The sequence below is a fragment of the Diplotaxodon limnothrissa genome, linkage group LG10 (assembly GCF_057381915.1).
Source record: "Diplotaxodon limnothrissa isolate DT_005_m linkage group LG10, D_limnothrissa_male_GT1.1, whole genome shotgun sequence".
NCBI classification, from domain to species: Eukaryota; Metazoa; Chordata; class Actinopteri; order Cichliformes; family Cichlidae; genus Diplotaxodon; species Diplotaxodon limnothrissa.
The window spans coordinates 4,687,176-4,975,533 of NC_140605.1; the positions used below are offsets into that span (position 1 = coordinate 4,687,176).

Consider the following 288,358-nt stretch of genomic DNA (forward strand, 5'->3'; position numbering starts at 1 on the left):
TCCATTCTAAATGATTTTGTCTTGGTTTAAGTTGGAATAAGAAATGTAATCCTTGCCATTAATCATAGGTTCACCTGAAGGATTATAGACATTTTTGTGTGTTTTATAGGCCAGCAGCCCCCAACCCTTTTTTGCGCCATGGATTGGTTTATGTCCGACAATACTTTCACAGACCGGCCTTTAAAAGTGTCGCAGATAAATACGACTAAATAAAACCAGTACCTAAAAAAAGAAAATGTATTCATAACACGCAGGAAAAGACCCGAGGAAACGGAGTTAACGATAAAAACGATTAAAAAGAAACGATAAAAACCCTGAAAACCATGAATTTCGCATCTGAGCCTCAACTCTCACGGCCCAGTACCAAACGACTCACGGACCGGTACTGGTCCATGGCCCGGGGGTTGGGGACCACTGTTTTAGGCTAGATACAGTGGGATTATTTTTTTTCTTAATAATTCTTGCTCCTTCTTCTTATTGAGCCACTCCTTCTGAAATGCATTATTCAAAATACCTTCTAACACACACTTTATGTACTACAAAAGATTAGACATAAGGTCTAAATAGTGTTATGAATTATGGAATCATACAGTTGGCGGCAAGCTCTTTGTCTATATTGATCTTGGCTCCAAATGACTGTAGGGCCACCCTTGTCTGCTCTTTAATCAAAATGTCACAATTCATGGCAGCATTTTTTTTTAAATTTTGTTTGGTCAGATTTTATATTTATGGGTATCTAACTGTTTCAGTTTGGTGTCTGTGAAGGTTCTCAGTCATCCAGGTAATCGTAGTCAAAGGAGCTTGCAAAGAAAAGCATCTGGACTTCTAAGTTGCTTGAAGACGTTTCACCTCTCATCCGAGAAGCTTCTTCAGTTCTAAGGTCAAATGGTGGAGAGTCCCAGATATAAACCTAGTGGGAGTTTCCCCCCACAGGGGGACAAAAGGACCCCCTGATGATCCTCTAATCACCTGAGCCAAGGTGTGAAATTGGGTGTGGGACCCAATCAGCCAGAGTTTCGGGTGTGTTCATTGTGAAACCTGGCCCCACCTTATCATGCGAATTCCTGAGGTCAGATGGTCCAGGATGTGAGTGGGCGTTAAGGCGTCTGGGAAGGATCTCAGAACTGGATTATAGATGGCAGAGAGTTGGTGTCGTAAACCCCCGCCTCTGTTCAAAGATGGTCGCTCACAGTGGACATAGATGGCTTCTTTCACTCCTCTTTCAAACCATCTGTCCTCTCTGTCCAAAATGTGCACATTGGCATCCTCGAAAGAGTGTCCTTTATCCTTAAGATGCAGATGGACTGCTGAGTCTTGTCCTGTGGAGGTGGCTCTTCTGTGTTGTGCCATGCGCTTGTGAAGTGGCTGTTTGGTCTCTCCAATGTAGAGGTCTGGGCATTCCTCGCTGCACTGTACAGCATACACCACATTGTTAAGTTTGTGTTTTGTCTTTCGGGTGAACCAGTTTCTGTCTGAGTGTGTTGCTGGGTCTGAAATACACTGGGATGTCATGCTTGGAGAAAACTCTCCTGAGTTTTTCTGATACACCGGCTACATAGGGGATGACAATGTTGTTGCGTCTGTCTTTCTTATCCTCCCTCGCTGGTGTCTGGTCTTCTTTTCTGTGTCTCTTTGCTGACTTTAAAAACGCCCATTTAGGATAGCCACACGTTTTGAGTGCTTCCTTTACATGTGTGTGTTCCTTCTTTTTTCCTTCAGGCTTAGAGGGAACATGTTCTGCCCGGTGGTGTAGGGTCCTAATTACTCCAAGTTTGTGTTCCAGAGGGTGATGGGAGTCAAAAAGGAGGTACTGGTCCGTGTGTGTGGGCTTCCGGTAAATTTCGATGTTGAGTTTGCCGTTCTCTTCAATGTGCACGGCGCAGTCCAGGAGAGGCAAACAGTTGTCCTTTGTGTCTTCCCTGGTGAACTTGATATTTTTATCCACAGCGTTAATGTGCGCAGTGAAGGATTCCACTTCTTGTGTCTTGATTTTGACCCAGGTGTCGTCCACATATCTGTACCAGTGGCTGGGTACTCTTCCTTTGAAAGAGCCAAGAGCCTTCCTTTCCACTTCCTCCATGTAAAGGTTGGCTACAATAGGTGACACGGGGGAGCCCATGGCACAGCCATGTTTTTGTCTGTAAAAGCCTTCGTTGTACTTGAAATATGTAGTGGTGAGGCAGAGGTCTAACAGTGTGCAGATCTGATCGGGTGTGAAGTTGGTCCTGTCCTCCAAGGAGCTGTCTTCTTGTAGTCATTTTCTGACAGTCTCCACGGCCTCCGTGGTGGGTATGCAAGTGAAGAGAGAGACTACATCAAAGGACACCATGGTTTCATCTGGATCCAGGGTAAGTTTCTGAACCTTGTCGGTGAAGTCGGTGGAGTTCTTGATGTGGTGTGGGGTGTTCCCCACGAGAGGCGCAAGGATGGTAGCAAGGTGTTTTGCAATGTTATACGTGGCTGAGTTTATGCTACTGACTATGGGTCTGAGTGGGACAGCTTCCTTGTGGATCTTCGGAAGTCCATAGATGCAGGGTATGGCATCCCCTGGGTAAAGGCGGTGATATGTAAGGCGGTCAATAATTTTGTCCTTTTCAAAGTCTTGAAGGCAAGCTATACCTTTCTTTTTGTAGCTGCTTGTGGGGTCTCGCTTTAGGGCTTCGTAGGTATTGTTGTCACTGAGGAGAGTAGTGATCTTTGTATGGTAATCTGTAGTGTTTAGGACCACGGTGCATCTTCCCTTATCAGCTGGTAAAACAGTGATGTTGTGGTCTTTGCTCAGGGAAGCGACGGCCTTCTTTTCCTGTATTGTGAGGTTGGATGGAGGGACTTTGGCACTGGAGAGCGTGGCTGAGACTTTCATCCTGATTTGCTCTGCTTCTGTCTGTGATAATTTATTAATCCGTATGGCAGATTCTGTGGCTGTGATGAGGTCCACTATGGGCAACTGTTGTGGAGAAATGGCAAAATTGAGTCCTTTGGCTAATACACTCTTTTCAGGTTCAGTGAGAATCCTGTCTGAAAAGTTCTTAACCCATTTCTCCTGACTGACATCAGGTGTGTTTTCTTCTCTGGGTTGTGTAGGTTCAGGATGAGGAGTGTGTGTTTTTGAAAGCAAGGTGTGAAATTTCCTGCGTTGTCTTTCTTTTCCTTTAGAGTGTTGGGCCCGCTGAGCCTTGTCCACAAACTTGTAAACCTCTTCTAAGATTGGAGAGGGTAGAAGGATTTCCAGTTCTTGCAGGGTCTGGCTGATCTTGATCTGGAGGGCATCTATGGTGAAATGGACCTGTCTTATCCTTTCACTTAAAAGGTGATTTTGTGCTCTCTGTAGAATCAAGTCTGCTCTGTATCCCCTGACAGTGGATCCAAGGCGCAGGCTCTTAGGAACAACTCTGCTTTGTCTACATCTTAGGTTATTGACCGCCTTACATATCACTGCCTTTACCCAGGGGATGCCATACCCTGCATCTATGGACTTCCGAAGATCCACAAGGAAGCTGTCCCACTCAGACCCATAGTCAGTAGCATAAACTCAGCCACGTATAACATTGCAAAACACCTTGCTACCATCCTTGCGCCTCTCGTGGGGAACACCCCACACCACATCAAGAACTCCACCGACTTCACCGACAAGGTTCAGAAACTTACCCTGGATCCAGATGAAACCATGGTGTCCTTTGATGTAGTCTCTCTCTTCACTTGCATACCCACCACGGAGGCCGTGGAGACTGTCAGAAAACGACTACAAGAAGACAGCTCCTTGGAGGACAGGACCAACTTCACACCCGATCAGATCTGCACACTGTTAGACCTCTGCCTCACCACTACATATTTCAAGTACAACGAAGGCTTTTACAGACAAAAACATGGCTGTGCCATGGGCTCCCCCGTGTCACCTATTGTAGCCAACCTTTACATGGAGGAAGTGGAAAGGAAGGCTCTTGGCTCTTTCAAAGGAAGAGTACCCAGCCACTGGTACAGATATGTGGACGACACCTGGGTCAAAATCAAGACACAAGAAGTGGAATCCTTCACTGCGCACATTAACGCTGTGGATAAAAATATCAAGTTCACCAGGGAAGACACAAAGGACAACTGTTTGCCTCTCCTGGACTGCACCGTGCACATTGAAGAGAACGGCAAACTCAACATCGAAATTTACCGGAAGCCCACACACACGGACCAGTACCTCCTTTTTGACTCCCATCACCCTCTGGAACACAAACTTGGAGTAATTAGGACCCTACACCACCGGGCAGAACATGTTCCCTCTAAGCCTGAAGGAAAAAAGAAGGAACACACACATGTAAAGGAAGCACTCAAAACGTGCGGCTATCCTAAATGGGCGTTCTTAAAGTCAGCAAAGAGGCACAGAAAAGAAGATCAGACACCAGCGAGGGAGGATAAGAAGGACAGACGCAACAACATTGTCATCCCCTATGTAGCCGGTGTATCAGAAAAACTCAGGAGAGTTTTCTCCAAGCATGACATCCCAGTGTATTTCAGACCCAGCAACACACTCAGACAGAAACTGGTTCACCCGAAAGACAAAACACCAAAACACAAACTTAACAATGTGGTGTATGCTGTACAGTGCAGCGAGGAATGCCCAGACCTCTACATTGGAGAGACCAAACAGCCACTTCACAAGCGCATGGCACAACACAGAAGAGCCACCTCCACAGGACAAGACTCAGCAGTCCATCTGCATCTTAAGGATAAAGGACACTCTTTCGAGGATGCCAATGTGCACATTTTGGACAGAGAGGACAGATGGTTTGAAAGAGGAGTGAAAGAAGCCATCTATGTCCACTGTGAGCGACCATCTTTGAACAGAGGCGGGGGTTTACGACACCAACTCTCTGCCATCTATAATCCAGTTCTGAGATCCCTTCCCAGACGCCTTAACGCCCACTCACATCCTGGACCATCTGACCTCAGGAATTCGCATGATAAGGTGGGGCCAGGTTTCACAATGAACACACCCGAAACTCTGGCTGATTGGGACCCACACCCAGTTTCACACCTTGGCTCAGGCGATTAGAGGATCATCAGGGGGTCCTTTTGTCCCCCTGTGGAGGGGTCACTCCCACTAGGTTTTTATCTGGGACTCTCCACCATTTGACCTTAGAACTGAAGAAGCTTCTCGGATGAGAGGTGAAACGTCTTCAAGCAACTTAAAGAAGTCCAGACGCTTTTCTTTGCAAGCTCCTTTGAGTTTCAGTTTGGTGTTACTTACTGCACTAAAAGTGGATTTTGGTTTAAACCTTTATCACCAATATGCCTTTCCAACGTTTGGGGAGTTCTTAAAGAGGTATTTTGAAAGTTGTGGTGATATCATACCTTAAGATGTAAATTTCTATAAATTTAAGTAAATTCACTTTTGCTTGAAACCCTTTTTTATGATTAGTGGGAGCAAAGCTTATAGGAGAGGCACACTGGAAATGGAGCATGTGGACTTTGGAACAGAATGAGACAGAGCAGAAGTATAAGAAAATGTCTATTCAACAACTGAGCGTGCAGTGAGAGAATAAACATCTAAATATCCCGAGGCTCAGACAGTTGCCAGGTTGAGCCACGGTAGAGTGGGTGGGCAGGATCAGATTAACAACAAGGAGATGACTGACTGGGACAAGAAGCAGCTGGTGCATGGAAAGATCTGGAGCACAAGTGGAATATGGTAAGTCACGAGTACCAAAGATTTAGCCGATGGACACCAGAATATGTCTTGTGAGGCTGTTTCTCTCTCTGTGGCACAGCCATCACTTGTCCTGTTCTCTTACTCTTTCTCACCTCTCTTTATACACCTCTACACCTCAGCTGCGCCTCAGAGTGACTGTGCAGTTTTTAGGCCTCTTGTCAAAGGCAGGCGAATTTTACAAAAAAAGTAAACAATGACAAACTCTAAAGACTGCTGCAGAAAGATTCTGACTACATTCTTTAGCTTACCCTTTGCTGAAAATTTATTTTTTCATTTAAATTTTCATTCATAAGCCACTTTGTTCCTGCTTGACTCACTGCACTCAGTTCCTGCACACACACAGATATAAGATATTGTCTTAATTAGATGGTATTTTCCCAAATAGTGGAGCTTGATCCATATTACTTTAATAGAGTACCATTACTTTGCTATAACATACTTCGACTCATCCTTATGCATCCTGTATTAATATTCATGTGTAGCCCACAATCTTTCAATCATGTAAATGAGGTTAGCAGGCCTAAATGGAAGGGAGGAGTACACTCTTAGTACTGAGTCACAGTTCTTGTGTGGCAGTGGGTCATTTGGACATATTTCTCCACCCCACCTCCTTACTCATCAGTGCCCTTGAAGATCCAGTCCAGCTGGGGTCATTTGTATGCAGGGAAGCCACTGTAGGTGATAAATCAATGTTACCTTAGATGCTTCTCATGCTCACATTCAATCTGATTGTCTTTCTGTAGGGTACCTTTACCTGAAGAGTGTCAAATATCATCTGCTTTGCAAATCTAGAGGTACCTGTCCTTCATATCCGGCATGCAAACAAATAGTGAGTTTCTATTTATGGCAAAGAAAGAGGAATCACAACCAGTTATGAGAAAATAGTAGCTGCTGCAGTAGTGAGATCATCATTAAAGTGAGTGGTCCTTGTAAGTAAAAGTATTATATATGTATTTATTGGTACTTTCCACTGATGCTTCATAACACAACTCTGTCAATAACAGCAAAGACAGAGAACAACAGTAAGACACAGTGAGAAATTATAATCTGCTTTTGAACAGTGAAGACCCCAGAGATAATTTTAATCAGCAGATAAGACTTAAATTCTGATCTCCCAGCATGCAGTCTGGAAATGCTAGCTTACACCTAAAACACCACAAACCGGTGTTTGTGAAGATTATTGAGCAATTAACCACTGGTTACCATCTGGCTTTAGTATAAGCTGCATTCTCTGTGCAAGCTGTTGTGTTCTCAGAACATATTCATCTGTCAGCTGATATGTTTACCGCTTTTATCAAATAAATCCAGTAAATCCACATACTAGAACATTATGCTCATTACTGTACTACAGAGCCAATGGCTAATACGCTTATCCCAATAGTGTTCCTGTCATTACTCTTCTTAAGAATCAAATGTTTCAACTACAATAACGAGTCAAAATAGATTTTATGAGGCCGTTTAAAACAGGTTACCTAAAAAAAACGTTCTGTTTAACAAATAATTATATAAATTAGTCACATCTAACTCATTCAACCAAGTATCATAAAATGATGTGTGTGAATAATTATTTTAGTGGTGGACAATAACAACTTACAGTAATAGTTGATTGAGCACAAAATACACACATAGCAAAATGTTTCATTACTCAGAAAAAAAATTTGTTTATTCTAAAATGATTGCATTTTAATATATTTTTTCTTATGTAAAAGGCATATATGTAGAGTAGAATATTCTCTTGTATCTTTTACTGTCCAGGAATTATGTACGTATGTTTTTATTTATATAGTAAGACAATCCATCCATGCGGTGAGTATCCATCTGTCATCATATGAATTAATGGAAAACAGAAATCCAAATTTAAAATAAAATCACTAGGAATAATCATAATAAAATTAATGATACTTGTTGCAAAATATTTGCGATACCACAAGTCTACTGAAACATGAAAACCTTTCTCGTATCATCCATTTCAGTCTTTTGCCTAGTTACTTGAGACAAAGCTGGAACACATTTTTGGGTCACAGATTATGTTTGACACTGTTCTTCCTCCTCACCTCTCCGTTTCATTCACCTCTGCACCTCAGTTTTGCCTCAGGGTGACTATGCCGTTTTTAGGTCTCTCGTTGATATTCAAAGTTGCACTTTCACATGAAGGCATGGAATAGAAGGAAGCAGTACAGCCCAGCATAGCAACTCAAGTTGTCTTTGCATGTGTGTCTCACATTACTAGTACTTTTACAGTCAAGCCCACAATTATTCATACCCCTGGCAAATTTTAGCAAGTTATTTTTTGACTGGAAATGGCATAGGCATCTTCCAAAAGATAATAAGACGATGTAAAAGTGGCATTGTGTGGGAAAAAATTATTTCTGAGCTTTTATTTAAATTTGAACAAAAAGTGTCATGTCCAGAATTATTCATACCCTTCACAAACTGTCACAGTCTCTGGGAAAATCCAAAGTTCTATACCATTCCAAATAGTCCAAGCTGTTCTAAAGCATCCTAATTACACTGATTAATTGGGAACAGCTGTTTTAATCAACTCAACAGGTGAAAAACAGCAGCTCTCTGCAGTTGGTTTGTGGACAGCCATGGCTAAGACAAAGGAGCACAGTGAGGACATGTGGCTGCTCACAAGTCAGGAAAGGGCTACAAGTAGTGATGGTGAGATGAAGCCTCATGATGAACTGAAGCTTCCCATCCAACTGGTCGACTCATGGTTCGAAGCATTGTGATGATTCATTTGCTCTACTGCGCCATCAAGTGGACGATTCAAGTGAAACAGGCTCTGTGATTATAATGATGTGACGTGTAAACCGCTAAACTGAATAAATAAATTGTTTTCCATGGTTATTTATCCCGAATATTGTCTCAGTATGTCTGATACAAAAGAGAAAGTGGAAACTATCAGTACACAGTTTTTGGGATGATTGTGTAACTGCGTAATCATGCTTATGTACATCTCAATAATGACACAAACTAGTGTGTGGCACTTCAAGTTGAATGAATAAAGGAATTACTATTGTTCATGACACCAATAACTGAACTCTAAATATTAGTTATATTTAATATTATACTAATTTTATATTATATTAATTTAATCAATGTTTGTGTATAATAACTTGGCAGCTTAACACAGGAATGTACATGGAAACAAAAAGGGAGGGAGTTGTGATGTGAATGTGCTTGTGACGTTATAACAGTGCTCATGACACTAGGGAAAAGTTGTCATTTGTTTTTATTCAAAAATAGCAGCTTTTCCACAGTGCTGGGCTTAAGACGGTTCCTCTTTTTTGAGAGGATTTCTCCTGCTTTTGAAAATATCCTCTCACAGGGCACAGATGAAGCAGGGGTTGCAAGAAAAACCACAGCAAGTTTATACAAGTTTGGATAAAGAAATTTGTGTCCAGCCCAGTACTCCAGCGGATTCTCCAGTCTGCCGATATTTGGTTCATGGAGGTATGTCTGTACTTCAGCTGTTGCATCAGCAGTAGCATTTGGGGTCTTTGTCTCCAGAACAGTGGTTTCCAAACGATGCCACAGTTTGCTACCTGAAACAAACAGAATGTAAGTAACTAAATACAATATAGTAATCGAAATGTGCTCATATACCTTGAGTCACAGGCTGAGAAGCTTTTGATGATGAGGCTGCTGCTGATGAGGCTGCTGATGAGAAGGCCACGTGCCGCAAAATAGCAGCACATTCAAAAATGAGTCTCTTCTCAGCATCCATTGCTTTATTTGGGCTAAAGAAGCCTATTTTTTTGAACCTTGGATCCAGCAATGTTGCCAGTGACATGATGCTCATTGACTGCAATGTGTAGAGCTTCTCCTTCAATTGTCTCCTTAGACACTCAACCATGGTGGAGCTCTCTGGAGTTAGGACAACTCCCATTCCCTCTTCATTTAGTGCATGGTGTAACATTGTTAAAAGTGGAATTACTTTGGATCCAGACACTCGCTTTTCCTCTGACACCTCAGTGGTGGCATCATTAAATGGGGAGAGTATTTTAAGACATTCTGCCATAAGCTCATACTGTTCAGAGGATAGTGGGCAAATATCAGTGTGCAGGCCAGCTAACGATGCTCCAATAGGTTCCCTGAGTTCATGAACACGTTGAAGCATTTGGAATGTGCTGTTCCAACGTGTATCCACCTCTTGAATTAACTTCAGTGCAGGTCGGCCCATTTGCTCCTGCACCTCTGTCAGCCTCTCCTAGAAAAACAGCCAACACAAACTGATTAATTCAAGCTGTGTTACTGCAGCAGCACCTTAAAGCAGCAATGAAATAATGGAACAAACCTTAGCAATTGTACTGCTCTTGAAATATCCCACTATCCTCCTACAGGTAGTCCGGATGTCAGACAGCGTCGTGTGTTGCTCAAGAGCTTTTTTGACCATTAGGTTTAATGTATGTGCCACACAATTACTGTGACGCAAACGAAGCTCCTTAGCACAGGCACCCATGTTTGCTGCTCCATCAGTCACATAACAAGTAACTTTGTCTGTAATGCCCCACTCTGACATGAGCGCTGCTGTTACTCGTGACAAATTGACAGCAGTATGTGCTTGAGGGAAGTGCTGAACACCTAACACTACAGAATGCAATGCAGTGTTAGAATCGATGAAATGGCAGGTGACGGCTAGGTAAGCCTCTGTGTTAATGGAGGTCCACATATCAGATGTCAAACTAACTGCAGACGCCTTGGCCACAGTCAGTTTTTCTTTTTGTTTGGACTCTTTGTATCTTTGGTCCACCATAGCTTTCAAAGCCTAAACAAAAGAAGGTACAGTACTTAATATGGAAATAAAGGCCAAATGGAAACATGCTTCATATTTTAAGATACACACCTGCCTTGTGGGGAGAACATAGTTAGGGTTCAAAACTTCAACAAGCTTCCTAAACCCACTGTCCTCCACAACAGTGAAGGGCTGGGAATCCTCTATCACCATGTTGACCAAGGCCTCATCCACATCATTCCTCTCCCCTAATACAACAAAAAAACATTAAGAAATTACAGATATCAGTAATTACAACCCAAATATAAGTGAATGACATGGGGAATATAAATGTATCAAATGACTGTATCCTTAAAACCTACAAAAACTCACCTGAGCTTGGTCCACCTTGGTCAGTCTCCTTGTTCTCATGCAGGGCTCTGTAATGCCTCAGCATAGATGAGGTGTTGTTGCTGTATGCAAGTTCTTTAGAGCACAGCAAACATTTCACCTTTTAATGAACCACAACACAGAAATCTGATTATAGGATCTGTGGTGTCATTTATTTATATTATGGTACTTATCATTTCTTTATTACAGTGTGTATACCTTATTAGGAGAGATGACATCAAAATGTTGCCAGACAGGGGAAAATTTTCTTTTCCTTGCTGGTTCCATCGAGGGAGGAAATGCTCACGTAGCTATGTAACACGTACGTAATCCAATTCCACAACACGATGTGATGGGGGAATCAGCTGTGTTTTTCTGCCCATTTTATTTCGAATCTGGCGCGAACCGGTGAACCAGTTCCCGAATCAGTCACGTGGTACGGACTGCCCGCGGGGCCTCGAACGTCACTGCATACGTAAACAACGCAAGCCTCGATACGCGCTTCAGAAAAACGCCCCCGCGATTACCCGACGCGCGATTCGAAGCTTCGACACACAGGACACATCACTAGCTACAAGTCCATATCTAAATGTTTTCAAGTTCCAGTGGCTGCAGTGCAAAGTATTATTTAAAAATACAAGATGTTCCGCACTGTGGAAAATCTGGACGTGATCGGAAGCCAAAAGTGACACCTGTGCTGGCCAGGAGGATAGTGAGAGAGGTAAAAAAAAGAAAGAATCCAAGGATCACCATCAAGGCCATCCTGGTGAATCTGGGCTCTGCTGGTGGCAATGTCTCAAGGCACACAGTCCAACAGACATTGCACAATGCTGGGTTTCACAGATGAAGAGACCAAGGAGGATGCCACTTCTCCAGATAAAGCACACAAAAGTTCATCTGGACAAAGAAGAAGACTTCTGGTCTTCTGTGTCATGGTCAGGTGAAACAAAAATTAAATTTTTCCTTCTCTTGGCGTAAAAAAGGAGAAGCCTTCAACCCAAAGAACACCATTCCCACTGTCAAACATGGTGGTGGGAACCTAATGCTCTGGGGGTGTTTTTCAGCCAATGGACCAGGGAACCTAATCACAGTAAACAGCACCATGAAAAAAAGAGCAATACATGAAGATTCTCAACAACAACATCAGGCAGTCTGTAAAGAAACTTGGCCTTGGCCACCAGTGGATATTTCAGCACGACATTGACCCAAAACACACAGCAAACTTGGTGAAGAAATGGTTAGGAGACAACAACATTAACGTTTTGCATCAGGGTGATGGCAAGAAGACGCTCCAACTTGAAAGATTTGGAGCTCATTGCTAAAGATGAATGGGCAAAAGTACCTGTGGAGACGTGCAAAAAGCCGGTCTGCAGTTACAACCAATAAAGGCTTTTCTATTGATTATTGAGAAGGGTATGAATAATTCTGGACATGACACTTTTTTCTCAAATGTAAATAAAAGCTGAGATATATTTTTTTCCACAATTATGCCTCTTGTACATTGTCTTATTATCTTTTGGGAGACGCCTGTGTCATCTCCGGTCAAAACAAAACTTGCTGGTTGAATAAAAGTAACTTTAACCCTCCTAGGACCTGGCGTCCACATACGTGGACATCACATTTTGGGTTGTCTAGACCAAAATACTCAATTTTGCTCTATAAGTTATGTCTCTCCTGCAGACCTGATTCCTCCCTCCCACCTTCTTCCTTTACAGAAAGTCTGTCCGAATTAAAATCCTGGTTTAGCTCTAAATTTCTGAAGCTCAATGAGGATAAAACCGAAATCCTCCTTATTTGCACCAAATCCAACCTATTGAAGGCAAACCATTTCTCACTCACTATCGATAACTCCAGTTTTCCCTTCTCCTCAGGTTAAGAGCCTTGGTGTCATCCTAGACAGTTCACTATCCTTTAAATCTCACATCAATTATCTCATCTGTTCTGCCCATTTCCATCTACATAACATTAACAGATTACGTCCTTCTCTTTCCACCCAGTCTGCAAAATACTAAATTTTGCTTTACAAGGGCCTGATATCCACTTACGAGGATATTATACTGCCACTGTCCTATCGAAATTTAAAGCGAATGTCATCATATGTGTATCTAATTTTTCTCAGAAACAAAAATCAGGTAAAAAAAAAAGAAAAATCACGTTATTGTTTGTTTTTAGATTCATCAGGTTCCAATCAGCCCAAATAGCAAAGAGAATTTAAAAATGCATGCCATGCCTGCTTCAGTCTGTATGCCAAATATCTTTGGGCAAGATACTGAACCCCAAGTTGCTCATCCATCACAGTTTGAATATTAGATAGAAAGCACTTAAGTATAGAAATAAGTGCTGGTGTCAAGTGATGAATGATGGATCTTGTATAAAGTGCTTTGAGTCTTCAGGTAGAGTAAAGAGTACTATAAGAAGTGCCAGAGACATTGTTACAATCCGTATTTACTTACACATTATCCATGCCATTTTTCTCTGATAGTTTCTCAGAAACTAGAAAACCAGCCTTGAGCCTACAAACTAGCAACTAGAGTATAACACAAGTGTGATAAAATACATGTTGTACATACAATTTCAGAATCAAGTCAAAATGAAAGATGTAACAATGGTGCAAGCAAAACAAGAGCAGCTCTGCCAGATGTTTTCTTTGTCGACATCAAATAAATACAGATGATGTATCTGCGTGATTTATTAACGATTTATTACACAATCATCTGATATGACTCAAAGAAATGTTTTAATATGATAAAGATGGAATCCTGTGCCTCAGGGATTTCAAGGAGGAAGGAATCCCAAACATCTCTTTATTCCACACCACAACACTCTCACTCAATCTCAGGGCAAGCTCACCACACTCCAGAAAAAGGAATCAGTGGAAATCTGTGCAGAGGGCACCACACAACAAACCATCACATCCCTATTGAGGAGGATTTCTTGAGATATCAGCCTGTCCTTCCATGACAGTTCTTGCTCTACTTTCTCGGGTTTCTGGTGTCTGAGGTATTCACTAAGCACCCTATCAATTGTGGCCATCTTCCTTATGTACTCATGGATATTGTTTCATCCTGGATTCTGGCTCTGACACTCACTAGTTCTCAGCCTCCTTCCTTCTGCTTAATATGCAGTCCCAGGGTGCTGGACATGGAGTGAAACCCTCCATGGATGTTAAGGGACTTTCTTGTCTTGACGAGAGTGGCTTCGGCCAACTTATTAACCCAGCAGTGTATCTGACAATAAGTAGGGCATAGATAGGTATTGATTGCCTGGATCTTGTTCGTCCCATTCAGCTGATTCCTGAGGACTTACCTTACCCTTTGCAGGTTTTTGGGAGTATTTGGCAGTATTTGGCTTTTCTAGCAGCCTCTTCATGATTTCCATTTGCCTGTGGGATTCCCAGTTACTTTTAGCTATCCTCAATATCTTCAATGTTGCCTTCTAATAGTGCAGTCCTCTCAGTTTTGACTACCTTCCCTCTCTTTGTTACCATCTGAATACACTTCTCCAGTCCAAATGGTGGTGTGGACCAGTGAATTGATGTCTTTTTCACTCTTGGCATACAGCTTGATATCATCAATGTAGAGGTGTTGTCGAACATTGGTCCATTCGTAGTTGGTATCCATAGCCACTATTGTTAAAGATCTCACTGGGCGGCTTATGCAAAACTACGGAGCCCCACAGGGGACATGGGAGAAAAAAAATTAAGACAGACTTTTGCGAGATCTCGCAAAAGTTGAATTCCAACAATGGAAAAGTAATATTATTATTAGTTGTAATATTACTTTTTCTGGGTCACAAAATACACTTTTAAGATATTTTGAGGCGTGACTGTAGTTGTGTAAACGTCAGATACCTGCTCGGTTTACAAGACATCACACATTTGCAAAAGTGCTCCGACGTTTTCGGAGATCTGACACCCACCATCTCAAAGCTAACGGGAGGTCGAGACCTACTACTGCTGGGAGGAACACCGCTTTCCCGGCACATCGTGCCTCGACCTCCCGGTCGGCTTCGAGCTGGCGGCCTCCGAAGAATGCGGCTAAAACTTTTGCGAGATCCCGAGTTTGTTTTGCGAGATCTCGCAAAAGTCCGTCTTAATTTTTTTTTTCTCCCATGTCCCCTGCGGGGCTCCGTACAAAACAGCAGGTAGACAGAACATCCCCTTGGTAAGTACTTTAGTTTTTCCCCAAGGAAGCGCTCACAAAGACAGGAAAAACAGGGTGGCAGTCTTATGCTATGATATGACTATCTTTTAATTCTTGGTAATTTTAACATCTATGTTTGCTGTGTACTGGAAATTTCTTTATTTTTATGTATTGATCCCATATTTTAATTACATCACTTTAGTATAGCAAAATCACTCCAGACACCTCTTTGTATACACATATGTGGAATGTTCACACAAGTGGGCCTCAGATTTTATTACACCTCACAGAGGGTGCATTGTAGACTTGAAGATCTCCAGAACATCCTGCTTTTAGGGAGGTGACGGGTGGTCGTAACTTTTCTTAGAGTGTGAGACGGGCAAGGATGAGCTGGATTGAAGGTATAGAGATATATGTGCTGTGGAATGTTCTTTGTTTGAGTGTTCTGGGAAGGTATAAAATGGTTCAGGGCGGTGTCCTTCCTCAGAAAATTGTTTGGTGTTTGCTCTGAAGATTTTCTCCACTGCAGTGTTTTCTTTTTTTAATAAACCTCACTTCAAAGATACGCTCACCTGGTTGTTGCAGTTTATTCAAGATTTTCCATAACAGCTGTAAGACTCATTTAATTTCATTCAGTGGGTGAGGGATTTAACTTGTGAGTTGATGCTGCCATACGGTCTGAACGTCTGTATTACGGAAATCAAAGACTGTGGGATATCGGATCATTTCCCTGTGATGTTTAATATGGTGGTGTGTAACCTGGAGTTGAACAACAAGGGACCTATGCATCAGTTGATAAATCCATCAATCTGTTCAGTTTTCTTACACTTTCACTAACTCTGCCCTCTACGATGCCAACCCTTGGGCAGAATTACCCATTGAAGAGCTAGCTAATCTTTTTAACTCAACATGCTCTGGTATCCCAAAACAGACCCTGTGGTCAATGTCACCAGCAGCCCTCAATGGAAGAGGCCTGCTGGTGACATTGACCACAGGGTCTGTTTTGGGTCCCGCTCTGTTCTCTTTATACATGCTGCCTTTGGGATAAATTTCAGGAAATACAACATTCCCTTTGACTGTTATACTGATGATATCCAACTTTTCTTCCCCTTGAAATTGGATGCCTCTGTCAAACTGCAGCATCTGTCTACATGATGTTAAAGACAGGCTAATACAGAATTTCCTTACCCTAAATGAAAATAAGTCTGAAGTTCATGTTTTTGGAAGTCATGCCCCCAACTGGTACCCTTGGTCCTGTTGTTTGTCATCATTCCAAGAATGTACGACATCTCTGACTTGTTTTAGATAGCTCTTTTAAATTAGAGATACAAGTTACGTGAAATTGCCAAAGCAAAGTCCTAAAGACCTAGAAAAATGTATTGATGCCTCCATCTCTTCTACTGCAATTATTTTTATTTGGGTTTTAAACACTCATCTGTCCATCATGTACAGTTGATCCAAAATGGAGCTGCAGTTCGTTTAGCAGGTGTTAGGTTTGATGACATCACTCCAGTTTTAGCAAATTAACACTGGCTCCCTGTCCATTATTGTATTGATTTTAATATTCTTTTACTTAATTTCAAAGTTTTGAATGGTATGACGCCAAGCTATTTAAGCAAACTCCTAAACATATATAACCCCAAAAGAGCACTGAGATCTTCTAGCCAGATACTCTTGGTACAGATGAGGTGGAACTCATGCAGGTTCCCGCCTCTGGCCTACAAACCTGCAAACAATCACACACCTGCTGCACATTATCCTGACTCACCGGTGACCAGTGTTGGTTACTTTTAAAATGTATTCAACTTTACATTACAGAACACGTGGCCCAAAATGTAGTTTGGAACGTATTCTGTTAAGTTACTCAGTGTGAGTAACATATTCTGAATACTTTGGATTGCTTAATATATTGTCACGCTTTTTACAACTACATGAATGTAGCAATTGCATCCTGCAAAATTCTTGTTTGTTTTTCTCTACCAATTTGCTGTTAAACCCAAACTCCCTGAAAAGACAATATATTTACTGTAGAGGAGCAAAGACTTGGGTGTGTTAACATAAGATGTTTTGTCTGCTTAAAGATAATTTAAAAAAGCACCGTCTTTCCTCAACAATTCTTTTTAAATTTACAAAGCTGAAAAGTGGAAGAGTACTAGACAAACATAAAATATACCATTGAAAAGAATTTACTACTGCTGTCAGCGTTAATCTCGTTAAAATGACGTTAACTCCATAACCGCATTAACGTGATAAATCTCCGTTAGCGAGTTAGCGTGGATCTCCCCATGCGTGGGACTGCACAGCGTCAACGTGTTAGTGCCGTCCAGCTGACAGCACTAGTATTTACTATTATGGTCACCAACATCACTTAGTTATAATAAAAAGTAGCCTTGCACAAGGACGGGAAAAAAATCGTTTTCCTTATTAGGACAAAAAAGGCAATATATAAAACAATTCTCAAAAATGAAAAATATATTATTTTGGCATCTACTGTCAATATTGTTCTACCATGTTTTAATGTAACCCAGCAACATTACTTTATGTGCATTTAACAAAGGCATGCAACAAGAACCATCCAAGGTGCCAGTGCTGAACTGTTTGGTTGAAAACCTTAAATCCCCCCAAAAATCCAATAATTGGCTAACAATTGCAGTAAACATATGAGGTGCTGCTTTTCAAATCCATGCCAAAAAACAAATACTAAGATTACAAAATAATGAGGTTACAAGCCTTATCTGTGAACAATACCAAGATAGTTTCAGCAACCTACCTACATCTTTTCCACTTAGTCTACAGTCCAGTAAAGGCAGTTGTAACGCAGCAAGAGCACCTGTTCAAAGTGTTTGTCTGTCATGCGGTTACAGTGTGGGGTGAAAACAAGTCCTCCATGGCTAAAGAGATGTTTGACAGGAGCACTTGACAGCAGAGTCGTATTGTATTTCAAGAAGAGGGCTCTGATCACTGGATATGCCTTTAATGAGGCAATGTCTTATCTGAATCTTGAAGATACCTCTGTACCTCCATCCTCCGCTGTGGAACAGATCACCTGTGGACTCTGAAAACTGAAGAAGTTGTCATCATTATCTTCTGGCTCATTTCCCACTTGGGCATGTCCAGTGGTGCTGGTATTATTAGAAGGTTCTGTGTTGAGGAGACGAGCCTTTGGATCATTGTTCTTCTCATGGATTCTCTTTCATCATCAGCAAGCCACCAAAGTTGAAATTTTGGGATTGTGGATGCTGCCATCCTTGCCTCACGGGAGGCCAGGCTGCAAATTGAGTGTCAATTGCTTTGATGATTGCTGAGAGGATGTGAGTTGAAAATTGCACTTTGCACTGTCAACTTTTCAGATAACTTGGCTTTCAGACTGAGAAGGTTGGGAATCACATATCCAAAATAACAGTTCTTTCCTTCCTGGACCAGGTTGACTGAGTAGGCAAGTGGTCTGAGAATGGCTGTATAATCTTTGAGAAACAGTGTCTCCTCAGGGTGCAGTTTTGCCACCTTCAGTTGTTCACAGATTTCATTGAACTGACTTTAAGGTAGACTCACTAGCTTCTTGATTGCATTGTACTCTGAGCGCTACCCAGTCACTGAAGGTACAGCACATCTCTGCACATTTTGCCTTTGCACTCCTATATAATTTTCCCGAAACACGTATATATATATATATATATATATAAACAAGTAATTCCTTACGATACCACAATAGGTGTGACGGCCTCTTATCCTCTTACATTCCAGTACAGCAGACCTACAGCGATACTAGCACGATCTGATATCCTCGTGTTGGTGTTGTTCCCATCATCATAATTAATGTTGTTCCAGGTTCAACATTGCAAGTGACCAATCACCTTCTTGTGACATCACTTGCGAGAAACCGCCTGTCTGCCGATCCACCAATTTGAATTCCTTTCAGGATACTTTTCTTTAATAAACAGTAAGCATTATACATATTTTTCTTGCAACATTGAATTCATCGCTTGGCTTGCTGTTTGTTTGCTAGTGATAGGCTACTTGACGACAGCATTGGCTAACCAGTGTTCTCTAGACCAGTGGTCCCCTGTCATGGCACAGTGGCCCGTGGAAATGGGATGGACTCAAGTGCAGTTTCAAACCCGGAGGCCAGAGGTGCGGTGTAACGAAAAGAGTCTTTATTTACAATGCTCAGAGGCTAACAGAAATTTCAGACTAGAATTAAGGAACATAAACTAGACGTCTGAGGCGAGAGAAAATACTGTGACTATGACTAGATGGCAGGGATAACTGGGTGCAGGGACTGGGCAGGGGAAACTGTGGCTGGCCAGGGCACTGAAACAGAAGAGAGAGCAGTCAGGGGAATCCCACAGAGAGCTGCGAGTGAATCTGAGAATAATACACTGAGCTGTCTTACAAGCTTGCAGGTGGGGGTTGCGTGGAGGGGGGAGGCAGGAGAGGTCCAGGTGGGTGCTGCGTGCAATGCAGGGAGGCAGGCAGGAGAGACTGGCAGTTCCAAAAAGGGGAGAGATTACCGGCGGCTGCAAACTTGTATCCAGGAGAGCTTGGTAGGTGGGTTTCAGAGGCTGACGAGAAAACAGAGGAAATAAGGTTAATATACACGATGAGTCATCAAGGAACAGACGTGAGGCCGAGAACTGACTAAAGTTGGCAGATAATCTGGCGAAGACCAGTTGAGTGTACAGGTCATAAATACTGCTGGTATGATTGCCATCAGGTGAGGAACAACAAAGACTCCACCCAGTGGGGAGGAGCCGATGCTGTGGAAAACCACCCAGACCATGACAGTCCCCAACCCAGGGAAATAGAGTTAACAATAAAAACGTGAAAAAAACCCAACAAAAAACCCCCCTGAAAACCATAAAGTTCACGTCCGAGCATCAACTCTTGCACCCCCCCGTACCAAACGACTTTGGTCCGTGGCCCGGGGGTTGGGGACTGCTGCGCTAGACAGAAAATTGAGTGTCAATGTATTATGATCTATTATGAAAGTACAAGTAAATTTAGCTGTCATAAAAATGTTGTCAGGCAAAATCACAGTAGCTTCCCTGATCATTTTACAAACATAAGTAAAGAGAAATCGATCTAAATAGCCTAGCCTAATGGTTGTGTGCTGAATCTATGAATAAAAATATCAGCTGTACACATAATTAACTGGCCCATAGCTGTGGAAATTGACTTGAATTCTTGAGTCTATGGAGATTAACAGTAATTTATCCCTCTACTGCATAGCGTTGTCCTGAGCCAACAAACCACATTTTCATGCCTCACACTGTTCCTTCAAAAAACCCCAACTTTTTTTTGTCAACTAATGCTACCAGGCACATCTCTGTCCAATAAAAGGATGAGTTGAAGGTGGTGTGAGTTTCATTTGGGGGGGGGGGAACCTCTTTCTGCAAGCTGCACTACATGAGAGACATCTCCATTAGGAGGTAAGATAAAGATCACTATTTTACACGTTTATAGTGAAATAAATGTATATAACAAATACACTCAACAAAAATATAAACGCAACACCTTTGTTACTGCTCCGATTCCCCATGGGATGGACGTAGAGACCTAAAATTCATTCCAGATACACAATATAACCATCCCTCCCAAACAGTGGTCACAAATCAGTCCAAATGTGTGGTAGTGGGCACATCTGCTATATTGAGATAATCCATCCAGGCTTTCGAAGTGGGAGGCGGTAGAGGTAAGTGACGGACAAGGTAAGCAACTCATGTTTTAACTGACGTCAGAGATTTTGGCGGAAAATTAAAGCAAATGGTAGTTTAGATTTGAACAAATTCATTTAAACTTCAGTATTACCAAATACACTTATCAATTGTCTTATAACTAACACTATTTGTCTAAATAATCTCCAACACCCTGGAGAACAACGAGGAGAGTTTAGAGACTCTCCAAGATTATATTGATCAGTGCTTTCAGGATCTCGTGATGAAGAAGACCCAGTGTGCAGCTTCCCCGGCCAAACCTGAGACGCCGTCGTCGAAAAGACAACGCCCGGCAGATTCCCCCGGCTCAACATCGCCAGCCGGCAAAGATATTGCTGACATACTGGAGTCAATCGACAAGCGATTGTCCAGTTTTGACGCAAGGCTGTCCTTGGTGGAGATTCTTCACCGAGAATTTAAATGCTTGCGAGAATCCCTGGAGTACAGCCAGCAGCAGGTGGAAACGCTTGCTGCTGAAAATGCCACGCTAAGGGAGTCGGTGAAATGTCTCACAGATAATGTTACCCAGCTCAATAGAGAAAATAAAAAAATAAAAGAAACAGTTATCGATCTACAAGCTCGTAGCATGCGTGATTATCTGGTATTTTCTGGTATTCCAGAAGCCGCTGGAGAGGACGCGGAGACCACGGTAAAAAGCTTCATCAAAACCCACCTGAAGCTGCCGGAGGACACTGTGAAGAACATCGTCTTCGATCGGGTACATCGCCTCGGCCCCATTCGGGCTACGGCCGGGAGACCACGTCCTATCGTGGCCAAATTCGGCCACTTCAAACAAAAGCAACATGTGAAAAGCCGCGGCAGGGAATTAAAAGGAACGGACTTCAGCGTGAACGACCAGTTCCCCAAAGAGATCTTGGAACGATGCAGGGTCCTCTTCCCAATCCGACGCGGCTTCATCCAGAAGGGCTACCGCGCTGTCATCGCTGTGGACCGGCTGTACGTGGACGGACAGCTCCACCGCGACCCCGACATCACTCCGTGGCTGTATTAACCTCACACCAGATAAGAATCAGCTGCACCCTTTCCCTATCCACTCACACTAACTTGCATTAACATCTGTTTAACTTACCAGTATCAAATCGCATCTTAAAGTGTGATTTCATAGCAGAATTAACACCGTCACTCTCCGTCAGTGATTTAATTGGAATGTTTACGTTTTGTTTTTGTTTGTTTTTTTCTCGTTTTTTTTCCCTCTCTTTTCCCCCTCTTGGTTTTATGCTGCTCACCCCTGTCCTTGGTTTCTTTCTTTATTCCTTTCACTGCCTCGATCACCTGCTTCGACACTCATCCACAAACATCCTTTATTTCGACACATACGCACCATGCGCTCAACGGCAGCACATTTACATCAGTCAGACAGCGCACACAGTCATATAAGATACACACACACTTAAGCCAAGCCTACTCATATTAGTAACTATGCATACACAAAGTCAGACTCAGGGAGCATCTCGCCACACATTTTTTCTCTCTCTCCTTCTCTTTTTATGAACAAGTGACGTATTCTCTCCACCTGTCTAAGCGACGCACACAGCATACATCCCTAGTTATACACAAACATCTATGGGTACACTGAGGTTCATTACATGGAATATAAATGGAGCTGGCTCCAGAGTAAAGAGGTTAAAAATATTTAACCAACTCAAAAAACTACAGGCAGATCTTGTCCTTTTACAAGAGACCCACAGACCTCTTAGAGGTTCGAATGAACTTAAAACACCTGAGTTTCCCAATGTGTTCTCAGCTTGTTATAATTCTAGACAAAGGGGAGTAGCAATTTTAATACATAAAAATATTAATTTCACAGTACTCGATACAGTTATAGATCCAGAGGGCAGATTCTTAATCATTAAACTATCTATACTTGATAAAAAGCTATGTATTGCAAGTGTATATGGTCCAAATGTTGATGATCCCTCATTCTTTCACGGTTTTTTCAGTGCACTCTCTGAACACTTAGATGGCACACTTGTTCTTGGAGGCGACCTCAACCTTGGACTAAATGAAGACATGGATAGGCTCAATACAGCGGGAACTCAGCGTAATTGGCAGTCCATAAATATAATCAAACAGTATATTAGCGACTTTGGTCTTTGCGATGCATGGCGCTCCCTTCACCCCACCAGTAAGGAATATACTTTTTTCTCACATGTCCATCACTCCTACTCTCGTCTGGATTATTTTTTGGTCAGCAGCTCACTGCTGAACGACATTTCAGACACTGAGATTCACCCTATAGCTGTCAGCGATCATGGTCCTGTATCTTTAACACTAATGCACAAGAATAATACTACGCCAAGAAAAAACTGGAGATTTAATATATCACTACTTAAAGATGAAGACTTTATTAAATATTTAAAAAAAGAGTGGACTTCATATTTGGACTATAATGACACTCCCGAAACATCAGCTTCTGTTCTATGGGAAGCAGGGAAAGCTGTGATGAGAGGTAAAATAATTTCTTTCTCATCACATAAAAAGAAAACAAAAATATTCAGGAATTAGAAAAAAAAATCAAATCACTAGAAGAAGCCTACGCGTCCCACCAAGATCAGGAAACATTGAACAAAATACGCAAAACTAAACTAGAATTAAATGAGATAATTGATAAAAAAACCCAAAATTCTTAGTACAAAGACTACGCCTACAAAATTATGAACATGGTAATAAATCTGGTCAATTTCTAGCAAACCAGCTAAAAATAAATAAAGAAAAAACAACTATATGTGCTGTTCAAGATTCATCTGAGAACACAATATATGATCCAATACAAATAAAAAACATTTTCAGGGATTTCTATAAAACGTTGTATTCACCACAAATAAACCCATCTAAAAAAGAAATTGATCAGTTTTTGGACAACATAACTCTTCCAAAATTATTAGACACTCAAGCAATGGCACTGGATTCACCACTGACACCAGGTGAACTCCAGGAAGCCCTGATAAGTATGCCCAATAATACGGCTCCAGGTCCAGACGGCTTTCCTGCAGAATTCTACAAAGAATTCTGGTCGATTCTAGCACCAGTTTTCTACAGAACGTTGTTGGAAATTAAAGAAAAGGGCAGACTTCCATCAAATATGAATTCTGCAAACATTAATCTCCTGCTAAAACCAGGCAAAGACCCTGTATATCCCTCAAGCTATCGTCCAATATCCCTTATAAATGTAGACCTTAAAATAATCTGCAAAGCTCTCTCAAAGAGACTGGAGAAAATAACCCCCCTCTTAATTCATCCTGACCAAACTGGTTTCATAAAAGGTAGGCACTCATCAACAAATACACGTAGATTACTTAATTTGATAGACTACTCATACAGTAAAAACCTAGAAACTACAATATTCTCTTTAGACGCAGAAAAAGCATTTGACAGAGTTAACTGGAAATTTCTATTTGCAACTTTACACAAATTTGGTTTTGGATCCTCTTTCATAAACTGGTTAAAAATATTATATAATTCCCCAACAGCTTGTGTTAGAACAAATGACCAGACATCCTCCAGCTTCTGTCTCTTGAGGGGCACCAGGCAGGGATGCCCACTCTCCCCTTCACTGTTTGCAATTTTTATTGAACCACTAGCAGCAGCAATTAGACAGAATTCAGTAATTAAGGGCATAAAATGCAAGAACGTGGAACATAAAATCAGCCTTTATGCGGATGATGTGTTACTCTTTCTCCAAAATTCACAAACCAATATCTCTGGGGTGATTGAATTGATAAACTCTTTTGCAAGAATATCAGATTACTCAATTAACTGGTCAAAATCTACAGTTCTACCGATTAATTGCTCCCTCCATAATTCCTCTTCTACACCACTGCAATCGGGAAATATAAAATATTTAGGTATTAATGTTTCTCCCAAGCTTGCAGATCTAACTAAATTAAACCATATCCCACTTTTAAAGAAGGTAGAAGATGATCTGGCTAGATGGAAATGTCTACCCATATCACTCATGGGAAGGGTTGCCGCTATAAAAATGATGGTCTTACCAAAAATAAATTATTTATTCTCAATGATCCCAACTAAACCGCCACAAGATTGGTTCAGATCTCTAGATTCATGTATGTCCAAATTCCTTTGGAAAAATAAACCCCCACGTATAAGCTTAAAAACACTACAAAAGACCAAGGATAAAGGAGGACTAGAACTGCCTAACTTTCAGCACTACTTCTTAGCCAACAGGCTTCAGTTTATCTCAGGATGGCTAAAACATACCCTCTTAGATGAACCTTGGCTAGATGTAGAACAAGCACTTACCATTTATCAGCTCAAACATCCAACGACATGAATGCTTTAAAAGCATCAACATCAGCTCTTCTCTGACAGCATGGTGGGAGTTTCTAAAATTGACGGCGTCTTCATTAATCCCATGCAAACGTACACCTATCTGGAACAACCCTGACATATTACAAAACAATAATATGATAAACTTTTCAGATTGGAGTGGTAAAGGAATCAAATATTTAGAACATATACTAGAAGGAACAGAATTTATCTCATTTGACGGACTAGTTACACAATATGGAATCAACAAGAAAAGATTTTTAGAATATCAACAAATTAAATCCATAGTAAAAAAGAAATTTAAACCGGGTCAAGTTGAACTACAAACACCACCAAGTGTGGTTCAATTTCTTACTCTTAAAACCCCCAAATTACTATCCAAAATATACAGAATGCTTTCCAAAACAGATGAATCAATATCACTTCCTATTGCAAAATGGGAAGCGGATTTATCAGTTAACTTAGACCTAAACTTCTGGTCTCAGATTTGCTTAAAAACCTTTCATCTAATTAGAAATCCCAGTCTTCAATTAATTCAATACAAAATATTACATAGAGTGCACTATACAGGTCATTGGATGTTCAAGATGGGCTTTACGTCTACCAACAACTGCTCACACTGCCAAACCAATTCACCGGACAATTATATCCACGCTCTTTGGTTCTGTCCACCAGTTCAGAAGTTTTGGCGCGAGATATGTGAAGACTTATCGAAGTGTCTGAAATGTAACATTCCAACTTCCCCCTTAGTGTGTTTGTTGGGCAGCTTAGATAATGTCACTTCAGAAAAGAATATAGCCCATATGGTTTTCACTGCCCTATGCATAGCCAAGAAAACTGTCCTCATGAACTGGAAAAATAAAAATAATCTTAATTTCTATATTGGTTAGAATTATCTATTAGATTACATTAGTCTTGATACAGCCTCTGCCACCACATCAGATCAATTGCTCTGGGTTCCTTTGATCAGCTCCATCACCTAGTGGGGGTGGGGGGTCATAGTTTGGTCCCGCCTTCACTGTTGTGATTGGTGTGGGGGTAGGGACAGGCTTAGGGCGTCGGGGGGTTCCCCGGAGGCATCTTCCTTGGGGGGCTCAACCCGGGGTAGCGGTCATGTCCGGTTAGGGGCTCTGTTGGCTCTCAGGTGACTGTTTCCTCGCGGCTGCGTGCAGCGGGGCTAGGGGAGGGTCTGTGCTGACGGACGTGGGTTACTGACCTGGTAGCCTGGCTGCCCCTGGGTGGGTCTGGGATGGGCGCTCCGTCTCTGGGCTGGGGCCCGGGCCGGGCCTCGGGGGCTTGGGTCCTGGTTGGTGTGTTGCCGGGGTTGTGGGCGGGTGGGTGCATGGGGGCCCACCCCTGGAGCAGGGTGCCGCTGGTGCATCGAGCCACCTGGGGGGCTCTTCAACTGGTGGGGGAGATTGTCACATCTTGCAGGAGCTTTCCTCTCCTCGGGAGCTCCCTCTGCAGGAGGGGGAGATACAGGAGAGGTGGAGGAAGATCTCAGCCTGGGTGTTTATTGTCTTATGTAGTCTGGAAGATGAGTGGATGGTGGGGTGGGTGCAGTTTTCTCTGTGGTGGGGTTGGGTGGACTGTCCCGGGCTCTGTGGGGCCGGGAGGCGCTGCTGCACTGGGCCCCGGTCTGGATGGGCCTGGGCCCCCTTTCCCTGGCGGGTCGCGGAGTATGGGGGTGCCTACCCTGCCCCTCCCTTCCTTCCCTCCCCATCTCCAGCTGCCTCCCTCTTCCCGCTCCACCACAACCACCCACACATGCAGGACCTTGGAGTAGGGGTATGTCACCAGGGTGCAGAGGAGGCTACCCCCCCCCCCCCCCCCCCCCCCCGTCCCCTTCTGGCTGCCTCTGCCTCAATTTTATCCCACAACTTAGACATTCACATTACTCACACTCTCATTACACATACATATAGGATCTTGGGGGTGGGCACGATACACGGAATCCAAAGTACCATCAGGGTGTACACCCCACCCCTGGCGTCGTTGCCCACCTCTCAAGGTTAAATACACGTAGACATTGAGGGCTAGCAGGAGGGACCATGCGCTTACCTGCTGCTCTCTGGCAGGTAGCTCCATGCCCTCCTGGGTTTTAAATGCACCTTAGAACACACATGCATCAACACTACAATGAGCGGGTGGAGGGAGGTTTGGAGTCTTCTCTCACCCCCGTTCTCTGCGACCTGCTGGAGCGGGGGCGCTAGGAGGAGGAGTTGGCCGTCCGACTGCGGTCTGGAGTGTGGGGCCTCCCTGCTGCTGCGGAGTCGGGGCGGTCTGCCTCCCCCCACCGCAGGGAAAAGGGTAACACCACCTGGGTCTGGGTGCAGTTCCCCCTCCAGGGGCAAGGGTACCTAGACCCGGTTTGTAGAGTACGCTTGGGGAGTGTGATCGTGTGTACAGCGTCTCTTTATGTCTGTCTCCACGTTGGTTGAGTGTGGAGTAAGTGCATATGAGAGCATGAGGGTGGGAATGGATGTTTGTATATGTGTGTGCCTGTATTTCTGTGTCTATATGTCAGGTTGGGTGTCAGGCGCCACCTCTCTGGGGACATCTCAGGCCCTCCAAGGTTTGGAGGCCTATCTCCCCCTACCACCACTTCCCCTGCCGGTGGCGGACTCCCTCAGACATCGGTGCGTTGGTGGTTCTTTGTGTCCGGGGGTGGGCGTCCAGGTACACACCGGCTCACTCCTTGGCGGCCGCTTATCGGGGCCTGGAGCCTGGGGCTCGCTCGGGCCACTTCGGAGGTGGGGTGCCCCCGGCCTCTCGGCCTGGGGCTCGGTCACTCAGGCACGGCTGGCTGCCGGCGGAGCTCACGGGCGCGTCACTGCAACTCCCCCTGGCTTCTGCTCCGCGGCTGCTGAGTGAGCCCTCATCTGGGACTCTCCTCAGCTCTTTCTGGGACAGTGGCGCGGCTGCCCCTCTGTTGGTCTTCCTTGGTCTCTTGTGTTCTGGGGGCCTCTGGATGTCTGGAGTTTTGATCTCCTCCATACCTGCTTCATGCACTGGAGGACGGGGCTGTGGCCCCCCCACACCCTCTAGCAGATCATTACATGAAGGAACCTTTTAAAAAAACAAGCGCGTCCATGCTCACAGGTGTACACACGGGTGATCACACCCACAAACTACACCCTTTTTGGCTCCTACCTCAAAGCACACTGTGTTCTGTTGATCTTATGTGCTGCACAATAATGTTTAATATTTAGTATTTACTGTCATATTCCCATATATCATTGTGATGTTGTTTATTCTATTACTCTTGTTCTCTTCTGCTTGTTTTCGTTTTTTCTTTCTCAGCAGGTGATCCAGGTGATTGATATATGCATTTTTTATTTCTTTTTTTTTTCTTTTCTGCTCATTCTGTTGGTTTTTGTTTTTTTGCCCTTCTCCCCCGTCCCTCTTCTCAGCTGTTTCTCTTTCCCTCTTTCTTTGTCCCCTTCTTTCCCCCAGTCAAGTCTGTCCCGTATTCAGTTAGTGAAAATAAAATAAAGAATAAAAGGTGAATCAAATGGACCATTACGGCAAGGCTGGGATGGTCAATTTGGTAAAGTAAATCCGTTGGGCATCTTTCTTTGCCTTTAGACAACAATTCTGATGGCAAAAGAGCCAAACGGGACAGGCAAAAAAAAAAAAAGAAAAAACAAAAAAAAGATAATCCATCCCACCTCACAGGTGTGCCACATCAGGATGCTGATCTGACATCATGAGTAGTGCACAGGTGTACCTCAGACTGCCCACAACAAAAGGCCACCCTGGAATGTGCAGTTTTTTGCGCTATTGGGGGTCTGGGGACCCAGAACCGGTCAGTATCTGGTGTGACCACCATTTGCCTCATGCAGTGCAACACATCGTCGCATGGAGTCTATCAGATTGTCAATTGTGGCCTGTGGAATGTTGGTCCACTCCACTTCAACGGCTGTGCGAGGTTGTTGGATATTCGTGGGAACTGGTACACGCTGTCGTATACGCCGGTCAAGCACATCCCGAACATGCTCAATGGGTGACATGTCCGGTGAGTATGCTGGCCATGCAAGAACTGGGACATTCTCAGCTGCCATCTGCCCTGAAAAATGTGAACCATGATTCATCCGTGAAGCGCACACCTCTCCAACGTGCCAGACGCCATCGAATGTGAGCATTTGCCCACACAAGTCTGTTACAGCGATGAGCTGGAGTCAGGTCAAGACCCCGATGAGGACGACGGGCATGCAGTTGAGCGTCCCTGAGACGGTTTCTGACAGTTTGTGCAGAAATTGTTTGGTTGTGCAAACCAATTGTTCCAGCAGCTGTCTGGGTGGCTGGTCTCAGACGATCTTGGAGGTGAACCTGCTGGATGTGGAGGTCCTGGGCTGGTGTGGTTACACGAGGTCTGCGGTTGTGAGGCCGGTTGGATGTGCTGCCATATTCTCTGAAACGCCTGTGGAGACGGCTTATGGTTGAGAAATGAACATTCAATGCACGAGCGACAGATCTGGTTGACATTCCTGCTGTCAGCATGCCAATTGCACGTTCCCTCATTGCTTGTGGCATCTGTGGCATTTTGCTGTGAGACAAAACTGCACATTCCAGGGTGGCCTTTTGTTGTGGGCAGTCTGAGGTACACCTGTGCACTACTCATGATGTCAGATCAACATCCTGATGTGGCACACCTGTGAGGTGGGATGGATTATCTCAGTATAGCAGATGTGCCCACTACCACACATTTGGACTGATTTGTGACCACTGTTTGGGAGGAATGGTTATATTGTGTATCTGGAATGAATTTTAGGTCTCTACGTCCATCCCATGGGGAATGGGAGCAGTAACAAAGGTGTTGCGTTTATATTTTTGTTGAGTGTACTTGCATGTAGGGCCGGGCCATATTATACCGTTCACGGTAATAGAGGTGCAATGTTAGGCAACGATAAGTAAATGAAATATCGCAATAATATATGGGTAAAACGCGCATGCGCAGTGCCTTTGTTTTCATACGCGCATGGCGGTAACAGAGAATGAGAAGGGAGAAAGCGGATCGTTGAGTGAAACGGATGAACCAGAATTGGTTTGTGAAAATGGTGCCACTTCAGTGATGTGGAACTGGTTTGGTGTTTGTCTGTCAGATACCCACCAAAGCACTTTTTTTTTTTTGTAGAACATGCAAGCGGCCGTCGTTATTGCCGTATTTGTCGGACTAACGTGCTCGTAAATCTGGGTCCTAAACTCCGTTCGATTCAGGTCCCAAAGTCAAATGAACACTGCAGCATCACTGAGAGTTAAAAACTGTCTAAATTCTTTCATCTTTAATAAAACGATCAGCATTGCTGCTTTACCAGGTGTAACAATTAAGTTTAACATCCATCCATGAAAACAGAATTTATTACATTTAACGGAGTTAAAGTTAGCAGGAAGTTAGCTCGCTAGTTTCGCTAGCTACCCAAGCATGATATCCGGTTGTTCAGTCTGACGTTACTATCCGTGTCTGAGCCTAAACTCCGCTGCAGGTCCATATATCAAACGATCACTATGGCATTACTGAGAGTTGAAAAACTGTCTAAAATCTTTCATCTTTAATAAAATGATCAGCGTTCTGCTCTACCAGGTGTAACAATTGAGTTTAACATCCAGGCATCCATGAAAATGGAATTTATGACATTTAACGGAGTTAGAAGTTAGCAGGAAGTTAGCTCGCTAGCTTCTATCTAAAAACAATATAGCATGTCCTGACTGCGGGGTTTTGGAAACAAATGAAAACGTACAGCTCTGCTATCACTTCCAACATAAATTAAGACAGAAAGCTAAACAGCAGTGACGTTTGTAGGGTTACTGAAGTTTGGCTAGCTGGTATATAATGATGTGCTACGTGACCACTAGTGACACAGCTATGTTAGCATAATATAAACAAGCTAACTTTTTTTCCACTCGATAAAAGTTAACGTGAGTGTTCTCGGTGGTCAGGAACAAATGTAATCGCATGGCAGGATGCTGTAAAAGGACCAAACTTCAGCCAGGAGAACAACTGAGATAATCCATCCACAATAGAAGGTTAGTCATTAATATACTGCAACAACATGGGAATTGAGCAGCTGTGATAGAATACAGCATTAATGAATCAATGGTACAGAAGTGGAGGAAGCAAGAAGAATGAGTTGAATAAAGTTTGACTTATCTGACTGCTTTGTGTCGCTTAATGTGTCTTATAATCCCGTGCACCTTATGGTATGAAAAATACGCATTTGACTATTTGGCACACTGCAGTTTAATGTTGCAAAGCACCTCTTTTTAACTTCTGTGGATATTGTACATGGTTATGCTTAGGATATGTCAGCCCATTTCTACTGGAAATGCCTTTTGGTTAAACTTTCAGCAAGGAATTTGCATTTGCACTGTTAAATTTTTATATAGCTTTAATGCACATAAAAAACAGCTGCTTGTTTAAGTGAAAATAAATGGATGTTTTTTTTACGCTTGTAAAGTTGTGGAGTTGCATTTTGTCTCGCATCGATTATGTCAGTTATATCGTTATCGCAAATTTTCAAATATATATCGTGATAAATATTTTTGGTGATATCGCCTTGCTCTACTTGCATGTGCATAAATATGTTAAGAAGTATATTTGATTGTTCTACTTTTTAAACTGTTAATTTTCATTCATTGCCTTGAAGCAACACTGTGCAGTTAATTTTTTTTCAGGCAATGTAATGCATTAGCATATGTGTGTAGAGATGTGTTTGTGTGCATTTATATGATCATAGTCACATGGTTGGTCAGTCAGTTGGTAAAGTAATTGTGTGTCTGTGTGTGGACGTATATTACTTATTGTTGTGGGGACACAAATCTGTTTACACACTCACATTGTTAGATCCAAGAAATGGTACCACCGGCTGTTGTTCCACTTCCTGGACATGATCACCATTACCACTTGGATGCTCTACCGAACAGACTGTGAAGGCACTGGCATGAAGCAGAAAGACCAAATGAGGCTCTATACCTTCAAATCATACATTGCAGAGGGCCTCTGCATGTGTGGGAAGAGCCTGGAGAAGAAGAGAGGTTGTCCCAGCCAGTCCATTGCTGGCGCATATGAGGAGAAGAGGAAGAAAGGACGCACAGCTCCCATTCCAGTCCAAGATGTCCGCCTGGATCAAACAACCCACTGGCTGATTATGACTGGGGACAAGGGACGATGCAGGGTGCCAGTGTGCAATGGTACACCAAAAGCAATGTGCTGCAAATGCAATGTGCACCTCTGCTTCACCCCCGATCACAACTGCTTCCTGAGATTCCACGCTGAATGAACAAGACAGATCCCTGATCAAACGTTGGATGTATTTTGGTGTTTTATTGTTCTGAAATGTTTACATTGTTTATTTGTTCATCCTTGTTGTACTAATCAAACTAAATTTGTCCTGGGCCATCATGTAAAAGTTGGGCCTGGGACATTATATAACTTATTAATAATGGAATGAAAATTAATGATTGTATTCACTTGTGAAAAAGAAGTGTAACACATCCAAAAGTTATGCTCTTATGTCCTTACAGAAACTGTGATTCCTTCAGAATATCAGGTAAATGCCAGCTCATGTGGAGTAATCAATCAGTCAATCAATCAAGCCTTTATTTGTCACATGCAATGTTACACATAAACCTGCAGTGAAAATTTAACCCCCTTCTGACCATACATACATTGCAGAAACATCACATTGGGAAGACAGGTTGGAAACAGGTAGGGAGGTAAGAAAACAATGAAAATAACAGAAGACAAGCTCAAGCGCAGAATCCAAGCAGAGAACATGTCAGCTCATATTTTCAGAGGTTTGAGTGGGGTACGTTTAAATTTTGTGATTTTGATGTCACCTGATATAAATCCAGGTTACTCGTATCACTGAAATAACAATGTGGCTGGAAATTGTGCATTTGCTGCAACATATACAAGTTTACACCATGTGAACAAAAACATTTAAATGATATTTGTGCACGTGTCTGCTCTTTTGGTGTTTGTGCTTTCTTTTTTAGGGTCGTAAAGCCAAACTACGTCACATTAGAAAAGTATAGTAATCATCCACAACTATTTTCAGTTGTGGATGATAAAGGATTCAGAAAGTTTATTCATGCAGGCCCATTTGACAGAGAATATGTCTTCTTTTTGTTTTCATATTTTAATTTATATTTAATTGTGTTGTGGTTTGCAGTGTTTTGTGTTGTTTCACTTTAAATTTGTTTAAAAGGAAAAAGCTGATAATTTAAATAGTTGAAATGTAAATAGTTGGTTTTTTGTATTAAATCATTTATTTATTACATTTTATGTGGAGTGAATAAATAAAAGTATATTTACGGTGGCCGCTAGAGACAAAGCACGTACAAACCCCGAAGCTTGTACAAACTTCAAATCACGTACAAACCTCGAAGCACGTAAAAACACCATAGCACGTACAAACGTCAAAGCACGTACAAACTCCAAAACACCTACAAAACACAACAGAAGTGCTCCAGGATGCTAAGCGCAGTGTTGAGCTTTTGTTACCTAGTGGCTACACAAGCCAGGAAGTACCAACAACCGGATTTGGTGTGTGGTAGTAAAAGGTAAATGGACATTTTTTTTTTAAATTATTTGAAATGAAATGAAATTTATTTTCGGTCAACAACAACAACAACAACAACAGATTATAATTTTACATAAAAGTACTCAATCAAACAGTAACCGAAAAAGGAATAGGCTGAAGCCTTGTGGCTTATAATTATCCTATCCCTTACCCCCATAGGAATAATCAAATCCTTAGCCAAGAAAACAATAATATGAAATTATGCACAAAAGGAATTACCAATGTAAAAAAAATGTGGTTTTATTTATATATGTTTATACATAAATATATACGGTGGCCCCTAGAGACAAAACGCATACAAACTCCAAAAAGCACATTTCTAGCGTTAACTGAACTTCAAAACAAAGCTACCTAGATCACTTAAATGACACAATTGAAAGCATATGTGTATTGTTTGTGTATTTCTACACAAGCACTTATATATATTCATACTACCACACACCAAATCCGGTCCTTGGTACTTGCTGGCTTGTGTAGCCTCTAGGTAACAAAAGCTCAACACTGGGCCTAGCATTCTGGAGCACTTCTGTTGTGTTTTGGAGTTTTTACGTGCTTCTGAGTTTTTACGTGTTTTGTAGTTTTTATGTGCTTCAGGGTTTGTACGTGTTTTGAAGTTTGTACGTGTTTTGTCTCTAGGGATCACCGTAAATATACTTTTATTTATTCACTCCACATAAAATGTAATAAATAAATCATACAATACAAAAACCAACTATTTACATTTCAACTTTTAACTATTTAAATTTTCAGCTTTTTCCTTTTAAACACATTTAAAGTGAAACAACACAAAACACTGCAAACCACAACACAATTAAATATAAATTAAAATATGAAAACAAAAAGAAGCGGCTTGCGATAAGTATCCGGCTCTAAGAGCCATTTCGTTCGCGACCGACACATCACTAATAGATGATCCTACAAAAAACTGGTTGGTGGACTCCCTATATCCAACTTTATTTATTATTCTAATAGCTCTTTTTTGCAATTTAAATATTGAATCCAAATATGTTTTGTATGTGTTCCCCCAAATTTCCACACAATAGGTAATTTAAGGCAAACAAAGGGAAGTATACAATAAATATAGGCAGTTCTTATTCAAAGAATCTCTTGTTTTATAAAGAATAGAAATAGACTTGGACAATTTCCGTTTCACATGTTTTATGTGGGGCTTCCAACAGAGTTTATCATCAATAATTACTCCTAAAAATTATGTCTCATATACTCTTTAAATTTCAACATTATTTAAATTCAGTTTTACTTTGATATTACTTTCACTACCTCCAAATAACATAAATTTTGTTTTACTTTCATTCAATGATAGTTTATTAAATACAAACCATCTATTTAACATCATGAGTTCTGTTTTCAGTAATTTCTCTATGTCCTTTCCAGAGCAAAATAAGTTTGTACCATCAGCAAACATCGCATATTTTAAAGTATCACTGGCTGTACAAATATCATTTGTATAAAGTAAAAATAACTTAGGTCCCAAAACAGATCCTTGTGGAACTCCACAAGTTACTTGTCTAAGTTTACATTTCATGTTATTAATACTCACATATTGGCACCTATTATTCAAGTAACTATTTAACCAAAATTGTACAACACCTCTTAAACCATACCTTTCACACTTCCGTAAAAGTAAAGAATGATCTATCGTATCAAAGGCTTTACGTAAATCAATGAACACACATATTCCAAACTGTTTTTCATCATATAATGGGATCACTTTGGCAATTTTCATTTTATCTGGAAAAATTCCAGTTTGAAATGATTTGTTACAAATATATGTTAATGGCTGAAGGACACTATGAAGAACTTCTTTAATTAGCGACATGTCAAGATCGTCACAATCCATGGATTTTTTACTCTTGAATTTACTCACCAGTTCTACAATGTCACTCTCACAGACTCCACCAAGAAACATTGAGTTACATTTACAAGAAGTAGAATCTACTTCATCATTTCCTCCTGGTACAGAAATCTCTTTTGCCAAGTTGGGACCTACATTAACAAAGTAATCATTAAATTCATTAACTATGCTCTCAATATTCTCAATCACTACATTACCTCTTTTTACAATACGTGTTGGAGAACATATATTAATTTGATTTTTTATTATCTTATTTAATACACTCCAGGTAGCCTTAATATTATTTTTATGTTTTTGAAGCAGCTGTTCATAATATCTTTTCTTTTCATATCGCATAATAGATGTTAATCTATTTCGATATTTCTTATATTTGTCTTCGTTTTCCTTTGTTCTGTGTCAAAAAAATCTTATATATAACCTATTTTTCCTTTTACAGGCTCTTTCCAGACCTTGTGTAAACCATGGTTTTTTCTTTTTATAATTTTCAGAAAACATTTTAATTGGACAGTGGCTGTCATAGATTGACTAAAATATATCTAAAAATGTATTATATGCATCATTAGTGTCTTCCACATAAACTTTTTGCCAGTCATAATTTTCTAAGTCTGTTTTAAAAGCCACAATTTGTTCTGGTGTTTTTATTCTACCACTGTAATCAATCATTCACATGCATAGTTATTTTTCTCACACTTATCAGATATTGTTCATATCACAGTCAGCAACGCAATTCTTTTCTACACTGAACTCTATTTCTTTTGTTTAAATCTCTCAAGATCTGCAATGTCTCTGACAACAATTACTTTAGCTTGTTCGGGTGTCCCATTAAGTCTTATGAATAAATAAATACACAAACAATACACATATGCTTTCAATTGTGTAATTTAAGTGATCTAGTGTAGCTCTCTTTTGGAAGTTCAGTTAACGCTAGAAATGTGGAATTAGGAATTAGACTCATTTCATTACTCTGGCTATATTTTCTTATTCATCATTACTATTAAACTTATACTTAGTCATACTCTTAATTACAATAAAGCACGATTAAGTATTTGCAAAATCACATACTGACAACTCTGTTATAATACTTTGTATTCAATCATAAAAAGGCTGGATGTTGAAACCTTTTACTTCCATTTTGATGAGCCAAGGGACCTCAACCGCTGATATTCCATGTCCAAAAACTGACAAGTACTGTTTTATGGAGCAAAAATGTAAAAATATTAAAGACAACGGGCACAGAAGAAGTGGTATAAAAACCAGTAACCAACCCAAAGTAATGAATAAAACACATTACAAACAACACCTGTTTGACAGAGACCAAACAATTTCTTTTCATCTGTTTCTTGGCAGAAAGTTAAGGCAGCTATTCAGCTTTAGGTTTCAACAAAGGGAGGTAATAATAAATTAATTAAAGCAACAAAACAACCTGAAGAGCCGGTTCGGAGCCGAAAGAGCCGGCTCTTTTCAGTGAGCCGAACCGAAAGAGCCGGTTCTCTAAAAAGAGCCGGAAATCCCATCACTACAAGCCAAGCGATAAATTCAATATTGCAAGGAAACTATCTATAATGCTTACTTTTTATTAAAGAAAAGTATCCTGAATGGAATTCAAATTGCTGGATCGGCAGACAGAGGCGGTTCCTCGCAAGTACGTTTTTTTAAGGCAGGTATTTTTCGAAGTCGCAAAATTATGGTGTCACGAGAAGGTGATTGGTCACTTGCAATGTTGAACCTGGAACAACATTAATTGTGATGATGTGGGAACAACACCAACACAAGGATATCAGATGTGTCTGACTTCATCCAGTGGCACACGATGCCAAACATCTGTGATGCGCAGTCCAGATATCTGCTGTTGTGCACACATTTTGAGCATGTGGAAGAATTTCAGTTATTGCTTCCTTCATTTTTGGAAAGATTTTCTCAATGTGTGTCATCAATATTTTTCTTCACACAGGAGTTCTGCCCCCACTTAGTCCTTCAACCATCTTACAGAATAAGGTCTATTCTATCGTCATTTATCGCCTATCCTCATTTATCGAACTGCCGATTGTTGGTTGGAAAATTTTTACATATGGCCCAACCTTAATGTCCACCCTACTGTTAATCATTTTGGTACTGCTTTCAGAACTGCACATGACAGCAGCTAACAATGTTAGCTAAAATCACACAGCAATAGTAACATCAAACATACTGAAGTGGTACATAAACCAGGTAGCTACCACAACTAAAACAAGCTATTTACAGTAGGCTAACATGAGGGTTTTTTTTTAAAACTTACTTCCAGATGTTTATTTAGGGTTGGAGGGGGAGTCTTTTGACGCTGAGAGTAGCCTGGTTGCTGACAAGCAGAGTTTGCATTGCACTGTCAGATTTTGTCCACCCCTCTCTTTTTTGAATATGAAGTGGCATCGGAATTTCCAAGTAAGAAATGCACTGCTGGCTCTGTTGTGCTGGTTTCAGGTCCATTGTGTGACTGATGCCACCAACGTTAACAGGACGCTTACATTAGAGCCTCTTATTGTGTGTTCTGTTTAGGTTTCTGGCTATGCGTGGAATTAGCTAAATTACAGAGGGGATAGCCTAACACAGAGGTTCCCAAAGTGGGGGGCAGTATGAATAATAAAAAAAAGAAGGCTTGGACACTGCTAGCATAATGGACAGGTTTTTGACAGGAGTCCCACACAAACGCAAAGCAGAAGATGAAGCATCGCCAAATATGTTTCCAAACCATCTTCCTTCCAAGCCAAATACTAAAAAATATGATGAAGTATATCTTGCCTTTGGCTTCACCTGGACAAGTGCCAAGGTAGGTCTCCCCGGCAGAATTAGTTTCCCCTGCGTCGGGAGCACACGCTGGGCTGTGCAAATTACGGACAAACAGTACCCCACATTCTTGATTTTTAGTTCACAAACACTTCTTATAATGACTTACTACATTTTGGAGATTTTAGCTCTTTATACAGTTAAGTTACAGTGGGATACAAATATTATCAGGCTGATCCTGCCACAATTTGTTCCCCCTTTCGAAATCATGGACAAACAGTATCCCACAGTTGCTTATGCTTTTGAACCCATTTTGCACAGAGGGGCATTTTTTGAAAAATGTATTGATAGCAATGTTGAATATTATTACACAGGAAAAAAAAAACTACACGTAAAATAATTACACCGTGACGCCTCTGCCTTTCTAAATGGAGGGACAATAACTGCATGTGTATATGTAAGCGTGTAAAAACGGCAGATAGTCAGATTAATAGTAACAATATTTTGTCTCTATCCGCCATTGTAGAAATTCATCTCATGTAAACAATAACGTAGCGTGCACAGTGTTACGTGATAAAAGGCACATACCTCTGACATTGCATGACGAACTCCGTATTCCTCATCCACACATAAACGCAAAAACGTTTTCGAAAAGCTCCAACCTAACAGGAATTTTAAAAAATCTCAGTTTTCGGTGATTCAAAACGCCGTTTACACGTGGACGAAAGGTCCAAATTAGAGCTGGGCGATATGAGATTTTTTCATATCACGATATGTTTTTTTCATTTCAGGCGATAACGATATCTATCACGATATAAGCCAAATAACTATATTTGTAAGATTTAAATGTGCCGTTGCTCACAAGTAAAATGTGAAATAATCAGCAGCTTGTTTTTATTTAAATATTTATTTCCCATAATAAGTTCAACAGGGTAGATGTACTTAAGGAACATGAGACTTTTTCAGATAAATAAAGGCAAATATTACAAACTACACAAAAGGCAGCCGCTAAAGCGTTTAAGTTTCAAAATAAAACAAACGAAACAGACTACTAAATTGTCAATTCCACTTAGAAACAAAATATTAATTCTAAAAATAAATCTTAGTTTGTTTTACAGAAGAACAGACAAAACTGACTAACTTTTGTCAATATCAAATAAACTGAGAACTAAAAGGAAATTCTCAATCTCTCCTTGTTGTATAGCTTAGCTTTTCAAACAGTTTTAACAGTTACTTTAGTCTGACAAAAGCCGAATGACGAATTAGCGCTTCCAGTCAGAGACTGAGGCTACGTCCACGCGTACACGGGTATTTTTGAAAACGGAGATTTTCCGTTTTCGTTTTAAAAAATAATCCTGTCCACACATAAAGGCAGAAATGAAGGAAAACGCTGCTATGAACATGCCAAAGCAGCAGGTGGCGCTAGATTCCTAACCGTGCAGAAATGTTGGCCAATCAGAAGTCTAGAAGCCTCGGTGGGAAAAAGTAAACAAAGCTGGGGCATAGAAGCAGAACCGAGTCGTATGTGTGGACGGACAGTAACTGTGTATATGTAAGCATTTAAACACTGCAGAGAGTAGAATTAACAGTAACAGTATTGTAGAAATTCATTTCACCGAAACAATAACGTGGCGCAGTGTGACGCATGCACCAGTTTATTGTATTTCCAGACTTGCTTTCGGCACAATTTACAGTGCACGCTACTCTGTTTTTTGTCAGACTTGAAATAGCCGAAATACCTTCACACTACGGAACTTCTATGGCTCTTCCGTTCGACAATCTCTCCGGCGTTGGAACCATCATCTGTTTTCTCTTCGGTCACGCTCGGTTGATTTTTCTAGTCGACACACTCATTTCCTCCATTACGCACTGGCTCCATTACCCGCTGGCTGCTTCCCAAACAAACACACGTGCGGCTTGGCACTTGTGCTGTACGTAACAAGTCACGCGACGTGACGCTGCGGCTGTGATTGGTTCGGCTCTGCGCTACTTAATTTGGATTGGCTGACCTTTTTTTTTTTTTTTTTTTTAAGAGAACAAGAGCGGCGAAGTCTATCGCGATAGCTTAATTTCTCTATCGAGTAAAAGTTATATCGCGATACATATCGTTATCGTTCTATCGCCCAGCTCTAGTCCAAATGCATAGAAAAGCTGCATTTTCAAAAATACCCATGTAGGGATGGATGTAGCGTAAAAGAGTTAGTAGTTTAGTTTATTGCTACCTGTAATTAATTGCAGTTTACTTTTATTTGTTTAATTGTTTACTAAATGTTTGCGGTGTGAAAGGGCCTGGCAAAAAAAGTTTGGGAACCACTGGCCTAACATTTGAAATAGGAAAAGACCGCCATGTAATCCATTTATTTCAACAAAGTAACTGTATTCTAATGATCACCTTTTTAAACGGAATAAAGTTACTTAGATTTTATATTTTAAATACGTAACATATTCTGGTGACTATTTAAGATGGCGGTTCGGTGTTTCTCATCGCTGGATTGTTGTACAACTCTTGTCAGTGTAGCCCCGGCTCTCTCTAGTTAATTCCTCGTTTTCCTGTGATTTTCTTCCTGGCTACTGACCGTGTTCTCCATGTCAATAGATCTTCCTGGACCCATCCCTGCCTCTCCCCTGGAGTGCTTTTGTGAGTGTTTTTCAAGTGGCGTGTGTGACCGAAGAGGAGCATTTCGTGCGTTTGACCTACAGGAGTGTGGTTTTCCCTTCCCGTCCCTGGATTCCCTGTCTTCTTTTGCACATTTGTATAAAGCACCTGGTGTCTTTTGTATAAAAAAAAACAACAACTGTTCAACCGTTTCACAAACAGAGTTCTGCGCTTGAGTCTGTTTATGCATTATGACAGTTTTTATGTTAAATGTATTGTATTTGCCCTCATGTTATTTCTTATGGTTCTGTCCCATATGGAAAAGATATATATAAATCTTATAAAGTTTGTATCTGTCTTGTGTGAAACTTTTATGAAAAGCATACAAGAGTGAAAACAGATATAAGATCCCTTGAAAAATTATATAAATGAAACTTGGATACTTACTAAAACAATATATGAAAGTAATGAGAAAGTGGTGACTTTCATGAGTAAATCATATAAGCCTTATATGATTCACTATATGAAGTAGGCCAAATCTTATGCAAGTCTTATAAGTTTTTTCTATTTCTTTTCCATATGGTGTATTTTTGTCTATTGTTTTCACTTGTCTGTTAACCAATTCGTTAAGCATTTTGGTCAACTTTGTTACACTTAATTTTCTTTAGAAATAAAACTGACAGTTTTCTGCTGTTTTTGAAGCTAAGGAAGAGCAAAAGAAAAGCAAAACAAACTCTAGTCTAGTGGTGCCTATTTTCCCATTCTTTTGTTGTCCCTACATGTCTACAATTTTCTTTCCTTCTTAAATTGTATCTGTTTTTTGCTGGCAAAGTATATTACCTGTGCCAGAAGCATTCAGAAAGGACAGAATCACATTAAATGAGGTATTTTGGGGTTTTCCATGTCTTTTGAGAAACCCAGTCTTTTCTTAGAGACTTTACAAAGACAGATGATTACTTCAAATCAAATCACTTTTTATTGTCACATCACATGTGCAGACACACTGGCACAGCACATGCGAGTGAAATTCTTGTGTGCGAGCCCCACAAGCAACAGAGATGTGCAAACACAACAACACAAACGAGCAAAATACAAGAATGGCCAACCTGAAACTAATAAATATATGTACAATATATAATAGTGTATGCATTTCTGGATGTGTATACTAAATATTTTCCTACGTGTGTGTGTGTGTGTGTGTGTGTGTGTGTGTGTGTGTGTGTATACACATTTTTACAAATTAAATAGTAAAAAAAAATAAAATAATAATAATAATAATAAAATATATAAAATATACAGAGTTGAATATGTGCAAAACAAGTGGCATTTATATACAGTGTGGAGTGCATAATGTTAAAGTTCCAGTAGTGAAGCTGAGGTGTCTATGAAGTGTTCAGCAGTCTGATGGCCTGATGGAAAAAGCTGTCTCTCAGTCTGCTGGTACGGGACCGGATGCTGCAGAACCTCCTTCCTGATGGAAGCAGTCTGAACAGTTTATGGCTGGGGTGACTGGAGTCCTTGATGATCCTCCCCGCTTTCCTCAGGCACCGCTTCCTGTAGATGTCTTGGAGGGAGGGAAGCTCACCTCCAATTATCCGTTCAGAGCACCGCACTACCGCACTATTACTTCTACTACTGTTCATCTTATCTTTGAAAGCACTTGGCCTGTGGGCGTCATGCAGATTGATATAAGTGAAGGATATCTGCTGTACACCCAATTTGACTTCACTTAACAGCTTTTGAGATTTAATCACCTCATTGGCATTCACTAGCCTCAAGCAAGATAAGATACAGTGTAACCTTTTTCTTCTTAGTCAGTCTGGTTAATCAGGATATGAATGAATATGTCATTGTCAAAGAACTCCAGGGGAAACGTGTGCCTGATCTCCTGAAATGTCCTGAAGTGAACATGCTATCTTTTATACACATTCAACTGAAAGGCAGTTGAAAGCACCAGTTGATTCTAATCATGTAGACTCTATTCCAATTCACTTTAAAGCATTAAATGCTAATTTTAGGATCTTTCTAATATGACAAGAACTAAACCCTTTTCTCTGATGTTCTCTGTAAACATTTTGAACATTATCGTCCTTGATGTAAAACTGGCCTTCAGTTAAAAAAAAGAAGAACATGATCTAAATGTAGGGTTGGATCAAAGGAAGAGAAATATTTTTGCCTAAAGTACTAACTCACACATGAATCGTTGAAACAAGCGCTTTAATCACTTGAATTTACACAACAGTGTATAATATCAGTGTACAAAATCAAGTACCTAGGATACTAAGATACTAAAGCCAAGTTGCTCTCCAATGCATTCATTGGAGTATGAATGGGTGAATGTAGCATGTTGTGTAAAGTGCTCTGAGCGCTCCAGCAGAGTAGCAAAGCACTACATAGGAATCAGTCCGTCCATTTACCATGATAGGATGCCACCTATGCAACGAGTCCACTTGTGATATTTCCTCACTACTAAATATTCCACAGTCAGCTGTTAGTGGTATTATGTATAAAATCAGTGTACTATAACAAATTGGAAGTGATTGGGAATGAATTGTCATTTTGGGAATGACATCAACTGAGCCACAAAGTGGAAGGTCATGTAAAGTTGACAACTCTGCACATAGTGAGCAAAGTTGTCAACTTTCTGCAGTCAACTGCTCTAAACCTCCACCTCCAAACTTCATGTGGCCTTGAGATTAGCTCAACAACACTGAGTAGAGAGCTTTGTGGAATGGGTTTTCATGGCCAAGCAGCTGCATCCAAGCCTTACATCACCAAGAACAATGCAAAGCGTCAGATGCAGTGGTGTAAAGAATGCCAACACTGGACTCTAGAGCAGAGGAGACGTTTTCTCTGGAATGATGAATCATGCTTCTCCATCTGGCAATCTGATGCAAAAATCTGGATTTAGCAGTTGCCAGGTGAACAGTAGTTGTCTGACTGCACTATGCAAAGTTTAAAGTTTATTGGAGGAGGAGTTGCTTTTGGCTAATAAAGGGCTTAGCCCTTTAGTTCCAATGAGGGGAACTCTAATGCTTCAACATACCAAGACATATTGGACAATTCCATGCTCCCAACTGTGTGGGAACAGTTTGTGCTTCTGGAAGAATAGTTAAAAATTCCCAGTGCATATGTGTGTGAAGGCAGACGAGCAAATACTTTCTTGACTTGGTCTTGGTGTTGTGAATAGATATTTTGCCATTTACCACTGACTGGTCTCAGCTGTTTTAAGCTCCACAGTTTCTAAGATTGAAAGGAGCCGCTCATGTGAAGACTCGCTTCTCATCATTTTTATTAATATCCACAAGGTTATGTGCTGTGAATACATCTTACCTGGTAAGACTGGTAATCTGCTTCTGGCAGAAAATTAGGAGTAGAAACAACCTGAACTATGGCACTGCTGTTGTGTGGAAGTATATAGTACAGTTTTTTGGCTACACTAGCACAATTTTCACCCCTTCCCCAAATTTACCTCCACATGACTATGTTCACATTCAGAAATAAAAGTGCATTTGAAGGAGCAAGATTATTGCAAAATAAAAGAAGGGGCCTCAAGATGATCTTGAATATAAAATTGGCCAAATTTAAATCAGATAAGATTTTTGGATTACTCCTTGGAAAAGAGCATCCTCAACAGTTCGCTGTCCCTTTGATACACATGGCTTTTCAATTTTGTATTTATTTTTTGAGAAGGGATCTTGTATAATTATTTTCATTGATGTTTTTATGCACCCTTTAACAAGCACCATTGCTCATAAGTTCTAAATGTTCCCTGACTAAACATCACAGCCTGACATTTGAACATCAGTGAGTCATGGGGTCACAACTAATTCAGACATGTGTGGAAAAAACTGCAGAACACAGAGAAGAAATGCTGGAAAAGTTTTTAGAAAAAACAATCGCTAAAGAGAAGGCAGAGTTGGTGAGTTTTATATGTAGGTAGGCGTTAGAATCAAGTTTTGACAATGTCTTATGATGTGAAGAGAAAACCACTCATGGGACACAGATTGCACATCCTTTTTCTGGTGTCAACTACAAAGTGGTACTACAGCTGTGGCAAAAAACAAAACATCTTCTTCATTAGAAGTTTAGCCAGGGAACATAATTCAGGGAGTGATTAGACATGTTTTGCCCAGAGAAATTAGCAGCGTTATAAAGTACTTTTGATGTGGCAGCGTGGAACCAACAGGATCTAACGCCCAGCTACAGATCAGTAAGATGTTAAGGTCATCAGGTTTGGTATCAGATATGCAGTGAATTTAACAAAGTCAAGAAAACAAGAAGATACTTTATTTATGTGATAAACCTGGTTTACCTGGAAACATGTGAAAAGGTAATTGCTCTTTAAGTCCAAGTTTTTGTGATAATAGGCTTTTATATCACCGTTCAAGTATGAAGGTTTTTAAAAAAAATCAGATGCCAAAGAGCAGATTTAAGTCTTTCTGGCGTGTTTCAGATCATTGTCTTGCTGCATGATTCAACTGTAGAAAATGGCTTAGTGTGGTTCATTGGAGTAATAAAGCCGTAGAAATTACTTTGTAACCTTTTCCAGACTGATGGATGTCACTAACTTTGTTTCCCATCTATTCTTGGGTGTCTTTAGATTGTGGCACGTATATTTTTGGCATGCAGACTGGGGCAGCCAGGGATTAAACCATCAACCTTCCAATTAGTATGTCTGTGTAGGTTCTTAGTGATCCAGACCTATTCTTCAATTATCCTGCAACAGAAAACATTCCCTTTAAAAGCCAGAAGGGAAAGAAAAGGAACACACACATTCAAAGAAAGCTCTTAAAACATGTGGTTACCCCAACTGGGCTTTCATCAAATCAGCAAAGATGCACAAGAAAGAAGGTCAGACACCAACTAGTGAGAATCACAATGACAAACAGAACAACACTGTCATTTCTTATGTAGCAGGTTTATCCGAAAAACTCAGCATAATTTGCTCATTACATGACATCCCGGTGTACTTCAGACCCAGCCACACCCTCAGAGACGAACTGTTTGATCTCAAGAGCAAAACACCCAAACATAAACTAAACACCATAGTGTATGCTGTGCAGTGCAGTAAGGAGTGCTCAGACCTCTGCACTGGAGAAACCAGACAACCACTCCATAAATGCATCACACAACACAGAAGAGCCACCATCACAGGACGAGACTGAGCTGTACATCGGCATCTAAAGGTCACTCTTTTGGGGATGTCAGTGTTCACATTTTGGACAGAGAGAACAGATGGTTTGCAAGAGGGGTGAAAGAAGCCATCTATGTCTCTCCACTATTTATGTCCACTGTGAACGACTATTCTTGAACAGAGAGGGTGGTTCACCAGACCAATTGTCTGCCACCTACAATCCAGTTTTCATATCCTTTTCCAGGTGGCTCAACTCAAACTCACATCTTGCGTCAGGTGGTCTCAGTAAGTCACATAATAGGCTGAGGCAAGGTCCCACAACGGTTTCCTCTGTTGATAATGACCTACACCTTTTTTCACACCTCGGCTCATGTGGTGAGCCAGAGGATCAATAGTGAGGGTCAACTCTCACTGGAGCTTAAATACCTGGAACAATCCACGATTTGATTTTAGAACTGAAGAAACTTCTCAGATGGGAGGTCAAATGTCTTCAAGAAACTTAAAGAAGTCCAGACACTTTCTCTCCATATTCCTTAGACTTCCAATTAGTAGATGACCTGTACTGCCTCCTGAGCTACAGCCACCCCAATGCACTGTGTATTCTGATATAGTTCTGTCAGAACCAAATTTTTCAGCAATTTAAGCTATAGTGGCTTGTCTGTTCAGTTCAATTCTTATTTATTTAAACAGCTCAAAATCACAATACAGTTGTAAGGTAGACCCTACAATAATACATACAGAGAAAAACCCAACAATCATATGGCCTCCTGTAAGCAGGCACTTTGGCGACAATGGGAGGGAAAAACTCCCTTTTAACAGAAGAAACCAAGCTCAGGGAGGGGCGGCCATATACCTTGACCGGTTGGGGTCAGAAAAGGAAGACAGGATTAAAGACATGCTGTGGAAGAGAGCCAGAGATTAATAACAAGTATAATTCAGTGTAGAGAGGTCTATTAACACATAGTGTGCGATAATGTGATTGAAGAAGAAACACTCAATGCATCACGGGAATCCCCCAGCAGCCTACACCTATTGCAGTATAACTAAGGGAGGATTCAGGGACAGCTGATCCAGCCCTAACTATATGCTTTAGCAAAAAGGAAAGTTTGAAGCCTGATCTTAAAATTAGAGATAGTGTCTGTCTCCCGAATCCAAACTGGAAGCTGGTTCCATAGAAGAGGGGCATGAAAACTGAAGGCTCTGCCTCCTATTCTACTTTTAAATACTCTACAACAACAAGTAAGCCTGCAGTGCGAGAGTGAAGTGCTCTGATGGGGTGATATGGTACTACGAGGTCATTTGTTGGATGGACAACAGGGACCAGCCTTTGCTCCCCATGCTTGATCAATGTGCACTTCTGCAACAGCCTGATTCAAATCTGCTAAATGTCCTTTATCACATTTAGATCCCTCTGTTTTCTTTGATTTATTCAATATAGGCAACTTTATACTAAAATTACATATTTATATTAACAGAATACATTAATGACCATATTAATGAAAAAACTAAATGAAATATTCAAATGACATACTTAACATGGCTATGGCTCTAGTTGCTAGTTTATTGGTCAGCTACTAGAGACCTTGCATTGTACAATTTTCCATTAGGTGTGCCTTTCCAGAGTTTTCTTGACCAAGGATGAAATGGACTTTGGCAGCCAATGAATAATACAAATGTTACACAAACCCTTATATGGTGGAATTTTAAGGACATGGAAGATGATTCCTTTTCTCTGGTTAAGCTTTCAAAGGAATAGAGGCCGGTTGTAAAGTGCTACCTCCCTGATAAATATATGAGCTTTGTAAAAAAAAATTAAAGGACTTTCCTGGCATGGAACTGTGAACTGGTCTGTGAAGAAGGCCCAACAAACAGCCCAGAGCTCCAAGCTTCACATGACTGTGAGGCTTCACCTAAATGCTGCTTGAAGGATTAGATCCTCCCTTCCTTGGATCTTTTTCAAACTGAATGAACAAATTAATTTTGAGCCTCATGACTTTCATCTGTACAGAACTGCCCCCCCCACCCCCAAAAAGCAACTAAATTTATGACAGAGACCAGTCAGTTTAGTAACTGCAACTCCTTTTGTGAAAAAGTAAAGGTCAGACTGACAATAAATTCAGACAAGACCATTTATTGTCAGAGATAAAATCAGCTTACAGGCAGCTACTTATTACTTAAGGGTAGCTTTGAGGTGTTTGCACTTTGACTTAATCTGGTCTATCACTTTATGCTCTTACCAAATTTTTCCCCTGTTTTCTGTGCAGTGACGCATGCCCTGCGCACATGCCAGTTTGAAACAGATGGGAACACCTCCACAGCATCTGCAAACTAACAAGACTGGTAACACAGAACGGCATAAAACACGAAAGTTGATTCAGAAGGCACACAATTTCAGCTTAGGTGGAAGACTGAGTAGGCTACTCCTAGGTCCATGTTTTTATTTTAAAATATAATTTTGCTGTCGTTTTAAATCCACACACTAGCAGAAATGTCATCATAGAGTAGAAAAAGAAGGTTTCAGTGAGCTACTGCACTGTGGCACAGTCCTGCAGCTACAGCACAATTTGTTTCAAGTTAATTCTACAAAGCAATGGAGATGTAAAGACTCATTGCAGCAGAATATTAATTTACTTTACTTGTAACTTTTTAATTTTCTATTGTGGACAATCAGTTTCATAACAGAACCCTGGACTGTATGGCAGGTCAGCTACATGATTTGATGACATTTAGTGGTTAAAAAGAAGAGTTCTCACTTGGCCAGGATATAAAATTAATTTGTAACAGCTACTTTTAAATACTTGATTCAATAATAACAAATAATGCTGGGTTCTAATTTAAACACAACTTTAGGGAGAACTCAGGAGAATAAGTTTAGTGCGTTGATTGAAAGTGAATGTTCAACAACAATGCAAAGTGAAGGCATAGTAGTTGGATGATCTCTCAGATGTCTCAGTAACTCATATCAGAAGATGATCCAGGAATACTGCACACATGAGAACAAACAGGAAAGGCAGAAGCAAGTGTAAAGTACAAACCCATTTAAGAGGATCGCATAACATCTTTGGAGGTTCTCCAGCATCCCTTTGTTCAACCTTGGCCTCTCTAAGAGTTCCCCCTGCACTGACATGAGTAGCACAGGGGGACAAAACCTTGCAGTCTCAGCAGCCTTCAAGCAGGAAAAGAGAAAGACCACACAGAATCAATCTCCAGCATTGCTTCTTTGACCCTGGACAAAAGTGACAAAAACACAAATAGGGGTTGGAAAAGGCAATTAACAGCACATTACACTCCAAAAATTTATTAAGCTGCTCCAATAATAATCACTTTGGCTGTTTGTTTTTTTTCACTCCCCCCGGCCCAACCAATCGCAGCAGATGGCTGTCCCTTCCTGAGCCCGGTTCTGTTAGCGGTTACTTCCTTTTAGAAGGGATTTTTTCTTCCCCACTGTTGCTAAATGCTTGCTCATAGGGAATCATCTGATAGTTGGGGTGGCCAAAACTCTAGGGGAGCTAGCAATTCTACAATTACAATATTTCTACAAACAAACGAATATGGTCTTGGGTTTGCTTAAAATCCATTAGGTAATCTCTCAATATTCAAAGTGGAGCAGCAGACACCTTACCATTACATTGGTCCTTAAATCATACCTAAAACACCATGTTAAAGATAAATTCGATACAAATTGGAAATAAATTGGATATTAATTAAATAAACCTGCTTTAAGCATCAACTTATTTGTAATTCTTTATCAATATATAAATAAAGAATTACAAATTTATAAACACATAAAAATGTATCCCTTTGGGATACTAGTAGACATACCTGTGTTATAAATGATAAAATGTGTGAATGTGTGTGTGAATGGGTGGAGGACTGAACATGTAAAGAGCTTTGGGGTCCTTAGGGACTAAGTAAAGCACTATACAAATACAGGCCATTTTGCCATTTGCCTATGACAGCTAGGATAGACTCCAGCCACCCTGGCAGACTGAACTGAATTTCTTTTATTGAGTACAGAAGCTGAATTACTCTAACGTTTACCAAAGAATTGTTTTACACAAGTGCTAAACTTCAGCTTAAATCTGGCCCATGTACAAAGTTGTTATTGTAGTTCACATGTATTTGCAGTTTCCTTTCCAAGGCCTACAGGGAGGCTTCAATACAAAACACATCCAGGATATCAAGACATTGTTTCTCTTAAATGAGCTGAGAATTTTGCAAATTTATGAACACAAATCAGGTCAGATGTAACTCAGATTTCAACCGCAACCCAGAAGAGATCTTGCATATGAAGAAAGAGCTTTTATATCTTAGGTTATGTGGAAGCAGCTTTTTCATTGTTTATTTTTAAACTTTTCTACTGCTGTCCAGTAACTAACCTTTCTTCATACAGTAAGCTATGGTGGTGGATAATGACACAATAACTTGTTCATTACAGTTAAGGGAATTTTAACTGAAGAATCTATTTCATGGCTGAATCAATCTTTTATGGTGCCAGAGAGCAAATATTTGCTGGAGGATGCATTGTGTCCCTCATATCTTTTAAAAGTAGCCACAACTTGGAATCAGAACTTCTGTATTTTACGCCATCTTTGCTGTTGTAACAGTCATAACTGGCACAGGTTTTTGGACCCAAAGGCCGAACCTGAGAGAGGAACAGGTTTACTTAGCTACTGCAGTTCCCTCCTTTATTGCATACGCCACTTTCTCAGCTCAGCTACTTCAGAGGGGAACAAATGAGGAAAAGGAAACATGTTGACCTTGTGTACAAAGGTTGCATTGGCAATCAGATTGGGCTTAATGGTGATGATATAAAGGCTACTGGTTATGTGACATTGGAACACTAAAAGGTCAGAACTACTGGCCCTTTAAATCAAAAATAAGCTGTCTGACTTTGATGTGATGTATATTTTTTTATTTGATATAAAGTGACTTAACTTTAAAATCCACGGTAAAAAAAATGTTGTCTTTGGCCAACAAATGATAAAAGAATACAGACAGGCAGTACAAAATCAGGAACATGTATGTTTCCATCTGTTCCAGTTTGTCATGTTGATGTTTTAAGTGGTGGTTTAGGGAAATATTTTGCTTGTTTGAAGGTTGAGCCTTTGGCAGAGCCTTTCTTCATTAATTTTCCGGACTTTTAGAAGAACTTTTGTCACCGTTGCACAACAACACATTAATAACGGTAAGGTGCAGAGTGTGTTGATGCATGCTGAATCATCCAGGTAAGTAAATCCCAAAAGGTTGATGTAGGGTTTAAAAACACTACGTCCAGATAAATCAAAAATCAACCTGTTGGGATGTAAGGTGTAAAATGTATATGGTGTTGTGAGAAGCTATGAATCCACCCCGACCAATTAACACAGACAGGGATTTCTATAAATATATTCTGAAGTCTGTTGTTGCTCATAATGGCTCAAGTTATCCCTGAGGGATAATGGCCATTAGAGGTCGCTGTCACTTTGGTTATTTGAAGGTATATTTGGACTTCAGACACAAGGCCACAAAATTGTAGAAAAACCATGACTTGTAACAGTAAATATCAGTGAGTTGAAAGTAACGTACACTGAGGATCAGGATACTTAAACTCTGTGGTGAGCAAGAATTTTAGTATCTACAGTCTTCTTTTGTAAATCCAGACATGGTGATCCTGGGAAGCTTAGACATCTGACTCTAGTAAAACTAACAGTCATTTTGAATATTATTTATTATTATTATTATTATTATTATTATTATTATTATTATTATTAACAACAACAACAACAACAACAATAATAATAATAATAATAATAATAATAATAATGAGTGTTAATACTGTACCTGCATGGAATGAGCTCTGCTCTCTGTGCCTCTGCCTTCTGTTACCTGTATACATAAAAAAGAACTCAAAGGTAATATGGAAAGGTTATTATTAAACATAGTATTTCCTTTTTTTAGTCTGCTTTCCAGGCTTCTCATCTAAGCAGTAATTTGAAATAATTTCAGTTAATTTTAAGTTTTTGCTTAATCACATGTTCTTGTTTATTAAATTGAATTTATTATCTCTGATATTTGGACAGGTCCCCCTAAGTGACAGCATTTTAGATGTTTTCCAGATTTTATTTTATTTTTTTAATTAAAATTGAGCTTGTTCAGGTAGAATATAGAGAGAAAATGTAGAGCATGTCTTTAAATGACACGATACTAGTTTGTGTCATTGTTACAGTTTATAGCCACAGCAGTTGATAGATTACACCTGGCTCATTAAACAACGGAGAGAATAAAAGCCTCTTGGAGTTGAGCATAGTCGTGTGGCTCAGATAGTGTGATGAAAGCCTAATTTCCATATGCTATTTGCACTTCACACAGCACCTTTAAAGCCCACTGCTCATTGTGGCAGTGATCCAGGCTGTACTCTAGTCTTTACAGAGGCCAAAATGGCCGTTGAACATCAAGAAAGTAGACCTTACTTTGCATCTATGTGACAGCAATGTCACTGTCAGAGACACTGATATGCTGGTGCTTGACATGCCACATGCTTCTGCCTGCTTTCTGGTTGGAACAAGTGATGCATGTTTTTCCTGGTTAAACTGTTGTGACAACTGTCTGTCTACAGTTCAGTTTTTTTATCTACAAGTTTGACCTGAGTGATAACGTAGTGTCAACCACAATGCTGCGAATGTTTACTTGGGTGTAATTGTAGTTTAATCCATCAGGCTATAAATTTCATACTGTTTCTGACATGATGGCTTAGATGAGTTGCTTGACCGTTTACTTTAAGCGATCATAAGTGACAGGTGAGTTTCCACTTCTGCCAGTTTTATTGAGTTGGGGGTGTGGCTTTTGAAGATTGGCTATGGCAACTCGCACCATTGGCTCTATTATCCAGTAGACTTGAAAACATGTTTAGCCTTGTGGGGTACCTCAGGGATCTGTCTTGGGTCCAATTCTCTTTTTACTTTATATATTCCCCCTAGGCCAAATTATTAGGCAAATTCTCTTCCACTGTTTTTACGCTCTACAGACTCCATTGATTCTTTTAAAAAGCAGCTGAAGACATTTTTATAGATACGTTTTCAACTAATTAGTTGTTTTTATGTTGTATTTTATTGTTTTACATCGTTAGGTGTTATATTTTCATTCTTTGTATTGTGAAGTACTTTGTGATTTTCATCTGTGAAAAGGGCAATATAAATAAACTTTACTTACTTACTTACAAATGATTATCTATTGAAAATAGCACACTAGTCTATTTGGCCAAATCCCAGTCTGGGCCCCACACCTCTCCCTTAACACAGCAGGGGTATGAACCATACTCTAGTGTGGAACAATATCTATGCACCGACATATATAAAGACTGCTAATAAATACAATTACATAATTATTGAACTGATTATGACACTCCTTTAAAGAAAAGTTTTGAAAGTTGCCAAAATGTTTTAGTGAAATTAAACAGATTTTGTGAAACACACAAAATTGTTACATATGTCCTTTAAAAAGGAAGATTTGACTATTTTTTCTACAAGTATAGCATCCCAAAGTTAATTCAGCTGTGGATTTGTCAGACCTGAATCATTTGCTTAAACCTCACTGATCTCAGTAGGAAACTGGGCTGAACAGCAGCCAAAGTTTCGAATGGGAATCGTGGGAAACAGCGTAAATAAGGATAAGAGTGACGCACAGGAATATGTTAAATAAAAATGACTTTAAATCACTTGTATTTGTCATCCTACCAGAGGCTATTAACAAAACCTCCTCCTCAAGGAGGTGTGGGGGTCCTTGCAGACCTTGAGGTAGAATTAGCTATGAGGCATGATGGATGGCTTGTGAGCAAGGCAGGCTGAGTCAGTTGAATTTAAAACTGCCATTGACGGAATCGTTATATGAAAAAGTGTGAATCATGCTGAATTCAGAAGTCTTGGAAATTAGTCAGGATTCTTTAATGGCAGTCTTGGTGACTTGGCAGACCACCAGCACGTCATTTAAACAGTGAACTCATATTTCAGAAGGGATATGAATGCACGGGTGTGAGTCACGTGATGATGTACCCCCCAACACACACACACACACACACACACACACACACACACACACACACACACACACACACACACACACAGGGTGGTGGATTCCTCTCGTCTTATTGCGCAGCATGATACTGCAGCTCCGCAACAGCTCCACACGCCAACCCACCTTGAAACGCTCCCTCCACTGCTGCATTCATGCTGTCCAAGAAAAATGGGAAGATGTAATTAATTACCTTTAAAAAGCTAAAATCAGGAAGTCATCGTTTTGTTCATAAGCACCGATTCCGTCGACTTGCAAAAATTCAGAGTCACGCATAATACAGTCAAAGAGCAGTAAACGCCTTAAAGAAACAGGATTGGTTTCCATCCATTATAAAGGGTAACCACCTGTTGGGTTGTTTCTGTCTGCGGATGTCTGACGTGGTTTTGTATAATAAGTTTTTCCCTTCAGTTTTATCATTGAGATGCTGCACTTACCATATCGGATGGTTTGCCTCTAACTCTATTACAAGTGACCAACATAATATTATTTTCTCCGATACATGCCATTACAGCTGTTAATGTAAGTTTATTCGCACTGAAACAAACAAACCACAAAAAGCCAGCGACGAGCAGCTATTCCTGGGCGCTCCACCGAGCAGAGGTGCAGAACCTCCGAGCCTCACCACATGCCAGGAACGCATCACTCCAACTCGGAAAACGACAGCGCAGGTAACCAATCGGCGTCCGGAGCCCACCCACACCCTTCAATGAAACGGGTGTGGAGGCGGGCTCGTGGATATCTAAAGGCTCGGGCTTGGTTTCACAGCGTCGCCTGCTCTCGTCCCATTGGCGCAGGTGATCCAACTCAGGATGCGAGTGGAGAGCGGAGGAGAGGGGAAGAGAGAGGGGGAAGCGCCGATGGAAAAGTGTCCAGGGCTCGGTTAACAAGAAGACAAGGATACCGGCCCGCTTCAGTTTGTCCTGGGGCACCCGGCGATGAGAGATTCACCGAAAGGGGCACTTTGAGATATGATGAGATTTATTTCTGGTCGGCAATAGTACTATGATTTGGTATGTGGCCACTTTGATAGCAAGTGTATTCAGCACCCGAGGAACGGCCGCTCAAGGTGAGTCGAAGTGCAGTGTGTGTGTCTTTGCTCAAGTTTTCACTTTGGCACGTTCAAACTATGAAACGGCTTTTTATGCTTTTCTTATTAGCTCACTCTGACTGTGTCGGCTCTATGGGAAAATGTCAAAACAAGTTCATACGTGTGTTCATCACCTGAGTGGGTAAAGGATAAGGGACCGGTCCACCGTTAAAAGAAAAAAAAGGAGGAGGATAAAACCTGGTTTAAACATGCTTATTCCTGCCGTAATGTATCTCGGGAATTTGTGGTTATCATTGATAAATGGCACTGCCGAAGTTGTGACGTTTTTGGCTCCAGAGTGACAGATTTTGCAGTCTATTTGGGTTGGCATATTCCTCCCGAGACGCGTGAGTTTGGGCTCTCGCAGCTGTAGCAGCCTGTCTCACTGAGCTCCACGCCGGTCTGCAGCTGCTGAAATCTGAAGGCAGATGTGATTAGTATGGTGCGCTGGTGTAGATGTCATTATAATGCTATGAATGGATTAACCTCTTCCTGGGGAGCGGCTGAAGCTCAGTTGTGGCGGACATTGTCCGCTAGAGGGAGAACTTTGACATTTAGGGGAATTCACACGGTTGTCGTCACTCTTCAGGCTGCTTTTCACGCACTAATGACAAGTTGTGATGACTTCAGATTTCTTGGCTTGTTGACGTCATGGGTGAAAGATCATAACCTTTCCATGGGGCGCTGAGGGACGTCTTCTGAGAGGGTTAAGTGTAGCTGTTACCAAGCTTTATATTCAGAGAGCACATCAGTGTAGGAGGCAGTCTTTTGGTCAAAAAAGGACAAAAAACAGTGAAAAATTATAATTTTCTTAAAGCTAAGTTGACATATTGCTACAGTTTGTTCTGCCTTATCAGCGCTCCAAAGCTTGAGAGTATTCACATAGCACATTGTTACTGTTTGTTCAGTCTGATCAACTCTCCAAAGCTCAAAAGTATCCACATAGCTGTCTGTGAACCAGTTAATTAATTGTCTGAGCTTTAATTCTATATGGCATCATTTCCTTGCCACATATAATTCAGTGGTCTGAAAGTGTGTCATGGAGTCTGAGTCTGTCTCACATCAATGATGTCATGCACAGGGAGGGATATGGCAGGCAAGCAAAGCTGCAATAGCGCTTTAACCTTAAAAATCCCCCACTCATCTTGGAGAGAGAGGAGAGATGCAGGCGACTGGGACAGCATATGTGCTTCGGCATGATTAAATGATAAGGAAGGGATTCTGTCAGCGAGCTGTCCACCACTGTGTTTCAGACTTTTGACACAACAGACACTTGCAGGTTTTTTATTATGTTTATTTTTGCTCACATCATTCTGGCATGTGAGACAGGGCTCCGCTAGCTCCACTACAAACAGTTATGTAATATGCAGCCTAAAAAGGATACACTTAAGCATCGCCTGCCAAAGGAAGGAGACTTAGAGCGATGTTTTTAAGCGGCTTCCCCAAGCTATTCAATGTCTGGGACAGCTGGCGACTTGTAGAAGGAGGAGCGATGGTGACTGGACTCGCGTTTTGTAAAGACGTCCCCCTTAGGAAGTCTGTCAGGTTATGCATCTGATCCTTGTGCTGTGACGGAGCTCTGCAGCATCCATTTTTGAGCACACAGGCACACTCACTGAGACAAACGGCCCAGCTGGTAGAAGCGGCGCAGGGCAGCATCCTTGCATCAGAGCGCTGCTGTCCCAAGCTGGCGGCTGGCAAGTGGCTCGACTTTCGCCATGTGATAACCTTGGACTTGAACCATTCTCCCTCTCTTTCTCTCCAGCCTTCCTTCCTCTTATTTCATCCTTCCCTTCCCAACATTCTCCCTCCTCTCACTTATCCTGTCTGACTCAGGTTCTCGTCGCCTCCTCTTCCTGCTTTCTCTCTGTACATTTGCCCTGTCGTCTTCCTCTTCCATGCACTCAGATGAACTCGCTCCCCTCCAGGTTTCTAGAGGTCTCTCTCAGCATGGCCGGGTAGCCGAGGGATAGCAACATGGTGGGTTGTGTTAATGGAGGCTCAGGGCACCCTCTGCAGCGACTGTCTGCTGTCATTCACACACACACACACACCATATGCACACATGTCAACGTTCTACTATCCCCTTGGGGAGCAGTGTGTCTTTAACCAGGATCTGAACATATGCCAACTAACAGGCTGTCTCCCCCAGACTAAGTGAACTAATTATAAATAAGCTGTGTGATAAATGCCACTCAATTGCTACATAAATACACATGCTACGACATGCCAAGAGGGCTGGATAGGAGGTGGGAAGTAGGGGCTGTTTGCTTTGTAAAAAGAGAATTTCCCTGTGCAGTTTTTACCACTTCATGTAATATTCAATTTCACTCATACGTTGATTACTGTGTGCTATTTCAAGCCTTGAGGAGCATTACTGTAGACATGACCTATGTGTAAATAACAGAAGAAGGATGTTGTGCATCCTTAAAGTGCTTGAAAACTTAACCTTAAAAAGAGGCAGCCAACCCTTATCCTACTCCTCACCCTGACCCTAGGTGTGACCTAGGTACCTAGATGCCCCTTTTCTATGACATCATACCCATCATACTCTGAAACAGAGTGTTTAGAGCAGTCTGAAGCTCGTGCTTAAGATCCACAGGGATGCATGCATTCATGGTAAAAATTTTGATAGTGTCGCCACTGTCGAAAGTAATTTTCCATTAATTTGAAACGTAAAAAGTAACGCAAGTAAAAAACAAATCAAAAAAGTGAGACAAAGACAAAGTTTGTGCCACTGCTAAAGCTTTTAGCCACAGCTACACACTGAGCTAAAATTTGAAACTTTGTTATTTGCTCATGTTTAATATGAGCATCTGTCAATTGAGCAGGACACACATGAGAAAAAAAATAAGGAGAAGCGTAATAGGTCCACTTTTAAGAATGCTTTCATCATTTTTCATGATCTGTGTAGACTGGTTCTAACTCTGATGTGTTTGTGCTCTGTTCAGTTCTTTTGGACTGCTGAGAAAATAAACAGTGTGACCCAATAAACCCACAAACACAGAGACTTGGTTCAGTTTACATTTGGCTTAAAAACTAAGTAAATAAGCCAGCTGCTTTTGCAATAAGCATCCGGGTTATTTTAGCATGAATGTACCGTTGGTGAATCCTGAGGTAGCAATAATTAGCACTTATACACAGTGTATCACTGTAAGTGCTAAATGAATATGAAGATCTTAACGTGATCAGTCAGTAGCAGTTGAAAATGTCTGTGTTTGTGTCCTCTGTGTGCTCTGTCAATTCATTAAGTCCACTAAAAATACAGCGTGAGCCCACAGTAATAATAGCACAACAATCCTGCCCAAGACGTCTCTTTTTCCTTGCATCGGTACCTGTTTGTCATTCTTCAGAACCTGTAATGGATTTGGAGTCTACAGTAATAACATAGTAATAAAGCTCTTAATCACATATCTAGTTGTGCAGGCACCCGTAGAACTTTTTTTATTCATCTTTCTCCATCTCCTGCATTTTTCTTCTGGTCTTTTGTCTCGATCCTTGAATTGGGCAGAGATAGTCAACCCCAGAATGGTTTGTAAAAAGTTGTGAAAATTGGTGCAATTGCCAATGGATGATATCCTCAGGGATGGATGTGTGGCGAAGTGATTGGCTGTGGCTCACCACCATTTTTCATGTAATTTCCAGTTAATGGCAATCATTATTATGATATTTATAAATAATTGAATCTTCATCACTGTAGTTTCATGTTGCTCAGATACCTGCTCTCTTTGAAAGGAACTTGTCCAACAATCACACTGATCATCTTCTTCAACCTTCAAACAGTAGAACCAGAAGTATGTTTCTGTCTTCTAGTTTGATTTTAAAATCGAATGCACATTTGCAGAGATGCTTATTATAACTGTTGGTCTGTCGGGAAAAAAAGGAGCAAGCTAGGTCAATTTCATGACTGTTTAGTTGATGCTCTTCCACTTATGCTCTGCTATGCTAAACGTAAGTTTTTCATCATCTTACACTGATCTGTAAATGTCTCTTTGTGAAGTGAGAATTAAACTCCTAGTATGTATGCATGCTAGTAAGCGAGCGATGTCGTGCTTTTTGTTTGAGGCAAACATGATAGTGGGTGTAAAGCGCTCCCTTAACTACTGTTGCATCACCCCCATGTCAAGGGTCTCAATGATTGGAACCCACTCAGGGGGACAACAGGAGGAGTGAGTGATTGCTGTTGTGTGTCACCATCACATCGGAGTGTGATAATGTGAGAAAAAGTAATGGACATAGTATGCTTTTTTTTTTTAATGGTCCCAGTTAGTATATCCACATGGAAACACATGGAAAAGCAAACAAATCTTAAAATTAAGGCTTCAAGTTTAAATTAGGGCAAATTTTAGTCATGATCACAATTTTGGCTTCACGTAATCAATATGATCGAGCAACAATGAAAATGTGTGCTCCGCCAATAGAATGCAAAGCAAAAGCAAGTCATGCGCTCCCTCAATCACTGCCTGATGATGTGCCTGCATGTGCCAATCACAGCTGTCCCTGCACCCTGCAGTGTGAAGTTTTCTGGGCTGTCTCTGTGAGTACCACTGTACAAAAGAAAAAAATCAAATGCCTGGGACAGCAGAAGGTAAAGAGCTTTTTCCTCAAAAAGGATCATCTTCCATTGTTTGAAAATACTTTGAATATTTAGAAGTGATGTTACCCAAGAAAAAAAACCATCCACCTCACAAAGATACAAATCACCAACACAATCACATTCCACTTGACCAAAGATGTGTGTCCAATAAACATAAAGAGTGATGAAGGTTTGCAGCCTGAATAACCCTGAGCCGTGTGGAAGAAATAAAGGAGGATCCAAACGCAGGCACTTGTAAAGGTGTGAGGGTGGTTTATTAAACACAAAATAAAAATGGGCAAACGGCAAAAGGAACAGAAGGCTATCTAAACTGAGAACGACTAAACTAGTGGACACAAACCAGGACATGAACATGAAGGAGGATGAGCAGCGGAGAATGACGACGGACAGCAGGGAAAACACACGAGTGAGACATGGTGGATACACAGATGGACCAGCAACTACAATGACAGAAGACGCGATTTAAATACACACAGAGAAACACAGGGAGATTACACACAGGTGGTGGACACAGCAGGGAGTAATTAACGAGACGAGACAAGGGAGGTAAAACTGAACACACTCACATGAGACGCAGACCTTCACAATAAAACAGGAAACAAGAAAACACTACACAAGGACGCAGACACGACACTGAGAGACAGACAGAATATAACACATGGAACTCAATGCTAAACATGAGACACAACCAAAGAACAATCCATAAACATGAATAAAAAGAACATAGAATTCAAATAATAACCAACAAATCACAAAGGTAACAAAACGATCATTCATGAGCAAACCAAAACATAATAAACTTGGAACGCCGGGTTGAACCGACCCAGAACCGTGACACCTTTGTTACGCCGCAGTTTGCCAAACCTGCTGGGGGTTTCCCATGAAGTCTTTCTTCTACACTCAGCTTTTTTTTCATTCGCTATGTGTTTATACAGTACACCACTGCATTTAATAAATAGTCATTATTAATCTCTGGCTCGCTTCTCGTTTTTCCACCGCTGTGAATTGGGAGTTTTTCCTTCCTCCATGTGTATTTTGGGCAAAACTGAGCTGGCACAGAGCGCTGCTGCCTAATTAATTGAACTCACAAACTTTCCTGGTATCCCAGTTTTTTGATGATCCCTACAGTATGATCACTTAATGAGCAGTCTCGCTGTAAGTGGGTGGCTGCTTGGCAAAAATAAAGCTGCTGACCAAGAAATGGGAGACTCGTGTCTCATTTGCAGCGTGAATTTAAATCCTGCGGGTGTTCAGCATTTTCTAATTGAAGGACTTGTGTTTTCTGAGTGGGCTGAGAGTTGCTTTTCATTAGGAATGCTCAGATCCGACCTCTTATTGATCCGATTACTGACGTTAATGACCTAATTTCTACACATGCAGTATAAATTGATAGATCACCTGTTCGCATCTTTTCTTATTGTTGGCATTATAAACAGCTTCTTTCATTTATGCAATGTACACTCTAAATACAGAATTTTAGAGTCACATCGAAAAGGGTGAAATATGAATTTACTCTATATTAATAGTCCAGCAAACTAGTTAGTAAATTACTTAATGCAGAGAGTTCTGAGACATAGCGGTGGGCATCACAGACTCAAAACCAAAAGCAGGGGCATTTTCCATCCTTTTCCAATGAGCTACTGTCAGTGATGACATGCTTCCTAACTGAAAGTGTGAATTTCCTGAAACAAGGTGCCAACAGCAGCATCATTCAGTAATAGTGACATAGCATTATATCCCATGACACAGCATAAGTCAAATAGTGTTTACAAATATCCTAGTTAGTGTTTTCCCTGTAAAATGTGAGTAAAAGTATAATATAACTCCTTAACACTTTAACAATAACTAAAGCGCTCTAACCATGTAACTATGCAGGAGCTGCATTTGGGTTGCGCATCATCAGCTGCATGTATTTCCTCCTCGCTAGCCTGGTAGTACTCAACAGTGTTTTTGCCTCAAGTGGTGAAAAAAGCTTGTTGTCTCCACATTTAGCAGCAGCAGTTGTCTTGTATATTTTGTAAAGCATTGTGCGTTATTGGTGGTTGCTGAAGTGGATCCCTTTTTAAGTAATAAATCATCATAGCAAAAGCTGATACAGGACTCTCAGACGTGCCGAGGCTTGAGTTGTTGTAATGCACACCAGGGAATACAAATGCATGGTGTTGCTATAGCAATGATATCACGATATGACACTTTTATATCACATAAAAATGTATACTATAATGTGTATTACTGCAGGGATATGATATGGCACAGCCCAGCTGAGAGGACTGTAACCTACATGTCAAAATAAGGCCCTATGTGTCATTTTAGGTCAGTTTTTACCTGAATATTTGTTGCTTCACTGTGCTCATCAATGCATGGCACAGTCAGGTTTGCCTCCACAGTACTGCATGTTAACAATGTAGCAAAAGGGAAAAGCAAAGGTACATGCAAACAATTATAGCTGAAGTGGGAAACTGAGATGATATCTTTTTCAAGGCTTTTGTGTTATTTTAAAGCTTTAATATGGTAGCAAAGATATGGAGTCATGGAACGGGAACAGAAGCTTCAGAAAGTCTTTGAAGCAAACATTTAGTTTCTTTGAGCCAAATCTCAGTGTGGTTTCATCTTTGCACCCAGATTCATTCTGAAGGCTAGACTCAGCAGTATGGTAAAGTACATGACTGTTTCTTTTCTTTCTTTCTTTTTTTTTAACACAGAATTCTCTTAGCAAATAAATTTGCTTATAAAACGTTTGGCCACCACTATTTGACTTTAATCAATTCATCAAAATTCCAATTGCTGTCATTTTCAGGATCTTGAGAAAAGGTCCTGTAAGTTGCCCGCATGGTATACTTCCTGCAACAAGGCTAAAGGCTAATAAATGGTTAGTGAGGACTGTATGAGGCATACAGTGTAAATTAAAATGTACATGTATGCTCTTGTTTTGAATATTTTTTCCCAGTGTGCCCATTATTCAACAAAGGAACAATTCATAAATCATCGTCTTGCATCTTTTTCAGCATTATGTACTGGGTGTCAGTCTCAGAGAGGCCAATAATAGCTGATAATAGTAATTCACCAGTATGTGAATGTAGGTGTGAGTCAGAAGATGCACAGACTGAGCTGTGTGCATGAAAATGGCTCTCCGATGCTAAACACTCAACTTTCTAAAGGTCATGCATCCTGTTAAAATGAGAATGTATCTTAGTTTGAATCCTCTTGCATAAAAAAAGACGCAGTTTAAAGTTGGCACTTGTCAGTGGATATTTTTAGACTGAATTTTCTGCCTGCCAGCTTCATGTCGAGTTAATGTTCTCAGGCATGTGGTCGTACTCTTTGAAGCTGGATCATTGTCACTCTGGTTTACAGCTATGGACTACCCCCTTGTAAACTTTATCCAGCATTTATTTAAATGTTAGTTTGGCTAGGATGAAAGCAGGTTTTCCTTCTTCATCTTGAACTGAAACACAATAGTAAGAAATACTAATCACATTATTAGGTCCCTGTGATGCCAAAGACCTATAGGATACTGCAAAAGAAATCACATCAGGAGTTTTTCAGTGGAGTTGCCTGTACATGTAAGTCCATCCATCTATCCATCTTCTTCCGCTTTATCCGGGGCCGGGTCGCGGGGGCAGCAGCCTAAGCAGAGAAGCCCAGACCTCCCTCTCCCCAGCCACCTCCTACAGCTTATACGGGGGAACACCAAGGCATTCCCAGGCCAGCCGAGAGATGTAATCTCTCCAATGTGTCCTGGGTCTGCCCCGGGGCCTCCTCCTGGTGGGACATGCCTGGAACACCTCACCCAGGAGGCGCCCAGAAAGCATCCTTGTCAGATGCCCGAACCACCTCAGCTGGCTCCTTTCGATGTGGAGCAGCAGCTGCTCTACTCTGAGCCCCTCCCGGATGGCCGAACTTCTCACCCTATCTCTAAGGGAGAGGCCAGCCACCCTTCGGAGGAAGCTCATTTCCGCCGCTTGTATCCGCGATCTCGTTCTTTCGGTCACTACCCACAGCTCGTGGCCATAGGTGAGGGTAGGGACGTAGATCGACCGGTAAATTGAGAGCTTCGCTTTTACCAAGACTGTACATGTAAGTAATGCATAAAAAATGTATTATGCCACCACCCAGTATCACAGCTTCCCTAAATTAACAGCTTTGGTATGTTTATTTTTCTATAATGGTAAATTGATCCGTTTGTTTAAACTCCTTAATTAATTTGAATTAATTATAATTATTGTTGTTATCAAGTGCTTTTTAAATTTACTGTTTAAAAAAAAGCTGATAAAATAGTATAGCAATATAATTATTTTTGATGAAGTGCAATCTAACGCAGCTCATGGTGAGATTTTTTATAAACTCTTAACTTTAAATCGCATTCTGTTTCACATGTAAATGCACTGAGCTGCTACTATTTGATTGGTTTATGGTTAATGGGCAGTTGATCAGGTGCACAGGTCTAATAAAGTGGCGGACATGCACAGTATATTGTGCTTTCACCACATACAGACACCTTTCATTTACATAGAGCTTAATGGAAAGTAGCACTCTTGTTGCTTGGGGCAAATGGCACACTTCATAAAAGTCACCAACCTTTAGATGTCAATCAGCTTGTTATTTGGGCCAAGGAGCAGTGACTGACAGCTGCCGTCGTTCCCCCTGAGCTCCCACCAGCTTCCATTTGGGTTCAGTGAACCCGTCCACTGAGGGTACACAGCCACGCGAACTGATGGAAAAGATTGTGCGCTTTATGTGTAGTTGTAAATCGTTTCAGATCCCTGTCAGGTTTGCAGTATGTAAGCAGAACCTCCAGTGCAAGGACAGCACATTTCTGTTTCAGCTCAGTTATCAAAGAAAAGCACCTGATAAACTGACAAATAAAAATAAAAATCAACCCAAAATATTTTAGTTTAGTTCATTTTTGTCTATTCAGTGCAGACACAGTATCAGTGAGACATGAGAGAAGTGGAGCACAGGACAGAAAACACTTTGGGACAAATTTGGCTTCATTTTTGTGCAGTGTATACAGTCTATGGGATAAATAGGCAGAAGTTAATATAATTCATCTTTGGTTTTAGATGAATAAAACTTTATGAACTGTCAAAGACATCCAAGAAGGACCTGTATCCCCCAAATATACATTTACCTGCAGAGAAACTCAGATATCAATATAGTTATCAAGTTTGCCATGATTTTAGGGAGACTGAACTGGGAATGTTTCATATGCACACACTAGTGTTGACTTTCACACCTTTAGTAGCTTTAATAAGCTTGGAATACGTTTATAGTGCTGAAATTGGGACAGGAACAGCTGATTTTCTCTCAGGCTCAGCTGCAAGTGTTTTTCTATTGCACTTGGATTTGTGTGTCCCGTCACTCAGTGTCCTGGGTTTACCACTAATTCTATGTGGGGGATGACAGAGTTTGCTTATCTAGTATTGACTTCCTGTATAATGTTAACTATATATCACTCCTGAAAGAAGCTTGAAAGCTGGCAGAGAAGGATGTTTGAGTCCATCGGCGTAGTTCATAAAATAAAGACACTATCTCACTAAATGTTGTTTGACTCCCACAATGATAACTGCTCTGTTTCACTCCAGACATGCTCCCTTCTAAGTACCTCACAGGTACTCCTCAGATGTGTGACAATAAAAGAAAGTATGGCTATCACAGATAAGCTTGCGCGTGGTATACTGTTCATGATAAAGCTTTTGACTTGGAGCAGCTTTGTAGCACATCTCTGAAAGCCATTGTTCTCCTGTATGTGCACTGAATACACTGTACCAGTGTCTTCTTGCTGACTCATCTTAAAGCTGTCCTGCTAATAATTACCACAGTTCTTCTGCTGCAGTCACGGTACACAAAGTGAGCAATCACAATATACTGCCACTGACCCTTTTGCACGGGATCGTTGGATAAAAACACGAGTACACAACTTGGTATTGGTTTAGTTGTGTGCTATATTTAGAACATGTTCACCACTTCACTTGAACTCAGGTTATTACGTGCCACCAGGCTGAAATTTTTACAAAGCTTGGACTTTCTTTGTTTATTGTTGTTAGTCATTAGTCATTTATGTAGCTTTGTGTGACTTGTGGATCCAGACTAACAAATAAAAAACAACACAAAGTAGACTGTCCTGTTTTCTGTCACTTAAATATTAGTTGATTAATTAAATATATTTATATTTGTATGAACACAAAGCTAACAGCACAGAGCAAAGATGAAAACCAGCACAAAGAGACTTTGAAGCGATTGCCGCAGTGATTCTGCTGCAGCAACATGAACAGGTAGAAACAGAGTCTGCAGCCTGACTTCTCATCCGTTTGTTAGCTGTTGAAGTTCAGGGTTTGGCTGCTGAGCTTTGGCCTGCATCCACTCAGCTAACCTCACTCTGGGTTTTAGCATAGCATGAGTATAATGTGGTTGTTTTTGTTCTGGATACACGTTTGTGCAATAAAATGTAAAAAAAGAAAAGAAAGAAAAAAAGACTGTGCCAATATTCCTCCTCAGACACAAGAAATAAAATCAGCCAATTGTAGGAACTGAAATACTCAGAACCAGTTCTTTACAAAAACCAGTTCTGACCCTTACCAGTTTCATTAGATGGTTTATTTTACCAAAAGATTCAGGCAGTCTCGGAGGCTTGTGTCACTGTCACTGTGGACACACCAATCATTTCTGTGGAAAGACCTTAGCATCAATCTACCACCATCTTTATTCGGGGGTTTCGGTACCTGACAGCAGAAATGATGAAGCCCATCAGATGAAGGGGAAAGACACCTTTTGTCTGATAGGTGAAAGTCGTCTTTCCCTTTGATGAAGCAGTGCTGTGGATTGATTTGAACTTCTTCAGGTGTCCTTCTGCTTGGAGGACTGAAATAAATGTATACCAAAACCCTGGCCGTACACATACCTATCAAAGTGAATTTTCCAACCACCAATCAAATCACAAGACGGCGTAAAATCAAATTAACTGCCCTACATTGGAGGTGTTCTTGGTCTCTCTTCCTCCTACTTTGCTGGGGACTTTGCTGTCTGCAGACTTTCATTTTCTTTTTTCTGTTATGTCCCTGAGATTATAGGCGTCATTAGCGCTTTGTCCACAGCTGCATGAGTTTGCAGTGGGGTATATGGATGGGCAGATGTACACAGTATAAGGGAGCTCCTGATGGGCAAAAGAACCGTTTTGTTATCAGTGTGTTTTGAGACACTTTGAAAGACAAAGTTTGGGAGCAGAAAAATGAGACCTGCCTCACAAAGTGGATTACCAGTTTTCTCTGTAGCCATCAAGACATTACATAGTTGTCTCTTGCAAACCTGTCACATCCTTCAGCCTCATAAGGTTACTGTGACACTCCACTAAATGATCCTGACAATGTTTAATGTTTGTAATCAATGCATTTTGCGAGGAAAGCCTTCACTTGAGTTAACACTGTTTTTCCTGATCTGCTTAGAGATCTCAGTGTGCATGGTGCACTGGTTCTTTACCTTACACCCCCTGCTAGTTTTACAGACACAAACTTGTGTATGCTGTGAGGGAGAGGAAGTGGTTAGATGGATGAGTGGATAACTTCTACTCATTTTATCAGACAGAGCAGTGCGGCTCATTTGAAGTCAAATACTGTATAGTGTGTTTCTCTGAAAATAAGCTGAATATCAGTGCTGATTTGGAACGGAGCATGTCTAAAAACCATCCTTCATACCAATCCCATTTTCATTTGGGGGCTTTTTATTGCAGCAGTGTGGTTTTTGGTAATGGCTTCCTGCTAACATACATCTTGGTGAGTCCGTATACTTTCTCTGAATCCTGTACTCCATATCACATTTGCCCACCCCCACCATCCTGGCTTCCTCCCCTGTCTCATTTTACAGCGTGGCCTACTGATGCAGCACAGTCAGCTTCCTCCACGCTGACTTCTCTAGACCCATTAAACATTTATTGGATAGGGCCATAAGATACCTCAGTTGTGCTGCCTCACATCTTCACCCTGATACTTATGTGCATTCTAGAGGCATTATTTGACATGGGCCCTGTATAAAATGTATATAACAGGCAAACTGACTACATGCTAGATATGACACGTGACACATCAGCCCTTCACTGCTCCATGGCAACAGTGTTGGTGTATATGGATTGATGGAACTTGACGTGGATCCAAAAAACAAATCAGTAGCTGTAAAATTCAAGATGTAGTTCTCAATTGAAGCAAACTGCTGTTCTGCCTTTCTGGAGTTTTTCCTTCCCACTTTTGCCCAGTGGCTGGTCCGATTGTTGGGTCTTTACCCAAACAACTTGCCTCTTTGATCTTCTGTAGAGGTGAAACATTTCTTCCCATCACAGTCAAATCATTTAAGAAACAATTCTCTCACAGACTGGATCAATCAAGAGCTCTCACAAGATGCTTTGTGTTGATTACTGAAATATAGTACACAACGCAAGGGCAGCTCGGAGAGATGGTCGTCCTTTATTATACCGTTCATTCATATGCAGAGATTGAAAGAATGAAAGGCAGTGAGCTTTTTAGAGAGATGGAGAGAAGAGCTACCTGTGTGCAGAGCAGTGAGAGAACCCTCTGGACCTAAGGTGGGCAGGGAATAGCTGTCATGTCTAAATAGAGACATATAAAGCAGCTGGCACTGTATCTCCTCTACCACCAGACAAAATGTGTTTACTGTGAACATTTGATGGGCACGTTTCGCAGACAATGCAGGATTTGTTTGCTGCATCTTTCAGGAATCCTGGATTATTATCTAACTGGAGTACGTTGTTGCAAATGTTGTATTTGTATTTTTCCTAAATTATCCATTCATAATTTTTGTGTGTAAAATCACAAGACTAAGGGAAAGAAAAAGTTAAAGGTGATTCTTACAGTGATCCTAATGACACGACCTTGTCAGAGCAGCGACAGCCACGCATAACTGCTGAGTAAGCAGGTGCACACATGTGAAGGAGTGACACAGGTGAACAAACTGGAGCTTTAAGCTGGCATTTCGGCAGCTGTACATGAGTACCGTCTATGTGTGGGGGAAATGTTTTCACTTATCTGATGTATCGCAGGGATTATGGAAGTATATGAGATCACACTATTTTTTTTTATTTGGTAGTGAGTGCTTTTATTTAAATCTTGCCCTTAACTACTTCTTGGCAAGCGTGCTGCTAGCGTCAGTTTCCAGTATGTGGGTCAGCTCAGTGTAATTAAGACAGTCAACATCTGAAACAGATGATGAGACCCAATGTACTCCAGTGGTGTTGTCATCATAGCAGGCCATGTAATGTTGAGCTTGAAAGTCTGTTTTTGCCTTAATGTGTGTTTTTGATTGTAAAAGAGTTTATTTCAGTGATTTGGTTCAATGTAATGTAGCACAACATCACTGTAGTGCTATCTGGATGCTATGAAACTAATTACTAATTGTTTGGTGGGTCAGACAGAAGAGTGGGTTGTATATATACACACAGCAAGAGGAAGCAGTTTAGATAAATATTTAACTTGTTTAAGCTCTGGAATAAACAAACTTGTTACCGAGCAGATTTTCAACTGCTTTGGTTGTCTCCTGCTTTGACTCCTAACACAGACTTTTGTAGGTTTCAGTTACGATACGGGTCCTGACCAAGTGCCAGCACCTGGCAAGAAGAAATAATAATGTGTTGGAACCAGTGTTGCTGTTGTTGCTCAAAAAAAACCCTAATTTATTACACACAACTCTTTAATTTGTAAAGAGTAATGTGTATCTTTATTTATTTATTTACCCACTGCACTATGTGGAGTGCAGTGGGTCTGGGTGGTGTTGCTCCGTCCAAAGCAAATTTCTTCAAAGGGAGACAAAGAAAGACACTTTGACTAATGTAGAGGATCAAATCTGTCACCAAGGCCATTTACTGCACGCCTTCCCCAGTACTTTCAACTGTCCTGTCCTCTTGCCACTATCCATGGCTGTAAGAAGTACTCCCTGTCATAAAGGGAAAACATTACAGCACTCCCTGCCAAGTGCAAAAGATAAAAATGTAAAAACCATGAATTTAGGATGTTAAATTTGTGAATACAATACATAGCATTTCATATGGAGAATAAGAAGGGCGAAAGCAGATCGTTGAGTGAAACAGATGAACCAGAATTGGTTTGTAAAAATGCTGCAACTTCAGTGGTGGAACTGGTTTAGCTTTCATCCGTCAGATACACAACAAAGCACTATTTTTGGTAGAGCATGCTAGCGGGCCGTCGTTATTACCGTGTTTTTTGGAAAATACGTCACACTTAAAATCAATCCTTTGATTTTTCTGAAAGTCGACAGTGGCCCTTATAATCCCGTGTGCCTTATGTATGAATTCTGGTTGTGTTTACTGACCTCGAAACGATTTTATGTACACGGCGCTCAAAAATCTGTCAAATGTTTTAGCACGACTTTGCTAAGCTACGAACCCACACCGCTTGATGGATTGTCGGAGCATTACGGCTATCGTAGGCAGGAGCCTCGCGGAGTGATACATACTGCGCTTCAACATAATGTTACCGTATTGTGTGTGTATAACCTCTTTTTAAGTTTTGTGGATATTATACATGGTTATGCTGAGGATACGTCGGCCAATTTCCACTGGAAATGCCTTTTGGTTAAACTGTCAGCAAGGAATTAGCATTTGAACTGTTACATTTTACAACTTTAATGCACAGAAAAAACAGCTGCTTGTTTAAGTGAAAATACATTGATGGGTTTTTTTTGCACTAATAAAGTTGTGGAGTTGTAAAGTATTTTGTCTAGTGTCAATTATATCGTCATTTATATCGTTATCGCAAATTTTCAAATGTATATCGTGATAAATATTTTTGGTCATATCGCCCTGCTCTAGTCTGGAGCTCAGGCTCACTTGGCTTATGTATTTTAGCAGGACAGTGACTGGAAAGACACCAGCAACAGCACCTCTGAATGACCCGAAACAAAACAAAAAACCATATTAAAAGCAGGACAATCAAAACAACCCCCACCACCCGAAAAACAGAAAGGTTTTGGAATGGGCCAGTCAATTGATTGTGATGTTTTGCCATGACCTCAAACACTGTTTATTCTCAAAAACCTTCCAGTGTGGCTGAATTAAAACGTTTCTGTTAAGAAGAGTGGGCCAAAATTCCCCCACAGTGATGTGAAACATTTATTGCCAGTTATTGCAAATGCTTAATTGCAGTTCTTGTTGCCAAGTGTGGCGAAACCAGTTATTAAGTGTAGGGGACAATCACTTTTTCACAAAGGTGCAGGTAGGTCTGTTTTTTTCCCTTAATATATTAAATCCTTCTTTAAAAACTGCGTTTTCTATTTACTCTGGTTATCTTTGTGTAATATTTAACCTGAAATGTAATATTGGGAAAAACACAGCACCGTATAAGCTGAGTGCTGTTGATTCGCATTCACCTCTAAAACTAGCTTAATGCTCAGTGCTTACACCAGGCCTTAGTGTAATCTTCAGCAGCAGCCAAAAAGAACAGCGAGTGGTTTTGGAGCAGCAGGGCCTCCAGGTTATGTAATGTTAATACAGGGAGAATACACTGAAAAAAGCAGGTTGGATGCAGGTCTGATGATGCTCAGGATCTATTATTACTAAAATCTTTGTCTGTGTGGCCTTGTTGCTCCTGACTTGCTGCAAGAAGTTAATGTGACACCACACAGAGTTACTGAACAGTATGCATCACAGCCGATGAGACCCAATGCACTCCAGTGGTGTTGTCATCATAGCATAATTTTCTCTGATAATAGAAAAAATATATTTTGTTTTATTTAAAGAAGGAAAGAAAACTTACATTTGTGTTTATGTATGCAGTTCAAAGATAGAAACATCTGTTGTGTTGGCCCATCAGCCAGCGTTAAATTGCAGAGGACACCAAGCTCCGGTCAGAGCTGTCGCTACCAGCAGGTGATAAGTGGCTCCCCACACTCCCTAGCAGATCGTTACATGGAGAAACCTTTGGAATACAAGCATGCTGATCCACACAGGTGTGCACACAGGTGTACACATGGGTGTTCACAGACGCGGACTACACCTTTCTTGGCTGTTGCCTCAAAGCACATTGTGCGCTGTCTATCTTGCGTGCGGCACAATATCGTTTATTATTTAGTATCTACTGTTATCTACTGCTAGCTAGTTTATTGTGATGGTGCTGGTTTTTTATTATGTTGCTCTTTTTTTGTTTGCTTTCTCTTCTGTTTTTTTTTCTCCATACAGGTGATCCAGGTGTTCTGTTTGTTTTTCTTTCTTTCTTCCCCTTTCTCACCGTCTCTTCTCCCCTCTGGTTTTCTTTCTCTCCCTCTCTTTCTTTCATTCTCTCTCCCTGTCCTGTCCCCCAGTCATGTCTGTCCCGTTTGTAGCAACCGAAAATAAAATAAATACATAATTATAATAAAGGTCAATCAAATGGACCAATATGGCAAGGCCATGATGATCCACTTGGTAAAATAAATCTGCTTGGCATCTTTCTTGGCCTTAAGACAACAATTCTGATGGCTAAAGATCCAAACGGGACAACAAAAAAATAAATAAATAAAAAAAATAATTTCTGCTACTGCACAGAGAATTAGGAGTTTAACGCGATAAAAGGGATTTACAAAGCAGGATTAACAAGTTTGTTTCACATTCAGAGTGATTGTTTTTGAAAGGGCCTATATCACAAGGATATTTGACTTTGGAGTTTTGTGCACTATCATGGTTCAGAGAGCCTAAAATTACTAATCCTAGATAATTGGCACAACGCTGGTTATCACCTGCTTCGATCGTGAGAGGAGTACAAAACTGCTGTTAGTAAGATGTCCTACATATAGAATGCTCAGCATTTCCAGCAGTTCGGTGACCTTTTGTCTGATGAATAGCCAACTGTTGTAAAGTGTAGCTTTGGTACATAGTTAGCAGACTGTTCAGGCCACTCCACCCCACAAAACTGTGTCCACACTACAATCAAACAACAGTGTACAGTAAGCATGCTTTTGGCTATGTTATGTGAGTAAGAATTTACTGATTAAAGATAAAAAACATAATCAATATATATTCAAGTTACAGTACTGTTACTTTTTTGGAGTAACTAATGGAGTCAAAATACAAATTACTGTTACTGTAGACTCATGTCAGCTAAAGAAATCCACTGTAGATGATCATATCTGAAAAAGATTATATCCTATCATTCACCAGGACAGTTTTCCTCCTCTTCATCGTTCAAATGGCAGTCTCACAAACTTATCTGGATTTGTTACATTAATATCATCAAATCACAACAACAGCCGCCTCAAGGCGCTTTATATTGCAAGGTAAAATCCCAACAATAATACAGAGAAAATCCCCAACAATCAGAAAGGGAAGAGGGAAACTATACCTGCTGATCCTACTTCTACTTCTGGTAAATATATAAGCTCATGCTGATTGCGAAGGCACAAACATGTGAACTGAACATAAAATGAACTGAACTGAATTAAAATGTAAAGAAAGACAGTAGTATTTCAATGAAGTGGGCAGTGAGGCTCATGTGATATTGTAGACAGCTGTTTAGCTCTGTCTTTATACTCCATGTGCATCTGTGAAAGTGTCATCTGAAAAATGAGAGCTGCTAACTGGCATGACATGATTGTCTTTGTCATTTGCCTTTCTTGTTGTCCGTCAGAACATGGACAGAATGAGTTCTACCAACTTTATGTTGACAATGTGTCATATTTCTATGGAGAAAAAGTTGTTTTATCATAATTATCTTTATCGTTTTATTGCCCAGCCGTAGTAGATATAGCTAGAGCAGCTTTTTAATGACAGCAAAGCGTTTCTGGTGTAGACTATTAGTAAATCTCTAAGCTGTAAGGATTTCTAAAAAGCTGATGACACTCAAGGCAATACAGGGAAGGTCTGGGGTAAACCAAACAAATCTGCGTTTGGAGATGGCTGGTGGGGTGTCACTGGCTGCAGTAAAGAGAAAACCTGATCAAACTTAAAGCATGAAAACTTTAAAGCTACACATCGACAGCATATATGTTGCCTAAATCGGTTTTACATTTTAAATGTGGTTTCCTAATAGTAAATTACAGTAGAATTCAAACATCTTGCAATTAAGTAACATGTTCTGAGTCACACAGGAGCAGTGCTGGTCATTTTGTGTATTTTGCGTGTTTTGTCACACTTCTGTGAGCTTTGGTAACGGGACTGGTTCTTATGTAGGGCTTTTCTACTATACCTGAGCACTTAAAGCACTTTATACAACATGCCTCATTCACCCATTCACACAAGCTCCCTTTTCAATGATCAAATGCTTTCTAACATTCACACATGGAGTATCTTGCCAAAGGATATTTGGCATGCAGACTGGAGCAGCCATTGATTGAACCACCAGTCTTCTGATTATTAGGTGACCTGCTCTACCTCTACCACTCCCCCTCATTCCTTCGCTGTAAGACTGATATTGTTTTAAGTAATTATTAAAGTATTTGTAGGCTTCAAGAGCTGCATTTATTTTATTTTTTTGTATTTTCATGTGGGGATTTGCTAATTATGGGAGAAGCCCACACGCACTACTGCTGTGTGGGCTGATACACAAGAGCAGGGGTGTCGAATTTATTTGAATCCGTTCCCTGGGCCCTGGCTCCGGAGAAATACCTGGATTCAGATTGGTGTTTGCAAAATGTAGACTCATAACGACTACACCTGTTACACAGCACTTTCGACATTCCTTACATCTGTCTGAGAGGAAATGTCTGACTTTGTTTGAGGAGTTGTCTTAGATGTGGATGCTGAACAGTGTCTTTAACCTGCCTAAGTGTTAATTTCCTACCAAAAACACGGTGGGCTGAAATACATATGTACTTCCTCCAGTGGTGGAATGTGATCCTGACCTGTTTAAAGTTACTTAAAGAGAAAAAGAGTGGAACATGTAACACATGCTGATAGCTGAATAGATGCAAAAATGTCTGTGTATCCCTCTCTTGATGAGAATACACTGCTTCACTTCATTTAGGTTTGTGCCAGGATTAACTTGGGAGTTTTCCATCATTACCCTCCTGAAACAGCAGTTTGATCAGAGAGTTTACATCTTCCCAAACAAAATTGCACCAAAGATCTAGGTTTGCCAGAGGTTGATCACACATTGCAGGCACGAAAACAACAGACAATACAGAAACTATAGCGTAAAGAAATCTGGGGTTTACATAATGAACGTGGTGTTTTCACGATCTGCCTGCTGAAATAGAGACTTGTTTATTAAATTGTCAGTATTTAAAGAGTGAAATAGTCATAGAGCTGTTTGCCCTTGCTTCTTTATGAACATTCTTTAACTTGAATGTCTGCTGATCTACCCTCAGCTGTTTGGCCTTAATTCCTGACGGTCAGCAGGAGGTAAGAGGCTTAAACACACTTCTTTGTCCTCTTCACAGACACTTCACAGACAAATCTATGGACCATTTTATATCCATCTTGCTGTTCCTTGCACAAATGGCACTGTACAAAAAAATTTGCTGTCAAACTGACGTCATGGCTGCTGCTAGCTGCGACTTCAGCTGGCTGTGCAAAAAATAATAACTGCGTGCATAAGTTTGAATTTATTTTGGATTTTCTCTAATCCACACAGGGTTGTATAGGTATAAATAGTATACTCACACTAACATTGCTAAGCGATATTTGGTTAACTGATGTAACTTAGCAAGTTACGCCTCGACCTGATGTCTTTGCAGCCAAAGACTTCAGGTCGAGATGGGATTCTGGTTGGATGTTTCACCAATAGAACTGAGAAAGTTCGATTAAACTGGTTGGTTTCATGTTATCGACCTGGCTTTTAGGTGTAGTCCACAAATTTTCAATAAGGCTGTGATCGGGCTTTGGGAAAGTCAACCCAGAAGCTTAATGTTAGCCTGCTTTAGCTACTCTAAAACCAGTTTTGATGTGTGTTTGGGATCATTGTCCGGCTGAAATGCCTAATTGTGTCCATGTTTCAACCATCTGTTTTATTTGAAGTGAAGTTGAAGAACTTGGAAATCGTCCTCCTTCTTTAGGATTCCCACCCTCTATGATGTTTGACAGTCGCTATAGTGTTTTTAACTACTCCAAACATACTTTCTGTCATTGTTGCCAAACAGTCATTTTCTCGTCAGATAATAAAACCTTTGTCCAGAAGGGATTTGACTTGTCCATTTAGGCAGTCGCACATTGTAGTTGAGCTTGAACTGATGATCTTGGAATCAACACATGACATGCATCAGCGCATCAGTGCCAGGAAAAGTGGACTGGATTTAAAGACATTTTGTAAATGGGAGCCTCATAATCAAAAAAGCTGGCTGAAAGTCTTTGCCAGGTGTGGTCACTTTAACCGGTGGCTTCGGTTGTTTGCGTGGACTGAAAGCAGTATGTATTTGGGATTAAAAGCTTGTCGTAGTCAAACTCGTCAAGCTTTAGGCAATATAAATACTTTCTGCAACACATTCAGTTCATGGTGAACCAGATGCTGCTGCATGCACACTGGAAAGATATTTAAATTCAAATGATGAGGGATGAGAGCCCAAGACCCAGAATTAGGTCAAGTCTCCCATCCTTTGGTAGCATTAGTGTTTTAAGCCACCCTTGTGTATCGGAGGGTTGGAGCACAAGCTGACAAACACCAATGAGCTATGCTTTTCCCCTTAGCTTGTAGATATGACTTTGCAATTGCAGATTTCAGTTTTCCTCCTTTTCCTACATCTTTCTTCCAGTACACAGATTTAGACTGCATTGTTCTTCACTGTTCCTTTCACAACAAATACACTGCAGTTCACATGGTTGTGCACACTTAACTTTATTGTTTTGTGTTTGATGTCAAGCTCTTGTCTGCTCCTATGTTTTGGGTTTTGAAGACATTTCGATACTGTTTTAAAATTTTAACATATTTGTTGGGCATCTAAGGAAAAATATTAAGAGTTAATATACACTATTTGTAAATGCTATTTTAAATGCCACTACCACCAAATAGCAATAATAATAATAGAGAGCAATAAAGGATGCATGGGTTTGTACTTTACTCCATCTAACACTTAAGAGTGGGACCACGCCACCAAACACGCTCCTTGCGGTTCTCATCTATATAGGCTCCCCCAGTCCGATAAGCTGTTTATTCTTGTTTACATGCCCCGCCCTACCTCCCCTTATCAATTCTTTATCTTCTTCACTTCTGTTTAGTACATGGGGATCTGCCAGGTCCCTTCGAGGCCTTCCCCAACCAGCAGCTCAATTTATGTCCAAGCCATTCACCTTTACCTACAAAAACACTGTCAAACATAAAATGAGGACGTGAGCCCAGCGAGTGAAATATATATTATATATATATCTTATATCTTCTAACTGACATCCAACCCGTTGGCCATATGCACAGACGACAATCAACATCTCCCCTTCATTTTACAACTTCAAACTCATTTCTCGACCCATGCACCAAAGCTCCCGATGCACAGTTTTTACATGGATGTTAATCTGCACTCTGCAGTTTTTGATTTTGCAGAGTGTTGGCGACTTCTTCTTTGTGTGGTATGCCATTTCATCACTGAGTTACTTCTCAGTTCATCCACACTGCAATAATACCACTTAGAGTTGATGGTGGAATATCTAAAGACATTTTATGAACTGACTTGTTGCAACAGTGGCATCCTATTGAAGTGCTACTCTTAAATTCCTGCGAATTCAGTGAGTTCTGTTGTAGCCATTGGTGGAATATTATATCCCTTGTTGTACAATATGTGCTCCACACTAAATTCTGCCCAAAATGCTTAATTAATTATTTTAATAACATGTAAAATTTGTTCCAAAATTCAATGCAAAAGGTTAAATTTAATGTAATCTGGTCAAATTAAATTTACAGCTTATAGCAAGCACTTTGAATAAATAAACCTTTGATTTGATATATTTCAGTTCCATTGTACTCAAAATAATTGCTTCATGTTTATTAAGGGTTTCTGAGTGTGGGCTTATGGGCTGACTGGCATGATTAATAATGCTTCCATTCATTTCACAGGACTGTCATTTTATTACCACCACAGTATGCTAAGTTCAACTTTCAAATATGATTCAGAAAGAAGGTGCAAGCATAATAGGATGTAGCTAAAAAGAGTTTACGTTGTACTGTGTACAACATTATGTAGACACTTGGAAGGGTGGACAGTTGCTGCTGTTGTGGCAGCGCCAGGAACAAACCAAGGGGAACAGCTGAGAGGCCTGAGTATGCTCACTGTCATCAGAGTTTCAGCTCAGATACTACAGTGTTGAGAATGCATTATTCTTGTATTGTTTATTTATTGCACCTCAGTGATTTTTTTATGCATGGATTCTTTTGTCACCATGTATAAATATAGAAATATAGAAATGTTCCTTTCTGTGAGACTTCATTGTGGCGATAAACCTATTTGTAGTGTCACAGTGTATCATACTGTTAAATGATCTCCAGGAAAAAACAGTTAACCTTTGACTGTCACTTTGCTGTGTACTGGAATATGAACCAGAGAACACCTGTAACACACATATGTTACATTTAGTTTTTTTGCTTTCTTTGCAACTGCAGAAAGAAATTGAATTAAAATGAGTTTAGAAATAATTACATTGAGAATGTCATGCAAGTAATAGGAAGAAAGAAGTGTGCTCTTACAAACTTGTATTTTCCACTGGATTCTGTTTGTAGTACATGGGCAACCTCCAGAGCTAAAAAACTGCAGTTCCTCTTGGTGCCATTGGAGGCTAAATCCAGCTCCCATTCGCTTCTCTATTATAATACCCCACTTTACAGCATTAAAAAGCATGTTTACTGCCTGGTGCAAAAAGCCGTATTGGCCTCTGTGGATAGTTTGCCCCATCATGAAAACTGTTGTTGCAGTGATTTTTTTTTTAAACGTTTATTTATTGTTTTGCAGAACTCATCCATCTGGATACTGGAGTTAGAAACTGACATAGATAGCTGGAACAACTCTATGCCTGCTCGCTTCAATAAATCTTTCCCAAAGCTGCCCTCACTTCCTCCTTCCTATTTCGCTGTACTTACTAGTTCACTAACTGATTTCCATCTGTCCTCCTCTAACTCTCATTTTCTACATTCACCAGCTCCTCAAAGTGCTTCTTCTCAATGCGCTATCTTCACTCATTAGTCCTTTTTTTTAATCACTATCCTTAATCAGTGTAACCTGCTGCACATCCTTTCCTGCCCAATCTCGCTTGCAGTCACCTATCACTTTTAGGTCGCACTTTTTGCATGAAATGTGCACCACCTGTGTGCAACTTTCTCCACTCTTATAAGTCATCCTTTGTTCCTTCCTCTTCTTGAAGTACGTGTTCACCACAGCCATTTAATCCTTTTTTTTTGTTTTTGGGAAATCCACTACTGTCTGGCCTTCTGCATTTCTCTTCTTAGCACCATACCTTTCCAGAACCTCGTTATCACCCCGGTTCTGTTCACCTACACCTCCACTGAAATCTTCTCCAGTCAGAAATCTCTCCTCAAGGAGACACTATCATTTCATCCACAAGTCCTCCTCCTCTTCAGCAAGGTCCAACCTCTGGGGCATATGCACTGACAACATTAAGCATCATAACTTTATTGTCCAACTTCAAACTGAATATCCTGTCTGTCCCTCTATTCACCTACTCCATTTCTCTTCTTGTCTACACCATGGTAGAACTGCTTGAACCCATCTCCAATAATACTGGGATTACTTTCCCACTATATCTACCTTCCTTCTCCCCGTCATATCAGCCACCTCTCTCCTTGTACCAATCATAGTCTACCTACATTTTCCTTAGTCACATTGAAATAAAAAAACAAAACAGTTTACCTTTGTAAGTGATCAGTCAACGTCAGAGTTCTTTGAGATTAGAATAAACATGTACACTTTGCTGACTTGTTGTGTCACCCTTCATTAAACACTATACTTTATAATCTGATTGTGGCTTTGAAGCAACTTACTGTACTCAAGCGTTACAGTCCTCCTGGCAACAATACCCTGAACCCTCCCTTTTTGTTCCACCCTGCCTACACTCTTGGAGCTGTGTGTATGTATGTGTATGCACACCTCAGTGGTTTTACCTTGCCACAGTATCCTCCCCTGGGTCTTTGATTGTAAATGAGCTAAACCCTTACGGTGGTGGTGGGGATTTAACTCACTGTCTGTCTCTTGCTCCTCTCTGTCTCATCAGTTATAAACAGTGAAGTCATACCTTCCAAGGGGGCTGTTTTGTGCTATCTGTGATGATGTCACCAGCAGCCAATCAACACATAGCACTGCTAGAGGTAGTGCGTGTGCAGATGTGTGTGTGTTAGCGAGGGGGTGGGGTTGCAGAGGTGTGGGGTGCACCAATAGGAAAATCACACTCGCTCAGTTATTAGCCAGTTCTTCCAACAAGCATGAGAACACACATCAAACCACGAATCCACAGGCTGCTTCTGATACACACTGACTGCCTCTCAGTCGTGCTGTATAAAGATACTCTGTATGTAGCACATGAATGTGTTATTTAATGCATTCTATGGGAAATGAAAGGCCTATCCTGGTAATAAATCACTCAATGAGATACCCCACGCTGTTTAGGGAAGCCTAGCTCTCCTCATATTTGTTGATTTACATTTCACTTTGTGTTTTATATTTCATTAGTCTGACAGTAACGATTAGGTCTAATTATATGATAAATATCATCTGTTCAGTGCTAAACTTACACAATTACCGGTAATTGCTTTTCGTAGTGACCTCAGTTCAAGGTGACTGTGGAAGCTTTGCGTGCTTCCCTCCTCCAGCCTTAATATGCATTTGAAAGCTCAGGCTGTTGGCTGAAGACTTAATTTGGGTTAACGCTGTTGAGAATTTATAGCTGGTCTTGAATGAATATTCAATTACTAGATCAATGTGATTTGTTTTGGTGTGTTGCACAACAAACACACATATTGGTAACTGCAAACTAGAGAGGTCTTCAGTCTGATGATGGGGCTGAAGCAGAAAGCATCCTTTTAATATCTGTGTGTTTTTTGCGAGCTGTTTGCCCCGACCTTTTCTTTACTGTTGCACTCGGCACCACTGTCGAAGGAGAGGTGGGCTCATGTGTTATCATTCTGCTTCTGATTCACACGTTCATATTTCTTCTTCTGTTTCCATCGTGACATCTTTCTCCCCCCAAAGAAAGCAACAGAAGGTCAAACTTTTTTGCCAACGTGTCCTTTTCCACATTATTCCACATTGTGCTGCATTGAACAGCTTTGTGGAGATATTTATTTCTTCATTATTTTAATTTTAGCCTGGAAATACAGCTCACTCTCTGCTTGAAAACAAAGGGGGATCACGCATTTCAAACCCTGGCTCCTATACTGTGGAATGGTTTACCCCCCCCACTACGCACCATCGACACGATGGCTTCTTTCAAAAAACAGCTTAAAACTCATCTGTTTAGACAGGCATTTGGGAAATGTTAATGCGTAACATGTTGTTTTATTTTATATTTATATTGTATTATTGCTTTTTTTTTTTTTTTTTTTTTTTTTTTTTTTGATATGCTTTTATACTTTCTTTATGTTGCTATATTGTTTGTTTGACATGTTTTCTTGTGAAGCACTTTGTAACAGCGTTTTGTCTTAAAAAAGTGCTATATAAATAAATTTTACTTACTTACTTACTTACTTGTTTCCACTAACAGTACTTGCACTTCATGATAAATACTCAGCACCTCTGCATGAAACACATTGGTGAATGGTTTCAGGTAAATATGATAAAGCACAGGGCAGCACAGTGGTTAACACTGTTGCCTCACAGCAAGAAGGTCCTGAGTTCAATTCCACCATCAGGTCAGCAGGGTCTTTCTGTGTGGAGTTTGCATGTTCTCCCCGTGTTTGCGTGGGTTCCCTCCGGGTACTCCGGCTTCCTCCCACAGTCCAAAAACATGCAGCTTGTGGGGATAGGTTAATTGAAAAATCTAAATTGCCCATAGGTATGAATGCACAATTTAGAGTGAATGTGAGTGCGAATGGTTGTCCCTCCCTGTGTGTTAGCCCTGCGACAGACTGGCGACCTGTCCAGGGTGTACCCCGCCTCTTGCCCTATGACAACTGGGATAGGCTCCAGCACCCCCTGCTACCCTGAAAAGGATAAGCGGAAGCGAATACATGGATGATAAAGCACAGTTATAATCAGTTGTAATCTTTGGTATTTACAACATATAGAGAGTCTTTACTATAGTCCTTTGTAGGACTACTTTTAAATTAACTAAAAAATGAATAGTGCTGGTGTGGGACCAGGTTGAGCTTTAGGTTGAGACAGTATATCCACTCACCAAATCACTGGTTTCTAAATATTTCAGCAGTTGATGCTTCAGCTCACAGTAATAACAGTGACTGCATTTTTTTTTTTATCAGTGTCTGAAAATATTTTTGCTGACTCACATTTGTAGTAGGTCTTTCTACAGAATACAGTACTAACACTAGTGAGCTGTCCCTTGATTATTTGTACATAGTAGATAAAATCCTGTTGGTTCCATGTGCTCACATTGCCTTCCACTGTTTGATTTCAATAATTAGAAGCGCTACGGGCAGCAGGCTATCAACTGTGCGCAGTAGATTGTGTTTGCCTGCCCGGCTTCCTTACTGGCCACAGAGGAATGAGCAGTGAGTACATCTGATTAGCTGTATTGACTGGTAAAATGCTACCACACCGGGTTTCCGCTCATAAAACCAAGCTACATGGTAATTAGCCTGGGATCAATGTGAGCGCCTAGCCCACAGACACACAGACTGACTCGGACTGCTCCGGTCCTGAGTGAACAGAGCGAATGCTTAAAGAAAAACCTTAAAGGACCGGGCATTATCGAGCATCAGGGACATTACTGTCACATCACCTCTTTCATGTTTTTGTCTGTTCACATTCTGTCAGTTGAAAAAGATTCTCACAAGATAAATCACATTCATGTGTCTGAAAGCGCCGGTGGTCTTTGCATCTCGAGTGATGGAATTTTTAGCTGAGCCCAGGTTTGTGTTATCACACAAAAACACTCACTTCCTGGGTGGAACTCTGTTTCTAAACAGCTTTTTGCTACATTTCTTGCTAATCTCAACCATCTCTGTCGTGGCGTTTCTGTTAAACCACTGGAATGAGCTTAGCAGGCACCTTTGTTGTTTACTTCAAACTGGCTGATGTCACGATAGCCTCCAGATTGAGAACTTTGTCAGTCAAATGAGCTGGTTGAGACAGATCATCATTAGCCTATTATGGAGCGGAGCGACATTTTTTTTTTTTTTTTTTTTTTAAACGAACAGTTGTATTAGAACCAAAACAGGACCATTCAAAATAACAGAAAACTAGAGTTAAGCACAGAACATATGGGGAAAAAAATACTACTATAAACAACTATATCAAGGAACAATGTTGATAGCAGAAAAAAACTAAAGTCTAATAGATACTACTAGAGCCATGACAGCTACTGAGCATCTAACTGCCATGGCTGCCTGAGCTGTAACACTTGCATAAGTTTTGGGCTGTTACATTGTTGTGACAAATAGTGTGCAGGTAGACTATGTTTTATAAATGATCTGGGGCCTGTAGTATGAAGAAAGCTCAGTATATCAATGACTGTTTTTTTCCTTATCTGGCTAAAGGGCAAGTATGAGGAGTTAAAGTGTCTAATAAACTGAAAAACAAGAAGGTATATAAAAGGCTACAATAACTAAACAACTGAAACACATACAGCCTGACCTGTTGTTTTAGAGACAAGTGTAGAAATCTTTGTTGATTTATATGCCAACAGCTATCACATGGACATGTTAATATCCATCTTGGAACCTATCAATGGTGCCATAGTGGAGAAAGGCAGGGTACACCCTAGACCAGCAGTCCACAACCTTTTTTGCACCACAGACCGGTTTGATGTCAGGCAACATTTTCACAGACTGGCCTTTAAGGTGTCACGGATAAATACAACAAAATAAAATGATATGACTGAGACAAAAACGGTGGTATTTTGTAAATATAATAATAAATGCGTCTTTACTGTGTAATCGTGTAACTTTATTAGCAGCGTCCTCCTGAAATGCGCCAACAACATTGAGAGTAACGTCCTCCTCTCTGGCCCTTAATGCTCTCTGATCGCTATGGTAACATGTAAATATTTCTTTCAAAATAAGAGACATGAGTACAACACGGGAAAAGACCCAGGGAAACCGAGTTAACGATAAAAACCATACATTTCACACCTGAGCCTCAACTCTCACGGCCTGGTACCAAACGACTCACGGACCATTACAGATCCGTGGCCCGGGGGTTGGGGACTGCTGCCCTAGACAGTTCACTAGTCTGTTGCAGAGCTAACACAGAGATAGCCAACCATTCACACCTTTGAACAATTTAGAATCACCAGGTAACGCGACTCCACTAAGGGCATTTCCTTGGACTGTGGGAGGAGGCTGTAGTACCCATGCAGACACAGGGAAAACATACAAACTCCACATATAAAAAGTTCTCAGATCGTGGATCTAATTCCAAAGTGGAACTTTACACTCTGTCGGTGTGTAAGCTGGATTCTTACCTGTAACTGTTACCTGTTACTGTTTCCACAGGTGCCCACGGAGTGCGAGAGGAGCCCCAGTTTGTGACAGCACGTGCAGGAGAAAACGTCATCCTGGGATGCGACGTTTCCCATCCCTTGAACGGCCAGCCCTATGTGGTGGAGTGGTTCAAGTATGGAATGCCCATCCCTTTCTTCATCAACTTCCGCTTCTACCCTCCTCATGTGGACCCGGAATATGCTGGTAAGATAGTGATTACAGTGAAATTGAGACATCAGTCAGTTGACACCAAGCTAAATCCAGGATTTCACTGACCTGAATGGGTTCACATTTGTTTGATGTTTGGCCACAGACATGAGTTGAATGAGAGGTGAGAGGGATTTTCCCTTGCTTTTGTTTGATTTCATTCCTCTGATCATTACATTGCAGAAATAATTCCCCCTCGTTTGACTTAAATTATTCATCCATTTGTCTCTTATATGATTAAATGGGAGTTTTCCAGGCTGAGAAGGAGTCGGCAGCCATGAATATTTTGGGAACTATAAATAGATTTCCACTTTTTTAGATAGTGGTGGTGAGAGTTATCTCATAAAGTTATCTCAGTGGTTTGTTCTAGAACACAGACAGTTGTACGTAGGCTACGTGAGAAAAAACTGACATTTCGATCTGAGCAATGTGTAAACTAATTAGGAAAGGAGGCAATTAGTGCTGACGTTAGCTAAAATCGTAGTGGTTTCTTTCATTTAGACTACCTGATTATTCCAAATTGAAATTTCTGTGTAAAGGGAAATTAACTAAATAAAATGAAGTTTTGCAACATGTCAAGTAAACACTTGTATTATTGGAAGTTTTCTGAAACTTTTCAACTGCAGCTCTCCTGACTTTGTAACAGAATTTAATGTTACATCTATTTAAGTCCCGTGAACATGGAGAGAATTTGTAACCTTTTAAAACCAGCTCTGGTGACAGTTTTGGTGATGTGGCCTGATTTGGTACAAGTACCTCCAGGGAGTAAAGGGTTTAATAATAACTATATGTTTTTCAATGATTATACAGGTCTGCAAAAAAAACCTTTTTTTTTTTTTTGCAAAACATGAGGAGTTTACAATAAAAAAGCACAACAGCGATGAAAAAAAAGTCAATATTTTATTACAATTAACCATGCATAATCTTTCTTATAATTGAACAAAGAAACAAAAAACAATTCCTTCATGATATATTTAACACTACATGTTCACTCTTTTTGTCTGAGAAAACTTTCTCTCCTCCTTTCGCTTTATTTCCTTTGAGTCTCACACTTAGAAATATTAAATTAATGTTAGAAATCATTATTGGATATGGTTTTTTGACTCAAGTATAGGATACCAGATTTCAGTTTAAAAGGGGAAATTGTACGCTTAATTAAACTAAAAACCTGAGTTTTGCAAGAAAATCTGACGTGATGGAATTTTAAAAATATTTTTCTTGTTTTCAGTGAAACAGTCAAAAAGTCCTATGCAGTTTTTTGGTTGCAGACCTGTGCTATTCACATGTAGTTGTTACCACGAGTATGTTAGAACTCCACAGAGCCCTTTGTCCCCCTGTGTCCACAGTAGAGTGTGCATGGGTGTCTCCAACAATGTATTGTTTGTGAAAAACAGTCATATCGATTAAAAACATGTTTAATATAATGACAAACAATTAACATAGTAGATACAAGTCTACAGATCTGCATCAGATGCAGTGAAAGGTTTCTTTTTAAAGTGTCCTTAACATTCCTTATTCTACCCGTCTCAGGCTGCAGGAGGGGAAAAAAGTAAGATAGACTTGAAGATTGTAGTAAATGTACAGAAGCTTTGTGCAATCTTTCTGTATCCTCATACACTTTGTCTTAACTGATTAGTGTGTGCTAATTCACACTAATGAGACGAGTATCATAAAATATGAAATATTGATTAAATATGTATCCCACACACCTAAATACTACATCTCACTAGCTAATACTTTAACCTTTGTCATGTTTCTTTAATTTTACTACTTCAATTAAGCATGAAATATGAATATGCACCCAGCATATAATAGAAACTTTGTTTCCAAATTATAAACTACTTCTACTGTATATTCTTCTTGCTATATGCAAGTAAACAGACTGATTCTTATAGAGCGCTTTTCTTCATACAGCATGCTACATTCACTTCCTTCTATGCGTTTAAGTTCTTACTAACTAACATTTACACTGCAACGGATGCACTGGAGAGCATCTCATCCAAGGATACTTGGCATGCAGACTGGGGGAGCCAGGGATTGAACCACTAACCTTCTAATCAGTAGATGACCTGCTCTACCTCCCGAGCTACAGCCACCCTGTGTTTAAGTGGAATATGCTGTACTCCAAATGGCAGTAAAGTTCTTAAATATACCCAAGACTGGCAAACGAAAGTCAAACAAAAATTCTAGCCTTAATAGATGTATGATATCTCCCTTCATCAGGTGACACAGTGTCTTGTATGGAGTTAACTTTACTGGAGCTTTAGAGTATGCTACCGAGACAAGGGGCTGAAGTGGCTGCAAAAAACTATCAGTAAAAGTCTTTCAGGAGAAGCATCTGTGCAGTCATCTGTTCTTTTCCGACCCTGTTTTCCAAGCCTTTGGGCAAAAGGTTTGTTACACCTAACACATTTAAGTCAGTGTAATACAATTCATTTTTATTTATATGTCAACAAATCACTAGAGCAATCGCCTCAAAACAACATGTATTGAATATATTTATATTGTAATAGATAGAAAACCCAAACTATCAAAAGACCCCCTCTGAGCAAGTACTTGGCAACAGTGGCAATGAAAAACACCCCAATAACAGGAAGAAACCTCCAGCAGAACCTGGCTGGATGGACGGCTATCTGGGACAACAGGCTGGGGGTGATGGGAGAAAGACAGAATAAAAGACACTATAGAAGAGAGCCAGCGATTAAAATTCTGGTGCCGTATTGGAGAAGTTCAAGACCAAAGTGGAATGAATTCTGCATAACACTCCCAATTTCCTTAATTGGTAGATTAATTACAGTTAAAATGATTTGCCTCCCTCAATTGTTATACGTTTTTCAAAACTTAGCAATTCATCTTAGTTGAATGTTATAATTCTTTCATTTATTTGGAATTACAAAACTCAAAGGATATAAAAGAGTCGCCTGTGTAAGTGCAAAACAAGTGGAAGGCTGGCTCTACGAGACTTTGTGTGTTATAAGTTAACAAGTATCTCCTACTGGCTAGAGAGTCACCACCTGGTTGGACACAAAGAAAAAGGATTGGCAATCACACTCTCTTGGCACTATTGCAATGTTATCCTATTTGTCTCAAAACCTTCAGTGATGGATGGAGCCTGTATAACCAAGGTGTGTTTGCAGTCATCCTGCAGCTTCAAGAGAAAAACAGCTTGCCAAAGCCAGATTTCTATAGACATCGGAAGGTCAGACACTCAGTAAAGCCATAGCTTAATAATTTAGAAAAAGCAGTGAGACAGATAAATATGGATGGTCTCAAAAAGACTGAAAGAGAGCTGGGAAGAGAAAGGGGGCTAGATAATGTTAAGATATGACTAAAGTTAAAGTTGAACATTTTAAAAGTCTATTTAAAAGTGAAGTTGAATAGAATCACCTATATGTGATAAATAAATAAATCAGAGGCAAATCTGTTTCATTGCTGCATCACATGTGCCAAATGTGAGGACTTTTGACTGGGAATATTTTCCTTGTTTTCAAAGATTTTAAAAGCCAATAAGACTGAATCCTCTTCTGATCATCACCTCCTGTCTTATGGCCTCCTCTGTGCAAAAAACCTTATGCTTTTCTTCTGGGAAAAAAGGATGTTCCAATTTTTAACATCAGGATAGCAACAGTGAGAAAACAGACTGGAGGACTTTGAACAGATTTAGCATCTTTAATATAAAGAGAACAAAACTTCACTGCCTTTAATGCAGCTTGAGGATTTGAGTTGATAGGGAGGGGTGTGGGGGGCAGTGATGTGGGGACTTTGTTAAACAATTGTTCATAGACTGTCCAGTTAAAAACTGAAACATTAATTTCAACTGAAAGGTTCTATATTTTTCATTATATATCCTTCATAATAAAGGTATTTGAAGCAAGAAGACTGGCACTGAGATAACTTGGTTTACTGATGATGATGTAGGCTGACATCAATTGCTTATTGTGATTTTTATTATGTAGTTAAATGTCATGGCCAAAGCATCAGACATACAGAGGCTTACATTGTTTCCTTTTTAGATTGGGACAGTTGCTAAATGGTTGATACATTTGGCTGACCCCAGGGGCGGTCTTTCCTACACGTCCCTCTGTCCTGCCTTCTGAAACAAGCATTGTGCTAGTTTCTTTTTATATACTAAAACAAAGGAAAAAATTGAGTGATAGAATGTTTTTTCTTGTAGATCTTCAGAATTGAATTTATGGACATATAATGATAATTATGCAATAGAAATTGCAGCTTAAACTAGGTAGAGAGAGAGACCAATAAAGAAATACAAGGAAGTGGTTATAAATTATAGTGTTCTCATGGATGATCTCTAAATCTTTTCCCCATGAGAATATTTCCATGCATGCATTTGTCCACTTTCTTCTACTTATCAGGGTAACCGTGGGGCTGGAGCCTATCTAAGCTGAGACAAGGCAAGAGGCAAAGCACACCCTGAACCCAGTCTGTCACAGAGCTAACACATAGAGACAGACAACAATTCATGCCTAAAGCCAATTTAGAAAAATGATGTAATCTAACAAGTATGTCTTTGACTGTGGGAGGAAGCCAGAGTATCGAGAGAGAACACATCATTCACAGGAAACTTCATACAAAAAGGCCTCATTGAGCTGGTGGAACTGAATCAAGGACCTTCTTGTTGTGAGGGTACAGTGCTGACCTCCGAAGCCCCGAGATATCATGGGTCAAAGTTTTGTAGAATGTTTCCGGTACACATGGGAATCTGTAGGATGGAGATATGGATGAAAGATCAATAAGCAAACTGAAAGATCATTTAACAAACCACAAATAATAATTAGTTTATTATCTCTCTCTTTCTCTCCCTCTATGTATATCCTATATATAGGATAATATAAGAGTGTCAAGTTAGCCCCTTATTCCATTTTATTTAACTTAAGGTAACTTGAGTTAAAAAAAAAGAAAGAAAATTATACATTTTTTAAAATTCATTCCTTTTTTATTATTTAAAATGCTTCCATAGACTCTCGTCGTCTTCTATGTAGGCAACAGAGAGAACTGAACTGAAGTTGTCCTGGCAAACCTGGCAGGCTCACATTGAGTGATATAATGTCTGGTGATAGTAGAAACAAACAGAGGTTTTGTTCATTGTCCACGTACCATAGAAATGATAGAAAGTTGGGGTAAAAGAGGATCTGTACAGAAATAACAGTAGAAAAAAGATCAACATGTTTTTTTTTCTCCAAGATTTTCCGTTGAAGGCTCTATTCTTGTATTTAATGGACAGATATGAGCGTAGTATTGATTTTACACCTGCAGCGGTAACAAGGGATCTTGCAGTACCAAAAGCGACCTCATACCAAGTTGAAAATGTGGACCCAAGGCCAGTCCTCTAATCTTATCAAAGTTAATGCCAATCATCATGACTGGAGCTGTGATAGACTGCCATGTGGTGAGTGTATGAAACTGATAAAAGAGACAAGAAGTAGGAATAGATTGAGTTAACAAGATAGGATTAGAGGAACAGCTGGACCTCTGTCATTATTACAACGAATCAAAGTCCTGCTGGCTGCTGCTTTTGCTGTCTTCAAAACATTCCTTTTTTATATGTTCATTGCATTGTTGTGGGTGTAGTTTAGGCTCTATTTACTATGTGCCCATAAGATGATTTAACATTCATTTGAATCTCAATGGTGAGCTGTAGACAACATGTTGTTGTGGTCAGTGACGCTGTTAAAAATAGTGCTGTCTTCGTGCTGTTGTTAACCACGAGTCAATGCATTTATAACGTAGTTCAATAACTACATTTTCACTGCACACTGAGAACAATCTGTATTTAAAGCCTGCTTCTTTTAAAGTTGCAGTAGTTTTTAGTAACTTTATCACACAAGTACAAAGAGCAAGTGAGAAGCAATGCGGGGGAAAGAATGCAGAGAATCTCTGTATTGATTTGGAGGCACCATTCGTTATAAGGCGGACAAATGGAAACATTTCAGAAAAATGTGTCTACTTATGCCCTCACAGCATAAATGATCCATGTCAGTCCCACTCTAAAAGGTCAAGGGTTCAAAGGTTTCCTTTGTTTGCTGTGTTATTTAGCTCTTGTTGTTATGTTAGCTTGCACAGGTGTAGTACTTGTTTCTGGCTGAAACTGTTTGAAATGCTTAATTGCAGCTTTCTGGAATGTCTCCTGAAATGTATGGCTTTTATGAGGAAACCCACAGTGACTACTGTGTGTGATAAGGACATAACTGCTACTGAAAACAGTTAGTGAAGTGTGGATAGAAAACATGGCCAGAGAGAGCACAGTTTTCTTTTAAATGCCACCAAAATCCTCTAGTGACTCTTCATTTGAGTGTGTAGTAATGCTTCAAGGTATGTTGGAATAAATCAGGAATACAAATGACTCCGGCTTCTCTATGACCGCAGTAAAATCTTCCTCTTGTCACCTGTTGAGATTTTTATGGCAGCAATATAAATGAACTACTGGCCTTAGGCAAGTAAATCTACCACCACAGATCTCTTTAATTTTTAGAATATGTATATTCTCAAATAAAAAAAATGGGGGTCAAGTAAAATCTCGATCTCTGATGATGGTTGAAGGTGGGTTCTATACTAACAATGAACTCAGATCCAAGCAGTTCATTTCAATAACACGAGATCCTCGAAAATAAGCACCTGAGTGAGATTTACTTAATGAGAGATAGCTGAAGGACCTTCTTTCTGTGCAGCAACAGTGCTAACCACCAACAATAGAAAAATGAAATATCGCGATAGAATGTGGGTAAAACGCGCATGCGCAGTGCCTTTGTTTTCATACGCACACGTCGGAAAAAGCATGGCGGCGACGGAGAAAGAGGAGGGCGAAAGCAAACCGTTGAATGAAACGGATGAACCAGAATTGGTTTGTAAAAATGTTGCAGCTTCAGTGGTGGAACTGGTTTAGCTTTCGTCCGTCAAATACACAACAAAGCACTATTTTTGGTAGAGCATGCTAGCGGGCCGTCGTTATTACCGTGTTGTTTGGAAAATACGTCACACTTAAAATCAATCCTTTGATTTTTCTGAAAGTCGACAGTGCCCCTTATAATCCCGTGTGCCTTATGTATGAATTCTGTTTGTGACCTCGAAACGATTTTATGTGCACGGCGCTCAAAAATCTGTCAAATGTTTCAGTACGACTTTGCTAAGCTAAGAAGCCGCACCGCTTGATGGATTGTCGGAGCGTTACGGCTATCGTAGGCAGGAGCCTCGCGGAGTGATACGTACTGTGCTTCAACATAATGTTACCGTATTGTGTGTGTATAACCTCTTTTTAAGTTTTGTGGATATTATACATGGTTATGCTGAGGATATGTCGGCCAATTTCCACTGGAAATGCCTTTTGGTTAAACTGTCAGCAAGGAATTTGCATTTGCACTGTTACACTTTTATATAACTTTAATGCACAGAAAAACAGCTGCTTGTTTAAGTGAAAATACATTGATGTTTTTTTTTTTCCACTAATAAAGTTGTGGAGTTGTAAAGTATTTTTTCTCTTGTCAATTATATCGTCAGTTATATCGTTATCGCAAATTTTCAAATGTATATCGTGATAAATATTTTTGGTCATATCGTCCTGCTCTACTGCCCACTAATATTTGGTTAAATGTTGCTAAGCAGATTACACCTGGACCATATGTTTTTGGTAGTACTCAACAAGATTCTAGCATTATTCCATCTGGATTTTAGACTCTTCTTGGCTGATTTGATATTAGTTAGTTAGTTAGTTAGTTAGTTTGTTTTCTGGCAGGAACTTGACTTCTAAGCATAGTTCACACATTTTCAGTAGGGTTCTGTTCAGGGCTTTGGGAAGCCCATTCCAGAGACTTAATGTTGGCCTACTTAACTATTCCAAAACCAGTTTCTTTGTGCTACTGGGATCATTGTCCTCTTGGAACAGCCAATGTCAAATTGAATCCAGTTGTTTATTAGAAGTGAAGTTGAGGACTTTGGAGGTTGTCCTCCTTCTTTGCTATTTCATCCACATGCAACTGTACAACTGGCAGCAAAACTATGGCGTTATTTTTGTGCCACTATTCTGAGCGCACGTAAAACAAATTTGCAGGTGCAAGTGTTGCATTTTGTGGAAAAATTTATTTTGAACGAAGAAAAGCTAAATTTGAGTGAACAAAACTCATAGCTGCGTGCAAAAAATGTATTTCAGTGTTTGCTATTATCCACACACACACAATAGCAGTCCCTCTCGCTCAGTTTTTGCATTTGCGCTCGCTCGCAATGTGTTGCTCGCGCTCTCAACATTTCTGCCCGTGCACGTTCAACTCTTTCTGTACACCGTTATATTTGTGCCACAAAACCAGCCAATCACAGACTTGGATGCAAAAAACTCTGATTGGATGATTTGGTCTCCAATCATCTCGAAATGATGAAATGCAATATCTCAGAATCCATTTCGTCCAAAGCTCAAACGAGGCAGTGGCGGAGGAACACAGAGTGGCAGAGTTTGAAATATTACTCTTTCTGGGTCACAAAATAAACTTTTAAGATATTTTCATGCGAGAATGGTGCTGTGTAAACTTCAAATATCTGCTTGATTTATCAAGACATCACATATTTGCAAAAGTGGTCTAACATTTTTTTTAAAATAAATTTCTGCTCAAAATGCAACACTTGCACCTGCAATTTTTTTTTACATGCGCTTAGAATAGTGGCACAAAAATAACGTCATACAAAACAACACCAGAGCTGATTTACATGGCGTTTCCATGATTGGTATTTGCGACTCATGAATCTGGTAAAGTTGACTAACTCGTATGTCACTGGTGTTGGAAACTTAGCTAACATCAAGTTTGTTTTAATATAGCTTCATGAGTCAAACTTTTATAATTGGAAAGCATGTCCCAGCTATCTTCTTGAAATTTTTCCGCTGTGGCATTTTCAAGCATTTGATATTTTATTTTGAAATCAGTCACTACACATATATAATCTGTAAGGATTTGTAAGTGTTTGAAAAGCTTACTAACTTCTAAAATCTATATAGATAAAATCTGTTAATCCTGGTGCCAGTTTATATTGTAAGCTTATTGCAGATTGATTAACATACATAGGATGAGTGAGGGAAGGACTATGTTTTCAATATAACTTTGCTAGGAAGTTAAGAAGAAAGAAATAACCCATCTTTCTATTTCATATTAAAATCCTAAAAAATGTAAATTCATTAAAAGCAATGTCCAATAGAGTAACCTGGAATTTACCTGCTAACCGTGTTCTCCATTAACTACTGAAATATTGTTCCTCGTGGTTTTTGACATGTGATTTACCTTCACAGGTTACACCCGATTGCCACTTTGGGTTCTCCCTCAGACTATTTTTGCCTGAGAGGCAACCAGGCTGGAATTAAAAGATTTCACAGGAAAATTCCACTTCCTCTCTCACTCCATCACTGCTTCCCAGGCCATAAGAGAGCAAAACCTAATTAGACAATTCTGCCTTAAAATAATCAGAAGTACTTTTATACATGGTTTGCTGCTTAAATATGCAGGGGCTGGGTGTACTACTGCAAACCATGGCCCTGTGGAGGCATGGAGTTCCTCGTTACTGTTTCAGAAGACAATCTGCCAGAGCAGGGTTGCATGGTGATGACATCATCCATGCATCAAATGTAAAAGCCTGGCATAAAGATGGCTCTGATAAAAACATGCTTCAGCCACAGTAAGGCCTCTGTATGGCACCATTATTCTCTTTTGAATGAACAAAGTGTTCATCGTCTTCACTAGAAGTGTTCGTCTTCTAGTGTAGTCAGCCGGATGTCCTGTGCATGCTTTACACTTTAACCATGAGTCTGATTTGACATTTCTGCGCATGTAGTGAAAATTAAGGATTTTGTATCTGACAAACACAAGAAAAATCAGGGAAGTGGTTGGCACTGTGGTGAATGTGCCTGAGTATAACTCATTTAAATATACACTATATGTAGGATATAAATTGCAACAGAATAACCAGATAGTTTTTCTACATGACACCATTAAGACTCATTGCCATGGCATAAATCACCTTACTCAACTTTCCTCTCTTTTGTTACAGTTTACCTTTTATTGTTGTGTTCCACAAGTGTAAAAACTATATATGTATGTCATGTTAGTCATACCTTACTGTATGGGGGTTGTTAAATTGCACTGACTCTGTAAATACTGCACATAATGAAGAAAATGTTGCATAGTACATCTTATTTAATTCACTTTGGTTACTTTAGTTAACATGAAAGTAGACCGTGCACTATATAGGGACATAGAGTAGACAGAATTTTAATTGCATTAATCTTGCTTAATTAACCAAATTTCTGCTCTGCTTTAAAAGGTTTGGCAGCAGTTTAAAAACATCTAAATATTAATTTTTTAATGAGGATCTTTTAAAAATGACAGCTCACACTGAGTTTGATTTATCCCCAAATTGCTGCATTCATTATTAATTACCAGAAATTATTAAGAAGTTTGTAACTCACTTTAATTGGCAGGACAAATCTACATTTTGTACATATTTGTAAAAATTACCAAAATATTTAGCACCATGACCTGTTAATAATAATTCTACACATGACAGAGTGCCAAAGATTGCACAAAAAGCATCATGCCACAAACTTTGATATTCCTCAAAGAAAAACAAATGTTGCAAATGTTCTGGACTTTTTTTCCCCGTGCAAGTTACCAGCATTAAAGCTGAGTTTTAAATTAATTCCCCTTCTCCTGAATCCAGACTGGAGCCTATGCCAGCTGTGATAGGGCGAGAGGCAGGCTGGATAGGATGCCAGTCTGTAACAGGGCTAACACTGAGAGATAGCCATTTTATGGGCAACGCCATGCATGTCTTTGGACTGTGGGAGAACGCCAGAGTACCCAGAGAGAACACACACAGACAAGAAGAGGACATAAACAGAAGTCTACAAACAAACACCCCAGACTAGGTTTGAACCCAGGACCTTCTCATTGTGAGGTGACAGGGCTAAACACCATACCACTGTGCTAAGGCTGAAGTGCAATGAGATCATGAGGAATTGTATCAGAGATTGGGCTATTTGAAATGTCTTTCAAAAGGGTGAAATACACAAAGAGAGCTTGGATTGGACAATGCTACTGCAACTTATTTTATTTGAGTGAAACATTTATGTAAATGACAGGCAGAGAGTTGCAAGAGCTAAGAGGTGTAATGCAAGAAGTAGAGGTATTTGAGTTTAAAGCTATATAGTAGATGAGATTAAATAGCAGCACAAGTGAAATGGAAGAGTTACAATTGAGACCTGCTCATCTGTACCACTGACAATGGTACTAACATAAAGACCGAAGGTGGAGCTGGAGGCAGCAGAGCTGAAGATGCTAAGATTGGGATTGAGCGGGGTTGACAGGATTAGAAATGAGTACATGAGAAGAAGAGCTCACGATCTGATAACAAAGTTAGTGCAAGGTGGAGCTGGTGTGCAGAAGAGAAGTAGTGGATATATTGGACAAAGGATGTTGAATATGGAGAGACCAGGCAGGAGGAACAGAGAAAGGCCACAGAGAAGATTCATGGATGTAGTGAAGGTGTCATGACGCGCTGTGAGGCCGGCAGGATAGGACCCAAAATGCAGGACTGAGACAGAATTAAACTTGAAGGCAGCTTTATTGGTGGGTTTACAGATAACAAGACTAAAACTGAGAAGACACTAGGCTGGCAGAACACACAGCATTGAGAGAGATCATGACAAGGAACAGAAGGAAATGCAGACAATAAATACACACAGTGAATCAGGGCAAAGAGGAAACACTTGGGGGATACAGCTGGACATAATCTAACTGACGAGACAGGGGAAGCAAAACTGAACATGATGCACACAGGACATGTGACTATCAGAATAAAACAGGAAGTAGGAAAAAGAGACGCAGACTCAGACACACAGCTTGACGTGGGAATACAATAGCAGACACATGGCAGACGGACATGACAAAGCTGAAAGAATGAGAGAGCCAGGAAGCTGAGACAACAGAGAGTGAGCTGGAGAGTTAGGGACAAGTAAGACAGAGAGGGAGACAGATGCAGAGAGGGAGCGAGAAGGGAACAGAAAAAGAGCGTCATTATAGACAACACACCGGGGATGAAGGGGAGGACACAGCAAGGAGAGACTAAGACAGAGCGGGCACAGAAGGGAACGAAATTAAACAAGAACTAGAAACATAACAAAACCCAAAGACTCTCCAAACTAAACTTTAGTATCTCAATAATCTGCAAGAAATGAACAAAAGACTAAGCAAACTTAAAACCCAGAAGATGGATATGAAGAGTGCTGATGTGCCAAATGAATGAATGATTGAATGAGTGAATACCTGCTTGGGATGATTTTGGAGAGTGTGTGAAAATGTCAGACAGACTAAAATTTGATCTATTTTACATTTTCAAAACTTGCTTAACAGTTTGTAAGCAAATGAAAATATTTCAGCTGTCAAAAAATGTGGAAACCGTACAAGTCAGTTTTTGTGAAGAAAGCGCATGTCTTTGTGACACTCTGCAATCAAATGAAAGGAGCACGTTCATAGTGCAGATCCAGTAGAAGGAGGTGACTCCCAACATCTGGGAGCTGGCTGAAAACTGGCAATTTAGTGGGAGCAACAATTTTAGCTGTGCCTGTAAGTGATAGACACAGCTATCGCACTTGTTGCTCTGCTTCCATGTTATTTTGCAGATTAACAGTGCTTTAGTATCTTTGTTTAGAAATGGCTCTAAACTAAAGTATAGAGAACGTCAGTGTCAGCACTATGTGATCCCTGCATATTTATATCTGAGTCGTTCAAAGGCTGATGTTGCTTTAACATTCATTCGGTGTTCCTCTTCTCTCTTCTCTTCATTCACCTCTCACCTTCTTTCCTTTCCTTCATTTTCCTTATGAAATTCAATCCAACCATCCTTCTCGCCTCCGTGTCCTCTTCCCGCTTCGCCTCTTGGCCAGGCCGGGCCAGTCTGCATGGCAAGTCCTCCCTGCGGATAGAGGATGTGCGTTCAGACGACCACGGCTGGTATGAGTGTAAGGTGCTGATGTTGGAGCAGCAGTATGACACCTTCCACAACGGCAGCTGGGTGCATCTAACTGTCAACGGTAAGAAGCATCTGACATCATGCATTATTCAGGCGGTTCAGTGTAAAGCCAGTGTGAAACAATAACTGAATAGACAGTACAAGTACAAAGTCATACCTTTGTTGTGTATGTGTGAAATATTATTACCTTCTTATATAGACTTTTTGACAGTCTTTGAAGGAATTGCGCTACACTTGTCGATGGAAATCCAAGATTTCAAATTGTTCTTGAGCTGAAGAAAGATGCACACTTAACACAAATTGATACAAATGACTGTCTCTTGACATTCACAAACTCAAACTCAAAGGCAGACAAAGTAACAAAAATGATTCTGCTTTTCTTTATGTCTCAGAAATAAAACAAACAGGTTTAACATAAAAATATGAAAACATTTCTAAAGAGATGCACACTTAATACAAAGACACGTAAAAGAAAATACCAAAGACAGGCAAAGCAAACTGGAACTAAGACTCACATAAAAAACGACTGAAAAAGGCACAATGCAGTCAAAACAACTATGACAAAAGTACAGAGGTACAATGAGACACAAATGGATGAAATGGAAAAACAAAACTGAGCAGAAATAGAAACAAACTGAACAGATCAACCCTCAAAGATGCAAAATAATGAATGCAAATCGATAAGTCTTTTAGATTGTTATTTCTTAGCCTGTGGATGCACTGAACACATAAAAGAGTGTTTGCATAACAGATGCTGAAATGCCTAATAATGTAGATTCTGTGAATAGGCTGCATGTGCTACATCTTTAATGCAACACAAGGGTTAGATGTAAACCTAATAAAGCATTGTAGTACTGTAAACAGGCCACTTTGAAGATATCAATTTTAAATCTTTTATTTTAAAGGTACAGTCAGTCATTCTATTTGATTAGTTCATAGAAGAAAAGATCATATTGTCCCCAAAAATATACCAATAATAGGCATCGGTCGCTCTCAGGAGCTCAGTGAACTCCAGCATGATACTGTGGTAGGATGTGACCTGTGCAACAAGTCCAGTCCTTGCTACTAAATATTCCACAGTCATTTGGTAGAGATATTTTGTGATATTATAAAAATCACAAAACGAGGTCTGTGGATGCTGAGGCACAGAGTTTAAAATCCAGCAAGAAACTTTTTGATGGCTACCAAAAACATCTGGTCAAGGTGACACTTAGCCTGATGTTAGTGAGGGTGTGTGTTTGTACTTTAGACTGTGTTTGTCCTTTTGATCATGTGTGGATTAAAAAAAATCCAAAATAAATGTTATGTTGTGCAGCAATTCTTGTTTTTTAGTCATTAAAGATGTCTGCTTTACAGTTAAAAGAAAATCATTAAAAGCCATTCCTCCAATCATTAGGAGGATGCGTACTCGTATTAATTCCTACTTCTAATTACTTCATGATATATTTTTGTTCTGGTTACAGCCTAATATATACATATGCAGTCCCTTGTTACGTTAATATATATACATATTTATGCACTGATCTATAATTATTTAACGACAACTATCTAAACATATCCATGCATTCTCTTCCACTTATCCTTATCAGGGTTACGGGTGGGGCTAGAGCCAATCCCAGCTGCTATATTTAACATCCTACCTCATCTATATGTTAAAAAACTCAGAAAAGCAGGGCTATGCATTGATTAAAAAAAAAAAAAAGAGGTATATAATATATCGCCTCTCGCCCTATGACAGCTGGGATAGGCTCCAGCGCCCCCCGCGACCCTGAAAAGGATAAGCGGAAGCGAATGGATGGATGGATGGATGGATAATATATAATTAGATATATTAAAAATAAATCAAATCACAGCTGAAAGACAGGGTATTAGCAAAACAGCTGGTTAAACTTTGTAAATTTATTCAACCAAGTGATTTCTCAGCTTCTCAACTATTTTGAAAGTTCTGGCTGAGCCTGCAGTAGATCAACTTGCTTGTTTTATTAAAGCAGAGATTGTAGGAGCCGAAGCCATCTGTCCATTATCAGGGTTTTCTTTCCTCACGTGCTAATGGAATTAATGAAAACGTTCTGACATTGCACTTTAACTATTCTACATTAAACATGTTGGCCAAGATGACCAGTAAGAGAAAACCTATTTGTTACAATGATAATTCACAGAAGCTCCTTTTCTTTCTAATGCTAGCTCTGTTTCCACAGCATTGTTAATTTTGACACAAATTTTGATGTAGTTTTAATAGTGTTTTTGCTAACATGTTATTTAGGTGCAATCATAATTTAATAATTTAATCATCTAAATTCTTTTAGTTTCAGTCTAGTCAACTAAATTGCACAAGCCTGTCACAGACAAAACTAAAGTTGATTCAGCTGAATAAAAATATAACGTCTTAGCTTGTCGTGTTTTTACTGATAGTTCCTGCACACGTTTCATAAAGCGTCTCATTTCCCTTGACATTAAATATATAATGTGTCCATATGTTTTCTCTTCTTCCCAAGCACCGATATTTTGTCATGTTTTTGTGAGAAATGGGGAGCATTGGCATTAGCTAAGAGTTGTGACCACAATTTGGCAATAATATAAAGAATAGTTGCAAACAGGTGAGAAACCTTATGACTGTGGTGTTTAAGATCATTATGGAAACACATTTTCACTTTGATTTTAACTGATGTCTCTTTTAATTTTTTATACTAGGCAAGCACCGCCTTGCTTGTCCTGATGGAACGCCACTGGGGTGGATGTGAAAAATGTGTGGGGAACGTTAGAGCATATGTGTTCAAATACCCAGGTTTAAAAAACACATGAATTCCCTGAGCTCCGATACTAGTTATTATCAAAATGCATTGTGCAAAATATTAAGCTAGCAAACTCTCATTTTTGTTTATGTCTGTTTCCATAATGATTAGTCCTTCCCCTTTTTAAGATGGATTTAGCAGTGCTTAGCCTAATGGTGGAGGGAAAAATAATCTAATAGCAGGGAAACGTAGGGCTGGCACTGAACACTTCAAAAGATAAACACTGCAGAAGGTTGCAGGGTTTTGCTAATTATAAGCAATTGAGTAAGCAACTTGATAATATTGCTGAATCAGATTTTCGGTCACATAGCCAGTAAATACATATGTCAAATGTACTGTGCAATAGACATTACATCTCAAATAATATGTAATGAACATTGTGGTGAGAATAAGGCACGGCGGGACCACAGATCATCATTCAGAGCCATCTTTATTGCCCTACTCACCACAACAACACCACACACACCTGAGTCCCCGTGTTTTAACCCAGCGGGCGTGATTACGGGCAGACCACGCCCCACCACAAACATTTTTACAAATGAAGATTTTAGGGTAAAAAAAATTGATTGCACAGCACTTTCTATATCTGTGTCTCTGCTGCCTGTAGTAGCCATAGAGCATCACTAAAATACAGTTCTGCTATAATTCATAGTCTAACAAATCAGTCAGAATTTGCAGAGCTGATATGATTCTTTAGACTACTAGTTTCACCTAGGCAACAGTCCAGAAACCATACATATCCTTCTGTGTCACAAAGATGTAATAGAAAAAAGTTCTCACATTTGAGAAACAGGAGATGTTCTGTTTTCTACTTGTCTAAAGTGATTTGATTTCAGCCATTTGAAAGAGTTAAAACATAAAGCTTTACTGGGATTGTTAATGTTAATGTTGTGGTTCAACTGACAGTATTTGTGGTTTCTGATTGGTTACACTGTGGCTCTTTTGTAAGAACTTGACTTGAAAAAGTTGTGCAGAGCACTGCGTCCCCTCTTGTACATGCAGTGTCACAGATTTGCTGCACTTCTAGAAAAGAATACCTGCGCACAAACCAAGCTGAGTGTTAACACTCACAGGGCTTCACAGATGAGAATATTCTTGCCTTCATGTGGCAGTTCTAGCACTCGTCAACTCACTTAATCAGACAGCATATGAAGATGCTTGTTGCTGTGGTAACAGACAGATCATATACGGTCCTGCAGCCCCTGTCCCCCACCCCCCAAGTTCAGTCTCATCAGCGTTGCGTTTGTTTTGTCTTGGTTCTTCATCCTCTTTCCCAGCAGTGTTTAGAAGCCTCAGGCTCCTAACTTAGCCTCCTTTCTCTCTGCCTGTTACTCCTTCACTGTCTGTTAACATCCTGTCACTGTACCAAGCATGAACCACACGGCTCCGATCATCGCTGTAGTCAGACAGTCAGTGGTGTACAGGGGACAGCTGACAAGCATGCCAGTTTTCCAGAATATATTGCTAAAACTAAGCTTCACAAAACAGATGTGCTGAAGTTGACTTTGTTACATTTTCTTAGACAGAAAATTTATTAAAGTGGTCAAGCTGTTTGAAAATGAAGTGCTTTTAGTGTGTTGAATATACTGCTGAATATGTTACAGTGTTTCCTTTGTTTTTCCACTAAGAAGAAAAAGATAAAGCAGTTTAGGTGTAGCCAGTATTTGTGGAGGTCGTTATGACAACAGTCTTATACAAAAAAAGCCAGGTTATTTTAAAAATAGTACCATGCTATGTGTTATTATGGTATGTGGCTAAAATACCCTGGAAGTTAGAAACACTGACAGAAGACTAATTTCTGCAAAAGTGAGTATACCGAACATTGGTATGTAAGCATGCAGTCACTAGAAGTTGGATGGTGCCTTCGGTGTTTAGACTTCCTAGGGAAGGATATAAGTAGGGAAGGGAATTGATAAGAATTTAGCGATTCTGATTCTATCAACATCAGTTATTGATTCTATTCTTTATGGATTGTTTTACTGATTCTCACTGGGTTCTCGTTGGCTCTGCTTTGAGAGTTACAACCATCACTAAGCAGCATATCAAAGAGATTACATTCATTAAATTATGCTGTGTAGGCAAATGTCTGTACATGTTGGAGGTATTTCCTCTCTTTGTTGTGATCAGTGTTGGGGTGGTTACTCAGAAAAAGTAATGAATTACAAATACGACACAGAACACTTTTCTTTAAAGTAATGCTGTACGTTGCTTAATTACTCAAAGGAGAAGGTCATTTGTTACACTGTTTGTTACATTACTTCCACATTTCTGTAATATGACCTGAAATGCATCATCTCATAATGTTAACGTATAGCAACACAAATCCCTCGCCTAATGAGGACACACATACAGGATCTGTCTCTCAGTAATTAGGTGTGAACACACGGCAAAGATAAAAACTAGCATAAAGGGACTTCAAAGCGATCGCCACAGTGATTCTACTTTAGAAACGTGATCACGTAGAAACATAGTCTGACTGCTCAGCAGTTTGTTACACGTTGAAGTTCAGGGTCTGGCTGTTGGGCTGCGGTCGGCATTCACTCAGCTTTAACATCACTCTGGGTTCTTAGCTAGCTTAGCATTAGCATGCTGTCTGTGCAGATGATTGCAAAGAGCAGAAGTTGTGTTAGCAACATAATGCAGTTTCTGTTCTGGCTGGAGTTTTCACTTTACCATTGCACTGTTGTCATTTTGTGAAATAAAAACAAATATTTAAAGTATTGTAAATATCCATGCTGTGGACTGTGCCACTATTTTCCTCCTCCAGCACATCCACTGAAATCATCTGATAGTAGCACAAGTGCAAGTAGAACCAAGTAATTGAACTACCCGGAACAGGTTCTCTGCAGGAACTGGTCCTCGATTCCCATCAAATACAGTTTTTCTCTATATGCACTCTTGTAATAACTTAACTAACAATTATTGTTGTAGTGTTGATATCTTTAATTAGTTTAAATACCACTCAAAAGACTTTTTGCTTTGCCATTCAGAATAGCCTGATGTGATTAAAAATACAGCAACTGAATTATTATTCATATTTTTAATCTGTTAAGTTGCCGTGCTAGCCAATGTGTGAACACGAGCTAATAGCTTGAAAAATAAGACCTTCCTTTACTTTTGTGGTTGCCTTTTACAGTCATTGGACTGATGTACTATATAAAAGATGTGGAACAGCATTTCCATGCAAATCCAAAGGATCTGAAATTCATGCTCACTCCTGAGAGCTCTGCCTCAAAGCCACTGCAAAAACAGTAAACAATTGCTTTTTCATATAGGGCGAGATACTTTTAGCTTTTTTCCTTAGTAAATAGAGTTAATTACCATCACTTCTCCACCACCTTAAAATATGTTAGGTAAATACGCATAAAGAAAAATAAATAGGAAATGTGAAGATTGGCCCAAATAGTTTATTTGTTCAATGTAGCTGAGTGGTATACACTGACATAATTAGGGTCCATTTCTAATTCACATCAAAGAAGTAATATTAGTTTTATTAGTAATGATCTGAAACATTGCTTCATTTATATTTTTTCAGGAAAACCTTTTTTTTCTCCACCCATACCTTTCTTATCATCTCTGTTTCTTTAAATTAAATATTGTTCGAAAAACCCAGCTGCACTTGAGCAGTCAAAGTGCTTTAAACAACATCATTCATCCAAGCACTTTATTTATATGCTTAAGTGCTTTCTATCTAAAATTCAGACACACTCGTGCACTGAACAGACAGCAACTTTGGGTTCAGTATCTTCCCCGAGGATACTAAGGCATGGCTGTAGCAGCCAGGGGTTGAACCACCAACCTTCTGACTAGAAGGGGACCTGCTCTACCTGCTAAGGAATTGCTAGCCTTTAAAAGTAAAGTATTTTTACATAAATTGTTATGATGTTTGATTTAGTAACGCAATAATGTGGGTCCATCAGACCTGCTAATATTGGCTAAATAGCAAAAAATATGAACACAATACAGAGGTTAAGTAAAACATTTGATTTTGTCATTAGAGGCTCAGGCTCAAATACAGGCACAGCTTTTCTTTGGTTTATAGCAGAGGTCCCCAACCCCCGAGTCACAGACCGACACCGGGCCACGAGAGTTGAAGATCACGTGTGAAATTTATGTTTTTATTTTTTATCGTTTTTATCATTAACTCTGTTTCCCTGGGTCTTTTCCTGTGTATTATGATTAAATTTTCTTTTTGTTGGTGCCGGTACTGGTTTTATTTTGTTGCATTTATCTGCAACACCTTAAAGGCCTGTCCGTGAAAATAGTCGGACATAAATCGGTCTGTGGTGCAAAAAAGTTTGGGGACCGCTGGTTTATAGTAAATGCAAATCTTCTGACCATCCAACTAAGAAGACACATAGTCAACCCAAAAAACTTAATTAGACAGTGAAGCTGATTGAAGAAGGGTTTTAAGTGTGACCAGTAACTTTATGAAGAACACTCGGGGGGCTTGGTGCTATACTGACCATCTAGATGAAGCAGAACTTCTAATTATAGTTCTTCTGTTTGCACTCAACCTCTCACTGCCAAACATCTGTAGTTTTTGGTTTTCACACTGTGGCCTTCAGTGCCAGCAGGACTGGCACATTAAGACAGAAGTGCTGTTTCTAGATTTCTGGTGAGATGCAAAAAGACAAGTTCCGTAAAATTGCCTCCTTCATTCCTGTGAACTTCTGTCACTTGAGATCGGCATTCCTGAAAGAGTGTATGAGTGGAGACATGAGACATGAGCTGCAAGATGGGAAGTGTTGGTAAAATCAGTTTAATAAGTATGCAAGTTTCTGCTTGAATGATTAAGTGAAATTCTAGGTTACCTAGCAGGGAAAAACATTACCTTGCTTGTATTAAGGCTTTTTTCCAATTAGAAGATTTAAAGTCCTGCACTCTTTGGTCCTTTCAGTCATGGTGAAGCCCAAATGCAGATAAGGTGATACCAAAAAAATAAAATAAAAAAAGGTTCAAATGTTATAGGGTTGGTCTTCAATGCCTCCATCTTGAAAAAGCACACCATTCTGCAGCAGCACTTTGCAGTGCATGCTACATGCCAGACCCAGTATCTCTATTTTTTTGTCTAATGGAGTCTTTCTTATTTTTTTGCTCTTCTTTATCTCTGCCTGTTTGTCCCTCCTTAGTTTTGACATGTCTTTTCCTTTCTCGTCTGTGTGCCAGTTTGCACCCTCGCACAAGCTTTTCAGCACTTCTTAAGGTCCTTGAGGAAAACAGAATGAAGGGGTCACTGTTCCTCCTCCCTGTCAAAAAGCAGATGCACACATGATTACTGGCCAGTGGAGTGTCCTAACCACTCAGACAAAATGCAGCATTAAAAATTGACTCATAGATAGCTACTGTAGTCAGTATACCAATTAGTTATTATAGTAATTAGTTATTGTTAGTGGTGGAAGAAGAGGTAAAACAGTTTATTACACTGCTGTGCCATTTATATTGCATATTGAAATTGATTTGCAACTTACAGCCTTTAAATTTCACTGCTTGTCAGTCGTAGGATTTGTTTACAAAAACAGTTTGTTGACTTTCATCCTGTTTCGCTCCACAATGATATTTGAACAGCATCCTGCTGGACTGCATTGCAGAGCATGGTTAACCTGTGACTACCTCCCTCTTACTAATGCTCTAAAGCACCCCTGCAGAAATAACAGAAAAAGTTGTAATGGGGTAAATGCTCTGTTTCTCCACTGCTCAAACAAAAAACACAACTAAGAACACACAAATATTTTAGAAATGTGTCAAAAAAAAATTGCTTAAAACTAAAAATGATTTTTAAATAACAATCTGAATACATGTTTCTGAATTTGTTGGGGACCGCTGCCTTAAGTGATATTATTTTCACGTACTAGTGTATATTACTGTATTTTCATACACACAAGTAAAGCCCAAATTAAAGCGACTGACAGGTTGAGCAAATAACAGCACTGGCAATGAGATTCATGTGTACCTAGCTTAGGTAGCAACTTTGAGTGCCAGCTGCAGTATCCAGCAGTCTTCCATAGCAGTACAGTTGGTCTTATCCACCCTTTATTTTAACCAGTAGTAAGACAACTAGTTACAAGGAAATACAGCTATATAATGAGGTCGGAAGTCTGCGTTTCCATAACTGTAAAATCGGTCTTAGCTGTGTGGCATGGTAAAATGTGAGACGTGGAATTAGCACTATGGCCTGGCTCATAGCTGCAGATGGAATAACATGCTAGAGATTACACATGTAAGCAGATCAGCTTTAGTCCTAAGGTGATTAGATTGAGAATATCAAAAAAGGAATTATGCTCAAACAAAATCTGCATTGAATCATTGACAGCGATATTGACATGTGCACTCGGATAGACTGTAATTGGCATGAGTTCAGTGGGGGCAGGGCAGTTGTAACACAGCTTAACTGTATTTCTGTTGGAGTATGGTGCCAGTTGTCTTGTATGATCATCCCTCCTTATATTCTAGCCAGCAACGGAGCTAAAGAGGATTTTAAAAAATGGTATTAACCAAATGCACCATGTCAGGCACACTGATGTTTAATTCTTAAAAAACAAAAATCACACTTATCAAAACTCTGAAAGGAAGGGTTTTTTTTTAAGAGTTTATCTTGCTCAGATGGCTTAGCTGTGTTAAAATATTAATTTATCAACTGTCACTACACTTACTTAATTTAATAAATCATTGTTACTGCAGAAACTGTCAAATCTGCATCTCACTTTTTAACTGAAAGCATTAATACTTTTAAACTGTTCATGCATTTATAGCACTCTTATGAGTGTGTGAGCGTGTTATCTTTCTTGGTATGTCTACCAAATAAGATTTAGAAACTATGACAGCAATTACAGCTTCTCTGTTTTTAAGTCTTGGTCGATCCTCAGTAAGTACCTGTGAAAAGCTATATTCGAGTCTCAACAGCAAGTATACGTGTTGTGTAAGGTTTGGCCTGGGCTTTGGGTGGGCCCCTCATTGACAATCAGACTTTTCTTAAAGCCAAACCTGGTTTTCGTTTGCCCTGAAGGCAGGATTTATGGTGTGCTTCTCAAATGTTTATCCTCCTGGGAGGACTTCTGAAGCTCTGTTAGAGCCATCATTCAGGGCAAGTTTGGATACACAGTTTGATCAGACATCCAAGAAGTTTGGTGCCTTCAAATGTCTTTGACAGTTATCGGGGTCACTGTTCTCCTAGGAACACTTTTATACACAAGCCTTGTCCCAATTTGTCCAAGTTCATTTGCTGACTTCTACAGTAAGTTCTGTGGACTTCATTAATTGGGTTTTGAGACTCTAAATGTGTTTGCTAATGAGACATTTCTAGTTTTAACATTTAGATGTTTTTTGTAAATGTATTCATCTCCTAATGATAAGGTATTAGGAGATCTGGGAGAAAACTTCCTATTGTCAAGCTGCTCCCAGTCTGCTTCAAGTCTGCAAAAAGTAAAGAGGTCTGCATTCTGAGATAAAACAGAGGTTTAGAGATCAGAACGCCACTAAATGTAAACAGATTTCTCTGAAATACAGTATCACATTTTTTCCCAACTTAACTAACCCTAATCCTTAGTCTGACAGCTAACAATGCAGAATTCTGATGTGTACTGATCTTTGTACAGCAGGTCTTTAGTTGTTTCTTTTCTCTTCCTGTTCATTCCCCAGTTCTTGTTTTTGCTGTGGTAAGCACTCAGTTGGGACTTAAAAAGCAAAAAATATAATTCATATTTGTCATTAGGGTCAAATGCATTAGGATTTTAAAGGATCCTTATAAAAGTTCAGAAGCCGTAAAACTGTAAAAGCTGAAGGAGACAGAAATATGGAAAAAGTGACCGAAAAGACGAACAGTTATTTTGCCGTCTGCCCGCTTTAATCTGCAGTAATGGATTTCTAACTGTAAAAATATTATGCTTTAAAAACTGTATGTTTATATCTCTGAATTCAGTTAACTGTGTAATGACAAAATGTCAGCTTTGTTGCAGTTTATTTATTTATTTGTAAAACTTAAAGAAGATTACCCAAATAAATACAAAATACCCTGTTTAGGATCATTCCAAAGCATCTCCATGCTAGTGTCCCAGTGCTGTCAACGACTTTGTTTCTCATTTGTTCTTGAGTCTCTTTAGAGCCTATTTCACTTTGTATTTAAGTGATTCGACAGATCTGTCAGTAATCAGGGCTGTGTGTGGCTAGTGCAATTACTTTTTCACATAAGACCAGGTAGATTTACATATTTTTTTCCCTTAATACATGGAAATAAATCTGCATTTTGTATTTACTCAGGCAATCTTTGTCCAACAACAACTTAGAAATTCTTAAATTGTTTTTAAACAGTTCCATGAAAAAGTACTTTCCCCTGTCTTGATTTCTGACTTTTCACCACCACGTTCACTGGTAGCCACTGATTTTATATGACTTTTATCACATCACAATGGATTATTTCTATTCATTCTGTAAAAGAAGGTAGCAGCTAGAGAAAATAGCAGCTATGCAGGTTTTTCTTTGTTTTATTGTGTATGTTTCCTACCTTTATTAATTTTATTGTTCATATTTCCTTTCCAACCTCTGCTCTGTCTCTTCAGCCCCCCCAACTTTCACAGATACACCACCTCAGTACGTGGAGGCCAAGGAGGGGGGGAGCATCACTTTGACCTGTATAGCCTTTGGGAATCCCAAACCCTCAGTCAGCTGGTTGCGGGAAGGTAGTCTCATGGTCAGCAGTGCCAAGTATAAGGTAAATACTTTATATTCGTATCAGCTGTTTATTAAATATGTTACTATAGTCATGCTATGTTTAGACTAACAGTTGCAGGCACTGAGACCACTGTGTTTGTACGAAGCATCTGGCCTCATCATGCAAAGTCTACCAGCAAGGTGCCGACTCGACAGTTAAATATGTAAAAGTTTACTTGTTAGCAAACTGTTGCTTCTTTACACCAGTAGCTGATACGGGGCTACACCATCTTTTAGTTTCAAGTTTTAGTACAATCTGATATTGAATGTTTTTGTAGCTCCACATTTGGTCTCTACCAGTTTTGAGTGAGTGGGGTCTTTCACTTAGCTCAGTTTTCTTAGCATCATATATAAACAAGGAAAAAATGCCAAGGGATACTTCCACAGATGTCTAGTCTTGTAGTCTTAATCATCAGAGCAGAATTCAGAAGTCTAGTGAATATTGCAGACGTTATGGTTTTCTCCCACATGTTCTCTTCACTGTGAGTGTTTGTGTGTAGGGGGGCATGGAGCACACTGGCTGAGAGATGGTGAGAAGAGAAGCTAGTGTCACTCAAGTTGATGGCATCTCATTAGCCTGCAATAAAAGCTTCCCAACAAGCAAAGATGATCAGAAAGGTTGGATGGCAGGGAGCTTAGTGCTGGCTTGCAGGTCTGCTGGAGAGGAATAACATTTAAAACCTCTCTGGTGAAAGTCTGTTGCTGCCTTGAACGTCTCACATTGGTCACTTAAAAGATGTTTTGAGCTGTAACAGCATCTCGGGTCAGGCTGTTGTGACTTAACTTCTCAGGTTGAATAAATGCGTTCGCAGTCTTTAGATTGAGAGATCTACGTTTGAAATGGCAACATTCAATTAACAGACAACTCCTCAGCTTGACTCCTTGTTTCCTTACTACTTTCAACAATCAGAGATTATAAGATTCACTGTGTGTTCCAGCACTGGGAGTTTTTCTCAGTAACCATTATTCCATTCACACATAATGTAACAGAACTTTTATTTTCATTTAAAAAGAAGCCTTTTGTGATCGTTTTGTTGCTGTACAGTAATGAATCCTGCAAGAAGAACGGGAATGACTCCCTCAGTTTAGATCAATTATTTAGGTGACTGAGCTTTGTTCACAGGAGAGTTATACATATAAATTTGTCCCTCTCTCAGGCAGCAGCTTTCTCCCAAGTTAGTCACGATACTTTGGGCTGTTATAGACTGATAACAACCGTAAACCATGAGCATGTGCTAACACAAAGATGTGGGAGAGATTTTAATCTGAATAACAATTTGGTTTTGATATGAGTGGCTGCACTCTGATCTGATTTAGGAGAAAAATCTCTGAAGACAGATCTGGATGGTGAGCAGTGCTTTAATTTAACAAAATAAGTGGTAATGTGGTGTTGTTTGGGTTTCCACTGTGGAAATGGGCTGTTAGATGAAACTCCCAGGGATGGTTGCGGTTGCCTAGATTTCCAGCAGGTGGAGGGGGTGCCAAAAATTAGGATATGCTCTCAACTCAAGTCAGCGATTCAGTAGGTTTTATGCAAGACAGCGACGATCTGGAAAAAATAAAGTCATTTTCCAAAAATGGGTTCTGCAGTTATTGCGTCTGATTTACTGACCCTTTTATTTGGTGTTCTGTTATTGCTAAGGTCATTGAGTGTCTGCCCCAAATAAAAAACTTTCACACTGATATTTTCTGTCTTCATGTGGGTCCTCAGATGTCTAACTAAGGAAGCACATAAAATGAAGCTGTATGTGGTCAGGAACCTGGATATTACAGGAATCATACAGGGATATGGGAATAACAAACATGCAATAAATAACAGGGATTGGTCTGCAAGTAGACATACTACCTGGCAGATGATGTTGATTGCAGGCATTTTTTGTTATAACAAACAACTTGCTGCCCTCTGGCCAGGTCTCATTCAGAAAAGACTTTTCACCTGGAAAAATCATTTTTTTCAGAGAGTGTTTCATTTTTTGGATTAACCCATGATTCTATTTTTGTTCTTGGTGACCGCTGAAGTTAAAGTTAATTTAGATAGAAGTTCAAATTAACTGCTCAAGTAAGTGCTTGGAGGCATTTGTAAATGGTTGCCAATTAGCAAGACTTGCTTCTATAAGAGGTTTGGCTGTAAAGGGAAATGTTTAACAGCCACACTGCATAACACAACATACTGCTCGAAGGACTTAAACCTAGCAGACCGAGTCAAAATCAAAGGAAGCTACTTTTTGATCTCGAATGGGTCTAACTCCTTGGCACTTTCACAACCAAATTCAAAGACTTTGATTGATTAGTTGCTTTTAACACTTAGGATTGTCTTGTTTCTGTACTGCGATATAGCACCAAATGACATCAACAGTCGCCTAAAGGCGCTTTATATTGTAAGGTAGACCCTACAATAGTACTTTCAGAGAAAAACCCAACAATCATATGACCCCCTATGAGCAAGCACTTTGGCGACAGTGGGAAGGAAAAACTCCCTTTTAACAGGAAGAAACCTCCAGCAGAACCAGGCTCAGGGAGGGGGCTCATTACAACAAAACTATTTGTCTTCTGGGTTTTATTCAGTACTGACGTTTAAAGTTACGTTTGTGTGTGCGCTCAGGTGTCCGATGGGAGTTTGACGGTGCTATCCATCACCCGGGAAGATCGGGGGGCCTACATGTGTCGAGCCTTCAGCCCCCAGGGAGAGGCTATTCACACCACACGGCTGCTAGTACAAGGTAAGGAATTTTAAGGATTTCCAATATTGCATCTTCATTCTGTCCTGTGGTCCTTCCCTTGGTGATTTCATTAGGAGTTATGAAAAGTAGATGTTTTTTTTGTATTTTACAGTTTTACAGGGAATGTTTTTAAATAGACGAGTCCAAACATCTCACACCAAAATGAAAGTCAGTCATAATTGTTAAACTTGGTAACATTTTAGGATGTGGAAATATTAGAAACATTGTGGCTCCATAGTGTAGTGGTTTACACATTTGTCTAAAAAGATCCCTGATTTAGTCTTTAAAGAAAACCCAAATCCCATTTAGGGTTGCGTTAGGAAGGGCATGTGGTGTGAAAATCATCCAAATCACACACGCAGAGCTTCCTGCTGAAGCGACTCTTTGGGAATAAGGGAGCAGCCAAAAGTAAAAGTCATCAGTATAACATTGAAGTAGATTAGTGTCAGTGGTAACCAATTTACATAAAAGGTCAGATTTGCTTGAGCCGTGTCCTCCCCGGAAAGCAACATTTAGATTATACTTAGGTAGATTTGTGGCTCGTCCATCTGCTAATTCAAGTTTCAAGTTCAAGACTAACTAGCACAGTAGGGAAATATGGATTCAGAGCTAAGTGACATATCAGGACATTCTAAACAACGATGAGTTTTCTCAGCATAGACCAAACCTGACTAGACTCAAGAGAGCAGGTCATGAAGCTCTAAAACACTGGAAATTGGATCAGCTGTGCCTACAGTATTGGGAAGACAAAAGCGAGCACACCATCAGAATACAAATGATAAGGATGTTTGTAGAATTATTACACAAATGTATCTTTTCAGCCAAATTGTTAGGATGGACTTGCCATTGGTGATGAATCATTTTTCAATAAATTTAGAGCCAGATTGAAGTAAAACTTGCAACTTCACACTGACAAACATCTGTTAGCTCTAGCATATTTTAAAAGTTCACTGAGAAGTGTCAGAACAGGATTTATTAGGCAGTATCAGACGTGGGGAATATGCTCCTGCAAGATTGTGATTTGTGATTTTTCCTTTTTTTTTTTGAGAGAAAACATCAGTGTCACACTGTGAGACACTTTCAGTCCAAAAGCACACGTCCCCCTCCGTTACCTGTCACACACAGAAACTAAGCACATTGCAAAACCAGCCAAATTTATTGGTCATTCATCTCAGAGCCTAAACCTCTGCACCATTTTCTATGCAAAACCATCCCCCACAGCAACAGACAGATAACAGCATACCTTCTGAGCTAACAGTGAGTGTCTATTTGGGTATATTAAACACTTGCATGCTTTGCTTTTCAGTGCTGTTTATGACACATACTTGCCATGTTGATCCTTTCACAATTTCATTGTCATTCTGGGTTGTTTTCTCCTGTCACTGCATATTAGTAGATCATCACATCGCGCAGAAAACTATGGTACATATACTTCTTTTGCTAAAAATAGCACCATTCCATCAGGGAAGCAGGATCAATCCATTTCTGTGGGTATGTGGGGGTAAATGTGGTATCAGCAGGTGGAGTTTGGATGGGCTCCCATAATGGCCAATCACGTCAGCTCCCTTTACTGCCTTTGAAATGCAGCACATGGTTTAATGATGGTCAGTCTATGGCTGCTTTGCTGGAGAAAACTGCTCTGCTCTCATAGATGCAGAGGCATAGCACAAATACATTACGTTGAGAATTTAAAAATATGACTTTGGGGCAGACAGATCTATTATTGAATTTAATTCTCTGTCTGGTTTTAAAGATAAAGTGATATTACTTTATAGAGGCTGGTGTTTTAACTGTGAGTTTGTGATCACGTCAGTGTTTGAATATTGATACATTTCAATGTGTGTAGATTCTACTGGAGAGAGCAGCAACTAAAGAAAGATGAGAATTTCTAGGTTCACTATGTTTAACACGTTGCTTCAGAAATAATCACATTAGTAAATAGCATGTTACCAGATAATATGCAAATATTATAATATCATAATTCAGTTTGCTGACGTGAAAACATATCAGATCACTGTGGCACATCCCCTCTTGTTTTCACTGGTCTCTAAACATCTGGAAACTGAGGCGAGTTGTTGGACTTTTGGGAAAGGAATGTTGCCCCATTCTTGCGTGATAGAGGATTCTAACTCCTCAACACTCCTGGGTCATCTTTGTCATATTTTTCATTTCACGATGCACAAAAACCGTTCAATTGGTGAGACGTCCGGACTACGGGGAGGTCAGTTTGTACCCTGGCTCTTCCACTACAAATCCATGCTCCTGTAATAGATGAAGTATAGTTTTGCATTGTCTTGCAGAAATATAGGAGGTCTCCCAGAAAAGCTGTAATCTGGATGGGCGTATATATTGCTCTAAAACCTGTCTAAACTTTTCAGCATTGATGGTGCCTTTGCAGTTATGGAAGTTGCTCAATTCACTTATGCACATGTTTCTTCATGTACTCGATGCATGGCGTTTGAACTGAGCCCTGATAACAAGCTGGATGGTCCCTCTCCTCTTTTATTCAGGACATTTGGCATGCATGTTCTCCAACAAAAACTCTACATTTCAATTTGTCTGACGAGAGAACTGTTTTTCACTTTGCCTAAGTCCATTTTTAATCGAGTTTGGTTTCTGAAGTTCAAGTTTCTGGATCATGTTCACATATAAGGTCTTCTTTTCACGAAAGACCTTTAACCCTATATTCATGGATGGCACACCAAACCGAGAACACATACAATGATTTCTGGCAGTGTTTCTGATCCCAGTTAGTTATTTCAATCACAGAATCATATATGATCTTAATGCAGTCCTGTCTGCTACTTTTTCAGCTAATTAGCTTTAGTAGCTAGCTACAAAGGTCAATAGGCCAATAGAACTGCATCCCTGCATTGCAATATGGCTTTAATATTTAGACGAAGTAGGTTTTTAAAGCCATGGCTGGAAACTTGAATACGCAAGCAGAACATGAGTAATGATACGCCTGATACTCAACTGTTGATATATACTGAGCACTTGGAAAGCGTGTCTTCTGCCCACCTTTTTGTGCAAACTCACTGACATAACACAAACATGAACTATAGCATACATACATCCACAGACGACTTCTCTCCAACCCACAGGACTGAAAGTATCAGTTGTGAATGTTTATGTAACAGACACCACAGACCTCCCACCCAACCCAACCAAGGGCCCGCGCCCATGCCCTAAAAGTTCACAGCTGTTTTAGGTATTTTGATGTTAAGGTCAAACAGTGACATCTAAATTTGCATTTTGCCGAGATAATTGAGCAGTATCATGCTGCAGGATTAGCAGACATTTTTCTATTCACTGAGACATGCTGCTAGCATTGCTAATAATGTAAAAGTTTGCCCTAATTTAAAATGTGATCATCTAAATCGGTCTTCTGCCTGGTGTAAAACAGTCACAACCTTTTTGATAGCAGCTGGCTGCTCCCTCAAGCATGCTATCACTTTCATATGAACACACCAGGCTGAGCAGAATTTAAATAGTGTATGATGCAGCAGTGTGTTTAGGAGTGAGACTAGAAAGACAATGCTTAAATTAGTTCAGGGACGTCTTACAAGTACATGGTACATCAGGAGCATGTGAGCTAAGATAAAGAAATAAGAATGAGTGGATGCTTTTTTTTGACTCATGCTCTAAATTAAATGTCAACTTCTGTATCTAAAGCAATTCGTCTGTCTCAGTCCAGGCTCCACCACAAAATCATCAAATATAAACCAAAGGAATCAGTAATTGTCTCTGATGTCTTCCATCATACACACGTCACTTCTCAATGTCGCTGGTATTTTTCTTCTGGAAATGAAAAGTAAATATCCTTTAAATGTGTGACTTTGCAGCAACTTCAGAGGTGATTTGTCTGACCAAAGAGGAAAAATAATAACACTCTAACCACAGCATCCCAGGTCATATAAGTTAAAGATCACTTCCCAACAGTTGAATGGACATGATCTGACCACTACTGAACTGAGGAAATTGAAACTTGATCTCTAATTGAACCATTTTCATTGACTACACACACAGGGAGTGAAGAAAATGAGTGAAGAAGAAATGCTTATTGCAACATAGGAAGCCCCCAACAGCCTAGACCTATTGCAGAGTAACTAAAGGAGGATTCAGATTCACCTGGTCCAGCCCTAACTATATGCTTTATCAAAAAGGAAGGTTTTAAGCCTAATCTTAAAAGTAGAGAGAGCGTGCCTCTCTAATCCAAATTGGGAGCTGGTTCTGCAGTAGAGCGACCTCATGCTGAAGGCTTTGCTTCCCATTCTACTTTTAAAAACTCTGGTAACAACAAGTAAGCCAAAGTATTCTGTTAGGATAATAAGGCACTATGATGATGTGACGATATGACTGATTATTGAAGATTTTGTATGCGTTTTAAATCCAATTCTGGATTTAACAAGAAGCAACTAAACAGAAGTTACAATGTCCCAATTGGTTCTCTTGCTGCAGAATTCTGGGTCAGTTGAAGAGTTTTCAGGGATCCTTTAGAACAATCTAATACGAAATTATACTAGTTCAGTCTCAAAGTAATAAATGCATAAACTAGCTTTCCAGCATCACTCTGAAAAATGATGTTTCTACTTTTAGCCATATGTTGGAAAGAAATGGAGGTAGTCCTGCATATTTGCTTATTGTGCATGTTGAACTACTCCAGGATTCTTCATAATATTACTGGAGGCCTTGGCTTCATGCTGTTCTAGTTCACTTCCCACATAGCTAAACCTATATCATTAACAGCCTATATATGAGCCAGTATACTTGGCTTGTGAGTAACCTGTTGATGGCATAGGCCCTACTACACCAACAACTCGTTTACCTTTCCAGTTGATTTTTCCCCCACTAGAGACCCCAGCGACTGTAGTAAAATGTATTCCAGGGACCAAAAAACACTAAAGTATATTTGAAACTGCTGGATAGGGATAGCATAGATTTGATAAGACTGGAATTCAAATCGGAATTCAAATCATAAGGGAACCTCTTAGTTCCCTTATAGCCTCTGACGGTGAAGTCATCTCTGTGCTCTAAATGTTCAGTGTCATTGATCCCAATATTTTACTATAGAGAACACACAGTTGATATTAAATGAATTGTGCTGCAGTGGCTTGAATTGTATCTACCTGATAAGATTCAAATTTGTGCATGTAAGTGTCTTCTTCATATACTAAACTCAGTCGTGGAGTTCCACAGGGTTCTATAGTTGGACCAATACTTTTTACATTATACTACCCTTAGGCAATATTAACAGAAATCACTGCATATGTTTTCATTGTTATGCTGATGATACGCATCATTATTTATCTATGAAGCCAGATCTCACCCCAACCGGTCGCGGCAGATGACCGCCCCTGGTTCTGCCGGAGGTTTCTTCCTGTTAAAAGGGAGTTTTTCCTTCCCACTGTCGCCAAAGTGCTTGCTCATAGGGGTCATATGATTGTTGGGTTTTTCTCTGTATCTATGAAGCGCCTGGAGGCGACTTTTGTTGTGATTTGGCGCTATATAAATAAAATTGAATTGAATTGAATTGAATAGATGACCCAAATCATCTTAAAGGCACTAAAGGCATGAATGAGTGGATGAACTCTAATTTCCTACTTCTGATGTCAGAGGCTAATGTACCTGGTCCCCAAAATGTTAAAAAACATCATACTTATTCTGAGTGTTACTACCTTTATGCAAATCTTTCTTTAAGGTGTTTATTTTTCTTTTTTTGACTTATAGATCAACATATAAGTGCACAGGTGTGGTCAGAGATCTGTAAACATAACTGTACAAAACATACAAATAGAATTATTTCACAGTTACTATGATATTATGATTTGTGCATTATTGACACAGCTCTCACCAATACAGCGTTCTTGTGACAGTCCTACTTTGGACCCGAAGATCCCAGATGGTTTTGTGTAACAAATTATCTGAACAAAGAAAAGGACAAAGAAAAAGCACAAATATTGAACAGTGAACAGGATATTACTGATAAGTTTCTCATGGGCCCCTATGAGAAACTAGATCTTGGTTACCGTTAGACTTTTTTTATCAAGTGCACTATGTTACGTTGCAACAATTGTTGTGTATTTCTCATGAAAGGTTGTATAGACATTCAAGTTCATTTAATGAACAACTATAATGACTTTTCTAAACTTTATAGAATTCTTAGTTTCTGAATTGGCAGACTCTGCATAAAAAGTTTGCAAAATCAAATATGCAGAACTATCTGCTATGATGACCCCTTATGACTAACTGAACAACTGAATATATGTGTTTTACATTATAGAATTTTTAGTTCCTGAATAAATTTTATGGTATGAAATAGTAACAATTATATGCTAACTGATGAAGGTATGTTTGTGGTTTCTAAAACATCAGAAAAGGACCCTGACTTCTGTAATTGTTCAGATTAACTCCTCTGAGTGTGACTTTGCAGATGGAAATGAGTGGCTAACAGACAACATTATGTTATCTTGTTTTTAATATTTTTTACTGACCTCATGCGTTCATCAAATCTGTTGGATGAAATGGGTTTTCTCACCTCATATGGTGGTTGTTAGTAGTTTTTATTTATCACAAAACAGGCAGGCACAATGTTCACAGAGATCACGTTTCTCTTTGTGACTAAGCACCAAAACACGGGCCGAGTGATTGTTTGACCCATCCTGTATAATTTATGGTAGAGATGGATTAATAGAAGCCCTCCTGGAAAGCCACTGAGCAGCAGATCAGCTAAAAGACTCCTGTGCCAACAAATCTCCAGCACTCAGCTGGTTCCAAATAGGGCGTGTTGGCACCCACACAAACAGACACTCACTCACACACCCCCACTCAAACACCAACAACACAGTGAGCCAGCACAGGCCTAATCGTGGTTGTCCTGCTAAGGGCCTGGCAGATGGAAATGCTGTGCCTGTTAAAGGATCAGGCTGTGGGCTACAGATCAGAACTAACATATGAGACTAGCAGTTTTAAGTTGCGACACTGGCTCTGAGTGTGTCTGTGTGTTTGCGTGTGTGTGCGCATGTTGGTGATATTCTTTAAAGTCCATCCTTGTATGAAGCCAAGTTATGAACAAAGTGGAAATTCATTCATAAGTGTGTGTGTATACGTGCATCATTAGGAGAAAGTCAAAGGTTATTCCAAAGCAGCTGTTATAGTGTAGATGCTGGGGTGGGGTGGGGTCTCCTTTGTCTGTATTTGATGGTCTGTGTAATATTAGTAGGTTGATTTTAGGGTTTTCATATTACAGGGATTTCAAAGAGAAGGGTTAATTTGCTGGCAAGGTACTGTTCTGTTTCTTCAGCTCTGTCAGCCACTGTCTGTACTCTTTGCAATATAAAGCGCACCTATCAAATGAAATTAATATACTATTATTATGATTGCATTATGCTGCATTATACTATGAATGTGTTACTAAACGTAAAGTTACATATAAACAATAAATTGTATTTTCCAGCAAGCAATAGCTCATACTGCTGAAGCTTACAGATCCAATAGAAATGGTTGAAAGAGTCCTTACAGTGCATGTGAAGTGAACAAATAATACATGAATAATTTTTCAGCTGAAATAAAATACATGTTTTACTAAGAATAATGATGTGTAAAGTAATTCTGCCAAACTACAGGTCGGTTCATGTGTCAGCTTCTCTTTTCTAGAGAAAATAAATAATTTAATTCAGTTTCATTTTTATAATGTCAAATCACATGAACAGTCGCCTTGAGGCGTTTCATGTTGTAAGGTATATAGGTATATAATAATAACTACAATAATGAAGAAGTAGTTTTACTGCAGGTTTTACAATCCCTCATAAACACAAAATAAACTCCATTATTCTGATTCTTTGTGACAGATTTCCAGTTCATTGGGAAACTATGTCAATTAGCTGTTTTGTTTTGCATGAATAAAAAACATAATTAGCCCTGCGTATTGTGGCTCATCAGCAAATAAAGGTGCTCACGTGGGACTGCTGGCAAGTTTCTTTCATTACTCCATTAACCTTTAGTAAATTCTTTGTCTCTATGTAGTTATTTAAAGAGAAAATTCTCTTCAGCATTCAATTCAGTTGCCTTCAGCTTTTTGTCACTTCAGACAAAGTCGACATATTTAAATGAGGTCTTCTACATTAAATGACCCCAGACTTTTTACATTTACATCACATCTTGTTTTGAGTAATATTGTCACATTTTTAAGGACTCATAATAATAAATAACAAATCCTACTACCTACTCCACACCACTACTACTACTATCTAGCAGAAAGCAGTAAATACTGTATTTGCAGATAAAACAGTGTGATTATAGATCTGGTTATGGTCAGAGGGAGGAAATGATTGCAAATCGCAGTGTGACTACATCCATGCTTGCAACGAGGATCCATCTGGCACAGCATGGATCACTCAATAAATTTTCATAATCCTTCACTGAGTGCAAAATAAGTATGTGACATGGCTCTGAGGTCTGCAGTGACATTAAGAATTCAGAGTAGAGGTGGTGGTGTTAATCCATGCATTAGAGTCTACGGCCAGAAATGTCCCAATGTGACCCCAAACCAGCGCATGCCAACTAATTCCTACATAATCAATATTTGTTCTGTAGACATATGATATATGATTCATGCTTTGTGGTTTTAAGTGCCAGTTAAAAAACTGTAACTGCAGCCTTGGTCAATCCTTAAGTCTTTAATGTGTCTGATGCACATGTTAAATCATCATTACATAAATGCCTATTTCTACATTTCGGCATGACAACTCACAATTCAGTGGACAGGAATGGAATTTTCAGATGTGAAATGTCCTTGATGAGGGTCTCGTGACATTAAAAAGTCAGCTGGGAACAGGTTTGAGTTGACACATAATTAGTTTGTATTAATTTCAGCATTTTACTGGTAGCTTCCTTGAAAATGCATTGCGGCTGCTGCCACACCAATTAATTTTCACGAGGAGCAGAACAAGGTGAACTGTTTTTGGTCACAAATTGAACCTGCCTAATTCATTAAGTCGCATGAATGTTTCTCCCACTGTCTGGTGTGAGAATTCAGAAGAGGACAGTTTGTCCAGCCACAGTGAGAAAGTATTTCTGATGAACTAACAACCCAAACCGTGCTTCCCAGACCGTTTTTCTTTGAACCTTAAAAAAAGGCTTACACATTAGAGGTATATTTAACAAAGACAAGACCAACTGTACACTCCTTAAGGAGAAAGAAACTTTTCTATATCCAACAACAAAAAGTTACTCAGTCTGTAGAAAACATGTCTAACTGCGTGTATCAGGACTGGGATGGAAGTGCTTCAAAACTTCCCTTAGAATTCTCCAGTTTTTATGTTTTCAATATCAAACTGCACGCAGTCATGAGCCAAATACAGCCATATGCACACAACAGAAGTAACTCTTAATAGCAAAATCGTCTAATTTAACTTTGCAAAAAGTAACAACGTGTCATCCCAAAAGGTTGATTCTTTCTATCTGGACCTAGCGTGGAAAGCGAAGAAATCATCACTTATCCAAGTGACTTCTTCAGTCTCAGCTGACTGCAGGTTTCCCCAACTTTATAAACACTACAATTGCATAATGACTGAAACCAACCCACTGAATGAACAAAGGGCTGTGAGGTCAGTTCCTTGATCATTAATATATAAATTGTCACGACCATTGATCAACAACCACTGATGAAAACCCACTGAAACGTTTCTCCCACTGAGAACGTCCAGAATGAACAGAATCAACCTTTTGGGATTTACCTACCTGGATAATTAAGCAAGAATCAAGACAACAAATTGTCATATTTTTGCATTTACCAGAACCAGGGAGCAGACTCAGACCACAGTTAAGAGGTTCAAAAGATTTATTCACAGAACAAAAAAGATTAACGATACGCAAGTGTAATGGGGAACTGGGAATGGTGCTGTCAGACAAACTCTGGAGGTTTATGAAAGTAGGGAAATAGATAGCGAAACTGCAACTGCAGTTGATCTGTGGATTTAAAATTTTCAAACTGTGGAAAACCAAGAATTATGGGAGGGTGAGAGAAAAACAAAAAATGAGTTCTAGGGCGAGCAAAGAGATTCCCAAATGTTGACTGAATTGCTCATCCATCGAGCAGGTCCATGGTTGCCAGTGCAGTCTTGACATCCCTTCCCAGGCGCTTAAATCCTAATTCCTACCTTGCCTCATGTGACCTCAAAAGGTCACATGATGGGGTAGGGCAAGGTCCTACAGTCGCTTCACCCTTTAGCCCTGGTGATGGTAATGACCCAACACTGGCTCATCTTACATGTTCAGTGGGTCAGTGAACCTCAGGAGTAACTCCAAAGAGAACAACCCACACTAGGGGTTAAATACCCGGGACTCCCTATGATTTGTTTGAAGGACTGAAGAAGCCTCTCGGGTGAAAGATGAAACAGCTACACTAACCTAAAAGGTCCAGTTGGCTTTTTTAAGATTCTCTGAACTGAACCCGTCAGCAGCTGGCTGCATCATCAGTGTTTTGAAAGTGACCAGTCACATTTGGACCTTCTAAAGGTTAGACTGATTTCTGTGACCAGAATGATCAGAATTTAGCTTTGAGAGCAGAGTTGCCTTTTCATTCTAGAAAAACAGATGTCCTGTCAAGCAAAATATCATACATGATAAGTGTTTATTAGAGCTGCCAATGAAAATATTTAGCCTTGTGTTTGTTTAACTGATTCTGTGTGTTTCCCCACCAGGCCCTCCGTTTATTATATCACCACCGGAGAACATTACAGTGAACATCTCACAGGACGCCTTCTTCACCTGCCAGGCAGAGGCCTACCCTCGCAACCTAACCTACACATGGTTCTGGGAAGAGGACAACGTCTTCTTCAAGAAGTAAAGTTATGATCGGGTTCATTACTGTTTGCTCTATCACTCACCTACTTGTACAGTCTGTGCTGTGTTGTTGTTGTGGTGATATTCAGCACAACAACTTCTTAAATTGACTTGCAACAGACTCATTGTCACCTCTCAGTCGTAAAAGGCCAACGTTGTGTCACCTTGCCGGGCAGGCGGGCAGCATGGGTAGCCGAGTTTGTGAATACAATAAATCGTAGGCCATGTAGAATTTTGAAATTCATAACATAGGTGCATATAATCTCAGATGAGTTTAAAACTTAGTGACCTTGAGCTAACAGTCAAGGTCAGAGGTCAAGTTTTCTGAAAAACTTGTGAATCCAGAACTTTCACATTCATGCCATAGGTGCATCTACCAGCCATCAAGAGTTGTGTATGGAGGTGTCTAAGTTAGATGAAAAGGTAGAAGTAATAGATGGTCAAAAGCTAGCATGAAAGTTAGAGAGGAAATACCTCCTTTTTTTAACTGAGCAGCTAAACACGTCCGCATCTTTGAGCAGAATTTAACGTGACTTTTTGACTACGCTCTTCTCAAAGATAACCCTTTAAGATTAGGAGACTTAAGGTTTTAGGCATTAGACATGAAAATATTTGATACCTTTGCATTGCAGAACTAAAACCCCTTACTCTATGTTCAGTGGATAAATAATGAATAACTACCAAAACAACAGGCTAGTGTTTTCTCATGTCACGCTTGTACATGACAGCTTTCATAACATAGCAGCAGAATTCTTCAATAATTGATGAAACTGATTATTTATTAAGAGATTTACTCAGAGGCGAGTGTGCCTTGTGCCTGTAATTAAACAAGGCTTCAATGACGAAGTAAGTTTTACAATCCAGCAGCATTTTAGCTTGTGAGAAGGCTGAGCGCTTGTCTTTCACATCGTTAAACTTTTGAACTCGCTGCTGTTTTCTAACAGTATTGTCACTTCCTGTTGTGCATTAGATTATAGATAGATAGATAATACTGCTCCAGCACTTATTTTTGTAACTGCCTTCTCACACCATAAAAATTCGTTGTTGAGAAATTCAGAAAAGTTTGTATTTTATGTCCAACAGCTTTAGTTTTAAGACACCCATGACTCATGCAAATATTTTTATTTATTTCTATAACTACGTGTACAGATCATTAACCTCCTAGGACCTGGCGTCCACATATGTGGACATCACATTTTGGGTTATTTAGACCAAAATACTAAATTTTGCTCTACAAGGGCCTGATATCCACTTACGAGGACATTATACTGCTACTGTTCTATCAAAAATTTTAACGAATATCCTCATATGTGGCTCTGATTTTTCATAAAAACAAAAATAAGGTAAAAAAAAATCTGCTAATTCTTTGTTTTTACATTCATCGGGCCCCAATATGCCCAAATATCAAAGAGAAATTAAAATTGCATGCCGTGGAAGAGTTCGGGTCTTAGGAGGTTAAAGGAAAAAAAGTATATGAGAAAACTTACATGAGTATACAGACAGACGTATCTGTGGCCAAAGGTTCATTTTAGTTGCTTGAAGTTAAGTCAGGTTTATAATTCACATTCCCACTTGCATCACATTACATCAAAACTGCTTTAGTGCACTGTTTTTGAAGAAGACAGAGTTTACAGGGGTAAAGGCAGTACTATTACCATTAAAAGCCTGATCACATTTTTCAGTTTTTCTGACGTAGTGTGGAGCCTTCCTTATTTTTCAGAGGAATTATAGGTTAAGACTAAAACAAGTCTCCTCATTTGCTGTTGAAAAGTTATTTAACACTTTGAAGATAGTACCCTAACCTTATTCAGTCAGAATATGGGTTTTTAGCTTTTCTCTGCAAGTCTTTGCAATCAGAATAAGAGAAAATAGACATTTGAACTAATATGAATGCAAAAACTCTTATTTACATATCCTTGTTAGAAATAGAAATAAAAAAATTGACAAGTGCAGCTGATGGTGTGTTCTCTAATGGTGTTTGTCACAAACAGCATTGCAGGTTAAAAAAAAAAAAAAAAAAGAGTATTGCAAATCTGTACAAACCATAAGACTTCTGCAACAATTTCCTTTTGACAGGCAGGACCAAAGTAATGATGTTCAGCCATAATACACAATGCCAAGAAGAAAACTACACACAGCACATCGGTACTATCTGTAAGCATGGTGGTGGAGATTGTTGATTTGGGCCTGTTTTGTTTAGCCACAGTTTTGCGTGATGATATCTTACAGTCACTGAGTTGACTAGAATAAACTCTGTGTACCAAAGTATTCTGGAATCAAATGATAAGACATGCAAAAAATGTTTGTTTCCATTTTTAATTTGGACACAAGAGCTTTTACAAATGCAATATCAAGTTTTACTTTAAAAGCTTTATGCGTACTAGATAGCCCAGAAGTTGGATAACCAAAAGCAGAATGACATTTAAATCTACCTTGTTGGTTTCTTTCCTGTCCCATCCTGTCATGTACTCTGTGTGGAAGGCAGGATTGGACCCAAACACAGTCCCACAGACAAAGATTTAAACACAAAAAACCTCAGCATTATTGCTGGAACAAGTTAATACAGAACTGAACTGTAAAACCTAGGAACGAACTATGAACAGAACACAGTGTGAGGGAGATTACGACGACGAGCATAGGAAGACGCAGACACCAAATACAAGAGGAAACACGGCTGGCACTAATTACACTGACGAAACGGGGAAGAGCAAAACAGAACACACACCGATGAGAGACTATGGCTGTGTCCCAATTCAGGGTCTGCACGCTTGAAGTACGCGCACTACGTACGGTGTGTACTATAAGTACGAGAAGTGCGGAAGTGAGAGGCTTGTGAAATGGGACGGTCTAGCCTTCGTCGCGCTGTTCAGGTTGCCTAGCAACCATGATACTAACCGCGAGTAACGTTACATACAGCTTTGTTTGACAGAAATGAAGGAGAAACAAATGTTTTGTTAGTCATGCATTTTCGTCATGACATCACTTTGATTAGTTGAGTATCTGAGGCTGAGACCACGGGACCGTAAAACATGATTGTTGGGCTTCATTTCTGTGCTGAACAGTCATTTCAAGATTAGTCAGTAAATAACAATTAGTTGTTCATGAGACTAAAATCATCCCACTGTGGTAATGCAAATATAATATGGCCAATATTATAGTATTGTCAGATTATTATGATATATATATATAGGCTTTAAAACCAAGTTAACGCTGAAAGTACAAACATCACTAATGTCACACAACTTTGCCGACATGTGGCCAATAGTAATGTTTTAATGTTCTTCATTATTAAACATTCGCACATAAATAAGTGACATCATATTCAGTACTTTGACAGTTCACTCTTCGGCCGCTCCCTTCTGCCGTATTTTGCGGCAAAATTATCCACACCCACCGCCGCGCTATGAATTGTGGGATATATGGGACCATGAAGCGTGCACCGCACCACGCTTGATATTTGGGGAAATCGACGGCGCATTTGGAGTATGCATTTGAAGTACACTTCGGATTGGGACAGCCGTCGTCGCGTGGCGGTGACGTAATCGCACTTAAAATGCGTACTTCAAGCGTGCAGACCCTGAATTGGGACACAGCCTATCAAAGCAAAACAGGAAGAACGCAGACTGAGTAGGACAGGGGTGTCCAACTCCAGGCATCAAGGTCAGTGTCCTGCAGGTTTTAGAAATCCTCCTGGGTCAGCACACCTGAATCAAATGATTAGTTCATTACCAGGCCTCTGGAAAACTTCAAGACATGTTGAGGAGGTCATTTAGCCATTTAAATCAAGGAGCAAGGACACGTCTAAAACCTGCAGGACACCGGCCCTTGAGGCCTGGAGTTGGACACCCCTGGACTGTGGGAACAGACAGATGCATATGAAGACTGACTGGGGAGGAATCACAAAGGCAAACCAAGACTAGAAATACAGAATAAACACAGGATATAATCATACTGGGCAAAGAAATATAAAATACACAGAGAACCTAATAAATAAAAAAGACTCAAAGAACCAAAAGACAAGAAACTCAAAATGCTGGGTGAGAATAACCCAGGACTGTGATACATCCTGTATTTTCCCACTCTCTCTTTCTCCTCGCTCCTCTTTTTTCCACCTTTAATGTCTAATAGAAGCGAAACAACTGAAAATTGAGAAAAATAAAAAAACAACCTCCAAACACCTTTTGGATGACAAAAAGGATTATGGTTGGATGAAGGGGCAGCTGAGAAATCTGCAGCACTGTGTCTGACGCTAAGCTAAGCATGAACCCGGACCTCTGTGATCCCCTTCTTCCCTTCTGGCACAGAGTTACAAACTGAATGGTTTATAGAGTTTTTGTCTGAAATATACGATGTGGTACTGGCATCAATAAATCCCTCAACCTCACACTTAAATTATTTTGTGCTGTAGGGTAGTAAGTAACAAGCATGGGGAAGTACATGCTCCTGTGATTTCCAGCTACCTTTGAAGCCTGTAGACTTATAGTTCCTCTGCAACCAGCTGTGAATCATGACTCAAGCTACATGTTACACACAAGTCAAAGTTACATATCTGCTGGGAAATAAGCAAAAAAGAGCAAGTTAAATATAGAGGTTAAATACAGGGGTCTTATATCATCAATGAATGACCAACATATATGTGTATCTGTCAATAATGTCATTGACAAACGTTCCTCAACTGGCGTGTAAAGCTTCAGTGTGGAAGATTGCTACAGTGGACTAACTACTACCGCAGCCACGACTTCTGAGAGACAAGCTGGAGCTATCGGGAGTGGACCACCACATGTCCCACTGGATACTGGACTACCTCACAGAACGTCCACAGTATGTGAGGTCACATAGCTGTGTCTCTGATATGCTGGTCTGCAGTACGGGGGCCCCACAGGGAACTGTGCTGGCACCGTTCCTCTTCACCCTCTACACTGCAGACTTCTCCATCAACTCCCCACGCTGCCACCTACTGAAGTTCTCTGACGACTCTGCCATAGTCGGCCTCATCACAGGTGAGGAGGACTCAGAGTACAGACAGTGGACTCTGGACTTTGTAGACTGGTGTCAGCAGAACCACCTGCTGATCAACGCCGGGAAAACGAAGGAGTTGGTGGTGGACTTCCGGAGACGCAGACCCACCACACTGACACCGGTGAACATCCAGGGAGTGGATAGGTACCTGGGTGGTCACCTGAATAATAAACTGGACTGGAGCCACAACACCGATGAACTTTACAGGAAGGGTCAGAGCAGACTCTACCTGCTGAGGCGGCTGAGGTCATTTGGAGTCCAGGGAGCGCTTTTAAAGACCTTCTATGACTCTGTGGTGGCATCTCTCATTTTTTTACAGTGTTGTATGTTGGAGCAGCAGTTTATCAGCAGCTGAGAGGAAGACCTTGGATAAACTCATCAGGAAGGCCAGCTCTGTTCTGGGATGCACCCTGGACCCAGTGCAGGTGGTGGGAGACAGAAGGACTCTGGCCAAAATAACATCTCTGATGGACAGAGTCTCCCACCCCATGCATGTAAATGTTGCTGAACTGCAGAGCTCCTTCAGTGACAGACTGCTGCATCCTCGATGCATGAAGGAGCGTTTCCGCAGGTCCTTCCTCCCTGCAGCTGTCAGACTGTACAATCAACACTGCTCCCAACAATCATAGATGTTTACATCTGCGCTGTAACTGCAATAATTTAATCAACCGATTCGCACTACAACCTGGGTTTGCCTCTTATCTGTAGTTAATTTAATTTAATAACTGTACAGTACTCTGTTTATAGTAACTATTGTCCTTAATGTAAATATGTTTGTATATGTGTCTTTCTGGCTGCTGTTACAACCAAATTTCCCCTTGTGGGACAATTAAAGGATTATTCTATTCTATTCTAACTGAGTCTTATGTTGGACCAGAACCTGGATTATAGTGAAATGCCAGCCCTCTTTTGTAGTCAGATGACCTAATGTCAGATAAAGCACGGCTGATTGATCATTTCCCTTTTCTTCATCTTTACAGTGACCTAAAGCGCAGAGTCAGTATTCTCATAGACGGCTCCCTAATAATTGCCCACGTCAAGCCAGAAGATGCTGGGAAATACACGTGCGCTCCAAGCAACAGCCTGGGCCGACCACCGACTGCCTCTGCCTACCTAACAGTGCAATGTGAGTGCCCTGTCTCTCTTTTTTTTTACTTTCTACATAGCAGTGGTGTGTGCTCTAGTCTGAGGTGCTGCTAAATGAACATTTCTGCAGCAGGATGAAATCTTGCTTATCCTTTCCTGGGGCAGCACCCATGAGAGACAGTTTCATCACAGCTTTTGATGGTTGTTGCAACTTTTTCTGCATTTTGCAGAAGCTTTCAATTGCATTTAATAAAAATTTTACACACTGAATGACTTTCATGTCTTAACTCTTTCAGTCAATCTGATCCATATCCCAGGTTCAGTGTATTATTTTCCTTGATATCCGCTGTATCACCTTGCTGGCACCTATGGGCAATTTAGAATCACCAGTTAACCTAACTCCTCTAACTGCATGCTTTTGGGGTGTGGGAGGAAGCCTTTCTGTGTGTACAGTAGTCTGCATGCTCTCCCTGGCCAGCTACCATCCAGTCTAACTCAGGACCTTTTTGCTGTGGGGTAATAAGGCCAACCACCACACATACTGCCTGAGCTTATAATGAGATGCTGTTTTTATCACCAGCTTGCTGTCAGCTTTCCGCAGATACAGTAGAAGGATTACTTGTCCAATCAGGAATAAAATACCGAGTTTATGTCCATTTGATTGCATTAGAGCTCTGACTTCAGTTCAGGAGACGAGGCTTCAGGTAAAGAGGAAGAGAATGAGAAGGAGATGAGCGAGGTGAGATCAGTGATAGTGGAGTCAGATGAAGAAGAGGAGAACAAGAAAAGGAAGAAGTGATGATATAAATGTACAGTTTTGGCTGATTAACTTCTTGTTATTGATTATCATGACTTGAATATAACTAATAGTTATAGTGATTAACAGCATTTACTAGGTTGACCAACACTCAGAACAATGGGCAAGTCCAAGGAGCACTGTACCATCTGCTAAGCAAATCCGATCCGAAAAAGTAGGACGACCTCCAAATTCTTCAACTTCCCCTCAAAAGCTAGATAAATGAAAGTTGGACATATTTGGATGTTTTATATCATGGCATTGATGACATTCGGTATTAAATTGGTAAATATATACAACTGTGGTTCTGTGGGGGAAAGAGTCAAATAAAGCATAAAACCCTCCAAAAAGGCACAACACTAAGACAGTGCAGAGGTCCAGTGCACTGACTATAATAAGTGGAGGGACCAATGGCCTTTGTGGGGTCACCAACACAGGGGCCACACTCCTAACTACAGTATCTAGATGGACGGATAAATATTTAGAAAAAATTGCCACCTGTAGAGATGTAAGGAAGGAGTAAATTATTTATAGAGGCCAAACCTGTGTTTTAATGCTATTAAGTCGATCATTTTTTCTTGGAAGCATGGGGTTCAATAGAAGAACTGCAGTTTTTGGTTTGGCTTCATCAGCCCTGAATATTCTCCATGAAGAAAGATTCACTTTATCGTTGTTCAGCGTCACTGACCCCGAATTGTCAAACAATGGGTATGAGTCCATACCCATTCCAGGTTGGTCAGTTGATAAAAGTTGCTATCAAACCACCAGAAATTAATAAATGCTAAAAAGACTTAGGTCGAGTAAGACAGGTCGAGTAATAGAGCATTAGAGGCAGTGTGAGAAAACTTCAATAGATTAAACTTCCTGACAACTTCTTTTTTTTATTCAACACCTGTAACATTCACATGATTGATTGTAACTTATGTAGGTTTGAGAAAAATGTAGGATAGGTGATTACCTTTGATTTAATTTTTAATAGATTTTCCTCATTTGCTGCATTCACATGGAAAAGCTTTGGAAAAAATCTTCCAGTCTTGTAAAGTGCACATATTGGATGTGGGTAAGACAAAGCCGAATACTAACATGAGCCCTAGAACCTACAACTCATTGTAACTCCTCATCACTCTGCGTTGTTAAGAGGGGACACCAGTTTCTGTCCATCTGAGCTTGAGTCAAACCGAACACAGCTGTGAAACTGTGTGTCCAGAAATCAACTGAAATGCTCTGCACCGTGGAATCACTTTGGACACTCGACTAGTCTCCCGCCTAACTCTGTTCCACTTCTCATCCAAACATATAATCCCATGCAAACACCGGTTTTGCCTCTCAAATATACTTTTCTGTTTTATTTTGCTTCTGGTTGCTTTCTGCCCACATCCTCCCTTTTCTCCCCTTCTCTTCCCTCACTACTTCTTCTGATTTGTACCCATTTATGAATATTTATTCATATGCACACCAGCACGTCTCTGTCTCTCCCTTCCCCATCTTCATGATTATTACTGCCTCCTCATTTCTCTGTCCCATCATAAAACACTCTATCAGTCCATCAGTCACTCCCAGCTTGAGCCACTAAATAAAAGCATCTGGCTTTTATTTGCATGTCTCAGGACGAGCACTGAGAGCTCGGCCTTGTCTGCTGGTGACCGGCCATCAGCAGTAGTCAAGGCAACAGACAATTTGAATTCCCTCACTCTCCCGCTTTGTTAGATTGTGGTGTGTGTCTGTGTGTGTGTGTGTGTGAGAGAGAGAGAGAGAGAGAGAGAACAGAGGTAGGCAACAGCAGTCACAAGAGGGAGGGAGCAGTGAGAGGAGAGGGGATTACATCATTGCTGTAGGACCACTTTTCTGTTTGACTGCAGAGGGCTCTCTCTTTTCTTTCTTTCCTCTTATTCTCACCTCATCCTTTTTTATCTCTCTCTATCAATCCTCAACCACTCTCCCTATTTATGTCATTATTCTTTTTCATGTCTTATTTGGTTTAAATCTCTCTCCTCAGCTGTCTGTGTCTTTCTCCCCGAAGCGTTTGCCAGGGAATAACTTCCCCCAAAGCATCTTATAGTGGGAACCAGCGTGTCGTGAGCGATAGGCTGTCTCAGAGCTATATTTAGAAACTTGACTGTGGTGCCAGTGGCAGTGCTGCTCTGGGCTCTTTGTGGCAGAATGACGGTCGGCCAGAGGTTTGGACTTTAGAGGACAACTACTGTAGTACAAAGTTGTTTTGGTGACACGTCTCTTTTTCTCCCTCTCTCACCTGTGTTCTTTCCCACGCTCAGCCTCACTCGCCCTTCTCTCCATCGCTCTGCAGATAGCACTCCTCCCACTCACACCATCTCTCCTCCTTATCACCCAGTGCTTACTGTGAAGCTTTCCTCCCTGACCTCATTCAGACATTACACTATTCTCACCCCTTTACAATTCCAGATTGAATAAGTTTTGCTTCCCTTTCCCTCCATCAGTCATCCTTTCTGTCCCAAAGAAACCAAGGGGCTGAGCTTGTTCATCATAGCAAATCCCTATTATTTGAGAGTTAAAATTGAGAGGGGACATCTGGAAGGATGTCTGCTAAAGTAGAGACGATCAATTAACCTTGAACTAATCCGAGCTGCTCTGAATGATTGAATGAGGTAGTTTATGTGTCACATGATGTCACAGGAATTTTTGATTTTGTCTGTAACTAACTGTGACTACAAATACATTTGAAAATCACAACAACTTTCATCTGACTTAGTAATATTTAGGTAAGGTTTGAGACTATTTAAAGTTACTGGATACATTATAAGAAAAATGAACATATTAACATGTCATGCTGTTATGTTATTGCTTGAGCACAGAGGTTCAAGATTGTTTCAGGTATGTGGTGGCACCTGTATCACAATTAGCATGTAATTTGTTCAGTTCTCTGACGAGACGAGCAGTGACGATCATGTTGAATTGAGTCGTTAATGAAGGTGTAATGTTTTGAAACTGTGTGTGTGTGTGTGTGTGTGTGTGTGTGTGTGTGTAGCAAACATCTAGCGTAAAGTGACAAAAGCTTGTAAAACCTTGCTTTGGTTGCCAAACTGTTTTAGAATTTATCAAAGTTGCCTTATAATTCAATACTTTTTTATGTTTCCGTGACCACTGAAAGAATATTGAAGCTCCATTCCTCATTCAGCCCAATAGGGGCTTCAAACTAACTGTTTAAATCTAGGTTAGTATCAAAGTACCTGACCTCTGAGAAGTCAGGTACTTTTTTCACTCATTTTCAGCCCAGTCCTTGTATCTGATCATTGTCAGAGAAATGTCTATTTGCTTGTTAAGCCATTTAACACTGACCTATGAATAATTTAAGGATAAAGAACGCAACTAATTCAATAAATATATTAGTTTTTTGTCTACACATAACAACCTATCAAAGATCTAACTTTTAATCGAATTTTTAGGCACTTTTTTATGTAAACATGCATAATTTCTTCCTATATTTTTAGCTAAATCTACATGAAATGCCAAAGTTAAGGCAATCATAAAATAGTATTATTCCACCAAAAAGATGCTGTGTGGCATGTCCTTAAAAACCTTAAGAAAACTGCTCAAGTGAAGCACAAAGATAGTAACAGTCAATCTACAGCATAGGGACAGTGTCTGAAAGTGTCCTTAAGAATATTAAAAAATCCACCAAGGACCTGACACATCTGACCCTTTCGTTGATCCAGCTACTGATACCTCATCAGAAACGGTCTCAGGAGAAGGGTTGCTGTCAAGAAGCCATTCTTAAGAAAGGGAAAGGCTGAGGTATGTCAAATTACATAAGAACTGCACCGAAAATCAGTGGCAACAGGTTTTATGTTTATAAATTTTTGGTTCAAATTATCATCAGTTGGTACATTGAGCGTCACAGCTATAAAACACAGTGGAGGAGCTGTCCTTTGGTGCTACATCTCAACCATATGCTGTAGCTGTAGCTTCTAAATACTAACTAAGCAGAGGCAGATGCGATGGTAGTATGATTTTTCTCACCTTTGGAAGACGTGGACCTAACATAGCATATTTCCCCAAATTCCTAAAATGTACCTTTACACATCAGACAGTGTTATGAAGAGCAAAGTCATCAACTACTTGTGATGGATGAATTAGCAAACAGACAGAATAGTAAACTTGTAATTTCCATGTACAGTCTGACATTTTGTCCAGCCTAATCAATTTCCATGGAAGATGCGATTTTGTGTAATTTAATCACTAGAAACCAATGCATCCATCTGAATCTAAAGTCATGTCAAGTCAACAGTGATGCCGTCCCTACATGTAAGCTTTGACAGATTGGAAAAAAGACAAGTAAAAGCATGTTATTAGTATTAATATTGTGTAGTAGATGTGCCTCAGGGGAGCTGAAAACATCAAACGGCAGAAAATAGCAGATCGTACTGACATTCATTTTCCAAACAATACTTTTTAGGAAAAGAAAAGTTTTAGATTCTGAATATAATGAAGGTGCAGAGGTGTCTGACAATAACCAGGATTCACCAGACCAGATGTTCTTCATATACATAACTGGATTCATTTATTAATTTTATTTTGTCATTATTTCAATTATTTTGATGATGAGCCCACATTCTGTGAACAGTGCCCTCTCTGTTTCTCTGCACATCTACTAGAACAACTAACAGGCATTGCGCTGCCACAAAGTGATGGTTTAGCATGTGGGTTATTCTCTCTTTGTGTTTTTTTTTTACCAGATCCTGCCCGTGTGGTAAACATGCCATCAGTCATCTACGCAGCCATTGGTCTGCCTGGCTTCATTCGCTGTCCTGTAGATGCCAACCCCCCTGTAACTCTGGTTAAGTGGAAAAAAGATGGCCTCCCTCTGCGGATAGATAAGGTGAGCCGGCGCTTTGCTGCTTTTGTCCCTTTCTTCCACTTTTCCTAACTTTAGTCTGGAAATGAATGCTTCATTCCTGCTGTTGTGATTACATTTTTCACATTGATTGTTTTACTTTAAGTGCACTTCTCTGTTTCTTACTCAAGAGAAGAGATTCAGGATTTTTTAAATCATATTTACTGACAACCATCACACTGGTAATCTGTCTACTCCTTCTTATCCGCTGAGCACAATTTCTCCATCCTTAGTACCCTGGTTGGAGTCAAATGGAAGATGGGAGCATCCGTGTGGCAGAGGTGACGGAGGACTCTCTTGGCACCTATACCTGCATGCCTTACAATGCCCTGGGTTCCATGGGATGGTCGCCTCCTGCTCCCCTGGTGCTAAAGGTACATATATTTAGGCCACATATGTGAATACTCAGCACTTCCCTCTTCTGGCATTTAAAGGTTTACTGATAGGACTTACTGAAGTCTGAAAGGTGTGGATTTGTTTTCTCATTTGCAGACAGTTTACTGTATATTGCAACATTTTTTATTTATTTGAAATACAGGAACTATTTAGAACACTTCAGATTAAATGAATAATATACATAAACCTTTCCAAGCTTTCCACTTTTTTGACAACTGCAACATGATGTTAATTTGCCCAGTTCAATAAATCTCACCCTGAATACGAAGGGCACAAGCATCCATCTGTCTCCAGGATTAAATGCAACTTCACTCATGTGTACTCTTCAGTGAAGACAGCTCTTCTCAATTTCTTTCTGGGCAGGACCCTCCCAAATTCTCAGTGGTTCCTGGAGGGGTGTACAGGCAGGAGGCTGGAAGAGAACTGGTCATCCCCTGTGAAGCAGAGGGAGACCCTTTTCCCAACATCACATGGAGGAAGGTAAAACCCCTTGCACATCATACATCCTCCCTACATGTGCACAGCCTGTCCACTGAATCTCATGTGTAAGGCAGCTCATTAGTCGGTGCTTCTTGTTGTGTTATGTCACATTCACTGTTTTCCACTGAGGAACCTTCATTTCTAAAATCACTGTCTGTAGTGGATGCTCCGATTTTAATTTCACTGTACTGTATGTCATTGTAGCATTTTTAATCACATTTTAATGATGTCTATAAAAAATGCAATCAGGGAACATATTAGATTCTCTCAATTCTTTTCTTAATCATGGGGTGTGTTTAATCCTGCTTACTGACTACTGTATGATTAGCTATTGTTTCTGTCTCTCATTTACTGAACACACATTTTATCATTTTGTATTGTTGCAGATGTCAGATGGTAGGTTGGGCTTTTTAGTAGCTGTTAAACTACTGGTTGTTTTTGGGTTGTTTTTTTTTAAGTGTACATTTTGTATGACACATGCCAATGCACTGTTTTCTTTATCTTTTGCATTGGCTGGCTCTATCTTTCCATGCTCCGGGTGGATTGCAGGTAGGGAAGCCCAGTAAAAGCAAGCACAATGTTCTGCCCCGAGGCAGCTTACAGTTGAAGTCACTCACAAAGGAGGACCATGGGGAGTGGGAGTGTGTCGCCACCAATGTTGCCACGAGCATCACTGCCAGCACGCACGTCCAAGTCATAGGTACCTGAATACATAAATGCACAAACACATATAGATATGTAGACGCACACGTACAAATATCAAATTCTCTTTCTTTAGCAACTATAGTGTTAGCTGTAGACCAAGGCCTCTTTCCCCAGCAGCTTCTAATTTCTTACTGCCAAACTTTTAATTTTATGTTGCAGATTAAGATTAGTTGGCAATATTGTAGCAACTCTGAAGGAAAAGACTAAAAATGGTTATTTAGAGCCAGAACTGACTACATTTAAATTGATGGTAGTGGGGAGGGAGGGTTGATCTAACTGATTATTAGAATACTAAATGGTAAGTTACTAGCTAACTGTAGCTAACTAGCTTAGAAAGTAACATTTTGTTATGTGTTAGAGATTCTTGAACTGTTGGTTGAAATCTATAATTAATAACTAGAAAATGCATTTTCTGAAGAAACTGCTGTGTGAATGCTAACCTCAACTCATTTCATTGCTGTTTTTCAATTCGGAGCTTATAGTTGCAATTCTCACACGTCTTTACAAAAGACGCAGGGGAACTTTTTCTTTAAACGATGCAATACAGAGCAACAAAATCACACACTTCTGAACTGTTTTGCTCAGTAATTAGTTATAACTTGTCAAATTCCAAGAGCAGTCATTGGTCTTGTTTGCCTTGGCCTATTTGTCTTGGCCTTTGTTCTTGCTGACCACTGTGCCTCATTTATGAATGTAAGCCAGTCAAATCAGCAGAATACAATGGCTGTATCCCACTGGCTCCAAATTATTTTCCTGGTTTTTTTGGCTCAAGTATAACAAGTAAACAATACATTGAGCCATTTTACTGGTAGTATTTACTATGCAGGTAAAATTTTACATTACTGGACCCAACTCAGCTCACAATAAGTTTGTTTGACAGGTAAAATAAATGTAGGGTACCACAGCAGGGCAACTCGGTGACTAATGTGCCCTTTTAAAAATTGCTTCCCCTCTCTGCAGGCACAAGCCCCCACGCCCCCACCAATGTCCATGTGGCTGCGTTCTCCACTTTGGCCAATGTGTCTTGGGAAGCAGGATATAATGGAGGTTTCCAGCAGACATTCTCAGTCTGGTATGGCCATGTGTGAGTCATCCTAGCATGCTTTGCTTCCTGCTTTTTCTTCTTCCAATGTGTCCTCTGTTATTTCTGAAAATGTCTTTTCCAGGGTTGTGTTCAGAACAGTTGTGAAAACGTAGAGTTTTCATCTCTGCTCTTGGAGTTTTCTTGAGGAACGCAATAAAAACAATAACAAAAAATACAGCAACTAAACTGAACTCAACCCAGACTTCTCTGTTCTGCTGCTGCTGCTGCTGCTGCTTTGCCACTGCTTGACTAGGGAAAAGGCCTGGGTTAAAAATATGTGTTCAGTCTCACAAGATTTTAGCCATGGCAGGTACTGTTACATTTTGAATCACAATAATTTCTTTTCTTATATTCTTATATTTTCTTACATCTGAGATGTCCAAAATGTATAATGCAGTACAAAGTGAGTTGATGATGTGCTGCTAATCCTGGGTTGTTAAAGTCTACATGTTAAAGTCTATGGTGTTTAAACTTCTTCAGGGAACATGTGGTACTATTTTAAACCAGGTCTGCAAGGGAACCATTTGCATTTTGGATGATCGATGTGAACACTGTGTAGTTATTAGATGTCAAAGAAACTCCGGTAGACTGAAGTAGATTTTTTTTTAAATCCAGTACTATAGAGCAGCGGTCCCCAACCTTTTTTGCGCCACGGACCGGTTTATGCCCGACAATAGTTTCACGGACCGGCCTTTAAGGTGTCGCGGATAAATACAACAAAATAAAACTAGTACCGGTACCGAAAAAAAGAAGATTTATTCATAACACACGTGAAAAGACCCAGGAAAACCGAGTTAACGATAAAAAACGATAACAAAATAACGCTGAAAACCGATAAAAACCCTGAAAACCATACATTTCACACCTGAGCCTCAACTCTCGCGGCCCGGTACCAAACGACTCACGGACTGGTACCAGTCCGAGGCCCGGGGGTTGGGGACCGCTGCTATAGAGTATTAATAGCTCAGCTGAACAAAATGTATTGAAAACATAATGACAAAAAATTGATACGGACGAAATAATTCACTCTGGTAGTTGCTCAAGATGCATCTCTACTTTATGAAGTACAGTTATTGTCAAACTAGAGATGCACGTAAGACACGAATGTCTTAAATTTCACCACTTAAATAGTGAAAGACATAAAGCGAGCATCAGATATAGTGCTGCTGCCAAAAACTAGCCTTGCTTATCAGAGTAGCAGTGGTGCCCTCTCCAGTTCTATGGTTCTAGTTTAAACGGTTCTATATCAAACTATTACCTGAAAATTATGATTTCATTTTAATGTCTGAATTGAAAGAATAGTTTGTTAAACAGGTTAATTAGTTTCATTAGAGAAATGCACCTATGAGACTGGTCATTCCCTAAAATGAAGGCTATAAGTCACCTATCAGCTCTTCACCCGTTTCACAAAAACTACTCAAGATATACAAAAATTCAGTGAGTGATTTAGGCAAAATTCAGGAAAGGTCTCATGGTCTTTTTACAGTAATGCACCATGTTTTTGATATTATTGTCTGGAGGATGGTATAGTATCTTTATCTGGCAGTTTAGCAAGACTGTATTATGTGTTCAGCTTTTGAGTCTCTTCTGCTGGCACACGTTAAATCACTGTAAAAGAAAAAAACTGTAACATTCAGCTGTGCTTTTTATAGACAAAGTCAATACCACATGAAGTCTCTAATTAGGTGAGATAGTGCAATTTAGAATAATCCCTCTTAAGCAATTTTCCAGTCATTACACACGAGTTTGGGAGCATATTCACTGAAAAATAAATAAGACAGTCAAGGAAAATGTAGTGCTTTATTCCATATTCCATACAACCAGCTCTAATTTGAAGGGATTCCTCATATTTGTGGATTTCTTTATAGCACAGTGTTTACAACATTAAACACGAGAGTACTACTTGTACTTGCCACAAATCACACAATATGCAAGTAAAGATTATTAGGGATCATTAGCTTAAACATCAGCAGTATTGCTGGTGTGAAGTTCATTTGATATTTACGATGCCGTGTTCACATCCACAGGATCAGGCTCGACTAAATTAAGCCCCACATGCTCTCCGCAACCCATCATACTTTAGTAACACAGTGATGAGACCAGAGAGCAGCACAGATATAAAAACAAGGAGGCAGCTGCTTCAATTAATATTAATTAATCTTCATACTGACAACAAGCATCAGATCCCTCTATACTTCTGCTGTCATTTAAAAGGGTCTTTAAACCTTTCCACTACAGCTGATACACTTACTGATTGTTTAAAGCACTTTAGGGTACTAGTATAGGTCCAAACATCAGCACAGAGATGATTCTGAAAACCCTAAGTGGACACTGTTTTGCTGCATTCATGCAAGTCTAAACCCTGCCAGACAAAGGTGGAAGTTGTTCAAATAAGATCTGGAAATGAAACATTTTTTTTGTGGGTTCACTTACAGTGCTGTGATATTTCCGCCCTTCCCCTTGACATACCTATGTGTTTAAGATCATCAAACTAATTTTAATATTAGGCAAAGAAAGCCTGAGTAAATACAAAATGCAGTTTTTCTGTAAAAGGCTGATGGGGCGGGTGACGTGGACACCCAAGTTTGTGAATGTCATAACTCGAAAACGAAGTGATGTAGGAGCTTCAGTTTAAGTGAATCTACAGAAAATCTCATAGGAAACCGTGACCATTGAGAAGGAAGTGACTTAGGACTAGAAATTGATACCAGAAATCTTGGATGAGTTCAAATCTCAGTGACTTTGACCTCAAGGTTAGGTTTCAGAGGTCAAGTTTTCTGAAAATCTTATGAATGCAATAACTTAAGAACAAAGTAGGATCTTTAAAATTGATACCATATGTGCACCTACTAGGAGGCTAGGAGGAGGAGTACCATTGGCTGCCACCAGTATTTTTTTAATAATGATTTCATTTATTAAGGGAAAAAAATGATTGTTCCATTGATGTCCTTCCTGGATCACCTCTCCCCACAAACCGTCTCTATGGACAAGCCAAACGAAGTAATGGAAAAATACATCTAATAATAATAATGGATTGCATTTATATAGCGCTTTTCGAGACCCTCAAAGCGCTTTACAATTCCACTATTCATTCACACACTGGTGGAGGCAAACCACAGTTGTAGCCACAGCTGCCTTGGGGCAGATTGACAGAAGCGAGGCTGCCATATCATGCCATCGGCCCCTCTGGCCATCACCAGTAGGTGAAGTGTCTTGCCCAAGGACACAATGACTGAGACTGTCTGAGCCGGGACTCAAGCCGGCAACCTTCCGATCACAAGACGAAGTGCCAACTCTTGAGCCACGATCGCCCCTGAATCTATCATTCATTGGCATCATCTGTGCCTAATTCTATCCCCCTGGATGTGGATTTGTCTTCTAAGCGGCCATATGACTGACTCCCGTCACGCTACGTGGCATGTATTCTTTGCTAGAGTTCCAAGTTTCCAAGTATGAGCCCATTCGTGCATCGTTGGACTCCTTGCCCTGGAGATTGAGTCTTTTTTGAGCCTTGGGTTTTGTAGCCGGTCTGTCTCCTTCGTCAGGTAACACCATAGTGCCACTGACCATAGTCAATCAGTGTTCCAAGGCTGCCTATTTTGTTTCATTAGTGACTGCTCAATTACTTACTGACCATGTGTGTTCTGTCACCACTGAATTCCTTAGGATATTGTCTCTGATCTTGGCTCACAGTTCACCTCTAGAGTCTGGAGGGCTGGAATTGGTGCAATTGGTGTCTAGGTTAGTTTCTCTTCTGGTTTCCAATCTCAGACAGACTGAAAAGATTAACCAGGAACTGGAAGTGGACCCTCTGTGAGTAGTGCACTTGTAGCTTGCAACTTCCCTGGCTAGAGTATGCTCACAACTACATGACCTCCATGTTTACAGGTCTCTCTTCAAGGTGTCCCTCAGTCACCAGCTATCACTGGTCCCATCTCAGGAAGGTGAGCTCTGTTCCATCTGTTTAGCATCACCTTTGTCGCTGTCTTTAGTTAAAGAGAGCAACCCAAGCAGTCTTGGTTAGAACATAGAGACCAAGTGACTGGGTAGCCGTCATCTTTTGGCACCTGCGTACCTTCCAGGTCAAAAAGTCAGGTTGTCTTCAAAAGTATGAAATTATGATGAATCTAAAAAACTGTCTTTCAACTACACTACAAAAAGGAGATCATAATCAACCCTGTCACTGTCTCTTTGAAACTGCCTAAGACCCAAAACTCATTAGCTGAAACCTGTCTGTTTCAGTCCTCTGTGCCCTTTTTCCAATCCCCCCCCTTCCCCTCCCCACCTACCTGGGTGATTGGGAGTTATTGATTGGGGTTATGTGCAAGACAAAAGACACAGGGTTCCATGGTCTGCCATTTTGGATCCCTCACTGGTCAAGGGGTTCCATCAAAAGTATTCCAAAAACCCAGTATGTCACTAAGAGGCTCCTATTAAGCAGGCGGTGTTACGGCCGAGTAGCCGGCGTGTTGTGGTGTGGAGCCATTATTGAGGCAGATGAAACACATGAAAACAAACGAGAAAATAAACAGAACGAGAACTAACAAAACCTAGAGTGGGAGTAACTAAAACATGAAACCTGAAAATGCTGAAAACAATGAACCACGGAGACGTCAGGAGGTAAACCGATGAATTCACAATGAACAAAGGGAGACAGAGAACATAAATACACAGAACGGTAACGAGGGAAGTGGAAACACAGCTGACACAAATGAACATAATGCCACAGGGGACGCAAAACTACACACGCTGAACATGGAACGCAAGACTGTCAAAATAAAACAGGAAACATAGTGAGATATAGACTGTGACAACAGGAGCCTGAGAGAGGGATCGAGAGGGGACACTTGACAGAGGGAGCGAGACATGACGGGCATGGGAGACATGGAACAAAACACGTGGAGGAAAACATGTAAACAGGAAGAGGAGACGAGACACCTCGACCAGACAACATGGAAACAATTATAACTAAACATAGCAGCAAATACAAAGATAAACTCAACACTAAATAATAGAAAACTAAAACATTACAACACAAAGAAACCATAACCCCAAAAGCTGGGTCAAATGACCTAGAACCATGACAGATGGTATTGGCACGGTCTCCTGGTGCTCCTGTGTGCCATTTCTGTCCGTTTCTTCTCCTTTGTGGGTTTTTTTTTTTGCTCTCCCTGTCTCCTTTCAGTGTGTGCGTGGGTTTACTCTGTTTGTTTCAGAGGCGGGATTCCTCTGGGTTTTCTCACCCTCCTGGTTTTTCACACCTGGAAGTTGTTGCCAATCAACCCACCTGTGTGGAACGTTAACCCATCTGATACTTAAGGCTCAGATGGGTTGCTAGATTGTTGGAGTTACTGAAGTAGCATTGTCTGGCTTCTGTGTGTTCACTGTGTTTGACTGGAATGGCTTAGATTCTAAGTGCACAGAGGAAAGCTGGGTTTGTTCTAAGCCTTAGAACAAACCCAGCTTTCCTCTGTGCACTCTTTCAGTCTTGAGAAACCTTCAGAGAGAGAACCTGGAAGTGAGTCATCTGTAAAATTAGAGAGAGAGAATTAAGTGGACTATCTCCCTGCCAGACTGCCCATTCCACTCTGACAATAAAGCGCTATACAAATACAGACCATTTACAATACCCTGCTCCATGCTTGCTGTAAATCTGCTAAACTTTTGCTTCAGTGTCTCAAATCTGAGTGTGAGCCTTGACATACTGCAAATGTTTAGTTGCAATTCAATTCAGTTCAGTTTTATTTAGATATCGCCAAATCACAACAACAGTTGCCTTGAGGCACTTTGTATTGTAAGGTAAAGGCCCTACAACAATACAGAGAAAACCCCAACCAACTGATGACTCACTATGAACAAGCGCTTTGTCGACAGTAAGAAGGAAAAACTCCCTTTTAACAGGAAGAAACCTCCAGCAGAGCCATGCTCAGGAAGGGGCGGCCATATGCCGCGACCAGATTGAGTTCTTGCTATGAAGGAAGACACAAGCAGTTATTAGGCTTAGGGGGCAATTACTTTAAATTTAGGGCCTGGTAGGTTTGGATAGCATTTCTCCTCAATAATCATTTTAAATTCGCATTTTGTATTTACTCGAGTTATTCTTGTCTAATATTAAAATTTGCTCAATGATCTCAAATGTGTAAGGCCCCATAGGTCTCTCAGGTTTTTCCTCTTCTTTAAACATTCCCTTATGTCATTTCCGTCAGCTTCAGCAAGCACCTCCAAACATTTGTCATTTGAGATGATGATTGTTGTTATCCCATTGATAAAAACTACAAAATCAAGAAGTGGGCAAATACTTCTTGACAGCACTGTAAGGTGGACTGACAGAAACTGCAAAACAGTTTTGTGGTCTGCATGACCGCAGGGGAGTTATGGAAATTATGCAGACCTCATCCTGCAAGGCTAAAATAGAGACCATGATGTCACTGTCATACAGTTTATAATTTGCAATTGCAGTGCTATGTATTAGTTACCATGGGTGAATTTTCCTCTGTGGATAAACCATTAACACTGAATGATATGTACAGGTTTTGGAGCAGCATTTATTTTCACCCAAAAAAGGAGACCTTAAATTACAGTACTGAGCAGCTGAGATCCTACAACAAGCAAGAATGAGACTTTAAAATCATAACAATTATGCTCCTATGTTCTTAAATGTTTACCATTGGTAAAAGAAGAAATGATGCTACACAGTGCTAAACGTGGGCCTAGTTTAACTGTTTTAAATGTGTTGCTGTCATCAGGTACAAAATAAGCATATATTTTTCAACATGTAGACACATTTCAAGATTTTAATATGTTGCTTCTGTTGTATTTTAACCACATAGCATTTATTTAAAAATATATTCACTTAAATATAAATTATTTATAAATTTGTATACTATGATGTTATTTTCATTTCTCACAGTGTTTCAGCTTTTTTTTGGAAACGAGGTCGTAGTTAATATGTTAAAGAAAGTTACTTCATTTCTTGGTACCTGAGAGCTGATTGTAAAGTTTTATTATGGCAGTGCTTTAGACTGAAGGTTGTTGCTGTTTTTGTTTGCGCACAGTTGTCTGCTTGATTTGATTGATGAGGCACAGCTGAATGTGTGGCATGGGCAAACAGCAAACTGCAAAGCTGAGCTCGGCATGGGCTTAATACCATCAAGTCAAAACTGTGTTGTGAACAATGAAATAAAATATGTGGTACATTCAATTCAATTCAGATCCATACAATTAACCTATGCAATGTTGAATTTAGGTTTGAGATCAAATAGATTACATTATGATAAATCATTATAATGCGCTACACTGTGTGATGAAACTTGTGCTGAGAAAAGACTTGAATATAGTTGTAACTGTTGTAAATAAATGTCCATTTTGTCCGAAAGATTAAAAAAAAGTCTCCCTCCCACCTCCTGATTTATTTCTTCAATATTTTTCCTGTCTGTGTACCTGCATCTCATCATGACTCCTGTGCAGGCTGAAGAGGGAGCGTTTAGGTCCGTATGACTGGCTTTCCATACCTGTGCCTGGAGGCCACGACTGGATGGTGGTGCCCGGCTTAGAGCCAGAGACAACATACCAGTTTAGCATCCTGGCCCAAAACAAGCTTGGCACAGGCCCCTTCAGCGAGGTTGTCACTGTGAACACACTAGGTGAGTACACCCACTACTGCTTAACCAGGAGGAAAGGATCCAATAATAAAACAGCTTTGGCAGGCAAGTAGAGAGAGCTGCAAAAAACACTGAACTAAGAAAAATCATCCGGACATGTTTTTCATGTCATGTAAGTGTTAGAAAAGTAGTAGGCTATTTTAAATTATATTGATCTTAATTTGCATTCTAATATTTATCATTAAAAGGCACAAAAAGGCACTTCTTATGTTCTTCCAATTAAACATCACACTACAGTAGTAGAGAAGTAATTTCAGGAGGATCTGTGCTGTAAATAAAGTCTAACAAGTTAACAACTCACACATCGGCTCCGGGGAGGCCAAACAACACTCTCTGTGTGAGTGCTGGTCGTGTGATCTTTCACAGACTAAAGGAATAGTGATATCTTTGCATTTTCATGTCACCTTTATTCATGAAATGTTGGTTTAAATGTTTAAATGGTTTTTTTCATTTAAGAATTAGTTTAATTTTCCCAGAATACTTTTGTCTCAGTGAATAATAAAGTGAATTGCTGGCAAGTTAGTTAAATTGAATATGAAGTGAGGTACATAGTTATTATTACCTCTTATCTTCCGAAGCTGAGTTGAAACTGAATTAAAAAAAAATGCTACTGTGTCTTCTATACACAGAAAACAGCCAACTCCCCATCATTTCAAATAAAAACACTAGTGTGATATATTTAGTACCATATTTAACCATCATGTGCAAAGAAACATTTTAATCGAAACACAGTCAGGATCAGTTTTGTGTCGTTACACCAATACATAGAACTAACTTCTAGTATCTCATAGACCTGAAGGTTACACCAACAATCACCAGCTCAGTGGTTCATTTGCTGACCTTTGTTTACTTTTAAACTTTTTAAATCTAAATGACAATCAGCTTATAGTGGCGTCTTTGGAAAAAGTAGAACTAATAGATATTTTGGAAACATCTTTATTCACGTTTTTACCACCGAAGTTAGTGAACGAGTTTGAAAGAATGGGTGTAAATATTTTAACGAATAAATTGGTAGGTCAAAATGTTTACAAATGCTGGTTACATTTTCATATGTAAGCTACAATTCTAAATAACATTCATTTGATTGGATGTAAAGCCTTTACTTTATTTTTCACCTGATCATATGAGCGTACGAGGCACTCAAATTAAGAGAGATAATAAACACAAAATTTCAAAGATTATGATCTATGAAAAAGAAATCTGTCTGTTAGATTTGCCAAATGTTCCACAATCAGATGTTTGCTAACTTGCTAGTTTTGTGTCTTTAAAAGTTTTGTTAAATGAACAGAGTGAACTGTTATTAGTGCAGGTGTGGATCAGGTAGTAGGTCGCCTAGTAGGTCTTCCAGTTGAAAGTGAATTGATCCCCGGCTCCTGCACTCCAGGATTCAAAGTATCCTTGAGCAGTATACTGAACCGTATTACCCCCTGGTCATCTGCTGGAGTGTGGGTGGTTAAAGTAGGTATAGATAAATAGACAATTGAATAGAAAAGTGCTGTATAACTACCAGTCTAGTTTAATTCTTTCTTGTTCACGATTAACCACTTCATAAATTCAAGTCAAAAAATTTACGTCTTAGATGGTCCAACAAAAGTTACTTTTAACCCAGATTAACTTAAAATACAATAAAAACAAAATGTATGAATTTACATTAATGCTAAAAGATAATCTGAGTCAAAATTCCTCTGTAATGTATGCAGTGCAACCGCTCAAATAGCAGTTTAGCAAGGCTGGATTAAATTTAGCATACCTTAAAGATGAAAATGCTGTAAGGGTGCTAGCAAAAAATGCTAAGTTGTGACTGACATATATGCTACCAGAATAAAATGCTTATAAATGTGGTGTATGTGGTGGCTTTGATATAATGCATCACCATTATTGTCACAGTTAGATTTAAATGTGTGATAGTGTCAGTGTGTAAAGGGGAGCTGATTCACTTTTATCCTGCCAATGGACACTTGCTACTTGCTCAAGATAACTGAATCTTTAACAGACATTTTCAACTCTAAAATGCTCTTCCAGTATTTCCCACAAGTACCCCTGAACCATTGGTGCTGCTTACCCCACCACGGTGCCTCACAGCCAATCGCACGCAGCAGGGAGTCCTGCTCACCTGGATTCCGCCTGCCAATCACACAGCACCTATCCAGCATTATGTCATGGAGTTTCGCCTGGGGGAGCGATGGGAGGTCTTGGACGACAGCATTCCTGCAGGGGAGACAGAGTTGGTTGCCCGAGATCTCATCCAGGTAAAAGCCTGAATACAAAATGGAAGTTTAAAACCAGACTTACGTCTTTCCAAGCTAAGAGGTTGCTTGAGACATGGAGGAAGGTTAAAGACCTTAACCTCCTGGGACCTGGCGTGCACATATGGCATCACATTTTGGGTTGTCTTGACCACAGTACTAAATTTTGCTCTTTCAGATGGCTTTCAAAGGAGCCATATTGCTCAAACGGGAACAATTGTTCTTTCTCATTTTGTTTTTGTACCCGGGAAAAATGCTGCTGTCTTCAGACACCAAATAAAGAGTTTTGCACATCATTACTCAATTGTGACTTTATAGTGTTCTATAGAACAAAGAGAATTGCAAAGAGAAATTAAAAATGCATGCCATGAAAGAGTTCGGGTCTTAGGAGGTTAAAGTTTTGTTTTATGGCACAGCAGTTATTCACCAACACCAACAAGAAAGAAATATTCTCCAGCATATCTCAGAGACCTCACAGTACAGCTTGGGATTTTTAGTGTTTCCAAAAGCAAAATGGGATGTAGCCTTGAGATATCAATGAGATATCAATGTAATCTTTTGAGGAAACCAGCTCCTATTTCAATTTCATTGACTAGTAATTTTCATCATAGTTTTGCTGATAAAAACAAGACGATAACTAAATAAAAATAAATGCACAAGGACAAAAATGATGACGAAGGGCACTGACACTTTCATTAACAAATAAAAACAAGATGAAAATATTCTGAAGAGACAAGATCCATCCATCCATCCATCTTCATCCGCTTTATCCGAGGCCGGGTCGCGGGGGCAGCAGCCTAAGCAGAGAGGCCCAGACCTCCCTCTCCCCAGCCACCTCCTCCAGCTTATACGGGGGAATACCAAGGCGTTCCCAGGCCAGCCGAGAGATATAATCTCTCCAGCGTGTCCTGGGTCTGCCCCGGGGCCTCCTCCCGGTGGGACATGCCCGGAACACCTCACCTAGGAGGCGCCCAGGAAGCATCCTTGTCAGATGCCCGAACCACCTCAGCTGGCTCCTTTCGATGTGGAGCAGCAGCGGCTCTACTCTGAGCCCCTCCCGGATGGCCGAGCTTCTCACCCTATCTCTAAGGGAGAGGCCAGCCACTCTTCGGAGGAAGCTCATTTCCGCCGCTTGTATTCGCGATCTCGTTCTTTCGGTCACTACCCACAGCTCGTGGCCATAGGTGAGGGTAGGGACGTAGATCGACTGGTAAATTGAGAGCTTCGCTTTTACACTCAGCTCCCTCTTCACCACGACGGACCGGTGGACAAGATCCAATCACAAGTAATTAACTGTGGAGAAAGGTGGAACGAGCTTGCAGGTGATCCAATCAGAAGTAGTCTCCTCGTACAGTAAGGTTTGATCTGCTGCTGAGAAACAGGGCGGGAGAGGACTTTCAGCTGGCTCCCATGCTCCCTGTTTCACATAAAAAACAAACAAAACATTAACGCTTGAGAGGAAGAGAAGAGTAGACATGTGGAGACATTTCACTTTCGATGTTAAGGTAAATAAGATGCTTTGTAAACCATGCGGAGCAACTAGTACCAGCTAATAATATAATATAATAGAATAATAGAATAATATCTGTATTAGTCTAATATAATCTTATAATCTTATGATCAAACTATGCTAAAAATAAAAGAATTGAAATACCTAAATTATGACTAAATAATTGAATCTCAACAAAAAAAAAATTCTATTATATTTTTTGAGACATTATTTTCTATTTATGTCTGTTATTTAGGTTTCCATTTTGCTTTTGTTCTTCTATGATATTTGAAGCTTTTGTCTAGTCAGAACTAAGATTTTTGTTTATTATTTATACCTATGTTAATTTTTTTAAATACCTTATATCATCATGAAGGAGTAAAAAGGGCCCTTTAAGCTTGACAGAGCTGAGAAACACATTGAATCCGATGAAAAAAAATAACTAATAGAATTTTTTCCCACAATGCCCAGCAACAGGGTGGTGAGACAGTAGCCTTCTCAGACTAGGCTTCACACTTTCCTTTTTGACAAAGCTCATAGTTAGGACTGGATCAAGTAATCCTGAACCATCCCTTAGTTAGGTTGCTATAGGCCTATGTTGCCAGGGTGGCTTCTGAAGATCCCCTGTCGTAGCCAGCTTGGTTGTCATAGTAACAACACAGGTATGCACAGCTGACTTGGCTCGCTATCTGTCTGTGCAAGTTTTACTGTGGGGTAAACATAAATTGTCTTTTTCCTTAGTTCATTTGGCACACACACAAACACACACACACACACACACACACACACACACACACACACACACACACACACACACATGCTTCTACCTATGTGGGTATGTAAGGGTCATGCATGAGCATGAAAATAATAAGAATGGAATACGTTGTGTCATTATAATTTATTAATTTATGCTTTTTAATAGAACACAGTACATTTCCTAGAGACATTATAACAAATGGTATATCACTGTTGATGGATGTTGCTTTTTTCGCAGCATTTCAACTCTTCCGCCTGTCTGCTAATACTCCTGCCACGACACTTTCAAACGTCTTTCTTTAATCTAACCACCACTTCCAGCTCTATGCAGATGCTTTTATCTCTACTTCCATTGCACAGCAAACACCCACACATACTCTTCTCTCCAGCTCTCAGTCTCACAGATGCACACATCACACCTAGCTTGTGTAACTTTTCTGTTGGAAATTCACTGCATTTTTTAGGTCATGGGACCAGAATGGAAGCTCTCTTTGGTTCCTCACATACGTGTATATGTTTTAAAGTGGACATTTGCTGCACCGCAACTAAATCTTCAATCTGTTCTCACAACTGAGCTGACAACTCAGTGCACTGCATATTTATGTGCTAATAACTGGCTTGTAAATAATTAACTAGACGGCTGTTAGAACACTGCAGCTGATCTTGATGAAACTTTGTAAATGGTTAATAAACACTGTGCAGTGCATCTGTGCACATGATTGGATGGACTGGTGTAATGTTGTAGCTGATTTTTACATATACAAGTTATACAAGTTTTTTATAGCCCAAAATAAATTTAAGTAGCCCGAATAAAAAAGAGAGCAATTTTTTGATTGATGATTTGTTTCCTGTTTTGTTTCTGTTACAATATTATACAAGTATAATATTGTACTTAATATTATACTTATACAAGTATAATATTGTAACGGAAACAAAACATTAATCAAAAAATTGTTGAAACACAAATTACAACATTGTATAAAAATTACAATCATCAACTCAAATACTTGGTTCTAATTGAACAGAAATTTCTATGAACTTGTAAGAACTGTGTAGGACATGAATCAGTCTGTGTCAGATCCTGAATTTGAAATTTCCACTGAAGTCACGGGTAAGAGGCAAGTGGAACCAAGATCGAGGCCATTTGCTTTTTGAAGTTTGCAAAGACTGCTAAATTGTGCCAGTGGTAGTTCACTCTTTGCAACATAGTACGGTGTTCTAAACTGATTTTCAGGTTTATTTTTAGTATGTTATTTGCAATTGGTGTTATTTTTCGGGGAAAGATATTGCAGACTGAGCAATAATGCAATTCTTGCATTTCTCGTGGATTCTAAAATGACTGGTCCCAGTAACAAAGGCGCTTGTCGACTCAGAAATCGAGGGAAAACCAACAACACACCCAGCAGAACATTATGTTATTTACACGGGTGCACATAAGTGGTCCGCGTGTGTGCATTCGCTGTCAAAATAAAAGACGCGCACCAGATAAGAAGTTGCAACGCGCGTTTGCGTCCATACAGGGAGTGCAGAATTATTAGGCAAGTTGTATTTTTGAGGAATAATTTTATTATTGAACAACAACCATGTTCTCAATGAACCCAAAAAACTCATTAATATCAAAGCTGAATGTTTTTGGAAGTAGTTTTTAGTTTGTTTTTAGTTTTAGCTATTTTAGGGGGATATCTGTATGTGCAGGTGACTATTACTGTGCATAATTATTAGGCAACTTAACAAAAAACAAATATATACCCATTTCAATTATTTATTTTTACCAGTGAAACCAATATAACATCTCCACGTTCACAAATATACATTTCTGACATTCAAAAACAAAACAAAAACAAATCAGCGACCAATATAGCCACCTTTCTTTGCAAGGACACTCAAAAGCCTGCCATCCATGGATTCTGTCAGTGTTTTGATCTGTTCACCATCAACATTGCGTGCAGCAGCAACCACAGCCTCCCAGACACTGTTCAGAGAGGTGTACTGTTTTCCCTCCTTGTAAATCTCACATTTGATGATGGACCACAGGTTCTCAATGGGGTTCAGATCAGGTGAACAAGGAGGCCATGTCATTAGTTTTTCTTCTTTTATACCCTTTCTTGCCAGCCACGCTGTGGAGTACTTGGACGCGTGTGATGGAGCATTGTCCTGCATGAAAATCATGTTTTTCTTGAAGGATGCAGACTTCTTCCTGTACCACTGCTTGAAGAAGGTGTCTTCCAGAAACTGGCAGTAGGACTGGGAGTTGAGCTTGACTCCATCCTCAACCCGAAAAGGCCCCACAAGCTCATCTTTGATGATACCAACCCAAACCAGTACTCCACCTCCACCTTGCTGGCGTCTGAGTCGGACTGGAGCTCTCTGCCCTTTACCAATCCAGCCACGGGCCCATCCATCTGGCCCATCATGACTCACTCTCATTTCATCAGTCCATAAAACCTTAGAAAAACCAGTCTTGAGATATTTCTTGGCCCAGTCTTGACGTTTCAGCTTGTGTGTCTTGTTCAGTGGTGGTCGTCTTTCAGCCTTTCTTACCTTGGCCATGTCTCTGAGTATTGCACACCTTGTGCTTTTGGGCACTCCAGTGATGTTGCAGCTCTGAAATATGGCCAAACTGGTGGCAAGTGGCATCTTGGCAGCTGCACGCTTGACTTTTCTCAGTTCATGGGCAGTTATTATGCGCTTTGGTTTTTCCACACGCTTCTTGCGACCCTGTTGACCATTTTGAATGAAACGCTTGATTGTTCGATGATCACGCTTCAGAAGCTTTGCAATTTTGAGACTGCTGCATCCCTCTGCAAGATATCTCACTATTTTTGACTTTTCTGAGCCTGTCAAGTCCTTCTTTTGACCCATTTTGCCAAAGGAAAGGACGTTGCCCAATAATTATGCACACCTGATATAGGGTGTTGATGTCATTAGACCACACCCCTTCTCATTACAGAGATGCACATCACCTAATATGCTTAATTGGTAGTAGGCTTTCGAGCCTATACAGCTTGGAGTAAGACAACATGCATGAAGAGGATGATGTGGACAAAATACTCATTTGCCTAATAATTCTGCACTCCCTGTACAAAAGGCAGTGTTTTTGTCCGCTAGAGTGGGATTTTCACATGGGTTTTGCAGCACAGATTCAGCAGACTTTTTCAGTCAGAGAATAAAAGTTTCAGTTATTACAAAATCAAAGGTCTAACCTGCCCAGAAAAGTCACATGGGTCAACGTATGTTTCATAGAAAAGCTGTTTGCCCCCTTTGTGGCTTCCTCTTTCTTTCTTTGACACACTCGTCTTTTCAAAATGTTTTAATTCAGCCACATGAATGGTCTGCTATGTTGTAGCAACACTGAATTCTGACTGGTAGCCTACATTTATTCCACTTACATGGTTAGAGCTTTTATGTTTTCACAATTTTTTTTCTATGTGTTTTACTAATTTCTCTAACATCAACAATTTTGGGAAAATATTGCATGCTGTCTGTAGTCCTGAAACATGAAAAACAATGAGAAATCTGAATCTGATTCAGGTGAGTATTTGATGAATATCATGTACATTTTTGTTGGTGTGAAATATGATGTGAAACTTTATGCCTCTTATATCTAAGGAAGAGCTTTTTAAATCCCTGTGTGACGTCTTGAGAATAGCAAGAGGACAAAAAGAAAGGTTGAAAGAAGGTTTGTTGTAGCATGCATTAGTTACTTCTTCGAGTTGGTGGATATGGTTTCCTAAAACAAATTAAAAGGCATATGTTCTGATAATGCTGATTCAGAAGAAAAAAATCTGTCCCTTTAACTACATTCTTTTCACTCCGATGCCAATTTCTTACAGCAATTATTCTGAGCGCAAAATATAGGTTAAGGAACCACTATTCAGCAGTAGTTCACCAATGCTCCAGTAGCCCATAAAAGACTACAAAGGCTACGTTCACACTGCAGGTGAAAGTGCTTCGACCCATATCCGATCATGGTGTGACAGTGTGAACGGCACAAATCCGATATTTTCAAATCCGATCTGGGTCACTTTCGTATGTGGTGCTGAATCTGAAACATATCTGATGTTTTAGAAAGCGACTGCTGTTTGAACGGTCATGTCGCATTAAATCCGTCTTTTACGTCACTGACACGACAGACGCCAATTATCAGCGCCAGAGAAGCACCAGAGAAGACATCGTGAACGCTTCCTGGCCATCCCGTGTAGATGTCAGTGAAACTGTTGGGAAGATAACGTTGGAGAAACGTGAACATTTTATTTGTACTGTATAATCTGCAGATTCTGACAGAACTCTGCAGCTATCCTTTGAAGCACCGCTCCTCTCTTAAACAGCAATAAGGATCATTATTAGGCCATATGAAAATAACAAAATAACTTTATAACTTCAATCAAAATTGGGAAACGTAAACACTGAAACAAGTCTTTATGGGGCCATCAGTCAAACAATACTAGGTCTAAACAGAGCGCGTTGCGTGTGACGTCTTCTTTTGCGCATGCGGGCCGCTTTGAGGGTTCACACTAGAGCGCGTTTGCTGTCGCATTTTATTTGTAGTGTGAACAACCAGACAAAAAAATCGGATTTGATCAAAAAGTCGGAATTGAGCATCAAGACCTGCAGTGTGAACGTAGCCAAAATCACAGAGGGACCCAGGATACATGGGAAGCAACTTGGGGTCTCACAGAGAGCAAATATTAATGTTCATGAGTACAGTTTCAGGAGTACTCTGAACAACAGTGATGTGTATGACAAGGAGAAATTAATAAAAAGAACATAGATGCAGTTTACTAAAGATCATGTGAACAAACCAGAAAGTCTTTAGTTTAAAATGACAGACTTTCCTCAGTACATAAGCCTCTCTGCCACAGAATGGTGAAAGATGTGGCAGAAAGGCTCTGCCGGGGGTTTCTTCCTGTTAAAGGAGAGTTTTTCATTCCTACTGTTGCCCACTGTCCATCCTAACAGGCTCAGGGGAGAGGTAGCAATCTGATGCAAGGGGAGGGGAGGAAGACAGGATAAAAGACATGCTGTGGAAGAGAGCCCGAGTTTAATAGTAACTAATGATTAAATGCAAAGTGGTGCATAAACACCTGATTCAGCCCTAACTATATGCTTTGTCAAAACGTAAAGTTTTAAGCCTAACCTTGAAAGTAGAGAAGAGTCCGTGTCTCCCGAATCCAAACTGGGAGCTGGGTGCTGCTATATTTTGGATCAAATGAAAGCTTTGCATGAGGTTTTTAGGACATCCTGATAATAAGGAATTACAATAGTCCAGCTTAGAAGTAATAAAAACAGTAACTAGTTTTTCAGCGTTACTCTGAAACAGGATGTTTCTAATTTTAAAAATATTGTGCAAATGCCATAAGCATTGCAAAGAAGGCAGTCCCACATATTTGTTTAATATGCACACTGAAGAACATATCCTGGTTAAGGAAACAACTCCATAATTTCTCACGTTGTTACTGGAGGCCAAGGTAATGCCATCCACAGTGGTTAGACACCATGTTTCTAAAATGTTTAGGACTGAGTACATTAACCTCAGTTTCAACTGAATTTAGAAGCAGAAAATTAGGGGTCATTCAGTCATTCTTTCTGTCTGGTGTTTGTTATCTGTGAATCTTAAATTGAAAGCACTAACGTATAGAAAAAAGGTGAATGACGCAAGTTTTTTGAGTACAAGTGCTTTGAGTACACAGGCAGAATTAAAAAGTGCTCTATTACAACCAGTTCATTTACCAAAACAAACATTGGCCTGTAATAAGCTAAGATAGCTGGGTCAAGTGATGATGTTTAAAGTAATGATTTAACTACTCCCACCTTAAAGGTCTGTGGTACCTAGACGATTAATAGATATAGACTGATCACATTTAGGATTGAATGAATTGATTAATGGTAGGACTTCTTGGAGCAGTCTTGAAGGGATGAGATCTAATAGACACTCTTCTGATTTGTTGCCTGATACTTTTACATTATAGGCCCTTCTTGTAGTCTCAAGTCTTAATCTTAGTCAATTTTAAATTTGAAAACAGAAAATCTGAATGAATCTGATGAAGTCAACAGAACTACATCATCTGCAAAAAGCAGAGATCCTATTCTGTCTGTAGCTCTGAAAGCGGACAGCCTCCTCACCGAGGCTATCTTGGGATCCTGTCCATGAATCAAGAACAGGATTGGAGACAAGGGGGAACCCTGAAAGATTCCAACACCCAATGAAAATGTGCTTGAATTTGTGACACGGATCCAGACACAGCTCTCACATTGGTTATATAACTTAATGGTCATGAAGTCTGGGTAAATGACTAAAAGTTTGAGTTTGTTCTGTAGCGTGACCAGGCTCAGGCTTAGAGATTTGGGAAAGCAGCTCCGACATCCAGAGGAATCTCGGAGTAGAGCTGCTGCTCCTGTGTGGCAACATAGCCAGCTTTGGATAAGTGGAAGATAATGGATGGATGGATGAATTGAATGGAATGGAATGTCCTGTACAAATGAAGAAACATTAAAGAAGAGTAGGTCAAAATTCCTCTGATGAAATCATACGGAAAGCAATTACTTCAAGTATCCTGCTAAAGGTGGATTTTGTTAAATAAATAATGACAGTATATTGGAGTTTTGTTCATCTGAGTTCTATTTCCAAAGTTTCCAAAGCCTTGGACTGTTGTAGCTTGGTGGTCTTTGGAGATGCCAGTGGAATTTTACAGGTTCAGGCTTACTGAACATTTCTGATAACATAATCTCTTTTTTGTCTCAGGAGGCATGGTATGAGTTCCGCGTCATGGCCATCATGGATGACATGATCAGCGAGCCTAGTAACGTAGTTGGAGTGTCCAGCACAGGTGAGGCATTAGATCATTTAAAATGTTAGAATTTCATTTGTGGCCATGACTAACAGATGAAATGTGAATATGTATATAGAGCTATTATGTGTAAGAACCCTACATTATCCAGTATGTATAGAAGAATAATGAAGCTTAGAGAAGAAGAATGATAGATAAAGCTGCTCAGTGAGTTTCAACCCAACAACTAGCTGCAAACTGCATATTTAACCTCAGGCTAGCCTAACATCTCTGAGCTGAAGAGGGGTGGTAGATGTATTGCACACTCAGCAACACCAACTTTACATTTTACCCACTCAGCACTATTCATTTTAAGCTCGCTTTAACATGGACACTCCTTTGTAGCATATTGAGGAGGATGACATCATCTTCCTGTCTGCTTCTCCACTGATTGTACTGGGTGGCTTCCTGATTTTAAAAAAAGCCAGCTTTGTTTGGCTGTAAAAAAAAAAAAAAGACTGTGTTTTGGGTCTGAAATTAAACTATTCATATATGATGGCACTCCTCTACAGAGGTCACTGAGTACACTCCGTTTAGTAGGAACAGCTGCCGGTAACATTTATAGACCAGATTTTCACTTGTTTTTGGAAGTACTCTGCTTCCCCCCTCTGGTAAAACTGGGAACCACGCTGTACGATGATCAAATGCTTCTGCTCATTTCTCTGTTGATATGGAATTTATTTGACTGTTTTCCTTAAATTTTGTCCAACGTGATGTGGATACACTCTGTCCTTTCAAACATGACAAAGGTGATTTGGATAGCTGAGCAGTGATTCACTGATCGGGTGTTCCTGCATTAATACTTTGTATTTTGCTAATCATACATCATCTGTAGCACATAAACTACTCTCACAAGTTCTTAACAGAAGCTGACCCATTGTACCTCCTGGTTTCACTGAGAGATAACTGAACCAACTCCTTCAACTGAGGACAGTTGTAGAAATTTGTAAATCCACAACCAGACATCATAGCTGCACAGCAGAAACATTGTCCTCTTTGTTGCATTGGCTGGCTTTTAATTATAGTAATGCCATTATTTTAATTACAGTTAAATATTAATTAGTATTATTATAACAGAGTTTTTGCTCACACAAACAAAAGCACAAGCTTCTTAGATGGACTCTATTATACAGCAGGACATATGATTTGTCAGGTAATTCAATTAAAATCTTCCGACAAGCACCAACAACACGAGGAGTGTAGAGCGTTGAGGCCTAGGCCAGCTATCAGCTACAGCTGCCTCTGTCGGCACACGTGTCAATTATAAAGAAAATTAATCTGCTGTACAGTAACTGTGAAGGCGGAACGCTTTATAATGCAGCAAAATGTAAAACGTTAACATAGAGGTCTAATGGATTGACTCATTTTGGTGTCTGGCACTTCAACAGACTCTTACAGGTCTTGTTGGTCTGCTAGGTGGAGCCTCCATATATAAAAGGTGGATATAACTACTTTGGTGTGACCCATTGGTTACCCATCTTGTGCAACTGAATGTCACCAACAAGTGGATCTAACTAAGAAACACTGTTAGAAGAAACCCTGCTTTGTCCTCTTCTTTACTCTAATAGTTCAGAATTTATGAAATGACCAAAAGGAAACTAGCGAGCTTATTTTGCAGCCAGAGGAGTTGCCCCCTGCTGGCCAGTAAAATGAATGTCTGTGTAAGGCACAGTGTGAGAGACAGCAGCAACCAGCTTCTTTACCTGAGAATGTCTCGTGTACTGTAGAGTTTAAATATTTGTAACCATTTCTTCCTTCTTTCCTCTTCAACTTAATTCTGGCAAGTAACATTCTTCAATATTAGTAATAAATATAAACTAGTCTTCTTGTCCACATTTCATGAACTCACTGTCAAACTTTTACTTCCTGCCTGAAGTTTTTATTAACATTTTGTGTTTTTTCAAACTCTGCATTTGATCTTCCTCTGCCCTCTGGCTCTGAACACATGAAACATTTATAAAATTACAGTTTTTGGTTACAAAAAACACACAAGGGATAACAACATATGTGATGGAGTTTCTCATCTACTTCCCACTCAGAGATGATTTAGGGAACTTCGGAAATGTAAGGAGCACTAATGTAAACCAATTACTGATTACTGTGTAAAAGTCAATCACACGTTTCATACTAACAAAATTTATTTATACATTTTTTTGACCCTGTTCAGCAGACACTAAGCTAATTGAATTTCATCAGACACAAGATTTTCTTTTTTGTCTAAGCCAGTCTAACCACATTAGTTAACCACGCAATCAATCAAAACAGTGCATGAATTACATTACCTTCTATGTAGTTCTGAATAGGAGGAAAAGTTAGCATTCTGCTTAGTCATTGTGACATGCACCCTGCAGAAGACATATGCAGCAGTAAAGGTCAGCTTGAATATATTTGAATTTTATTGGACAGGACAGAATGTTTTTGGAGGCTCTTCTACAGGAACACAGAAACGAGTGAACTCTGCAGCTCTAATTTTGCAGATGAAGCTGCCAGAAAACAGCAGAAAGTCCTGGTTTAGTTTTAATCAAAGAGCAGGGACAGTGTGCTCTTTACCAGTAAACTCACATCTGTGTGGTATATCTCATAGTAAATATCAGTCTCTGTTTTGGAGCCACAAATTGAATGCTGAGTATAGCATTAATATAAAGGATGGCCATGTCAAAAGTTCAGTGAGCAAAGAAAAATTGGTATATGTTCCTCTGCTGTGATGTTTCCTCACGGTCTGCATACCTGGAGTATAGGGCTCTGTTTCTGTCATGAATTTGCTGTTCGACTTCATTATGCTTTTGTCTCCCTCTCTCTTCCCCCTCAGATTTCTTTCCTCCTCCAGAGTTGGTGGAGGAGCGTGGACTGGCACGGCCTGTGGTGGCTGGTATTGTGGCCACCATCTGCTTCTTGGCAGCAGCTGTCCTTTTCAGTACCATGGCTGCCTGCTTTGTCAACAAGCAGCGGCGGAGAAAACTCAAGAGGAAAAGAGGTGAGGGGAAACTTGTTATATTTAATATATATATTTAACTTCCCACATTCACTAAGCTAATCCTAAAAACCTGAAACATGTCAGCTGCTTAACTTGTGGAGGTTCTGCAGCAACCATTGTATCATCATGCATAAACATTCTGGATAGTACTTCTTATTCTTTGATTTTATTTTCCCATCTCGCTTGTTTTCTTTCTAGTATTGTTTTATTTCTAATTTCTTCACACTCCTTTTTGCTACATGTTTATGCTCTTAACTAATCAAACATAAACAAAAGTGATTTAAGGAGCTAAGATTTAATGGTGGTGACTATGTTGGTGCATGTTTTATGTATATTAAAACATGTGTTATTTGTTAAAAACTAAAGACAACAACAACATACAATTAAAAATTTTAATAATGATAGATTCTGAAAGTCAGAAAGCATCCATCCATCCATCTTCCGCTTATCCGTGGCCGGGTGGCGGGGGGAGCAGCCTAAGCAGAGAGCACAGGGGGGAGCCCAGACCTCCCCCTCCCCACCCACCACCTCCAGCTTGTCCGGGGAAACACCAAGGCGTTCCCGGGCCAGCTGAGAGATATAATCCCCGCAGCATGTCCTGGGTCTGCCCTGGGGCCTCCTCCTGGTGCGACACCATAAACACCTCACCCAGGAGGCATCCTTGTCAGATGCCCAAACCACCTTTCGATGTGGAGGAGCAGTGGCTCTACTCTGAGCCCCTCCTGGATGGCCAAACTCCCCACCCTGCCTCTAAGGGAGTAGCCCTAACCCTAACCCTTCAGAGAAACCTCATTTCTGCCGCTTGTATGTCATTCTTCCAGTCACTGCCCACAGCTCATGACCATAGTTGAGGGTAGGGATGTATATTGACCAGTAAATTGAGAACTTCGCTTTTATGCTCAGCTCTCACTTCACCTTGATGAACTGGTAAAACTTCCGCAACACTGAAGCCGCAGCACCAATCTGTCTGTCGATCTCCCGCTCCCTTCTCCCGTCACTCGTGAACAAGATCCCAAGATCTTGATCTTAAACTCCTCCACTTGGAGCAACCTGGCATAGACTTTCTCACCCTTCGGTCCCCGTTCTTAAAGATAGGAACCACCGCCCCGGTCTGTCAGTCCAGAGGTAACGCCCCTGATCTCCACGCAACATTGTACAGGCATGTCAACCAAGACAGCCCTATAACATCCAGAGCCTTTAGGAACTCAGGGTGAACCTCCTCCACCCCAGGGGCTCTGCCACCAAGGAGTTGTTTCACTGTCTCAATGACCTCGTCCCCAGAAATAGGTGAGTGTTTCCCCTCCCCAGACTCTGCTTCCTCCATGGAAGACGTACCAGTGGGATTAAGGAGGTCCTTAAAGTATTCCTTCCACTGTCCAACAATGTTCTCAGTCTAAGTCAGCAGCGCTCCACCCGCAATATCATCTTGTTTCTGATCCATTCATCTGAATGTTGCAGCAGAAATTCACTCATGGACCTGATAATGTTTTTCCAATCTTCTATTTTCCAATTTTAGTAAGCCTATTCAAATTGTAGCCTTAGTTTCCTGTTTTTGCTGATAAGGCTGGCACCTGGTGTGGTCTCTGCTGCTATAACCCATCCACTTCAAGGTTTGATACACTGAGTATGCAGAGATGTTCTTCTGCATACCTTGGTTGTAGCAAGCTGGTATTTGAATTACCATCAACTCAAAAGAGTGTTGCTATTCTCCCCTGATCTCTGACATCAATGATACATTTTTGTTCAGAGAACTGCTTCTTACTTGATATTTTCTCTTTTTTGGAATATTCAATTCAATTTTATTTATACAACGCCAAATCACAACAACACTCACTTCAAGGCGCTTTATATGGTAAGGTAGACCTTACAATAATACATACAGAGAAAAACCCAACAATCATACGATCCCCTATGAGCACTTTGGCGACAGTGGGAAGAAAAAATTCCCTTTTAACAGGAAGAAACCTCCGGCAGAACCAGGCTCAGGGAGGGGCGGGGCCATCTACCATGACCGGTTGGGGTGACAGAAGGAAGACAGGATAAAGACATGCTGTGTTTACTCTCTGTAAACCCTAGAAATGGTTCTGTGAGAAAATCCCAGTAGATGGTAGTAGAGGTACCAACAACTATTCCACTTTCAAAGTAACTTAAATCAGCTTTCTTCCCCATTCAGATGCTTGGTTTGAACTTTAGCATTTATCATGTCTACATGCCTAAGTGCAAATCATTTTTGCCAAGTGACTGGCTAATTAGATATTTGCATGAGTGAGCAGATGAACGGGTGTTCCTAAATATAAACATTGCATTTTACAAAAAAACAAGGTTAGAACATCCTTTTAAGTTGTTAAAAGAATAGTTTTTCATTGATTTGAATATATTTATGGAATTACACATTATTTGTTGCTGTACTCGTTTTTCTCTTTTTTTGTGATCTGCTGCTTTATGCTGCCATCATAGCCATCAAAAGCTAAAAGTGATAGATTCTTAGCTGCAGTCAGTCATTATATTTATGTTGATGTTTTTAAGCCTCTGTTGCATTTTACTGCTGTTCTGTCGCTCACGTTCAAATCCTGCTCCAAGCCCTGCAGCAGCCATTCTAATGTTGCCTTTGGTGAGTCTAGTTTTATAAGCCTTTTATGTAAATGTGTTGGGTCAGACACGTTTATCGTGAATGGCAAAACGATATTTTCCACATTATGAATCTTAATATTGAGGCTCGGCTGAAAATAAATAGGAATAAAAACAGCTCATTGGACTACTTCAAATGACCTTGCCTTTATTTGTACAGCTTCTAAGTGAAGTGCTTGTTTTCTCCCTCCCCTACCAGTGTATTTACAGTTTACAGTGTTTTGTTTTTTGTTCCCTATCTTCCAGACCCCCCTCTTTCAATAACTCACTGCAGAAAAAGCCTGGAAACTCCGTAAGTACATCTGTGCCACACAAATATATTGCTGTACTACAAAACAACAACAACAACAAAACCTCACAAAACAAATTGATTTAACAAAGAAAATCAAATAGTAGTACACGTTATATTGCTGTTTTAAATACAATGTAATATCTAATAAATTGTAAACTTGTAAATATCGAATAAATTGTGTGGAATAATATTAAGAAGGTTATCCACTATGGTAAATGGACCGTTTCTTACATAGCACTCTTCTACTCTATCTGAACACTTAAAGCGTTTTACACAATTAATTAATTCACCCATTCACACAAGCACTGTTTCTAAGCTGTTAGTGCCTATCTAACATTCATACACAGTCACACTCCGACGGATGCATCGGAGAGCAACATGGGGTTAGTATCAAGTATCCTTGCCCAAGGATATTTGGCATGCAGACTAGGGGGAAGCCAGGAATCAAACCACCAACCTTCCAATCAGTGGATGACCTGCTCTACCGCCTGAGCTACAGCCTCCCTATCAGTGCATCCTGTACTAGCAGTAACATGTGTACTAAAAACTCTGACAGACATGAACATGTACTACAGGTACCTAAATGATAACTTCAAAGCATCACTGTTGACTGTCCATCTTAATTTTGAATATTTGTTTTGTGTGTGTGTGTGTGTGTGTGTGTGTGTGTGTGTGTGTGTGTGTGTGTGTTCATTACTCCCTCAGAAAGCTGTTTTTTCTACATAAACTTCACTGTATTGACATCTTCTGTTGGTTCTCATATTGCATTGTGAGAATCTTTCCAGCTTTCCAATACTTACTGTAGAGTCATATTAGTTGAGGCAGGAACTCAACTACACCTAATGCTCACTCTAAAAAAGACAGTTTGCCCCTTCATAACACCTGTAAAGGGCATGATTTTTATTTTTTTGTATTTGAACTTTATTAATTTAGGAGCATGATAAGTGGATCCAGACACGCTGTAGTTGCTAACTGTTTGCTAAGCTTCACCCTAGCCACATGGAGTCTCTGAGCTGGACGTCTGGACTATTTGTGCTGTTGGTGGCTTTTGGAGCATTGTTGATCGAATACCTGACAAACAGCATGGCTTGCTCTGTGACACAGCCCATCCATGTTGTCTGTGCTACACTTTAAAAATTCAGTTTAGTCCAAGGCCTCAGACAGGGTGGGGGAGGATATTTACAGACAATCACTGTTAGCTTTTATAGTTTCATGTGAGAATATTAAAGAGTATGAAATCTGATTACACTCTAAAAACAAATGTTTAAGCTCAACAAAAAATGACGCAACAGCTTCCATGGATATTTCTGAGTTATGAAAACTTATGTTGAAATTATGTTGAACCCACAAACTATATTACGTTAAGAGAATGAACTTTTCCTCTATAATCAGAAGTAATTTTAACTACCCCTTACTTAATAATTGGTAGCTTAAAATCTATTTTTTAAGCTGTGTAATCATAAAATGATGTTACACCAACAACTTTTTTCACATTATTTGAAAGTATTGTATGGTGTCATTAGGTTGTTGATTTTCTTCTTCATCATTATTATTTTAGCTTTTTCTTGTTTTTGTAATTTTAACTGCTTTCAAGAAATAAATGAATTCAACATTTAAGGATTTTATTTGTAACTTTCAACGCTTTATATTTAAACACTGAAAATAAATCAGATTATACTTTCACCCTAACTGAATCTTACTGAATCTAGATCATCAGTGGACTTATTGTTTATTTATTTTTATACAGACATGAATGAAAATTAGGATACATTAATAAGAATGAGACAAAATTATGGTATCATAACACAAAACATAATCACACGACATAGACAACATGTTCTATGACCAATTTGGCTGCTTGACCTAAAAAGATTTCTAACAACATATTTTACTTGCTTTACGAGCGGTTCACTGTGTTGGTCTAATTATAATGTTCTAGTTTATGCTGTAAAAAATAGGCAATATGTGCATTCCCTTTATGTTGGGCCACTGATATGGGTGTGACATTTGTAAATCCATTTCATTTTTATTCAAGATGCTGAATTATTTACACCAAACTGCATGAAAAGGTCCTCTTCCTTCTCTCCCGGGTTGAGTCGATGGGTACCTCTCTGCGTACTTTGAGAGTATTGTGCAATTTAAGAAAAAGTAGATAAAGTATCAAAATGATTAATACATTATATAGGTGGCTGCAAACAAACTGCATTCTGAAGTTAGCCAAAGCCTAAATAATTATCATACCTCAAGAAGCAAGATTCTCAGTCCTTTAGCTCCTCCCCTTCATCAAACCCCATCCATTAGTTTTGGGGTACAATGGTCAAGTTTAGCCAAAAGATTAGATTCAAGACTTACAGTGGTTACTCTCTTGAACTCTTTTTTTAAATCTGTACACCACACATACAGAAAAATGCTATAAGACAATTTGAGGATTATTACAAACAATTGTCAGGCTTTACAAATATTTTCTTTAAAAGGAACCTGTTATTTATAAAGCATTAAATTTAAGTTTGCTTAAAACTGATAATCCACAAAAATCAATTTCATATATATTTTTAAAAAATATTAAATGATGTTTATGTATACACAAAATGCCTATGTAAAGACTTAATGACAAAGAGATTCACATAGTCTGTGCCAGGGTGATACAACCAGAATCATATTAACAATATTTCATAAAACTTGATGTGTTTAAAAAAAGTAATAAGGATAGATGCAGCTCTTAAGACCAAGAACAGTACTTACTGTATTGCTGTATTGCAATAGTAACCAAAACAATTTAAAATGTAACATCATGTATAGCATACAAAAAATAAAATAAATGAGGCAAACAGAAACTCTACAGCTATCCTTCTCACAGAAGTATTCACCGTTAATAATAATAATAATAATAATAATAATAATGATAAACTATTTCCTCAGCTGTATGAGCATAACATCAGAAACAAATCCACTACGGGTCATAACACTTACTAGCACAAATGCATTGCTTTAGTAGAACTGTTATTTGTAAATAAAATGTTACTTACATTAAAATCTCTTTAACATCAGCATACAAGTCCTCCGTGCAACACAGTCTTAATATGTGAATTTGGTAGGGCATGTTAACTGGGTAGGAGATGGACCTTGAAATCAGAGGTTACAGTGAAGAAAAATGAAGTTATCTATCCAATTTCATTAAGAAACTACAAATTGAATTTTGTTTTAAACCCTTTTAATTTCAAATTACATACAAAGTTAAGTTGATATAATTACCAAAATTATTAAGTCAACACACCCCAACAAAATAAAGTTTTCAATTTAGAAGATTTATCTTAATCAATAAATTAGAGAATTTTTCTCTTGCAGCCATGCATTTAAGTGGTGGTAACGGGTCTGATGAATTACTTTTTAGAGTGCAACAAAGAAACTGTAGAAAAACGTCAGTAAACCTCCCATGTACAGAATTTAAAAATCTGCTTACATAAAACAGAGACTTCCTTTCTCTTTGGGAGGGAGAGGTTAGGAGTAATACATTGATCAAGTTGAACATCAGGTAAAAAAGCCAGACTTTAATTGCAGTTTTTCTAAGCTTATTTCCCCAAATACATTTATATACTAGGATCATAGATTTTCCCTTTAACACCATGAGGAGGTCTGTAGGGGAGTTTCTAAAATCTAAATACTATACGTTTTTTGTTTGGCATACATTTTCTTTCATTAAAAAGTGAAAGGCATTTCTATGATGTTTTGGGAGTATGTTTGATTCACTGGCTGGAATGTTTGTCAAGGAATTTTTCAGATTACTTAAGTAACCGCTGACACAGCTGTCATGCTAGTTAATAAAGTCTGATTTTTCCCTGCTCTTGTAAATGGGAGAAATCTGCACCAGATTTGAAGTGAACATCCTGAGTGTAATACAACTGTATTAAAATATCCCAAAAGTATTGTAGAGGACCATGGTCGAATGCATGCTTGCTATACACATGTGGATGCTTGCAAATTACCATACAATAACATGTATAGCCTAATATTTCACCATTTCAAGGCAATAAGATGGTGCAGTGTGGAAAGGTCTCGTTTAATGAAATGTTTTTTGGTTTTTTTTGCTTTGTCCTTTTGTGCTTTTTCAGCCTCTTGTGTCTGAAGTGGGAAATGTGAGGAAATGAAACTATGGCAGGAAACCCTCTTTTTGCTCTCGCATAGTTTTTCTTATCTTTACGCTTTTTCTGTGAAATTTTACGTTGAGTTATTCTCCAACTCATTAATGCTTCTCATCCCTAAGCTGCTGAACAGGAACGAGCTTTTTCTTTCATTTTTTTCTGTTCCTTTTTGGTTGCCCTCTCTCTCATTGCCAGGCTTCCTGTTTACTTCCATATGCTCCTCACTTCTTACTGTCTGATCTCCCCACCTCTGCAGGAGTCCACTTAGCCTCATTCCCAGCATTGAGCCCTACTGGGAGGGGCTGGACGCAAGCAGGTACAGGTCCTAGTGTTATGGTCCTCAGTGAGTGTGCAAACCATTGTCCCTTTGTTCTTGCACACTATATACCCTCCTTCACGTTGGTTCAGCACCTCAGACTCTTGACCCGTCTGCATGCTTCTGGACAACTACAATCAGGCAACAACAATACTGGTCGTAGTCTTTCGTTCATGAGCGGTAAAGGAGCTTCATTTGAATCTCTGGGGGAAAATGAGAATATATTATTCAGGATAGAAGAAGTAGATAATGGGACTCTTTTTCATGTGTCACAGTGAATGAATCACAATTATCTTTCATTATATTGCTCTATATTACTGCTATACTCATATTACTGTCCTTTATTTTTTTAGATTTATTGCAGTTACTGAGGGAGTTTGTAGTTTTTTGGAGAGAACAGCTAACCTTTTCCTTCTGCCTCCAGTCTTCTTGCTAAGTTAGGCTCACTCCTTGGCCAGAGTATACTTGCAGAGTAATTGCAATCTTCTTATTTAATGAAGGCCAGCGCTTAGACCCTGTTATAGAAGTACAATACATACATGTAATGACCACTCATTATTAAAATGGTGATTCATTCAGTGAAAAATTTAGTCCAAGGCAACTGATCTTTTAAAATTCTTTATATTGGGAACTTGATATTCCTGATGTTTTAAATGTAAGACATATACAGTCTCGATCAAAAGTTTAAGACCAATTGAAAAATGGCAAAAAATCATATTTTGCATGTCTGGCTCTTAACAAGTTTCCAAGTAGAGCTTCAGCATGCAACAAGAAGAAATGGGATTGAGACGAAACATTTTTTGAGCATGTAATCTATAGAAAACTACGCTTAAACTGAAACAGGTTGTTTTGCAGCTGATCACCTCCAAAAGAACCCCCGTAATCCCCCCAAAACAGAAATCAAAGTTCCAAGCATGAACCCAGTAATGAGTAGCTCCACCGTTATTGTTGATCACTTCAAAAATGTGTTGCAGCATGCTTGATGCAAGTGAGTGGGAACATTTCTCCAAGTGGTGAAGACAGCCACACGAAGGGTATCTACTGTCTTCCACTGAAGGAAAAAGCACCCCAGACCATTGTAGTGCCCCCTCCACTGTGGCGCGTAGAAAACATCTCAGGTGACATCTGGTTGTCATGCCAGTAACAATGGAAACCATCAGGACCATCAAGGTTAAATTTGTTCTCATCAGAGAATAAAACTTTCTTCCACCTTTCAGTGTCTCGTGTTTGGTGCTCTCTTGCGAAGTCCAAGCAGTCAGTTCTGTGGTGTTCAAGTATAACGCTACAGAACTTTGGAGCCTTTGAAGACGTTTTTTTGTTTTTGAACCCCTTCAGTCTCAGACGCAGTCTGATGGTTATGGGGCTGCAGTCGGCACCAGTAACTGCCTTAATTTGGGTTGAGGATCGTCCAGAGTCTTGATGAACAGCCAGCTGGATCCTCCTGGTCAGTGTTGGTGAATTTCTTTTGTGTCTTCCACTTGACCCTCAGGATCATTTAAGAAATTCCAAATGATTGTCTTACTGCGTCCCACCTCAGCAGCGATGGCGCGCTGTGAGAGACCCTGCTTATGCAGTTTAACAACCCGACCATATTCAGTTTTTTTGCCTTTGCCATCAGAATGTCATGACAGTGTGACTACCTGACAGAAAATGACAATGAATCCAGATTTTTGCACAGATTTGGCCTTTTAAAGGCATGTGGTCCTAAACTTTTGATCTGCTGGAGAACAGCCTGTTTCAGTTTAAGAGTTGTTTTCAATAAATTGCCTGCTCAAAAAACTGTTTTGTCTCACTCCCATTTCTCCTTGTTGCATGTTGAAGCTCCACTTGGAACCTTTTTTTCAAGTGGTCTTAAACTTCTGATCGGGACTCTATGTTGCTCAGTTATGTGAATTGTATGTCCAAGTCTTGTAGGCCTTCTTTAATGACAAAATAAACCATTTTTGAAAAATTAAGTGCAGTGGCTGGTAATAAGGAGGTACACCTCTGCTGAAGTGTTTCAGGAAAATAAGATGCACTAAGCATTGTCCTGGGGCAACAACAGCTTCTTGCAACCTTCAGAAAATCTCAGTCTAGATGTGGATGAACTATTTTAAATGTTTGTTTTCAAACTCACTGCAAGTAAAACAGAAATTAGCCCTGGCTCTATCCAAACCACTTTATATGTTAAAATAGACAGACACAGACTTTTGGAAACTTTGACACAGGCACCCATGTTTTCTTCTTGATTGTGTCTTTTAGTAACTCGTTTGATTTCCTTAACTTGTCCTGCCATTGACTCTTCTAAGAAGTAACCTTCTGCTTAACACCAGCTCATGGCTTTCTACAATTTGCAAATGGTCATGTAATTTCACTCACTTTTTTTGCCTTGTGACTGTGGACGGGCTATATTTCTAAAGCTCTGTTAAACTAATGTGAAAATGTATTGATGAAGACAGGTCTCATCGCCTGCATATCCATAAGCTGTGGAGTTGTGAAGCTGTGGATAATGATCTATTTAGGAGATTCATCCATTACTTCTAACTGCTGAGTTTCCAGAAGCCTAAACAAACCAGTTTGTACTATAAGGATAAATATGTCAGTAACTAATATGTTCAATTCGATTTAATTCAGTTCAGTTTAATTTACAATATATAGTGCCAAATCAAACAACAGTTGCCTCAAGATGCTTTATATTGTAAAGTAAAGACCCGACAATAATACAAAGAAAACAGAGAAACCCCCAACAATCATATGATGCTCTTTGAGCAAGCACTTTGGCAACAGTAGGAAGGAAAATCTTTTAACAGGAAGAAACCTCCGGCAGAAACAAGCTCGGAGAGGCAGCCACGACTGGTTGGGGTGAAGGGAGAAAGATGAGTTAAAGATGGGAGAGAGCCAGAGCCTGAAAGCTTAAGGCTCTACTTCATATTCTACTTTCAAATACGCTAGGAACAACAACTAAGGCTGTACTCTGAGAATGAAGTGCTCTAATGGGTTGAAACAATACTAAAAGGTCATTAAGATGCGCCTGATTATTCAAAACCTTGTATATAATGAGAAGGATTTAAATTCAATTCTGGATTTAGCAGGAAGCCAATATAGGATAAGTATGCTGTCTCTTTCTAGTCCCTAATAAGTATCTTCTCTCTTGCAAGAGAGGCAGGGAGCTTATATTCAAACCACAGTGTATACAAACCTGCCATAATCATATAAGGAACTGCAGCAGCATTACACCTATGTAGGTCTGATAACAGATTTATGAATGTTATCAGCAATATTTGTTACCATAACAACAACTAACTTCTACTAAATTTTATATAGTTTTCAACAAATATTGCTTGCAAGAAATAATACCTAACAAAGATCCTGGTTCATCAGAGACACCATCTTTCACATAGTTTAGAAATACAATGTTGTTGTCTACACAAATTTCTGATTAGGTGTTATTGTAATGATAAACAAATTGTTGTTACATTTAATGAGAAGTCCTCATGACTTCAAATAGCAGATGGTATTTTTCAGTGAAGGTAGCTACTGAAACCTGGTACCTTTAACATGTATTGCATGTGACATTGCCTACTATACTGTTTATTTAGGTTATAACAAACAGATCTGCTATAAATGACTTTTATCACTAAATAAAGGGATTGTGGTTTCAAAGAAATTGTGGTTTCATTTCCTTTTTCCTATAGCGCTCTAGTACTAATTTCTAACAAGAATTTGGCTAGAAAGACTTTGATAACATCAAAGTGTCTTGTTATATACAAGCACAAGTTATATACTGTTGAATTTGGTCAAGACCTCTCAGATATCATATAGAAGGATAGATACCAAAATTGTTCAAACACTTGCAAAATTGGCACAAAATAGTATGTATCCCAACTAGTGGGATACCCTTCACTGGGTATGGTGATTGAATTATCCTTTCAGTTAGTTTTGACAAATGTGGCTAATCATTCACTCCACGCTCTGATATTCTTAATTTTCTATATATGTCATCAATCAAAGTCTCTCCTTTCTCATAAATCAGTCATAGCTCTACCATACTAGAGCTTTAACAGTGTTGGTCAGTACAGCCACTTCATACTTGTTACTACAGTGTTGCTCAAAATTTATTACTAACCGATAACCATTGGGTTTTACAAACAGCTCTCTGTTTCTAATATCAGGTGAAATTATTTATTTATTATTTATTTATTTAGTTTTGGGGTATCATGTTTCTTTGGTTTTTTTGTGCTCCTGACAGTGCTTTGTAATGGGAAAATGTGACGTCATACTGCAATGGAATTCAACTTTTGAATGAATGAAATTTTCATTGGTAGCAAAATTGTACCGTACACGTACTGGTTTGCCTTTAACTTTAGGAAATGATAATGATGAAGTAGAGCTAAAGTATCAGGTGTAAAGTGGGGGATGATATAGAGGGAATGAAAGAAGGTAAAATGCAGTAATATGGCATATGATATAAGCATTCTGCAACTAAGGCATCCCATTATAAGACTAAATGTTAAACCGCTTTTAAAACCAATAACATAAACAGTTATAAATCTAACAAATTACAGATAACTACTAGTAGTTCTTGGGTCCGGTACACAGTCTTTTACTGCAATGGTTAAAACTGGTCTATGCACATGCCTTCAGGGAAGACATATTGAGTGTTCGTGTGGGTACCAATAAACCAGTTTGTTGTTGTCAGAATTATGCATGAATTTAATGATTTTGTGTATTGTACAGTTTAGTTGATATCCCCTTCTTGTGTGCACTTTAATTACTGCTTTGGAAACAAACATTTGTCTTATGTCATCAAACCTCTACATCTACACTCCATTCACTTTTACTTTTGAAAAAAAAGTCACGATGTGTCCAGTATTGTCAAGATGTTTTTTCACTTACCAAATTCATATGAAACTTGATGGAGAAGTGGAACGCTGACAAAGGAAGAAACTGTTACATTTTGGTTTGACTTACTTTAAAATTGTGGGATAAAGCTTTAGTCTCGTCGGAGGAGTGCCTTCTCTGAGTTTGAAAGTTTGCGTATTTGTTGTTCTAGTTTAACTGCCTAAAAATAAACAGGAAATGTATCTTGCTGAATTTCTGTTTGCTAATGATTCATGATCACTGCTTTGACTTAGAACTTGGAATCCTGTAAATGGGGTCTAGTTTTTCTTTCTTTAATCCATGTTTTGTTCTGGTGTAGTTGGATTCATCTCCAGCACCATCAGTAAACTGTTATTTTGTAAAGAAGTACCATTTTAAATGATCACTTCATCTGTATTGTTTTCCACAGGTCATCTTCAGGAAAGGTGAGCCCAGAGAGCATTCGTTCAAAGGCATCTCCATCAGAATCATCTGAAGATAGTCATGACCAGCGTGGAAAAAAACCACCCCCAAGTCCAGGGAAGAAGGAGGAATTATCTCTATACAAAAAGACCAAAAGAGCAATAACAAGCAAGAAATACAGCATCCCCAAGCATGAAGCTGAAGCAACAACACCCATTGAACTCATCAGTCGAGGCCCAGATGGACGTTTTGTTATAGATCCTACAGACAGAGAAATGTCTGTCAAACCCCGGCGAATTGAGGGCTTCCCATTTGTGGAAGAATCAGACCTATATCCTGAATTCCGACAGTCAGATGAAGAGAATGATGACGCTAGGGCTCTTCCACCAGTTATGCCCCCCTTGCGGCCTCACCAGATCTCCCCTATCTCCAGTCAGGAATCCTACCTGCAACCTCCAGCCTACAGCTCTCATTTCCACAGGCCCTTCGAAGGTATGACCATCATGGAGAGCAGTCGGCTCCAGGCCACTGGGCAGATCCGAGGCTCTCTCCACCACAGGGCTTTTTATGGCTATCTAGGTCCTCCTGGAGATCATGATCCTCCACCTCCTTTTTACATGCCAGATACCAGCCCACTTAGCTCTGTCATGTCCTCCCCTCCATACCTTGCTGAGGGTCCTTTTGGCCACGCTATGATTCCTGAAGAAATGGGAGAAAGTGATTTTCCGCAATATGCTGTCTCTGGTTTTCCACTTCCACTGACCCTCACCTCTTCCATTCGTTCTCCAGAGATTTGGCAGGGATTGGATTTTACCTTTGCAAGTTTGGAGGGACCCCAGTTCATTTTTCCACCACATCAACCTTTGCATCTCCGCCACGATTCTCCCTATCCCCCTCCACCTCATGTTCTTCCCCTTAGTGCTATCCAGACCTCCTCTCTTCCAATGCCCACTTATCCAGCTGTCCTGCCACTGGAGGCCCCAAAGAGCCACTCAAGCAAGTCTCCCAGCAAGGCCAGGCCTCATGGCTCCCCAGCCAAGCATTTAGCTATGCAAGAGGCACATTTAGGGCAGCTAAGACACACAAGCCATGGAATGGGTGTGCCGGTTTTGCCTTACACCGATCCAATGGCCCATATTGTTCCTAGCACATTCAGTAGCTTGGACACACGATGGTTTGAAACCACTCCTCATTTCAGTCCCAGACATGCTCGTAGGATGGATCCTGGCATGCATCAGGTGGTTCTTCAGCCCTCTCGCCTCTCACCCCTCACCCAAAGCCCCCTTAGCTCTCATGAGGGCTCCCCAGAGATAGTAGTTCGTCCCAGGCCACGTCCCGGCATTGTCCAACCTACTATACCTTCAGATATGTCTGAGATTACCCTCCTCCCTCCTTCCACAGCCAGCTTCTCAAGAAGATCTTCTCCCTCCTCCTCACCTGCTCAAGCCCAGGGTAGCAGGAGAACAAGCCCCAGCTACCATTCCCACATGGCCTTTGCCACCTCTGCAACCAGCTACCCAGCTTCCCAGTCTCCATCACCCCCCATGGAAAGCAGCAACATATTTGGGCAGATGCCATCTCAAAGGAGGACTGAGGAGGAGATCCTTCCATCGGAGCCTTCTCCACCCCAGTTGTCAGCTTCAGGGTAGGTCCATAAGGATTACAGAGCGGGATACCATTTGAGTCATCTGCCCCAACCCATAATGCTTTGGTGTGTGAAGTTGCTCTGATATTTTTGTTTCTGAAGTGCTATGTACTAATCATTATTTCCTAAAGTCATCTCTGTGGCAAATTAATTTTATAGTTTAGCTTATGCTTTTTTCATTTGACTTAATGAAAATGAAAGTTGTAAGGTGGAAGGAAACCATTTTGTTCGGATTTTTTTTTTTGATTTCCTTTTTTTAAGTTTAGCTTCAATTTGGTCAGTGCTGCTTTTCATGTCAGGCATAAACTTACTCACCCACTGAATCTCTGAAGCACTGTTTCAAAATATTCACCTGGAAATGTACATCGTAAATTTTCATGTGAAAATGCTAAAAGTAAGTAAGTAAATGGTGAATTGACAAGAAAATGCATTTGCTTCACAGATTGCATTTCAGACCTTTAAGGGCTACAATCCATCTGGTTAAAAAAAAATTAAAAACCATGGCCAGTCAAATACTTTTTTTTGGGGGGGGGGCAGGCCCCTGAAAGCCTGGTAATATGCAGACATCACCACGGGATCCCTGTTTTTCCATCTGTATTATGTTACCCTGCTTTCACCTAACAGGAGGACTCTCATAATATCCACCAAGTCAGTTCCCCAGAGAAAACACCCATTGTTATGTCCAGCTCCAAGCCTTGAAGATGCCTTTATCATGCAGAGGGATGAGTTCATCGTGGCAGGCCCTGCGGCCCATCCTCAGCCTTAGTAACTTGATTGCATGACCAATTCTCCCTTGCTGTCCAATCTTTCAGATTTTTTTTCCTACTCTACTTTCCTCCCCGATTCTATAACCCACGCCTCCCCAACTCCCTTAAACGCCTTCAGGTCATCCAGGTCTGACTACCAAGGGAAGGTTGTTGGGCAAAGTGTGTCACAGGGCCTGTCCGCTTCTCATGTACTGCAATGTCTCCATCATTATCAAGTAGGGGCAGTGTGGTGGTTCTTGATGGCTCCTGGAGTCTTACCTGCTTTGTTTTTGATTGATCTCAGCTATCTGGGCAGCGTTGTTGTGACCAGGTCCTCTACACCGCAATAGGTAAGGGTTGGATCCATGTCTGAAAGGGGGGGGTTAGCAGGTGGGACTTTTTTGATCACCTCGTCCTTTAAAGGGGAATACAAGCCTTTGAGTCTTTGAGTTGTTCCTTACTTCAGTCAACACATGTAGCTGATTTCAGTTCTTTCTTTTTTTCCCTTTATGTCAAAGTGGCTATGCATTTTAAGTTCTGCAGTCTTAAGTACATTATGCATTCTGACTGATATGCATATGCCATCTGTAAGATAATAGATCAGGTCAGAAATGTCTCACCAACATGTTTTCATGCTTGAGTTGTTTGCTAACTGACCACAATCACAAAAACGTTAACCCTGTTAATCTGTTAAGGATACCAAATCACAGATGGATATATCCTTAGTGTATATATCTCATGAAAACATTTAAAAGTTTTTATTTACGTCACTACATATAACCTTAACCAAATTACTTCAGCAAAGATCAGCTGGCACTTATACAATGCTTGATGGTCCAAGTACATTTCACTTATCCTTTCTGTTTTTTTGACACACACACCTACACACACACACACACATACTTTTGAAAAGCACACTCCAGCAGTAGTAATAGTTAATGTTTTTAGGCCTTTTGTACCTGAGTTGAGACAGGTCTTGCAGCCCGGGACACAGTACCATGTCGTATGCTCGAGTCCAGCTGAACTGCACGCAGCTCATGTTTTTCGGGCATGGTATGCAAAAGTCACATGAGTAAAATACACTGAACTAAGTGCATTAAAGGGGTTAAGTTCGCTTGGCTAAGTAATGGGTCAGCATCTATGAGTATGCCTTTAACCCTCATTAATGGTCACCATATTGGTTGTTGTGTGTGCAACAACTCTGATGTTTTCATAGCCCTATAGCCATTTATTTTGACATGATGCAGTCTTCCCCTGAACAATAGGTCAGCACCTCAAGAAACCCTCTACACCAGTAGTAGTATAATACTAGAAAAAGTCAAGAATCAAGCAAAGCGAAGAATTTTATTCAAAAAGTTCTCCAGAACATCTGTTCCATCTATTACAGCTTCTCCCTCTCTGTAATGTGGGAATCTTGTTCTGTTGTATCACTGAAATATACCGCTAAAGACTAAACCACTTGTCCACTTGTGTGGGGACTGCTCTTCCTCATGCCGCTGAACTCTTATTCAAGATAATTTATCTGGATTTCAGAAGTGGGGCCAAACGTCCATACATGTCCCTTCCGGTTCTCTACAAGCTGTTTGTTCTCGTTTTTGCGCCCCACCCTCACCCCCTCCCTTTTACAATGATTTAACTACTCATTAGTACATGGGGATCTGCCTGGCCCGGGAGCTGCTGCCAGTTCTCTCTGAGGCCTTCCCAAGCCGCAGCCCCAATTCATGATCACATCATCTGCCATTATCTACTAGAAATGCTGTCAAACTTATGAGGATGTGGTCCCAGCCAGTGAATCAAGCTTTGTTATTAGAAATACATTTATGGGTAGCTTTTGGTAAAGATTGAACTGGGCTACAGTGGTCCCTTATTTATCGCAGGAGTTACGTTCTAAAAATAACCCGCGATAGGTGAAATCTGCGAAGTAGCCAACTTTATTTTTTAAAGTTATTATAGATGTTTTAAGGCTGTAAAACCCCTCACTACACACTTTGTACACTTTTCTCTCTTGTTTAAACACCCTCAAAGTTCAAACCTTCGTAGAAAAATAATTCCAGTATTATAGAATGAAACCAAAGATCAAACCCTGTTTTCAGGTCCAGAACATGGGAATAGAGCAGCTGCCAGAGAATTCAACATGAATTCAATGAATCAATGGTACAGAAGTAGAGGAAGCAAGAAGAATGAGTTGTTTGACTTATCTGACTGTTTTGTTTTGTTTAATGCGCCTCAACGGGCGATCGTGGCTCAAGAGTTGGGAGTTCACCTTGTAATCGGAAGGTTGCCGGTTCGACCCCAGCTTGGACAGTCTCGGTCGTTGTGTCCTTGGGCAAGACACTTCACCCGTTGCCTACTGGTGGTGGTCAGAGGGCCCGGTGGCGCCAGTGTCCGGCAGCCTCGCCTCTGTCAGTGTGCCCCAGGGTGGCCGTGGCTACAATGTAGCTTGCCATCACCAGTGTGTGAATGGGTGGATGACTGGTTGTGTAAAGCGCTTTGGGGTCCTTAGGGATTAGTAAAGCGCTATACAAATACAGGCCATTTACCATAATTCGGTGTGCTTTATGGTCCAAAAAATAAGGTAACTTCTACCTTTCTTTAGCATGTCCAGAAGTCCAACTTTTTGTGCAATGGTTAGCATCGTCCTCTGCCTTTTACGTGCTACTGCAGGTGCCTTTGACGGTGCAAAACGTTTCGTCGACATTGTTGTGTTTGTTGGGGAGAAAACGTACAAACATACAGTACAGCACTTCAGAGTCACACTGCTAGCAATCGAAGATTTATGTAAATTTGACAAGTTAAACACATTACACAAGGAGACAGGAGACACGGCACGGAGGAGATTGATTGACACTGGTCTACAACTGATCAGGACATGGAACACAATGCGCTGTAAAAAAAAAAAAAAAAAAAAAAAGCATGCAAAATTGCACACACACACAAAACAAATCCACGAAACAGCGAGGCCGCAAAAAGTGAACCGCGTTATAGCGAGGGACCACTGTATACTCAAACTGAACACTTAGAATGTTCAAAACAATTGGGGAGTGAGACAAAATCCTTACTGAGACACGTGCAAACTTGGTGATCAGCTACTACAATAAACATCTTACTACTGTACTTAGCAACAAGAGTTTTTCCACCAAGTACTAAGTCATGTTTTGCTCGGGGATTAAATACAAATCAATTTCTAAAAAAAAAAAAAAAAAAGAATGTTCAAAACACAACATTTAGTTTATAATAAATCACAATGTCTGCAATACTGAAGAAGAAAGATATCCAGACATACAAAGATCAGTAACTTCCACACATGTGTGTAGTTATTCAATGTCATGTGGTCATTCCAAGTGGACTTTTGTATTGGGATACCACACATTATTGTGTATGACAATGTAATCTCCTATCATATCACTTAGTGATTCCAACTAGTACATATTCTTGTCAAAAGACTTAAAAATTCAGTGATTGCTTTTGCTGAAACAAAACTAATTTTTCTATACTGGTCTTTGTGGCAGATGAGTACAAACGTGTTACGAAACTGTTCAGTTGCATGTACAGCAAGTAGTTCAGAGGTTGGCCAGGATCCATGAATTATCCATAGCCATTCACCACAGCCACAGTCATTTGAATGACTTTTTTATTAGCTGGTAGAGGAACCCAAACAGTGTGTTGATTCAATTTAGATTAAAATAGTATCAACAATGTAAAATTCCATTGGCACATAATATTGATGAATTCCCACAGCTAAGAATTCAATTTTCAGATCACAGAAACACCTCCCTCCTGCAACATGACAAGTGCAGGCCTAACTAATGCAGTCCCTCCACATTTCTTCTTACTACTCAGATAGATGTTGCTGTCCTGCCAACAGACCTGAAGGCAGGCAAGGGGATCTGGCAAGGTTTGACTAAACGTAACTTCATTAAGTGCTTCAGACTACTCTCAGTGTGCTTCGTTTGAGTCTTAAGCAGTTAACCAAGCTTGTTTATATTATTTTCCAAATACCTCACATTCCTGGTTATTTTCTGAATTGTTATAGTTTCCTTGCTCCGGGTAGTAGAACCGTCAGCAGGATTGCCTTGCAAAGATTCTGCCTTGCAAAGATCATATGCCAAAAAAAAACAAAACATATAAAACAAAAAGGAGCTTTTTCACCTTCATATAAATCACAGTGAGCAAGAATAATACATTTATCAGCAAGTTTAAAACAAAACAAAGCAAGAGCTGCAGCAGCAGGAAGAAATCTGAATCCATACTGAATCCATGATCCAGTAGTTCATGTAGTTAGCACTCATCAGCAAATAATGGCGATATCAGAATTCATTTCAAGATGTCCAGAACAAGACCTGCTTATTTTGCTTTACTCACCTTACGGTGCCCGATCCAATTATTTTTGTGCATTTTGGTATGCCTACCAGCTACCGCCAGCTGGCGTACGAAATTGTTACTCATTTTTCACTATGTCAAGAAGACAAAGCAGAGCACACTGCTAACTGCTTGGCTTTTGGGATGGATGGATTAACCATAGTTTATGTTCAGCTGTCTCTTGTGAGCTGGTTGTTTTTGTCAAATTTCTTATGTATCAGTATTGCTCAGAGTGTAGCTGTACTCTGCCTTTTTGGCCAGTTCCCAAGTTTGTCTCACCACAAGACTGAAAAAAAAGAAAAGAAATGTCAGGACCCAAAATGATCTTTTCTCAACTTACTAGCTGAAGAAGGTTGCCTATTCAGCTGGAGTCCGGATTATCAACTAGCAACCACCTGTCAGCTTCAAAGTGATGCCTGGAAAGCAAATCACTTCCTGTGTAGACTTAGTTAACAGGAATAATTTAGTTACTTAAAGTATTCCCTGTGACAAGAAAATCTGAATACCAAGGCAGTAAGGGAATTCTACTTGATAAGATGCCTTAAAACAATCAGGCTACATTAAAGGTGAAATTAAGTCCAGTTTAAAGCAATCTAATTAACCCTCAAGTCACAAAGCTATTTTAGCATCTAAATATACGAAGTAAGGACATGACCCTGACATATTGGAAACAGGACTTTTTAAAAAGTGATTTCCATTTTTTATACGTATGCTCGTTTCTTTATCTTACTGTATATTTTTTATTGTTTCTTTGCAAAAGGAGTTAAAAACAAAAATTACACCTGCACAGTTTATTTAGCATCCTCCTCTGACACTTCCCTGCAAAACAAATTGTCTTTGCTTCAATAAAAATAGAAAATAATACATTTAACATGTTATGTTTGAGGGACTGATCTATACCTAGATGGTAGTATCATTTTAACACCAAAATGTTGAACTCAGTCTATAATGCTTTGATCAACAACAATCTACAGTCCGGTAGAGCCACATTTGGGGCGTTCTTTCATATTTGATCAATTCCATTGATAGGTGCTTCATTAATTAAAAACAATCTTGTATGTAGATGTGTAATGTAGAAAATATTTTGTAAAGAAAGACTTGAAAATGTTTGGATTGCTGACATATCTGAAAGAAATTACTTATCTAATTATGGAAAGATAACAGATAATATAAAATAAAGTAATAGCAGTGAGGTTCTGTGCAAGGTGACACTGCTTTGTCTTTCAAACACAATTTGCAATACAACCTGTGCTCTGGGCACACATTGCAGATGCATCGCAGAAATATCCTGATCACCTCCTTAAGGGCCCACCTCTATGGGAAGGATTCATGTACACAATAGTGTATCAAAATAGTCTGAAATTTGATAATCTTCATGTTCTGATGTTGACAATCATTCATTTGAGCCAGTTTATCAATTTGGCATTAGCCAAATTATCTCCGTCAAAGCTTTTGCAATTGTTTTTGCAGAAAATCTTGCTACTCCAAGTATGTCTGTCATGGTTAAAAAAAAAGAACAACATCAGACTGGAGAGAAATGTAGTTAGATGGTAACACAGAGAGGGAAGAAAGTCAAAAAAGTAAAGCTGAGGGTAATGAACTACCAGAAGGCGGCATTGCAGACATCAAGGATAGCTACAAGTACCTTGGATCCTGAATGGGAACCATGAAGAGGCCACTTGGAAAGCCCCAAATACCTTCAGAGAGTAAGGCAAGTCCTGAGCAGTCTGCTGAATGGGAAGAACAAGTCCTGGCAGTCAACACGTAAGCCTTACCAGTTATCCTGCTGGGATAATAAGCCGGCAAAAGAGGAAGAGAGAACCCACTGACATCAAGACAAGAAAGTTCTTTACGATGCATAAAGGGTTTCACCCCAAGTCCAGCACCCTGAGACAATATGCTAAGCAAAAGGAAGGAGCCTGAGGACTAGTGACTGTCCAAACCACTATCCAGGATGAAGCAACAAACATTGATAAGTACATCAGGAAGATAGCCACAGCCAGTCATGTGCTTAGTGAATATCTCCGGCAGCATAAACTGAAGAATTAAGAGGAGGAAGATGGGCAGCATAATGGAAGGACAGACTCCTGCATGGTATGTTCCACAGGCAGCTAGAAGACGTGACTGACATGATTAAGATTAAATAATGTACCATGTTCTGATTCAGGGATTTCTGAAAAAATTCAAACGTACAGCTCTGCTATCACTTCCGACATAAATGAAGACAGAAAACTAAACAGCAGTGACGTTTGTAGGGTTACTGAAGTTGGACTAGCTGGTATATAATGATGTACTATGTGATCGCTAGCGACACAGCTATGTTAGCATAACATAAACACAGTGAAGCTGGAGGATGAACGCTAACTTTTTTCCACTCGATAAAAGTTAACGTGAGGGTTCCTGATGGTTAGGGAGAAATGCAATCGCATGGCAGGATGCTATAAATGGACCAAACTTCAGTCAGGAGAACTACTGAGATAATCCATCCACAATACGAGGTTAGTCATTAATTTACTGCTGCATGGGCTGGGCTGTAGTTACATCGTAAGGTTTTAAAAATTAAGCATTAAAATGAATAGTGGTAATAAAAACCAAGAGAGGCCAACAGTGATCTTTTTAGGGGCTTGTTCACATTAAATAGAACAAGATACAAAGCATGAAAACATGTTAAAACCACAACAGCCTTAATAAACGCAGAGCAGTTTAGGGTTCATACATTATACGGTTGCAGTACAGTTGTTATTATTGTCACTAGTCACATCCTGTTTATGACAGTTAAAATAAATAACATTCATATAAGAAATAAAATTGTCTCTGGTAAACTGTATATGGTGTTAAATAGGCCTGCTACTGTACTTTAATGTCGGTCATAAGGGCGGTGCTTTAAGAGCCATGTATTTTATGAGGTGGTAGTCATTGTGAAAAGTTTGAGAACCACTGAGCTAGATGAAGCTGGACTGAAAGACAGCGCAGTGGAATGATGGCCACACAGGAACAAGCTCTAAGTACAAGATCGATAGAGGCTGAGGTCTAACCAAGTGTCTGTGTACAGGAACAGCTGTGCGGAGTACGGCATGGAAGTCCCGAAATTGGGACACACACCCCTGGGTGGTTGAGAATGACAGAGCGAAGATCCTGTGGGACTTCCAGATGCAGAAAAACTGCTCACGATCAACCAACCAGACAGAGAAGTGGTGGACAATCAGAGGAAGAAGGCAGCAGTAATAGATGTAGCTATACCAACTGACAGCAAAAAAGAAGACTGGACGTTTGAGAAAAACCAAGGGCTGAGAAAAGTGCTAAAGAAGGAGGGTGTGGAGGATGAAGGCAACAGTTGCCCCCGTAGTAACTGAGGGACCTGGGGCAGTGACCCCCACACTGGCCAGGTGATTCCAGCAGATCCCAGAAACAACACCTGAGGTCTCTGTCAAGAAGAGTACAGTCCTAGGAACAGCAAAGATACTGCACAGGAACCTGCAAGCTCCCAGGCATAAAGATATGTGTGTGTGTGTGTGTGTGTGTGTGTGTGTGTGTGTGTGTGTGTGTGTGTGTGTGTGTGTGTGTGTGTGTACATACATACCTGGGGTCATAAATGATGTCACAGAACTTTTACCCCACCAATATGCAAACTGGTGTGAAACACTATTAAAAGCTTTAACAGAAGTAGATTCATGGTAGGAAGTGTTTTGTATAATTGAGAATATAACAGACATACTTGTTACTAGTAATATGATCCCACTGCATCAGCCCAAGTTTAAGTCTAGTTAATATAAAATGAGCTAGTTCAAAATAAGCTAAGACGGACTATTTTGTTTAGCCATTTGTATTAAAATTTGATCTTCAGTTTAAATATATCTGTTATACTTGGTTGAATCATTCCATTTTTACAGGCTGGTCTTCTTCTGCCTAAAGTTGTGTATGAATTTAGAGGGTTAGCTTTTGTCCAGTGGCATGCAAAAATAATTGTTACTTTAAAAAAACCATACAGGTTGATTTTGGTGTTTTGTCTCTTTGGCACTGAGTGACTCGATAAAAACAGTGACTGCGTGGACCTTTTCTTTCCTCCGCATAGACACTGTCTGTTCTCAGATCACTTTGTAAACATGCTTTTAGCATTCTCCTCAAGCGTGACACATTCTGCCATTTCTAAATAACAGATGCTTATACTGTACGACCCCAATTGAAAATATTTTGAAGGCAATAAAATATTTTGTAAGATTGGCGTTGTGATGTCACCTGAAGCTGTGTGTCCACTGGGAGGAATAGTTGACAACTGTGTTTTCTTGTGGTTGTTTTTGTTTTTGCTTTAAAAATGAAGCAGACAGTGCTGTTGCATGTTCTTGGCAGTGATGAAATTGTTGCGCGTTTAAACTTCGGAGCTCAAAGTAATTTAAAATGTATTTTAGCTTTTAATAAAATTGCACTAGATTCCTAGAAAGTTTTTAAGAGCTATAGCGTAACGATAGCCACGACCAGCACTTCCCACGAGCATCTCTATATAAATTAGGACAAAATCCTGGTGGACACATGGCCCTAATCCTCTACATAAAGCATCTGTAGAGAGCATGAATCAATTCATCTCCTGTAAGTATACAATTGCACTTGTAAGTGGACTGCAGAACAGTTCTCACTGCCATGTGACACAAGTGCCCTGCCAAAGCAGCTTCTGCACTTCTTTTTCTTCTAAAGAACCAATGTTTTATAAAAGTGGGGCAACCAGGGAGGGTTGAGGTTCCCCTTAATCTTTGAGTTACCTGCCCAATGAAGTGCTTTTGAATGTATTCCCCTTTAAAGTCGTGTTCCATGTGCAAACTGCCATGCATGCTATCGCTAAATATTGCTCTTCCGTTTCAAAACAGAAACAATTATATGGATAAATTCTTGTTACATTTGTTGTCCTGGTGCTTCGCTTTTCTTTGGCTTATTTTTCATTATGTGACTGTTCCCAAGTAGTCATTTTCCCCTCCCGCCATCTCTCCCCCTGTCAGCATGGTGAAGCCCATTGTAGACAGTATCCATGTCTATGAACACATATTGATGATGCTTTGTTGCTCAGCTGTGATTCTTCCCCTCTACTAACAGCATTCGGTTTCTCTCTGCAGCCACGGTGGGAAGATGGCCTCTCTGTAAAGCATATTGTTTTCTGTGCCTTGAGAGAATTAAGCGCGTGCTTGTGGCAGAAATCTGGGGGCTGCCTTGTCACATGTGCCTCTGTGAATGGGAGGGAAGTGATGAACAGCTGCGAAAAATGTACTTCACGCCAAGGAAACATTTGTATCTGTTATTTTCAGAGAGAAATGCCTTACTAATTAGAGTAAACATTCAAATCTGCAGACTTATGAATTGGAAAGAGCATTTAGTAATCTTCATTTTGGAAACAGTTCCTCTGAAACCAACAGTGCAAGTCTTTTTAAGTGGAACTTTTCTCACTGACCTAATCTAGCCAATGGGATCAATAGATAGCTTCAGGAGTTGTGAAATACTCTGTTTTTCTTTGGATAAAAATTGTTTGGATCAATTTGAGCAAAATATCTTCAATGCCCCAGAAATTTCAAGGTGCATAATACTTAATGAAATCTGGATTTTATTTAGTGAAAAAATTTCATAGTAAATCCAGATGATGTATAAGGTTATAGTAGTCATAATCACATGGTTTTCTTATTGCAAAGCTTGGGTAAGCCTCAATAGGTGTCTCACATTGATCCTTTGGCAATGTGCTGCACCTCTTGCTTAGCACGAGCAGTGCTGTTCTGAGATTGTGTGGGTTGTGTTGCGCTCCGTAGTGCAGAAATACAGTTCACTGACCACGTTTAGCCTGGAGTTACCCCTTTTTTCCTCTTTCTCTCTTCTTTATTCAGAAAACGTCGAGGTGCGCAGAGTGCCCTTTCAGGGTCTGAGAGGATCGATGCACTGAGATACCAACGTATTAAAAAGGCCAAGAAGATGACTATGAACAACAATAACTCCAAGACCAGAAAGAAAGCAGGTGTGAACCACCATTAAATATTTGTTCTCATTTTCTCCACTGTTGAGGTCTCTATAGTGAAATGACCTGCTGCCATTTTCAGAAGATTGTCAAGCATGGCATTTTGAAGCTCATCACCAGCTGGCATTTGGTCAGGAGCCTTTCCTGTCACATTCCAGCATCATTTTAATGTGCAGGGCAGTGCGTTAGAATACCACCTTAAAGGAGAAAGTGTAACACCCCCCCTCCAAAAATCATGAAACATTACCCCAGACAACACAAGGTCCTTAAAAATGAATTTTCTTCTTAAACTAAACTTGTAGACTTTTGACAAATGGAGGTGTTGGGAGTGTTTCCGAGTCCAAACACTCCCAAAAGCAAACAGTGAGGCATCACTGAAAACAAATTACATCCTGTTCCGTCAGATGTTGCAATCAAGATCTGCTTTTTATGAAAAGTGGGACTCAAGTGGTTGAGAAGTATGCTAGCTTATTGCTTGACCACTCGAGTTCCCTAAAAATTCAAATATTTTAACAAAAACAGAGTACAGCACAGTAATAGAGTTGAATGTTGAAGATGAAAATATATGCACCAAAAAGCCAACTGACATATCATAATTTACATTATATGGAAAAGAGTACTGGGACACCCACACATTAAACATGAGAGCTCTTTGCTTCTAGAAACTGCTGCAGTTTTTGTGCTGATGTTAATGCCAGAGGTTTGGAGTTACTGCACAGCAGAGAGTTGGTGACGTTTATGCAACAAGCTCAAAGTGTCATCTTAGGGAGCATTCTCATTGCTAGAGCCTCCTTAGCTTAGAATAGTGTAAGTCCAAACAGCATAGCATAAAATGCTTACACTGTAATAAAAAAAGGCAGGCTTTTGACCGTGTTATATGATCTGACTTAGCAGCACTTATGGCCTGGCATACGTTGTGCATGAACTTACAGGTTGTATATGGAGATATATTTTAGTTTTTAATGTTTAGTTTAAATGAGGTATAACAGATGCAGGTATAGTGGATTTTGTCGTCATTGTAAAAGTAAAAATCACTGTTTCCAGTTATTAAAATTAACTGACTGCCTGCTGGCTCAAGATTCATACTATATTACAGAAAAACTGGACTTGTGGGTGCTTCATGGAGTTGATCTACTCCTGCCCAGAAGCAAAGCATCATTTCAGGGAAAGTGTCGGAACAGCATTTCCACCTTGAGTTCTGGTGGCTATGACCTGGCTGTTCGTCTCTTTGCCTCCAGGTGTCTCCACCTCTCAGACCCAGCAGGCCTACACCTCTCAGGTACTCCAGCCCGAAGAAGCTCTCTACCTCCGCAAAAAGAAGAAACGGCCCATTCTCCATGACCCATATATTCGCTTTTCTGCTCTGCTTTACCGTCGTCCAATTCGGGAGGACCAGAAAGCTATTTTGGCTAGCATGGACAACACAGACCTAGACCATGCCACCCTCCTCTGAAAGTCACAGCTGTGCAATACAGCTCCCCTTTCCAAAATGACACTGCACTAGCTACGTCTCAGCTGAAAGAAAAAAGAATACTTTCACTAGAATTGTCGCAGTTTATTACCTACAAAGGGGAGTGGCACAAAATTTCAGCATTCAGATTTGGTTTATTCCACAGCTGCACCCCTTGGTCAGTTTAGTTTGCATTAGTAAGCATTCTGCTGTGTTCATGAATTAACTTTGACAAGTCTCAATTTCTTCAAAAAAAAAGCAGATTAAGAGAATTATTATCAGAAGCCACACATATGTTTTTGTTTAAAAAAAAATCAGATTAATGCCATCTTTGATTGGAATTGTGGTTTTGAGGCATTTCCTCCCCCAAATTTTGGATTATTTGACGTCCTGCTTTGGAGACCCAAAGGCACAGCAATCTTCTGTTCTTACATCAAGTAGTATTCCATTTAAAAAAATGTTTAGAGCTCTAAAGATTTAAGTGATAACTGACACATTTGTCCAAAATTTTACTCCAGTGCAAAATCATTAACTAGAATAAATACAGCCAACCATTTTGCTGATTTTCGTAACGACTATTTTCCTACTCCAGTCTTCATATTCTTAATTTTAACATTCCCTCCAGCCTCGGGTCCTGTTTCTTGTGCTGAGCCAATCCTCTCTCCCCATCCTGCGGGTCTCCGTTTACAGCACCTTCTATAAGAACCTCTCTCCGCCAGCAGCATCTCTTATCTGCCGAGAAACTCGCCTCACAAATATGGGTGTTCTCACTTCCTACCAAGTATACCTCAGAGCACAGGACACGAGACCACACAACCACCTGGATCAGCCAGGACAACAAACTAGCCTTTTTACTCATCTTTTCATTATTGTTGCTTTTTTTATGTACCTGTTTTTATATTTGTTTCCAACTGTGCAAACACTGAACACATAGTTTTATCTGTTCAAGAAAGATTCACATCTTTACTCATCAGCTTTTTTCTGCTCTGTGCTGAATGAGCAGGAAAAGGGCTTGTGGTAAAAGGAAACAGAAACATTACCTTTAGCTTTACTGTACTCGGCCTAATCTTCACTCTGTGTAGTTTTTCACTGACAGATGGGAACCAAACAGGTTTCGTCTTCATTCCACATAATATTACAAAAAATCTGGCACCCTCAAATGTGGCTTTTTAATAACAAAAAATATTGTGATTTCTATTTAGTTTTTTATGAAGTTATACAGTTGCTCCAATTATTTTTAATTTTAATTTTAATTCCAGCTTTTTACATCTCAGAACGGTTTGCACTGGAGCAAAATCTTGTCCACGTCCTGTCTCTTCCTTTACATTTCACTTCTTCTACTTTAGTTAGCATAGAGGGCTGCAAATCCACTTCTGAAATTTATGCCAAAACAATTCAGTGAACAGAAAGAAACAACTTTAGGGATTTTGTGCCATTTCAGATACATATATATATATATATATATATATATATATATATATATATATGTATCATTTACGTGTATGTATATATATATATACATACACGTGTGTGTGTGTGTGTGTGTGTGTGTGTGTGTGTATACTTACAATTTTGCTTCATATTTATTTAGGAGGGCATAAAACACTGGCTTTATTTGGCCTTAATCTTTGCCTGTTTCATTTGTGTCAAACTTTATTTAATGTTTGTTTTTTATTTGTGTTTTTTATATCTGCTTCTTTTGTCCGGTTTCTATTTATGTGCTTGTCATTTGTTGAGACTCCATCTATGCTCCAAGAAAACGCTGTGTGGCACTGAAGGTCACACACAGTGAGCCGAATGTTTTTGCTGTATTTTCACAGATTGGTTCAAATATTGATTCCACAGATTGAGAAGTGTGTTTGACATGTGATGGATTTGCTGGATGCTACGCAGCTACACGGTTAATTTTTTTAATGATTGGATGAGTAACAAAAGTGCCATAACATCAGAAACTCAGCTATATTACACAGTACACATGCTGCTTCTTGTTAAATGGTGAATGGCCTGCATTTGTATAGCGCTTTTCTAGTCCATAGGACCCCAAAGCGCTTTACACTACATTCAGTCATTCACCCATTCACACACTGGCAATGGCAAGCTACATTGTAGCCACAGCTGCCCTGGGGCACACTGACAGAGGCGAGGCTGCCGGACACAGGCGCCACCAGGCCCTCTGACCACCACCAGTAGGCAAACATGGGGTTAGTATCTTGCCCAAGGATATTTGACATGCAGCCAGGATGCAGCCTGGGATCGAACCACCGACCTTCTGATTAGTGGCTGACCTGCTCTGCCACCTGAGCTACAGCCACCCTTGTTACATTATGGAATCCGCAGATGAGGGGTGTGTACGTTAAAACAACAACAAAAAAATCCAATCAAGCTTTTGTCGTGTGTGGATTTTTATCAATAGAAGGTGTATTCACTTGTAGGTGTCATGGTGACATGTTGCAATATGAGAACAATGGAGGTTGATTAATATGACAGTGGTGATGTGCATCTTAATCTATTTATTTCTTTATTTCTTGTGATTTTGAGCTGCTAATCCCAGCAGTCTTCTAAAATCAGACATTTTTTCAGTGACTACATTTACTTGCTTGTATAAGATATTTCCACAATAAATGCTTTCATAAAGAGCAATTTTAGATAGGCCTTCTGTAATGCAGGAGCAATTCTGGAATAGATGTGATTCTTTTTTTCATTTAGATCTATGTAATAAAACGGCTGCTGTAACTAAATCTTCTGAGTGCGTTTGTAATACATGAATAAACAAGCTAAAAGAAAAGAAAACATATAACAGAAGAGTCCTGACTTGACAGACGTTATACAAAAAAGAAAAAAGTAGAGAAGCTCCAGATAATGCACTTATTGTGGAAATAACTATGTTAATTCATACAACTTTAACCACATTTTCCACTTCCAAAGCCCAATAATAAGAGTTTTAGTCAGAATAACTTGGCTTCACACCTCCTATAGAAATTACTGGTAACATTTTGTTAACAAGACCCACTCCAATCTGTAAATTCTGTGCTGCGTTTAGGGACAAGGTCAACAAAAGTGGAAATCCTGAATGTTGTTTTTTATATTCTTTATAAAGTACAAAGGGGGCCCACACACAGGGACTCATCTGCATGTCACATATTCTTTTTGTCGCTGGTAGTAAGTTGCCAGCGGTCATTCCAGACTTAGGTAGTAACCTTCTAATGAGTTTAGCATGCCTTCAGTCGATCACTGGTATCCTCCACACTCATTGGCAGATGCTTCAGTGTCTCATCTTGAAGCTGCAAAATGTTTAACGTGGGTCCCGCCCACTTCATGTCTTGCTGAATGTTACTGGTTTTCTGTGGTGACTGGTTGCCACATCGTTGCTAGTTGCTACACGTCTGGATGCCCCTTAAGGCACGATCTTAAGGCTAAATAGCTATCTCCTCATATCTCCTCAGAGGTGATGTAGTAGTGATGGCAAACAGAAGTTCGTGAGATGCTGGGGAAATACCACTTCCATTTCCAAAATGTGAGCAGGCTTTTGGTGCGAGTGGTGATTGGTTTCAGAATCCTGTTGAAAGAAGAACAGGGAAGTCTTCTTCCATGAAGCCCCTGTCTGAGGCATCTCAAGATTTGAAAAGCTGTATTTTGACAACAATTCAAAGGTTTAATTTGCTTTGTGCCTGTTAAATACACCACAGTTTATTTCATTTCAGCAGACCTTGGTGTGTGTGTGTGTGTCTCTCGGTGAGGGGAGGAAATATGGTGCTGTGGCAGTTTGTAGGCTGAAACAGAGAGGACTGAAACTGATTGTATGTAACACAGTGGATGAAGACCCAAGATGAATGCATAAAAAATAGCTATAATATCCTCAAAATTTGATATAGATTATTACAATTATATTTACAGTTCTAAGAAGAAACAAATGAATTAGGAGTAAAATAAATTTGTGATTGACTAAAATTGGCTTTTAAAATAATGGAATAGATTTTAGAATAGTCTTGCAGCTTCCTTTAAAGAGTTTATATCAAGGATTTAAAGGCACTTAATTTATCCAACAGGGGGCATCCTGCAACTTTCCTGTTTGCTTCACAACTTTGAAATGTCACAAATAATAAGTTAACAACCAGCTGATCCGAGCAAAGTCGGACAGAGCGTAAATCTGTAATCTGTGACTTATTGTGACTGTATAACAGATTATTTGTAATCTGTCATATTATCTCAGTAAGGACTCATAATTAACTACATATGACAAATGTTTGGAAAATCTGTTTACATTTCATATGTCTGAAAAAAGAAAACAGTCGGCTGATTTATTGAAATTTTAAAACACTTTTAAACAAATATCAATAACTGCCTTAAAAATCCTATATCAGTCGGGCTCTAGTTTAAATGCTTTTTAAGTTAAGCATTATTAATTAATGATCATTAATTAGTTAACTAATGCTATTAGGAGAATGTGAATTAACAGCCACTTTGACTTTATTTATAAAATGTTTATCTACAGTGTTTAATTTGCTGAAGTTAAACTAGGGATGGACTGTACTGGGCAATACCAGTTTGTAACCTGTATTTAAGCAGGCAACTGCTTAAAAATACCTTCAGAATAGAATAGAATAGAATAGCCCTTTATTGTTATTAGTATTAGTGACAGAGACCTCCAGAAGGAAAACCTCTTGAAGAACTGCAGATAGGACTAAAATGAAATATCAGGGTTTAAAAGATCAGCAGCATACATCCATAAACATTTCAGCATACTGTCCCCTAGGAGTCAAATATTTAATTAGATTCTGCAGAGGGTAATTTTAAAAAAGCACCTTTAAAACAAAACTGAGTTAATGTGATTGCTATCTTGTAATGTACATACTATACTGACATGTACCAGTATACTTAAATCTCTTAATGAATTATTTCTAAAATACATATATCTGAAAGCTCACTTTGCTAATTAACTAAATAGTCAACATATTGTTCTATGTTGTATTTATTTCACATCTGAAAAGAATTTTAAGTGAGCTAATGTATACAGAGGTTTCTATATTGAAATTAATTAGTCTATATATTGTAAAATGTAAAACCAGAAATTGCATATTTTAGTAATATTTGTCGATATGCATGCATGAATGAGAGCAATTTATATGTTTTCCCAATTTATGTCCATATGGAAATACACTTTAAGTAGATATAGCCAGTGTATATTTTTCAGTTTGAGAGTCAAGTCTCCCAAAGCACACACAGCAGGGTCTACTCAGTCCTCTGTATCACTTCTATAGTGGCCTGAGAACTTGATGAATATCGAGCTCATATTTCACTGACTTTGCATCTCATCCCCTACCAGTCAACCAGATTTCCACCCAGAACTTGTGTTGGAACAATGACAGCTACTTATTCAGCATGGGCAGGTTTAATACAGACTCACAGCTCTGACATCGCTGTTGTCTCAGACTTAGAATTACATCCCACTTTTCATCCACTGATTGCATGTAGAACACGCATTTGTGTTGAGTGCATTTTTGGTTTTTGTCTTGAATAACACTCTTTCCAGACTTATTTGAATGTATCTGGTATCAGTAGGGAATGGCATAGTGGTGCAGCAGTTAGCAGTGTCACCTCAAAGAATCTAGTCTTGTGTTTGAATCCACCCTGGGGCCTTTCTGTGCAGAGGTTGGTTGTATGGTGTCTCCATGGGTTCTCTCTGTCTGTGTTAGACCTGTGACAGATTAGCAACCTGTCATTGGTGTGGTTGACATACTATACTGACATGTATACTCAGCTGTGACAGGTGCAACAGGCTGCCTGTTCAAATACATGTAGATAAAGTCACAAGAACAGCTCTTTAGCTTAGCAACTGTAGTTGTACAACTGTGTGACTTTGCATCGTTTGATCACCAAAGGTTTTAATTAGACTTAGGTGAGTGAGGATAGCTGAGAAATCTTAAAATGACCGAGGGAAAGGTCATCTATCTTGACAAAAAATTACTGTTAGCCTCTTAACTTGTCCATGTAAATAGTGTGTATTGGCAGATATAGTCTGCATGGTATAAATGATTGAGTGATGCTGACAAAAACTGGGATTTGCAACAGTGGTCTTGGTTTTAAGATAGAAGCCACAATTAAAATCTTTAGCTGAACAATCAAAATCAAACTAACTGTAAAAAGCTGTTTACTTACTTTGGTGAATAATGCAACTCAGAGAGTGCAGCAGGCAAAAACATGTGCTGTGGGTTTGAGTAGTCAAGAGGATTTAAGACTTCAGAATTGTTTCTAGATGTCCTGCTAATTAGGACAGGTAGATGTACTGCCTCGGTATGTCTTTGTAAGTGTGTGTTAGGCCATGTTACCTACATGTTACTAAGTCATGTTAGCTCTGTGGAGGTATATATTAAAAAAATCTGTATTTTTGCACATGGCCATCCCTACAGTTGTAATACACCGTTTCTCCATGACAAGCTGGAAGATTAAAACCTGCAACCACAATGTCAGAGCCAATATTATCATAGTTAACTAGATGTTAACAGTTAACCCTCTGCCTTTAAACACACTAGCTAGTTCGCAGCTTTGCTAACATAGATAAATCTACAATTATTACAAAGTAATTGTAAAAACTCTAGACATCAGAGATTAGCCAATATTACTTATCAATCCAACAGCAAGAAGGCGAGCTAAGTATCTGCCTGCAACCTTTCAGACTTTCCAACATTTATTATTTTTCAGTCTCTTACTCTCTCTCTTTTCCCTTCTATAAATGTCATGTTCTTTCACATTGCTGCTGCCATTGTTTCCATATTGAGAATACAAAGGTAGTTTTGTCCTCTAGCTAGGTGAAGACCCATTGGTGGTAGTGTGTTACATTATGTTATAAAGCATTACGCGACTTTCCCAGGACAGTTATGAGAGTCTGAAGCAGTTATTTTAAGGTGCAAAAGTTGCCTGACTGTTGCATCCAGAATACATATATGCAGAAATAAATATTTTAAAGAGAAAAATACTCATAGTTTGGCAATGAAAAAAGACATTACCAAATGTGCTATTACATTTTGTAATGTAAGAAAGATTGGTAGTGTATTTTTGCACTGAATGTGGCAGTAACATCTCTCAAAAATGAGATGAAATTTGATTAACAAAATAAATTCAAAATATCAATTTGTCTTATATTAGAGATATTCCATGTATTTTATTTTTTTTTATTATTTACATCATTTTCTTTTCTCTGTGTAGATCACAAACTGTACTTTGGACACACACACACACACACACACACACACACACACACACACACACACACACACACACACACACACAAAACCCATGCTTGATTAGTGTGTCTTTGTGAAATCATGTATTACTCAGCTCGCTATACTGCTCTACATTTTGAGCCAAATATGATGATTTGCAGTTGATGGTACTGAAGCAGGAATTTCACATTTTTTAAAATCACGCATTCAAAGACACTTTTTGAGGAAAATCTCAGTACTGTATCACTCAGTCCCTGAACTGAGGAGCACCTCTTTCAGTGACCAGTCATCATATTGTTGAAGATGTTCACATTTTTAAATGCTAAAGAGGATTTTACCCCATGTGCTAAATGAGAAAGAATACCTGGTGCTAATACATGCTGCACATGTTAAAGGAAAAATGTTTGTTTACTTACAAAATAGATTTAGTTGCTAAATGCACCCAGACTCATCTTTTTCCTCATTTTCATTATTTTTTATGAGCTCAAATTTTCAGTTTATATGTAAACACTGGCATCAGTCATTGTCAGTCATTATCACAGAGGTTGCTTTGATATTGCTTTAACATCATAGCTGTGAACTGCAAACTGTTACAGTGATGAAATCCATCATACATCACTACCCTGAAAAAACAGCTCACGTCTCTGCAAAGTCTTTTTAAACATTCATTATGGGGACTACAAGCCCATAAATAAATAACATAGTCATATTTGTTAAACACTTTTGAGTACAGTTTGTTGTTGAAAAAAAGGCATCCTTTGATTGAAGAAAGGATGTACAGTAATAATAGACATGCAAACAAAAGCTACTTAAAAGCCAGCAGCAGACAGCTGCAAGTAATACATATGCAGACGTATTACTTCAGCCTGGAGTAATGTATGAAACTACATTACAAACTAAAGTGCAGAAAACAGATCACAGTTTAAGAAAAAAGTTTGTTACTACCATGTAAATAATAACTGAAATTAACATCCGTTGTCTCACGCCCTCTCAACATTATATATATATATATATATATATATATATATATATATATATATATATATATATATATATGCACATACATCATTGTTGTGTGTGTGTGCGTGTAGAAGAAACTACAATGCACATCGACTATATTGGCTGGGTGCGAACTGTAGTAGGGTATGCTTAGTGACACATTATAACATGATGTAACAGTGTCCATAACATACGTGAGTGATGGAAATGTTCTAAATCCTAGAAATTAGTTTAATAATAAAATAATATAGAGACAGATTATATATATATATATACACATATATATATATATAACACACGACTATCTATATTTGGGGACAGTACTTGTTTTCAAGAATGTACAAGTCTATATTCTATTCTATTATTTTTATATCCATCTACTGCTTTATATTGTAGCGCTGCAGAATTGTACACAAAGTAGAGAATTATGTATGTTTAATTGTATACAAAACAAAAGAGAATGGTGCACCACACTGTACTGTATATCTCATTGTCTATTACACAGAGAATCTCAGAGAAGGTTGCAGCGAGCTAGTTTTTATAGTAATGTACATTTGCAAATGTACCTGTTGAATTGTTTTTGCACCTTCCACACCCCACACTGCTTATGTATTCATTATGGAGAGGAGTATTGCTCTGTGTTAGGTTAACATCATTAGACCTTTTTTTAGACCTTTTTGGCTACTGCAGTTAAACATTTTTGAATCTACTTTGGCATGAAAGAATCGGTACGGTGCTCTCTTGCAATCTTCACACATTAGAGCACAGAGATCTAATTGTAGGTTATATTTATGGAATTCACAAACTGTGCAGACTGATAATATTTGACAGTGTATATGTGTATATTTCAGTATATGTGTAACAGAAGCAGTGCTTTGTGCTGCTGTTTTGGAACTGATGTAAGGGGGGCTCTAAATGTTTGATTTTTGTTGGAAACTGAAGCATGTGCAACTTACTGAACATTCTCCTGGATTTCGCACTCAAGTGGAGGTCGAGCATTGCAGCAGCTGCTAAAAGTTACTCCAGACATTCAGTTCACTGCTGTACATTGCCAAAAAGAAAAGGACAAGAAACATGTCATATACATTCTGACAACTGGTGCTATTTAAAAACATCTGTGGTGCTTTTTTTTTTTAAGTTAGGTATTTCCTTGCTTCAGACAAAATGTAGCTACACAATCCTGTACTGTATTGCAATGTAGGTTGTTGTCTGGCCAGTCGTTTGTCCTGGTTCTCTTATATGTTCCAGGAGGTTTTCTTTGACTGCTGTTGTTTCAGGGAATACACAGATTCAATTGGAGTAACATTTGGAGTGGCAAATTTGAAAGCAAGGAAATTTAATGGGTAATTCACTCAAAAACACATCATGATGATTTTTTTTAACTGATTTTTTTTTGTGTGTGTGGAGACTTTAGAGTTGTTTAAAGTTTTCTGTATTTGTGGTTGCAAATTGTATCCACACATTGTGTTTGGTGCTGAGTAAACAAACAAGGTCACCGTGACTTTCAATAGTCATCAACATCATTTAAAATCCCTGGAGAAGCATTGTTTAAGATCAAAGAATCATGCTAACTCCCAGCAGGTGCTCTTTAATGCTAGGTGGTAGGTTAAACCGATGGGGTATAATTCAACTTACCCCAAAAATCCCCATGAGAGGAGCAGCCTGTAGCATCGCTATGTTTGAAGACCAGAAAAAGCATCTAAAAAGTGTTTCCTAAAGATGCTTTTTCAACCTACTCACATACTCCTTTGGCTCATTGTGTACTAAGTTCAAATATCACGTGAAACCTTTTGAAAACTTTCTTTCTTTCTCATCACAAAATGCAATACAATGTTTTATTTCTTTTAAACAGAACTGTGCTCATTGTCTTCTCTTAATTGTTCAGTCTTCCTGTGACATAAAGGAATGCTTTGAGTTACAGTGCATCTGGAAAACAACACAAACATAAGTGTGTTCATTGTTAATTACAGGAGTAGACAACTCAGTACCTCAAAATGTCTTTTCATGGAAATCTTTAGTCCAAATGTGTATTTCATCCATTTTTATGTTCCCCATCTCTGAGAAATCAGTCCTCGTGATGCTTTTTGATATTTGTTGGCACAAACACTAACAGGAATGTATGACTATTGTAATCACTGCTCACCTCCCCACTCTTCCTAAAAATTGAAGCTTTTAAAGCATCTAAATTGAACTGTCAATTTTTTGTATCTCAAATGTCTTGGTATGCTTGTTGTAGTTGTATATTCATAATGGTGTATATTACATCAGTTTTTATTTATTAAAATGTTTAAATTTTCTAACATGACTTTTGTGTTGCTGTTTTTTTTCCCCGTTTTTGTAAAATGGTACTCAGCATTTGATGTAAAAGAAAATGAAACTACAAACCAAATAAATGTAAACTTCATTCTTAGAGTGATGATTAAAGGAAAGGATTCCAGAAACTGCTGAGATTTCTGTAAATAAACAGACATAGTTTGAGAAAATACTGCTTTAAACTCCTAAGACCCGAACTCTTCCATGGCATGCATTTTTAATTTCTCTTTGATATTTGGGCATATTGGGACCTGATGAATGTAAAAACAATGAATCACCAGATTTTTTTTTTTTAACCTGATTTTTGTTCCTAAGAAAAATGAGATGAGGATATTCGTTTTAAATTTTGATGGAACAGTGGCAGTATGATGTCCTCGTAAGTGGATATCAGGCCCTTGGCAAAATTTAGTATTTTGGTCTAGACAACCCAAAATGTGATGTCCACATATGTGGACTCCAGGTCCTAGGAGGTTAATATTTTTGACATTTTGGCTATAAATTGCAGATTTCTTTGTAAAACACTACTTAAAAATGCATACATTACTTTTACGCTGATGATCATGCAACATGGCAGTTTTCAGTGACATTAATGGAAAGCAATTACAGTTGAAAGGGAACATTAGAGTAACTACACTTATACGTGCTACTATAGCCCATTGCCTTCAGAACTGCTGACATTACACAGTTTCTGCAGATTTGTGACTGTGGAGGCCATCTGAGTGCAGTGAACTCATTGTCATAGTCAAGAAAGCAATTTGATTTGAGCTTTGTGCCATGGTGCGCCATCCTGCTGCAAGCAGCCAGTAAAACAGTGGTGTGCAGTGGTCCTAAAAGGATGGACATGGTTGGTAGGATGTGTTATTTAATTACACAACCAGCAACAGTTTGAGCTACAGTCTGGATAGATTCATAATTTCATGTTGTCTACATCAAATTCTGACTTTCCCATCAGAATGTCACGGCAGAAATCCAGACTCATCAATCAGCATTTTCCCATCTTCTTGTTCCCAACTAAATTGTTGGTGAGGATGCAGACAACTTATACTGTACTCAGTTTTCTGTTCTTAGCTGATAAGAGTGTTTTTGCTATTATTGAAAATTAGCAACCCTACAGCTTGATATTCTCTTCTTTGTAAAAACAAACAAACAAACAACAACAATACCAACAAAAAAAACAGCAGCACAGGTAAGCATTTTTTTTTTCAATATTTTATTTTAATTTTTCCAGCATAGAAAAACCCATCAACAAACAAATACAGCTCAAGAAGTAGTGGCACTGTAAAGCGCTTTGGGTGCCTTGAAAAGCGCTATATAAATCCAATCCATTATTATTATTATAACAGGTAAGCATTTTAACTGTGCATCTAGAAAGCCCAGCCGTATAGGGGCACCACAAGCCAGTGTATTCTAATGCTGGTCCCAAGCCGTGATAAATAGGGAGGGTTGTAAATTTCTGGATCGGTTGGGGACTGAGTTATCAGCCTCGACTGCAAACCGGTCCTGCTGAACAACGTGTGCTCAGAATTCTCGGGGGACAAATAAAGAACGTCCCCACTTTTTTTTCTTCCCACTGGCCCTAATCCTGTTCCGTAGGAGAGCACTGTAATCAGCATGTAAAAGTGCTGAATGCGGTCAGACTTCATCTTCTTAAATTCTCTCTAACATTTGCTCACTTTCCTCCATGGTGCAAACTTAGAAAAGAATGACAACTCACGTGACCCCACTGGTCACTACATCTGTGGTCACTGAGACATAAAAACGATATGTATCAAAACTGATTAATAAAGACAGAAAAGAAAAGCGTGTACAAACTAAGGGAAGCTCCGTTCCTTCGTAAATCCTCGAGATCCATGCCTCTCGCGAGATCACGGTTGCTTAGCAACCAATGACACAGCTCTGTTGATAGAAACCCCAGTGCTATGCTAAGGAATTTTACCCAGAAAATATAAAGTGACTTTGACTTGGTAGCATGGAGGTAAGTTTGTCTTGAAAATGGTTTAGTCAGAGTATCACAGACGAACACTGGCTATTAAACGGCTAACTAAGGTGTGAAAAATGTCATTGTTTGACTTTTCATTAAAGCTAAGGAGAGACATTTTAGACTTAGCGCATAATAGCATAAAGCAAGTAGTGGGCTCATCTGTTGTAGAAAGGATTGTCTCAGTGTCCTCATGAGTCTGTGTAAAAAATCTCATACACTCATATTTTATTTATAACAGAACAGAGAAAATATATCTTTTTTTTTAGCGCAAGACATTTTACTATTTCATTAAAAATATTAGATCATTTTGAATTTGATAACAGTAACAAGTCGTAAAAAATCTGGAACAGGGCAAAAAAAGGCTGAAAAAGTAAGTGGTTCTAAAAAGAAACAGCATGCGGAACATTTTTTGTAAGCAATTAAGTGAACTGGCAACAGTTCAGTAATATGACTGACTATAAAAAGAGCAGCTTAGAGAAGCAGAAGTTCTCAGAAGTAAAGATAAATATCTGTGCAAGACTGAAAACCAGTATTGGAGTCCGACAGTTTTTGGTCATTCAAGCAGTGTTTCATTAAAAAACAGCAGGACTCTGTCATGGAAATCATTGCATGGGCTCAGCAGCATTTCTCTGTGTGAGAACATAGTTTGCATAAATTGCAATTTATTTGAACTGTTCTGTGGCCAGATGAATCAAAGTTTGAAACTAGTGTTGGAAGTGCATGGACACTGCCTCGTCTTGAATAAAGAAGAGAGGGACCATCTGGCCTCTTGCTATCACTTCAAAGACCTGCATATCTGATACTATGGAGATGCATTAGTGATAGTGGAACTGGCAGCTTGCACATCTGGACAGGCATTATCAATGCTGAGAGGTATATGCACGTTTGCGAGCAACATATGCTGTCATCCAGATAATGTCTTTTCTGGGAAAGCCTTGTATATTTCAATGAGAAAATGCTGTATATCTTGCAACAGCGTGGCTTTGTAGAAGTCCTGAATTGGTTTAAGACACAGCTGTTGCCCCCAGACCCTGAAATAGTCTGACCTTCCACAAAAAGTGCCCTCCAACAGCTGAAATATTATTTCCACTTGCTTTTAGTCAGGGAGGTCTCTTGTTTGTTTGTTTGTTTTTTGTTTCTATCGAGTCAGATTTTCTTATTGGTGCTCACGCATTCCGTCCAAATCTTAACCGAGATAGTTAATTTAATTTTTAATAAAATTTGCTTGTCTTTTTATTTAAATGTGCTTTAAAATAGATGTTTACTTTGATTTTTGTTAAAGGGTTTATGATTTGTATTTGGTCTGATAAAATGACATTGCTTTAAATGTGCTTTAAATACAGTTGATTTGACTGATAGACTTACAGTTTACCTGCTGTGTTTCCAGGAGACGGGATCAACAGGAGAAGACTCTTTTGAGTCCTTGGCAGAGTTTCAGTTGGTCCTCAGTGAGCTGGTTGGCGATGCGAGCATGGACAAAATCCGGGTGGAGTATGAGAAGCTCATCCATGCGCTGAAGAAGTCAAGAGAGAACGAAAAAAGGCTAATGTCTAAATGCAGGGAGCTGAATGCAGAGATTGTGTCCACCTCAACTAAGGTGGCTGCAGCCCTGAAATTATCCCAGGAAGATGCAACAACAATAACATCACTAAAAAGGGTATGTGCCCCGAACACAAGAACTACAGCATAGTGCAGAATAGCTTATTCATTTAGGTGCTTGACCATAGCAATCATTTTCTGATCATGAGGTAACGGGTATAGAAATGTTTTGTTTTTGTTTTTTTACGTTTTCTTTATCATGTAGCTTCTGCTAAAGAAAATAATTTGCTTACATTGTAGGAGCTGGATAAAGCCTGGAAAATGGTTGATGCTGCTCATGATAAAGAGAAGAAGGACAAAGAGACAATCAGGAAACTACAAGAAGATGTTTCCAACCTAACAAAAATGGCTGAAATTCAGACTGGGTTTTCCAGGGACCAAGAACAGAAGTGTGTCTGTGGCCCATTCTTTTGACTGTACAGATGTCGGATTAAACCATTTTTAACATGTCTGTGTGTTTTTTCTTTTGGTTTTTAGTGATCTATTTAACATGATTGATGAGCTGACCAAAGAGAGGGATAAGCTGCTGACTACAGCAGAGGGTCTGAGAGAAAAACTAAACAAAGCCATTGCAACCCAGCAAGAGATAGAGGCCAAACGAGAGCGTGCCATGGAGAGTATTTCACAGGTAAAAGCATTTGTATCTAATAATGCAACACACAGCAAGGATTAGTGATTTAAACTTTGCCTGCAAAACAGAAACTCTGTTAATAATGGGTGTCTGTAATTACATATTTAAATGAATTGTAATAATTTTCAAATATGACACAGTATTACTACCCCTGAGTGTATTACCCCTGTCTCAACAAACCCCAATACACATAAACATGCACTAATGTAGTATTTTCTGGTTCTATAGATGACTTCATGCAGTTTCTATTAGCATGTTTTGGTCTCGAGGTAGGATTGCATGACCATTGACTCTGACAAACACAATAAAATTCCACTCTAACTCCAGACTACTGCTTGTTTCCTGTCTAAACCCAGCTCCAACAGGAGCTTCAGGTGCAACAGAATGAGATTTCCCGCGAGATGAGGCTGAAGGAAAAGCTGGATAAGGAGGTAAAGCAGATGCATGTCGATATGGAGGCCAGGATGGGTGAAATCAAAGTTCTGAATCTGCAAGGCCAAAAGGCTAAAGAGGAGCAGCAGAAACTGGAGCAGCAGCTAAAAGAGCTAAAAGTAAGCAAGGAAGTGGGATGGATTATATTTCTGGTGTGACATGTTCAAAAGTAACTGCTATTGTAGTTATTGTCTCAGCTAAAACCATAGGTTATTATTGCATGAATCTTTTTTGTTAGTTGTATGTTGTGTATTTTACATATTTAGATGTTGTGCTTAAAAGGAAAAAAAAAATGCCTCAAATTCTTGCGAAAACTTACTTTTTCTTACTTTACAAGAATTTGTAATAATTACCTTTACAAATAAGTATAGCGAATTAGCTCCTATTTCAATTTCAAACTTCCATACTTGTTACTTCCATACAAAGTAACAGACAGTCCAAAAAAGAAGTGAGGAAGAGTGTGCAGTCAGGGCAGAGTGGGTGGAAACAAGTGCAAGGGGTGATTTGGGATAGAAAGACAGCAGCACGAGTGAAAGGGAATTTTCACAGGTTTTTAGTGAGGTTTTGTGTGGTTTTGATGCTGCCACTAAAGAAAAAGACAGGAAACTGAGCTGGAGGTGGCAGAGCAGAGTTGCAGTGACACAGCTTCTTTCTAGTATTGTCTTGATGCATCCTCAATCATCCAGGTAAGTAAATCCCAAAAGGTTGATTGTGTTCATCTGGACGCAGCGTTTTCAGTGGGAGAAACGTTTGGTCACTCATCCAAGTGACTTCTTCAGTCTCAGCTGACTGCAGGTTTCCCCAATCTTATAAACAGGACATTTGCATAATGACTGAAGCTAATGAATGAACAATGAGCTGGGGGTCAGTTCCTTGATCATTAATATGCAAATTCTCATGACCATTGATCAACAAACACTGATCAAGGTAAACTGATCATTGATCAATGGCCATGAGTCCCATTCACACAGGTGGGGAATGGTTGCAATCACAGCATTGTCAGATGGTGATAGATGTACCCTTAGGCCCCCTCCTCGATTCAGAGATGGTCTTTCCCTTTTCACGTAAATGGCCTCCTTGACTCTGTGCTCAAACCAGCGTTCCTCCTTGTCCAGGATGTGTACATCCTCATCAGTGAAAGAGTGTCCACTGGCCTGTAGGTGTACATAAACTGCGGAGTCCTGGCCTGACGAGGTTGCTCTTCTGTGTTGTGCCATCCGCTTCACCAGAGATTGTTTGGTTTCCCCGATGTATAAATCCTGGGAATTGTGACCAGGAGATATTTTATTTTGTATTCTCACAATCAGTTATCATTGATTAATCATTTACCATTGTTGAATCTGTTGACAGTATAATCTTTTAATTACATCTGTGTTACTTTGAGCAAATATTAATGCACACTGACTGTTTATATAAAGTTGTTGCACTTTAGTGCAGTCACACCATTCAGACCCACCAGTCCTGTTGGGCCCGGCCCGCCTGCGTGTAGTTCTGCACGTACACAGGCCTTTAAAGTACATGCACGCTCTTATATAACACATGCATGTGTACACACACACTTAGTAAGAATAGGAGGGTCGTCTGAGGACAGTTTTCTGATAGATATACTTTCACAAAAGGCACGAATGTAATACACACTTGTTTTTCTCTAAAACTAACAGTTGATGTCCATATTAGGTAAACTCTCTGAACAGGCCCCAACTGTTATCATTTCCAGTAAGGTCTGACTGTGTGACGTCATCATTGTAATAAAAGCTTTGTGAGACGCTTGCTCGGGGGAGATCGGCTCTAAAAGGCTTGTGATGCTCATCTTCCCCATATGTACATATGTATAATAAAAATCACTATTCTGACATCTACTGAGACCATGCAGTCGTTTGTCTCTTCCTCAAATTCGAACCTTGACAATCTGGTGCCGAAACACCGGTTTGAGGAGGGATATTTTAAGGAGCCTGGCTGACGGTCTAGTGGTGTCAGACGGACGGCCAGGAGCTACACTGAGTGATGGGCCCCGAAATATGAGAGGTAAGCACCGCCTGTTGACGGATCTCCAAAGGTGCCGAATTGGAAATTGAGCGCTAAATTAAAGGTTCACTCAGTGGGGCTTCTGTTCTGTCCGGGGTGATCTTGAGTAATTAGTTTTAAAATAGGGCATAGTAGTCTGACTAAATTTATTGCTGTTTATTTTGGGGGTGAATTTTGAGTTAAGAAGTTATGTGTTTGAGTTAATACGGTTTAAGGTGTGTGGAAACAAATAGATACGGTTTAAGAGGTTAAATGTGGGTTGACTGGGAATGCCAGCCAGTCAATCGGTAGTGTAGGGTTAATTTGGTTTTAATAGGGTAGCAGAGACGGTCTCGGGCTTCAGATAATTAAACGGGGGGGCTGAGAGCTCACCGTGAGGCTTTTAAACAAGTAAATTCGTTTAGGACTGAGAAGCTAGGCTCTCTAAGAATGCAGTTTGTTCAGCAGGTGGCGCTGACCCCTGACCCCGGACGCGTGGTTAGGTTCTAGCCCGGTTTTGGCCTCCCGCTGGGGACTTGGGACTCCCGGTTAATTGGCCAGGTAATCTATGAGTGATTGCCTTCTACTGCATTGATTGATTAAGAAGGTTAGACCTGGCTGCATCCTATCTAAACGTTGGGCACACTGAGCTTTAAGTATAGCCAAAAGCGTGAGCCAGGATTTCATTGCCTTTCACGTAGCTGGTGGAGCTCCGTGTTTTCCTGGCGGGGAAGTAGTTTTAAAAGTAATTAGAATTTAGTAATTTGACCGTTTTTCAAGGCGGCGTACTTGAAACGGTAATTGATCAGCAAGAGCCGGGCTCTGGGCTGAAAGATGCTTTTAAATTAGTCAAAAATTTAGCAACACCAACAGAGAAATAGAGAAGTGAGATTAAGTTGTTCTGGCATATGGTGTTTTCTTAGGAATTCGAGCGCTATCGGGAGGGCGTTCCCGAGGCGTGTATTGATCAGCAAGGCTAGGCCTGGGCTATAGGTGCTTTTAAATTAGTCAAAAAAGTTAGGTGTAACCTCTTCTGGCATATGTCTATGCGGGCCCGTGTGTAAATAGAACATAAATTACCGGTGTGTGTAAATAAAGTGTAAAATAGTGGTATAAACTGTCTGTTGAATTTCTCCTGAGTGTTGAAAAAAGGAAAAACTCTTTTCTGCTCTCTCTGAGAGAGGGGCTGTGTGTGTGAGACAGGAAGTGTGCATGCCCATAGAAGGAAAGAGATGAGGTAAACTCTGTGCAGATAGACCGAAGTAAAAAAAAAAAAAAAAAAAAGGAAAAGGGTCTCTCTCTGTCTCTGTGAGAGAAAAAAGGTGGGGGCCGAGTGAGCCCACGGGGCCGAGCGGGTCCGCGGGAGCGAGCGTGTATGCTGTATGGGGAAGGAGCGAGTGAAAAGAGTAACCGAGTATTTGGTGATTTTTTATTATTTCAGAGGCACTGGGTAAGAGTTTTGTCTTTAGCTGTGAGAGTTGTGAAAAGAGCAGGTTTTTCTTTTGTTGTAGACTGTGAGTAATCGGTGTTTTTGTGCCTAGTGTGCGGTGTGGAATACACAGAAGTGTAGAAATGTTTGTGGTTTATCTTTGTTTGACGTTTTATATAGAGTTGGTTGAATTAGGGTGATTTCTCCCGTTTAAGGGAGGAGTTGCATTGTGGTTATGTTATAGCTTTGCTGTAGGGGTATGTGTGTGATTTTGTGCTGGCTTCGCATGTTTAAATGGATGCATAGAAGTTTGTCAGTGAGAAATTGTTATGGTGGGGTTTAAAGTTAGTAAAGAGTCAAACAACGCCCACTGTTTTAAAAAGGCCCAAAACATCATAAAAGACACCTCACATCCTGGCTACTCCCTGTTCGAACTGTTGCCCTGAGGCAGACGGTACAGGGCAATCAGAGCAAGGACTAATAGACTCACGCACAGCTGTTACCCAACTGCAATAACACATCTGAATACTACAGAATGTCCGCCATGCCACTCTTGTGTTAATCTATGCACGGTCTGAAGCATGACTGTGGGAATACTTAGTATTTTAAGTATTCTATCTATTTTATTTATTGAATTTTAGTGTTTTTTTATATTTGATATTACTAGGGATGATGCAATGATCGGGGACCATTCTTAATGTCGTCGGTCTCATGACAATGACTATAAAGTTTTTTGATTTTGATTCTGATTCTGAAATCCACCCTCCTCAAGAGTTCAATAATTTAGGCAGTTATGTTTATACAAATACTAAATGTATGTTTAGTGTCTTCATACAGGTGTTTTTTCTTAACCTGGAAACCTGAGTACGGCAGCAGAAGACAGGCCAAGTTTTGGCTAAAATTCACGGTTGGACACCAGAGTTGTCCTCACCCCTCCTGGAAAAACAAAAAAAAGAGAGAATGTAGTTTTAGGCAGGTCTTTCTCGCTGAACTGCTCTGGGGGCTGTGTCCCTGAATCTCACCAGTGTTAACCTCTGGCGGAAGACATGGAGAAAAGGAAAAGATGTTCCTGGTAAAGGACTGAAACAAATAAAACCACACACAACCAGAGAAAGGTATGAGAAGTGCGAGGAACAGACACATGTGGGTGTTAGAGAAATGCCTCATTTGAGAAGAAGTTAAATTAACCCATACACTGCATTTCGTTGCCCTGTACCTGTGCATGTGCAATGACAATAAAGTTGAATTCTATTCTATTTTATTCCATATACAGACGCACCCATACATGCAATGAAGAAACAGCTTACATACATGTGCACGTACATGCAAGGTTAAAGTAGCGACACTTAACATACACCTGTTTTTAAATGATATAGTTTATACACTACTGACAAATAAACTCTTTGGGTTGCAGGACAACAACGTAACGTCAGAAGACAAAGACACTGGTCTGATGATTAAGTGAGGACACGACAAATTTAGTGGTTAAAAGGGTCGACTTGGGACATGTTTTTGTTGATTGTTTAAGACAAATGACTACTGAATGGTAGAAAATTCCTTTTTAGGTTTCTAAACAGGATCTTAAGAATTTTAACACGTACCTGTGTTGTCCTGTCAACTTGAGGGGTTATGAGTTGATTATATGGTGAGAGGGAAAAAAAAAAAAAAAAAAAAAAAAAAAAAGGGGGGGAGAGGAGACCAGCCAACACAGCACACCCAACACAACATCATTTTCCTGTTCGCCTGTTTTGTTTTGTTTTTGTTTTTTCTGAAAGCCGAAGCTGACCTGGACTCCTACCCTCCCCTCTACCATCGTTGCCCTCTCCGCGACCATCTTTGACCCTTTGACCCCTGAAGGCCACAGCAGCTGGACTCACAACAACAACTTGAGGATGTCAACAGCGTTGCAAAAAAGCGATCTCATGCAGCAGAGACGGAGAGCACTAAAACCTAACGCCCGTTTCACTACACGGGGGAAATTCCTAGGCTGCGTCAGCTGACAGAGCGGTGACGAGACGCGCATTAAGCCCGGAGGAAAAGGGAGGGTGAGCAAAAGAATGCTGACCTCTGAGAAGAGCCGAACGGAAGAGCTGCAGAAGGCCGTGGAGCAGAGTAAGGACAACATAAACAGACTCCAATCTGACGTGGAAGGAAAAGACTCTGAGGTGTTTGCCCTCAGTAAGAGCTCAAGGCATCAGAACAGAAATTGAGCATGGCTCCGGAGGAGCTGGCTGCTAATTGAACTCATCAGTCAGACTTGGAGTTTCACGTACAGGACTTGTAATCAGGTGGAAGCTTGCTGGAGCAGGAGGTCGTCAGACTTGACGCAAAGCTCCAACAGCAGGAGTAAACCCTGAAAGACCATACAGAAGCAAAAGGGTCAAGTTACAAGGAGAAGATGTAGGCAGCTGCAACAACGGATGAAAACAGACCCAAAGAGGAGGGGAGGACCCTAGGCCATGCTTCAGGCCGCTGGTTTACCTAAACTACAGAACAGGAAGGTGATGAACACAAACATACACCAACACACGAATACACACTTCTGCATGCGCCTACTTAGAATGAAGAGAAACACACACATGAACACTTATGCACTCGTTGAGGGAGTGAAAACTGATACATACCCATGCACTAAAATCAAAATGTTGATTTAATTTACTAAGAAGTGACACACAATGCTCCAGCTGCTGCAATGAAGAATGCTTTACTGACAAAGGCTCAATGCTGCACACAACAAAGTCAAATATAGAATATGCTATAATAATAAGCCCAGAGGGCATTTGTGTGGTCTGGGGAGCAGAGTCCGGAGCGGTTTGGTTATGAAAACGATGCCTGTGCGAGATATCTGGGGCTTAAGGCCTCGACTCAATTGTTCACTGTACACTAAAAAGAAAAGAAAACACTCTGAGCAGTGGTGCAGAGTGAAAACGAGGAATTAACAGTGTGAGTCTTATTTCAGAGCGCCACGTCATTGTGATGGAGATTTAATAAAGGAGGAACACACGGACAAAGAAGAAGAGAAAGGGGGGGGCAGCCCTTGAGCACGATTGCCTGAGGCATTAAAGTTCTGTACTAAATTCTGGTTTCCAGTGTGAGAAAAGTCACGCAGTGCCAGTAGTAGAGCTAGGTTGAGTGATGATTCTAAATTACTGTAAGTAAATCATCGTACACCGTTCAAGTTTCATGATAACGGGGATCTAGACTTTGTTGAACCCTAGGCAATTTGAACAGGTAAAATTCGAGTGACCAAGTAGCAGTTGAATAAAAGTCATTGAATAAGTGTTGAAATAAACTGGCAGAATTAAGAGAATTAAAACATTTCAAGAGCTCAAATTACTCAATATGGAAACGGTTCTATTTTGTTTCACGAACGCAAAACATATAGGTTTAGGGATATGAAAAGGTTGAGGTGGTGTTGATTTGACTCTGTGTAGGTTTAGGTTGGTATTTTTATTGATGGGAAGAATATTCAGTGACAAGTCCTAAGACCCGGGCGTCTGCATTTTGTTTTTGTTATTTTTCATTTTATTTTGTTTTATATTTACTGATTTTTGTTTGTGAATCTTTTCTTTAAGCAGATCTGCACATCGGAAATTACAAGCATTACACGTCGGCGAGAAAATTGTTGTAAGTGAGTTTCTCCGCATTGAAATGGGTTCTGGAGGAAACACTTGTGGGGACAATTAGAAACGAGAGTCCCTGTCTAAAAAAGGATTCAGCGAGGTAATCCAAACTCAAGTTCTTGTTTTCTTTTTGAGATGACGTCATTTTGCTGAGTGTGGAAACTAAATGCGACGACAGGTTTCACTATCAGCAAAGAATGGATGAATGGATGAAAGACTGGGAATAAAAACAAACGGACTGACTGGTAAAAGATGACAAGACTAGACCATGACTCAAGGTTAACCACCTCCACCTAGATAGGATAAAAGGGTGGATGAATTTATGTGTGTTTCTTTTTACAGGAGTAGAAGGATGACAAAATATTCGAGGATGAGTGAACCTGTAAATGCCATTTTTGTGTCTTGTGTTGCTTACAGAGGTAACTGCGCAGCGTTACCATTTACATTTTCTTCCCTACAGGGTTACAGTTTTAATGTTTTTCTATTACAGGATTTCTGGGCGGATGTGTGAAGAAACGGTGTTTATGGGTTAGGAGTTGGTGATGCTATTACACTGTATTCTGGTGAGAGTGTTGGGGGAGACACACCCTGTCTTGAAAACTGTGATTCTTTTACAGGAAATGTTTTTATAGCACCTATGGAATGAGGATGGCTGACTACGGTCAATGTGCTGCTAATGTTTGCTTTGCTTTGGTGAGAAGGGTGCAGTAGAAAACAGACAAGTGACATGAAAACAAGTAATAATAACAAATAACAAATTTGGGGACAGGTTAACCTAGAGCTCACTAACTGGCCATTAGGGGCTCTCTCTCTTGGAGTAATATTGCCCAAAGGGTGAATAAAACAAATTGCGGCAATAATAGTGATTTAATGATCAGAAAAATCCTGAGCATGATACTTGTCTGTTGTGCTGAATCTTTTATTACTCTTATGATTTGCAGGTGGTTGTAAATAAGCTGTTTACTTTAACAGGTTTGCTTTTTAGCTGAATTGCAAAATACAACTAGAACGATTAATTGAGACTAATCGCTACTAACCTGAAACTGAGGAGGTTCTATATAAGGAGGAATTAAAACAGGTATAAAATGCATCTGATCTTTAATTGCAGGTGGGACCAGGAAGATTTTTGGTACAGATTGCAGGTTGTTGCTCATTATTGAAGTGTGCTCATAAAGGTAAAACCTATATAGGGGGTTTATAATTTGGTTTGTGTTTTAATAATTTAGGTATGGCAAAATTAAAGGTTTCTAGACAATTTAGGGAACGAGTGAGAAGCATAATTAGATGATTAGAAACTGAGTACTACACTCAAGTTAGAATTAAGAATGCCCAATTTGTTTGAGGTCTGTTGTTCATTTTCATACACACATTGCAAATGTGCTTATAAGGAGCTGGCACTTAGTCTGTGAAGGTCAAAAGCGGGTTAAGTGCATGTACGCTTACATACATAAGCATGGCATAGGATTGGAATAAACAAAGTCAACAACATTAGGTTAGGAAAGCCAGCGCAGGAGAGGTGTTGGCTTTCTGTCTCTTGCAGAGAAGGGAACAGACACCAGACGGGGACACGGAGATATGGGGATCCTTCACAGCAACTGGGGTCAAGTGTTATGGCCTTGGGGCTCCTTGAGAAGATGGATCCCATAACCACAGCGATAACCAGGAAGGGGTTGGCTAAAACTAGGAACACCAGAGACCAACGAGGTTCGAGAGGCTTTTGGCAAAAAGGGGGACACGGCGGTGACAACGGACAACAAACACACAGATCTGTGTAGCGACTGAAGGGTGGTCTAACCCCGGAAGTCGAGGAAAGAAGAATCCGAGGGCGTTTCTTCACTCCAAGAGGAGGTGGTAAAGGGGCCTGAAGCGTGTCAGGCTGAAACTCGAGTCTGAAGCTAAAAGAACAGCTGGGTTGTGGGAAAATTGGAAAACAACGGAGGTGTTGGGATTGATAAGTGTCATAACGTGTTTGTTTGGTTTGGAAATAAATCCTGGTGTGAGTTGGGCTGGCAAGCCAGCCCAAAGAGGAGGAATGTGACCAGGAGATATTTTATTTTGTATTCTCACAATCAGTTATCATTGATTAATCATTTACCATTGTTGAATCTGTTGACAGTATAATCTTTTAATTACATCTGTGTTACTTTGAGCAAATATTAATGCACACTGACTGTTTATATAAAGTTGTTGCACTTTAGTGCAGTCACACCATTCAGACCCACCAGTCCTGTTGGGCCCGGCCCGCCTGCGTGTAGTTCTGCACGTACACAGGCCTTTAAAGTACATGCACGCTCTTATATAACACATGCATGTGTACACACACACTTAGTAAGAATAGGAGGGTCGTCTGAGGACAGTTTTCTGATAGATATACTTTCACAAAAGGCACGAATGTAATACACACTTGTTTTTCTCTAAAACTAACAGTTGATGTCCATATTAGGTAAACTCTCTGAACAGGCCCCAACTGTTATCATTTCCAGTAAGGTCTGACTGTGTGACGTCATCATTGTAATAAAAGCTTTGTGAGACGCTTGCTCGGGGGAGATCGGCTCTAAAAGGCTTGTGATGCTCATCTTCCCCATATGTACATATGTATAATAAAAATCACTATTCTGACATCTACTGAGACCATGCAGTCGTTTGTCTCTTCCTCAAATTCGAACCTTGACAGAATCCTCCTGGCACTTAACAGCTCACACTATGTTATTCTGTTTGTGTCGAGGGACCCGATCCCTGCGGTGGACTAATTTTTGGCACACCTTGTTTTGGGATTTAAAAACTACAGAGAAAAATCTTTAGAAAAAATGTGTCTCAACTGTTCCGATACTCCTGACACATACAGGATCACTACAGGTTTTCTCTTAGGCAGCAGTTGTCCTTCCCTCCTGGATCGGCTGGAGCTTTCTTTAGCTGCCTTCCTAGATTTGACAAATGTCCAGCTGGGATAACCACATTTACTCAGGGCCTCTTTCTAGTATTTTAGGGTCCTTACCTAAAGGTCAGGGTTTTGTGACTTGGCAATATGTGAATAAAATTGAATTGATTTGAAAGAAAGAATACATATTTGTTCTCTAACTGCAACAGATTTTGAATGAAAAGTCAACCAAGGAGTTGGAGCAGATGCAGACGAAGAACACCAAGCTGCAGCACGAGTGTGAGCAGCTGTCATCAACCAAAGAACACCTCTCCCTGCAAAATCAACAGAATATAAATGAGCTTAAGGTACACTGTTGTCCACTAATGTACACTTAAACAGTCACAACATGGTACTGTTCAGAGAGTTCATTAAGACATATCAGAATGTAGTCAGCGTCAGTGTCCTGCATGTACAATGACATATGCTGTCCATATCCCTCTTTCATCACTGTGTGTAATGTTTCAAACACCCTGCTGCCCCCACTGGTCAGATGAGAGAGGAGGAGGTGAGTCAGTTGCGTCAGGAAGTTGCCAAACAAACAAAGATGAGAGAAGCCATCCAGAAGAAGTTCCACCAGATAGAGGATCAGAAAGCTGATGTGGATGTGCAACGGGAGACCCTGAAAGCACAGATCGCTGGTCTGGAGAAAGGTAAAGGAGCTTACCTTATGACTCATGAAACACAAGCACATGACCGTCTGACATCTGCAACTTTGAAGTAGAAATTTTACAGGCGTATACTGAATAATATATAATTTTGAGGCAGTGACAGTAATCACTATGATAAAAAAACAAACAAAAAAAAACAAACTGTAAGCCAGAATGTAAGTGGCTTTTTGGTATTACGAACAAAATCCTGCAATGAAAAATCCTTTGAAGGAGTTTGGAGAACGTGTTTCTTTTGTGGCCATGGATACATATTGTATTGGTGGCTGACTTAATGAGGCCAAAAAGTAAGAAAGTGTTAAGATTGTTAGAAATGCACACAAACACCTGATCAGAACAGAGTAGAGGGATGCAGCACTAAGTGTTAGTTTGATCTACTTTTGTGTGCTACCGTCATTTTCATTAATGAGTGAGACACCACAAAGCCTTCTAAATTGCAGTGTAATTTTTCAGTGCAATTTCTAGGCCTGAGAAATGACTTCAGATGACACAGCGCCACACTCATGGAAGAAAAATGGTCAATTTTGAAATGTTCAACACAACTGACCGTGAGCAGACATCATTTAGTAATCATCACCCTTCTTCCTCTACAGATCTTGAATCTTCTCAGAAGCAAGTAGAAGCTGACAAGAAAGCCATAGAGGAGCTGATCCGAGAGAGAGACATCTTAAATAAGGTATCCGTTATAGTTTATAGTTCTGTGACACACTATCAACCAAGCTGGGACATTTTATAGGATGTGCTCATTTTGAATCTGATTACAACGTAACCTTTTTAAGCCTCTGAGGTCATAATTATAATACTGTATAATCATCCCTGCACTTCGGGAGAGCAGCATAAACCACTGCTAGTAAATGCTCCTTTGCAATATCAGACAAAAACAAATACCTGAACCCCAAATATGTATTGAGATGATTTACTATATAACATGTTTGCTTTTCACTATGGTTCACGTTCATTTACAGTGAGATGTGTCCAGTACATAAGCATGGGTATTTTGTTGGCTTTAATCTATTTTTGTGGTCTAAGGCTAATATGTATGAAAACTTCAAGTCCACTTAACTGCACTGTTAGGATTAAAACTATGATGATATAGTTTGAGTTCTGCACTTTTGACACAAATTGAAAGCTGCTGGGTCATCTCACCCGTTCTTTTATGAGCATGTTACGCCCCACTTAAAAGCAAAGTGTTGGGGGGTAACAAAGTGAAAAAGAAATGATAAACTTCCCCAAGGTAGATGTCAGTAAAACACGATTCATTACACAACACTACTTAAGCAAGTATGAACACAGGGAAGCTCTGTTCGTCAGGGTCTCCAAGGCCAAAACAACAAACAAAACACCCCCTTTCTAACTAAAAACAAACTGAGTTTTCTCTATCGAAAAACAAAAGTGCATTAGCTGAGCTCCCTGACTGGCCAGGAGAAAATGATTGAAACAAAAATGGCAGAGAACCCCTACCTGCTTCCACTGTGGTTCACAGATATCTTAGTAAAGGCACACCCTTACTCACAAAAAAACACAACACACCAAGGTTACACCAAAGTTGTAAATTCACACACACGCAGCCGCAGATTGCTGCCCAAACCACTGCAGCTCACAGCTTGAGCAAAAAGGGGGAAGAAGACAAGGTGTGGTGGTTTGAGATGGCAGTCTGTATGCCCTGGCTGACTAGCTGTAACACACCTCAGCTGCAGCTCATGAGGCAGACCTGGAACACAGGAGAGGGAGAAAAGGCTCTCTCTCACATAGGGAGAGCCACTAGAGGTCAGCGACCGTAACACCCCCCCCCCCACATAAAATATTACATAAAATAAAACAGACATACTTTTAACACATACCACCGAGTTCGTTAGGGAGTTTAACACTGCGTCCTGGACAGTGCACCAGCTACCACATTGTCCATACCTCTCTTATGTCTGATGTCTATGTTGTACTCTTGAGCAAGCAATGCCCAACTCATCAATCTCTGGTTGTGATTGAAGGGTTCCTTTGGACTGCACAAACGAGTCAAAGGAGCCACTACTGTCGACAAATTCCAGCAGAAACATCTGTAGTAGCCCACTAGACCCAAGAAGCGCCTGAGCTCCCGTCTTGTGGTGGACACAGGGTAGCTCAGGACAGCTTCCACCTTTGCATTTACAGGGCACTCCTGGCAGTGTCCCAGTTGCTTGCCGAGGTATGTCACTACTGCCTCGGCAAATTCACATTTTGCCAGGTTCAAGGTTAGGGAAGCCTGGGCTAAATGACCAAAAACATTCCTTAGTGTGCTAATGTGCTCAGTCCAGCACAACGAATATATCACGATATCATCCAAATACACGTTACAGTTTTTAATGCCTGCTAACACAGAGTTTATAAGCCGTTTGAAAGTGGCTGGTGCATTTCGCATACCAAATGCCATTACTGTGTACTGCAGGAAATGGTCTGGAGTAACAAAAGCTGAAATATTAGAGGCTCTACTAGTTAAAGGAACCTGCCAGTACCCTTTTAACAAATCTAATTTTGTTATGTAGGTAGGTAGGCTCTGTAAGTGTTTGGGAACTGATGAGGCCAATATTGAAATGCTTGCCAGTTCGCATAGGATTTCATAGCCCTCTCTGACCCTCTCTTTACCTCCACCATGCTCACCCTTCAAGATTACCCCTACTCCATTTTGTTTCCTATCTACATCATGGTGGGACAGTTGCATCCTCACACAATACCCTATATCAGGTTATTGTGTGAGGATGCAACTCTAGTCCTCGAGAGCTACTGCCCTGCAGCTTTTTGATCCCTAGCATCCCTATTCCAACACAGCTGAATCAAATGGTTGAATGAACTCTTCAGCATGTCTTCCAGTTTGGCAAAGGTCTGGAAACAAGCCATTAATTTGATTCAGGTATGTTGGAACAAGAATGCATCTAAAAGCTGCAGGACAGTAACTCTCGAAGACTGAAGTTGGAGATCCCTGCCTTAAATCAGCCTTTGTTCTCTCTCCCTTTATCAGTCATAATCTTTATATTTAAAATCCCACTCTCACCTCAACACTCCTGACTTCCCTTCTCTCTCGTTGCCTCCTAACACACCCTGTCCCCCTCCTCCCGCTTTGTCTTCAGCCAAGAGTAGCACAGTTTCCATCGGCACTGCCCAACAGCACCCGGGGCGATTTGTTGTTAACCTGGGCCCTGAGCGATCCAGTGTGGAAATCTCATTCCTGATGACACACATATATATTTGAGAAAGTTTTACACCAGATGCCCTTTCTGACACAACCCTCCCCATTAATCCAGGCTAAGAACCAGCACTAAGAGTACCCTGAATTGTGGTGCTCCTGTGGCTGGATCAGAATCATGAAGGGTTTTCATGGATGTATTTTTTTCTCTACCAAGAAGAAAGCTTTAAGCTGGATGATTGCTGTTGAGGATGTGGCATCTGAGTATTCAGATCACAGGCCAGTTTTAAAAGATTTTGTGCTCTGGGAGCTTAGCAGTGGTTCTGGATGTTGTCTATATCTCTCTTTTCTATGGATGGAGGAGTTTTACCTTGTGTTTTTTAATCTGGTGACAAAACATGCTCGATATTGATATTATTTTTCATGCAGACATTAATACACAAAATCATTTTGTTTGTAATACCAGAAGAGATTCAGTACTGGTTTCCACATTGTTGACTGTGTACACACAGGCTGACATCAAACTCAAGAACATATGTTTAAAAAAATAGTTAAACTTCTCAGTTTTTAATTCAGAATTTTTGTTATTTATTTTTTGTTGTGATAAATGTGTGATTATGATTAACTGATATAGAAGAGGTCTACAGGGTACTTGCCTCAATCACTCTTCATATTCAGTAACCAGTTGTTTCTGTATAACAGTACTAAATGAGTGTGTCTTCCTTTTGGTCCTCAGCAGCTGGAGCCTATGTTAATGCTTACTGTTTTTATGCTTGTATTCCCATGAGCAGAACTTAATCAAAGCTGTGCAGTCAACTGAGAAGCAGCAAAACCTTGTCAAGCTCCTTGAGCAGGACAAGAAAACGTTGGAGCACGAGATCAGCGGCTACCGCCTGGAGGCCCAGAAGCAGCGCAAAATCATCCAGCAGCTGGAGAAAGAGCGTGACCGCTACATCAACGAGACCAGCAACCTCATACAGAAGGCAGGTCTTGCAGGAGGAGCTAGTCTCCTGGATTAGCTTGTTCGTTTTTGGTTTTTTTTACAAATGGGACTTTTCCTCTTTCCACAGGTACAACAAAAAATGAATGATGTAGAAGTTAGAGAAACAGAGATATTTGACTGGAAGAAGAAGGTCACTGAGGCTGCGTGCAAGCTCAAACAGCACGAGAACTTGCTGGAGACTGTCGTGTCTGAAAGGAACCTCTACAGCAAAAACCTCATTGAAACTCAGGTAATAGCAAAGTGATGATGTGAATCACTGCTGGTGTCATCACTCAGCAGAGCTTAATTACACCAGGGAAAGGTTGAACACACCATATTTACAGATGTTTATATTGTAATTCCTCTTCATCTTTTCTCTTCTTCCCTTTTCTGTGTGGTCATTGTGTTCTATCTTTCTCCCTTAGGAAGAGATTGCAGAGATGAAGAGGAAGATGAAGACCATGAACAACCAGGTCACCCGACTCAGAGATGAGATCAGTGGGAAAGAGCTGGCCCTTGCCAAGGATCAACAGGAGCACAAACGCTTAGAGAAAGAAAACGAGACCCTCAAGGTACAGAAAGGTTCCACAGCGGTTCATGATGGAGTGTGGGTCTGACCTCGTCCTTATTTATCTGCTGATTTGTCTTTTTAGTAACTTGACTCTTGTGAAAATATATATTCATTTGAATCCCACCATTGCCATTCTGGATGGTTTTGCCTGTATTGTACAGTTTTCTAAAATTGATTTAATTGATTTAAATTCTTCTTTATAAATGCTTTTATAAAATAGTACAAAATGCCTTCTGCAAAATGTAACTAAAACTTTCACCAGTAGAGGGAAGTGTTTCACTAGAAAATGCTTATTACTTCAGTTGGTCAACACAGTCACTTCCAAGCTAGATGATCCTGGGTTTACACCAACTGTGTGGAGTTTCTCCCTGTGACTGTTTGGGTGGTGCTTCCATGTTTACCATACATGTGGATGGGAGCGTGAATGGTTGATTTTCTCTCTGTTGTTTGCCTGTTGTTTTTACTGTTTCTTTTTTTGGGGGGGAGGTTTGAAAACGGTTGTTTTCCACGTGCTTCAGCTGCTGTTTGTTGCACTACTCTTGACATTTTGAGCTTCCTCTCATGTTGCATTTAGGGTACAGTGGCGTTGCAGTGGAATAATTCCCTCTGTGTCTTTTGTTTATCATCTATGACATCAGTGGAAATCGTAATTGGGTGAATAAAAGATGTGAGGGAGAGTTCATAAGAAACCATGAATCTGTCTGCACTTATACTAGACCGCTAATGTAAATAATGATGTTTGCTGTGAGACAGTGCAGAGTAGAGCAGAGTGACAACAGAGAGTACCTTAAATACCCTGTGAAAAATACCACTTCAATACTGGGATTGGCATTTTAAAAAGAATGTAGCCAACCAATCACAGTTGGGAAAGTTTATTAAGAAATGGTCCCCACTCCTCTGTCCACTTTTTTGCCTTCTCACCAAACAGTTTCTACTTTAACTCTTGCAATGTTCGGGATCACAGCATCTCTGAAGTTCATTTAATAAATCATAATCCTAAACATTGGTAATATAAAAACACATATTGCTAAATTGAGAGGTTTTATATCTGATATAGTGATCTAGCTTTTTTATTAGACTCAGTTGGCATCACTTCTAATCACTTGTGTTGACATTTCAGGCTGAACAGTATTTCCTGAAAATCCTGTCTTGTTCACCTATTTTTTTGATTGCCTTTAATTTTATAATGATCCACTACACAGCACTAGAGAATAAATTTCATTACAGGAGATGGCTTTCACCCACAGGTATTAAACCACTGGAGTGATTTGAATTACTCCAGTGAGTAACTGACAGATTTCAATATATACATGTAAATGGGGGGATTGCAATTATGAATTGGTGGTATATAGATAAAATTGTCTTGAACTGAATTAAATCCATGTTTGCTCCTATCTAAATTTCCTGCATTTCCTACAGGCAGAATTGCAGCTGATCAAGCTCCAGCTGGAAGAAACAAAGCAGTGTGTAGACAGCCAGAAAACAGAGCAGCAAAAACTGCAGAAGATAATATCGGATGCTGATGCTGAGCAGACCCAACAGAAGAAACAACTGGAACAGGTAAAGAAGGAGAAACATAGATGGGTAGAGAGAGACAGAAAAAGACTCTGATTATGTGTTCTCTCAAGGTGATCAGAGAGCGGGACAGCCTGGGCAAGCAGCTGCTGCATAGCAATGACGAGCGTACACTGTTGTATGAGAAGATCAGAATCCAGCAGTCAATCCTAAGCAAGGGGGACTTTCACTACAAGCAGAGGATCGAAGACATCCGCCTGCTCAAGCTGGAGATCAAGAGGCTCAGACGCAAGAAAAGCATCCTTGACAAGACTTTGCCCAACACAGAGGAGCTGAGGTAAAGGGAGGCATTTGTGGCCAATAGTGAAGAAGGAGAAGGAAGGCAAGATACAAGCATTGAGCACAAAAAGGAAAAGGAATGAGGGGACCCGCAGAGCGCAGTATTTAGAGTAAAAGAGCCAAAAGGAGTGAGATGGAAAGATTGTTAGGTAGGAATCGCTGCTGTCAAACAGTAAATTGTTTCACATAGATCCTTTAAAAAATTCCAGTATTTCTTGTGATATTTTCACAATGGATTCATTTTTAAACTCTTAATTAATAGAGTGAAGCAGTAGAATGTTGTTTTTGCCTCCAGTTTGACGGAATTTAAATGGAAATTATGTTAATATGTAATCCTGTATTTTAGGCAAGAGCTGTTTCATCTGCAGAGGCAGCTGCTCAGAGAGAGAGCAAGGAACAGCGTGCTTGAGGAGCAACTGAAGCCGATAAATATTCACAGATGGAGGCAACTAGAGGTGAATGATTTATCCTTGTGTTAGCTCATAACTTTCATAGCACTAGCTTTTCTTTTTCACATGTTCTAAATGACTGACTTGCAGGGGAGTGACCCTGGTAAATACGAGCTCATCCGTAAGATTCAGTCCTTACAAAAGCGCCTGATCGCCAAAACCCAAGACCTTGAGGAACGTGAGCTCTTGTTGCAGGTGAACACCTGAACACTTGTTTTAAACTAACTGATCTAACTAATGATCTTCGCTTTGTACCTGCACAAGCCTCTTTGGATCATTAGTCTTTTGAAGTTTACGCATAAAAATAAGTGTGACTCACAGATGCATGGTCTTCTTTTAAGCCATGTACTTTACCCATAACTTCCTTTCTTTTAATTTTACCATGAAGGAAAAGGAGAAGCTGTATGTGGAGCTAAAGCACATTCTGGCCCGGCAGCCAGGTCCTGAGGCAGCCGAGCAGCTCCAGCAGTGTCAGTGGACCATCCGAGACAGAACCAAAAAGCTCAAGGTCTTGTGCAGAAAATTACAGATTTGTATCATTTGTTTGCGTTTACTTTTTGATATAAATAATGACTTCAATAAAATAATATATATTGTTTTAAAGTCAGAAAATTGGCACCAACATAAAAGACAGTATTTTTTAATATCTATTTTAGACAGATGGCACTGGTTTCTCACATCTCTGACAAAAATATGTTTTTCCATCTTATTTTTCAGGCACTGATAGCAGAGTTGAGGATGCTTGACTCGAAGATGAATGAGTATAAAAGTGAGAATCAAAGACTGGCCACGGAGCTAGCAAACGTTACGAAGAAATACCTAAGTGAGAAAAAGCTCCAAAGGTGAGGCTGATCTTTGTTCTAATTAAAAGCTCCAGTATATAACGCACTGAGAAAACGTTCAGCTGCTCATCCTTTCGTTCACTGTGTGTCTCCTCAGTGAGCAGAGGACAAAGATCAAGGTGGAGCACCCGGAGCTTCTGCCTCAGCTGAGCAGCAAACCCCATTTTACAGGAGGAGGTTTCAGAGTTGATAACCCTGTAAGAAGATAATTTAACTAAAACTAAAACATTCAAAATGAATAGTTCACAAATCATGACATGACCTCGCACCTGTCCATGACCTCAGTAGCATAAGGTTGACCATTTGTTGCTTTCAGTTTTATGTTCTAATATAGTATTTTTGATGTGTGTAAATCTTTGGCAAAATTCCAGCAAAACCTGTACTTAGGTCTTTAAGAGCTTGGCTCTGCAGTACACCAGCATGAATTTATTTATATTGTGCTTTGTTTAATAAGAGTGATTATGCAAATCTTAAAAGAGCAATATAGGTATGAAAGAATATTTGTACGCAGATTAGAAATAGCAGTATGGTTCTGATGGGCAATGTTCCCTCTAAGCTGCGCGCGTGTGCAATTGCGCACTGCTGGCACGGTCTCTGCGCACAGAAAATCTGCATTGCGCAAAAAAAAAAATCTAACCTGAATTGAAATTAAAATTAAAACTTTAACAATTCTGTTTTGCAGTGTTAGTCAGTTAGTGACTGGCTGCTCCCGTGTGGGATTAGAACTACAGTGGGGCAAAAAAGTATTTAGTCAGCCACCGATTGTGCAAGTTCCCCCACCTAAAATGATGACAGAGGTCAGTAATTTGCACCAGAGGTACACTTCAACTGTGAGAGACAGAATGTGAAAAAAAAAAATCCATGAATCCACATGGTAGGATTTGTAAAGAATTTATTCGTAAATCAGGGTGGAAAATAAGTATTTGGTCAATAACAAAAATACAACTCAATACTTTGTAACATAACCTTTGTTGGCAATAACAGAGGTCAAACGTTTACTATAGGTCTTTACCAGGTTTGCACACACAGTAGCTGGTATTTTGGCCCATTCCTCCATGCAGATCTTCTCGAGAGCAGTGATGTTTTGGGGCTGTCGCCGAGCAACACGGACTTTCAACTCCCGCCACAGATTTTCTATGGGGTTGAGGTCTGGAGACTGGCTAGGCCACTCCAGGACTTTCAAATGCTTCTTACGGAGCCACTCCTTTGTTGCCCGGGCGGTGTGTTTTGGATCATTGTCATGTTGGAAGACCCAGCCTCGTTTCATCTTCAAAGTTCTCACTGATGGAAGGAGGTTTTGGCTCAAAATCTCACGATACATGGCCCCATTCATTCTGTCCTTAACACGGATCAGTCGTCCTGTCCCCTTGGCAGAAAAACAGCCCCATAGCATGATGTTTCCACCCCCATGCTTCACAGTAGGTATGGTGTTCTTGGGATGCAACTCAGTATTCTTCTTCCTCCAAACACGACGAGTTGAGTTTATACCAAAAAGTTCTACTTTGGTTTCATCTGACCACATGACATTCTCCCAATCCTCTGCTGTATCATCCATGTGCTCTTTTTTTTTTTTTTTTTTTTTTGCCTGTCCCGTTTAGCTCTTTTGCCATCAGAATTGTTGTCTAAAGGCAAAGAAAGATGCCCAACGGATTTACTTTACCAAATTGACCATCCCAGCCTTGCCGTAATGGTCCATTTGATTCACCTTTTATTGTTTATTTTATTTTCACTTACTGAATATGGGACAGACTTGACTGGGGGAAAGAAGGGGAGAAAGAAAGAGGGAAAGAGAAACAGCTGAGAAGAGGGACGGGGAGAAGGGCAAAAAACATAAACCAACAGAATGAGCAGAAAAAAAAAGAAAAAAAATGCATATATCAATCACCTGGATCACCTGCTGAGAAAGAAAAAAGAAAACAAGCAGAAGAGAACAAGAGTAATAGAATAAACAACATCACAATGATATATGGGAATATGACAGTAAATACTAAATATTAAACATTATTGTGCAGCACATAAGATCAACAGAACACAGTGTGCTTTGAGGTAGGAGCCAAAAAGGGTGTAGTTTGTGGGTGTGATCACCCGTGTGTACACCTGTGAGCATGGACGCGCTTGTTTTTTGTTTTTTAAAAGGTTCCTTCATGTAATGATCTGCTAGAGGGTGTGGGGGGGCCACAGCCCCGTCCTCCAGGGCATGAAGCAGGTATGGAGGAGATCAAAACTCCAGACATCCAGAGGCCCCCAGAACACAAGAGACCAAGGAAGACCAACAGAGGGGCAGCCGCGCCACTGTCCCAGAAAGAGCTGAGGAGAGTCCCAGATGAGGGCTCACTCAGCAGCCGCGGAGCAGAAGCCAGGGGGAGTTGCAGTGACGCGCCCATGAGCTCCGCCGGCAGCCAGCCGTGCCTGAGTGACCGAGCCCCAGGCCGAGAGGCCGGGGGCACCCCACCTCCGAAGTGGCCCGAGCGAGCCCCAGGCTCCAGGCCCCGATAAGCGGCCGCCAAGGAGTGAGCCGGTGTGTACCTGGACGCCCATCCCCAGACACAAAGAACCACCAACGCACCGATGTCTGAGGGAGTCCGCCACTGGCAGGGGAAGTGGTGGTGGGGGGAGATAGGCCTCCAAACCTTGGAGGGCCTGAGATGTCCCCAGAGAGGTGGCGCCTGACACCCAACCTGACATATAGACACAGAAATACAGGCACACACATATACAAACATCCATTCCCACCCTCATGCTCTCATATGCACTTACTCCACACTCAACCAACGTGGAGACAGACATAAAGAGACGCTGTACACACGATCACACTCCCCAAGCGTACTCTACGAACCGGGTCTAGGTACCCTTGCCCCTGGAGGGGGAACTGCACCCAGACCCAGGTGGTGTTACCCTTTTCCCTGCGGTGGGGGGAGGCAGACCGCCCCGACTCCGCAGCAGCAGGGAGGCCCCACACTCCAGACCGCAGTCGGACGGCCAACTCCTCCTCCTATCCCCCCCCCCCCCGCTCCAGCAGGTCGCAGAGAACGGGGGTGAGAGAAGACTCCAAACCTCCCTCCACCCGCTCATTGTAGTGTTGATGCATGTGTGTTCTAAGGTGCATTTAAAACCCAGGAGGGCATGGAGCTACCTGCCAGAGAGCAGCAGGTAAGCGCATGGTCCCTCCTGCTAGCCCTCAATGTCTACGTGTATTTAACCTTGTGCTCTCTGGCAAACTTCAGACGGGCCTGGACATGCACTGGCTTCAGCAGCGGAACATGTCTGGCACTGCGGGATTTGATTCCCTGCCGTTGTAGTGTGTTACTGATGGTGACCTTTGTTACTTTGGTCCCAGCTCTCTGCAGGTCATTCACCAGGTCCCCCTGTGTGGTTCTGGGATCTTTGCTCACCGTTCTCATGATCATTTTGACCCCACGGGATGAGATCTTGCGTGGAGCCCCAGATCGAGGGAGATTATCAGTGGTCTTGTATGTCTTCCATTTTCTGATGATTGCTCCCACAGTTGATTTTTTTCACACCAAGCTGCTTGCCTATTGTAGATTCACTCTTCCCAGTCTGGTGCAGGTCTACAATACTTTTCCTGGTGTCCTTCGAAAGCTCTTTGGTCTTGGCCATGGCGGAGTTTGGAGTCTGACTGTTTGAGGCTGTGGACAGGTGTCTTTTATACAGATGATCAGTTCAAACAGGTGCCATTCATACAGGTAACGAGTGGGGGACAGAAAAGCTTCTTACAGAAGACGTTACAGGTCTGTGAGAGCCAGAGATTTTCCTTGTTTGAGGTGACCAAATACTTATTTTCCACCCTAATTTACGAATCAATTCTTTACAAATCCTACCATGTGGATTCATGGATTTTTTTTTCACATTCTGTCTCTCACAGTTGAAGTGTACCTCTGGTGCAAATTACTGACCTCTGTCATCATTTTAAGTGGGGGAACTTGCACAATCGGTGGCTGACTAAATACTTTTTTGCCCCACTGTATGCCACCTTATCCCAATGATGCGATTCACATTCGTATATACGCAGCTAATCAACGTCGTTGACAGGCTATGACAGCGTCCTTATGTGCCGACACCGGTGTTTTAGCTAGCAAAGCGGCGTGGCTGATGTGGAGTGAAGCCACGTTAATGACAACGTGTACAACCATTGGAGATGTGAGCAGGACAGACGGAACAATTGACAGAAAAAGTGTGGACTTTATACCAGTTTTTAAATTGTGTTGATAGGGCACGAAAAGCAGAGTTATGATAAAAATATCTGCAATGTTTGGTTTTCTTCCTGAATACTATCGTTATTTATATTTACTGCAGGAAGAAACGTAAAAACAGCGTTTTATAGGGAAAACGCTCGAAAGCACTCTCCGCCTGTGAGCAAAAACAAAACCAAAAAACTCCACCCTTTCCTATTGGTCGAAAAATGTACCATGTCGACCAATCAAAGAATGATATGGCAACATGGCATGTAGTTGTTTAGGAAAGGGGGAAGTTTTAGGAGTGACGGCGGTGTTTTGAGATGTGAGAGATTTGCGACGTTAAGCGCAAATCTTGTGTCGTTAGTGTGTAGTGTAGTCAATAGTTTTGTTGTGTGTGTCAGAACAATGAGGCGACTGCTGAATGTTACAGGTGTTACAGCAGTGATACATCTCCTGTTGTCAGACCTGCAGGTATCAGGCTGTTGTTCTCCTTCATCTCATAGTGGACAGAAATTAGTTTTGGAGTGACACAAATAATTTGTGTGGCATCAAATGTGATGCAGAACAGCTGATTGTTCTGTAAATAGTTTGAAATGTTTATTTAAAAAAACACCTTGGCTGCATTTTTAGGTAAACAGCTGCAAAAAACTTTGTTGTTTGCAAAACTCAGTTACTTTTTTGAAGAAGTAACTATATAATTAATTGCCCAACATTGGTCATTATATACTGTATTTTGCAGACAGAGAGTTACAGGACTCTCCCAGACCACAGACTCATACTCATAATACAAGTCAGAGCTTTATACAAAACAATAAATAAAAAAAAGAAAGTTGTGTTTTCAAAATTGGAGTTCAAGTTATTTTTACTTACAATAGTGTTAACACGCTACACAGGTCATGAACAAGATTTTTTTTACATTTTCATTGTAAGTGGGTTAAAGCAGTTAATTAAAAGTAGTCTAACATAAATGTAAACGCTGTAATTTGATTATTTTAATAAACCATGTAACCTGGATGGATTCGATGCTGGCGTGACCACAGTGCACACGTCTAATGTTGCTCACAGTGGTCCAAGTGTCCGCTCAGGGAGTTTGTGTGTTCGCTCAGACACATGAAAAATTAGAGGGAACATTGCTGATGGGCACCAAACAACTTTAGGGTTTATTTATGAAGCACACTATACCTCCCAATAATATATATCTGATGGATATAATGATCCAATCTAACAATTTGTACATGATTGTATGAATGGAAAAGAATAAAGAATCCCGTGTGTTCAGTTTTCACAGCCACAGCATCAGCACAGCTCCATCTGGGCTTCACTGCTTCTCCATTTGACCATTAAACTATACATCAACCACTACAGATTGCTCAGGCAGTAAAACATTCAGTTTCTTCATTTTTAAAATAAGAGAATAATGTGAACATTACTCATGTGTTTTGCAGTGTTCTGATGTGTGTGCTATCTAATCGAGTTCATGATTGTTAAATGTTGTGCTATTCTGAGTCTTGATCTTTCTGGGCTCTGCCATAGATCTATGCTAACCAGATGTTGACTCATCTGTCTGTAAAGGAATTTGCATACATATAAAATGTTTTAATATAAATGCTTTCTTTCGTTCAAACCTCCGTCTTTCACACATTCACTCAGCAGCAGTTTTTGCTTCTAGTTAGTTAGTTTATTGCCATCTAAAGCATTTTAAAAAGACTTCACATTCTGTTTAACAATACAAGCATTAAAAAATTTGTCAAATGTAGTGTTCAGAATCTGTTCAGAATATTGTACTGGAAGCCTATTTTCATGAGATTTAATAAAAAAAGACTTTTATCGCGTTGTCATACCTGATATTAAAAGCTACAGATCTCAGTGTTGCCAAATCCCACTGTAACCCCAGACTGTACTCATTTTTCTGTTTAGGTGTGAAGTCATCCTCTTCCATGTAGGCAACAGAAAATACTTTACCTGTTGCCTGTTTCTACTTTGAGTACATTTCAGAGTCTGTACTTTTTCACTTTTACTCGAGTAAAAAAAGTATTTCAACTTTTACTACAGTATTTTTTAACACAAGTATCTGTACTTCTGTCTGTATTTTTTATTTTTTTTTATTTTTACCTCGGATCATTCAGTTATAAAACGTGAAACATTTCAGTAAGTTAATATGATATCCCTGTCATCTCCACAAGATGTCAGCAAAATACTCACCACAGTGCATTCCATCTACCAAATTACTTAGACATGATTTTATAGTTTTCTTTGCCAGGAATAAAAGAAAATATATATTTAAACTAGAAGGACAGTCAGGAGGAGGATCGTTTGTGAATAAGCTATTTTAAAGACTGTGATCTCATTTCCCATGCTCCTACTCTCCACCAAGTTTCCTAAAATTTGGCTTGGTGGTTACATATAATCCTACTAACAAACAAGCGAAAAAACATACCACTTCATTGGCTCATGCCTTATCAGAAGAAAAAATCTATTATAAATAGAACATACATGTATTTGTTTTCAGCACAGCAACCCAAATGATACCATGTGATCATTATAAGTGCGAGCACAATTATAGGTGCAACCCTTAAAGAAACAGACGTTTTCTGGTGGGACAGTATTACATGTGGCCCTAAAATAAATAATCAGTACATTTTTATAGCAGCTTGGGCACACAGTGTGCAGCAAGTCATGATAATTTAACTGAGTTCGTGTGAAAGTCCTGTGAAAGCTACAGCTGTTTGTTGACGATTCTTCGTGGGTTGAAGGTGTGTTCATCACTGAGGCGTGATAGCAACATGTTTACGTGGAATAACACAGGAACACGCACTCTTTTATACGTTGTGCATTTATTATCCCCATTTTCAAATAAAATACTTTTATTTGTGTAGTAGTTCATGACTATTTGCACACAAATTCCTCCACCCTTGTTTAGCATATATATATATATATATATATATATATATATATATATATATATATATATATATATATATATATATATATATATATATACATATATATGTACCCCGCCTTTCGCCCTATGACAGCTGGGATAGGCTCCAGCGCCCCCCGCGACCCTGAAAAGGATAAGCGGAAGCGAATGGATGGATGGATATATATATATGTATATATATATATATATTTATGGAGTTATTCCTCTTCCAGTGCTGTTACAGTATAACCATGGCAACCAGTCTGGACTGTGTGAGCTGTGTTGCTGTAGTACTGCGAGGCCTCTGACAGGACATGTCTCCTTTCTTCCTTTTTTTCTCTTTTTCGCTTGAAGAAGCAGCTGCTCACGCAGGCTAATGAAGATGGTGTGTGCAGGCTTTTGTTGGCTTGTTGCAGTGCGCATGCTGATTTTACACTGCACGCCTGTGAGCAGGCCAGGGCAGCACCTCCTATGTATTGACGTCATACGCAACACTCCTCTCTGCCTGTGACTGCTGAAGCTGCCAGTTTCAGTTCTAGGATATTATTCAATAACATTTTTTCATTTGTATGGTTGTCACCAAATACAAAATGAAAATATTCATGAAGTGCTGGGTTGCAGGAAAAATGTCCAAATAATATCACAGCATCACTGTTTAAAATAAGTGGGAAAACACACAGAGCATGCACAGAACTCTCTCTGGTTGCTAATTTTCTGTGAAACCTTTAATAAGTCTAGTCCTCTCATGTATTGCTCAGAGCTGGATGTTCCTGGCCGAAGTGAAGATCTTGTTTTGATATTTGGAAACTTGAGCATCAGAGTGTGACAGTAACATACAAACTGTTATGTGAGTGCACATGTTCATACTGGCCCAGATGGACCTTTCTGAAAGGTCTAAACCTTGACCACAGAGTCGAAAGTAGGGATTAACTGGATTTAAATCACAGGCTTGGATGAAAAAGGCATCACATTGTTTATTACTGCTGCCAAATATGAGAAAATGCATCCTTTAAGGAAAAACATGAGGTCATTTTAAGTTTCTTTTTCAAATAAACTTTGGCTGGGAGAAGATGGTTTCTGTATCCTGTTCAATTTGACTTCTTATTCTGAAAATTTTCAACATTTTGTAGATGCATTTTGTAGATTATACCCAGTCATGTTACATGGTATTAACTCATCTAGTTACAAAGCTGTTTCTTTTTAGCACCACTTGCTAATGAGCTAATAGTAACAAACAGTAAAATCTCTCAGTTCAAACATTTCATATGTTTTCTATGTTCTAAAGTAAACAGGTTTGGGTTTAACAGATTTGTAAATCTTGTTTTTGTTTGTGTCTTACATAGTATTCCAACTCTTTGGAATGCTATGTAAACTTTTTGGAGATAGGTAAGTTGTGAACCAGGTTTCTTTGAGCTTCCTAGTTTATCTCAGTATTCCTGCCTTCTTGTGTTCAGGCAGACTTACAAACCCAAAAAGATATGTGTACCATAATTTAAACATATGCAGAAATTCTTGTGAAACCCTGAGCTACTCAAAGATAAATTCATATTTTAACAGGCAGATTGTTTCCCCCTAATCTTCCTTTTGGAACAACTCAAAAGGGGACTGAAGATAAATCTGACTTGTATATGTGAGAAAACATGAGAAAACCTAAGAGTGCCACTGGTTTATATTCCAGTATATGAATCATTACCTTGTGTCTATCTCTGCATTTTCCTTTGCATTTCCATCATCATTTAAAAAACAAAGCATGTTTTTAAGATGTTTTTCGTATATATGTATATATCTATAAATTAATTTTAAGCTATATTTTCCTCTCTGTGTGTTCAGGTCTATGGCAGAATGTCAAAGCAGACAACAAAAGAAAAGATGCTCACACTGTGTGTACACAGTGGGCTACCTCGCTACAAGCATCATCTCCTACCAAAGCCCCTTGCCTCCCCTCCTTCCTACTTCATGAATATTAGGGAATTAATGCTGGCAGGCAGGGAGAGCAGGAAGGGGCTGGGACAAAGAGAGAAAGAGAGGTTAGTGAGGGAAGCAAGCGTGGGGAAAGGGAGGGTGAGGAGAGCTGATATCGTCACAGGACCTGGCAGTGCGCAGGCTCTGAATGAGCTGGGTTGGCTGCCTATTGATTGGAAAACAACGGGCTGTAGGAGGACAGATAAGGGTGTCTGTGGGCTAACGGGTGAGGGTAGGGATACAGACCAAAGCTCACACTACACTTCACCTCCCTGAATTCTCCTCTCGCTCTGTTTTTTCACCCTGGAATGAATGCGACTGCTGCTGCTCATCTCTGGGTTTTGCTGTGAAGGGAGGTGCCTGTTCTTCTTCTCTGAGAAGATCCTGCCTACACACCACGCCAGGACAAAAACGGCTCCTCTAACCACAGGTAATCTGTCTTCTTGTCTGCACTCTAATCCCGATGTCTGTTCTTCCAGCCCTTCCCGTTATTCCGGACCCTCGTTTGCATCTTGCTACCATCTTTGCCTTGTAACCATGGTTTCCTCTCTTCTCTCCCTCCCCCATTACCTCTTTTTTTCCCCTTCCTCTGATGAGCTGATGACATGCACTTGCTTGATTTCCATTTCTGTCATGGCAGTAAATATTGATTTAAAAAGGAATCCTTTTCAGTTTATGTGGGACAAAATCACATTGATATGACTTTTTTATAAGCTTAAAACAATGATTGCTGTAAAAGATGTGACATTTTATTCTATATTCTTAATACACCACAGCCTATTATTTTTAAAAGCACTTAACAAGGCATCATTTGAAAATGCTCAAATGAATTGAGCAAAAGAATGAGGATAAAAGAATTCTTTAGAAAAAAAAGAGCAAGGGAGCTGCTCTTTGATTTGTCTGATTCAGCAGTTGCTACTCAAAAATAGAATTAGAGATTTGGTTCCATTGCATTAAATGACCTCTGATGAGTTCAGGCAGTTGGCACTTCCATGCACACCTGAGACCACTACCACTCTCTGTGAAGGTCACATACAAAAAAAGCTGACACACAGATACAGGTACCTGCACATCTCTAACAGCTCCATCTCTATACTGTCACCATTTTTAAGGATGCTGTAAACTCCCACCTTTCCTGTGCCATGGCAAAATATTCCACATCCAGCTTAAACTGACCCAGCAGTAAGCAGAAAGGCTACTGCATGATGGGACGAGTGTTCTTAAGAAATTTAATTTGCAATTTTTGTTCTTAGCCTGCCAGATTTTCAAGCAGCAGTTCATCAATTCCTCCTACAAAGAGTCCCCACGGCGAGGTTTGAGTCAGCCACTAATTTCCATGTCTGTGCTCCTTATTTGGGAGACCAGATCCACCTAATTTGGCCTATTGACAGACACAAGTTGTCAGTCACCATTACATGTGTATGTGTTTGTCTTCTACTGCAGTGTGGACTGAAACAAGAGTTAAGACCATTAATGGGAGATCACTAACAAACAAAGTAAGCGAGCTACACAGTGAGGAGAGTAAGAAAGTAAGGGAGAGATTCTGAAAGACGATATCCGGCTGCAGCACTTTGCTGAGTGCAGCGATGAGAAGGAAGAGGCTCGAACAAGCTTGTTTTTAAATGGACTTCTCTGTACTTACCCATTTACGCCAGGCCACAGTCCAGCAAAGCACAAAGGAGCTAAATTAGTCCTCACTGCTGTCTGACACTGCGTCAGGCAGCCTGAGCAAAGCACAACTTGTCAGAAAAGATGTACTCCAGCACTGACTGTCAACACCCTTCACTCTCTCTGGTTTTATTAAATTAAATCACATACACATACTATTTTTAATTAACATTTATCAGTGTATACTGGTTTTACTCTTCAGTTAAGTTAACTGAAGTATGATATTTATTTATATATTTTTACTACGAACTGTGTAAACAGTAACAGTAATTCACCAATTTAAATAGATAAATTCTATTAATCTTTTCCACATTTTGGTATCAAGTTTGACACTAGGCACCAACTCTGGAACATAAGCTAAACCACAAACTAATGGAATAAACTTTTGAATATAAGAATCTGAGAACTAATTTCTCAAAGGGAACATTTAACATACCTCATCCTGTAAGTTTTCTCTGTTCTTCTGAAGCTAAGCTTAATTTCACAGGAAAAAATGAAACATACCAAGGTAAATACCGTATTTTTCGGACTTTAAGGCACACGGAATTATAACAAAACGTGACTGAAATCTGCTTCGTAAGCATGTCTCTTAACAGGTGCCATTTTGGGGTCCTTATACAGATACCACAATATTATGTTCTCGCACAGTACGTATTACTCTGCGAGGCTGACTACCGTAGCCGTAATACTCTGACAATCCATCAAGCGGTGCAGCTTCGTAGCTTACCAAAGTCGTACTAAAACATTTTGACATATTTTTCCATGCCGTGTACCACATAAAATCGGTTCGAGGTCAGTAAGCACAACCAGAATTAATACATGAGGCACCCTGTCGATTTTTGAGAAAATTAAAGAATTTTAAGTGCGCCTTATAGTCTGAAAAATACGGTACTATAATAAAACAATCAACACAAAAAAGCTGCAATTTGAAACTCTAATGGTCACTTGTGTTTTAGTAAAATTTTACCAATAAATTTGTTTATTTTCTAAAACATTTTGAAATACTGCTCTGAAGTCTGAAGTAAAAGCGTTATGATAGTGTTAAAAAATGATCCTTACCTATATGTTTGTACCACTACTGGAACATGAGTCAGTCCATCTGAATGAGAAGAACGTCTTCAGGTAACATTTATTGTGAACAAACGATACATTGATAGTTAATTAGTTTAGTTAATTAACAGAAAATGAAATGTATCAATATTATATGGATCCTTATATTGTATGTCTATAGTAGCAGTATAGTATGTGTTTATTTGGGGTGCAACGATACACAAAATTCACGGTTCGGTTCGATTCAATACTTTGGTGTCACAGTTCGATATTTTTTCGATACAAAAAAATGTTCATGCCTTTTTAATTTGTCATTTATTAAAATTATAAATATATATTTTAACTCAAAAGTACAGTTTTTAAATTTCATGTTGCTGAAACAACAAAATAATAAAAAAAATTAATCTATCTGATCGAGAAATCACTCTTTGGAAAAGAGAGTTTATTACAGAGAAATGTCTCTTTCCAAAATAAAAGCTATACTATACGCTTCTTCTGGGCTATACTCTCAGCAGCATATTAAACATATCAGGTCCCCATAAGGAGAATCATGTGCTAACGGCTGTCTAAATGACTCGGGTAAAGTTTGTAGCATGCATGCTTGTTGTTTTTGTCTGCTTCCACTTGTCTTTGCACTAGGATGATGTCGGCGTAAATGTGCAGTCATATTCGTTGTGTTCCCACTAGTGCTGTCAGCGTTAATCTCGTTAAAATGACATTAACGCCATAACGCGGCAAATCTCCGTTAACGAGTTAACTCGGATCGTCCGTTGCGTGGGGCTGGATGGTGTCAACAGGTTAACAAGCTAACTGCGCTAGCGTACTAGTTCCCACCAATTGAGCATTGCGTGGCACATCCGACATACTGTTTGACTTTTGTCCATGACGCGCTTACCATCAGGGTTATGCTTCACATGAAAACCAAAATAGTTCCAAAGGCCAGATCTGAATGAGGGTGGGGGAGGTTCAGTTTGCCATGTTGCAACGAGCTTAGCTTCTGTCTTGCTAGCTTGCGCTTCGCTCAGTGGATCTGCGCTCGACAGTGCAGCCTAGGCGGAGTAGTCGAACGCAGATCCACTGAGCGCTCAACACAGACAGCATCGTCAGAAGAAAAGTTGATCGAATAAATAAAACATTTTGTATTGTTCGATAAATATGCATACCGAACCGAAAGCACTGTATCGAATGGTTCAATGTCGATACGAGTATTGTTGCACCCCTAGTGTTTATGTATGCTATCTCAACCTGATTGGTTAGGTTTAGGTAATAAAAAGCATGGTTATGTCCAGGAAAGGTTGTGGTGTGGGTTAAAATTGCTCTTAAACAACCATTAAAAAATAATAATCAGCTGAAATGTATGGAATCAAAGGTTTGGGTTTGTTTTTTTAATTCAAATAATTAATCATTAAGGAAAATGTGCTTGGTATAAACTGAATAGACACCAATGATTTGGCCAGATTCCATTAAATATTTTACAGTTCAATTATGTAATAAAACTGCATGGAAAATGTTCATGTAATCCAAAATTATTTTTTCAGTATTTTTTCAGTGTATATCAAGCAAAGCTTTGACCAACACAAAAATAGCACGATTATAATATACAATGTACTTTGTCAAATGGTTCTATAATTTCATGTCCCAGAATATTGAAGCGCTCATCAGTTAAATCATTGTTGGTGTACTTAATTAACTGGTTTACCAGTAAAGCAAACTGGTTCGGTCCCCCCTGGGACCTGGTCCCCTTCTGGCACACCTACCTCTATCTCCTCTTTGTCTAGACGTGCTGGTGTCATTCCACATGAGGACAGAGAGGCATGATTTATGCTAGACCAGATAAATCCTTCTGGGACACTGGTTAATAAAGCAGATGGGGACAGATGGAAATCACGAAAAACCTTTGTGCTGTGACTGACCAGGTCTTTTCTTTAAACACATTTGTGGCCTTGGCTTATTAAGCAACATATGCTCAAACTTAAAATGTCTTGAATTTAAAAGCCCTTCAAAATTCAGCAAAATCAGTTCATTAAATGCTGCATGACTCTGTTTCCTGCAGGACTCAGACATTAACTTGATAGGGGACACTATGGAAGCCCCTCTTGTGTGCTTAGATGAGGAGTTTGAGGACCTCCGGCCCTGTAGGATGGATGAGATGGACCAAAGCCTCATCAACGACTCCTACTCCACCACCACCACCGTCCCCCTGGCCTCCATCACCCGTGAGGAGTTCTCTGAACTGGAAAACTTCTCTGAGATGATGAGCTTCAAGTCAATGGAGGACCTGGTAAATGAGTTTGACGAGAAGCTCAATGTGTGCTTCCACAATTACAACACCAAGACGGAGGGCCTGGCGCCCATACGCAACCAGTCACACAATCAGGAGGACGAGGAGCGACTGCAAGATGAAGAGTAAGTGACACAATATCTGAAGCAAGGTTTACTTATTGGAATCTTTCAGTCTTTAGTCATCTGTTACTGTGTATTTCCAAACAGCTGTGGTAATAAAGGATGTGACACTGTTCAGTGTGTAAACTATAACGAACCCAGAACAATTTGAGCTTAACTTGAGGCACCAATTCTAAACCCAGCTAAAATCCCTTTAAAAACAGAAAAAAAATAAAGTCAGTTTCTGTTACTGCAGATACAGTCTACAAGGGTTTGTTTTATTTGGAATTATCGTAAAAAAAAAAAAAATGTTTGAGTGAAAAAGTTATTAATCTATATTCTGTCTTTAAATTTTCTGTCCCTTGGTGAACCTGCAGGATCTCTGCTACAGTTATGTTGACATAGAAAGTATATGAAAGAACATTTTTAGAAACATGCCTAGTCCCCTAAAGAAATACAGGAGGTAGAATATCAACAGACATAAAAAAAAGAACAGCCTTTCATGTTAATCAGTTAGCAATATGCTCATTATGCTTCCATTTACAACACACACACTGGAGGCTGAAACGACTTGGCAGCCTGGAACAAAAGCCAAAACATTTCCACACACAGACCACAACATCCCCAAACATGCAGTCAATCAGCACTGTGACCCCACCCTCCCCACCTCCACCATGTCAGGCTGCATGCTGAATTATTCAGCGTGCAGCGTCGTACGCCTCAGTTGGCTTTGGTTCTGTCCCAGTCTCTGCCTCTCCTCTGACTGCCAGAGCCTCCTCCTCTTGCTAGCAGCTTCTGAGGCGTTCTCTGAATCATGCTAAATATAGCTTGACTGTAGGTGTGACAGCAGAGTTTTTTGGAAAGGATTATATGACTTTGAGCAATGATTAATTTCTGGTGAGAAAAGTGAGCTTTTATTGGTTAATAAAGCTCTGAGTGAGTACAGAGCAGAGTGCAAGGCAGTGGGTGGATTGATACACTAGTGTCATAAATAAGGAAACCATAAGAAATACATTTCAATCAGACATACATGAGTGTTCCATGTTCCTCAGAAGAGTTTGTCCCATGAAGAGGTGGTACTGGTGTTAATGAAACTGGAAGGTTTGCGTTTTGTTATGTCACACAGGAGCAAACAGGAGAAGCTGACACACCAACAAAACTAATCACCAGTCTAAATCTGCAGCTTGGTTGAAAACCCTATGTGGCACATTTTGGAGTAATCCCTGCAGTCCCTGATCTGAAACTCAGCTTTGAGTGAATCTGTCAAGCTGATGGAGAGCTAGAAATTTAAACAGAATGATTCCTGTTGTGTGGCTGCAGGCCAGGAAACACAGCAGGACAGCGTTGGAACATGGACCTCCACTCCCTGTAGGCCAGATGACCAACCATGTGTTATAAACACAGAACGTGCTCTTCATGTGCTGCTCTGGTTTCTGATGTGGTTGTGACTGGTTACGTTGGCTTTACTGCATTTCAATTCTTCAGTTTTATTTATAGGAAAAAGCATCACATAAGAAGACTGGTACCACTTGAAGTGTTATATAAAGCTACAGCCACCAGTCAGCTAGCTAGACTCAGTGTGTAACCAGGCTGAAATAGTAAAAAATGTTCTTACTAGCACTGCCCTTGGCACATACTCATCTGTGATATTAGTGCAGTACTAAATGCAGTAATCCCATCTGGATTTGAAAGCATGTGCGACTAGCTCAAGGCTGTTAAAGAAAGGAAAGATTAGATAAAAATCTTATATAGAATAAGATACTGTATCCTGTAACAATATATTAGAATAGAATAGAATAGAATAGAATAGAATTATCCTTTAATTGTCCCACAAGGGGAAATTTGGTTGTAACAGCAGCCAGAAAGACACATATATAACAAACAGTACACAGGACACAGAACAGAAATATACACATTTTTTCTTACACATTTACATTAAGGACAATAGTTACTATAAACAGAGTACTGTACAGTTATTAAATTAAATAAAATTAACAACAGATAAGAGGCAAACCCAGGTTGTAGTGTAAATCGGTTGATTAAATTATTGTAGTTAAAGCGCAGATGTAAACATCTATGATTGTTGTTTTGATTGTACAGTCTGACAGCTGCAGGGAGGAAGGACCTGCGGAAACGCTCCTTCATGCATCGAGGATATTAGTTATATTAGTTAGTTAGTTAAAATCTGGTATCCTGAAGGGGTGCACAGTATATTTTGTTGGTCAGAAGGTCCTTAATACTGTATAACAGAATAGAAATCCAACAGTTAGAAAATACAGTACAGTGCAAGTTACAGCATGTTGCCTGAACACTTACAGTACACTCAGTGCAGCTGTGCACTGTGTCTACAGTGTGATTGTGGTGTGTTGTTGACACTTCTAAGCAGTTTTTTTCCCCTGTATTCTGATTTAAGCTCTTTAGTTTTAAAGCAATACCAATGCACTTGAAATCACTTTGTAGCGTACTGCCACATTAATATAAAAAGGCAAACTCTGCGACCAGAGCTGTTAATGATCCTGCAAATTAGAATCGCATTGGCAACAAATATACCTCTGAAAACCCAGAGAGGTGCCATCAGGCTTTGTTAACTTTTAGGAAAACTAGAACTAATCTTTGGCCTGGTGTGAGCAGCCATGACACACAGGCATGACTGGTGAGGTAAGCTGCCAGCTCAATGGAGTCCACTGTGTAAGCAGGCAGAGGCAGTGCCACTGGGAGCAGGGAAACAGGCCTCAGCCAACCTCTGAGTGACACACACACACACACACACACACACACACACACACACACACACACACACACACACACACACACACAAGCTCAGACACAAAGGACACTTCTCTCCCAGTTTTTACTTCACTCTGCCTCAGACAGACGCTGGGAGAGTTGGAGAACACTTTGTACAATGATGTGAGGAACTTTATCTAAATCTCTGCTGCGGATACCGTTTAACACGTAGTAAGCTGCACTTCTTTTCTATTGTGCACTGCTGCCCTGCAGCCCTGAACTCCACCACAATGAAATATTGACTGAGTTGCAGAATGCTGAACATAGGGCTGAGTACATGGCTTTTTACAATCAGAAAAACAAATCTATTGAGGGCAAAAGCTGAGGGCAAAAATTGTGTCTTTATACTTCTTTTTGATATTTGCTTGAGTAGGTTTGCATTTTGACATGGGTCTGTGTTGTTTTGCAGTGTGTGGGATGCTCTAACTGACAACTACATCGCCACCTGGGACGGCACCGACTCGGAAGGAATCAACGGCAATATCTCTGACCAGGAGGTACATTTCATGCCACGCCTTCATGTTTAGTTTAAATCTAATTAATATAATATAATATACATGTAGGAATAGCTTTGCACTATTTATATGCAAATTTTTATTCTCATCAATAGTAAAAAAGCACCTTGAGATGACTCTTGCTGTAAATTAGTATTAAATATAAACGAATACACTGAACTGATAGCAAACTATTCTGATGAGCATCCTTAGCACTGTGGTGTAATGTGGGTGCTGAACAGTGTTGGGTAAGTTACTTTAAAATAGTAACTTAGTTACATTACTAGTTACTTCTCTCAAAAGTAACTCAGTTACTTCAAGTTACTCGTTACTTTCAAAGTAACTAGTTACCAGGGAAAGTAACTTTGGTTTTACTCAGACTTCTCTTGTTAATGTGTTGCTTCCATAACTTTGCCAGTCTTCTAGCTTGCTTACTTGCCACAGTGCACTGTGCCACCTACCAATAGAAAGGAAAAGATAATGTGCACATTTCCACGAGAGAAATCCCACGCCTGGACCGTCATTGACTGCTGCCATGATTCTAGCCTACGTCACAGCGTCATGTGCGCCTTTTACATCCAACACAAAAACTGCAGTCGTGGTGCTTTGATTGTACTCAGAACTCGGAAATTCTGCCTTCTGAATAGGAAGATGTAGGTAACACCAGACTGCAGATGAGCTGCATACAGAGCTGGACTGGGACAGAAAATTGGCCCGGGCGTTTTGACTAGAGACTGGCCACCATTATAGGAAAAATCATAAAGCCTTTGAATGAAAACAAACACTGTTGTGACAGTGATGTTCACTGTTCTGATGGTATATATGCATCAATCTATCAATCGTTTGTTGTAAGATTCAGATAATTATTTAATAAAAGCTAGACATTTTAAATGAGAATAAGAAAGAAAAGTATTTCTTTGTGCCCCCCTCTCCCTGTTAATGCCCTACATGCCCCCCTGGCAACACTTTGCTAGACCCGCCCCTGCACAGTTACCAGCTGTCAGCTACATAAAAAAGGATCCTAGTGTTATTTGTCTCTCAGAAACAGTTCTTAACTTCCCTTCAATCATTCATGTCACCTAAAAGGTAAACCTGTTTCTCCATCACAGCTCTGATGGTTCAGTAAGGACATCTCCTGGTTTCATCTTCATGTTTCCCTCTCACCACATCTCCAAACCGACATCATGACCAGCAGCTTTACAGCTGTGGCTCCAGCAAACATCAGCTGATACTAGAAATTAATATTAAATAAATTCTAACAACAGCTGATCAAGCTTAAACGTGCTGCTGTTGTTTAGCGCGACATCCGTTGGTTTCCTCTTTCTGGCGCAAAGTGAGCGATAAACAAACAAGGGAGAAAAGCCGATCAGCTGATCATTGATCAGTTTTCATGACTGAAGTAGAAACGGGAGAGGGAGGGGCAGAGAATGAGAGAAGAAGAGGCAGCTGTGCAGCGTAAACACAGAATAACTCCAGCTTTGTGCCTTTTTCATTGTAGCTGAATTACGGGACAAACTGTTCCTTTTCACCTCAATAAGAAACGCGTAATATTTTCTCTGAATACCAGACTGGACGGTTGGCAACTCTAATAACTTATGAACAAAATAAAGTTCAACATCATTAACTTCACAGCACCACACAGCTGTATAGAAACTCCGTCATGCTAGCTAGCACGCAGTACGAAAAAGTCAGAATAACGAAAATAAACTCCACCTACACTTGGTTCATATCTGACCCAGAGAGACTGCAGGTCAGAACTTCTTACCTGAAGTTCAGTTCACACTTGGACCTGCGGCCGCCTCGGGCCTCTCCTCCTCCTGCCTCCCCTTTCCTTCATCCAGCTGCTGGCCTCCACCACTTGCTAATGTTACTGAATCTGTGGAAGCTCCGCGATGCCACCACACGAAGTAACGAGTAACGAGCCCATCTAAATCCCAGTAACGACTAACGCGTTCCTGATTTTGGCACAATAACTAGTTACCGTGCTCGTTACTACAATAATAACGTAGTTACTGTAACGCGTTACTTAATAACGCGTTAGTCCCAACACTGGTGCTGAATGAATGGGAAGCTCATTCTCTGGTCCACTCTAATGTTTGTTTACACATTTCATCCTTACATGAACACGTCTGACCCAGAAAATTCACCTCACAGTCAAATATTTACATGTTGGTCTATTCGCTTGCTATGAATGGTTAACTACATTCACTAATTTCTGTGTTTGTAAGGATAATAATGATGCTTTTCTTAAAGACAAATGCTGTGTGTCATTATTTTCCATCTCGATGTGCTAAAATGAATTGTATGACTAGTTTCTGCTCCTGTAAAATTCATTTCATGCTGACAATTGAAAGCATGCCTGACCACTCGTGACTGGTCTGGCATTCAGCTAAGCTCTGCCTCCTCCTCCTCTGTTTCCTTGATTGCCTGTCAGATTCAGCTGGACAGCAGACACTTAGTGTTCTACGCCATGTTTGGACTGGTGAAGGCCAGAGGAGCTGTGGTTATCACAGGAGCAGAGGGTGGCTGTGGAAATGTATCACATTCATGCCTTCAAGCTAAAAGTTTTATACCTAGAGAGACACAAAATATTTAACATATGACAGCTTCCTGTGAGGACAATCTTTTCTCTGCATTTATACCTCTGATTGTTTCTCCTGCCACACTTTTTAAATATTATAAAAATGTGGTTCTATTTAACTCGAAATGAGTTGAGCCACAAAATAGATTTTCCTTTTGTAACATGGATATTTATCACTTTCTCATTATTGTATCAGCATGGAGGAATGGATAAACTGTTAAATGCTAAGTTGATAATAAAACGTATGGTAACAGTGCTTAATTAAAAAAATGTTTGGTACATGCACCATCATATGTGATCATGCTATCTATTTGCTCAATAGCACCACAGACAAAGTATAGCTGAGGCTTAATGGAAACCCATAAGTTTTGAACGTTGCTAGAGCAGCCATGATCAAAGTCAAGAGCGCTGCAGCCAACTTAAAAATCAGAAAATTCATCTTCAATAAAAGTTCAAGAGAAAGTGATGTATTTCTCAAATGTTATTTGAAAAATATAAAAACATAGGCTGTTTCACTATAGCTTGCTAATGCTCAGTCATAGTGACCCATCTGCCACTGGGACACAAACGTCAATACAAGAGCATCAAATTTAGGTCAGGCTAATGAGTAATATCACAAACTAACCAGCTCCTATTCGAATGTTTTATTCACTTTTTATATCGATAAATACATTTATAAAAAATATTTAACTCAATATACTTGCGAGTCATTTCAAACTGTTCTGTTAGTGCTGTAGCCCATCTACAGTACCTTTGTGGACCACCAGAGGTGATTCATGTATCACTAACGTAAAAGGTCCAGGAAACGTTGTGAGGAGTAAAGATATTTCACAAAAATATCTCCTCCTGTGGATCCTGCTCACAGTTCAGGTTCAGGAGACAGACACCCTCTCTCTAGCCTCCTCCTTCAATTCCACACGTAAACAGGATGCAGTCTATTTACATGCTTTTAAAAATGGAATGAGTAAGTGGTTTTTAAAATGTGATAGTAATGTAACAGTAAATTATGTAAAACCTTTTAAATATTTAAACATCAGACTTAGAAATGAACTCAAGTGGCCAGTTGGGGTCTGGGCTGGAGGGCTGCTCTCCTGATGTGGGGACCAGGATGGTCTGCTTGTCTCCACCCCAGACTGAAGGGGAGGCATCTCCTGAATCTGGGGGCTGATTGCCTATCTGGGGGTTATTGGTGTTTGGACCTGGGAGTATAAAGTGTGTGTACGGCATCCATTTCTGTGTGTCTCCAAAGAGGGTGTGTGTCTGCCTGTTTGTCTATGTGTACATGTCACCCTCCCCCTCTCTCTTAGAACATCTCAGGCTCCCTCAGGTGTGGGGGCCTATTTCCCCCTGACACATTCCCTGCCAGTGACTGTTGCTCCCATCTGCTGGTGCATTGGTACTTCTCGGTATCTGGGTCTGGAAGCTCGGTTCTGTACTGGCTTGTTCCTGGTGGCTGCTTGGTGGGACCTGGGCCCCCTGGATTTGTCTGCTCTTGGTGGGGGTTGGGGTGTCCTTGGGTTTCGGGCTTGGTCTGCTCCGGTGTAGCCAGTGGAGTCTGTGAGCTTGTCGCTGCAGTCACCTGGGGCGTCTGCACTGTGGCTGCTGGGTGACCCCTCCCCAGGGCTCTCCTTTGCTCTTCTCTGAGTGGGAACTGCGGTTGTCCCTGTGGTGGTCCACCTGGGGCTCTCACGCTCTGGAGGGCCTCTACATTTCTGGGGCCCAGGTCTACTGCTTCAGGTCCTGGGGGATGGGGCTGAGCTCCTGACACCCATTATTAAACATTAAATGGAGAAACTTTATGAACACAAGCACGCTCACGCAGACTACTCTACTTGCCAAAGTGAATCTGTCTACCATTTTTTGCTGGACAGAGCAGGGAAAAAATGAACACAACTCCTGAATGAGCTGTCATTCAAACACACCAATTGATTTTTTTTTTTTTGAATGTGTATTTTCATCAATTACTCCAATGCAAAGACATCAGCATTTGACTCTTGCTGGCATCCTCACCACAGTAATCTGTTGGCATAATTTATCATTTGCAGATTCATGAAAAAGAGGAGGAGGAGATGAATGAGAAGAACGACAATGCCAACTGCCTGAATGAAGAACCTCTTATCACAGCAGATCAGGTCTGAGTGTGTGTGTGTAAAAATCAAGTGAACGGCAAATTTTTTGTGACCAACACGTTTCAGCTTGTGGCCTTCATCAGCGTCATGCCTTCATCAGCGTCATTGCAAAATGTCAAACAGTTTGTGTTTAAATAAAAAACAGGAAACAGAAAAAATCCAAGTGGACCAATCACACCTTCACAAATAAACAAGTTGACCAATTAAATTTAACGAGGTGGTACTGGCTAATTGGCTAATTGGTTAAGCCACAGCCCAAATAGATTCTGGACTGAACCACTACAGATTAAAAGGGGGACACCCCCAAAATGTCTTAAAGTAATACATACTCAAAATTACACAGAAAAATGCAAATAAGTTAAAATAAAAATAAGTACATTAACATTAAAAGAGGGAGAAACAATAACAAAATCTAGTTAAAAACACAGAAACACAAAAGTAAAGTCCACAGAAACTCATTAATAGATAAATCCTCAGTCATGCTTGTAGGGTGTAAACTCTTTAAACAGATTGGTCAGCTTGTTTATTTGTGAATCCCTCCATTTCTGTGTTCAAGGTCATTGAGGAGATAGTTGAAATGATGGAGAATTCTCCAGATCCTGGTGAAACTGAGGAGGATGAGGAGGAAGAGGTCAGTCACTCCTCCTCCAGGACCAATCTGTCCCTGCTAGAAGAGATCAGGCAGCTGTCAGAGGCTTCAAACAACAACTGCTCTTATGAAGGTAAAGCTGTGAATAATCCATGTTTCTGGTTATTTCTTATTTTCATTTGACTTATGCAATGTCCTGACTGAGCTGTTTTAACCAATTTATTCTAATGCTATCGTTCAGGATTACCTCGTAGACTAGATATAATAGACTAGACTTCATAACAAGTGCATATTTTCTGTTAAGTAGCATGTCAGAAATGTGATAATTTCCTATTAAAGTCATCCTTTAGGTCAAAATTAAGGTACATACCTCAAAATAGTAATAAAATACCAAAGGTGTGACTCTTATTTGGTATTATCATCAGTTAAAGCTAAAAACTATAATCACCCTTTTCAAAAAAGCTCCAACATGAATCCATTTAAACCTAACGCAAAGATACAATGTTCAGGGAAAAATAAGTCTCAAATACAACTATAACTATCCATCTGTGTACATTAGTTATCTCATTTAGTTAGTTTGAAGATGAGAGTTTAAGAGGTCAATAACTTTTCTTTACAACTAAAAACTGTAAATAATAATTAGTTAACCTTCTTAAAGAAACATCAACAGAAACAGCATTAAACATGCAGCACATGCGCATCTGTGCAGGGATTATCAGCTATGTCAGTTAGCATTACCAAGCTAACTTTAGCAAACATGAAATTTTGGCTGCACTGAGAAATCACCATATTAAAAACAAAGTAAAATGGTGGTTGTACAATAAATTAAGCCACCCACAACACTAAATGAGTAAAATAAACCTTTCTTTTTTGGCTACTATATCTAAATGTTGCTTCCATATTTTAGTGGTTTTCAGCTACTTTTACGCTATTTGTACTTCTACTTTTCCACCATTGAGAAGAGCACTCAAAAGGTTACAGATACAGATAGATATTTGGAGTCAAAAGCCTTTTTATATAGTTTAGATTCACAGTTGCAATGTAATGACAAAAAAATTGCCCCGTGACTGACACGATATGTGTGCCATAATATGAACACCCTGCACAATAATCACCTTGCAAATTGGTCACATGTACCAAAGTGGTGGAAACACCTCATGTTTAACCCTTTAAGACCTACCATAGAACCAAGGCCGCAAGAGCTTACTTTATATTTTTACATGCTGTAGTGCCATTTTTGGGAGTATTTCAAGTTGCTATGCATCAATACAACTGTTATAGCCCATATTTTAATAATATGTATGCATTAAGTCCATAGTAACTACATAAATTGCAAAAAAGTGCATTTTTTTATGCAATTTTTGAAAAGCTATATGTGGAAGGAAACTCCTCTGGTTTCATATACAAAAAAAATTATTGCGCTAGCTTACACGGTTCCGTTCTACAGGGATTTAAAAATAGTTACGCAAAACCATGAAGAAACCAGCTGTTTTGTTCACATTGTCTTCTTTTTTAAAATAACTGGCTAACACTCTCTAACACCATTCTTTTTTTCTCGGGAATTTTACTATATGAAACAAGTAAATACTGTACAGTGGACGAATACATGAATACATGGATCAAAGACAAACGTGTTTTTTAGGAAATTAAGTATTTAATAATGCTGATAAAATTATTTTTTTCAAGTATCTGGGGGAAGTGTATACTAATTAAAGAGCCTTGGTCTTATTGTGAAATTTAATTGCAGTTAGAGAGATTTAAATAAAAATAAAAATAAAAATAATAATTTCAAAATCGATATTCACTCATGTATTCATTTTGTTATTTCACAATTCTTTTTTAAATGGTGGAGACTTTACGTGCAGTAAATGGACGTTATGGCACTATATCTAGTGTGGGTGTAATATAATATTATTTTCTGCCTCAACATGCATTTTACATGATCAAATTTGTAATTCAAAAAAACTTCCCAGTTGAGCTAAAGCATTACAGTATGAGCAGCCACAGACAACGTCTTTAGGCATCTGCGATGTAATATAATGATTACACTGTACCAGCTGCATTGTCAGAAATGTTTCTCCCAAGCTGCTGTTTTGTTTGTGTTCTTTTTACAAAATACTGATTGCACTTCCTTCCTTTATACGCTGAGCTATCATCAGGGACTGCTCATTATGTTATTCATACAACAGTACCTTATTCATATAGCAAAATTACCCTGGGCCGCATTAGTATACATTACTGGTAATTAATACTGTCACAGTGGCACCGATTCCCAATAGTCAGACTATTCAAAGAATATTATTTTACTGTTAGCATCCTGCTTAACTCTAATGATTCCCACAACCTTTCCGCTCTCAAATCCATCCTGCAGGCCTGAGCCTGATGCCCAGCTCAGCGCTTGTTGAGCTGCTGCACCGGGTGGAAGTCGCCATCCGTGAGTACTCAGAGGAGCTCGTCAGCCAGTTGGCTCGTCGTGATGAGCTGGAGTTTGAGAAAGAGGTGAAGAACACATTCATCACGGCACTAATGGAGGTGCAGAACAGGCAGAAGGAGCAACGAGACAGCAGCAGCAAACGCAGACGTCGGGACAAGGCCATGAGCCTGCAGGGGGGAGGGACAGTGCCTGTGAATGGAGGCAACGATAGCTCCACAGGCCAGAAGACAGGGACCATGCTTGTTAAGGTGGGTAATGGTGCTAATCTCAAATATTAACAATATGAGGCATTTTATGAATGTGCAGATTTCTTTTTTAAACTTTTCACTGTAAATTACAGGAAGGTAAAACAAGAATGCCTGCAAGCTCTTCCTTTCCCCATCCTCTTTAACTGTTAGTATAATGGATATCTAAAGGCCATTAGCCTCTAAATTATCTTCCAGGAAAGATTATAAAGTGGCTGTGACCCATCATCTATGTACAGTAACTGCCCAGTGCAGTCCTATCCAGCAAAAGAGAAACTGCCTAATGGATTTCCTCTCCATTCGATGTAGCAGCAGTCTGAGTGCTGTGAGTCTGGCTCTTGGTACCTTACTCTCTGTTACTGAACTAATATGAGCATACCGATGGCTTAAGGAAGTGGATGCAATATATACAATAAATTGCACAATGATACCATGCTGAAATCTGCTGAAGAATAATTTAAAAAATGAATTTTGTCATATGAATTGGTAGTTTGTAATAATGGTCACTATATCTTTGTATGTGTGTGTGTCCTACAGCGTTTCAGCATGGAGGGAATTTCCAACATTCTACAAACAGGCATCAGACAGACATTTGGAAGCACAGGGAATGACAAGCAGGTAAGGTTTAAATGTTTTAAATAAAAAACAAAAAAACCCAAACAAACATGCACAGATGAGCCAACCCATTATGAATACTCACAGATGGAGCAAATTATATAATGACATATTTAGGCGTTCTCGTTTCATTAGACGGTAAGTGAACAGTTGGTTCTTGTAGTCAGCCGTGAGTGTAAGGCGACTGGCCATCCTTAGGCGTAAGGATGGCCAGTCGGCTGTGTCAGAGAACCTCCTGAAACTAGAAAGCCTGTTAGATGCCTCTGGTGAACAGCTGCAACCACCAGCTGGAACCAGCTACATGGTTTTGACTTCTCAAGGTTCACTGGTGCAAAGAAAATAAAGGCTACCTTAGCTGGCCTGAACTCAGCTAATGCACTGTGGAAAGAAGACCAGCAGGTGTAAGGGTGAAGATCTCCAACTGTATACTGTATGTTGACAGAGGTTTTCTCGGTACTTAGATTGGTTTGCAATGATGGACGGTTCAGATTCAAAGTTTGGTGTTCTTAGAGCTATACTGCAAAACAGGAGCCGGACTAATCCTGGTGACTTCAGGCTTAATCCAGTATTTCAGTAGTACGAAGGTGGCTGACGTCATGCCAGGGCACATCTCCATGACTTAACAGAATTTCATGATATTTTGTCAAAAGTAGCTTGACAAATTGATACTACTCTCATGTTACTTGTAATGTAAAGCTACAAGTAACTCACTAGCTTGATTGCACTTTGGTTGAACAAAATTCTAATTTAAACAAACAAACAAAAAAGTCTAATTTAAAAGAAAAGAAAAAGAGAGAAATGTAATCCTTCAGATTAACAGAGGCTACTTATTACTCTCTTATTAGTCTGAGAAAGCCTTCTGAACCTTTATTCTGTTTCAGTACCTAAACACGGTTATTCCATATGAGAAGAAAAGCACCCCTCCATCTGTTGATGACCTGCAGATGCTCACAAAGAGTAAGACCACACCAGAACATCTGTAATAGAGCCAAATAAAAGGCAGAAGTAGTACATTCAGCCTTGTTGTCTGCTTTTTTCATGCAGTACTCTATGCCATGAAGGAGGACAGTGAGAAGGTGCCTACACTGCTGACCGACTACATCTTAAAAGGTAAATGCAAACACAGTCTTCTACTCACTTTTGTAGCGTTTTACACAGCACAGTGGAAAACAGGGACATTTTCTGTTCTTGAAATATTGCCTGTCTGAACTTCTTGGATGTTGGAAACTATATCAAGGCAGTTTGTTCTGTCTTCCTCTTCAGTCCTGTGTCCTACCTAAAGCGCCACCAAGCCAGAGGCAGCAGTGTGATGGAAACTTCCTTCTCCAAGGGCATTTCTGACCTTACTTTCCTCTGGTTCAAGCTGCATGACCTCCCCTCTTTTACCATTACCAACTATGGATCCTCACCATCAACATTATCATATTCACCTCAACTACAACTACTGCCTTTCGCTGAGCTCACTTCCTCCCTTCCCTGCGCATCAAACTCAGGCCACAAAACGGTGACCATCTGAATAACAAGTGGAACAGCCGATTCCCACTTTTAACAGACTTCACTTATGGAGCATGACATAATGACCATAACACCACTTTGGTACAGTGATAGCGTTATTACTGCTTTCTTTTCCTTCATTACTTTACTTTCTCTTGTTTTTAATTCTAACAGAATTTCATTGATTTTTGAAATCATAAAATGACCTCTTAACCAGTGATGGTTTTGTACATTGATTCTTTTCATAAGGACTACACTGTCAGAAAAATTAAACTACATACTGCATCCACACACGTCTTCGTATGGTTTCTGATTAAAAAAGTGATTAATCTGAATACAAAAGCCATGCACTTTTATCTGCCAACTTAGCACTGTTACTCCGTGTACAGGAGCGGAAACAATACTATTACGGGTGCAGTGCAGTGAATTACAAAGCTTTTTTTCTTTACTTTTTGCTTTTTGCTAATTATCCAGTGCTCTTCTGACTTGTTTCTAATTTCTTTTTACGTGTATCTAAATATTTGATATGGACTCTGTTTATTTTGTACTTTTATTTACTGTGTCATCAGAGTGACAGGTATCTGTGCATTCATCCCTATCCAACTACATGGAGATATATCAGTGGATATCATCCCCCGATGAAAGAAGCTCATTTCAACAGAGTTGTGCATATTAGCATATTTATGACTTCCTTTGTGTCATGTAGGTGAATGTTACATCGCTAATTGCAAATTCTAATAAACATTCTACCCCAGTTGTGTGTTCATTTGCTTCTGTTTTGCATTTAGTATGATCACTCCTGATAAATTACACAAGTTTTTTTTTCTTTTTCTTTTTTCATTTGAATCTATTCTTTGGAAACTTTGACTTTTACAAGTTATCAAAAAAGACAGACAAAAATGTTTATTTCCTCAGGACTACTGTGTGAGTGCAATTTTGACTGGGGATACACATGTAGTTTCTAATATTCCAGTCCAATAATATATATCCTAATATTCCAATATGTCTGGATGTGTTTCAACAGCTGCCAAATGGCCAAGATGCTTTTAGAAGCTCTTATGTTTCTGTAATGTGTCTAAAATTTGGCAAAGACTTTTTTTTGAGAAGGATCTTTATCGGATGCTGATAATACCTACATTTAGAAAAAAACAGGAATTCAGTGCACAATGTTCCTGCTCACTGCAAATTTATTGTGACTAAAGAGATTATTTAAAAATGATTATTATTTGTTTCAAAACAAAAAAAATTCTCACTTTCCATGAAAACAAACTCTACAATTATAAGTATTTTATCATATTTCTGCCCTATATTAAACAAACACAGATTTATTGAGGACAGTATAAATCAGGCTTACACAATTCAGCCATACGCCACATCTGTGAAATAGTAAGATCTTGCTCAAGCTCTGTCATGATAGGAGGCAATAAGACGCAGGGTTTATTCAGCACGGACTACTTTTATTGAACTGTAGCACCAGTGTACGTGGCTACATCAATTTTCCAAAAACATACAGTGTTCCAGCGACCTCTAGTGGCCGGCCCCATAGTAGCCTTACTAGTACAAGAAAAATAAATCTCACAACATCTTCCCCTTTAACAAAAGTACTTTAAATATAAAACAGTGTTGTCAGAACGTACGACATCACAGGGGTAGACTACCCTCAGTCCTGATAAGGTATTATTCTGCCCTTAGAACATAGAAAGGAGATAGTCCTCAGTCTCCCTTTGGAGCATCCCTTTGGCAAACCGTGTCCCTATTGACTGGACTGGGCAACAATGTCTTTTCGAGTACTGCAATCGTTTGCCAGGGGCCATTGGGCAGAGGAGTAGTCACGAGGGGTTCCCGTCGCTGTGTAGGCTTGTGCTCTCTGCAAAAGTTGCATGATCTCACCTTGTGTGTCATTTGAAGTCCAATGGTGGGCCACCACACTGTTGATCTTGCACGCTCTCTACATTTAGTTAGTCCTTGGTGGCCTTCATGTAATTGGTCAAGGACACTGGGTCTGAGTGCTGTGGGAATTACAATGCGATCGTGGTAGAGCACTAGACCGTCTGATTCTGAAAGGTGGCTTCTGGCTGCATAGAAGCCTTGCAGTGATGAACTCTTTGCCATTCTCAAAGGCCACCCTTGTCTGATGAAAATGATTGCTTTTTGAAGCTCTGGGTCCATCTGTGTAGCACTGTGAATTTCCTCCAACTTATGTGACTTGATAGGTTTGCTTGTCACTACGTTGCTCACATATACCTTGACCCGGCTGTCTGTCTCGAACTGATAGCATCCATGCAGTGGATGTCTGGAGAGTGCGTCCGCCACCACTAACTGTTTACCGAGAACATGCTCAGCAGTGACACTGAATCACATCAGTCGCATCAGCAGTCTCTGACATCTCAGTGGTGTTTGGTCAAGGTCGTATGAGTTGATCAAAGGCACCAAGGGCTTATGGTCAGTTTGTACACATACATGACCCATGCCTTGGATGTAGCGGGAAAAACGTTCACAGGCCCAGACAGATGCTAAACACTCTTTTTCAATCTGTGAATATCTTTTCTCTGCATCTGTGAGAGTGCGAGAACAAAAAGCAACAGGCCAAAACTCCCCGTCATGGTCCTGTAACAGTGCAGCATGCAGGCCATAGCTGCTTGGACCTGTTGAGCTTAAGGCCTGATGCTTTGATTGTCAGTAATACTGCATCTAAGCGTTGGTCATGCTCCTCTTTCTTAGCCCCGAAAACCAGTATATCGTCCATCACAATGACAGTCCCATCTAGGCCCTTGAGCAAAGTGCTCATGAGCCGCTGGAAGATCTCGGGTGCTGTTATGCCAAATGGCAGACGCCTGAAGCAAAACCTGCCCATGGGAGTTATGAACGTGGTCAGTTTTTGGCAGCTGGGGTCCAGTGGAATTTGCCAGAACTCACTGGAGGCATCCAAAGTGGAGAAAACTTTGGGGCGATCGTGGCTCAAAGAGTTGGGAGTTCGGCTTGTGACCGGAAGGTTGCCGGTTTGAACCCTGGCTTGGACAGACTCGGTCGTTGTGTCCTTGGGCAAGACACTTCACCTGCCGCCTACTGGTGGTGGTCAGAGGGGCCGATGGCGCGATATGGCAGCCTCGCTTCTGTCAGTCTGCCCCAAGGCAACAGTGGTTGTGTGACTGGAGGAGCTATTGGCTTTTGCGGTATGTAACTTACTTTGTTAACTTACATTACAGCAAATTTATGCATTTTGTCCACGTGTTTATTTTTCTGTTTTGCAGCTGGTCTGAAGGCTGGTGTTTATTCTCTGCTGCAATTAATCATGACTTGCGGTGAAGCTCTATGGAGTGGCTCGATGGACAAAAACATAAATATTACACATGTGGCCCAGAGAAAGAAGACTCGCGTTGTGAGTTTGCTAACCCTGATGTTTCCCTGCACATCAAGGATTGCTGTTAAAGCAGAATTGAAGTGTACTGTTCAAACACAGGGATTTTAAGTGGCACCATAGTGGGTTAAAACAAACAAACAAACATAAAAAAAAGACATGTCGGTTTTTCCTGTGACTTTCATATTGTGGACAGTTAGAGCAAGGAATGCCAATTTCTCATGGTGAATCTTCAAAGACAGAGCAGAGTGGGTCTGCTTCAGTGGCGCACTGATCAGGTAATGAAAGCTGAACTTGTGTGAATTTCACTCTGGGTCTGTAAAAACTCAGATGAGCAATGTTCTGCCTGTAAAACATTGGTTTGATGTGTAAGTAACTAATCCACACCAGGATTATTTATAATAAAAGATTTTTTTTTTTTTTAAATTGTGGATTTACTACTTTTCCTTGATTATTAAAGGACTACAACACCCAAACTAGTCATTACCTTTGCTTTAATTTTTTCTTTTTTTTTATTATAGCGAAAGTAGTCTTCAGGAAAAGTTCTCCAGGCTTCTTGAAGGACATTCAATTCAGTTCAATTCAAGTCAAGTCAAGTCAAGTCAAGTCAAGTCAAGTTGGCTTTATTGTCACTTCAACCATATACAGTTTAACAGTACACAGTGAGGCGAAACAACGTTCCTCCAGGAACCAAGGTGCTACATGCAACATAAATTTACAACATAATTTAACAGAAAACTCTAAACTAGCTAACTAAGAGGCCTAGTTAGCTGGCTAGCAGAGACAAGACAGACTGACCTAACATAAATTACAACATAAATTAACAAAAAACTATCTAACTATCTCTAAGGATGACTTTTTTTTTTTTGTTATCAGACAGCAGACAACAAAGTGCACGTGCAAATGTGCAAACAAGAGCAGCAAGTGACAGTGTGACAAAAAAAAAAACACAACGTAACATAATAATAAGGTTTTGTGATGATGAGTTGAGGTAGTGGAGGAACAGTAAACATTCCTTAGTGTAGCAGCAAAAATTAGGAAGTGCAGAAGTTAGTGCAGAAAGTCCAGTAATAATATTGTGCAAAAGACCATTTACAGGTTGGTGTGTGCGATGGTTTGGTGGTGTAGGTCAGTGTGTTTGTGCTTGTGTTGATTAGTCAGTCCAGTCTCAATGTTTTGAGGTAGTTGAGTTAAGCTGAGTGATAATGTTAGTGTGTGTGTATGTGTGTGTGTGCGTGTTTATCAGTCAGTCCCTTTTTGCTGAGGAGACGGATGGCTTGTGGAAAAAAGCTGTTGCACAGTCTGGATGTGTGTGCCCGAATGCTTCGGTACCTTTTTCCAGATGGCAGGAGTGTGAAGAGTGTGTGAGAGGGGTGTGTCCGATCAGCCACAATGCTGGTGGCTTTGCGAATGCATCGTGTGGTGTAGATGTCCTCAATAGAGGGGAGAGAGACCCCGATGATCTTCTCTGCTGTTCCCACTATCCGCTGTAGGGTCTTGCGGTCTGATATGGCACAGTTCCCAAACCAGACAGTGATGCAGCCGCCCAGGATGCTCTCGATAGTTCCTCTATAGAAGGTGGTCAGGATCGGTGGTGGAAGCCGGGCCTTTCTCAGTCTTCTCAGAAAGAAGAGACGCTGTTGGGCTTTCTTGTGCAGGGAGCTGGTGTTGAGGGACCAGCCGAGGGCCGTCTCCAGGTGGACGCCCAGGAATTTGGTGCTGTCGACGATCTCCACAGAGGAGCCGTTGATGCTCAGCGGTGAGTGGTCGCCTCGTGTCCACCTAAAGTCAACAACCATCTCTTTTGTCTTGTCAACATTCAGAGACAGGTTGTTGTCTTTACACCAGTCCGTTAGTCTCTGCACTTCCTCTCTGTACGCTGACTCGTCGTTCTTGCTAATGAGACCCACCACGGTCGTGTCATCAGCAAACTTAATGATGTGATTTGAACTATGTGTTGCTACACAGTCATGAGTCAGCAGTGTGAACAATTCAATTCAATTCAATTCAATTCAATTCAATTTTATTTATATTGCACCAAATCACAACAACAGTCGCCTCACAGAGCTTTATATTGTACAGTAGATCGTACAATAATAGATACAGAGAAAAACCCAACAATCAACAATATGACCCCCTATGAGCAAGCACTTTGGCGACAGTGGGAAGGAAAAACTCCCTTTTAACAGGAAGAAACCTCCGGCAGAACCAGGCTCAGGGAGGGGCGGTCATCTGCTGCGACCGGTTGGGGTGAGAAGGAAGACAGGATAAAGACATGCATTCAAAGCTCTTCTTTTGGATGTTGGCTGCCTTTCCTTCCCTTCTCTGTCAAGATGATCCCACTATTCACTAATGTTGAGGTCCAGGGTTTGGGGAGGCCAATACACAACTGATAGCATTCCATAATGTGTTTTTCTATTTGAAGATGGTGGTGTTGTAAATGCTATTGTATAATTACGTTAGCACAATGGTGATAGGAAGGCCCCAACCCCGCCTTCCTAATGTGGGAGCCAACCAATAGGACCACTCCCTCCATGTCTGCGACCAGTGAGACCACAATCATCACCATCTAACAAGGTACCAGTGATATGAGACACATATGTTGCTTTCCACTTGTATGCACAATCATATTGGGTCACGGGTGGTATATGGGAAGTCTGGTAAACAGGTCCCTGGTGGCAGGAAACTAAGTCCGTGGGTCAGAGGGGGCCAGCCGAGATTCAGTCTCTGAGCATGTTACATGTAGGACACTGGGTTCTGTGTTCCCTCTGTTTAGTTTCTGCCCATGTGTTCCTTCTGTTCTCTGTCTGTTACTGTGTCTCTGAGTCCAGTCTGTGCATTTCCTGTTTTATTTTGAAGGTCTGTGTCTTATGTCAGTGTGTTCAGTTTTGTGCTCTCCCTGTCTCGTCTGTGTAATCAGTGTCAGCCGTGTCTCCCAGCTGTGTCCTTTCAGTCCTGTTCACCTCTTGTATTTAGTGTCTGAGTCTCACCCTGCTCGTCGTTGCGTCGTTCTTCATTCTACTCTGTTTTTTCTGTTTGCCCGGTTTCCTGTCTGTTGCTTTCCCAGTTTAGTTAGTTTTCTGTTCAATCGGCAAACTCCCAATAAAGACGGGTGTTTTGACTTCACATTTGCCTCTGTGAGTCCTGCTCTTGGGTTCCTGCCTGCCTTCACACAGCCATGACATTTTCTTCTTTTTTTTGCTGTTATTTATCTTCCTTCGTTGAGTCTCTGTTTCCTCCTTTTCTGCTTTTCTGCTTTGCAGTTTTTCACTTTTTCCTTTTTATTTGTTTCCTGTCTTTGTTCCTGCTGCTTTTATTGGAAGCAAGCTCCTCTGCAGAAAGAAACGCAATGTAGGACACATGTAGCTTTGGAAGATGGGTGCAACACTGACTGTCCAGCTCAGCTCAAAATTCAGTGTTTAGACATTTTCCTAGCTCTCCCATCTTCTTCTTCTTCATCCTCCTCCTCCCTTGGTCTCCTCCTCGAACCGCCTGGTACTGGGTTGGGGGGCAATAGCACAGGAGCATCCTGGCCATTGTCTCCATCGTCATCTGTGTCACTATCAGGAACACTTTCAGTGTCGCTCTCAGATCCCTCATCTTCCCACCACCTGATTTCGTCAATAATTGGATCTTCTTCTGCTCCATTATTGTACACGGGTTGTTCTATTTCTAGAGGTGGATTTCTTTCTGTGTAATCTCCTGCTCCCATCTCTGCTCTATTAATGACCAATGGTCGTTCTATCTGTTGGGGTGGATTTCTTTCTATGTTATCTCCTACTCCCATCTCTGCTCCATTAATGACCAAGGGTCCTTCTACTTCCTGGGGTGGATTTCTTTCAATGCCATCGCCTACTCCCATCTCTGCTCTAAAATTTTCCCAGGGTCCTGCTATTTCCTGGGGAGGATTTATTTCGATGCCTCCTGCCGGAACATCAACTGCCTCCTCTTGTTGTGGCAGTTGATTATCAACTAAACCACGCAACTGATTGATTTCAATCCAGGGGAACATCCTGTCAACTGCTCTAAGATTTCCCTGTTGCAGCAGTGCCAAAAGCAACTCATTGACTGCTAGTCCTACACCAACATGGTTTTGTTCACCATCGTCATGGTTTTGTGAGCCGTCTCCTCTATCCATTTTTTGAAAACAGTCTGCTTTAATAGACTGGAGGAAACTGGTCGGTACAGCTGTCAAACTTTAGCTGATTGGTACAGAACTTTTAAAATGTCCTTGAAAAAGAGTTTAAATCTCTTTAGGAAACTGTTTAAAAACACGACGCAAATGTGAACTAATCGCAACTGACTGCTGTGAGGAACACTGCGAACTAACGGCTATTTAAGGATTTTCAGATCAAAGTCAAGATTTTGATTGGTTGTGCTTTGAGCTGACTTTTGTGACGTCATCGAATTTGGTTCATTGTGATGACGGTCAACGTTCTGCTGATGAAAAAATGTCGCCGGTGACTGAAACTTTTACAGGAGAAGCATTTCCCACAAAGCCTTGAATGAATTATAGTGACAGAAAGAAAGAAAGAAAGAAACAGCAACAACTACTAAACAGAATTTTTGCACGTTTAAAATCACCATGGCAATGCGCATGCGCATATTCTCCTGCACGCAACGGGCTTTGGAGTTGACGTAACGCCGCAATGCATTGTGGGAGCACCAGGCCACGAATCAAAACAAACACACTGTAGCTCAAAATGAAAAGGACGGTGTAGAGACAGTTTGTGTCCACATGCAAAGAGACGGTACTTGCAAAAAGTAGCGTGCATCGGAAATGTGGACCCGTATGAAAGTGGAGTAGAAACCCTGAAGACCAAACCGCTGTTGACTTAGCATGATCTGTTCTCGTACCTTGTCTGTAAAGTCAGCGCATACACGGCGCACCAATTTCGCCGTTATAAATCTCTGGAGGCGCACATCCAATTCACCAAGGACTGGGTGCAATTGTGAGTACGCCGTTATTCAAACCAAGTGAAGTCAGCTTGAGTACTACGAGTAAAATGCGTTTGATTTCCCTCCGAACATTCAGATTAGTGCAGCATAAATTCATTCATGAGGGGGAAATTACAGTGAGAACATGTGGAAGCTCTGTTAGATGGATGCCATAGTGAGTTCAGTGCACTGATGTGACATTGTCCTGAAGGATTTAGTTATTCTCTATGGTTAATGAAATTACACTAATTAATTCATATTTATTATAAATAATCCTAATTACACATCTTGCTTCCGTGTTTGTGTGCTGTGTCACTAAATACATTTTAGTGACACATTTTATTTTAGTTTTATACATTGATTAATGACCTGCAGAATCGCCTTATCATATTAAGTGTCCACAATTGTCACTTAAAGTCGAACTTTATGCTTTCTCACTCTTGAAAGTGATTACATCCTTGCATTACATACTTAAGTTTTTTGCTGATAGGTTTCTAAAAAGAAACATGCAGATTTAAAATATAACATGCAGCTTTCTATATATGGATACATAAAAACACTTTAGTTGTTACATTTATGATTAATGTATTTGAACGTAGACACAACACATTTGTGTCGGCCTTGGCTTATTAAAGTTCGTGTCTTGAACTTTGCCTGTGTGTGTTTCAGGTACTGCACTCTCAAAGACTGAATCAACCAGCATTGCAGCCATGGGTCATTGTGAGCATCATAGGGAAGGTTGAAGCCGCCCACTGCAGCTGTATGGCCGGAGTCGCGGAGACCTGCACCCATGTCTCTGCTCTTCTGTTTAAAGTAGAAGCAACAGTGTGGATCTGTGGCACAAGGACTGTTACAGATGAACCTGCATACTTGATTTTGCTGGGTAATATGACCAAGATACAGCCAGAGGTTGGCCATAAGATAGACTTCTCCTCTTCAGCTGCCCAAAAAAAGGCTCTCAATCAAAACATAAACAGACCATCTGTAGTGACAGGTAAAAGAAGCCGTCCTCAAAACAGAAAAATTCACAGGCACAGACGGTATCCACGCGCCTTCACGTCTGCAGTGCCCGGTGGTGCTTTCCGTGGCTCGTTACAAACGATGTGACATATATGAAGTCGTAAGTGTTCGTGTATTTAATATCGTACTAGGCAGATTTACTGCATTACCATTTACTACACATTTACCTGTGTATGGCTATTGTCAGTACATGTTGCTCATTGTAAACTTTCTTTAAGTGTGTAACATTCACAATGATACTGTTGATGGTAACGTGTATGATTCCAGCGTACCTGACAGGGACTATTGACTTTTTGTACACAGTTGATTATGTAAAGCCCCTTGCATTGGATTCATAATCAAGTTCACTGATTGACTACCCTGCAGTGCTGTTTTCCTGTATTCCTGTTTCATCCACTTTAATGAAGTGTCCTGTGTTATAGTAACAGTGAGTTGTGGATTCACTTAATGAATGCCTAAGTTGGGCTTTAATCTGCCTTAGACTTACTGATCTTCTTTGAATCAGCACCACAATAATCGTAAGGACACTGACAAAACATACAAGTATAAATAAATAAAATCTATAGAAAGAGAAATATGTTTGATATGTTTTTATTAAGTTGCACACAAATAGCATTCTCTGCCAACAGGCTCAGAAGACAAAACTATGTAGAAACTGTGGAGGCAAACTTCTTTTCTCATGTAGTAATCACATGTTTAATCATATCACATTAGTTATAGTAATATCACTTTCTCACTTTACTATAGTAAGAGCACTCCCATCACCAGTTTACATGCATGTGGAATGTTAACACAGTGAGGCCATTGTAATGGGAGACGTTAAATAGATAGTGGGATGATCCTAGTGTTTCACTGGGATGCTCTCTCCACATTGCAATGTGTTTATTAAACCCACTTCAAATCAAGCTCACTGGGTGTGTTGCAGGTTATTGTTAAAATTTCCATAACAAAACACATAACAGACCAGAACCACAGAAGCAATGTGTACAAGCAGGTGGCAAACACAAGTTTTTGAAGTATTTGTACAACACATGCCTCTGCAACAGCTTCAGTGTTTCCTGGAATTGATTCGGAAACAATAACAAAGCTATTATCTATCTGTTATGACAGTCAAATTTCCCCCAAATAGTCTTGGTTGAGGTCGAGTGACTGTGAAAGGTATATGATCACAACACTTTCATAATGAACTATTCAGTGACCCCTCTTCAAATATTTTGTCACAGGACAAACATAATCTCTCATAGCATCTTTGTCGTGATTTTACAACTCTTTGACCTTTGACAAGTGGACCCTAACATGGCAGCAAAGTGCAACAATGTCTCTTCGTGTGCGGGTCAAGAGTTCACGGTATGCATTTAATTTCTTGCATGTCTGTAAATGACTAGTACAATGGTATAAATAATCCTTCACATTTTCCAGTATAAAAGTGGAAAATATATATAAATATAAAATAAATATATTACATCGTCTCATCGGGGCAACCTAAAAGACTCCTTTTATGGCTAGTCTTTGCACATCATAATAACACAGAAGAGAAGAAAGCAATTCATTCTCGATTGCTCTTAATTTCAGGGGATTTTCCAACCTGTTTTGGTTCAAAAGAGCCAAAGGAAAATCCTCATCAATGTTCGAGTGACAACTACATGCTTTTATTGCATGTGCACTGATAATGCTTACTGTCCTGTCATTGTAAGTCAGTCAAAATACATAAATAACACGTTGTGATCATACTGAAGACCACAGACGGCAGTCCAGGCATCAGGTGAGATAAAGGAGCTGGAGACATCACCTGATAAAGAAAAAAAGAGAAATGGAAAAGAGAAGTCTCCTTTATTGCACATTTTTCACCAATCACAAGCCTCTTCTCCCCCCTTCTGCCACCCTAGACTTTTGACCAATCACCGATCAGGATGAATTGCATTACTGGCTGATAAGGATACGTTGAAGAGGATGGATGGATAATAAAGCAACATGAGCATAAATGAAAGCAAAAATATTATGCAAGCATCAAGGCACAAAGGAATTTCAATTGGCTTACAAAAAAGAAGCCAGAACAGCGCAGCTAATATTACGTAACTTTAGGTGGCACAGAAGGAAATCCTGTGCTCTAAACAACGGAAACAGTTAAGGGAGATGAGACAGAAAAAGAGGGGACACACACACACACACACACACACACACACACACACACACACACACACACACACACACACACACACACACACACACACACACACACAAAGGTACACAGAGGACAATGACACAGGGGGAACCTAACCTAGACTTATTTGCACATGTGTGACTTTCTTAGTCTCAGACAATTTGCATGTTAATGATCAAGGAACTGACCTCACAGCCGATTGTTTGTCAGTGGTGCTAGTTTCAGTCATTGTGGAAATGTACTGTTTAAAAGGTTGGGGAAACCTGTAGCCAGCTGAGACTGAAGAAGTGACTTGGTTGAGTGACAAAATGTTTCTCCCACTGAAAACGCTACGTTGAGATTTACAGAGTCAATCTTTTGGGATCTTATAAGGACATTTTAAAAACTTACTCAGCATGGTTGTTTTTTGTGGGTTTTCCTTTTTGCTTGTTTAAGAGAATAGTAATTGTATTTTGTTCATTTCATGAAGAATATAATCTCTGCTAACAATGTAGCTGCGATTGACTGGTGTTCCCTGAATGCCTCACATACAGCTCCAGGACATTCAGCCAAGAGTCACTGATCCAACTTCAAGATTTAAATCCCGGATAAGCACATCTGGTGTTTAAGACTTTGCTGCTTCCCTGTTGACTACTGTAATTTGTTACTTTCAGGATTTCCTAAAAAACAAAGCAAAAATGACAGGGAACAGAAAGGGAGAGCATTTTTCTCCTACACTGGCTCCTCTGCACTGGATCCCTCTTAAATACAGGACTGAATATAAAATACTATTTTTACTTCTAGAGTCTAATTTTTTTACATGACACTGTGCACTTCAGGACTTTCAAATATGAAGTTTTTTTTGTTTTTTTTAGAGTCAAACAGGAACTTGTACTTAGTCATGTTACTCCTGAGTGATCTTATGAAGTGATGATTTTCATCCATGTAACCTGACAAACATTATTGTTGTTTTGGTTAATTTTCACACACAGCTAAAGCTTTGAGCACTTTCCTAGTTTCTACTCACTCCGTTATGTGCTTCCATGTTTCATTTGAACTTCTTTGGTCCATCCACATAAATCCATCCATAAACACGAATCGATTCTGAATTTTCCTGTACCAGAAAGAGATCTGATGAAGGAGGAGCAGAGGGGAAAAGCTCTTCATTTATGTAAGGCTTTTCTCTGTTTTTGCACTTTTTTCTTTCAGTTGTAAATCAGTGTGAGTTTCTCCAGCAGGCTTGCTTCTTTCCTCCTCGTCTCCCATCCAGTACAACATGGTAGGCTGAACCTCACTGGGATTTATGTAGCACCTCTACAGCCTCATTCTAGAAAATTCATACACAATAACATTCACAGCTGTTTATTGCTGTATAAAGACTATGCAGAAGCAGAAGGTACTGGCTCATCAAACTCTCAACAGCAATAATGTAGACATATGAAGTTGGTGGGATTGTTGCAAAGCAAACAATCAGGCTGTGAAGTGTTTTAGCTTTATGGATATCAAAGGGTTGCTCAGTGAATCGACCAATAAAATCTGACACCTTGTGGACAGATGATACCATTACAGCTGATAGAATCACCGGGTTTGTTCTTTTTAGGGGTTATTTTTATGCCTCCAGTGTAACAGTGTGAGCTGTGTTGAAGTACTGCGGGTTCAGTAGAGGTCTCAGGACACCAGTCCTCGAGGCCTGGAGTTGCCCACCCCTGCTATAGAGGATGCATAGGTCTGATCTTGGAAAAACGAAATGTGTTTGGCAAAAAGATGAAGAATCTTTTTCAGTTCACACAGAAAGCTCTGATCCCAGGATGTTTTTAAGGGATTGTCATACTTTTGACATCATTGTATTTGCTGATTATTCATCAGTTTTGTATCTGTTCCCTCTGTCCTCTCCATGCTGACCTCCTACTTCCTGTCCATCTCTCCACCTCAGCTATCTACTCAATTCCTCTGCTATCCTGGTTTGTGTGTTTACGTGTGTGTGCTTGTTTTTGTGCAGCAGTGGGACTTAGTGGAGATTTTCTGCCTGTTGGTTCCACACTTCCACACGCCTGTGATGACATTGTCCTGAACCGCTACTTAAAGGAGTGGCTGGTCCTCTCTTGGTGCTGGATTGTTTAATGACAGATCCTTGTCAGCTTTTTTCTAACAAAAACGCCAAAGGAAAACCCTGTGTCCTTTCAAGCTCAGTCATCAATCCTTCCTTCCTTCTACAAGCTTGCCAAGAAGACAAAATTGGTAAAACTTGGAAAACAAGAATAAAACAAAACTCACAAACAGCTGATCTTTTTAAATTTTAATTGAAAATATAATACAAGGCATTTTCAATGAACATAAATATGGAAGATACAAGTGCACACTGCACATTATTGTCTACAGTTTAGGCCGTCTGTATAAGTAAGCATATTTGTTTGGCCACCAATTTGTCCACAGCAGTTATACAATCCACACTGGTTTATAACTCAGTGTGATAGTGAGCACTTCTTTCACTTTTCTTAATGTGCTTTTTATACATGTACAATATAAAAATAAAGGCTTGCGTTGAATACATTTGAATGTCCATAATGTACACTTTTAAAGGACACAGAGTCTTAAATGCACAGCAAACAGATTTCCTCTTTTCTTTCAACTTCCCTCATGAAATCTTGACTTTAGTCTTGAGCTTATATTCTCAAGTGGTTTGCATGAGATGCTTTTACAGTATGTTTTCCTTCAACCTCATCAGCCTTCATCTCAGAATGTCATGTAAATAATTGTAAAAATATCTGTGCACATTAACCAAAAGCTTAAATAACAAACATATGCTCCAGTGTAATTACACTACAGCAGAATATGACCACACTTTCTTCTCTTTTCCAAATCGAAATCATATTCAGTAACAACAGACATTACAAATAGCGCTAATGTGTAAAAACATAATAAATAGTTTTAGTTCTTAACTAATGAAAAGAAGTTCTGGAATCATTCAGTGTATTAAAATGACCTTAGCTATTTGGATACATTCTTACAAATGTGATTTTTACAAAACAGTGCCTCCCTCACAGCAGTTTTTATTCAAAATATGTCCACACGTTTTGGAAATGGAAAATAGTTTCTGAACCAAATCTAGTTTATTTGTTTCAGATTAGAAGCAAACTGAAACACATTTGTTAACTTCCAAGGTGCATAAAGAAAGTCTAAAGAGGTCGAGATTCCAGGAATATCTGTAGTGCAAGACTGATGGTCCTGCAATAATGTTGATGGAGTCTTTAGGTTTTTAGCCAAAAACTCCATCAGCTTAAATGAAACTTGATAAAATGGCTCAAATTTGCTGACCTAACAATGCATCTCGAGGCTTCTTAACAGACTTTCGTGCGCTTTACGCTTGTTAACATTTCCCCAAATATTTCTAAGTAGAATGTGAATACTTGATATACTCAAGTAAAGAAACTATAGAAATTTGTCAAATTTGTGCTACATAACTGTATATCCACAATTTTTTTCCAAGGAGTTTAAATACATAAGTACTGAAGTGTGGTGGACCATTTTGAAAGGAGACCTGCCTTATGGTTCTAATCCTGATGTGATGCATAGTGGTGCTCTGCTGCTAGCTGATATATTTGGTGGCCTCTTTTTGATCTTCAGTTCAATTCAATTTTATTTATACAGCAAATCACAACAACAGTTGCCTCAAGGCGCTTTATATTGTAAGGTGGACCCTACAATAATACGGAGAAATAATACAAAGAAAGTCATATTATTGTTAGTTGCCCAACAGTAATATGACCCGCTTTGGCAACAGTGGGAAGGAAAAACTCCCTTTTAACAGGAATAATCCTCCAGCAGAACCAGGCTCAGGGAAGGGCGGCAATCTACCGCGACTGGTTGGGTTGTGGCAGATGGCCGGTTGTATATTTTTTCAGTTTCTTGATCCACTACTGGTCAAAGAAGGTGGCTCCTACTCCCTCTTGTTAAAAGCGAGAGCTTTATCCTCACTGTGCGGGACTGTGTGATCACCGGGTGTCTTTCTCTAATGCTATAAGCTCTTTGCGCCAGTCTAGAAGAACAGGTCCAAATAATGACTGTATGTAATGAATTTATGCTGATGACGCAGATGATGACTAAGTTACAAAAGAATGCCAACACAAAGTGGTAATAAAGGCAAACACGTCCCCTGTTTCTGTTGTCCATAAAGGCTGCACTCAACAACGTGCTACCAATTACCCCCCAAAATTCACATATTTACAATTTGAATGCTGCAGACAACTTTAAATGATTAGTTATTAGCTATTAGCAGTGATGGGAATAACGGCATTACTTTTTTCAGTAATGAGTAATCTAACTAATTACTATTCCTATCGTTACAACGCCGTTACAGTTACTAACAAGAAAATGCGCTCCGTTACTATTTTTCAACAAACAGACGATTGAAGCTGTGTTCAGCTTACTGCATCTTATATCAGTTGCATGGAAGTAGCTGTAAGTAATGTGGACGCTACAGCGTTAAGTAGCTGCGCGCGCTCCCGCGGACGGTAATCATGATCACTGTCTAACGAAAAAGAGAGAGAGAGAGAGAGTTTTGTGACGTTTAGCGTGTTTGGAGTGTGTAGTTAGTGTGTAGTGTTGTGGATAGTTTTGTGTTGTGTGTCAGAACAATGAGGCGACTGCTGTCTCCAGGTAGAAACAGGAGTGATACACCTGCTGCTGTCAGACCTGCAGGTATCAGGCTGTGATGTTCTCCTTTATAGTGGACATAAATTGTGTTTTTGGAGTGGCACAAATAATTTGTGTTGCATCTTATTGAATGCAGAACAACTGATTGTTCTGTAAATAGTTTGAAATGGTTATTTAAAAAATCAAGGTAAAAGGTAAATGGATGCAAATAACGTTGTTGTTTGCAAAACTTGTGCATAGGATTTTAAAATTGACAATTTATATTTGCATTTAAAGTTATGAAATATAATTCATTAAACATGTTTGTTGTTGTTACAGTAAAAAATATAACTTTTTCTACTCTGATTTTATGTTTTTTGTCTGATTTTAGATCAATTGTGTTAATACAGTATGTCAAAATGAAAACATAACTGGAAATTCAGACACGTGAGGTTGTGCTGAAAAGAATGATACCAAACAAGTAAACAGTTTTTAAAGGTGAAATGTAGAGGTCAAATCAGAAGTGGTTAAAATGGCCAATTATACCCTGGACCCCAGAGGGTTAAACATTTTTATAAAGTAACGCAATAGTTACTTTTCAAGTAATTAATTACTTTTAGAATATTGTAACTCAGTTACTAACAGTTACTTTTTTGAAGAAGTAACTAGTAACTATAATTAATTACCTTTTCAAAGTAACTTCCCCAACACTGGTTATTAGTACTAGTCAAGAATATAAGCAAATTTACTGTTCTGCAGTCCTAAACAGCTCAGTATTATCAGAAGCTTTTGCTCATCTGTATTTAAAGAAGTGAGTTTAAAAGCATTTTGAAAGCAAGTTGAAAACCCAACAGAAGCAAAGCCAAGAAAAAGGATTAGGATACTTTGCAAGGGCAAACTTTATCACACAACACATTATGTTGTCTTTTGATGTCTGGTGCTGAAATAGAGTTAATAATACATAGATTAAACCCAGTGTTTATGAGCAACATTCTCCTTCTTAAACAGTAATGACCTATGAGTCCTTCAGGTAGTTTCTCTAAATAAAGACAATGGATAAAGTGTAGCATGCTGGTGCTCTTTTTTTTCTGTCCGTGAGATTAGCACACACAGCGTTCCAGCTGCGGTTAGTAAATGGCAGGAGGAAAACAGTTTGGAAGAAATTACATTTAAAAATCTAAATATGAAAAATGAAAACATTAAAATCCATAAAGTAGAAAAGATGATACTGGACAAATGTATGAAAATCATATCTATACATAGTTTCAAATGTGTACAGTGCATACAGAGTACAAAAGAACTATAAGTAAGTATTCTTAAAGGAAGTAAACAGTGTGTCTGAGAGCTTGTTGGCATCAGTAAATGACCTTTCATTTTAAATTCTTTGCTAAATATTAAAGTCCCTTTGAAAAATCAGCAATTGATCCTTTGTGAGAGTATTCCCTTAGCTCATGCTAGACTAGAGATCCGGCCTGGTTCTGTGCAGGAACCATAATGGGCACGCCTCCCATTCGGGTGATGTTGGAGGCCATGATGGTGGAGGTGGGTAGTGGTGGCGGGGAGGGAGCGGTCTGGAGCTGCAGCCGAGGCTGGTTGTACGTTTGCGGCAGCGCCTGTGCCTGAGGCAACAGGGTGTAGCGCTCGGGTCTGGGCATGGAACCGCCATTGCTGCCGGCCTCGGGGGACAATGGCTGTTCACGTGGCAGGGTGGTGTTGTTGTTGTAGCTGTAATGGGTGGGAGTGGAGGCCCCTTGGTGGCGGGACGGTCTATAGCCGGCATTGCTGCCTGTGGCGGTGATGATGGATGCAGTGTCTGAGGGGGGGCGCTGTGGATACTGCTGCAGGTGGTGGTGGTGGTTGTTGTGGTGATGGGAGGACTCTTTGTGGTGTGGGCTGGAGGCGATGGAGGACAGGGTGCCATTCTTGGAGATGATGTCAGAACCCATGCCGCTCTTAGCCCATGACACACGCTTGGGAGCCTGAGCATCCTCCCTGTAGACATCGAGGTGCAGGATTACTTATTTGTGGCGTGTAGATTACTTTTAGAAATGCATAATTAGTTCACAGTAACACTGAAATGGAGTACTTCATTAAATCTTGAAACTATGGTAATTTGTTTCTGCTATCACAGGATATGAAAATTAAATCTGAAAAACAGGCTTCTTAAACAGGTGTGATAGAATCACTTTAGTTTGAGAAATGTGCAAGATCAAAATGTGCATTCCTGTGCAATTGGTACATGTCAAAAGTAAAACCTGGGTCATCTGCAAAGGACTAAAATGAATTTGATTCAAAGCAGCAGCAACAAGAACTTCATCTACCAACGCTGCCACTTATGACTTGCCTGAACTGACACTGTTTAGCACTGTGGCAAAAGGGTCCTGGTTCAGATCTGCTGGCCAGCTGAGATGCTGTTACGAATTTTAAATGATAAAATTCTGCTTGCATTTAAGCCACACTGACTCACTTGATTTCATTGGCCAAGTCATCCTCGTTGTTTCTTCTCCTTATCACGAAGACAAAAGCGAGGCACACAAAAAGGAGGAAGATGAAGCCAGCCACTGAGCCAACTGTGGCACCAACAATCACCCCCACTTTATTGGCTGGAATTAAAGAACATACAATTACTATCTCAAAGAATTTAAAAACACTTTTATTACCTCATTTCGTGTAGAATCAATAGTACTTGTACAGCACTGGCTAGAAAAGCAGATTAATGTTTTATATTCGAGTCATGTAAAGATGTCCTTTCTGTTTGACATAGAGATGGACTAATCAGGTGACCAGTTGTGCTGTGGCCTAGCAAATCAGTTTTAAGCTACAATTCAGTTTCATTTATATAGGGACAAATCACAACAGCTGTTGCCTCAAGGCGCTTTATATTGTAATGTAAAGACACTACAATAATGCTGCGATGTTGATCACTAATTTACCGCTGTCCATTGTTTTCAGGCTTCTGCAACATTATATATTCCCAGGACGCTAGGTTGTGTTGGGCATGGTTGACTGTCCAGACTCATGTTAAAGTAAGACAAATTAATAATAAGAATGGATACTTTATTGATCCCCATGGGGAAATTACTTGTTTTTCTCTGCATTTGACCCATTCACTCAGTGAAGCAGTGGGCAGCCCACTAAGCAGGCGCCCGGGGAGCAGTGTGTAGGGACGGTACCTTGCTCAGGGGTACCTCAGGGTAGCCGTTAAGTGGATTCGAACCGCCGACCTTCCGATCATGGGGCGACCACTTTACCTACTGAGCTATCCCTGCCCCACAAATTCAGCCAACTTTGACAAAAGTATAATTTTCTTAGCTGCTGAATAGAAAAGTCAGCTAAGCTAATGGTTACAATGTAAAATGTCACAGCCCTATGCTAGCAACATTAAACATGTCTGGCAAACAGGGTTTGTTTTTTACTTTGAATCTGTGTAAGTCATGAGTGATAGGGGTTTATAATGATACTTTTGCTAAATTATTGTATATTTGTAATATTTTAATATATATGTAAGAAAGTTCGCTGCATATTCATTTAGTTTTCTTATGACGTGTCAGCAGTCATAAGAAATTAGTAGGATATGATCGTGTCCAACAGAAATAATTAATTACATCGGTGCTCGCTGTTCATGCTTGATAATAGTGTATCTGAATGTGTGGTCCATAACTATTTTTCATCACTTATTTTTATTAATAAACCATAACCAGGGTTACACTTGCTGCGTACAGTTGGTAATGTGCAGGTCGATTGCGCAGCTCTTTTCTGCCACCGTGTTGCTGGCTGTGCACACGTATTTCCCCGACATGTTGCTGCTCAGGTTGTTCAGCTTCAGAGTGCCAGTCTTCTCATCTAAAACAGCAGTTTACATGGAAAAGACAGTCAAACACACATGAAGACACATTATTTCACATGTATAACAGTTCTCAAAGATGTGCTAAGTGACAATCCCAAAAGACGGTGTGCAGGCTGCTTTTTCTATCAATAATTCACATTTATAGCAAACAATGACTCTTTGTTTTTTCGCTGTGCACTCACTGAGCATGGGTGAGAAGAAGACCTCAGAGGTGGGGCTGGTTTTCTTCCACTTGTACAAAGGAATAGGTTTCCCAGAGCTGGACATGCAGATCAGAGTAACATTTCCTTTTACCTCTGGCTTCCCTGTCATAGAGCACTTCGGAACAGAAGGAGGGACTGAGGGGAGAGGATTATGTAATGTTTTATTACAAGACTTTCTGTTTTACTGTTTCACAGTGAATCTGAGAAGTACAGCTGTGCAACGGGTGAATTTCCCTTACCTTTCACATCCAGGGTAACCGTTTCAGTAATACCATCATTAACAATCTGAAAGATGTAGCTTCCTGAATCGGACTCCCGGGTGTTGTTGATGTAGAACGACACATCTGATGATGGCATCTGATGTAGGAAACCGACACGGCCCTTAAACTGTCCGTCAAACACCTTCACCTCGTTGTCGGTGTAGGAGATGATCTGGACAGAAGGACAGAAAGCAAGCGTCACATGAAACAAAAAGAAGATTAAAAAAGGGGGGTTTTTTGGGGTCTTTTAGTACATAAAAGAAAGCACACGAAGAAGTAGTTGTGCATAACAGATATCACTGACCTGTGTCACTGACATCCAGGTCAGGGATGTAATGGACTTTGTATTTATCCAAAACATTTCCAGAGATTTATTTGCTAAATGTCCAAGTGCAAGACTTTAAAGAAAAGAAAGTTTCACTAACACTGGTAAAATCAGCAGTGCTTACAGAGGAAAGTTCAGGACATCTTCAACAACTCACCTTAGTATCACTGACATTGGACAGAAGTTAGCTTCACTGACTCATCAACCTTTACTGGACTCTACACAAAGTTTTACAGCCTCCTCCAAAGCAACTACACATGACGCATATCGGCAGGTGAGGTAAACAGTGCACGGCGGACTCACAGCCCACACTTTAAAAAGGTACGTTCTCAGTTTAAACATTGGACATGTTTTCTATGTTCAGTTGTGAATAAAATAAAATCTAACCTTCACATTTCCACCTATAAGGCCAAATTAAACAGTAATATTAATGTTCTTGAACCTGATCTATAAATTCTCAGCTCTCATTCTCTGCAATTTAATTAACACAAATTATGCAGGTCTGTATTGTTAGATAAATACTACATTCTAACGAATATGGCTCTTGTACAATAAAAAACAAAACACAACAAAAGAAGCCTGATATAAAACCTAGTTCCAGCATATGTATCTCTGCAGTGGAAGGGGCTGAAATACAGTATAAATAGAACGGTTCAAGGCAGATGCATCATTTACAGTAAAAAGTAAAGATGTTCTTAGATTAAAATCTGTTTTCTTTGAGTAATCTAGTCACCTGATGGTCTGGACCTTGATCACTTGCTGTAACTGATGGAACCTTGAATTCTGCTTTATACCAGAGAATCCTGAAGGAAAATCTCCTGCCATCAGCTTGTATTCTGAAGTTCAATTACATTTGAGTTATGCACCAGGAAAGTGATCCAGAACATAGCAGCAAAAGAAAACAACTTAAATCTGATTGAGATGCTTTGGCAAGACCTTAAACAGACCGTTTATTCTCAAAAGCCCTCCAATGTGAAAGAATTAAAGCATTCTGCAAAGAAGAGTGGGCCAAAATCACTCCACAGTGATCTAAACGCATCATCGCCTGTTACCTTAAAGGTAAGAACGGTGAGGAGCAAAAACTGTCTGTTTAAGAGAGAAGATGAACTGAGGGGCTGCACCAAGAACTCATGCATTGGTATTTATGATTACTTTCAACTACAAATGATGCCAAGCAACTCTAATAGCATTCAAAAACAAAACCAAGAGCTGGAAAAGGCACAATAGGTTCTTGTCAATTATTTTCTCCATATTACTATTATTATATTATGCATAGGAAACATATATTAGCAGTTTGGAAAAAATATCACTTTGTCAAATTTTAGTTACTTACATAATTAGTACCATACCACCCCATTAGAGCACTTTGCTCTCAGACTGTAGGCTTACTTGTTGTTCCTAGTTCATTTAAAAGTAGAATGGGAGGAAGAGCCTTCAGTTTTCAGGCCCCGCTTCTGTGGAACCAGATTTGGATTGGGGAGACAGACACTATCTCTACTTTTAAAATTAGGATTCAGAGTTTCCTTCTTGCTAAAGTAGTACAGTTAGGGCATGATCAGGTGACCCTGAGTTATGCTGAGGCTGCTGGAGGATTCCCATGATGCACTGAGTATTTCTTCTTCAGTCACCTTTCTCGCTCACTATGTGTTTATATACATATTATTTCTAGTTATTAACCTCTGTCTCACTTCCACAGCATGTCTTATCCTGTTTTCCTTCTCTCACCCCAACTGGTCGCAGCAGATGGCCCCGCCCCTCCCTGAGCCTGGTTCTGCCGCAGGTTTCTTCCTGTTAAAACTGAGTTTTTACTTCCCACTGTTGCCAAAGTGCTTGCTCATAGGGGGTCATATGATTGTTGGGTTTTTCTCTCTATTATTGTAGGATCTACCTTACACTATAAAGTGACTTGAGGTGACTGTTGTTGTGATTTGGTGCTGTATAAATAAAATACAATAGAATTGAACAATTTGTCAGAGGGGAATTGCTCACTTTATCTTGTCTAAACACATACGACTCTGAATAGATTGCAGTTAAGTTTTGTTCTTTTATCAGTGAAAATGTTTTTACATTTAATGAATGTTTCTTCCTGTAAAGAGTAAAGTAAGGTGAGACACTAAGGGAAATAATAAAAAAAAAACCCCTGTATCCTTTCCCTTCCTGAGTTCTCTTTCTTCCCCTAAATCTATTTGATTGTGATCCTCCTTTTGGATCATCTATCTGCACAGCACAGTAGTATTAGAAACCTTTAAGTCTTTTCTTGTCTTGGCTTGATATACAGTATATTAGACTTAAGTGTAATTGTTTCCTTACCATCTTCATCTGGCTGGTGTTAGGCATCAAAAAGTTCCAGGCGATACTCTTGGAATTTGGGTTGCCGCCAGTGTACCGGGCCTGCAGCTCCACATACTGACCCTCGATCACTTCTCCATTTTTCAGGGGTATTAAAAAGTTGGCCCATATGCCTGGATGAAGGAAGAAAGGGAAAAAACACACTGTAAAAATCACAGTTTTTTATTACTTTTGTCACGGACCCGGTGCCGGGGACTCGGGGTTCGTGAACAGTGTGGACCTTTATTGTTATTAGTGTATTGGATGTATGTTTGCTGCACTGTGCTCTTGTGTTCCATGCTGGTGTGTGTGTGTGTGTGAGGCTGGAGGATGAAGGACAGCCACCTGCAGGCCTGATGGGTGTGGCCCTGCCAGCTGCTGGTCACGCCTAGCTTACCACACACCTGCTTCTGATCAGGATCGTCGGGGGAGCTACTTAACAGAGCGATGGAGCTTCCTCCGGCGCAGGATCGTTGAGTTAGACTCCATGTCAGTGTTTCTAGTGTTGTTAAAGTGTATGCCTGCCGGAGTTGGTGCCATAACGGCTGTGTCTGTGTTTTTCCCCAGGAGGACAGCGGAACACAGGACTGCAAGACAAACGGGGTGTGTGAAGGCACAGGGGCAGAGAGCACGGGATACCAGCACTTGGGAGAAGACACGTCACGGGAGTTGAGGGAGCACTTTTGGAGATTTAATGTGTGGTGTACAATTACCTCACTGTAAATAAACCCACTGTTTATTCCATTAAGTCTGCGTTTTGGGTCCTTTCTCCTACATCCCCCACGGTCTGCCCTCCAGACCGTGACAACTTTTATACACCACTGTACATGTAATCAATAATTGTAATCTCTATATTAATTTCTATTGTTAATCTCTGTCTCTCAGACAGTGTGTCTTTTGTCTGCCCCCCTCACAGCCAACCAGACGTGGTAGAAGAAGAAGCCGTCGCTCCCAGAGCAGAGGCTTCTTCCTATTAAAAGAGGTTTTTTTTTCTTCCCACTGTCACCAAGTGCTTGCTCCAGTTGCTAGAATGTTCTATGTAATACCGCAGGGTTTATCCTACAGTATAAACTGCCTTAATGTTGTGATTCAATTGAATTGAATTCTGACTCTGAATCATTACCTGTACAGTTGAAGGTGCAGCAGGAAACCTGTTTGGATTGTTCTTTGTTTCTCATGCCTGTTTCATGTTTGATGTCATATTTTTTATAATAAAAAGGTTATAAGCAGAATGATATTATAAGATTAATGAGGATCTGCTTAGCTTCTTTTTAATAATTGCCATTGATACTCCGTGTACAGGAGCGGAAACAATACTATTACGGGTGCAGTGCAGTGCAGTGAATTACAAAGCTTTTTTTCTTTACTTTTTGCTTTTTGCTAATTATCCAGTGCTCTTCTGACTTGTTTCTAATTTCTTTTTACGTGTATCTAAATATTTGATATGGACTCTGTTTATTTTGTACTTTTATTTACTGTGTCATCAGAGTGACAGGTATCTGTGCATTCATCCCTATCCAACTACATGGAGATATATCAGTGGATATCATCCCCCGATGAAAGAAGCTCATTTCAACAGAGTTGTGCATATTAGCATATTTATGACTTCCTTTGTGTCATGTAGGTGAATGTTACATCGCTAATTGCAAATTCTAATAAACATTCTACCCCAGTTGTGTGTTCATTTGCTTCTGTTTTGCATTTAGTATGATCACTCCTGATAAATTACACAAGTTTTTTTTTCTTTTTCTTTTTTCATTTGAATCTATTCTTTGGAAACTTTGACTTTTACAAGTTATCAAAAAAGACAGACAAAAATGTTTATTTCCTCAGGACTACTGTGTGAGTGCAATTTTGACTGGGGATACACATGTAGTTTCTAATATTCCAGTCCAATAATATATATCCTAATATTCCAATATGTCTGGATGTGTTTCAACAGCTGCCAAATGGCCAAGATGCTTTTAGAAGCTCTTATGTTTCTGTAATGTGTCTAAAATTTGGCAAAGACTTTTTTTTGAGAAGGATCTTTATCGGATGCTGATAATACCTACATTTAGAAAAAAACAGGAATTCAGTGCACAATGTTCCTGCTCACTGCAAATTTATTGTGACTAAAGAGATTATTTAAAAATGATTATTATTTGTTTCAAATGGTGGGCCACCACACTGTTGATCTTGCACGCTCTCTACATTTAGTTAGTCCTTGGTGGCCTTCATGTAATTGGTCAAGGACACTGGGTCTGAGTGCTGTGGGAATTACAATGCGATCGTGGTAGAGCACTAGACCGTCTGATTCTGAAAGGTGGCTTCTGGCTGCATAGAAGCCTTGCAGTGATGAACTCTTTGCCATTCTCAAAGGCCACCCTTGTCTGATGAAAATGATTGCTTTTTGAAGCTCTGGGTCCATCTGTGTAGCACTGTGAATTTCCTCCAACTTATGTGACTTGATAGGTTTGCTTGTCACTACGTTGCTCACATATACCTTGACCCGGCTGTCTGTCTCGAACTGATAGCATCCATGCAGTGGATGTCTGGAGAGTGCGTCCGCCACCACTAACTGTTTACCGAGAACATGCTCAGCAGTGACACTGAATCACATCAGTCGCATCAGCAGTCTCTGACATCTCAGTGGTGTTTGGTCAAGGTCGTATGAGTTGATCAAAGGCACCAAGGGCTTATGGTCAGTTTGTACACATACATGACCCATGCCTTGGATGTAGCGGGAAAAACGTTCACAGGCCCAGACAGATGCTAAACACTCTTTTTCAATCTGTGAATATCTTTTCTCTGCATCTGTGAGAGTGCGAGAACAAAAAGCAACAGGCCAAAACTCCCCGTCATGGTCCTGTAACAGTGCAGCATGCAGGCCATAGCTGCTTGGACCTGTTGAGCTTAAGGCCTGATGCTTTGATTGTCAGTAATACTGCATCTAAGCGTTGGTCATGCTCCTCTTTCTTAGCCCCGAAAACCAGTATGTCGTCCATCACAATGACAGTCCCATCTAGGCCCTTGAGCAAAGTGCTCATGAGCCGCTGGAAGATCTCGGGTGCTGTTATGCCAAATGGCAGACGCCTGAAGCAAAACCTGCCCATGGGAGTTATGAACGTGGTCAGTTTTTGGCAGCTGGGGTCCAGTGGAATTTGCCAGAACTCACTGGAGGCATCCAAAGTGGAGAAAACTTTGGGGCGATCGTGGCTCAAAGAGTTGGGAGTTCGGCTTGTGACCGGAAGGTTGCCGGTTTGAACCCTGGCTCGGACAGACTCGGTCGTTGTGTCCTTGGGCAAGACACTTCACCTGTCGCCTACTGATGGTGGTCAGAGGGGCCGATGGCGCGATATGGCAGCCTCGCTTCTGTCAGTCTGCCCCAAGGCAACAGTGGTTGTGTGACTGGAGGAGCTATTGGCTTTTGCGGTATGTAACTTACTTTATTAACTTACATTACAGCAAATTTATGCATTTTGTCCACGTGTTTATTTTTCTGTTTTGCAGCTGGTCTGAAGGCTGGTGTTTATTCTCTGCTGCAATTAATCATGACTTGCGGTGAAGCTCTATGGAGTGGCTCGATGGACAAAAACATAAATATTACACATGTGGCCCAGAGAAAGAAGACTCGCGTTGTGAGTTTGCTAACCCTGATGTTTCCCTGCACATCAAGGATTGCTGTTAAAGCAGAATTGAAGTGTACTGTTCAAACACAGGGATTTTAAGTGGCACCATAGTGGGTTAAAACAAACAAACAAACATAAAAAAAGGCATGTCGGTTTTTCCTGTGACTTTCATATTGTGGACAGTTAGAGCAAGGAATGCCAATTTCTCATGGTGAATCTTCAAAGACAGAGCAGAGTGGGTCTGCTTCAGTGGCGCACTGATCAGGTAATAAAAGCTGAACTTGTGTGAATTTCACTCTGGGTCTGTAAAAACTCAGATGAGCAATGTTCTGCCTGTAAAACATTGGTTTGATGTGTAAGTAACTAATCCACACCAGGATTATTTATAATAAAAGCATTTTTTTTTTTAAATTGTGGATTTACTACTTTTCCTTGATTATTAAAGGACTACAACACCCAAACTAGTCATTACCTTTGCTTTAATTTTTTCTTTTTTTTTATTATAGCGAAAGTAGTCTTCAGGAAAAGTTCTCCAGGCTTCTTGAAGGACATTCAATTCAGTTCAATTCAAGTCAAGTCAAGTCAAGTCAAGTCAAGTTGGCTTTATTGTCACTTCAACCATATACAGTTTAACAGTACACAGTGAGGCGAAACAACGTTCCTCCAGGAACCAAGGTGCTACATGCAACATAAATTTACAACATAATTTAACAGAAAACTCTAAACTAGCTAACTAAGAGGCCTAGTTAGCTGGCTAGCAGAGACAAGACAGACTGACCTAACATAAATTACAACATAAATTAACAAAAAACTATCTAACTATCTAAGGATGACTTTTTTTTTTGTTATCAGACAGCAGACAACAAAGTGCACGTGCAAATGTGCAAACAAGAGCAGCAAGTGACAGTGTGACAAAAAAAAAAAACACAACGTAACATAATAATAAGGTTTTGTGATGATGAGTTGAGGTAGTGGAGGAACAGTAAACATTCCTTAGTGTAGCAGCAAAAATTAGGAAGTGCAGAAGTTAGTGCAGAAAGTCCAGTAATAATATTGTGCAAAAGACCATTTACAGGTTGGTGTGTGCGATGGTTTGGTGGTGTAGGTCAGTGTGTTTGTGCTTGTGTTGATTAGTCAGTCCAGTCTCAATGTTTTGAGGTAGTTGAGTTAAGCTGAGTGATAATGTTAGTGTGTGTGTATGTGTGTGTGTGCGTGTTTATCAGTCAGTCCCTTTTTGCTGAGGAGATGGATGGCTTGTGGAAAAAAGCTGTTGCACAGTCTGGATGTGTGTGCCCGAATGCTTCGGTACCTTTTTCCAGATGGCAGGAGTGTGAAGAGTGTGTGAGAGGGGTGTGTCCGATCAGCCACAATGCTGGTGGCTTTGCGAATGCATCGTGTGGTGTAGATGTCCTCAATAGAGGGGAGAGAGACCCCGATGATCTTCTCTGCTGTTCCCACTATCCGCTGTAGGGTCTTGCGGTCTGATATGGCACAGTTCCCAAACCAGACAGTGATGCAGCCGCTCAGGATGCTCTCGATAGTTCCTCTATAGAAGGTGGTCAGGATCGGTGGTGGAAGCCGGGCCTTTCTCAGTCTTCTCAGAAAGAAGAGACGCTGTTGGGCTTTCTTGTGCAGGGAGCTGGTGTTGAGGGACCAGCCGAGGGCCGTCTCCAGGTGGACGCCCAGGAATTTGGTGCTGTCGACGATCTCCACAGAGGAGCCGTTGATGCTCAGCGGTGAGTGGTCGCCTCGTGTCCACCTAAAGTCAACAACCATCTCTTTTGTCTTGTCAACATTCAGAGACAGGTTGTTGTCTTTACACCAGTCCGTTAGTCTCTGCACTTCCTCTCTGTACGCTGACTCGTCGTTCTTGCTAATGAGACCCACCACGGTCGTGTCATCAGCAAACTTAATGATGTGATTTGAACTATGTGTTGCTACACAGTCATGAGTCAGCAGTGTGAACAATTCAATTCAATTCAATTCAATTCAATTCAATTTTATTTATATTGCACCAAATCACAACAACAGTCGCCTCACAGAGCTTTATATTGTACAGTAGATCGTACAATAATAGATACAGAGAAAAACCCAACAATCAACAATATGACCCCCTATGAGCAAGCACTTTGGCGACAGTGGGAAGGAAAAACTCCCTTTTAACAGGAAGAAACCTCCGGCAGAACCAGGCTCAGGGAGGGGCGGTCATCTGCTGCGACCGGTTGGGGTGAGAAGGAAGACAGGATAAAGACATGCATTCAAAGCTCTTCTTTTGGATGTTGGCTGCCTTTCCTTCCCTTCTCTGTCAAGATGATCCCACTATTCACTAATGTTGAGGTCCAGGGTTTGGGGAGGCCAATACACAACTGATAGCATTCCATAATGTGTTTTTCTATTTGAAGATGGTGGTGTTGTAAATGCTATTGTATAATTACGTTAGCACAATGGTGATAGAAGGCCCCAACCCCGCCTTCCTAATGTGGGAGCCAACCAATAGGACCACTCCCTCCATGTCTGCGACTAGTGAGACCACAATTATCACCATCTAACAAGGTACCAGTGATATGAGACACATATGTTGCTTTCCACTTGTATGCACAATCATATTGGGTCACGGGTGGTATATGGGAAGTCTGGTAAACAGGTCCCTGGTGGCAGGAAACTAAGTCCGTGGGTCAGAGGGGGCCAGCCGAGATTCAGTCTCTGAGCATGTTACATGTAGGACACTGGGTTCTGTGTTCCCTCTGTTTAGTTTCTGCCCATGTGTTCCTTCTGTTCTCTGTCTGTTACTGTGTCTCTGAGTCCAGTCTGTGCATTTCCTGTTTTATTTTGAAGGTCTGTGTCTTATGTCAGTGTGTTCAGTTTTGTGCTCTCCCTGTCTCGTCTGTGTAATCAGTGTCAGCCGTGTCTCCCAGCTGTGTCCTTTCAGTCCTGTTCACCTCTTGTATTTAGTGTCTGAGTCTCACCCTGCTCGTCGTTGCGTCGTTCTTCATTCTACTCTGTTTTTTCTGTTTGCCCGGTTTCCTGTCTGTTGCTTTCCCAGTTTAGTTAGTTTTCTGTTCAATCGGCAAACTCCCAATAAAGACGGGTGTTTTGACTTCACATTTGCCTCTGTGAGTCCTGCTCTTGGGTTCCTGCCTGCCTTCACACAGCCATGACATTTTCTTCTTTTTTTTCCTGTTATTTATCTTCCTTCGTTGCGTCTCTGTTTCCTCCTTTTCTGCTTTTCTGCTTTGCAGTTTTTCACTTTTTCCTTTTTATTTGTTTCCTGTCTTTGTTCCTGCTGCTTTTATTGGAAGCAAGCTCCTCTGCAGAAAGAAACGCAATGTAGGACACATGTAGCTTTGGAAGATGGGTGCAACACTGACTGTCCAGCTCAGCTCAAAATTCAGTGTTTAGACATTTTCCTAGCTCTCCCATCTTCTTCTTCATCATCCTCCTCCTCCCTTGGTCTCCTCCTCGAACCGTCTGGTACTGGGTTGGGGGGCAATAGCACAGGAGCATCCTGGCCATTGTCTCCATCGTCATCTGTGTCACTATCAGGAACACTTTCAGTGTCGCTCTCAGATCCCTCATCTTCCCACCACCTGATTTCATCAATAATTGGATCTTCTTCTGCTACATTATTGTACACGGGTTGTTCTATTTCTAGAGGTGGATTTCTTTCTGTGTAATCTCCTGCTCCCATCTCTGCTCTATTAATGACCAATGGTCGTTCTATCTGTTGGGGTGGATTTCTTTCTATGTTATCTCCTACTCCCATCTCTGCTCCATTAATGACCAAGGGTCCTTCTATTTCCTGGGGTGGATTTCTTTCAATGCCATCGCCTACTCCCATCTCTGCTCTAAAATTTTCCCAGGGTCCTGCTATTTCCTGGGGAGGATTTATTTCGATGCCTCCTACCGGAACATCAACTGCCTCCTCTTGTTGTGGCAGTTGATTATCAACTAAACCACGCAACTGATTGATTTCAATCCAGGGGAACATCCTGTCAACTGCTCTAAGATTTCCCTGTTGCAGCAGTGCCAAAAGCAGCTCATTGACTGCTAGTCCTACACCAACATGGTTTTGTTCACCATCGTCATGGTTTTGTGAGCCGTCTCCTCTATCCATTTTTTGAAAACAGTCTGCTTTAATAGACTGGAGGAAACTGGTCGGTACAGCTGTCAAACTTTAGCTGATTGGTACAGAACTTTTAAAATGTCCTTGAAAAAGAGTTTAAATCTCTTTAGGAAACTGTTTAAAAACACGACGCAAATGTGAACTAATCGCAACTGATTGCTGTGAGGAACACTGCGAACTAACGGCTATTTAAGGATTTTCAGATCAAAGTCAAGATTTTGATTGGTTGTGGTTTGAGCTGACTTTTGTGACGTCATCGAATTTGGTTCATTGTGATGACGGTCAACGTTCTGCTGATGAAAAAATGTCGCCGGTGACTGAAACTTTTACAGGAGAAGCATTTCCCACAAAGCCTTGAATGAATTATAGTGACAGAAAGAAAGAAAGAAAGAAAGAAACAGCAACAACTACTAAACAGAATTTTTGCACGTTTAAAATCACCATGGCAATGCGCATGCGCATATTCTCCTGCACGCAACGGGCTTTGGAGTTGACGTAACGCCGCAATGCATTGTGGGAGCACCAGGCCACGAATCAAAACAAACACACTGTAGCTCAAAATGAAAAGGACGGTGTAGAGACAGTTTGTGTCCACATGCAAAGAGACGGTACTTGCAAAAAGTAGCGTGCATCGGAAATGTGGACCCGTATGAAAGTGGAGTAGAAACCCTGAAGACCAAACCGCTGTTGACTTAGCATGATCTGTTCTCGTACCTTGTCTGTAAAGTCAGCGCATACACGGCGCACCAATTTCGCCGTTATAAATCTCTGGAGGCGCACATCCAATTCACCAAGGACTGGGTGCAATTGTAAGTACGCCGTCATTCAAACCAAGTGAAGTCAGCTTGAGTACTACGAGTAAAATGCGTTTGATTTCCCTCCGAACATTCAGATTAGTGCAGCATAAATTCATTCATGAGGGGGAAATTACAGTGAGAACATGTGGAAGCTCTGTTAGATGGATGCCATAGTGAGTTCAGTGCACTGATGTGACATTGTCCTGAAGGATTTAGTTATTCTCTATGGTTAATGAAATTACACTAATTAATTCATATTTATTATAAATAATCCTAATTACACATCTTGCTTCCGTGTTTGTGTGCTGTGTCACTAAATACATTTTAGTGACACATTTTATTTTAGTTTTATACATTGATTAATGACCTGCAGAATCGCCTTATCATATTAAGTGTCCACAATTGTCACTTAAAGTCGAACTTTATGCTTTCTCACTCTTGAAAGTGATTACATCCTTGCATTACATACTTAAGTTTTTTGCTGATAGGTTTCTAAAAAGAAACATGCAGATTTAAAATATAACATGCAGCTTTCTATATATGGATACATAAAAACACTTTAGTTGTTACATTTATGATTAATGTATTTGAACGTAGACACAACACATTTGTGTCGGCTTATTGGCTTATTAAAGTTCGTGTCTTGAACTTTGCCTGTGTGTGTTTCAGGTACTGCACTCTCAAAGACTGAATCAACCAGCATTGCAGCCATGGGTCATTGTGAGCATCACAGGGAAGGTTGAAGCCGCCCACTGCAGCTGTATGGCCGGAGTCGCGGAGACCTGCACCCATGTCTCTGCTCTTCTGTTTAAAGTAGAAGCAACAGTGTGGATCTGTGGCACAAGGACTGTTACAGATGAACCTGCATACTTGATTTTGCTGGGTAATATGACCAAGATACAGCCAGAGGTTGGCCATAAGATAGACTTCTCCTCTTCAGCTGCCCAAAAAAAGGCTCTCAATCAAAACATAAACAGACCATCTGTAGTGACAGGTAAAAGAAGCCGTCCTCAAAACAGAAAAATTCACAGGCACAGACGGTATCCACGCGCCTTCACGTCTGCAGTGCCCGGTGGTGCTTTCCGTGGCTCGTTACAAACGATGTGACATATATGAAGTCGTAAGTGTTCGTGTATTTAATATCGTACTAGGCAGATTTACTGCATTACCATTTACTACACATTTACCTGTGTATGGCTATTGTCAGTACATGTTGCTCATTGTAAACTTTCTTTAAGTGTGTAACATTCACAATGATACTGTTGATGGTAACGTGTATGATTCCAGCGTACCTGACAGGGACTATTGACTTTTTGTACACAGTTGATTATGTAAAGCCCCTTGCATTGGATTCATAATCAAGTTCACTGATTGACTACCCTGCAGTGCTGTTTTCCTGTATTCCTGTTTCATCCACTTTAATGAAGTGTCCTGTGTTATAGTAACAGTGAGTTGTGGATTCACTTAATGAATGCCTAAGTTGGGCTTTAATCTGCCTTAGACTTACTGATCTTCTTTGAATCAGCACCACAATAATCGTAAGGGCACTGACAAAACATACAAGTATAAATAAATAAAATCTATAGAAAGAGAAATATGTTTGATATGTTTTTATTAAGTTGCACACAAATAGCATTCTCTGCCAACAGGCTCAGAAGACAAAACTATGTAGAAACTGTGGAGGCAAACTTCTTTTCTCATGTAGTAATCACATGTTTAATCATATCACATTAGTTATAGTAATATCACTTTCTCACTTTACTATAGTAAGAGCACTCCCATCACCAGTTTACATGCATGTGGAATGTTAACACAGTGAGGCCATTGTAATGGGAGACGTTAAATAGATAGTGGGATGATCCTAGTGTTTCACTGGGATGCTCTCTCCACATTGCAATGTGTTTATTAAACCCACTTCAAATCAAGCTCACTGGGTGTGTTGCAGGTTATTGTTAAAATTTCCATAACAAAACACATAACAGACCGGAACCACAGAAGCAATGTGTACAAGCAGGTGGCAAACACAAGTTTTTGAAGTATTTGTACAACACATGCCTCTGCAACAGCTTCAGTGTTTCCTGGAATTGATTCGGAAACAATAACAAAGCTATTATCTATCTGTTATGACAGTCAAATTTCCCCCAAATAGTCTTGGTTGAGGTCGAGTGACTGTGAAAGGTATATGATCACAACATTTTCATAATGAACTATTCAGTGACCCCTCTTCAAATATTTTGTCACAGGACAAACATAATCTCTCATAGCATCTTTGTCGTGATTTTACAGCTCTTTGACCTTTGACAAGTGGACCCTAACATGGCAGCAAAGTGCAACAATGTCTCTTCGTGTGCGGGTCAAGAGTTCACGGTATGCATTTAATTTCTTGCATGTCTGTAAATGACTAGTACAATGGTATAAATAATCCTTCGCATTTTCCAGTATAAAAGTGGAAAATATATATAAATATAAAATAAATATATTACATCGTCTCATCGGGGCAACCTAAAAGACTCCTTTTATGGCTAGTCTTTGCACATCATAATAACACAGAAGAGAAGAAAGCAATTCATTCTCGATTGCTCTTAATTTCAGGGGATTTTCCAACCTGTTTTGGTTCAAAAGAGCCAAAGGAAAATCCTCATCAATGTTCGAGTGACAACTACATGCTTTTATTGCATGTGCACTGATAATGCTTACTGTCCTGTCATTGTAAGTCAGTCAAAATACATAAATAACACGTTGTGATCATACTGAAGACCACAGACGGCAGTCCAGGCATCAGGTGAGATAAAGGAGCTGGAGACATCACCTGATAAAGAAAAAAAGAGAAATGGAAAAGAGAAGTCTCCTTTATTGCACATTTTTCACCAATCACAAGCCTCTTCTCCCCCCTTCTGCCACCCTAGACTTTTGACCAATCACCGATCAGGATGAATTGCATTACTGGCTGATAAGGATACGTTGAAGAGGATAGATGGATAATAAAGCAACATGAGCATAAATGAAAGCAAAAATATTATGCAAGCATCAAGGCACAAAGGAATTTCAATTGGCTTACAAAAAAGAAGCCAGAACAGCGCAGCTAATATTACGTAACTTTAGGTGGCACAGAAGGAAATCCTGTGCTCTAAACAACGGAAACAGTTAAGGGAGATGAGACAGAAAAAGAGGGGACACACACACACACACACACACACACACACACACACACACACACACACACAAAGGTACACAGAGGACAATGACACAGGGGGAACCTAACCTAGACTTATTTGCACATGTGTGACTTTCTTAGTCTCAGACAATTTGCATGTTAATGATCAAGGAACTGACCTCACAGCCGATTGTTTGTCAGTGGTGCTAGTTTCAGTCATTGTGGAAATGTACTGTTTAAAAGGTTGGGGAAACCTGTAGCCAGCTGAGACTGAAGAAGTGACTTGGTTGAGTGACAAAATGTTTCTCCCACTGAAAACGCTACGTTGAGATTTACAGAGTCAATCTTTTGGGATCTTATAAGGACATTTTAAAAACTTACTCAGCATGGTTGTTTTTTGTGGGTTTTCCTTTTTGCTTGTTTAAGAGAATAGTAATTGTATTTTGTTCATTTCATGAAGAATATAATCTCTGCTAACAATGTAGCTGCGATTGACTGGTGTTCCCTGAATGCCTCACATACAGCTCCAGGACATTCAGCCAAGAGTCACTGATCCAACTTTCAAGATTTAAATCCCGGATAAGCACATCTGGTGTTTAAGACTTTGCTGCTTCCCTGTTGACTACTGTAATTTGTTACTTTCAGGATTTCCTAAAAAACAAAGCAAAAATGACAGGGAACAGAAAGGGAGAGCATTTTTCTCCTACACTGGCTCCTCTGCACTGGATCCCTCTTAAATACAGGACTGAATATAAAATACTATTTTTACTTCTAGAGTCTAATTTTTTTACATGACACTGTGCACTTCAGGACTTTCAAATATGAAGTTTTTTTTGTTTTTTTTAGAGTCAAACAGGAACTTGTACTTAGTCATGTTACTCCTGAGTGATCTTATGAAGTGATGATTTTCATCCATGTAACCTGACAAACATTATTGTTGTTTTGGTTAATTTTCACACACAGCTAAAGCTTTGAGCACTTTCCTAGTTTCTACTCACTCCGTTATGTGCTTCCATGTTTCATTTGAACTTCTTTGGTCCATCCACATAAATCCATCCATAAACACGAATCGATTCTGAATTTTCCTGTACCAGAAAGAGATCTGATGAAGGAGGAGCAGAGGGGAAAAGCTCTTCATTTATGTAAGGCTTTTCTCTGTTTTTGCACTTTTTTCTTTCAGTTGTAAATCAGTGTGAGTTTCTCCAGCAGGCTTGCTTCTTTCCTCCTCGTCTCCCATCCAGTACAACATGGTAGGCTGAACCTCACTGGGATTTATGTAGCACCTCTACAGCCTCATTCTAGAAAATTCATACACAATAACATTCACAGCTGTTTATTGCTGTATAAAGACTATGCAGAAGCAGAAGGTACTGGCTCATCAAACTCTCAACAGCAATAATGTAGACATATGAAGTTGGTGGGATTGTTGCAAAGCAAACAATCAGGCTGTGAAGTGTTTTAGCTTTATGGATATCAAAGGGTTGCTCAGTGAATCGACCAATAAAATCTGACACCTTGTGGACAGATGATACCATTACAGCTGATAGAATCACCGGGTTTGTTCTTTTTAGGGGTTATTTTTATGCCTCCAGTGTAACAGTGTGAGCTGTGTTGAAGTACTGCGGGTTCAGTAGAGGTCTCAGGACACCAGTCCTCGAGGCCTGGAGTTGCCCACCCCTGCTATAGAGGATGCATAGGTCTGATCTTGGAAAAACGAAATGTGTTTGGCAAAAAGATGAAGAATCTTTTTCAGTTCACACAGAAAGCTCTGATCCCAGGATGTTTTTAAGGGATTGTCATACTTTTGACATCATTGTATTTGCTGATTATTCATCAGTTTTGTATCTGTTCCCTCTGTCCTCTCCATGCTGACCTCCTACTTCCTGTCCATCTCTCCACCTCAGCTATCTACTCAATTCCTCTGCTATCCTGGTTTGTGTGTTTACGTGTGTGTGCTTGTTTTTGTGCAGCAGCGGGACTTAGTGGAGATTTTCTGCCTGTTGGTTCCACACTTCCACACGCCTGTGATGACATTGTCCTGAACCGCTACTTAAAGGAGTGGCTGGTCCTCTCTTGGTGCTGGATTGTTTAATGACAGATCCTTGTCAGCTTTTTTCTAACAAAAAACGCCAAAGGAAAACCCTGTGTCCTTTCAAGCTCAGTCATCAATCCTTCCTTCCTTCTACAAGCTTGCCAAGAAGACAAAATTGGTAAAACTTGGAAAACAAGAATAAAACAAAACTCACAAACAGCTGATCTTTTTAAATTTTAATTGAAAATATAATACAAGGCATTTTCAATGAACATAAATATGGAAGATACAAGTGCACACTGCACATTATTGTCTACAGTTTAGGCCGTCTGTATAAGTAAGCATATTTGTTTGGCCACCAATTTGTCCACAGCAGTTATACAATCCACACTGGTTTATAACTCAGTGTGATAGTGAGCACTTCTTTCACTTTTCTTAATGTGCTTTTTATACATGTACAATATAAAAATAAAGGCTTGCGTTGAATACATTTGAATGTCCATAATGTACACTTTTAAAGGACACAGAGTCTTAAATGCACAGCAAACAGATTTCCTCTTTTCTTTCAACTTCCCTCATGAAATCTTGACTTTAGTCTTGAGCTTATATTCTCAAGTGGTTTGCATGAGATGCTTTTACAGTATGTTTTCCTTCAACCTCATCAGCCTTCATCTCAGAATGTCATGTAAATAATTGTAAAAATATCTGTGCACATTAACCAAAAGCTTAAATAACAAACATATGCTCCAGTGTAATTACACTACAGCAGAATATGACCACACTTTCTTCTCTTTTCCAAATCGAAATCATATTCAGTAACAACAGACATTACAAATAGCGCTAATGTGTAAAAACATAATAAATAGTTTTAGTTCTTAACTAATGAAAAGAAGTTCTGGAATCATTCAGTGTATTAAAATGACCTTAGCTATTTGGATACATTCTTACAAATGTGATTTTTACAAAACAGTGCCTCCCTCACAGCAGTTTTTATTCAAAATATGTCCACACGTTTTGGAAATGGAAAATAGTTTCTGAACCAAATCTAGTTTATTTGTTTCAGATTAGAAGCAAACTGAAACACATTTGTTAACTTCCAAGGTGCATAAAGAAAGTCTAAAGAGGTCGAGATTCCAGGAATATCTGTAGTGCAAGACTGATGGTCCTGCAATAATGTTGATGGAGTCTTTAGGTTTTTAGCCAAAAACTCCATCAGCTTAAATGAAACTTGATAAAATGGCTCAAATTTGCTGACCTAACAATGCATCTCGAGGCTTCTTAACAGACTTTCGTGCGCTTTACGCTTGTTAACATTTCCCCAAATATTTCTAAGTAGAATGTGAATACTTGATATACTCAAGTAAAGAAACTATAGAAATTTGTCAAATTTGTGCTACATAACTGTATATCCACAATTTTTTTCCAAGGAGTTTAAATACATAAGTACTGAAGTGTGGTGGACCATTTTGAAAGGAGACCTGCCTTATGGTTCTAATCCTGATGTGATGCATAGTGGTGCTCTGCTGCTAGCTGATATATTTGGTGGCCTCTTTTTGATCTTCAGTTCAATTCAATTTTATTTATACAGCAAATCACAACAACAGTTGCCTCAAGGCGCTTTATATTGTAAGGTGGACCCTACAATAATACGGAGAAATAATACAAAGAAAGTCATATTATTGTTAGTTGCCCAACAGTAATATGACCCGCTTTGGCAACAGTGGGAAGGAAAAACTCCCTTTTAACAGGAATAATCCTCCAGCAGAACCAGGCTCAGGGAAGGGCGGCAATCTACCGCGACTGGTTGGGTTGTGGCAGATGGCCGGTTGTATATTTTTTCAGTTTCTTGATCCACTACTGGTCAAAGAAGGTGGCTCCTACTCCCTCTTGTTAAAAGCGAGCGCTTTATCCTCACTGTGCGGGACTGTGTGATCACCGGGTGTCTTTCTCTAATGCTATAAGCTCTTTGCGCCAGTCTAGAAGAACAGGTCCAAATAATGAATGTATGTAATGAATTTATGCTGATGACGCAGATGATGACTAAGTTACAAAAGAATACCAACACAAAGTGGTAATAAAGGCAAACACGTCCCCTGTTTCTGTTGTCCATAAAGGCTGCACTCAACAACGTGCTACCAATTACCCCCCAAAATTCACATATTTACAATTTGAATGCTGCAGGCAACTTTAAATGATTAGTTATTAGCTATTAGCAGTGATGGGAATAACGGCATTACTTTTTTCAGTAATGAGTAATCTAACTAATTACTATTCCTATCGTTACAACGCCGTTACAGTTACTAACAAGAAAATGCGCTCCGTTACTATTTTTCAACAAACAGACGATTGAAGCTGTGTTCAGCTTACTGCATCTTATATCAGTTGCATGGAAGTAGCTGTAAGTAATGTGGACGCTACAGCGTTAAGTAGCTGCGCGCGCTCCCGCGGACGGTAATCATGATCACTGTCTAACGAAAAAGAGAGAGAGAGAGAGAGAGTTTTGTGACGTTTAGCGTGTTTGGAGTGTGTAGTTAGTGTGTAGTGTTGTGGATAGTTTTGTGTTGTGTGTCAGAACAATGAGGCGACTGCTGTCTCCAGGTAGAAACAGGAGTGATACACCTGCTGCTGTCAGACCTGCAGGTATCAGGCTGTGATGTTCTCCTTTATAGTGGACAGAAATTGTGTTTTTGGAGTGGCACAAATAATTTGTGTTGCATCTTATTGAATGCAGAACAACTGATTGTTCTGTAAATAGTTTGAAATGGTTATTTAAAAAATCAAGGTAAAAGGTAAATGGATGCAAATAACGTTGTTGTTTGCAAAACTTGTGCATAGGATTTTAAAATTGACAATTTATATTTGCATTTAAAGTTATGAAATATAATTCATTAAACATGTTTGTTGTTGTTACAGTAAAAAAGATAACTTTTTCTACTCTGATTTTATGTTTTTTGTCTGATTTTAGATCAATTGTGTTAATACAGTATGTCAAAATGAAAACATAACTGGAAATTCAGACACGTGAGGTTGTGCTGAAAAGAATGATACCAAACAAGTAAACAGTTTTTAAAGGTGAAATGTAGAGGTCAAATCAGAAGTGGTTAAAATGGCCAATTATACCCTGGACCCCAGAGGGTTAAACATTTTTATAAAGTAACGCAATAGTTACTTTTCAAGTAATTAATTACTTTTAGAATATTGTAACTCAGTTACTAACAGTTACTTTTTTGAAGAAGTAACTAGTAACTATAATTAATTACCTTTTCAAAGTAACTTCCCCAACACTGGTTATTAGTACTAGTCAAGAATATAAGCAAATTTACTGTTCTGCAGTCCTAAACAGCTCAGTATTATCAGAAGCTTTTGCTCATCTGTATTTAAAGAAGTGAGTTTAAAAGCATTTTGAAAGCAAGTTGAAAACCCAACAGAAGCAAAGCCAAAAAAAAGGATTAGGATACTTTGCAAGGGCAAACTTTATCACACAACACATTATGTTGTCTTTTGATGTCTGGTGCTGAAATAGAGTTAATAATACATAGATTAAACCCAGTGTTTATGAGCAACATTCTCCTTCTTAAACAGTAATGACCTATGAGTCCTTCAGGTAGTTTCTCTAAATAAAGACAATGGATAAAGTGTAGCATGCTGGTGCTCTTTTTTTTCTGTCCGTGAGATTAGCACACACAGCGTTCCAGCTGCGGTTAGTAAATGGCAGGAGGAAAACAGTTTGGAAGAAATTACATTTAAAAATCTAAATATGAAAAATGAAAACATTAAAATCCATAAAGTAGAAAAGATGATACTGGACAAATGTATGAAAATCATATCTATACATAGTTTCAAATGTGTACAGTGCATACAGAGTACAAAAGAACTATAAGTAAGTATTCTTAAAGGAAGTAAACAGTGTGTCTGAGAGCTTGTTGGCATCAGTAAATGACCTTTCATTTTGAATTCTTTGCTAAATATTAAAGTCCCTTTGAAAAATCAGCAATTGATCCTTTGTGAGAGTATTCCCTTAGCTCATGCTAGACTAGAGATCCGGCCTGGTTCTGTGCAGGAACCATAATGGGCACGCCTCCCATTCGGGTGATGTTGGAGGCCATGATGGTGGAGGTGGGTAGTGGTGGCGGGGAGGGAGCGGTCTGGAGCTGCAGCCGAGGCTGGTTGTACGTTTGCGGCAGCGCCTGTGCCTGAGGCAACTGGGTGTAGCGCTCGGGTCTGGGCATGGAACCGCCATTGCTGCCGGCCTCGGGGGACAATGGCTGTTCACGTGGCAGGGTGGTGTTGTTGTTGTAGCTGTAATGGGTGGGAGTGGAGGCCCCTTGGTGGCGGGACGGTCTATAGCCGGCATTGCTGCCTGTGGCGGTGATGATGGATGCAGTGTCTGAGGGGGGGCGCTGTGGATACTGCTGCAGGTGGTGGTGGTGGTTGTTGTGGTGATGGGAGGACTCTTTGTGGTGTGGGCTGGAGGCGATGGAGGACAGGGTGCCATTCTTGGAGATGATGTCAGAACCCATGCCGCTCTTAGCCCATGACACACGCTTGGGAGCCTGAGCATCCTCCCTGTAGACATCGAGGTGCAGGATTACTTATTTGTGGCGTGTAGATTACTTTTAGAAATGCATAATTAGTTCACAGTAACACTGAAATGGAGTACTTCATTAAATCTTGAAACTATGGTAATTTGTTTCTGCTAT

General features: G+C 40.1%; 7 protein-coding genes across 9 annotated transcripts in view; 3 read left to right on the forward strand and 4 right to left on the reverse strand.

The window, feature by feature from the left end:
• LOC146623770 (zinc finger BED domain-containing protein 4-like) overlaps positions 1–9,911 on the reverse strand; it is a 12,083-nt gene extending 2,172 nt beyond the window's left edge. Inside the window, exons 1-2 of the mRNA XM_085364835.1 lie at positions 9,314–9,911; positions 9,034–9,252 (exon numbers count right to left, since the gene is read on the reverse strand). Coding sequence (XP_085220961.1) covers positions 9,034–9,252; positions 9,314–9,890 — 796 coding nt within the window. The 5' untranslated portion in view covers positions 9,891–9,911. The remainder of the gene's footprint in view (positions 1–9,033; positions 9,253–9,313) is intronic.
• A 63-nt stretch (positions 9,912–9,974) lies between these two features.
• LOC146623771 (E3 SUMO-protein ligase ZBED1-like) lies at positions 9,975–11,099 on the reverse strand. Its single transcript, XM_085364836.1, has 4 exons — positions 11,031–11,099; positions 10,815–10,932; positions 10,554–10,690; positions 9,975–10,475 (listed from the first exon to the last, which is right to left on the reverse strand). The coding sequence occupies exons 1-4, from the start codon at positions 11,097–11,099 to the stop codon at positions 9,975–9,977; spliced, it is 825 nt and encodes a 274-aa protein (XP_085220962.1).
• Positions 11,100–54,783: 43,684 nt separating this feature from the next.
• Positions 54,784–185,679, forward strand: igsf9bb (immunoglobulin superfamily, member 9Bb). Of its 3 annotated transcripts, XM_085364285.1 has the most exons (21): positions 54,784–55,044; positions 84,190–84,381; positions 97,316–97,462; positions 108,749–108,900; positions 111,502–111,619; positions 122,323–122,464; positions 128,464–128,609; positions 134,078–134,220; positions 134,469–134,609; positions 134,995–135,111; positions 135,661–135,811; positions 136,777–136,900; positions 144,368–144,543; positions 146,584–146,810; positions 155,795–155,879; positions 158,689–158,853; positions 161,728–161,773; positions 166,169–166,228; positions 171,498–173,135; positions 184,099–184,226; positions 185,465–185,679. In XM_085364285.1, the coding sequence occupies exons 1-21, from the start codon at positions 54,981–54,983 to the stop codon at positions 185,677–185,679; spliced, it is 4,377 nt and encodes a 1,458-aa protein (XP_085220411.1). In that variant the 5' UTR covers positions 54,784–54,980. The 3 variants fall into 3 exon arrangements, with proteins under 3 accessions (XP_085220411.1, XP_085220413.1, XP_085220414.1); XM_085364287.1 differs by lacking the exon at positions 166,169–166,228; XM_085364288.1 differs by lacking the exons at positions 166,169–166,228; positions 185,465–185,679 and adding an exon at positions 174,186–174,231 and having other exon boundaries at positions 136,777–136,888; positions 184,099–184,157.
• A 12,498-nt stretch (positions 185,680–198,177) lies between these two features.
• cfap58 (cilia and flagella associated protein 58) lies at positions 198,178–228,698 on the forward strand. The gene is made up of 19 exons (XM_085364837.1): positions 198,178–198,183; positions 199,577–199,846; positions 200,029–200,177; positions 200,266–200,416; positions 200,776–200,970; positions 210,995–211,132; positions 211,318–211,477; positions 212,086–212,168; positions 215,438–215,629; positions 215,717–215,878; positions 216,054–216,200; positions 217,619–217,759; positions 217,828–218,051; positions 218,400–218,508; positions 218,593–218,697; positions 218,891–219,010; positions 219,220–219,344; positions 219,442–219,541; positions 228,291–228,698. Exons 1-19 carry the CDS (start codon positions 198,178–198,180, stop codon positions 228,696–228,698), a joined length of 2,985 nt encoding a protein of 994 aa, XP_085220963.1.
• Positions 228,699–233,223: 4,525 nt separating this feature from the next.
• fez1 (fasciculation and elongation protein zeta 1 (zygin I)) lies at positions 233,224–252,011 on the forward strand. The gene is made up of 10 exons (XM_085364839.1): positions 233,224–233,546; positions 236,719–236,806; positions 241,430–241,516; positions 242,070–242,235; positions 244,474–244,784; positions 245,319–245,399; positions 246,278–246,353; positions 246,441–246,506; positions 249,612–249,889; positions 251,907–252,011. Exons 1-10 carry the CDS (start codon positions 233,224–233,226, stop codon positions 252,009–252,011), a joined length of 1,581 nt encoding a protein of 526 aa, XP_085220965.1.
• A 12,330-nt stretch (positions 252,012–264,341) lies between these two features.
• Positions 264,342–271,119, reverse strand: LOC146623775 (endothelial cell-selective adhesion molecule-like). Its single transcript, XM_085364840.1, has 7 exons — positions 271,065–271,119; positions 269,924–270,075; positions 267,268–267,460; positions 267,008–267,163; positions 266,699–266,821; positions 265,446–265,581; positions 264,342–264,970 (listed from the first exon to the last, which is right to left on the reverse strand). The coding sequence occupies exons 1-7, from the start codon at positions 271,117–271,119 to the stop codon at positions 264,433–264,435; spliced, it is 1,353 nt and encodes a 450-aa protein (XP_085220966.1). The 3' UTR covers positions 264,342–264,432.
• Positions 271,120–287,130: 16,011 nt separating this feature from the next.
• LOC146623776 (endothelial cell-selective adhesion molecule-like) overlaps positions 287,131–288,358 on the reverse strand; it is a 7,250-nt gene continuing 6,022 nt past the window's right edge. The window contains exon 7 of the mRNA XM_085364841.1: positions 287,131–288,224. Within this exon, the coding sequence (XP_085220967.1) occupies positions 287,687–288,224 (538 nt within the window). The 3' untranslated portion in view covers positions 287,131–287,686. The remainder of the gene's footprint in view (positions 288,225–288,358) is intronic.

Bases quoted from the DNA above. Each gene is read 5' to 3' on its own strand.
- igsf9bb (XM_085364285.1), top strand. From the start codon at position 54,981: ATGATTTGGTATGTGGCCACTTTGATAGCAAGTGTATTCAGCACCCGA. The intron at 111,620-122,322 runs GTAAGGAATTTT...TTTCCCCACCAG, and splicing joins CACACGGCTGCTAGTACAAG to GCCCTCCGTTTATTATATCA. The intron at 134,221-134,468 runs GTGAGCCGGCGC...CTCCATCCTTAG, and splicing joins TCCCTCTGCGGATAGATAAG to TACCCTGGTTGGAGTCAAAT.
- cfap58 (XM_085364837.1), top strand. The intron at 212,169-215,437 runs GTATCCGTTATA...TCCCATGAGCAG, and splicing joins AGAGAGACATCTTAAATAAG to AACTTAATCAAAGCTGTGCA. The intron at 215,630-215,716 runs GCAGGTCTTGCA...CTCTTTCCACAG, and splicing joins CCAGCAACCTCATACAGAAG to GTACAACAAAAAATGAATGA.
- LOC146623771 (XM_085364836.1), bottom strand. From the start codon at position 11,099: ATGGAACCAGCAAGGAAAAGAAAATTTTCCCCTGTCTGGCAACATTTT. The intron at 10,691-10,814 runs GTGAGTTTTTGT...TTGTTGTATTAG, and splicing joins CCAAGGTGGACCAAGCTCAG to GGGAGAGGAATGATGTGGAT. The intron at 10,476-10,553 runs GTGTGTATCTTA...TCTTTTGTTTAG, and splicing joins ATGTTCTCCCCACAAGGCAG to GCTTTGAAAGCTATGGTGGA.
- fez1 (XM_085364839.1), top strand. From the start codon at position 233,224: ATGGAAGCCCCTCTTGTGTGCTTAGATGAGGAGTTTGAGGACCTCCGG. The intron at 241,517-242,069 runs GTCTGAGTGTGT...TCTGTGTTCAAG, and splicing joins CTCTTATCACAGCAGATCAG to GTCATTGAGGAGATAGTTGA. The intron at 246,507-249,611 runs GTAAATGCAAAC...CCTCTTTCTTAG, and splicing joins GACCGACTACATCTTAAAAG to CCCCGAAAACCAGTATATCG.
- LOC146623775 (XM_085364840.1), bottom strand. From the start codon at position 271,119: ATGAGAAACAAAGAACAATCCAAACAGGTTTCCTGCTGCACCTTCAAC. The intron at 266,822-267,007 runs GTGAGTGCACAG...CTGCTGTTTTAG, and splicing joins CTTCTTCTCACCCATGCTCA to ATGAGAAGACTGGCACTCTG. The intron at 264,971-265,445 runs GTGAGTCAGTGT...CGATGTCTACAG, and splicing joins GACTTGGCCAATGAAATCAA to GGAGGATGCTCAGGCTCCCA.